This window comes from Cricetulus griseus, chromosome 4 (assembly GCF_003668045.3).
Source record: "Cricetulus griseus strain 17A/GY chromosome 4, alternate assembly CriGri-PICRH-1.0, whole genome shotgun sequence".
Classification (NCBI taxonomy): domain Eukaryota; kingdom Metazoa; phylum Chordata; class Mammalia; order Rodentia; family Cricetidae; genus Cricetulus; species Cricetulus griseus.
In genome coordinates this window covers 104,628,585-104,888,176 of record NC_048597.1, presented here as the reverse complement: position 1 = coordinate 104,888,176, position 259,592 = coordinate 104,628,585, and the positions used below count along the sequence as shown (strand labels likewise).

Here is a 259,592-nt window from a genome sequence, read left to right as displayed (position 1 = left end):
AGAGGCCGACAGGTCCAGGAAATATCTGTCCAGAGTCCACTGCATGCTTGCACCAGAGTCTGCTGGTGGAGGTGCCCACCCGATGTCCTTCCTCCCATCCGGCTTTGTTATCTGAGGCATGAAAGGGGCGTGGATGAGTCACAGACCTTAGCATACATCACCGCTTACTCCCCCTTTAAAACAGTACACCTGAGAGGCAGAGAGATGGGCATCGGGTGCTCAAGGAATAATTGAACCATGTAGCAAGTTAGAGGCCAACCTGGGCTGCATAGGACTGTTGTCAAGCAAACAAACCAAAATGAAGCCATTCAGGAGGCTGAAGGTGCATTCAGGAGGCTGCAGCAGGAGGGTTGTTGGAGCTTGTTGGAGCCCAACCTAAGGACCCTCTCTACAAAAAAAAAAAAAAAAAAAAAAAAAAAAAAAAAAAAAAAAAAAAAAAAAGCAACAAATAAAAAAAGCAATGGCAAAAGCTAGAGTCCCTGCAGGAGATGGAGTGGACAAGGAGGTGGGTGGAACCTGCCTGGAGCTCATACTTGCTGGCTCTTGTGTTCAAGCTCACTACCCTGTCACACTTTGATCTGAGCCTGGGGTATTTGGAATATCTGCCTGGCTGCTCCTGGTTCCCATATGTGGCCTGTGCCTTCTGTTCTCTGGAGTTCCCAGGAGTCTTTCTGGGATGTCATCGGCCACAGCTCATCCTTAACCACACAGGTAGCTTGTCCCTACTCTGAAGATACCCCCCCCCATAGTCATCCTGAGCCTACAGAACCCGCTTCTGCGCAATTCCAGAATCGGCCACTGGAGGTCGGGCTGCACACACAGGATGCTCAGTAAGGGACAGAGTCCTCCCACTCCTGGGATGTGGAAAATCCATCTATAACTGTCCACAGCTGGCTCGGGGATTGTGACCTTAAGGAATTGCACTTCATGTGTGTTCCAGAGCACCCCTCCCACACCAGGAATATTTCTTTAATAATCTTTGGAATTTGTAAGGGTCAGCTGGGCATTGTGGTGCACGCCTTTAATCCCAGCACTTGGGAGGCAGAGGCAGGCGGATCTCTCTGAGTTTGAGGCCAGCCTGGTCTCCAGAGTGAGTGTCAGGATAGGCTCCAAAGCTACACAGAGAAACCCTGTCTTGAAAAAACAACAACAAAAAAAAAATTGTAAGAGTCTTAACCCTAAGCTAAAACCCAGGGCTCATGATAGGGGTTTTGGTCATGGAAAACAGCCATCTGTGTTGCTAATCTCTGCTCTAGTCTCTGGGCTGCCTTGGAGCAATTCACTACATCTCTGAATTTGCCATTGCCCACTCATAGAGAGGAGTGACGATTGCTGCCATGCAACACTCTGGCAGCATCTGTAAAAACAGAACAGAAAAACGCATGGTGGTGCAGGCCTATGACCCCAGGACTCAGGAGGCTGAGGGGGGACAATCATAAATTTGAGGCCAACCTGGGCCACATAGCAAGAGCCTGTCTATAAGTAAATAGGAAGCAAATGGGTATATTAGCAGTCTCTCTGGAGATGGGACTACAGTGAAAATGCTTGGATGCTGAGATTCCAGAAAGCAACTATTAGGCGCCTTCTGTATGCAGAATGCTTTCAGCTCTGAGAAGGTGCTTAGATTCTCTCGTTCAGCAAATGTCTGGTTGGCCGCCATGTGCCCAGTGCTCACCTGTGCAGTGGAATCATAGTTTCCTAGAAGGAATATATGAGACAGAGAATTATAACTAAAGGGAATCCCTTGGGAGAGGGATTGGGCTCCATAGCTAAGGGCAGTTGTGCAAGAAAGGCTATGGGCACAGAAGTATAGGAATCAGGCACATGAAACATCTTGGAGCAACTGCAGTTACAGGGAATAACCACCAGGGGTCACTGTGGTTCTATTCATTGGAGTGCCTGGACCAGAGGTCTGCATCCTTAGTCACTCTGGGTTTCTGTGGCAGTTTTCAGGCAAAGCTGCATCCATTTCATGAGTCTCTGGACATATTTTTTTTTAAAGGCTGCACAAAGTATTCTATTAATTATGTTTATTTTAAAAGGCTATCCCCAGCTCCTACACAAAATGCTAGTTGATGTTGCCAAGTCATGGGTCTTGTGGACAATGCCTATGGAAATAGTGACAGTTCTTTTAGCCCAGGAAGCCAGGTACTGGGATGGGACATTTTTCTCATCTCCAAAGTAGACATGGAGCTCAGGCCACATAGCTGTCCTTGGAGTAAGTGGGAACTGTGAAACGGCAGATTTGCGGGGCTGGAGAAATAGCTCAGCAGTTAAGAGCACTTGCTGCTGTAGCAGAGAAACCAGGTTCAGTTCCTACCATCTACATCAGGTGGCTCGAAAACATCTAGAATTCCATATCCAGGGGGCTCTGATACCCTCTACCAGCCTCACATTGCACTCATCTGTGCACACAGTTACAAACAGAGACACATAAGCATACACATAATTTAAAACTTACTGGGGAGAGGCCAGGCGTTGGTGGCGCACGCCTTTAATCCCAGCACTTGGGAGGCAGAGGCAGGCGGATCTCTGTGAGTTGGAGGCCAGCCTGGTCTCCAGAGCGAGTGCCAGGATAGGCTCCAAAGCTACACAGAGAAACCCTGTCTCAAAAAACCAAAAAAAAAAAAAAAAAAAAAAAAAATTACTGGTGAGACCAAAGCTGGGCTGTTTCTATGTCCCTGGAATGCTGATGTTATTTGAGTACTTGTTGTCTACTACATAAATGTTCCACATTTACCACATGTGTTCAGTATTTTGTGTCAAGATTTGGGGAAGTGCTGGTGTTATCATTCCTCTCATTTTTTCCAGTGAGGAAACTGAGGCACAGAGAGACGAGGTCATAGTTCACCGTCACTGTCTCCTGGTTGGTAAAAGGGGAACAGATTTTCATCTCAGCAGCCTGGTCCAGCTCTTGAGTGCTCCCGGCTTGTTCCTTTATGTGCAGTACCCAGACATGCCCCCTGTGCTGCTGTGTGGTTCCCAGGACCCCAGAGAGAATTCCCACCCAGATCGGGAAGCATGACAGGTGCTGAGGCAGGAGACCCCAAGAAGCCTGGGGAGGGGCTGGAGAGATGATTCACATGTTAAGAGCACTGGAAGCTCTTCCAGAGGATCTGAGTTCAATTCCCAGCAACCACACGGTGGTTCACAACCATCTATGATGAAATCTGGTGCCCTCTTCTGGCCTGTAGGCAGAACACTGTATACATAATAAATAAATTAATTTTTTTAAAAAAAAGAAGAAGCCTGGGGAGGAAGAGAGATTAGAGGGTCGGGTGCCCAAATGCATCCCAGTTGTGTCCAGCACAGTGGTTCTCAGCCTTCCTAACATGCATGAGACCCTTTAATACAGTTCTTCATGTTGTGGTGTTGTGGTAGCCCCAAACCATAAAATTATTTTTATTGCTACTTCATAACTGTAATTTTTCTTTTTTGTTGTTGTTGTTGTTTCAAGACAGGGTTTCTCTGTGTAGTCCTGGCTGTCCTAGAACTCACTCTGTAGATCAGACAGGCCTCAAACTCAGAGATCCACCTGCCTCTGCCTCCCAATTGCTGGGATTAAAGGCATGAGCCATCACTGCTCTGCCATAACTGTATTTTTCTAACTGTTATGACTTGTAATGTAAATAATTTCAGAGATAGACATTTGCCAAAGGGGTTGTGACCCACGGGTTGAGAACTGCTGTTCTAGACGGAGTGCCGTTTACCAGGCCAGGCTGCTAGGTAAGAGCCCAGGCCTGTCTAGTCCAGGCTTGTTCCAGACAGGTGGCAAGTGGTGGGCAGGGCAGGAAGAGTCATATGTCTAAAAATAATGCCTGGCTCCCGGAGCCTGCCACAGGATGGAGCGAGACAGCAAGAGAGTGGGCAGGATTCCCTAGAATGTGGGGGGTTGTGTATATAACTTCAAGGGAGCTGTCCCACTTTGAAGTCTGGGGAGCTGGGCTAGAGGAGTGAGGTGCTGGGGGCAACAAATGGTACCATCCTGGAGTCAGGTTTGAGCCATTCCAGGCCATGTGCTTTGGGGGTCACAGCTTGCACAAAGAGGGTTAGAGGAGCATGTAGGAGGCAGGAAGGTCTCTGCAGTGTGGCCACTATGCCCATTTCTCTCATCTTCTTGTCACCTGCCTCGCTCACTTAGGATATGGGACTCCATACCCAAGCCACCCCTCCCCCACTTCACCCTACCCTTACCCCTCCCCTGCAACCTCATCTCCTCAGATGGATAGGCAAGGCCTAGTGTAGGGCAAGGACTTGTAAGCTGATAGACACAGCACAGTGGCCTCTCTGGTTTCCCTCTGTGTCTATGGCTACCATCTGCCCTCTGCTGGGCCACAGGAATGTCTTCTGTTTGAGGAGCCAGAGACCCAATGATGTCACACAGGCCTCTCTGACCCAGCTTTGTGCAACTCTTGGGTCTCTGGTCTTAGACTGTGGGCAGCAGCTGTTTGCGGGCAGGACATGGTTTCCCCATGACATCAGCTTTGGCAAGCAAGTAGGCAGGGGTGGGCGGCCAGCCCTGTGAATGGAGGCTGGATGGCATTGTGTCTCCCTGGGCCAGGCTCTGTGACCACGCCATGCCCACGTCCAGCTCACAGGAAAGCCACTTCCTGCCCCGCCCACTTCAGGGTCCAGATGAGGGTGGGCGAGAGGGACATTGCATGGACATTATGCCAAGGACAGTTGGAAATGGTTTTCAGCTGTGTCACAGAATGTGGCACAGACCCTGTGACCTGGGGCAGACCCAGGCACGCTGCCCTGTGATACTACATATCACCAGCAGATGCCGCTATTGGTCACACAGAAGGTTCCAGGCATCCTGTCTTGCCTAGTGGCAGAACTTGAATCTGGGACTGAAGTAGAAACTCTCCGGCCAAGGGTTTCCACACTGCAGGTGATTTGCAGCAGGCAGGTAGGAAAGACAGCCTGGCCCAGAAGCTGGGTAGACAGAGTAGCTGCATGGAGCATGGGGGGTTCTGGATAATGGTACCTCCTCTCCTACCAGGCTGTGGCACCTACTCTTCAGGGAGGCGAGTGAGTCTCTCTGAGTTCAGGCCTGGGCTACAATTCCTCACAGAATTAATTTCCTAGAAGAAAAAAAAAAATAAAGATCAATGCCTGTCCCTCGGTGCCAGACATTAAACTCCTTCTCGGGATTGGTGGTGGCGAGCTGTTGTGACAGGGGTGACAACGGAGACACCCAGGGGAGACTGGTGGAAGCTCAGTCGATGCCTCACTTCCTGACACCCATGTGGCTGAGCACACTGTCATTGAGTCAGGACATGCAGCCACCCGCCCCTGCAGCCATTCACACCCCCCCACACACACTTCATTTGCGAGCCCCTCAGTTCACAGCACGGTGCCTGTGGCAGAGCAGAGCCCCAAATGAGCTATTTATGGGCCATCTTTCCACGTTGCTCGCATATTATAATTAAGAGATAATGTCAGTGGAATAGAACGTTGTCACCCAGTAACGGCCTCCTGCCGCCTCGGAAATGTCACGGCAAAGTCACAGATATATCAAGCATAAAACTGACGTTTGTTTTCAGAGCAGGATCACTGATCCTGGGACGGTGATACAGCTGCAGCTTCATTTCTGTCTCAGAAGTGATGGATGCCGATGATGGCTGGGTCTGAAGGAGGAGGGGTCTTGTCTGTGGTGGGACCAGCTGGGCCTGTGCTTCACATGGCAAGTAGAGGATATGGCTGCCCTCTGCATCCCGCTCTCAGCTATAGCCATGAAGGTGGCCTGGGTGCCCTGGCTCTCGATGGGGCCGTGTGTTTTCTGCAGCCCAAGAGGCTGCCAGATGGTAGGGTCCCCCTTCCTGTCACCGTGTTGTCTCTGGGGAACTGAGCGGCTGCTGGTAGCTTGTCCTTGGACAACATCAGTCTCCAAGTCACTGCTCTGAGCCACACGGCCTTGGAAGGACAGTGGTGACTTTGTGACTGGGGTGTCTACACTGTGGAGTAGCTAAGGGTCTGCAGGATTCCAGAGTGGTGTCCTGGTGAGATCACTTATCTGGCTGACGTTGTATCACCCAGCGACATTGTCAGGTGCACATCTGCTCACGCTCCGTACACTCCACTGACATAGCCTGGTCCCAACACATCTTGTCCCCAGCCCTGAACATCAGCCTTAGCTCAGTCCCCATACCCCCTGCCAGCCCTGCCAGTCAGGCCTTTAACCCATCTCGTTATCTTGGGACACCATTTCTCCACACCCCACTCCTGATGGCCTCCCCACTTCTACTGTGACCACTCATCCTGAGCATCCATGCTGAGTGTCTCCTATAGACTCCAGCTCGGGCTCTCCTACTCCCAAGCTTCCATCTTAAGCACTTGCCATACCCCCCCTCCCCACCGAAACACACAATTTTTTTTTACACTGCTGGGATGGAACCTGGGGCCTCATGAATGTTACGCAATCACTGACAATGAGCCACAGCCTGGCTGGCAGACCTCCTCCAGAACACTGATCGGCAAACGGTCACCTCAAATCCCAGTGACGGAGACATTTAGCTCCTGCCTTTGCAGGCCAGTGAGGGAGGCTGGTCCTGTCCCAGGTGAGCTTACTCACACATCCTCAGGGTGGTCTGTGGCAGATTGCATCTTATTAAGGGGGTTGAGCGTTTGCGTGCGCTCCATGGTCATAAGCCTTAAACACACATGGCTTCCGGCAGTGGGTCTGCCCCAAAATGTGAGGACATTCTCCCCCACAAGAGCTCTGGCTGCGCTGTCCATCGGGGAACAGATGGACAGTCATCCGCCCTAGAGATAGAGGACCAGAGCAGGCATAAATTGTGACCATTAAGAGGTTTCTGCCACTGAGTCTCCCATCTGGTACTTGCCAAGCAGCTGGCTTGTCCTGGGCCGTGCCGTGGGTGCTGGGGCAGCAGCGGACAGAGCAGCCATGTTCCCACTAGGTCACATTTGAGTGAGGAGTATGCCTCATGTCTTGCTGTGCAGCATGTACATAACCAGGGGCTACATGCTTGCCCCGTGCAGGCATTGACTGAATTAGCATGAGGGTAGTCACAGAGGTGTGAAGAAGAAGAGGAGCTCCCATCTGCCCGTGGTCCCTTAAGAGCCCATGCCGAGTCATTCAGACCTCACCTTGATCACACCTTGACAAGCGTGGTCAGGCACACCTGTAGCCAGCCCTTAGGAGGCATGGTTACGGTGTCTCCCTACAGAGGTGTCTTGCTGTGGACCCAACTCTTCATTCACAAAATGGTGAGGTTCCTACCTCTCATGTTAGGGGAACAGTCTGCTCACAGAAGCAATGAGTGCTATGTTTGTCTAGTCCTTAAGAGACTTTGTATAGTCTCCACCTATGTCACAGTGTGCAACATAACACACCTTGACCCCATGCATAGAACCTTTCAGGGTGAGAAGCAGGTGACACGGAATGATCACTGAAGCCCAGCCCTGGGCAGAGGGGGCTATGATGATGAAGGATGGTTGTAGGGGCCACTGAGTGTGGGGATCTTTTGTTATGCAGCACCTTGAGTCTGGAACTAACTGAGACAACCTGTGATTGGTAAATGTTATCAATAGCCCCATTTTACATTGAAGAAAACTATGGCCCAAATTCATGAGAAATGTGACCAAATACCAACATAGCACCCAGCCGTATTGACTGGGCTTTGGTGCAAAGAGATCACATGCCTACCCCATGGCTGTACACAGAATGGCGCCACCCCACACCCATACACTGAGAGTGGCAGAGAAAGGCTTTTCTGAACAAGACTGTTCAGTCATGTTTTAGGGGTATGGTCTGCATACAAAAGCAAAGCTGTGTTTATGTGACCAGCCTGTAAGAGAACATATATAGTTTCTATTGGAGTCACAGTGTGCAGCATGCACGCCGTGGCCCCAGCACGGATCTGAGGGATGAGAAGCCGGTAGAGAGGGAGGTAGATGTCAGCTGTAGCAGACCTCAGCCGAGGCACACACCACAGAAGCTCTGTAATCCTCTGCAAAGTCCCCCTGGCCACGCAGCTCCTGGCCTCCCACGTTCTACGCAGCTTGGAGAAGAAGATCATATGTGATTTATTTCTGGCGCCAGCGCCGTGAGGTACTCTGCTGGAACAATGAGTTACGAGGCCATTTATCTTGGTGGCAGCTTCTGATAAAACGGGCAGTCTGGACAGACGGGGCCGTTAATGCACGCGGCAGCTGAGCTGATCATTTAGAGAGCTGGAAACCTTGAAACTGACTTTGATTGAAGGGGCCAGAGCTCGAGGGCCTGGGCTGAGGTGAGACCCCACCTCTGGGGAGAGTGTGGGGTGGCATCTCGTGGCTTTAGCTGTCCCCAAAGACATTCTGGGTATGACTTTATACAATCTAGGTAACCAGTTCCCAGCCTTGTTTCCTATCTTTCCAGAGGGATGTGTATTAGTCAATACCGGTGGGGGGCAGCAGTGGTAAAAAAGAGTCCCACAGTCTTCATGACTAAAAGCTAGCAAGGTCACTGTTCACTTGAGTTATACACATGCTGTGATCAGCTGGGGTTGACTTGTACCATGTCCCTCTCTCTTCAACCCAGACTGAAGGACATTCCTATATGGGCTGCTGGCTGAGCCTAGACAGGGGCTGTGCCTTTTGCAGCTCACTCTCATACTGTGTGTGTGTGTGTGTGTGTGTGTGTGTGTATGTGTGTGTGTGTGTGTATGCTTGTGTATACATGTGTGTGTGAATGTCTATGCATGTGTGTGCATGTGTATGTATGTATGTATATGAGTAGGGGTATATGTATATGTGTATGTGTGTATGTGTTTTCACCTGTGTGTGTTTGCATGTGTAAATGTGTGTGTGTACATGTATGTGAGTGTGTGTGTATGTGTGTGTGTAGACCATAAAACAATATTGTCTTCCTTAGTTTTGAGGCAGGGTCTCTCATGAGCCTGGAGCTTGCTGATTCAGCTAGACTGGCAGTCAACAAGCTCCAAGGACCCACCTCTCTCTGCCCCCAGCACTGCTGCTACAGGTACACACTTGGCTCTTTACATGGGTGCTGGGGATCTGAACCTAGGTCCTCAAGGTTGCATGCCTGCACTTCTTTACTGACAGAAAGGTCTCCCAGCCCTCTACACATTTTTGCTGAGCACCTACTGTGTGTTCAGTAGTTCAACACGAGTCTGATGTGACAAACGGTGGCATTGTTCTTTATTTGTGTGTGTGTGTGTGTGTGTGTGTGTGTGTGTGTGTGTGTGTGGGGACTAGGCAAGCACTCTGCCACGTCCCCAGCCTGGTTCTCGGATCTTTGTGGGGTTCCCCTCCCCTGACTCATACTCATAGGTCTATGCTGGTCAGTCACATGCCGTGCCTGACTTCTGCTTGTGTGGGTGTGGGAAGTCCTACCAGGTGGCTATCAAACCAACAGTGACTCAGACAGAATGCAGACTTGCCAGGCTACTCCCAGGGCTAATCTCCTCCTCTGGCCTTTGCCACATCCCTCTATCTGTTGGGAACCTCAGGCTTGCTCCTCACAGGAGCCAAGCCACACATGGAGAACCTAGATCCTGATACTTCTTGCCCAAAGGTATCCCCAGCATTCTCCACAGTGCCTGGCACACGGCAAGTGCTCAACACTTGTGTGTTGTGACTGTAAAATGACTCACCCAGCTCCACGTGCCCTGGAGACCTTTAGCAGTATGATGCTGGGCCAGACCGGACTCCTACTAAAGTGCTCTTTGGCTGCCTGCCTGGCTCCATGCTAGACCTTTCCCACTGAAAACTACTCCTGAGGAAGATACATGCTGAGGGTCCTCTACCCACACTGTAATTCCCTCTCCTCTACTCAGAAATGGCACTCAACCCATGTCTTGAGTTTTGTTTTTGCCCGACCGAGATTTGAAGCTTCTAAAATCCTTATATCTGCATCGTGTGTATCTGTCAGCTGCAGGTTCAGCTGCTGTAACAAAGAATTTCTGCATGCTGGTTAAAGCAAACCAAAGTTTGTTTCCCTATGATATGGGATTCCCACTGGGCAGCTGCACCAGGGACAGTGGGAGATCTGCCCCACTGTTGTTTGGGGACCTGGGTCTCTCCATGTGGCTCTTGCATCATCTCTGGAATGAAGTCATTCCCCATAGAAGTGGTGCAGCCTGGGGTGGGGTGGGGGCCTGTTGTGGAGGAGGTTGCACACAGCAAGGGGTGGACATAGATCTGGCTGTGTCTGGGTGCCACCAGACTCCCCCCACACACACACATACCCCACCCCCCACCTGTCATGGCCAACAGAGCTGGGTTCCTAAGAAGCTAGAACCAATTCTGTGAAGTCCCAGACAAGGTGGCTGTTTGAAGTTTTGTGGGTCAGGAGGTGTCTGTTGTCTGTGCTGGGTTTTCTACTGTTTTGGGCTTTGGAACAGGCTCTGGATGTAGCCCAGGCTGGCCATGAACTCTCAATCCTCCTGACTCAGCACCTCACCAGGCTGTTTGTGTGTTTTGTTTTTATGATCCTTTGGTAAGGTAAGCAGTCTTAGTTTGCATTTTGTAGGCTCCTCATCTCCTCAACAGGCCTCAGGAAGATCTGGCTCTGACTGGGATGTCCAGCTTTGATGGTGGCTGTAAGATGGAGTCCAGTGTTGTTTGGCTCCCCATTTTACTCTTGTCTCTCTCTCTCTCTCTCTCTCTCTCTCTCTCTCTCTCTCTCTCTCTCTCTCCTCTCCTTCCCTCCTTCCCTCTCCCTTTCTTCCTTTCCTTCTTTCTCTCTCTCTTTCTTGTTTTGTTTTTGTTTTTGTGTTTGTTTTTCCGAGACAGAGTTTCTCTGGCTGTCCTAGAACTTGCTCTGTAGGCATCCGCCTGCCTCTGCCTCCTGAGTGCTGGGATTAAAAGCATGCACCACTACTGCCCAGCTTTTTTAATTATTAGTTTTTATTTGTATGGGTGTTTTGCCTGCATATCTGACACTATGTACATGCAATGCCCATGAAGGCCAGAGTGCTTGTCAGATCCCCTGGGAATAGAGTTACAGATGGTTGGTGAGCCACCAGTGTTGGGAACTGAACCTGGTCCTCTGCAAGCGCAGTCGGTGCTCTTAACTGCTGGGCTGTTCTTCCAACCTCCAAGGGCGGTCAAGCATGCTTGCACATGCATATGGGTGCAATACCTATAGTGGCCAAAAGAGGGCATTGGAGTCCCTTGAGTTGAGTTACGGGCAGTTTTAGCTGCTCATCATTGAGTGCTGGGAAACAAACTCAGGTCCTCTGCAAGATCAGTACCCATTCTTAACTGATGAGATTTATTGCTGTTTTGTTTTTGGCTTTCAAAACAGGGTCTGGCCATGTAGCTAAGAGTGGCCTCAAACTTGCAATCCCCCTACTTTGACTCCTGAATGCCAGAATAACAAAGGTGAAACACCTTACCTGGCTTGGAAGGACACTGGTAGACCTCAGAGCACTTCTGAAGTCCTCCTCAAAGTTGCTGTCAGAGGGGCTGGGGGAGTCATTGTTATTCCATTTCACTAAGGAGAAACTGAGGCACAAGAAATATTCAGGGAACAACATCGGCCACTAACCCTAAGGATGATGGCAGAGGCCCTCCATGTGGGGGTGGAGGTGACCCCACCCACAGGAGCTTGTGTTGGAGCCACTGGAGCTGGCCCAGCATGGGTTGAGCACCTGGCCCCTGGGGACAGCTCTGTGCCTCAGTTTCTCCTTCATGAGACCTAGGCTTTTGGTGACAATGAAGTAAGTTATGTATCTACCCATGATGTCCAAAGCACAGCATACACATTCAGTGTTTATTTTCAGAGTGACTATAGGACCGGCTTGCCATTTCTGCTCAGTCTCCCTCCATGCAGAGAACAGTGTTCCTGGTGGGAGGAACAGCATGAACAGAGGTGTGGTCATTTTGCACTGTACCTAGTGCATGAGGGCTGTGACAGGGTGCAATGCCATCTGGCCACTACAGATTGCTGCACCTTGGGGGTGCCCAGAGGACAAAGGAGGTGTGAAAACAGCAGGTGGCAAGTCTCTTTCAGGTGGCAGATACCTAGAGGCAGGGACCTGCTCCCTGTGTTTACCAGCCCTACAGAGTCCTTGTTGACTGAAGTGACAGTTATCACTGGCCATGGGGACTGTGTCAGGAGGGGTCTCCCCTCTGCCTGCTCCTCCTGTGAAGCCCTCCCCACAGCCTGCAGCTGTGGAAATTGCCGAATCTGTGTTTTCCTGAGCAGGACCCTGGTGACTTATTACAGACACAGACGAGCTGTTTCCTGCCCTGAGATGACTCAGATGGATTCACTGGGGGTGTGGGGGCTGCAGCTGCCATCCTGGATTAATCTGGAAATGCTGGCTCAGGATGTGGTGCTGGGCACTTTGTCAAGGTCATGATCTCTCCTCTGTCTCTGGATTTAGGCTAGTAGGCCTTGAGGGACCACTATCTGAAGAAGTCACACCCCCCAGAGGAGGCTGTGCTGGCCTTTTGGGGACTCTACAGAGGCTTTTCTGTCCCCGTTTCAGTAACAGCAGATAGAGAGGGTGGGCGGGGGTTTCTTCAGCTGTTCAATCAGTAAATTATTCAATCAACAAACGTTTGAACTGTTCCTAGTGCCTCACTAGGCACTTGTGGCACAATGTAAAATAAAGGCATTGTCTTCCGCTCAAAGAATTCCAGCCTCACCAGAGACCTGTTTGTGGCTAAACAGCAAAGCCCTCAAGCCCGTTTAGGCCAAAAGGGATTGAGTGATCATCTTGTAACTGAAAAATTAAGTCTGTACTTTCAGATACGGCTTGATCCAGGTACCCAAACATTTCTTAGGGGCTGGGGAGAGGGCCTGGTCAGTAAAGCTCTTTTTATGCAAACATACCACCTTGAGCCTACTGAACAACAAGCATGGCTGCACACGCCTGTAATCCCTGCACCAGTGAGAGACCCTGCCTCAAAAAGTTAGGGGAGACAGCATGTGGTGGTGCACATCTTTAATCCCAGCACTCGGGAGGCTGAGGCAAGAGAATCTCTGTGAGTTCGAGGCCAGTGTGGTCCACATTGCCAGTACCAGGCCAACATGTGCATGAAGGCATACACACATGTAAATCATTACACACACAGACACACAGACACACAGACACACAGACACACACAGACACACACACACACACACACACACACACACACACACACACACACACACACACTTTTCAAAGATTTGATTGCCCTGTATCTCAGGACTCCACCATTTGTTTTCCATTGCTGCAACATGCCCTGCAGCCCAGGGACCACAGCTGGTGACATCTTAAGTGGGGGAGGGGGTCCATATCAGATTCACCATCTCCACAGCTGTGAGCCTGCCAAAGTCAGACTTCCCTCAATGGCTGTGTCCTGTCCCTGGTGATTCTAGATGGAGTCAGTTTGGGCCATATGCCCAGATCTGAGATGATCACGTGACCACTAGTGCTGTGAATGGCCAGGTCTTTGAGTGGGTGGAGACCACCCACACACTGGAGCTGAAGGTCCCTGCAGATAGAGGAAACACTGGACTGTGCTTCAACGAAAGGCGAAAGGAGGCTGGGAGCCCACTCTCACCCCCTACCCTCACCCCCGTCCCCACCCCCAGTCCTTTCCTAGCTTCCTGGCTCTGAGCTGTGTGACCTTTGGTAGATGGACAACCTCTCTAGCCATCCTTTCCTCATCAGTAAAAACCTATCAGTAGTCCCAGCCGTGCCTCTTCTTCTTAGGCTGGGACCAGCCTGGAACACTGCTGGCTTTGAACTGGTCCTGTCTTGTTTCTGCTGCCCCAAGCCTTGGAGGCTGCCTGGGCTGGCAGAGTTTATTCAGAGGCTGGGCTTTATCTGGGTGTGAAATGGAATCTTTGCTGCTGACTCAGACTTCAAAGGATGGGGTGTGACCTTCTGCGTTGAGCTTCCCACAGTAGGAGAGCATTGATGCTGGGCCAAGGAGGCCGGCTTCTCCCTTCAGCTTGGCCTGGCAGAGGCCAGGCACCCTTCCTGCACCAGAGGCTTCTATCAGAGCCGTCTGTTGGGGGCGGGGCTGCTTTGCAATCACCCCTCAACCCACCCGTCCTCAGCACACCCTTCCATCTTCCCAGAAGCAGCCAGCAGATGGTGACATGCATTTAGCCCTCTTCTGTTTATAGAGGACAGAAGTATGTGTGGACAGAGGCAAGCAAGGGGGTGTCCACCATTGTGGGGACCGCCTTGTCCCCGAGCCCACCCAAGCCCCCAAGCGCCTGTGTACTCCCTTGCCCCCTTGAGCTCCTGCTGCCACCTGTACCTCTGAGTGATGGGATGATTGGATGTACCACCAACCAGTCTCACCCAGCTCCATCCTGAACTCCTGCACAGATTCCTGGGCAACCCTGGATGTCTGGTTGCTGGTGTCCCTTGTTGACTATCTTGGCTTCCAAGATGGCTGGAGGGGCATAAATGTGGTGTTACTGTGAGGAGCAGTATATAGACTTAGCTGGGCCCTGGGCAGAGCCTGCCTCCTTCTGCTCCCTTTGACTGGGAACTCAGCCCTCACACAGCGTCCCAGAATCCAAGATCCTGAGGCAGGAGGATTACCATGAATTCGGATCATCCTGGGTTCTAGAGGAAGATGCTGTTACCAAATGCTGCCTCCATTAAAATGACATCAAAGATCCTTTTGGTGTTGTGGATGGGAATACTGAATGAAAAGGATGTTTTGGATCTAGGTCCCAGGGAAGTGTTCATCTCTGCAGGATGTGGCAGTGTGTTAAGTTGCCACGTGTGTCTGTGTGTGTGTGTGTGTGTGTGTGTGTGTGTGTGTGTGTGTGTGTGTGTGTGTTTGTGTGTGCATACACAGGAGTATGGAGGCCAGAGGCTGGAATCAATGTTGCCCTCAGTCACTCGGCACCATTTATTTGTTTGTTGTCACTGGATTTTCTCTTGTCTTGCCAGGTCCTGCCATCCTTCAGCCCCAAATAAACATGCAGATGCTATATTAATTATTAAACTGTTGGCCAATGGCTACAGCTTTTTTTCTTTTAAAGATTTTATTTATTATGTGTATAGTCTATACAGTCTTCTGCCTGCATGCCAGCAGAGGGCACCAGATCTCATTCAAGGTGGTTGTGAGCCACCATGTGGTTGCCGGGAATTGAACTCAGGACCTCTGGAAGAACAGTCAGTGCTTTCCAGCCTGGCTACAGCTTTTTATTGGCTAGTTCTGTCTTAATTATTAAGTATTAACTTAAATACATAAATTAACTACTAATCTATGTATTTCTACAAGGCCTTATCTTACCAGATAATGCCTGGACCTGTTACTCCTGTGTGGTCTACATGGCTTCTCTCTGCTGTCCCTCTCTGCCTACCTTTCCCAGAATTCTCCTCGTCTCCTAGTCCCGCCTATCTTCCTGCCATAGGTAGCTTTCATACACAGACAATAAAATCTTAATATGAAAAAGCACTTGTGAATGTCTCAGGGACAGGTTTTTTTATGATTTATTTCTTTTTACTTTATGTGCATTGATGTTTTGCTTGCACGGATATCTGGGCAAGTATTTCAGATCCACTGGAACTGGAGTTATAGACAGTTGTGAGCTGCCATGTGGGTGCTGGGAATTGAACCTGAGTTCTCTTGACCAGCAGTGCTCTTAATCATTGAGCCATCTCTCCAGTCCTGGGGGACAGTTTTTAAATGGATCCAACTCAGATGGTAATCTATAGGATTGAATTGGGTTATGAAGAATTTAAAATCATTGCACCTGGTATATGTCTTTCCCTGTCTATCTTTGTGTGTGTGTGTGTGTGTGTGTGTGTGTGTGTGTGTGTGTGTGTGTGTGTGTTGAGTTTTTTGTTTGTTTGTTTGTTTGTTTTTCAAGACAGGTTTCTCTGTATTGCTTTGGAGGCTGTCTTGGCACTCACTCTGTAGACCAGGCTGGCCTCAAACTCACAGAGATCCACCTGCCTCTGCCTCTCGAGTACTGGGATTAAGGATTTGTACCACCACCACCCAGCCTTTCCCTGTTTCTTGCCGTGGCAGCTGGTGTGCTTTAATCCTGCCCACAGAGGTCTGTCCTATAACCGCTCTGCTCACAGCTCACAGGTAGACTCACCAGCTGGCCCTTCTCCATCACAACCTCTGTGTCCTCTCAGGGTTCTTTATGTACTGAGTCCGTCATCCAGAGTCCCCAACCACAGGAGGTTGTCTACAGCCAGGTCACCAACTCCTGGCTCTTTACCTGCCCATAGCTAATTGAGCATGTGACCTCCTGCTGGCTGCCTGAGGCCTGAAGGCCGCTGAAGGTCAGACCCAGTAGGAGGGACCTGCAGTGATTTTACTTAGAGAATGAGATCAATATGGCATGGACCAGTGGCTGTCAGGTAGCTTTCCAGATGCAGGTGCCACCAGATGGGAGAAGGAATCAAACTAGGATGCTGGTGACAGGGTCTGGGCTCCCTGGATTCTTGAATTTGTTTTAAAAAACTGTGGTTTGCCACAATAGAGACAACAGGAAATGGTCACTTGAGCTGCTTTTAAACAGCTAGTCCCATGACACTGAGTACTTTCCCAATGGTGCATCGCTGTCCCTGCAGGCTGCTTCCACAACTTTCATCTTCCCAGTTCAATGACATAAAACCTCAGGGTCCCTGGAAAAGGAAGTTAAGGAAAGGTAATGTAAGACGTCAGGAGCCCAGTGTAGATCAGAACCTGGAAGCTGGGGCTGGAGAGATGGTTCAGTAGTTAAGAGCACTGGTTGCTCTGCCAGGGGACCTGGGGTCAGTTCCCAGTACTCACCTGATGATTCATAACCACCTTTAACTCCAGTTCTAGGAGATCTGATACCCTCTTCTGGCCACCTAAGGCACTGCACACATGCAATGCACATACATACACTGCAGGCAAACACTCAAATACATACAATAAAATCAAAAATCTTAAGAGAAGCTAGAAGTCACAGGTAGGCAGCTCCTGGAGGGTTGCTAAAGGAGCTAGGCTGGCAGTACAGGAGGTATGGGCATCCCTGAACCACAAGAGAAGTTCCAGAAACCCAGGGGAGTCCCAGAGCCTCTCTTCTATCCTCTACTGGGGTTCCCAAGGCCGAGAGGGAGCCAGAAGTCAAGAATAACAGCTAAACCGGGTGGTGGTGGCGCACGCCTTTAATCCCAGCATTTGGAGGCAGAGGCGGGCGGATCTCTGTGAGTTCGAGGCCAGCCTGGTCTCCAGAGCGAGTGCCAGGATAGGTTCCAAAGCTACACAGAGAAACCCTGTCTCAAAAAACCAAAAAAAAAAAAAAAAAAAAAAGAATAACAGCTATAGCCAAGGGCTTCAGGCTTGGGGACTGGGGATAGGTGGTGAAGGAGTTGGATGGCAGGGGCTGCAGCCCAAATACATTTTTGGGGGGTTTCTTTTTTTCCCGACATCAGCCCTGGTTTTCATGGGGGCAGGGTGAATCTGGTCCCCTTCCCAGCTTGAAGGCACTGACCCCAACTCTAGGGCCATTTTCCAAGGTCCAAAAACAGGCAGCTCTCTGTTCTCCCTTGGTCCAGCCTGGTTTAAGGTGTCTGATCAGGACTGATTGGGCCTTTGCAGAGGGACTGGCATTCTCAGGGATTTCTTTCTTTCTTTCTTTCTTTCTTTCTTTCTTTCTTTTTTTTTTTTTTAAGTTCAGCAGAACGCTGAGCAAGCAGCAGATGGGGAACAGCAAGCTGTCTTCTGTCTCTGGACTGCGTCAGCGTTATGTCTATACTGAGCCAGGCAGTGAGCCTGTTCAGGGAGGGACCTTTCTAAGGACTGATCCTGCTGCACTGCCATGAACCGCCAGGCGTTATGAGTCAAACAAGTATTTTGACTTCAACTTGAACCAGATTCCTGTCTATAAAATGGGGCAGTAGCTGGACAGTGGTGGCGCACAGCTTTAATCCCAATACTCAGGAGGCAGAGGCAGGCAGATCTCTGTGGGTTCGAGGCCAACCTGGAGTTGCAGGACAGGCTCCAAAGCTGCACAGAGAAGCCATGTCTTGAAAAACCAAACAAAATTAAAGAGGGGGGCATTGTGGTTCTTGTTCTTTGGGGTTCTTCTAGGTCAGGTGAAACCCTATGTACATGGACTCAGTGGGTGCAAGGGCCACTTAGGGATGCAGGGATGGAATTACTAGACTTAGCTGAGGTCTCCATGACACTAAGCCAGGACAGTTCCTGGGCCACCGAATCTGGGACTCTCTTGTGGGACAGTGCCGTGGCCCAAATCCCAGGACATCCAAATATGGCTGTTTGGAGATAGATCTGTTTTGGTTTGGTTCTGCCCCCAACAGACTCATGGGTTTGAACTCTTGCCCCCACCCCAGTTGGAGGTGCTATTGTGAGAGGCTGTGGCACCTTGGGAACCCATGGCCTAGCTGGCAGAAGTGGCTCTCAGTGGATGGGCCTTGGTTGCCTTCCCTCCCGGTTCTGGCCAGAACTGTCTGTGTCCTGATCCACCAAGATGTGAGAAGCCATATAGACTCCTGTCACCACAGGCAAAGCCTGTGACCTTGGCAGTTCCCCTCAGTGGTGGGTCATGGACCAAAAAGCTTCCCCTCCCACAGTGCACCCAGCTGTAGCCTACGCAGCATATATGTTCACACGGATCTCTCAGACAGGAGAGTGTGTGTTTTGCTTCCATAACAAACGACCCCCCCCAATCCCAGTTTACCAGATACAGACCAGGATGTATCTACTGGCCAGTGGGCCAAACAAAAAGCTGGGCTCTTGATGGACACAGAGCAGTGACTGTTGCAGTGACATGATGGGGCTGGGAAGATGGCTCAGTGGGCAACACATAATTGTGAGGATGGGGCTTCAGATCCCTAGCACCCAGGTAAAAGCCTGCCATGTGTGCTGACTGCGCGCTGTAATCCCAGCACACTGAGGCAGAGCCCGAGGATGTCCCAGAGCAAGCAACTTGTTAGACTGGCTCAAATCGGTGAGCTCTGGGTTCAAGTTAGATACACTGTATTTCAGTACACACAGTAAGGAGAAACCGAGGAAGACACCAGTGTCAGCCTCTGGCTATCGCGTGCTTACACTCATGCACAGCCCACACTCAAGGGACACTGGCTCCTCTCTCTCTCTCTCTCTCATCTTGCTACATAGTATAGTTCAGGTGAGCCTCAAACCTACAACCTTCCTGTCTTAGCCTACCAAATGCTAGGACTATAGTCATGAACCGCCACACCCAGTTTAACCCTATTTTTAAAATGGCACACCACCTCTGTTAATGATTCTCTACTCAGAGATGGCTGGCATCAGCACCGATACTAACTGCTACTTTCACCTGCAGTGATGGAAAAGGCCCAGAAAGGTCACTTACATTGCTCAAGGACACACAGCAATGATATCTCCCTATGCCCTCAAGAAAATCTTTACTTGCTGAGTGTGGTGGTGCATGCCTGTAAATCCAGGATTTGGGAAGTAGGGGCAGGTGGATCTCTGTGAGTTTGAGGCCAGCCTGGTGTGTATAGCAAGTTCTAGGTCAGCTAGGGCTATATAGTGAGCTCTGTCTCCAAACAAAACAGCCTTCATCTTTCCTTTTACTCTAGATATTCTGGGACACACACACACAGAGACATGCACGCACGTGCACACATGCATGCATAATGCACCACCCTGCTTGCACACAGGACGGTAATTTGGGGCAGGATGGGGCTGGGGGCCCTCCTTATTCCCTCTAAGGGACTGAGATCACTGTGGCTTCCTGTCCCGCGCGTGATTCATGGCTTGTCTAAGGTGCCCGCCTCAGTGTGAGCTCATCCCAATCCTGTCTATTGTCTGAGCCGCTGCTCCAGGAGACACATCCGAGGCTGGGGATCACAGCGACTGATTTATGACGCCAGCCTCCCCACAGCATGAGGCAGAGGCAGTTAGAGGTTCACTGAGCTCCGAGAAAGATCTGGTTGGCTTGCTTAATCCCCAGAGGAGACGGAGCCTGCGGCGAGCTGAGATGAGCAGAGGTTCTGAATTCTCCAGGCAGACAGCACATCCTGTTTCCTGCAGAGGCGTCCCAGGAGGGAACTGAACGCTGCGGGGTGGCAGATGGCTCATGGCATCTTGAACTTGCCACTGTTGGAGATTGGCCTCGGGCCCACTTCTTGCAGCTCCCATCTCTCTGCCAAGCTGAACCATCTGGCCGTGCTGGACTAAGGACTGAGGGTCACCCCTGGCTGCTTCTTTCCCAGCCTGTTCTCTAACCGATTCATTAGCCAAGACCGAAATTCCTCATTCCAGATCCCAGCCACCTTTGTTGCTTGGACCCACGCAACAATCCAGTTCTCTGGGCTCCCAGAGGCCACACCTCCTGTTAAATCTCTTAAGGCCTATAGCACGATAATTCTCTACTCTAAAACCTCTGTGTCTCCCACATTCCTCAGAGCAAAGACCCTGGGTGTCCTCACCTCACACCAGTGACTGCCTCCCCTCACACAGGTGACCCCCTGCCCTCACACAAGTGACCCCCGCCCCTCACACCGGTGGCCCCTTCCCCTCACACAGGTGATCCCCTCCCCCATACAGGGTCACCCCTCCTTTGCTGTTCCCCCTGCCTCCTCATCTCTCCGGGGAGGGACAGCCCTGTCGCTGGGCCTCTTCCTTGGCTGCTCCACATCCTGAGCTGCTCCTGGCTGGAGCTCACCCCTTTGGAGTACAGGAGAGTTCAGCTCTCCTTGCTTGGGCCTTCCTGCTGCTTGCTTAAAAGCCTCTGGGTGACCCTCTGTGCCCTGCCCCAATTCTCATTTTTCCACTCTTGCTTAAGACTGCGGCCTGTCACCAGAACAGGACCAGCACACAGTGGGTCTCTCTGACTGTCAAGCGAATTTGTACATTTGTGCCCACACTTTTCCAGGCACTGTGTGTGTGTGTGTTTGTGTGTATGTGACACAGGTCCATCAGAGAGCAGACTCAAGGTCCACACAGTTCAGCACTGGGCTCAGAATTCAGCCAGCCCCCAATGTGGCCTCCTAGGATCCTGGAAGAGGAGCAGGGATGCAGTGTGCTTTCCAACTGGCTCAAAATCCACTTCACATCCGGGTCGGGTGCTGTGTGATGCTGGGTCAGCTTTACAATTTCTCTGAGCCCAGGACTGTCATGGATGGATGGTCATGAGGCCACCCATTTCCTGTCCTGGGAGGAAGAGGAGACTCAACTGGCCTCCATTCCTCACTTGGCTGGGGAAACACAGGCATGTGATTGTGCCTTCTGGCTCACTTGACAAGTAGAAGGGTGTCATATTCTGTGCATACAGAGTCACCATCTTCTCTGATTTGGAGAGAGCAGGGGCTATAAGGTCTAGTCACTATCACAAGCCCTTTCATCCCAAGGCTGAGGTGCCTCTGTGCCCAAGCCTAGTCCCCTGGCCTTCCTGCTTCCCAGCCATCTTCCTCTGTGAGCAAGCCCTTGGCCACAGAGCCTTTGCACCTGCTGCCTCATAGTCTTCTTCCTTTCCCAGAGCTACCACACACACAGCCTTCCACCCCGCCCCACATCCTGGGCCCTTCGGGAGCCTCCCTTTCCCCGGCTTGGCTTACTCCTCTGCTGTGGGTCCCCATGCTCTGAAAAAGAAAATCTATTTAAGACATGAAGAGAGACGGGAGTTGTGCCACATGCTCTGACATGGAGACTCAGCTAAGAAGCAGCCAGCCCCCAGATGGCAAGAGGCCCCGTGGGAGGCAGCTGCAGCTGTCACATGCACAGATGGGAGGCGGGACACTGGGTGCCAGGGCTGAGGGAGGGGCGGAGCTCAGGGGGAGCAGAGCTGCTGTTGAGGGAGATGAAAAACCTTCTGGAAGGGGGTGGCAGGGATGATTTCACAGAACAATGGCTGCTCCATAAACATCACACACAAGCTTGAATACACGTGAATACACAGATACATATACCCACAGATAACACACACACGTACAAAACATACATATGCAACACGCATGCATACATGCACATGTAACGCACAAACATACATATATAATACACACATGTATATGCTCCAGCCAGCCTGGCTTCTGATAGGCAAAACCCTAGTGCCAGGCATGCTCTAGTGCAGGAGAGGACTGGCCTGAGGCTTCCTTTTCCCCAGCAAGCCTGTCCTGGGAAAGCCCCTCTCTCTGCCCTGCCTCTGGAGCTGGGGGTCTACCTGAGGCTGTGACTTGTTTTCTGGTGCTAAGGATGAAAACCACAACCTTGTGCTAAGCAGGGGTCTTTCCAGTGAGTTATGAACCACTCTTTTTTGTTTGTTTGTTTGTTTTTTTCGAGGCAGATTTCTCTAAAGGTTTGGAGACTGTCCTGGGACTCTCTTTGAAGACCAGGCTGACCTAGAACTCAAAGAGATCCACCTGCCTCTGCCTCCCCAGTGCTGGGATTAAAGGCGTGTGCCACCAACGTCCGGCTCACTCTTTTGTTTTTTTTTGTTTTTTTAAACATTTTTACTTTATGTGTATGGGTGTTTTCCCTGAATGTATGTGTGCCATGTGTGTGCACATGGCCCCTTGGAACTACAGTTACAGGTGGTGTGAGCTACCACGTGGATGCTGGGACTCAAACCGCTGTCTCTAGAAGAGCAGGCAGTGCTCTTAACTGCTAAGCCATCTCTCCAGGTCTGCCCCCCTCAGCTGTGATTTTTAAAGCATGCAGCAGGGAAGTCCTGTTGAGGTGGAATCTGGGAGTTTGTTTTTCGTTTATTTGTTTGTTTGTTTGGTTTGGGTTTTTGAGACAGGGTTTCTCTGTGTGGCTTTGGAGCCTGTCGTGGCACTCACTCTGGAGACCAGGCTGGCCTTGAACTCACAGAGATCCTCCTGCCTCTGCCTCCCATGTGCTGGGATTAAAGGCGTGCATCACCACTGGCGGCTTTTTTTGTTTTTTATTTGGGAAGTTTTTAAAAAAGATTTATTTATTTATTATGTATACAGTGTTCTGCCTGCACACAAGAAGAGGGCCCCAGATCTCATTACAGACGGTTGTGAGCCACCATGTGGTTGCTGGGAATTGAACTCAGGACCTCTGGAAGACTAGCCAGTGCTCTTAACCTCTGAGTCATCTCTCCAGCCCTAATTGGGAAGTTTTGAGGGCTGCTAATATCTCATGGTGAAGCTGAAAACATGATGGGGTGTTTAGGAGCATTTACAGCTCTTACAGAGGACCTGAGTTCAGTTCCCAGCAACCATATTGGACTCTGGCTACAGGGGATCTCCTTCATTTGAGCTCCATGGGCTTCTCTCTCTGTCTCTCTTTCTCTCTCTCTCTCTTTCTCTCTCTCTCTCTTTCTCTCTCTCTCTCTGTTCCTTAAATGTTTTGAGACAGATTCCTTGAATTTTTTTTAAAGATTTATTTATTTTGTTTTGCCTGCATGTATCCTTGCAGGCCAGAAGAGAGCACCAGATCTCATTACAGATGGTTGTGTGGTTGCTGAGAACAGAACTCAGGGCCTCTGGAAGAACATGCAACACTCTTAACCCCTGAACCATCTCTCCAGCCCCTTGAATTTTTAATTTAAAAAACTTTATGCTCCAGAGACTTCACCAGACCCATTATGCTGGGTGAGGATGGCAGTGGGGGTGGACCCATGGAACACAGGCCTCCCTTACCTCCCTGTGTCTCCTCTGCACTGGCTCAAAGACCATGGTGGCTCATTGTGGCCTGACTCTTGTTGATCCAGCCTGGCATAGTGTGGCTCACCATGTCCTGGCTCTGGACCACCAGAGGATGCTTCAGCTGCTAGGAGAAGATCCGGTCTGGGAGCAAATGGCAGGACAGTCAGGCCCAGCACATTCCTGCCCTGTAGCCCCATTCACCCCTTTAACACTGTGCATCACCTATCCCTGAGGGACTCTGACCTGAGAAGCTGCCTGCCAGCCACTTGGCCAGAAGCCCACACCTGGGAGCTGTCAGGCTGTGGGGGGAGCACCAGGAAGAAGATGCTGTGGAAGCCAAGGGGCCTGGTTGGTGGCAGCAGTCAGAGGCATCAGAAGCAGTGGCCCTAGATTCCATGCAACACCAGGACACCGGACACAGACAGGCCTGGTGGGCTCAGTGTGGCTCAGTTCCAGATCCTTGTGTAGCCTTTGCCACTATCTCGTATAAATGCTCTAAAATACATTCCACCCTTGGGAAGCCCCAGACAGCCCTGCACAGCCTCCACCCCAGCAGCCCCTTCCCCTCCCCTGCAGCCAGTCTCCATATCTCCTTTGCCATCCAGCAGGAGGCAGGGCACACCCAAGAGAGAGAGAGTATGGCCACTCACTTTTCCACAGGGAACTTCCTGCCGTGTTTATTCCTGTATCGTTCCCTTCCCTCTCCATCTCAACTGCACCCCTGCAATCCTTGGCTTTCTAACAGGGGTGCCTTCCCCCGACCTCCGACTCAGAGAGGGAAGCAGCTAGACTGAGATCACACAGCAAGGGGAGGTGACACATGAGTCCTTGAGGGGCAGGCCATAGGACTCTGGCTGATGAGGGGGTAGGATGGGTAGGATTGGTCAGGTGAGGCTAGTGGTCAGGCAGAGGTCTCAAGGTCTGTGGCAGGATCCACTGAGGTTCCTTCCAGTGTCCCTCAGCACAGGGTACCCTGGGGGGTGTCTGTGTTGCACACTGCATAAAAACAGCCTTTAATGAGGAAACCAGAGGAGACCCCACTCCCTTGCTTGCCCACTCACTCTGAAAGAAGAATAGATTTGGGTGGGAGCAGGTCAGCATGCGGACTGCCCCCCACTCAGGAAGCAGATGTCACAGTGAGACACCGAGTGCCTGGTGGGCTGCAGGCATCAGGATGGGAACAGCAGCTGTTCCAGGCACTGTGGAGGAGAAGGGATGCTCACACAGTTTACCTGACCCAGCATGCCCCTGTGTCTCTAGACATAGGCCACATAGGCCCTGCTCCTGTCGGAGCTGTCAGATCCAGCTCAAGACTCAGAGTCTCTTGACCTATGTTGAAGACAATCCCTCCACCCCTTTCCTCTTCCATCCCTGTCTCTCCACCCACCTGCTCTGATCCGAGCATCGGAGCTCAAGGACCAGCCAAGGGAAGCTGGCTGTTGGGTACCACTTGACCTGAGGTCAGTCAGTGATGAAAGCTGAGCTACAATGGGAGAGGAGCAGCTGCTGTTTGTTGCCTGTAGTGGAAAGAGATCCACTTGCCACTCGTAGAAGCCCAGTGAGCAGGAGCAGAAATCAAATAGCTTTCTTTTTATGTATATAGGTATCCTGTCTGCATGTATGTATGTGCACCATGTATGTCCCTGGTGCCCAAGGAGGCCAAAAGAGGGCATTGAATTCCTTGGGACTGGAGTCACAGTGTGAGCCACCACGTGGGTGCTGGGAGTCAAATACCCAGGTCCTCTGGAAGAGCAACCATCTCTCCAGCTCCTAGCTCTTACTTGGAATTCAGCCCAGCCCAGCTGCTCCAGTGGTCAGCCATGTTGCTGAGACTGCAAGGTCTCTGTCTCTCTTGCTACCACCCCTTGCTCTCTTCCCTCATACTGTGTCTGTTTGGCTTCAGGTACTTCTTGAGTCATGCTATTTAGCCAGCGTCTGCCTGTTTTCAACCTTATGTTACTCTGGCATCATCTGGGCTGTTGTGTGGTCTTTTTTTAGAAAAATATTTTATTTATTTCTGTAATTTGTATTTATCAGTGCTCTGACTTCATGCATGCCTACATGCCAGAAGAGGGTATCAGATTTCATTACAGATGGTTGTAAGCCACCATGTGGTTGCTGGGAAATGAACTCAGGACCTCTGGATGAGCAGCCAGTGCTCTTAACCTCTGAGCCATCTCTCCAGCCCATGTGTGGTCTTAACAACTCCAAGTAAGCCAATCATTACAATGTGTACACACTAAGCTAGTAATAGCATGCGTATGCTGGCTTCTTTTTCATGATATGGAGATTATGGAATATACAATACGAAAGTGGCCACATCCATTCCTCATTCTCCCCCAGTAGGAAGACCCTGCTTAGAAGCCAGCTCTACACACAAGGAAAAAATAGAACAGGACACATTAAAAAAAGGCAGTTCTCATGGACTGTGAATACCTGGACCCAGTGATACCTGAAGCTAGCCATTCCTTGCTGTGTTCCAATACTAAGAAAGTAAGCTTTTGGCTGGGGATAGAGCTGGGAACCCATGATCCAGGGAGTCTCCCCTGGCTCTGCCAACCCCTCCAATTGTGAAGGCCCAGCCTGGGACCTCAGAATAAACTATTCTCTGTAGACATGGAACCCTGGCTCACTGTCATCCTCACTGGTCCCCACCTGCATGCCGGCTGTGCGATTGGTTGCTAAGTTATGATGTATAGTTAACAATGGCTCAGAATCAAATTAATTCAGATCAGTTAATAAACTCCAACCTCTATCTTCCTCTTGGGTGGCTGAATCTGTGCGTGTTGCTTTAAATTGCTGCCGTTGTGGTCCTTTAACACTGATGAAATTATGAAAAGGTTACTAGTGAAATTACCCAGATTTGATTAGGTTTGAATGTATTAATAAGCTCTTTCCCACTGTCTCTGGAGATAGTGGGGCAGAGGAGCCTGTAGGTTTTGAGTGTTGGGAGCATAAGGGACCACCCAGAGCCCAGGTTCACCCTGTCACTCCAGATAAGCCCCCTTTGAGGGTGAGGTTGTTGGGGTTTTTTTTGTTGTTTTTTTTTAAAGATTTTATCTATTATGTATACAGTCTTCTGCCTGCTTGCCAGCATAGGGCACCAGATTTCATTCAAGGTGGTTGTGAGCCACCATGTGGTTAGTGGGAATTGAACTCAGGACCTCTGGAAGAACAGTTAGTGCTCTTAACCATTGAGCCATCTCTCCAGCCCGAGGGTGAGGTTTATATCAATTGAGTGCTGACTGTATGCATGGCCCTGGTTGTGAAAGTTCTTATTGAGTCTACAGGACCAGGCTGGGACTGGGGGTTATAGGGTGAAGTCACATCCTGGTTCAGCTCCAGGTAGCCCTTGGATGTCCCAGTAAGCCCAGCCTTGTCAGAAGAAGGGGCTCCTATGCAAATTAGCTTGATCTTTGATAGTGAATTGGGTGGTCCCAGTGAGAAACTGCCCTGTCTCCAAGCCACAAACGGCCAGGCAGAAGACAGAGACCCAATCAAAGCCCACCCTGGGGCCAGCCAAGGGACACTGGTAGCTGAGGGGGCTCTCCTCCCTCCTCTCCAATCCTGTGGTTGGAGTGCCATCACTCTGGAACGTGTGGCCATGCCCTGGCATTCCTCAGCAACCGAGGGATCCCCAGGGGCCTCTGCCTGTTTTTCAGAGGCCAGCACTGAACTAGGCCGAGAAATGAGCCCTAGGATGAGTGGTATAGATGGTTACCCATCATGGCCAGTCAGAGTATAGTGTGGGGGCTCTAGTGTCCCCAAGAAGGACTCCTGGGTTCTGGCATTTGTGACCACCCAAAGAATGTCAAACAAGTAAAGCCGGATAGGGAGTATCTTTGCCTCATGTGACCCCATGCAGATCTGCTGGGGTCAGCAGAGTCCAGCTTCTTATTGTCTTGCTTGGAAGGCATACCAGTCCCCATAAGAAACGGCTCTATTAGGACCTACCACACATGGCCATTTGCAAGGGTGACCTCCTTCCTCAAACCCTGCTTCCCCCACCCCAACCTTGACTGAGAAGCCAGGGAAACCAGAAATAAGCCTGTGTTGTTCACTACCCATGGTAATGCCACACCTGTGAAGTTGAGGCCAGAGGACTCAACACCAGCTTGAGGAAGTAGCTCAGCTCGTAGAGGTCTCACCTTAACAGGCCTGAGTTCAGCCCCCAGAACCCATGTAAGAAAAGGGCCAGCAAGTGCACACCTGGAATCCCAGTGCCTGGATGAAGAGACAGGAGGGGCTCCATGCTCAGCCAGCCCAACCTAAAATGCCAGAGACCCAGGCCAGTACTGCCTCAAAAGGGAGCGTGGAGTGGGCTGTGGTGGCACACACCTTTAATCCCAGTATTCGGGAGGCAGCGGTGGGCAGATCTCTGTGATTTTGAGGCCAGTCTGGTCTACAGAGGGAGTTCCAGGACAGCCAGAGCTACACAGAGAAACCCTGTCTCAAAAAATAAAACAAAACAAAACAAAAATGTGGGGTGTGTGTGTGAAGAGCTCACACATTATCCCAGTATTCAGGAAGCAGAGGCAGGCAGATCTGCATGTGTTCAAGACAGGCCTGGTCTACATAGAAAGTTCCAGCACGACTAGGACTGTGTTTTAAAAAAAAGAGGCGGGCAGAAGGGGGGGGTCACTGAAACGGCTTAATTGGTAATGGCACTTGCTAAGCAAACCCAGTGACCTGAGTTCAATCCCTGGAGTCCACAGAAAGGTAGAGAAAACCAACTCCACAAACTTGTGTTCTGAACTCCACACACACAGTTCATGGCAGGAAACAAAGGGAGAAAGCCACTTTTTCTATCTGCGACTATCTCAAAAATCAAAAACAAAAACAAAAAATCCCAAAGAAAGAAAGAAAGACAGAAAGGAAGGAAGGAAGGAAGAAAGAAAAGGCTGAGGGGGATGGAGGAGACAAATGGATCCTAGCCAGGCAAGTTTTATGGGGGATGTTTGGAGGATAAGATGAGAGAAGGCTGAGGTGATAGGGACATAGGATGTCCAAGTTTGCCAGGTGTTCATCACTTGTCCCCACCCAGCCCATTTTGTGTCCTGTGGTCCATACTTGGTCCACAGCACTGGCCATGTCATCCAGACAGCCTCGTCCCTAGTGGGCATCAGCCCCTGGAGCCCAGTCCCTGTATTTGCTCACAGGCTGCTCCAGCAATTGCTTGCTTTTATTAATCTTGTCCAAAGCAATAATTCAAGAAAGCTATTTAAATCTGGCCAGGAAGGAGGGTGTTTATCCCACCTGTGCCACATGGTCTTTCTCCTTTTCATTATCAGTCACTGAGCCAGGAAAGAGGCGACTCCTGGTAGTGAGGACTGTGCTGGCTTCAAACCTGCCAGTCAGTAACCTGTGTGAAAACAGAGGCTTGTGCCTTGTGGGGCAGCAAGGGCAGGTGCAGGCATGGCAGCTCATGAGAGAGGCCCACTAGGTCTCATCCCAGCCAGATCACCTCCTCCATTTCCCAGACTTAGCTTAGTTTAGGAACATGGATCTGTAACAGCGGGGATTTCCCACTGTTTCACTCACATTTAAACTCTTTATAAATACAATTTCATTTTATGTGTACAAGTGTTTGCCCTGTGTGTATGTAGTATGTATGTGTACCACATGCCAGCTTGATTCCTGCAGAGGCCAAAAAAGGTATCAGATTCCCTGAAACTGGAGTTATAGATAGTTATGAGCTGTCAAGTGAGTGCTGGGAATTGAACCCAGGTTCTCTGTAAGAGAAGTCAGTGCTCTTAACAGCTGCTGTCTCTCCAGCCCCCTTAGCTGAAGTTCAACAAAAGCTGAGGTTGTAGCTTGTGAGTGACAAGTGAGATCTGTTGGGGGGCAGCAAGCAGGCTTGGGGCTGTGACAGGGTCTACATGTCACCAGCACATCTGGCTGTGACAGGGTCTACATGTCACTCATGTCACCAGCATGCCTGTGCCTGTAATGGGGTCTGCAATGTTACCAGCACACCTGGCCTGTAATAGGATCTGCCTGTCACCAGCACACCTGGTCTATGACAGGGTCTACATGTCACCAGCATGCTAGTGCTTGCTTCAGACAGTACTTACAGGGTCCAGGAGAACATGGCATCCCCAGAACCATTGATGGAATGACCTAGCTGTAGGTTAGCCAGCCTGATACTTCTGGTACAGTGTCACATTGCTGTCTGTGGGGGAAGTTATAAGCCTTCCTCTCCGAAGTCACCTGTCACCCCTTTTCCACTCTGCACAATCTGGGAGACCCCTGTGAGCTACACCGCAGGTGTGGATCCCCTAGTGCCCTGCTGGTGACTATAGATGGGACTGAGAAAGACACTATTTATCCCTGGGTCCTCTGGGTCTGCTGGCCTGCAAGGTCATTGTGACAAAGACTATAGTCCTTGATCTGGCTTCTCAACTACAGTCCCCAACCTCCAGGCTGGCTTGGAACCTGGGATCCTCCTGCTTCCTGAACAGCTAGATAGACAGACCTCTTTCACCTCCCAGCAGTTCCCTACAGTGGATGAGGCCATGCTAAATAGTGGCTAGGTAAGGTGGCACACACCTTTAATTCCAGCACTTGGAAGGCAGAGATGGGCAGATTTCTGTGAGTTTGAGGCCAGCCTGGTATACAGAGTGAGTTCCAGGACAGCCAGGGCTACACAGAGAAATCCTGTCTTGAAAAACAAACAAATTGCTGAGTGAGCAGTTTCCTCATCATCTCTGGGGATCCCCTGTGAGCTGCTAGGGCCTCTCATCCTGTTAAGGCCACTTCCTGTCCCCTGCTTATCTCTACTTTGGAGTAGCTGCAGGCCAGCAGGAGCAGCCGCCTCAGTATCAACTAGCCAGAGACTATCAGGGTCCAGCTGGCCTGGGAGGTGCTGGCCTGTGGTGGCAAAATTCCTTCTCTGAAGAGATGTACCTGTCTCGAAGGCTCTAATGACAAAGCCACCGCAGCGATCCTTGGGAACCAAATGAGTTTATTGGGCTTCCCTACAAAGCATGGGTAAGGGGTGACTGACAGGAGTGTGGGGGACCCTAAAGCAGCTGCATTGTAAAGTCCACCCCCAGCATGAACAATGGCTTCTCCATAGCTGCATGGTGCCTCCATGGTCAGCCTTCCTTCCCAAGCCTGTATGGAGACCACAAGGCAATCTGGGTGGAATCACATGCAGAATAGCAGAGGGAGTCTCAGGGCAAGGTCCACTCATCCTCCTTGCCTTATCCTTCTAGAAAAGATGTCAACAGCCCACAAGCCAGATGGTAATGGACTCTCACAGCAGGCATAGCTGATCTCATGAAAATGGTGGCAGTGTTGCTTTGATGAGAGCTACTCAATGCTGAGGCAGGAGGATCTCAATGTCAAGGTCTGCAAGAGCTACAGAATAAATAGGTTCAAGACCAGCTTGGGCAATGTAGTAAGAAATGTATCAAAATAAAAAGAAGGGCTGCAGAGATGGCTCAGCAGTTACAAGCACTGTGTGCCCTTCCAGAGGACCTGGATTCTATTTCCAGCATTCACATGGCAGCTCACAACTGTCTGTAACTCCAGTTCCAGGGGATCTGACACCCTCTTCTGACTCCTGTGGGCAATACACATAAGTGATATAGAGACATACATGTATCATACACATAAAATATTAAATTTTTAAAAAGGAGGGCTGGCAATGCAGCTCATTTAGTAGGCACTTGTCTAGGATGTGGGAGGACTTGGGTTCTGTCCCTAGTACCATGTGTGTGCATAGTGGGAAGAGCAGTAGGATCTGACACAGCTACCCAGGGACCTTGGACTTGCTCAGTTATAGGAACCACCAGCCCAAATGGGAATTCCTGGGACCTGGAGGGATGACTCAGCACTTAGGAGCACTGGCTGCTCTTGTAGAGGACCTGGGTTCAGTTCCTAGCATCCACATGGCAGTGAACTGCTGTCTATGACTCCAGCTCCAGGGGGATCTGTCTTCCTCTTCTGGCCTCTGAGAACACTGCACTCACAGATGCACATAAACTCAGGCAGAGGCACACACATACACAAAAAAGCAAATTTTAAGTTAGAATTCCTGTGAACGAGAGTGTCGGTGTGCCTGGTCTACAGTGATCCCACCACACACACACACACACCCTCCCCCTAGTCCTAAGCCCCTATTTCTGTTCAACACCACACAGTTCCCTGTTTCAACTCCTTGTCCAGCCTCTGCAAGTGGGGGCTGCCCTGTGGCACTGCTCCAGCCAGGAATATAAAGAGGATGTCCCTGGGTGGAGCTTTGAAGGGGGATGGGAGAGTTAGCACAGATCTCTTGTCCTTTGCTTGGTCTGCTCCTCCTGCCTGGGATATAGATGCAATGCTGGAGTTAGAGATGCTGCCAGCTTGTAACAATAGGGAGTTATGAAAATGAAAAGGGGTAAGGCCAGAGGCTGGGGCTGAGAGCCTACATTTTCAACCTGGGAACAGGAGACCTGATAAACCCTGGGTCAGCTGCCTCTGCTCTCAACTGTGAGTGACCTCTTAAGAGGCCCTGTATAGGACTGCCACCAAGTTCCTTCCTCATTTTCTTTTTTTTTTTTTCTCTAAGATTTTATTTATTTAGCTGGGCGCGCCTTTAATCCCAGCACTCGGGAGGCAGAGGCAGGCATATCTCTGTGAGTTCGAGACCAGCCTGGTCTACAAGAGCTAGTTCCAGGACAGCCTCCAAAGCCACAGGGAAATCCTGTCTCGAAAAACCAAAAAAAAAAAAAAAAATTATTTATTATATATACAGTTATCTGCATGCATGCTTGCACACCAGAAGAGGGCACCAGATGTCATTACAGATGGTTCTGAGTCACCATGTGGTTGCTGGGAATTGAACTCAGGACCTCTTGAAGAACAGTCAGTGCTCTTAACCTCTGAGCCATCTCTCCAGCCCCCCTTCCTAAATTTCAGACTCAGAAAATAGAAGGCATTGGTCACTGTTGGCAGCTGCTGGGGAAGGGGACTTTTGTCTCTTCTGTCCCATACTTCGTGCCTGTGGGGAGCTCCATTCCTGAGTGGAGATAAGATTTGCCAGTAATAGGCCATTATTGAGTCACAAGGTTGAGAGGAGCCCGGTCTCTGCTTGGGGATGTGACCGTCTTGGACTAGAGGCTGATTCACCTGTGTGCTGTTGTGTATCTCCTGAAAGAAGCCAAGGCCCAGATGGGCTTGGTGTCGCACATCTTTAATGCTTCCACTTGGGAAGCAGAGGCAGGTGGATATCTATGAGTTTGAGGCCAGCTTGCTATGTAGAGAGACCCTGTCTCAAACCAAAAAAAAAAAAAGGAAAAAGAAAAGACCCTCCCCACTGAGTAAGTTTCAATCCCCTTGTTATCTATGTCATTGCTGTGGAACTGTGGGCTTCCTGGCTTCAAATCTCAGATTGGATGTTTCCCAACTGTGTGTGCTGGCTAGTTTTATATCAGCTTGATACAAGCTAGGGAGATTTGGGAAGAGAAAATCTTGAGTGAGAAAATGTCCCCACTAGACTGGCCTGTGGGCAATCCTCTGGTACATTTCTGTCTCTGTCTCTGTCTCTCTCTGTTCCCCCCACCCCCTGCTCTCCAAGGTTTCTCTGTGTAACAGCCCTGGCTGTCCAGGAACTCACTCTGTAGACCAGACTGGCCTCGAACTCACAGAGATCGCCCCCCTGCCTCTGCCTCTGCCTCTGCCTCCTGAGTGCTGGGATGAAAGATGTGTGCCACCACTGCCTAACTATGGTGCCTTTTCTTAATTAGTAATTGATGTGAATAGGCCCAGCCCACTGTGGTGCTTCCCCTGGGCAGGTAGTTCAGGAATACAGAAGGAGACAAACTGAGCAAGTCAGGGCACAGAGAGCCAGTAAGCAGCATCCCTCTGAGGCTTCTGCATCCCCTCTGCTTCCAGATTCCTGCCCTCAGTAATCGAGTGTGACTTGAGTGAGGCATTTAGACACTTCGACACTTCGAGACCTTGGAGAAGTTACTGACTCAGTCTGCTGCCTGCAGCAATCCAATCAGCACCCTCCCCCTTACTGGGTTGACAAATGTGGAACCACACAGACACAGCATGAGGCCAACCACCAGCTGGACCTCGGTAAGCCACAGCTCAAGCCTCCATCCAGTCACCTCTGCTGAAAACTGACCACAGTCACATTGCCCTGGCTTTGATGGACTCTGGAGGTACCTCAGGTCCCCAGGGGGTGGCTCAACCCTCTGCTGTGGCTTTTGTGCCTCCTGGAGCAGGACCCAGGTGGGATGGCCATCCTGAGGCTCCTGTCAGAGGGGAACTCCACCCACAACTGGTGGCTCTGCTCAGCAGTGCAGGAAGCTGTGTGTCCCTTTAAGGGGGCAGAGGCTGCTCTGCTGATGGGAACATTCAGAGCAAGGTCCCTGTTCTTACAAGAGTCACTTGGGAAACACACAGCTCGGTTCATGTTGACTTTGTGACAGCCGGACCCCTTGGTGCCCAGCCAAGCCAACCTCCACTGATGAGGAGCAAGGCTATGGCCCCTGATTCACCCAGGTCAGGCCCTGGGTGAATCTGGCTGTGGACTTGCAGGCAGACTGTGGGCTGCTCTGTGAATTTCCATCCAGTGGCTCAAGGAGGAGCCACAGGGCTATGAAGGCCACATGTTCAGAGCCCTTGTGTATGAATCAGACCAGACATTCCATGTCACTCGTAGGGGACCTTTGGAGCTGGAATGTTCTGGACTCTAGGACTGGGGCACTATGGACTCTTTCTTTATCACACAGTGTAGGATTTATTCCTGGGTCGTGGGTGTCAGAGCACTGGAGCCCTTGATGCTCCAAACCAGATGTGACCAGCTTTCCCAGATGTGCTCACAGACACACAGACACACAAAGGAACTTTCCCCAGAGAATTTAAGATGATTAGGAATGGGCTGCCCTGAGTCGATGGATGCTTGGGACTCCGACTGGAACAAAAAGTGAAGACTATTCAAAGAACGAAGTGGTCATGTCTGCCTGGTTCAAAGAATGACACAAAAGAAAACTGGGCCGAGGAACAATATACAGAAAGAGAAAAACAAAACATAAACAAAACAGACCCAGGAATGGTGACTCATGCTTTAATCTCAGGAGAAACAGGTGGATCTCTATGAGTTAGGGGCCAGTCTGGTCTACATATCCAGTTCCAGGCTAACCAGGGCTACAAAGGGAGACCCTATCTCAAAAACAACTGAGACAGAAATTTCCGAAATTTCCCCCACCTATGCCTGTGGCATAGAGATGGTTGGCTGTGACCCTGTCCCACTGTTAGCTAGCTCTGTTTGTCAGTCTGTGTAATGGGCACAGGTGTGTGTGTGAGGGGGGAGAGGGAGGGGGAGAAAGAGAGAGAGAGAGAGAGAGAGAGAGAGAGAGAGAGAGAGAGAGAGAGAGAGAGAGAGACTTGGAGGCATATAGACTGTCCCTAGGATTGGGTTTCTTAATGATTCCAGCCTTGTTGGCGGTGGCTGTCACTGCTGCAGCCAGAGGTGGGGACAGGACCTTTGAGATTTTCTGGGATTTTCCACGGCTGCTCATGTGGGTTTCGTGACACATTTTTAACAAGGAAGAAAAAGAAAATGAGCTCTGCTCTGTTTGCGCAGTTAACAGCGAGGAAGTTGGGAAGCCACAACCTGTGACTCCCTGGGGGCCCAGTGGAGACTAAGGTAAGTTCAGGTGGGCAGCCCAGTGCCGTGGTTGTCTGGTGAAGACCGAGCCTGTTAAGGGACACAGAGGGACAGGCAGAGAAGCCTGCCTCCCTTCCCAGCTCTGTGCTGCCTGGCCATTTTAGGGGCTTCTAGAGAAGCAGGCAAGGTATGAAGCCCCAGAGAATAGTTTCACCTGGAAAATTCCACAGCAGGGTAGATCTGGCCTCAGAGGCCTCTGGCCTTGCACTCAGATGTGTAGGAATGAGGAGGTTTATTGAGCATTTACTAGTCTCAGATCCCAAGCCTTGAGGGCAGGCAGTAGAGAAACAAGTTAGTTCAATGGTAATCCAGCCACTTGGGAGTTAGGTAACCACTGGCCCCATGTGCCTGGTGTCCCTATGAGAGGAGGAGACATGTGAAGAGAAGCAATTGAGGACGGAAGAGTGAACTGATGAAGATACCAGCCAAGGGCTGCCTGAGCAACCACTATGTCCTCTTGCCTCTTTTTGTTTGTTTGTTTGTTTTTCGAGACACATAAAAAGCCAGGCATGATGCATGTACCTGTGATCTTAACACTGGAAGGGAGAAAATGATCACTGAGGCTCCTGGCCAGCCTGACTAACCTAAATGGGAGAGCTCCAAGCCTAACATGCACAAGGTTAGAACCCCAGAATCCAGTAATGATATAATGATGAAAGAAATTTGAGGAAGTGGCTATCCTTCATTGGGCTATACTTTCTCCTGTTGCAATGAGTTAACCATATGAAAGACCCAGGTCCTAAATCCACTCACTGTTCAGCTAAACCCCTAGCTCCTCCCCTGTGGCTTTGGAGCATGTCCTGGAACTTGCTCTTTAGACCAGGCTGGCCTCAAACCTACCTCTGCCTTGTAAGTGCTGAGATTTAAAGGTGTGGGCCACCACCGCCCCTGTGTGCTTCTTATTGTAGGAATGAAAATTTTTTTTTTTATTAGACAGGGCCTCTCTGTGTAGCTCCGGAGTCTGTCCTGGAACTCACTTTGTAGAGCAGGCTGGCCTCAAACTCACCCACCTGCCTCTGCCTCCTGAGTGCTGGCACTAAAGGTATGTGCCACCACCGCTGGTTTAGGAATGAAGATGTTTGATGGGCTGGCAAGATGGCTCATCAGGTAAAAGTGCTTGCCGCCAAGACTGACAACCTGAGTTTGATTCCCAGGACCCACATAGTGAGAAGAAAACTGACATCTACAACTTGTATGCACATACACAACAAATACATTAAATTAAGTATTAAAAATAAAGTTGCTTGGGGGGCCGGAGAGATGGCTCAGAGGTGAAGAGCACTGGCTGTTCTTCCAGAGGTCCTGAGTTCAAGTTCCAGCAACCACATGGTAGCTCACAACCATCTACAATGAGATCTGATTCCTTCTTCTGGTGTGCAGGCAGAATACTGTCTACATAATAAATAAATCTTTAAAAAAAGAAATTCTCTAAATATTAAAAAAATAAAGTTGCTTGAATTGCTTTTTTTTTTTTTCTCACTTGCTAATACAATCTCCTCCTTGTGCCACAGGCCCCACGCTGAGCACCTCACACCCCAGCTGCTTCAGTAGCACAAGGACTGAGAGATCAGCTTCTTGCCCCGAGTCTCCAGAGACTCCGGTCGAAGCACCGACACTCCATGTGCAGAAACAAGGTCAAGTGCACCGGTTGGGCAGGTTGGCTGTGGACTTCAAAGCAGGTAAGCTTGGAAAGAGCCAGCATCTCTCTCCTGTCCCTCTGGTGCCTAGGTGTCACCTCCTTCCACACCTCCTTTCAGCCCTGCTGGGATTCCTTTGCTCTCACATCCAGTAAGCTAGCTGTGATGGGATGAACATGGTGGACTTCAAGCCTCAGGCAGAGGGAATTGCAGGGTGTGTGGCTCAGGTCAGCACCCACCAAATCATACTGAAGCTGTGGTTTTGCCTGCAGGGACCCCATCTCTCTGTTGCATTTCTTCTCTGTCTCTACCCTTGGGCATGTCCCCACTGTTTATATTAGGGCCTTCTTCTGTGGAGCCAGGCAATGGCCTGTGATACCCTGCAGACACCCTCACTTTCAGAAGGTTTGCACACATACACTAGTCAGCAGTTCTTGGGGGGTAGGAATTGATTTTCTCTCCCCTTTGGCTGGAGATCAAGAGCAGCTCTTCCAAGGCTCCAAGGCTGATGTCATTAGCCCACACGCTCAATGAAGATGCTGAATTAAAGGCCAGAAGGGTTGAGTAAGTTGCCTGGGGTCCCACAGCTCTGGGGGACAAGCCTTTTATCCCCCTCCCAATACAGGTCTCATAATGCTGGACAAGCTGTTTAGCTTCCTGGGCTTCAGTCTTTCCACCTCTGCCATGGTGTCTCTGGTTAGGCAAGGGGCCAGGGCCCTGAGCTGGTTTTTCACCCTGCTAGCTTGTGCTTGTCCAGGGATCCATGGAGACCCCCCAGATGACCTGGAACAGGGAATAGGGAGAGGCGTCTCCAGAGTCCTGGTCCTGCAGTCTCTAGAGAGGAAGGATGTGGCCCACGCACAGGGAGCGGGCCTAGCCCTGTCACCATGGCAGCGGTCTCCAGTGTGTGTGCCAGCTGCCCACGGAGCTACAGCTCCACCCGGTTCCCTGTGAGAACTGCCACGGTGGCTGGGCTTCATGCCCACGGCAGCCTCCTGCCTCACAGCTGGGAATGCTTGCTGGCCCCAGGCACACAGTGGGCTGTTAAAATCCAGGTGGCACCATGCCAAGGCATTCAGAGCTGCCCCATCAGGTTAGCACACAGGCTGGCCCTCTTTCCTGGGTCCTTTGTCCCTTCTGGGTGTGCACCTCAGTCAGCCATACCACCTTCTAGCTGGTGGCTTTGGGCATGGGACTTCATTTCTTGGAGAGTGTTTTAAATATGCACTATTTTTTAGGTGTATGGGTGTTTTATCTGCATGGTTGTATGTTTGTATGTATGTGTGTATGTATGTACGTATGTATGTTCCATATGCATGTTTTACTTGCATGTATGTATGTGTACCATGTGCATGCCTGGTTACAAAGAAGGCCCAAAGAGGGCATAGGATCCCCTGGAACTGGAATTAAAGACAATTGTGAGCCACAATGTGGGTTCTGGGAATTGAATTCCAGTCCCCTACACAGTTACCACCACCACTGACCCTTGCATCCAGGCTGTGCCACCATGCCTCAGACTTATGCCTCCCTGAGTCTCAACCTAATATCCTTTGCTCTGATGGTCCTGCCTCTAAGTCTTGGGGACTCATGGGAAGCAGGCACTCTGTGAACTACAAGGTACCTTCCTCACCTAGACCAGAGCACAGCCACTGAAAAAGACCCCAGAGAACGCTAAGATTTCTCTACTGCCTCTTTCTTCCTTACCCATCCCCCCACCCTTAGGAGTGGGGACTCTGGGCTCACTATCACAGCCATCTGAGCCGCAAGCACCCCTCCTCTGTGAAGTCAGAGCCTCCCCAGCACTTTCCCCCTCCAAAGTGCTTCCTTCCGTGCTAAATAATTAATTCTCGCCACGCTCTCAGGCGAGGGAATAAATAAATGTCATTTGTGTGGGGTGACTAAAAGAACAGGGAACTGAGGCTGACAGCTCCAGGCTCCAGCAGAGGGGTCAGGCAGGGACGCAGCCTCAGAGCTCACAGCTAAATAAGAGGACAGGGCCCCTGCCACCCCCTCCTCGCCCCCATCAGGTTATCAGGGACAGAGCCAGAGTGAGGCTAAGGGACCACACAGGGTTCCCTGGCCAGACACCAAGCCAAGTGGGGACAGATGGGTCTGGCTCTCATAGGAGAGCACCCACAGCTCTGTTCACAACCTGAACCACCTCCATGTGAGGCCCATTGTCACTGGGAGATGACTTGCTGCTCCTGGCCACCAGGCCCCTCTTCCTGGCTCCCACAGAAGCTGCCCAACGTTCATCCCTACCCAGCTCTTCTACCTCAGCCCATCTGGGGCCTGGGGTTGTCCTTTGCTCAAATGTTCTTCCTTACCAGCCAACTTCAGTGTGTCCTTCCTGGCTGCCACTCTGAGAGGACCATAAAGTGATATCTCCTGCACCTTCTACCCTTTTTATTTCAGATCACCTGTCTTGGATCACTCTCTGCTACAACCCTGACCTGGCATTAGGTCTCTGTGAAGGTCTCATCATGACCAGTTTTGTGTCTGGCATACAGGAGGGGCTTAGAACATGGTGGTTTTCCTTCTCTGTTCCCTCTCTAGCAGCCAGAAATGTACCTCGCATGTAGGAGATGGTCAGTCAACATCTACATGATGGATGTTGCCATCATCCTGGAGCTTGAAATACAGTGTCTAGCATACTTACTTGGAGTGTAGCTGGCTTCTCAGTTCCTAGAGCAGTGGCTGGCATACAGTTGGCACTCAATAAATACCAGTTGACTTTTCCTGCTGCACCCCTGACACTTAGTAGGCAGTGGCTGTTTACTGAGTGAATGGTTCAATGGATGGACAATCTGTTCCCCCAAGTCCAGAATGTTTCAGAATACAGGGGCTACAGTGAGGAGAAGGGGGCCTATCTAGACCCAGCCAAACTTGCCATGACTTGTTGTCCCTCTGTGAGGAGCAGCCCTCTCCTGTCAGGTCTAGTTTGCCTGCCATGCAACACCTGACTCCAGAATACACTCTGCAAGCTGGAGCAGCCTAGCTCTGTGGGGATGAAGAGTGGAGGTGAGGACAGAGGAGGAAGAGGAGGAGGAGGAGGAGGAGGAAGCAGAGTCTAGAAGGAGGACGGGGAGGGAAAGGAGGAGACCTGCAGATGCCTGGCCATCTGGCTACTCAGGAGTGGGCCACCAGCCATACTCACCAGTCCATACCATGCTGATGTCTTCAGCTCAGCTGGGCCAGGCAGGGACTCCAGGGTAAGGAGAGATCCCTTGAAACCTGTGGTTGCTGGCTCCTTATGTGGGGTCTGCAACTGGACCCATGCCTGGCAGGTTGGCAAGTATTAGCAATCAGGGTGTCTAGGGCACCAGTGCCATCCCAGGACTCATGGAGGTATGGCACACAGCTGGAGGGTGGACAGGGAGGACCCAAGGACATCTACATGTGTTTGCTGCACACAGACACATGGAGATGAGAGAGGGAGACTAGCCGGGTACAGAAGGGGACAGAATTGTCCAGATTCATGATGTTCAGTTGATGTAGTTTTCTGTTTATAACTGAGAACATGGATCATGAGAACACATGTGTGTCTGCATGTCTGAGCGTGTGCAAGGTGTCATAAGGATTTCACATGGACATCCAGGTCTCAGTGCATGGATATGGATTACAACCCTTTCACAGGGGTTGCCTAACACCATTGAAAAACACAGATACTTACATTACAATGGATAAGAGTAGCAAAGTTACAGTTATAAAGTGGCAACAAAAATAATTTTATGGTTATGGTCACCACAACATGAGGAACTCTATTAAAGGGTTGTAGTGTTAGGAGGTTTGAGAACCATTGCTTTGTAGGGAGAGAGAAGACAAGAATTTATAGATCTGAGCACCCCGGGGGTCAAGTGGACAATGTCAGATCTGTCTACATAGCTAGCAGGGGTGGGGTGGGGATTCGGGAATGGGGGGGTTTGTGTTAGTGTTAGAAGGCTGACTATGGTCACTGCTCGAGCTTAGAGTCCCCAGTGGTGTGTTTCATTACACCTTCAAAGGACCCTATCACTTCTCCCTCTTGGCATTCATACAACACCATCTCCTTGCTTGCTCCAAATAGCGGGCCAGCAGGGTTTAGGGGGCCCTAGCCTGAGTCACAGATGCTGGGTAAGACTGAGCCATGGCGGCTGCCCTCCGTCTCACACCAGTCTCCATGGATATGTCTGTGGGCCTCTCTGGGTGGCAGATTCTACTGCCAAGGTTTAATAGCCACATTATAAGTGACAAGTTCCCTCCTCCTGGGAGTGGGAGCTGAGATGGCCATGCCTTGAGGGAACAAGGAATGTGCAGTATGTGGGCCACACTGTCCCTGGGCATTGAAAGTCATGGAACATGGCAAGATGGAAGGTTAGCTGTGTGGCTGTCAGGCTGGGTGGTGTCAGGAGACTTGGTGAGCAAGGATTCTCCTTTCTTACCATGTCAGCAGCTGATCTGGGGGTCAGTCTTCCCCATCTTCACTCTTTTGCCACTGAGTATGAGCCTCCAGAGAGCTGGCAGTGGACACCAGCAGAAAGGGGCTAGCTGGTCCAACTGGCCTTAGCCAGACAGTTCTTGAGCAGGGACCATGATGCAGCGGCAGGCTCATGGTTGCTGGGGCTGAGGCCTCTCCGTCTACACTCCGTCTTGGTGGGGGTGGGTGGGTAGTGCTAGCTGCCAGAGAGAACCTCAGCTGGGTAGAGGCCACCATGTGTGGCTTGAACTTCAAAAGCCAATGTCCCAAGAGGTGGTGGAACAGTGTCACTCTCTGCAAGGCAGATATAGGAGTCCCAGGGCACCTCTCTTGATGTGGTTGGATCCTGGATCCAGCCAAGGACTGAATGTCTAGCACTTTATCCACACTCCCCCTCTAAGGTACAGAGGTACAGAAAATTAAAACAGTGACCCCGGGCTGGAGAGATGGCTCAGAGGTTAAGAGCACTGGCTGCTCTTCCAGAGGTCCTGAGTTCAATTCCCAGCAACCACATGGTGGCTCACAACCATCTGTTATGAGATCTGGTGCCCTCTTCTGGTGTGCAGATATACATGGAAGCAGAAGGTTGTATACAAAATAAACAAATAAAATCTTAAAAAAAAAATAAAACAGTGACTCAGGGTGGGCTGTCTTTGGGCTGTCAGCCACTACATGGCTGTATCACAGCATACCTGTGACTAGATATAGCGACTTCTCCCAGCAGCCCCTTGTTAAAATTTCAGTGGATGTCACTTTGTTCTAAATAACGTGATCTGGGGTTGGAGAGATGGCTCAGTTGTTAAGAGCACTGACTGCTATCCCAGAGGTCCCGAGTTCAATTCCCAGCAAACCACATGGTGGCTCATAGCCATCTATAATGAGATCTGATGCTCTCTTCTGTTGTGCAGGCAGACATGCAGACAGAGCACTCATGCAAATAAATAAATAAATAAATAAATAAATACATAAATACATAAATACATAAATACATAAATAAATAAATAACATGATCTGATACAGCATTCATGAAGTAGGTGGTTAAATTTTGTCTAGCACATATTAAAATAAATTCACAATTATTAAAAAATGTAAGTGCCTATCAAGACCAACTCCTGTCCTCTTATGCATGAGTAAGGTTCACTTTGGCCTCCATCTCAACCCTGTGGTGGTCAGCTTAGAAGGTCAGGGGTCGGGTTGTAGCTCAGGCTTGGCTATGGGCAGAGAGACCACGACTGCCTTCCTGTCCCTCCTTGGCTTCTGGAGCCCTCTCTTGCCTGGCCCGGTCCCAATCACTGGAGGAGACACTGGGCTCAATTCATCCTGTCTTCAAAGAACTTCTGTGTGGAGCAGGCTCCAGAACCCCAGCCAAGTCCTTGACAGGAACACACTGGGCCCTTGTGGAGGCCACTGCTGCTTGCTCAAAGGTGGCCAGCTGCCAGGGAAGAAGCCTCAGTCCCACTGTTTGTGGCATGGGGGCTGCTTCGCTCTTGGAAGCTGAGGCTACCTAGTGGGAGGAGGCCTCACATCAGGGCCCCAATGAGCCCAGAGGCTGCCAAGTTGCTGTCCATCACCACTGGTGTCAGCCTCTCAGAGACTATGCACAGTTGGTTTTCCTTTCTTCCTCTTGAGCCTTCTGCGGCTTCTTCTCAGCCAGTCTTTTGCTGTTGCCAGGCACCCAAAGACCAGTTGTAGGTTCTGGTGAGCCCCCACCCACGCCCAGGTCACTGTGCAAGACAGAAGGCTCTGTCAAATAATCCTGGTGCCCTTCTAAAAATAGGAAGTGTTAACCCAGCCACACACACACAGGCAGAATGCATCAAGAACATGAAGGTAGAAATCAGGGTGAGGTGTCTAAAAAGCCAAGGAATGCTAAAGATGGCCAGCGCTCTCCAAAGTCAGGGAGCCCACCCTGCTGACACCCCAACCGCAAATGCCTGGCTCCAGAGCTGTGAAAATAAATTCACCCAGTTTAATCTGCTGGTGGGGCTTGATGATGGCAACAAACACACCCAATTTTTAAGTCCTAGGGGCACTTATGGAAAAAGTCCCTTGATCTCTGTGGTCTCTTGTTTCCCAGAGTGCTTCACTTCAGCCAGGGGTGCTCGCTGGCTGCTAGTTGTACAAGGTTTGCCAATCAGTGGCTTCAACAAACAGACATCTCTTTTTTACCTCCAAGGAGAAACTCAGCTAAAACACATGGGCTCATATTAATAGGAATAGGAAAATCAGATGGCAAACTACAATGTCTGACTGTGGAAAGCGTGCTCAGCAAACTCCCTGAGCTTGATAAAGAAGATCCACAAAGATGTGCAAGCTGGTACCTCACTCACAGTGAGATGCTTGGTGGTTCCTCCTACCTAAAGATCATGAAGGAGACATGAAGGCCACTCCACCACTCTTTAAAGTCACCACAGAAGTCCTAGCTAATGCACTGTGACCAGTGAGTAGATGCATGAAAACTGACCAGAGCCACTTTAAAAAGGTTTATTTTGGCTCAGAGTTGAGGGTACAGTGCATCATGGAGGGACAGGGGACCAGATTGTCAGGGGCTGGACGCAGTGTGGCCCCAGTCAGGGACAGAGAGGTAGACAGTGGTGCTCAGTTTGCTCTCTCCTTTTAAGTCCATCAAGACCTCAGCCAAGTAATAGTACCACCCACATTTAGGGTGGGCCTTCCCTGCTTAGTTAATCTAACCTAAAAACTTCCTCACAGGCATGCTGGGAGGTGTATCTCCTAGGTGATTCCAGAGCCTGTGAATCATGGGAAGGAAGACATAAAACGGTCTTCACAGGGGCCAGGTTTGTTTGTATCCCAGAGACTCAAGGGCAAAAGCAAGCTGGAACCTCAAAAACAAATCCCTCTGGCGTGAATAGACAACTGAGCAGGGTTGCAAGATGCCAGGTAAGCACACAGCATCAGCTGTTCTCTGGTCCATCAGTAGGGCATGAGTCGCATCCAGCTCCAGGCCTGCTTGGTGGGAGGCTGAGGCAGGGGCATTGCATGCTTGTTACCTGTCTGGGCTACAGAGTGAGTTTGAGACCAGCCTGAGCAATTTAGTGAGACCCCATCTCAAATGGGACTGAAGATGTAAGTCAGTGGCACAGTGCTCTGGGTGACATCCTCAGAGCCATGAAAGAGATGGCAGAGGAAAAAACAGCTGTCACCATCTGGCAGAAGTTGGCAGCTGTTGGCATTATTTTAAAAGATTTATCCATGTATGTGTGTAAGAGACAGACAGACAGACAGACCATACACACACACACACACACACACACACAGAGAGAGAGAGAGAGAGAGAGAGAGAGAGAGAGAGAGAGAGAGAGATAGATTTTATGTGCATCACACATGTGTCTAGTACCCTCAGGAGCCAGAAGAGGGCATCAAATCCCCCAGAACTGGAATGCTAGGCAGTTAAGAGCCACCCGACATGAGTCCTGGGAACCAAACCGGAGTCTTCTATGAGAGTTGTAAGCACTCTTAACTGCTGATTCAACCCTGTATCCCCTGCTGCCATTATTTCAGTAGTTGGACTCTGTCAAAGCCTTAGTGGCTCTCTCTCTTTCTCTCTTAGGATTACAAGAGAGCTAGAAGATTCTGGGACACCCAAGATGAGGATGAGTAGATATGCTGGCCGTCACCATTGGCACTTTCTGAGCCTACTCGGAATCAGCCTGGCTGCTGGACACTTCAATACCCTCAGCCAAGGCTAAATGGGGCCTGAGAGGATAGAAGATTCAGGCTTGCATGCAGACCTCTCAGGGTCCCCAGGAGAGCTAAGTCCCAGCTGCCAGCCATAATAATGTCCTAGATAACACATTTTTTCCCTGTGATGCTGATGAACCTAGAACCACAACCATGCTAACCAGACACACCCAGCCCCTCCCTAGGGGATTCTAGGCAGGGGTCCTACCACTGAGTCATGCTTATAGCCCTCTTTTTACTTAAAAAAAAACTTTTATTTTTAATTACATGTATGTGTGTATTGGGGGGGGGGGTTTGTGCACATGTGAGGATAGATGCTTGCAGAGGCCAGAGAGGGTGTTAGATTTCCCCGAGGCTGTAGTAATGGGTACTGGGGATGAAGCTTGGGTCCTGTGCAAGAGCAATAAGTATCCTTAACCACTGAGCCATCTGTCCTGCCAGCACACACTTCTACTTTTTGAGGATGGTTACTAAGTAGCTTGGGCTACACCTCATCCTGCCCTGAGTCTTCACTGTTCCTTCCCTATTCTGTCTTCTAAGGCCAACCACTGTCTGCTCACTTGTGTGAGCTCCCCAGGGATCTACCAGGTTCCTGGCACTTGCATCTACCTGTCCCCTGTCAGGAAAGTAGAAGCAAAGGCATATGGCCCTTGGCTGGTATCACATGGGTCTGTTTCTTGTAATCTGCCAGAGCAGGAGGTAAGGAGTAGGGGATGGGAGGGCCAGGGAACCGGTCTCAACATGCTCTTACCCAGCTAACTCTCATTTCCTGTGGTTCTGCCTCAGGGCCTTTGCATGGGCTGTTCTTATTGTTAGAATTTTCTCTACACAGCCCTGACCCAGTTGCCATTGGCCAAGCTTAGCTCCTTCTGGATGTTGAGTCTTTGGAGTGTCCCCTGATGCCTGTGTCTCCGCTAGTGTCTCCTCTGGGCTCACGTGGGGCCAGACTCTGTCTCCATCACAGCCCAGGCACTAGGCTTGCAAGATACCCAGCCCTTTGCAGCACCCCTGGCTATGAGCCCCACCCATGAGCAGAGAGATCACTTTAGCCTCTGCTGCAACCAGCTCCTATCACATCACCCATGCTGGGTAAATAGTATTGAATGAGAAAATGAGTGCAGTCCAGCTCCAAGCAGGCAAGGGAGGGACAGTGGCTGTAGAACATCGGGCATCCACAGGACCGTTTGTGGGGGAGAGGTACAGCATGGATGCACGATGGTCCAGTGTCCACACTAGGAAGGTCTCCTCCAAGGCAGGCGCCAGAGAGGTCACACCCCTCAGAGCTGGTGATGTGGGCCTGGACTCCAGGCAGGAGATAGTTGCGGATGTCCTGGGTGCCATCTGAGATGACTGGGTACAACAGTGAGGCATTGTGGGTAATCCCTGTAGGCTGAGGTATGCCTTTGGAGGGTGCTGATTTGTGGGTGGGTTTGGAGCTGTGGGTGTGGGTGACACAACAGAGTACAAAATTAAGGGAAGGAGCGCTAAGAATGGGGGTGATGGAGTTAGAGGAACCCAGAGACCATGGGGGTGGGGGCAGAGCCCTGGCAGGCCATTTGACATTGAAGAAACAAGCTTGAAATGGGGCTCTGGCCCTGGCTCATCCTGACTTCATCTGGCTTCCCAGAATGCCCTGGGCCTCCTGCAAGAGCTGTCGGTAGCCATCACTTATGTGGCCAGGGGGACACCCCTATCCCCACAAGACCTCAAGGATTGTGAGCCTGCTGGCAACTGGCACATAGAAGGTGACCTTTTGCAGGCTTGGTGGGAATACAAGAAGGTGTGGCTGGCAGTGTAGACATCTAAGTTCCCTGGCCATTCATGGGCCACACCACACAGGTAGCCCCTTGGCCAGGTAGGTGTCCATCACATTCTATACAACTTGTGGGTTCTGTAGTCCATAGAGCTTTGTTCCATTTTGTCACTGGCTGCATGTCCCTGGGGCAAGCGCTTGCTCACTCTGTGGTTCTGTTTTTCCTGGTCTACGAAGTGGGGTCTGTGACAGTCCTTTGCTCTGAGGCTTGTGTGAAAGTTCCCTATGAGGTTTTCTGAGCCCTAAGAACCTGGCCTCCTCCAGTCGACAAGCTCACTATAGTCCATTCTGGGCCCAGTGTTGAAATGACACATGGTGATCAGTGTCCTAGGCCCAGATGACTCTCGGCTCAGGGCCTGAAACCTCACCTCTCACACTTGCCCTGCTTGGTGGCAGCATGCTAGGTTTTCAGCTGGCTGGGAGCCAGTGCATTTCCAGCTGAGTGGACCTAACTAATGTCTGCGTCCTGCCATCAGGATGGAAACTGGCGCTCCCCCGGCAGGCACCCAAGAGGCCCAGGAGACTCCTCTCTGGAGGGGGGACCAGCTGACTCTAAAGGCACAGGCAGGTCACCTCCCTGTGGGCACAGAGGACACATCCCTGTGTCTTGTCACAGTGCAAGGGGGCTCATTAATTACAGGGCCATTAAGAACTCGTCTCCTTGTAGACTCAGCTGCAGCTGTCTGAGGCCCACCAGCAGGGGTGGGGAAAACCTGTGTCCTTGTCGTTAGGCACTGCAGTCAGCTACCAGATTAGGGAGACTTTTAATTTTATCATGGCCATCCATCCGTGCTCCCTTCTAAATCATGTTAATGGAGGATTAAAAATATGTAAGCTTAAATTAGTAGGCATTTTTCTCACCTTCATAGATATCTTAAATCAATAGACTGACTTAATTGCAGCTGGAGTGCAGCACGAGTGGGGGGGGGTAGGATGAGGCTTCCTACCAGACACTGGCTCTTCCCTTGTGGTCCAGGTCTGGCCTGGTGCAACCGGTATGTCTCCATAGCAACAGCCATCACTGACACATTCTGTGTCCCGAACAATTCTGGGTACTTGGTGTCATTTAATTGGCTCCATTTCTATGATGTAGTTGTGAGACCCACTTTATAAATGGTTCTGGGAGCTCAGGGGAGGTGGCAGGAGGGCCCGAGTTTGATCCTCCAGACCCTATAAAAAGCTAGAGAGGTGTAGATGAGTGTGCTTATAATCCAGCACCGGGGAGGCAGAGATGGGTGGATCACTGGGGCTCAGTGACCAGCTAGTCTACCCTAGTTGGGGAGCCTCAGCCTCCTAGTGAGAGACCCTATCTCAAAAACCAAGGTGCAAGCCAGGCAGTGGTGTCCTACGCCTTTTATCCTAGCACTTGGGAGTCAGAGGCAGGCAGAGCTCTGTGAACTCAAGGCCAGCCTGATCTATAGACTGAGTTCCAGGACAGTCAGGGCTGTTACACAGAGAAACCCTGTCTCGAAAAACCAAAACAAAACCACAGTGCAAGGGCAGTGAGTGGTGACTAGAGATGGCTCAGTAGTTAATAGTGCTGACGTCTCTTCCATGGGATCAGGGTTCAATTCCCAGCACCCACATGGCAGTTCACAACCATCTGTAACTACAGTTCCAGGGGACCTGGTGTCCTCTTCTGGCCTCTGTAGGAACTGCATTCATGTGGTGTGCATGCACAAAACACATAATTTTTAACATGTGCATTCATGTGGTGCACATATGTACAAGCAAAACACCCATATACATAAAATAAACATTAAAATGATTTTTAAGCTGTTCCTACCTCAGGGCCTTTGCTCTTGATGTATGAGAACCCTTGCCTTCTATGCTCTTCAATTTATCCTCTCTCTCTCTCTCTCTCTCTCTCTCTCTCTCTCTCTCTCTCTTTCTCTCTCCCACCCCCCACCCCATGGTTCCACTATATAGTCCAGGCTGGCCTGGAATTCACTACACATAAACCAGGCTGGCCTCAAACACAGCGAGCTCTATCTGCCTCCGGGGTGCAGGGGTGAAAGGTGTGTGCCAGCTCATTGTCCTGGCTCATTGCTGTCATTTCTGAAGTACTTATGAATCTCCCAAACCTAAAACTAAAACCCAAGGTCAGGGGCTTGATGGGGCTTGCCTTTGATGTCCCCAGCAGGTGCAGGACACTCTCTCTGTTGAACATCTGTGCTTGGACTTTGTGATCTCAAGGTGGCCACACCCTCTCAGAGGCCACTGCCTTTTCATCATCTATATCTGGGATCTTCCTGAATGATTAGCAGGCTTAGGGTCTGTGCAGGGACAGTCCTCAGATTGCCTCAAAATCCTACTTCAAAGAGGTGGCCCTCGACTTCTACCCTACTCCATTTGGGAAAAGTTCTATTTCTGGCCTCTCAGCAGAAGCTGCAATCCCAGAGGGCTCCATGGAAGAGAAGCCATGATCCTCCCGGTTTCATCTCTTTGAGGCTCCAGGTTGATGCCTTTATTCCCAAACTCCACTGAGATCCCCAGCCTCGCTTCTCCAAGCCGAAGCTGTTGTCTCCAAGCCCATGGTCCTTGCCCAGCTTGGACTGAGCAATCTCTTCAAGAATGCCCACAGTCAAGGTCAGGGCCCCTAGCCTGGGGAATTAAGAGTCTGGGCCAAGCCATCTGCCTGAAAACAATTAGCAATAACTGAGCCAGCTCATTGGACTCAGGTCACAGGGGGATGGAGCTGTGGGGGTGAGAAATCCCAGAAGGCTCCCAGCTGAATAAGCTTTCCTGTGTGTGGGCCAAGAAAAACCTGCCGAGTGGGAGCAGGATCCCAGCGCAGGAGGAAGCTTGCACCAGGTTCCACCAGGCAAGCCTGGCAAAGGGGGCGGGGTAGGGAGAGGCGACGCTCTCTGACGCAGGAAGGCGGGCGAGCCTCACAAAGCGGCCTCAGCTGCTGAAGCGTGGGACCATCTGGTGAGGGCTGGCGGCGGAGCAGCCTGTTTGCACAGTGTTGGGCTTCCTTTCTACAAACACGCCACACACTGTGAGGGGGTGGCTGGTGGCCACCTGGGTGAGGGGAGTGGGTGAGCGAGGGCCCTTCCCAAGCCAAAGAGGAAAGAGGTCCCCTGGGTGGGGACCCGTTTAAACAAACATCTCCCCCTTCCAGGCTTTGCTGTGAGCCTGATGCTGCCATCCCCGCAGAGTCCTCTATGCCCTAAAAGGGAACAGTAGTTTTCTGGCCAACCTTGACTATTTATCCACATAAGGTTCAGCTCCCTGACGTTTTAATTTGTGTTAATTGAATAAGTTTCATGTATTATTATTATTATTTAATGAAAGTTTTTACAGCAAGAGCTGTGTACCTGATGTCTTTTGGAAAAAGAAAGATCCAGAAGGTCAGGGCAGCAGCTCAGCAGGTCAGGGCCAAGGTCAGCTGGAGCTGGGCAGAAGCGGCTGCAGAGCAGCCATCTGATAGCTCTGCCAGTTTTCTGCTCATTTAGTCAGTGGTTCAACACCCTAGAGAGAGAGCACCCACCATCCTGCTGACTCCAGTCAGCCTGAGGCATTCTAGGGTCACAGGACTCCTGATGCAAAATTGGGACAATCCCAGGCAGGCGTGAATAGAGCTGTCCACTAAGCTGACCCTGTAGCCACCGTATTTGAGACAGGAGAGGGAGAAAAGGATTCACACTAGGCTCCCAGGCTCCCATCAGTGGTGCCGGACAGGTGGGAACAGGAATGGCTGAAGCAAGCTTCATGGTGAGGAACTGTTAAAGAGACAACTTCACCCGCAGAGGGGGAGGCAGCACAGGCCAAGGCCAGGGTAGGACCAGGAAGAAGGGACATACCACATACCCTGTGCAGACAGAGCTGACAGAGTGACCCCGTGGCCCAGGATAGTGGTTGCTTCTAATAGTTTTCAGATACCAATTGAGTGAAATCTCAGGCAGAGACCCTCTGCTGACATCAGAAAGCCACAGTAGGTGCTATTTCCTGTCTGGATCTCCCTGAATGCTAGTTTTCATTGTGGCTCTCTGACAGGGAGGTGGAGTGGGATCCACTACTTCCCAGCTGTGGGCCCTCGGGCTAGATACCTGCCCTCTCAGAACCTCTTTGCCTGCCTGCATTCCAGCTTCAATGTATAACACTTGTGTGAGATGTAGCTGAAGAGGCCAAAGGAAAGAGAATGACCTGGGCCACAAAATTATCTAGAAAATTCTCCTGGTGCTGAGCAAGGGAAGCTGGGAGCAGTGGGGACTGTTGGCATGCTGACACTGACTCGTTTGGAACCTTGAAATGGGCTTTCTAAATAGTGAGCCCCTGATGAGAAAAACAAAGAGGATTATGTAGAAATGCAAACTGTTAGTGTGTGTGTGTGTGAGAGAGAGAGAGAGAGAGAGAGAGAGAGAGAGAGAGAGAGAGAGAGAAAGAGAGAGAGAGAGAGAGAGAGAGAGAATACTGGCATACACATAATAAGATGTACATGTTGGGCATCAGAGAACTTGTAAGAAAATTCTTTCCTGCCGGGAGGTAGTGGCACACACCTTTAATCCCAGCACTCAGGAGACAGAGGCAGGTGGATATCTGGATTCGAGGCCAGCCTGGTCTACAAGAGCTAGTTCCAGGACAGCCTCCAAAGCCACAGAGAAACCCTGTCTCGAAAAACCAAACCAAACCAAACCAAACAAAACAAAACAAAAAAATCTTTCCTTCCGGGCTGGAGAGATGGCTCAGATGTTAAGGGCAATGAATGCTCTTCCAGAGGTCCTGAGTTCAATTCCCAGCAACCACATGGTGGCTCACAACCATCTGTTATGAGATCTGGTGTCCTCTTCTGGTGTGCAGATATACATGGAAGCAGAATGTTGTATACGTAATAAATAAAATCTTTTTTTTTTTAAAAATCTTTCCTTCCACTGTGGGTTCTGGGGTCAAACTCAGGTTATAGCTACTTTTTTTTAAAAGTTTTTTATTGCATGTGTTTGTCTGCAGGTATCGCTGTGCACTGTGTACATGCAGTGCTGGTGGAGGCCAGAAGAGGGCGTCAGACCCCTGGAACTGGAGTTGCAGGTGATTGTGAATCATGGGAAACTATTTTGAAGTTTCTAAGCGTATGGTAGCAGTCATCAGTTATCCCATCATGTGGGAGACTAAAACAGGAGGATGTTAAGTTCAAGGCCATCCTGACCTACATAGCAAAACCCTGTCTCAAAACAGGTCCATGAGCAGAACTAAGTTCTGGTCTGATCTGCCACCTCCACAAGAGCTAGGCAGAGTGGTTACCCCACCACACCCATATCTGTTAGCCCTGGGGCAGGGATCCAAGCTGTCTGATATCTGTGCTACTCCCTCATAACTCAGACATTGGCCACATGCACTGCTGGGCCAGGGCCTGAGCCCCTGGGCTCGGTTTCCTCATCAGTAAGATAAAGGCCCTCTAGAGCCTGTGTCACAGTTCCCAAGGCCACACTTGGTGTCAGTGGCTAAAAGAACACCCGACACTTTCCCAGAACAAACAGCTTTAGGCACTCTGCCCAGTGGAACCATGGTCATTGATTTGTTCTCCCGAAAGCCTGGGTGACCATAAGTACAGTGACCTGCCAGCCGGCAACACTCAACTGATATCTGGTGTCTGGGACTTTTCTTGGGGATCAGTCACAGCGGCACAAGGTGTCCATATGGCTGGACTCAGTCACTGAGTTCCTCTTGGTGTCCAGCCGCTGCTTTAGATGCTTTAGAGGTCAAACCCATACAAGTGTGGCCAGGGGCCCAGGCAAACAGAAGCAGGTCTTCACTGTGACCCATAGTGTCAGTGCCAACTCTGGCAGGACCACATCTCCAGCATAAAAGGACACTAAAAAGGAGGAGAATTCTAACAGCTAGGACGTCATCACCCAGAGCTGGCCAGGCGCCATCCTTCCTTTAGCCTATGTGGAATGTGGCATTCCAGACCCCCACAGTGAGCCCTTAGCACACAGGCTGGAGGGTCACTTCCATGATTGTCTCCAGAATTCCCTAGTGCTGAGTTCCATGGTTACAGCATCACCGTGTGTTTCCCTGTGGGACTGTTAGAAACTTGAGGACCAGGACTGTGCCTGCCTGGTTTCTATGTGCTCTTGGAGGACCAGAGGGGACATGACAACATTTAGCATGACACAGGATCCTGTAATGAATTATGTGATGGCTTCCAGGACCTGGGGACAAGTTGGTGTGAGATTTTTCCATTTGCTCTCAAAGCCTAATTAGGTAGGGAGCAGTAATGTTTGTCGAGTGAATAATTGATCATAAATCCTTTCTTGACAGCATGTAGTTCCTGACTAGAAGGAGGAACTAAAAATAGTGGTTATGAAGGCCTGCTCAGCATCTCCATCAGCCAGCACTGGGCCAAGTGAGTGAGCCTCCTTAGACCTCAGGGCCATCCTTGTCTGGGCTAGTGGCCTCTGATGGGAACAGTTCATAAGAGGTTGAGTGAGGGACAAGAGGCCTTGGTGAGAGGGCTGAGTGATAATGGCAAGCATCCGGATGGTTGTCACCAGGGGTGGTCCATGGTGACTCGTGCCTGTAATCCCAGCACTGGAGAAATTAGAGGTTCAGTGTCATCTTCGGCTACATGGTGAGTTCAAGACCAGCCTGGGCTAGATCACCCACCTTAAAAATAATAAGCTAGGTAGTGGTGGTGTATTTCTTTAATCCTAACACTCAGGAGGCAGAAATAGATGGATCTCCGAGTTTGAGGCCAGCCTGGTCTACAGAGCAAGTTCCAGGACAGCCAGGGCTACACAGAGAAACCTTGTCTCAAATAATCAAAGTAAAGAAATTAATAACAGTAACAACAACAACAAAGGTCTGGGAAGGGATGAGATGATATCGCACCTGCTGTGGGGAAGGAGTGGGGTGGGGGTAGGGCTGGCTCTGGAATATGAAATCTCCAGGAGCCTCTAGAGGAAACCAGCTCTGTCTATACCTTGAATTGGCCCCCACAAAACCTCCAAGAGGCCTCAGACCTCTAAGGCTGCAAAATAACTGTCCTGAGCCCTAGAGCTGGGTTAGCCACTTCTGAAGCTTCCAGAATTGAATGTGGCAGGTGAGAGCAAGGCCACCCATAGCAGCCACAAGCTGCCACAGAGGACAGAGCCTCCAACTTCAGCCAGAGATGAGGATGCTAGCCTGTCCTGTACTGACAGTTCACTCTACCAGGGTGGGGCCTCAGATACATCCCTGTGGCTGACTCAGAGGATACACAGCAGGCACGAGGCAGAATGAGCCTCAGCTCTATGTAGAGGATGCCAGGCTGAATCTGGACCCTGACTCTGGCTGCCCTCTGGTTTCTGGGTGTTTTCCCAAAGAAGCCTCACCTATCTTGCTCTTTAGTGCTGGTGTGAATTCAAGGCTGTAGAACAGGATAGGAAGATGACACTGGCCCACCCTCGGTGGGCTGTGAGGAGCTGGGCCTCCCCTAGCCAGCCAGGTCTGTTTTTGTCTCCCTGGGACAGGAAGGTGTCAAGATGAGCCTGCAGGTGGGCTCTGCCTACTGGGCCTCCTGTAGCCACAGAGGCTTCCTCACAGGTGAATGAACAAGTACATTCCCTAGGCTCTGTGCTTTAGAGGCAGGTTCCTCGGGGTTGAAGGAGAAGGGGAAGGAATGGTCTCAAGACAGAGCCACACAGGACTACACACCCTGTCAGCGTATACCAGGAGGTGTCCTTCCACCATTGGAGGCCACGTCAGTCATTGGGCTCCACCCTCAGCTCATCTCAACCTTCCCCACAAGCTACTCTAGCCTAGAGCATGCTAGTTCCGTGATGGAAAATGCTGTTCCTTGCTTTCCTGACTGTCATGTATCTGTTATAATAAAGACTCATTCACTAGGTAAAATTTCCTCAGATCTAGAGTATATGGTCTCCTGGGATCAGGGCGTGGACACAATGGAATTCCTTTCTTCTTTGTCTGTCTTTCTTTCTTTCATTCATTCTTTCTTTCTTTCTTTCTTTCTTTCTTTTCTTCCTTCCTTCCCCCCTCCCTTCATTTCTTTTTCTTCTTTTGGTTTTTGTTTGTTTTTGAGACAGGGTTTCTCTGTGTAGCCCTAGAACTGTCCTAGAACTCCCTCTGTAGACCAGGCTGGACTCCAACTCAGAGATCTGCCTGCTTCTGCCTCGATAGTGCTGGGATTAAAGGAATTCTGATGAGGACCTCTTCCTGACTTGGGGATGGCTCCCCCTCCATCTATGCTTCCTGGAGAGTGAGGAGGCTCTGGTCTCTTTCTCTTCCTGTGGTGGGGAAACAATGGTCCCTTTACATGACCTGATCACTTGCACAGCCCATCTAGACTTAGCTGCCTCCCAGTGTCTCACACCAGCTTTTTTGCTTTGCCTTGGAACTTTTGACAGGGCAGGTGACTTCAGGACACACCCTATCAGCCAGCTATACACTTCCATAGCCTAGAAGCAGGCTTCAGACTTAGGTTCAAATCTCAGCTTGGCCATGTGCACCAGGTAACAGATACACCAGTCCTTGCTTGTGGACGGCACCGTCTTGGATGGGTCTTCCAGCCCCATGGAGCTTTCATGGACCCCCTGATCGCATCTCACTAGGAACACTAAGCAGAAACCTCCAGCTAAGGTGCCTCCAGGCACAAACTGATACAGATTCACTTCTGCAGAAGGAACTTGAGGCCAGCAAGCACCCATATGAGGCTGTGCCCTGTTTTGTGGGCCTGGAGCATGGTTACACATGGGTTACAGCCCACCAAGATCCTACCACTCCCAGAAACTCTTGGAGGTCTGCACACAGTCTCCAGGTGCCTGTGAGTGTAGCCACCCCTCCTTTCCCTCTATCTTGTTACCCTGAGCCTGAGCCTATTGATCCTTGGCACCCATCTCCCCAAAGGACTGCCAATCAGTGGGCCACCCTCTTAACCAGAGGTGACCACAAGCCAGCCACTCTGTCCTATGCCAGACTTTGAATATTGAAGGGAATGAAGAAATGGATAAGAGATACTCTGCAGCCAGGCGTTGGTGGCACACACCTTAATCCCAGCACTCGGGAGGCAGAGGCAGGCGGATCTCTGTGAGTTTGAGAACAGCCTGGTCTACAAGAGCTAGTTTCAGTACAGTCTCCAAAGCCACTGAGAAACCCTGTCTCGAAAAACCAAGAGAGAGAGAGAGAGAGAGAGAGAGAGAGAGAGAGAGAGAGAGAGAGAAAGAGAGAGAGAGAGATATGCTCTGCAGGGTTTGGTACCCGTGTGTGCCCTCCACTCCCTTCCCAACCCCAATCCTGCTTTCATGTTTTTAAATTCTTGTTTTTATGACATTACTGGCTTATTGTGTATGCGCATATATGCACATAGAGGTCAAAGGGCAACTTGAGGGGATCGGCCTCTCCTGCCATGCAGGTCCCAGGACTCAAGTTCAGGTTGTCAGGTTTGGTGGCAGGCATTCTCCCTACCCTGGCTGAGCCATCCCACCCCCAATCCCCAGTTTGCAATTTGACCCTGGTTTCTTTAGCTCTCAGCTACCCACCTCTGATTGGCATGCATGGTTTCTGATGGGTTTTGCTTTTTAATCCCACAAGTTAATTTGTGCCGGCCATACAGTTGGCGCTCACTATACATGTTGATGAGCAACAGATGAGAGGCACCAAGGGGAGGCATCAGGTGCCAGGACAGGTCAGTCATGTGGGGTTAGTTTTCCCAGGAGCATATTTCCAGAGTTCTGCAAGGCAGAACTGAAAACTTCAGCAGCCTCTGGAGCATCTGGCAGCCTTGGTGATGGGATGCCTTCCTCACATCCAGCCACTGGGCACTGGCTGCAGAGAAACACTCTTTTCCTTTTTTAGTTTTTGCTGGTGCTGCCACTGCATTTAATTGTATAGACATCTATGGGACAGTGGCCCTTCCTGAAGGACAGGCCTGTAGGCTGCAAGTCGGGGACTTGCTTTTCATCCTTTCATACTGGGCCCCAGTTTTCATACATAAAGTAAAGACTATACACAGGCCTAGGTGTGTCCCCAGGCTCTGGGGAGTGCAGAGTATAGGTGTGTATACAGACTCAGGTGCATATACGGGTCTGGTCTGTGTGCACAGGTCTGTGTATGTTTATAGGTCTTAGTGTGTGCATGGGTCTGGGTGTGTGCACAGGTCTGTGTATGTTTATAGGTCTTAGTGTGTGCATGGGTCTGGGTGTGTGCACAGGTCTGTGCATGTTTGTAGGTCTTAGTGTGTGCATGGTTCTGGATGTGTGCTTGGGACAGTGTTTGCACAGGTCTGGGAATATGGACAGGTCTCTGTATGTGTGTAGGTTGGAGTGTGCACAGGTCTCTATGTGTGCATGGATCTGGAGGGTGTGTGCACAGGTCTGGAGTGTTTTTGCACAAGTCTATGAGTATACATGAATCAGTGTGTGTGTACAGGTCTTTGTGTGTTCACAGGTTGGTGTGTGTACAGGTCTGGAGTGTGTGCCTAGGTCTGGGGCTATACACAGGTCTAGGTATGTGCACAGGTCTGGAATGTGTACACAGGTTTGGAGTGTATATATAGGTCTGAAAGATATGCACAGGTCTGGAGTGTGTGCACAGGTCTGGGTATGTGTACAGGTCTGGAATATGTATATAGGTATATATCTATCTGGAACATATGCAGAGGTCTGGAGTATGTGAGCAGGTCTTGAGTGTGTGCGTGCACTGGTCTATGAGTATACACAAGTTGTTAGGTCTCTGTGTGTGCACAGGTTGGTTTGTGCACAGGTGTGGAGTTTGTGCATCCTCTGGTCACATTGGTGTGACCCCTGGACATCCCCTCCCATCATTTCTCTGCTGAGATACAGACCAACCTCTGTTCCCTAAGAACTCTCAGGTATGATGAACAATGACCAGCTCCTGCCTTCCTCCCCAAGAGGCGATTTCTTGATGACCTCTCAACCCTGCTGGCAGGAATGTGGGGCCTGTCAAATAGGGGACCTTTGTGGGCATGGATGGGCCTGTGCTGGAGAGGAGGGGGAGGGTGGGCAGGTACATACAGGAAAGGTGCCCCGCCTGTCCTGTCCACACACCAGCAGGCCCAGGGAGAAGGAATCCATTCGTTCATTCATACCCAAGTTGGCTGGGCAATCACTTGTGCAAAGCAACTACAAGACACAGACTTTGGAAGAGCTCTGGGAGTCAGGGGTCTCATGTGAAGTCACCATCCTGAAGACACATAGCAGGCAGAAGGCCTAGCACCTGGCTGGCCAAGGCTGGCTTGGGTTTCCTGGGGTGAGGGTGGGGGTGCTCAGTGGGAGATGGATGCTACCTGCTAAGCCCATGGCTATGCAGGGACTCTGTGGTACCACAGCCACTTCCTGGTGAGCAACAAGCCATGGGCAGGCAAAGGGGTGGAGCTGCGGGTGGGCACCCATCTCCTTAGCTGCCTGCTCATCTCATCTCACTTGTTCCAGTTCCATCAAGTAAGTCATTATAATTTTATGCTTTTTAGATGAATATTTTTACACAAGGGTGCAGTAATTATCTTGGCTGGGTGTTTAGTGATTCTGGGCTCCATTGAAAGAAAGTTTCCCCATAAATCAATATCTCCCTCCCTCCCCCACCCCCCTCTGGTGCCTAAGCAGGTACTCTGTCACTGAGCCCCCACCCCACCCCTCTCTATCCCTTTCCTGTAAGACAACCTCACTCAGTTTCTCAGCTTGGCTTTGAACTCACTCTGTATAGCCTGAGGGGCCTTGAACTTTTGATCCTCCTGCCTCAGTCACCAGGTATCTGGGATCCCTGTGGCCCTTTGGGAAGGCAAGGTCTACAGTCTACAGACCTTCTTCCTAAAACCTCATCAGCAGCCCCACGGCCCCCAGACAGACTGAGCTTCCCAAGTCTAATCCTGTCCACAGTGGAGTCTCTCTGCCTTTCAGGCTTCCCAGTGCCCCCTCACCCCACCTCCGGGGTGACTGCTCCAAGGCTGATGACCTGAGTGGATGGAAGGGACTGGCTGGTGACTTCCAGGGCATGGATAGAAGGTCCTGCCAGCCCAGCTTGAGTACAGGACTACAGCTTGAAAAGAGGACATTTTACATACAACCAAACCTGCAGCCAGGAGAGCCAGGGTTTCTGGTCTCATAGGATAGGGGTTGGGTAGGGTGCTAGAGGATAACTAGCTCTTCCAGGATTAGGGTGGGAGCTGTCCAATATGCCACAGTCACCACTGCTGCTTGTCATCTGACCTCAGAACAGCTAGGATTGGTATTTAGGTTGTTGTTGTTGTTGGTGGTGGTGGTGGTGGTGGTGGTGGTGGTGTTTGTGTGTGTGTGTGTGTGTGCATGCATTTGCAAACGCACACACGCACCCTCATGCATGCGGTATCAGGGCACACATGTGGAGGTCAAAGGACAACTTGTAGAAGTCTGTTCTCTCATTTCACTATGTGGGTCCCAGGGATCGCTCAGGTCCTCAGTCTTAACAGCAATCACCTTTAGCCACTGAGCCATCTTGCCAGTCCCAGGTGCTCATGGTTCAGAAACTAATATCACAATACTCTCTGGCCCATGGGGCAGGTGAGGGGCAGGCAGCACCAGGTGGAGAGACTCTATTCCTCATGGTCATTGAGGCTTCAGGCTGCTGCTGCTCTCTGACCTTGCCATGCCTCAGGGTCTTGCTGCAGCTGGTAGAAGGAGAAAGGAAGATTGTGGAGGGCTAGGCCCACGATCTGGCTTTTAAAATGGAGTAACCCTCTGGTTGCCGGTCCATCCTGCCTCCCTGAGGAACAGGTGTCTCAGGCTGTAGATTGGCAGTGGCTGGGGTTAAAGGGCTTTGGTAAGAAGTAATGCCTGTCAATACAGTATGGCTGAAATGTGATAGAACATACTCTAACTCCAAGTGCTCACACTTTGATATACACGCTGGAAAAGGGCTCTGACTATATCCACACAGATGTCCACAGCAGCATCACAACAGAAAACTATACACAGCCAAAGGTCCATCAAGCTGATGACCAAAAATATACTGCTGGTTGCCAGGTGGTGGTGGTGCACACCTTAATCCCAGCACTTGGAAGGGAGATGCAAGCGGATCTCTGCAAGTTTGAGACCAGCCTGGTTTACAAGAACTAGTTTCAGGACAGGCTCCAAATCTACACAGGGAAACCCTGTCTCCAAAACACACACACACACACACACACACACACACACACACACACACACACACACACACACACTGCTGTGTAGGGAGAAATTCTGATTAGAGGTACAGCTGACCACGCCCCCTTGAGCCTGGTCAGAATTATGTAACAAGGGTTTAAGCAGGAGGGAGGTGCACATGCGGCTCTCTTTCGCCTGGCTGGGCTGACTGGGAAGCATCTTCTAGGTCCGTCCTGCTCAGGTGCAAACCTGGTCACTGGCTCCCTTGCGTGAGTACTTTTCCCCAATAAACTACCGTTTATCAACCTATCTCTGTAATCATCAATACTGCTGGGTAACCACACCATGGAATACTACTCATCCATGAAAAAGAATGAAAGAGTATATCCACAAAAAAGAATACTATTTATCCAGGAAAAAGAATGAAGAATGAAATCTATAAAACATTATGTTGCTTTTGTTTGGTTTGCTTTTTGAGACAGAGTTTCTCTGTGTAGTCCTGGCTGTCCTGGAACTCATTTTGTAGACTAGGCTGTCCTTTAACTCAGAGATCTGTCTGCCTCTGCCTCCTAAGTGCTGGGGTTAAAGGAATGCACCACCACCGCTCAGCTAAATTGCTGAATGTGGTCATGTACACCTGTGATCTCCATGCTCAGGAGGCTGAAGCAGGAGGATTGCAAGTTTGAGGTCAGCCTGGATAACATAGTGAGCCCCTGTCACAAAACACCAAAAACAGGGAGTTAGCAAGATGGCTTAGCTGTTAAAAGCACTTGTTGCTCTTGCAAAGGATCCAGATTTCATTCCCAGCACCAACATGGTGATTCACTATTGTAACTCCACTTCCCGGGGGACCTGGTGCCCTCTTCTGGCCTTCATGGGCATTGCATGCGTATGGTACACATACACATACACACAGGCAAAACACTCGTATACATAAAGTAAAAGCAAATCTTAAAAAAAAACTCAGAATAAATTATTATTATTATTATTATTATTATTTGTTTTTCAAGAAAGGGTTTCTCTGTGGCTTTGGAGGCTGTCCTGGAACTAGCTCTTGTAGACCAGGCTGGTCTCAAACTCACAGAGGTCCGCCTTCCTCTGCCTCCTGAGTGCTGGGATTAAAGGTGTGTGCCACCACTGCCTGGCTCAGAATAAATTATTATGTTAAATCAGGGACTAGTCAATCTTCTGGTGAACCCAGATAGGCTGCTGTGAGCTTTGAGGGTCTGCACTATCTTAGCTGTTCTTCTCGCTGTGTCAAGGAATCTAGCATGGCTAAGAGCAGCCCCAAAGGAGACTGTAGGCATCAAAGCACCATGTCACTTCAATGAGACCAGGAATGTGAGCCACCCTCAAGGAGGAAGGTCAAAGTTAAAAGGAAGATGACACATTTCCAGTAAGACTACGGTGTCAGCTCCAGGAAGTGCCATCTGCTAGGAGCCAAGGTACCCTGTACCCTCTTCCCCTAGAGCTTGAGGCTCAGGGCCAGCATGTGGCTCATTGTAGCCTCCCAAGTGTTGCCCTTCATGGTTCAGCAAAATGCCACTTCCTTTGGGAGTCACAACCTACCTACCACCTCCAGCCTTGCAGAACTGACTGACCAGTGCTCTAGCCTACCATCCAGGATGCCTGGAGCTTGATGGTCAGCCAGCCTCACTGTACCTATGAGCTCTAGGCCAATGGAGGACCCTGTCTCAAAAAAAAATTAATGTGGATATCTCCTGCTGAACAATTCTCAAGGCTGATCCCTGACTCCCTGTGTGTGTTCACAAACATGCATTTGAACCACATACATAAATTCACACAAATACATTCAAGTAAAAAAAAAAATAGGTGGTGTCCAGTGTCCAGCAATGGAGGAATGCCAGAATATTACTCAGCTAGGAAAAAGGATAGCCTGCCAATGTGAGGCACAACCTGGGTAAGCCTCAAAGACCTGTGCAGTGTGACAGTCCACCACAGGAGGCCAAGTGCTCAGAACTGGCACATCCACAAAGACACCAGAGGCTGGGGAGCTGGCGACAGGATGGCCTGAGAGACATGTCATTTCACTGTGGGGAGAATGTTCTAGCGATTTGGGGAAATCTAAGAACTCTGAGTCACTCACTGAAGAAGGTGAGAAGCTAGGGACAGCGGCATTCGCCTCCTTCAATCCCAGGACTTGGATGCAGGAAGATCAGGAGTTCAAGGTCATCCTTGGCTAAAAAATGAGTTCAAGGCTAGCCTGGGCTATGTGAGACCCCGCCTCAATAGCAACAGCCAAATAGAAGAGTGACAGTACAAAGGAGGCCGTTGACACTTAGAGGCCACCATGACCTGCCTGGAAGAATTCAGAGATGTGAGTTCAGTGGCTCCTACCCCCAGGTCCTGAGTGGCCTCTGGGCCTCTCTTGTCCCCTCATTGATGCCAGACTCACTTCAGAGGGGCTGGAGGAAGTTGGGCACCTGTGGGCCCTGGTGTCCCCTCCCCACTAACTCCCCTTATGCTGCTGGAAGAACAGAGCAGTCAGTTCTTGGGAAGGCCATCAAAGGCCCCTTTCCTGCAGCTGTCCCCAAGCAGACTGAAGCCGAGACACCACGTTCCTGCTGAAGCCCGTGGGTGTCTCCTGACTCCCCCTTTTGTGCTCAGACACTTCTCTGGTGACGTCCCTGTTGCCATGGCGAGAGGTGCCCTATTCTATCAGAGTGACAATCACCACCTCACTGGGACTGGAGCCAGCTCAGCCCAAGGGCAGATTAATCCTGCCATCACAGTCTGATGCTGAGCCTCAGGGGACACAGCTGCCAGCCACCACACTGCTCCTGGGCAGGGGCAGAGCAGAGTGGGGGCATATGGGGTCTCCTCTAGAGCCATCCCTGGGTGTTCTGGGTTGGGGGAGGCCAAGCTGGTATGGGTCCCTCCTCCTAGGTGCTCTGTGTATGATCTACCTAACCTTGAGCCTTGGATACGTTATTTTGAAAATGTACTTCTAAAACCTGCCTCGCAGCTCTGTGTCAGGGGTCATGTATTCACTCGACCAACATTTGCTGAGCTCCCGTCAAATGCCAAGGTGAGAGTCAGTTCCAGAGGCAAGCTCCTTGTTCCAGAGATCAAAGGAAGGGACAGGGGGAACTTTGTTGTGGAGCCAGGAAATCCTGGTGCCGGTGAGGATGATGGACAGCCTCAGGTGTGCTGGGGAAGATTCTGTAGAGATAACCGGAGGAGCCCTGAGGACAAGCCAGCCAGCAGAGAAGCAGGTGTGTGCAAAGGCCCTGGAACAGGACTTGCTCAGTGTGTTCAAGGAGTAGGAAGGTAGATGCACATGACTGACTGTGTGAGTCCAGGAGGTCAGTGACCCCTCTGGGTCTTAGAAGAGCAAAGGGAAGACATGGAAAGTATTCTGGAAGCTCAGCCTTGCTTTTGCCCCTGGTGTGGGCTCGGGTTTCATTGGATTAACCCTGATCTGACCTCTGATAGTCAGCTACAAGAACAAAGCGACAGAGAGTACTGCACCCTTTCCCGAGGCTTCCTCCCATAGAACTTTTCAGAAACAAACAAACAAACAAAAAAGACAACCAAGACAACTATTGCTTCCCTGGGGTACAGAAAAGCTTTTGGCCTTGAGTGTCTGGCTAGGGGGACTAAGTAAATACCACCTGTGTCCTGGGGCAGGTTTCTGACAATACCATGCTTCCATTCTGCAGTCAAACGGGATCTGTATAATGGATCTATGTTGTGAGATTGTGGGGCTCATAGGAGACAGTTTGCACAAATACTTGGCTCTGTGCATAGTCACACTAGCTGTCCCAATGTGACCTGAATGTCTGAAGAATGTGAAGATGGGAGCTGGCCAAGTGACCAGCTGGAAACCCAAGAGTCTGGCAAGGTGCTGATGGGGACACATCTGGGGCTCAGTCACCAAACATGTGCTCAGGCCCCACAGTAGCACCTTCTAGGAGGAAGCGAGGTCCCTAAACCAGGCCACACACCTTGTACCCTATCACCTGCCAGACCTCAACCTGGTCCAAGAAAGCTGGTGGCCAGTGTCCCATGTGAAGGGCTTGAGGCCAGCCAGATACCGAGTGGCTATCTAGGTGAAGAGTTCCGGCTGGTGGCAAAAGTGATGCAGAAGCCCTGGGGTGAAGCCAAGAGAGAGCGAGCAGGAAGGAGATGACATTCAGTGGGCAGAGACACTCTGGGGGTCCCAGCGGGTCTTATCTTCAGGGCTCAGTCAGGTTCAACAGTCTTCAGTCACATGCACAGAAGACATGGAGGTGGCACCCCTGGCAGGCAGCATAGCCGCCTGCCCCTGCCCTACCCCTGCAGGGGTGAGTCTCCCTGTTCTCTAGCTCAGGTGGCCTTTCTTGATACTTTGAAGTAGCAACATGTGGAGTGACTGGCCCAAATTGTTCCCCAGCTGCTTGTGGGCACCCATGGAGGCCAAAAGAGGGCACCAGGTCCCCTGGAACAGTTGTGATCAGTCTGTCATGGGTGCTGGGAATTGAACTCAGGGAGCCACAAGCTCCCTTAATTGCTGAGCCCTCTCTCCAGTCCCACCCCACTCCTGATTTGCTTTTATTTTGATTTTTGTGACAGGATCTCATTGTGTAGCCCAGGCTAACATTGAATTCACTATATAATGTGTAGTATAAACTGGTCTTTAACTTTCAGCAATCCCCCTGCCTCAGCTTCCAAATGCTAGGTTGGCTGGTGTGAGCCTCCATGGCTAGATCCCCAGAAGTTTACCAATGCTTCCTCAGACCTGTCCCCAAGCCTCTTCTCTGGTTCTTTCACAGCACTCATTTCTGGCCCAAAGGTTTTTATTTTCATATGATGACCTGAGAGACAGGACTCACTCCGTGGTGTCAGAGCAGTGGCCCCTCTGCTGGACAGCCACTGGATACAACTTCTCCAGGGGTTAGAGCTAGGGGGCAGGCTGCAGTCACAGCGTTGGGGCTTTGTGTGGAGGCCTATCCCTGGGTTCCCTGACACCACTAGGAACCCCATGCGTGTACCTGGAACACAGCCTCACTTGGTCCTGCACAGTGTGCAGGGCCCAGTAGGACCTGGCAAATGGATTATGTCAAAAAAGCCAATCAAACCAGACATGGCAGCACACACCTGTAATCCCAGCACTTGGGAGGCAGAGGCAGACGGATCCCATGAGTTCAAGGCCAGCCTGGTCTATAGAGCGAGTGCCAGGACAGGCTCCAAAGCTACAGAGAGAAACCCTGCCTTGAAAAATAAAAAAAAAGAGAGAAAGAAAGAAAGAAAGAAAGAAAGAAAGAAAGAAAGAAAGAAGAAAAGAAAAGAAGCACAGATTGTAATGAAATGGACCGGCTATAACAACTTCCTGTGACAGATTTTCACGGGCATAGCTTGTGGAGGAGAGGCAGGAGGGTGACCATCTCACAGGGTTAGGCTTCCCCTTGGGGTGACAAAACAAAAACATTCAGGAAGGATGTGGTGATAGTTGAGAGTGTGCTATTTGTCCCTTGTCCCGTGTGCACTGTGTAAGTGTGTGTGTGTGTGTGTGGTGTGTGTATGGTGTGTGTGTGTGTGTGTGTGTGTGTGTGTGGTGTGTGTGCACTCTGTATGTGTGGTATGTGTGTGTGTGTGTGTGTGTGTGTGTGTGTGGTGTGTGTGTGCACTGTGTGTGTGTGTGTGCACTCTGTGTGTGTGTGTGTGTGTGTGTGTGTGGTTTTTGTTTTGTTTTTTGCTGTTTTTAAGACAGTGTTTCTCTGTGCAGCCTTGGCTGTCCTGGAGCTCGCTCTGTAGACCAGGGTGGCCTCGAACTCACAGAGATCCACCTGCCTCTGCCTCCCGAGTGCTGGGATTAAAGGCGTGTGTGCCACCACCTCCCCAGTGTGGCTTTAATCTCAGCACTCTTGTTACACAGGGAAACCCTGTCTCAAAAAACATTGTGTGTGTGTGTGGGCGTGGTTGTGTGTGCTAGGTATGTGTCTAGTGCTTAGAGAAGCTGGAACTGGAGTTCTAGATGATTGTGAGGCACCATGTGGGTGCTGGGAATTGAACCTTTGTCCTCTGCAAGAGTAACCGCTACACTCTTAACCGCTGAGCCATCTCCCCAGCCCTGACGATTTTCTGCTTCTTCTATCTGCTGCTCTGTATTTGTTCTTTACTATGTTTGCTATGTCCTTGGTAGATTCACTCAGCCTTGTAAGTAGCACAGCTCTTGTATCCTTCTAGAACCGTGAAGAATGCCAGTGTGCACATGTATCCTGTGATATGCCCAGTATGTCCCTGTAAAGGCGGGCCAACCTGTGTCTGCCACTGGGGACAGAAACCAGGGCTAGGGAGTCAGGAAGGGAGGGCCTTGGATCTGTGGGGTGTGTTATCTCATCCACATGTTGCCTTATGGAAGCAAACAGCTCCCAGGTGGATTGAAAAAGAATAAGAGAGACCAAGAGCACTGGGAGCTGGCAGGCACTCCTGCGTGGGGAGTACGGAGGCTGTGTGTTCAGATGTTGGGAGGAGTGCCAGGCTCAGCCTTTGTACTGAGGACAAATGTCCTTTCTGTCCCAGGAGAGGGTCTGTTTTGAAGGACAATTGACCCCAATAGCAGTCTGGGAAGCTTTATAGAACCCAGTGGTGCCTGAAGTGGGTCAGGACCCAATTTTATTTTTTATTTATTTTCTTTTACGTGTGTGTCTCACCTGTATGCATATGTGTGCACCACATGTGGGCCTGATGCCCTCAGAATTCAGGAGAGGACGTTTGATTTTCCAGAACTGGAGTGACGGGTGGTTGTGAGCCACCATGTGGGTGCCAGGAACCAAGTCCAGACCCTTGGTAAGAGCAACCGATGCTCTTAACCACAAAGCCTTCTCACCAGCCCTTTCAAAAACAATTTTTTTTTTTTTTGAGGTAAGATCTCAGGTAACTCAGGCTGGCCTCCATCTCAATAGATAGGCAAGGATGGCCTTGAGCTGCAAACCCTCCTGCCTCTCTCTCATAAGTGTTTAGATTACAGGTAAGCGGCACCATGCCAAGTTTAATGCTGGGGACAGAACTCAATGCTTTGTACATGGCAGGCAAGCCATCATTGGCCACATTCCTAGTTCCCTCTATTTACAAAAGAAAAAATAGTGTGAATTCTGGAAGCACAGGGCGGGGTGGGCTAGTGGGGCAAGAGCAGGGTATGGCCAGATGGCTCAGGACTCTTTAAAAGAAAGTCAGATTGTCACGAGATCTACAGACCGGCCTTCTGAAGATCCTGTCAATTTCCTGTCTTCCTGAGAGTCCACCCTGGTGGCCCAGATGGCTGCTGAGGACCCAGGCAGAGCCTCTGAACTGCTTGCTCTTCATTGTCCTTGCTATAGGAGCTGTCACCTAGCCCTGCACCCACCCTGTCTGGTCAAGTCATTCCCAGGAACAAGTTTTTAGGTAATTTCCATTTGTAAAGACACTCAGACTTATCTAAATAACCTGTATTAGTCAACAGACTTTTGGCCAGGGGAAGAAACCCCCTTCCAATAACCTTCATCAAGTTACAGTTTCAGGAACAACTGAATCAGGGTGCCTGCACACTCTTCCTGCGGTGGGGGTGGAGGGACAATAACAACTGTGGCTGATGTTGGATTTCCTCAGGGGAAAGAGAGATGGAGCTACTGTCCCTGTGACAGCCCGAGCTGGAAGGGAGCTCCTCTGAGTTGGTGGCTCAGGTATCCAGGCCCTGATTGGCACCCCCTCTGAACCAGAGTTGGGCTACTTCTCCACAGAGAGCACATTAGAGGTTGTGAAGATATGAGTTGTCTTGGGGACTTTGAGATGCTCTTTATTAGGCAGGAAGAGGTGGTCCCGGCCAGGGCAAGCCATGGCTCTAATCAACTTATGATTAATTTTTCAAATGTCTTAGGAGAGAGGGCGGGGTCTGACGGGTCCTAGAGTTAACCAGAATGCTCTGTAGTTATCTCTCTGTACTGCATCCCACCACTGATACTAAAGGGCCACCCAAGTAAACCTCATGAGGCCCATATGTCCTGAGACTCTGGTATTGGTGGAGGGAGGAAGAGCTGGGGTTCAGAGTAGCAGCTGTGCTAGGTGGGAAGATGACAACGGGAGGGGGTGTGGAACGGGGATGGTGGATGAGTTGAGAGCGATGGTTTCTGGGAGTTCACTATGTGGCTGCAGCTCCTGATAGAAGCTTCTCTGGCCTTTAGACTCCATGGGACTATGGTTTACAGCCTCCTGCTTGAGGCACGAGTAGGCATTTAGATCTGGAACTCTGGAATGGCCAATGCCAGGTGTAACTACCTTTGACATGATTGTAAGGAATTAAAAGATAGATTTGGAATGGCTGGGTGAAAGTGCTGGGATCAATTATTGATGCCTGTGCTGGGAGTTGAAGACCTGGTAAGCATACATGTATTTGCTGAGATGTCTCCTGGTCCTATCAAAGAGATCACCCAGTGACAAGGACACGGTTTTCTGTCAGGTGCTAAATGAAACCCTTTTGAATGGTACTCAAAGGCAACATCTGTCCCAGCTTCTACATCAGCACATGAGCATCATCTGTGCTCAGTTCTCCGAGCACCAGCCCCCACCTCAGGTGTGGTGATTATGGCAGTTGTTGACTTCAGCTTCCCTGGTGCCTCAAGCACCTCCATGCACCTCTCTCTCACACACTGGCTCCCAGGCAGCCTGTGTTTCTCTTCAAGCTGCTACACTTTTGACATCTTTCTGTGGGTGTCCAGCATGCATTCAGAAAAGTTCACAGGCCTCCCTAAAGAAAATGTTGAGTGTGTGTGTGTATGTATGTGTCTGTGTGGCTTTTGCCACTGTGCACGTGTGGAGGTCAGAGGACAAGCTTCTGGTGTTCTCTTTCCACTGTGTGGGTTCTAGGGATCAAACTCAGGTGTCAGGCTTGCTTAGCAGCAAGCACCTTTATCTACTAAGCCATCTTGCCCACCCCCAATTCTTTTGTTGTTGTTCTGTTTTGTTGAGATGGAATCAAGGCCAGCAAGGGCTGGCCTTGAACTCACTATGCAGCCCAAGCTGGTGTTGAACTTGCAATCCTTCTATCTCAGTACTGAGGATACAGGTGTGTGCCACTACTCCTGGCTAGGAATATTCATAAAACAACCATATGAGTGGGGCTAATCCTACTTCAGCAAGTATTTCGAGCCCCTGCCTTTACCCCAGAATCCTCCTAATCACTGCTCCCTAAATGCCCCTTGTTGCTCATTTCCCACTGGGGTCGGTTGTACCTGAATTGGTACTCTAAGTCAACAAAAACCTAGTGAGCTGCATGTCTCTGTGTCAGGTCTCAGTCCTATCACCATGGCTTGTTCTACACTAGGCTTCTCTGTTCCTGGGTCCAGGTGGACAGGCATCTTAGGAATATCTCCACGTGGATAACCCTTCCACAGACACCTTGTCTGCCTGCTTGTCTAAACACAGGGACATGTTTCTCAAGGGATTCTCCCAGGATGGAGGTTATTCTCCCAGGATGGGTGGGTCACAGGGTAGGCGTGAGGTCACATAGAATGGATGGAATTTTCTGATGCGGCCAAAAGACCTTATACTGTTATATGAATAACCCTGTGTATGTATGTGTGCATGCACATGTGTGTATGGTGTGTGTGTGCTCTAAAAGGAGAACTGACTGTAGGGCCTGCTGAGATGGAAACCTCAGACTTCCTGCTGCACACAGGAGGGGGAGACAGGCAGTTACACTCAAGTCCATTGGTGTCTACCAAGCTCTCTGTTCTGCCTCAGGACCTTTGCACTTCCCCTTGCCCTTGCCTGAAATGTCTTTCTGTGAATATCCCCATGGCTGCTTCTTTCTTTATAGAGGGCTATGTGTCCTTGCCATCTCCCCAAAAGGCTTCTCTGATATTCTCACTTCCCCTTTATTCTTTGCTGTGTAGGTGTTAGTACGCACATGTGTGAGTGTTAGAATGTACACATGTGTTAGTATATACACACACGTGTCAGTATGAACACATGTGTGCAGGCCTGAAGACAACCTCAGGCATCATTCATGTGCCTTGAACTTATTGTTGAGACGGGACCTCTCGATGGCTTGGAACTTGCCAAAGTAACTTGGCGGGGGGTGGGGGGTGGGGGGGGTGTCAGTGAGCTTGAGGGATCTGCTTGTCTCTCTGCCTCTCTAGCTTTTTAGGATTTTTAAAAATGTGTATTGATGTTTTGCCAACATTTATGTCTGTGTGAGGTGTCAGATCCCCTGGAACTGGAGTTACAGACATATGTGAATTGCCATGTGGGTGCTGGGAATTGAACTCAGATCCTCAGGAAGAACAGCCAGTGCTCTTAACCACTGAGCCATCTCTCCAGCCACCACATACAGCTGTCTTTTGTTTTGTTTTGTTTTGCATTAGATCTGGGAATCCAACTTAGGTCCCTGTGTTCATTACACAGCAAGGACTGAACACACAGCACCATCTCCTACAACTGCTGTTACACAATACTTTCTTTGTGTAGTGCCCCTCACTAGGACATAGGTCCCCTAAGAGCAAGGAGTAACTGCTCTCAGCAGAGCCCCAAGTCTGTTCAGTGTCAGCTCTGTCCTTCACACCATGGTTTCTGAGCCTCAGTTTCTCCCTTTGCCTCTAGTGTGCTCCATAATCCCCATGAAGTGCTGTGGATGAAGGTCAGACAGTACTAACTGGAGCTGAGCCTAATGCATCAGTCAGCTAGGAAGTTACTGCTATGTAACAAGCAGCCCCAGCATCTCCAAGCTTAATTGGATAGGTGCTTATTGCAACCTGTCGAGGAAGCCACGGGGTTAAGTAGTGTGGTTATCACAGTCACAGAAGATCCTTACAGAGTTCTCCAGGCTGTGATCCAGGTGTCTCTTGCCTCTCTGGCTTTGCCCATCATGGCTTGGAACAGGTAGTGGATATATGCCTTGTATAGGGTTGAACAGGCCCAGCAGGAGGGAGGAAAACCCCCCAACCCCCACCCCACCCCCTGCCTGTCAGCCCACCTCCTATAGGGACACCTAGCTATGAGGATCTGGGAAGTGCAGCCTGGCCCCATCCATAGAGTATGAGGACAGGATTTGGCTCCTTATACAATGTATCCTCAGGAAGTCCTAGACCACTCAAAGTGAACCTTGCTCAAGCCTCAGGAAAGGCTTGAGGTGAAGGTAAAAAGCCTGAATGTGTCCTGCCTGGGTATGACCTGCCCTGGCCTATTTGGCCTGTGCTGCAGGCAGTGAGTAGGGAGGGCTGTAGCATCCTGCTGCAGGTTCCCGGTGTGGGGTCTGTAGATGCATTGTCAGAGCCCCCTCGTCTCAGGCCAGGCTGTGGGGGACCAAGATGGGTAGGGGAGGAGAGGAGTGTCTGTCTCCCCACTGTAGTTGCCTGGTCCACTCCAGACCTGCATGAGCCGTGGGGGAGGGGCAGGTCATTCTTACCACCGGGTAAGCTGAGGCTCAGAGTTGTAGCTGGTCTGAGGCTACAGAGCTGGGATGCTCAGCAGGAAAGGATTGGCACTTTGTCCTGTGATCTCCTCCTGTGCCTGCCTCAGTTTACCTTGAAGTCCCAGGATAGTCTGGCTGGGCTGTAGCTTGGTGGTGGGTGGAGTTGGGGGGTCTCTCAAACTTGAGGTCAAGGATCTTGCTGGATCATGGCCATCTTGTTAGATGTAATGAGTGGCAAGAGGCCCTGGCTCTACATTTTGGGGACATCTCTGAGACCTATACGTGTGTTCCCAGAATGTGACCTTCGCATTGACAGACACAAAATCTGTAAGGCCTTTTGTGAGCCAGTCCAGATGTCATGCCATATCTGCCAATTTCTGCTGGCTGCACAGATCAGCCCTGTTCTGTGTGGCAGGGTGGACCCCAGGTTTTAGACACTCAGGCTAAGCAGCTGGGATGATGAATTTGAGTAGCTCCCTCAAGGCTCCAACCCCAGCAGGTGGTGCTGTTGAGAGGCGATAGAAGCCAGAGGGCAGAGGGTGGGGTGTCTGTCCCTGGAGGAATTGTGTCACTGGGGGGTCCCATGCTTCATCTCCTCTGTTGCTTCCTGTCCACCATGATGAAAGTAGCCTTCTCCACATGTCCCTGTCACTATGACCTCTGCCCAAGTGACCCTGGATTGACTGCCCTGAAACCCTGAGCTGAGCCCAAAGAGCAAATCCTTCAAGATGTTCCTCCCAAGAAATCTGACTCAGAAGTTAACACTGTTTTTGTTTTGTTTTGTTTTTCCAAGACAGGGTCTCTCTGTGTAGCCTTAGCTGTCTTGGAACTCACTCCATAGCCCAGACTAGCCTTGAACTCAGAGATAAGCCTGCCTCTGTCTCCCAAGTGCTGGGATTCAAGGTTTGCACCTCTGCCAGCACCAGCACCTGACTGAAGCTTACTTACATTTACATTCCTTACACCCCTGCAGTCACTCAGTAAACCATTATATCAGCATTAACTCTTTGCTAAGTGCTCTTCTGGGTCCTGCAGACAGAGCAGTGGACAAGATGGGCCAGGCCCACGTTCCCACAAACTTTACACACATATCAGAAGGGACAGATCATCGACAAAATACATAACCTAGAGAGAGGCCCTATCAGGAAGTGGGATGGTGTCAAGACCTTTGGCCAAACGTTATTCCGGGTGACTCTGGAGGCACAAACTCTTGAGTGAGTGCATAGAATGAGTCAGGCAAGTTGTGACCCCCAGTGTGGGTGGGGCTTTCCCAGACAGCAACAGTTTGAGAAGAGTGAGCTGAGGATCCTGGGAGTGAGAGAAAGTTCTTTGTCTGACTGCCTGAGAGCCAGGACAGCAGGTGTCCCCGTGGGTCTGAGCTGAAAGATCAGCTTCTCTTTGGCCTCCAGGCTTTGGATGGGAGTCCATGGCAGCTGGCCTAGGTCTTAGGTCCAGACTCAGCGGGAACCACAGCTCAGCTTCCTGGGCTTCCAGCTGGCAAACTGCTGACCCTGGTTTTGTGGCCTTGATGACTGTGAGCCAGGTCCTAAGACTCTACCCATCGATTGCCTATCTGCCTATCTGTTGATCTATATATCTACTGCCATTTATGTATAATCTATCTTCTATCAATCTTTCTATCTACCTTGTATTATCTATCTTTCTTCCTATCAGTTATCTACCTTCCTTTCTTTCTTCCTTTTTACCTGTCTTCTATTATCTATCTATCCATCTTTCTATTTCCCTGTCATCTTTCTTTTCTTTCCTTTGTCTTCTATTATCTATCATCTATTTATCACCTACCATTTGTCTCTATTTCTCTATCTTTCTATTATCTATCCATCTATTTGTCATGTATCTATCCGTCTTCTATTTCCTGTGTCTATGTATCTATCTTCCAATCTATCAACTATCTGTCTTCTCTAGTCATATCACATGCCCTCTTGGTTCTGTGACTTTGGAGATCCCTGACTATATAAGGGTGACAAGTCATAACAAACATGAAACAGGGGAGTCCCAGGGGCTGGGGAAAGGGCAACTTTCTTTAATCACACTCAGGAAGTGAAGAACAATGACCTGGATTATCTGGGGTAACCTTGAGTGCCTGGCATGTTCCTTATAGGTCCTGAGGCCCAGGTGGTTGTGCTGGAAGGGGTGATGTGGGGGGTAATTGTGGAAACTGGGTTGCCTCCATGCCTAGCTCTTTTCTATCCTGGTTGTTTTCATGGCTTGCTTGTCCTGACACAACCTGGGCTATGCTGGCTGGCCCTGGAATGGCAGGTGCCATGACAAGAGGGCCCCAAACCATCTTATTGCTGACTGATGCCAGTCTGTGTGGACACATCCCGGGGGTTGCTGTGGTTTGCACTAGTGTGCCACTTTCTTAAGGAAATTGGAGCCTTGTCCCCTGGACCTCGTGCAATGATTCCTATGGCTCTGGAATCCTATGCAGCTGTGTGCTGGTGGTGATGGTTTGTGGTGGTTTGGTTGAGAATGGCTCCATAGGCTTGTATGTTTGAAGGTTTGGTCCCCAGTTAGTGGAACTGTTTAGGAAGGATTAAGAGGTGTAGCTTTGTTAGAGGAGGTGTGTCAACTGGAGGTGGCGCTGATGTTTCTAAAGCTCCATTTCCAGGTAGCTCCTCCCTCTGCTCATGGTTGTGTCTTAGCATATGAACCCTCAGCTACTGCTCCAGCACCATGTCTGCCTGCCTGCTGCCATGCTCCCCACTGTGATGGTCATGGATTCACCCTCTGAAACTGTAAGCAAGGCCTGAATAAACCCTGTCTTCTGTAAGTTGCCTTGGTCATGGTGTCTGATCTCAGCAATAGAAAAGTAATCAAGACAACTGCTTCTCATGACACTGTGGTCCAGATGTGCATCTCTGAGCTTCACTTTCCATGTCTGTATGGTGATGACAGCAATCATTCCATCTTTAGGTTCCCAGCAGGCTCAGCAACATAGTTTATCATTTAATTCCCACAGTAAACTGTGAGACTTGGAAACCAAAGATCAGAGGGGTTGAGTGACTTGCCAGAAGTTGCACAGTTAGCAGTCTAGTTGTAGATATATGTGCCCAAGTACCACATCACACAGCTCTCTAGACCAATAACCTCTGTAAGGTGCCTAGCTAGAAAGCTTTGGGTGTGGCTCCTGTTCTTCCTGGTTTAGAAGAGAGTGTTAGGCAGAATCTACAGCCAAGCATGCCTAGTCCTCTGTCACCACCATCCAGAAGGCTGCCATATCCATCTTCAACATCAACTCCTTAGCCAGACACCTCTAGATCACTCTGCTCTTTGAACCATCGAGATCCCTGGGAAGTTGCCTCCCAGGCAGCCACTGGTGCTGCTTTCACCCATGTTCCATCTTGGTGCTTGCTTCCTGACACCATCCATGCTCTATGCAGTAAAGGCATCTCCAAAGATGCTAAGTGGCCTCCGGGCCCCAGGAGTCTATAGCCCTAAAGAGGCATGAAGCTACCCTCTCAGTAAGGCTAGTACCTACCCACCAGCCCAGGGCCAGGACCTGTCTCCAGAGGATGTCCACACGATGTAAGACACCACTGCCTCCCTGTGTTAGGATGGGTGGCTGGAAGACAGCTTCTCTCAGAAACCTCAAGCTGAGGAGCCTGCAGAACAGATCCAGTGGCTTCAAAGGGCCAGGTGACAGCCAGATGGGGATGATAGATGGGGCATGCTGGCCATTCTGCTATTCCCTCCCAGGTTTGCCAGAGGGCTGGTTCCCTGTGCTGGAGTCAGGCCAGCTTCATCTCTATTAGCAGAATGGCATGATGAAGTCTCAGCTGGGGGTAAAACCCAGATGTGTCCCCTTGGAATCTGAGTCCTATCCATCTTAGATGGCTTCTTGTGATGTAACCCCTTTCTGGGTTGGGGGTGGTGTGGGGTTTGTGACCTTCCCTTAGCCTAGTGAGCTTTTAGGTCCTTGAGATATCTGGAAGGCCCTGCTGAGCCACAGGACAGCCTTGAAGCTTCCAGCTCCTTTTTTGTTTTTTTGTTTTTTGTTTTTGTTTTTTGAGACAGGGTTTCTCTGTATAGCCCTGGCTGTCCTGGAACTCACTTTGTAGACCAGGCTGTCCTCAAACTCAAAGATCTGCCTGCATCTGCCTCCTGAGTACCACTACCCAGTGCCTCCAGACTCTTTAAGAGACCTGATCCAAGGGTGGTCAGCACAGACTAGAGGGAACACCCATGGGCATGTCCTGCCTAGCCTCTGGATTCTGATTCAGTCCTTTAGTTTTTTGAGACAAGGTTTCTCTGTGTAGCTTTGAAACCTGTCCTGGAATTTGTTCTATAGACCAGGCTGGTCTTGAACTCAGAGATCAGCCTGCCTCTGGCTCCCGAGTGTGCCACCACCACCTGCTCTGATTCAGTCTTGACCTGGGCTCTTCTGTAGGTGTCTAACTCTGAGCTGCTTTGGGCCCCAAGGCAATGTAACCAGCCAGGCCCTTTAGAGGTTTGGGGTGGGGGAGGGGACTTTCCATCAACTGTGAAGCTGCCTTTCCAGACCCAGTGGGGAGGCCAGGCCACCCAGGGACTCATTCCCCACATTCTCCAGGAAGCTGAGAAGCTGGGAATGTGGTACAAAGATGCTAGGGGAGCCTGCCTCTCACAGCAGTTCCAGACCCAAGGAAACTCACACACAGTATGCTTAAAAACAGATGTCTGTGCTGGGAGAAAAATAGGAATTTTCATGACCCATCGTCATTGTCAAAGATTCCACATGGGATTTAGTGGAAGCTAGACTCTCCCTCCCTCCAGTCCTGTTCCCAGCCCCGCCTTCTCTGTTCTTACCGCCCCCCCCATCCCTATTGCTCTCCAGGCCCCTCACATGTCCCTGAGACCCAAGACAGCAGAGCTGCATCCCTGGGGTCCTTGCAGACGCCCTGTCCTGACACCAGTTTCTCCCTTGACCTTTCTGATTGCAACCCAGACCTCACAGCTTCTCCACCTGCTCTTCTCCCACAGCCTCTCTGTTGTTCCTGGTCTACCCCAGGGCCTTTGCACTGGTAGCCCTCACAACCTGTTCTTTTGGCTGTCCGGGCTGTTCCAGGGCTGGCCTCCCACCCCTCAGCACACTGCTCTGCCTTCTTGATTCCCTTTTACTCCTTTTGTCTCAGAGCACATGCCACCTAGCCTGGCTTCTAGTATACTCACTTATATTTAAATATGCCACACGGGGCAGGGGATGTAGTTCTGTGGACGGCTGTTTACCTACTGTGTACAAAGTCTTGGGTTCAAAAGAAAACCAAAAAGTACCTGCCTGTCCTCCCAGCAAGGTCACACTGCATAGTAGGTACCTGGGGTTAGAGACCATCCTTCCAGAAGTCCCTGTGTAAACAGGTGCATACAGTAGATTCCATTATCCATCCCTGATTTTGCATGCTGTGTATGGGGCTTTTGCATGAGACCTCAGGGCATGTGGCTGGGCTGCTGCTGTCCCAGAAGCCAGCAGCTGAGGCATCCTCTGGGTGCCTGGCCACTGACAGCCAGGGCCATGGCACTGTGGTCCTCACAGTTGCCTGCTCAGCTCCTTCTGAAATGCTGGCAGTGCCACAAATAAAGTCCAGACAGACGAGGAAGCGAGTGACATTGCAGTTTCTTGTGGTGAAGTAAGTGTGTGTGTGTGTGTGTGTGTGTGTGTGTGGAGGGGGGAGGCTGGGGACTCCAAACCACATCCTCAGAGATGCTCTCGAAGGGCTGTGAGGACAGAAGGAATGATCACCCTGTGGCTTCAGCATCCCACTGTAGGCTTGTTCTCAACTGCTGTAGTCACAGGACCCTGGTACACAGCAAGTGCCTACTCTGTAGTAGGAAATGATAGAAGTTAGGGCTTCACCTCCTCATGCTGATGCCTATGCTCTGGGGGTGGTGGTGGGGTGGGGTGGGGCGGGGTGGTGGGGGCTGGGCAAGTATAGCAGTCACTTTCTCCCAAGTCGTTTAGCATTTGGTTTGCTTAACATGCGATGTGAAGGAGCATGTGCTCAGGCTTGGGGACACATATAGGGTATGCAGCAGGCTTCTGGATTGTCCTCTAGACTGGGGTTGGCTGATCCTATCAGGCCTGAGGACTTTTAGCTTGCTAGCAAGGTTGGAGTTTTCTGAAGACACAGTTCTGTGTGAGTGTGAGACCTGGCCCCAGGCCTTTTGGCATCTTTCATTGTAGACAGCATACCACAGACCCTTTGCATATGCTGTGATGTCCAGCTCTGGTCCTTGGGGTGGCAGGCCAGAGCTCTTGTGTCTCAGGTGAGCTCTGAGCCCGTCATGCTGGCTTTTCCAGATTAGCCCAGGGGAACCAGAGGTCTTATCTGACAGCTTGTCTGCCGAGAACTGTTAACTTGAGTAGATTACTGGAGGAATAGGCAATTGTCTGAGGACAACCCCCTCCAGGGGTTGAAATGATGGACAGTTGGGAGTGATCATGAAATATGCCAGAGAGACAAGTTCTAAAAAAAAAAAAAATCAAGTGTTTTTTGTTTGTTGGTTTGTTTCCTGAGACAGGGTTTCTCTGTGTAGCTCTGGCTGTCTTTGAATACACTCTATAGATCTGACTGGCCTTGAACTCACAGAGATCTGCCTGCTCCTGCCTCCCAAGTCTCAGGTTTTTATCATCTGGATCCCCAGGGTACTTGCATACTAGCCCCCTCTTGCTTTCAAATCCACTCATTTCTTTATTCAGGGATTTGTTCCTTCCCTGAACTTTCCTTTTTGGGTCAGGGCTTCTCTGTGTGTCCCAGACTAGCCTTGAATTCTCTCCCCAGCCTCAGCCTCCAGAGTGGTGGGGTGACAGGCCTGCACCATCAAGCAGGGCTCTCAGCCTATCTTTGTCTGGTACATGCATGCCCTGAATGCAGCAGAGAGCTAAACAGATGCGGTCTGGGCTCTCACTGACAATATCTAAGTGACAAACAAACGCCCACAGGAACTTCAGGTGAAGAATGAAGGAAATGAACAGGTGTTGAACTGGAAAACAGTTTGGGGCTGGCTTTTAGACAGGTCAGTGAAGGGCTTTTGGAGATGACATCAGAGGGTGGGGCTGAAAATGGTTGGCTTTTGCTACTCAAGGTCACACAAGTGCAAGTGACCTTGAGTAATTTGTCAAGTCCTTAGTGAGAAACAATAGGATGATTAGAAGGCAGAAATGGATTTTTTTGTTTAGAATTATTTTTGCTATTATGTTGTTGGGTATTGAAAGTAGGACCTGACACATGCTGAGCAAGCACTCTACCAACCACTGAGCTACCTCCCCTCTTCTTCTAAGACAGTTTCTCAAATTGACCTTGAATCTACTCTGTAGCCCATCTAAGCTGCCTGCCTACCTGTGATCCTCCTGTGTCTCCCAAGTATCTTGGGTGACTGGTGTGTATCGCCAGGCCAGGCTCTCACTTGGACTCATTTTACTTTTTTTTTTTTTTTTTTAAGACAGGTTTTCTCTGTGTAGCCCTGACTGTTCTGGAACTCACTCTGTAGATCAGGCTGGGCTCAAACTCACAGAGACCTGCCTCTGCCTCCAGAGTGAGAGGTGGGATCAAAGGTGTGCACCACCACTGCCCAGCCCTCATTTATTTTACTTTCTAAAAAAATTCTTTATTTATTTTACCTGCATATATGTTTGTGTATCATGAGCATGCCTGGTTCTTGCAGAGGCCAAAGAGTTTGCTGGACCCCCTGGAACTGAGCTACCATGTGGGTGATGAGAATTGAACCAGGGTCCTCTGGGAAGAGCATCCATTGCCCTTTACCACTAAGCCATCTCTCCAGCCCCTACTTTGTAATGTATTTTTGAGACAGGGTCTCATGGATTCAAGTCTCCAAGCTGGGCTTGAATCTTGATATTTGGACAAGGATGACCTTGAACTCCTGATCCTCTTGCCTCCACTTCCTGAGTGTGTACCATAATGCTTGGTTTGTGTGGGGCTTCTCCTGAAACCCAGGCTTGCATCGGGTTAGGCAAGTGCTCTAACCACTGAACCACAGCTGCAGCCCCTTCCTCTGGTGTTTATGGGGGCATTATTAGTAGATTGGATACGCTGCAGAATATCCTTGAACCACTTCTGGAATTCAGGCTCTTCAGTAGTTGCTTGAAGCTAGCTGCCTTCCTATCTGCTGTCCTTTAGATCCCCAAGGCTGTTCTTCCTCCTACCCCCAAGAGCCCAGTAGCTAACAGTGTGCGGGTGCGGTGTTATGAGAGAAGTAGCTGTTGGGGTGCCAGTGTGCAGGGATAGGGTGGGCCCAGCTCAGCTGAGGCTTCTTGCTGCCAGCATGTCTCTCTAGAACCCAAGTGGGAATGCCCATTAGGAATTTGTGGTTGGGGGATTTGGGCAGGGAAGATTCATTTCTCAGGCCTCAGCCTACTACTAGGTCACAGGGAATTAACATTCGACTCAGCCAGGGCTTTGTGGAAAGTGAGTTTCTGTCCTTCCCTGTGGCTCAGGAGGACAGGGCTCCATAGTTTATAGCAGGACACTGTGGAAAGAAGCCATTGGTTCTGTTGAGGTCAGTGCCCTCCTCTGGCCTCAGCGGCTTTGCCTTACAGAGAATTATGGTGTGAAGCTGCCCCAGGGCTCCTGGCAGGGAACCCTGGTCTTTGCTTGATCCTCTCCCTGACCCCCACTCCAGTGCCTGAGATTGGCAAAAGCAGGGGGGAATCGGAAGACACCCCAACTCTTCCTCCCTAAAAGAAAAATCTGAGCGGATGCAAATGAGGGGGTGTCCCTAGATGACTCCAGGTGACCAGTAGGAAAGCTGGAGAGAGGGCTAGCCTTGTCTCTTCCCTCTCCAGACAGGTCCAGCCGGCCTTCTCCAGGTCTGGTTTTGGGCTTTTTCACTGTCAGCTGGGCAGGCACAGAGTGGGTGAAACAAGATGGGTGTGTGCCCCTGACCTATGACTCCTGTTCCAAAGGGCACCCGCCCACTGGTACACTTCCTTTTTTTCCACTCTTAGACTCGGTTCCCCCTCCACCATCTGCCTCAACCCCCAGCCCCTATTCAAAGCTCAGGGGTGGAGAGGGAAGCCGCTGCATGGGTGCAGGAACCCCAGCACCCCTGAGGAAGAGGTCCCTGCCCTGGCAACCGCACTCCAGCCGCAGCCATTCCCCTGCTCCCTAGAGGCTTTCTTGTTGGCAGAACCGAATCTGCTGAGACTTCACTCCAAAAAAGGAAAGTTAAATTGAAAAAAAAAATTCAAACTCTCCAACGCGTCTAGGGAAAGCAGAAGAGGGAGGAGGCGGCTGCAGGCCTGGGCTCCCTTGCCTGGCTGCTGTTAAGATCTAAGGCTGAGAGGGCCCACTGTGGGGTGTGTCAGTGAGCCCCTGCAGCTAGAGGGTAAGCTCCCACTGGGGCTGAGTGGTCCTGGTTGTGTGTCTAAGGGTGGACCACTGGCTCAGAGCGCAGCCTACGCAAGCGTCCTGGAAAATTCGTTATGGGTGTTGACTCTAGGACGTTATGGAGCCCCGGTCACAGAGCACCGCACCCAGACCCGTGTGCTGTGAACTTGCGTGTGCCTCTCCAGGATCTCAAATACGAGTCACTGAACCTGTTCGCCACTGGCTGTGGTCCGCGGAGCGTTCCCCAAGGGCTGATCTCCCTGGCGAGGCCCAGCTAGTCGTTGAACATCTGCATGCATCTCTGAGGGCTCCGTGGGTGGCCCTCCCCGGGGCGTCATCTCCGCATCCCCTGGACACTCCTGAGTTATAATTTAATAGCTGAAACGCGATTCCCGTGAAGTCTCTGGGGTTCGCGGAGCAGGAGGGGGCGGGGAGCGCTTGCTCCGCCTTCCTCCGGCCAGAAACGCTGCCTGCCCGCCGTGCGTGCACGGCGGCGGGGTGCGCAGGCCTGGAAGGCGTGCACGCGGGCCCTTTAAGGCGGCTGGGGCGGGCCTCCACGAGTCCCCGCCCTTCGCCCCGCCTCCTCGCCGCCAGGAGCGGAGCCGCGGGGCAGCGCAGGCCGGGCCGCATCCCCGTCCCGCGCCAGCCGCCCGCGCCCGCCATGCGCGCCCCGCAGCGGCTCGCGCGCCCAGGCCCCGCGTCGTAGCGCGGCGGGCGGAGACCGCAGGCTCCCAGCCCGGGCCCGCCGCGTCCTCGAGCCCGATCGGCGCCGCCGCCCGGCGCCAGCGCCCGGTGCCGCTGCCGGCGAGGTGAGTCGGGCCGAGTGCGCGGAGGGCGGCGGAGCGGGTGGCTTCCGGGCCGGGGCGGCGCACGCGGCGGAGTTGGCGCCCTCGAGGGGACAGGCGGCGCGGCGGGGCGCGCGCGGGGGCGCGGGAACTTCGGGAACTCCCGGGACCTTGCAGGGCGGTGCAGGCCGCGACCCGGGCACCCGAGACCCTGCGGGATGGAGCAGGCCGGGACTCGGGGACCCTGCCGAGTGGAGCAGGCCGAGAACCGGGGACCCTGCGGGATGGAACAGGCCAAGAACCGGGGACCCTCCAGGCGGTACAGACCGGGACCCGGGTACCTCCGGGGTGGCGCAGCCTGAGGACTGGGGAACCCTGCAGGGAGGTGCAGGCCGGGACCCTGGACCCTCCGGGATGAAGCAGGCCGGGACCCCGGGACTCTTCTGGGGTGGTACAAGCCAGGACCTGGGGATCTTCTGAGATGGCACAGGCTAAGACCCGGAGAGCCTGCAGGGAGGTGCAGGCCAGGACCTGGGGACCTTTCCGAGTGATTCAGGTCAGGACCCGGAGCCTCTGCGGGCGATTTAGGCTAGGACCCGGTATCCTCCGGTATGTCGAAGGCCAGGCCCCAGGGACCCTGCAGGGTGGCACAGCCTGAGGACTGACGACTGATGGACCCTTTGGTATGGAGCAGGCCAGGACCCGTGGACCCTCTGTTGTGGCGCAGCCTGAGGACCCGGATTCTCAAGGGTGGGTGTAGCTACCCGAAGACTTGGGGCTACTCCCGGGCAGCATGCCCCGGGGACTCTGGGGCGATGCAGGCCAGGATCTGGGACCCTCGGGAATGGCGCATCCTGGGCAGCCGAGGATCTTGTGGGCGGCCGCGCCCCCCCTCCGGTGACGCGGCGCCTCCTCCTGTTCCCTCCCCTTGGCGGTGCGGATACTTCGGATGCCACTAGTTTGGGAAGTTGCAGATCTGAGCCTAGCGGGGCAGCCCGGAGCCCCAGCGCCCCCGGACGCGCGTGGGAAGCGGCTTCCCCTCCCGACCTTGCGGGAGGAGAGCGGGGCGGGCGTCCAGACGGGCGGTCCCCGGGGCTCCGGGAGCTGGGGGCGCCAAGCAGCGGCGTCTGCATAATCTTTACATTGTAGCTTTATTCGCGCAGCCAGGTCCACCCGCCGGCGTGCGCGCGCCCTCCCCGAGAGTCTGGTGCAGGCAGCGGGGGCGGATCCGTTCGGTCTCAGCCTCCTCCCTTCCTCCCCTTCTCCCCCCCTGTTGGTGAGAACTGGTTTTATTACGATTACGATTTTTTTTTTCCCTCTTTGCAGATTTGGTGGAGGGATGTGTGAGGGGGGAGGTAGGAGTGGGAGGCGGAGGATCCCTGGGGGCTCTGTGGGCAGTGTTAGGGTGGCCTTGACTTTGCCCTTTTGAATCAGCTCTGGGCCCTGCGGCTGCTTTGATGAAAGGGGCTCTGAGGCCAGGCGCGTGTGTGGGGTGGCATCTCAGGCCGCTGCTGGGGACTTCGTGGGTGGCCCCCCCTTTTTTTCAATTGTTGAGGAGGGCAGAATAGTCAGGCAGAGGCGAGCCTGAGGTGGCCTGAAGCCTTAGCGTTCTTGCTGATTCTGTAGTTCAGTCCCTGGGTTCGAATCTTGGTGTGCCTGTTATGGGGGCAGATGGACTTCACCTGTTTGTGCATTCTGCTTTCTCATCTGCAGAGTGAGGGTAAAACAGTTCCCAGGTCTGGGGTGCTTCCGTGACTCCAGTCTGTGTAGAGAGATGATCCTTGGATAGGTTACTATGACTACTGTATTTCCGGATTCTCATCCTTACTTTGTAGTCGGATTGGTGAAACCCATGAGGAGTGTCTGCCCTACCTTTGGGAGCTGGGGGCTCTGAATGAGGAGGCCCCCTGATGGAGAAGGGCCAGGCCTCAGCTCATTGAACACAGGCAAACACGGAGTTGGCAGCTAGCTGAGCTGCAGAGCAGTGGAGCGGGTAGTGAGGGCATTTTGGGTACTGCCTAGCTTCCCTGCATTCCTGCCATGTCCCTGCTTGGAAATTGACCACTGTTGCCTTGGGGTGCCAGGGGAGCCTTCGGTGGTTCAGGTCCAGACTTGGGGGTGGCAGTGAGTGTCCAGACCTGGCCTCTTCCCACGGAGCTATTTACGCTTGCCCAGGAATCAATACTATTGATAAACCCATGTCCGTGGTAATGTGGCTGTCAGGCCCTGGTGAGGGATGGAGACCCTGCCTGGGGCTGTGCCCCTCCCCCACTTAGTGAGGGCTCATGGCTTAATCCCTTCTTTTCTCACAATGAATACTCCTGCCTCCTCCCAAAGGTTTCCTAGCTCTGCAAACAGGAACTGAGCTGCAAGACTACTGGATCTGGGATTGTCCTGGGCCAGCAGGTGCCTGCCATTCCACATCTCCTCCTCCACAGGGACCCTGGAGTCCTGGCTGGAAATGGACTGGTTGTTTCTACCGGGGTCCCAGCCGAAGCTGCTGGTGGGGATCCTGGTGCTAACCTCCCTCGGAGCCAGGGTGGCTCCTTCTCATCACCCAGTTTGATCAGCTGGTTCATCCCATGTGCTATCCCCAGGGGCTGGAGCTGGATTTCTTTTTTCTTCCTCCCCTGTATGTGATTTTCCCTGCTGTGTTTCCTCTCCAATACCATATAGCGGCCTCCCCAGGTGATACCTTGGAGACAGTTCCCTTCAAGGGTGTCAGCTTGCTTAAGGTGCCCAGAGGATATGTGTGTGTGTGTGTGTGTGTGTGTGTGTGTGTGTCTGTGTCTGTGTCTGTGTGTCTGTGTGTCTGTGTGTGTATGTCTGTGAGATGAGGCAGCTGTCTGGGGAGGGCAGGACTACACAAAGCTAGGCAGTGTGGAGGGTAGTTCAGAAAACCCACCTCCCTGGAGAGGAAAAGAAGCTTGGGAAGGAAGGATCAGGTGAGCCTCCCAGGAGGAGGCTGAGCGGAAATCCACTTTACGGTGTACCAGGTGAATTTTGTTCTCTGACCTGGCAGATCTGCACTGCAGTAGCAAAATGCTGACATCCAGCAAGCACTTACTGTGTGTGCCATCATCCAGCAAGCGCTTACTGTGTGCATGCCAGCATCAGAAAGCACTCAACTGTGCGTGCCAGCATTTAGAAAGTGTCTTTGTGTGTGCACTAGGTATGAATTTTCTGGAACATTCTGAGGTGGGCTATGGGGGTGTGAGTGTCCTATTTTATAGATGGTGTCACAGATGCCCAGAGAGGTTTGGTGACTGGCCTTGGAAGCTGGGGCTAACACCTGAGTTTTTCATGGGTCACGCAGCATACAGCCTTGGCCTTGCCCAGCTGCAGGGAGGATGGGAGCAGGAACCGACCTTTCTCATAAAGAGGCACCTGCTGATCTTTTGCAGGGCTGTGGGAGGAGGGGAGCCTGGAGACTGGGAACTCATTCTCCCAGGGTTTGGAGGGGGCGGTGCCAGCGGCAGGCTGGCATTTCTTTGAAGTCTCATTTTATCTCAAACATTCATGCAAATTTTTGGCATCTGCCTTGGCGACAGTGCTGTGTTTATTTTGAAATGAAAACAGGGGTTTGAATTATTTAGCATGGTGTCTAACAGGGCAGAAAACTGCAAGCGAGGAGCCCTGTAGCCTGGGGTGCTCAGCTCGGTGTCTCCCCAGGGAATCTGGTTGGGGACATCCCTGTGCTTGTAGAGGTCCTGCTCTGCTCATGAGTGCCACAGATCAGAGGGTGCAGTTGGTCCAAGGTCATAGGGGGACTGTGTGCCGGTGGTGGTGAGTGAAGTCACCTCTACCCCTATGGCAGAGCACAGTGGAGGCACTCCATACTGTCCTGACCTTGGGCCCCTGGCTGGTCATGACCTTCTGGTGCATCGATGGCCTGGAGAATCATGGAAGCATGGCAGGGCACAGGCCACCTGATTCACTTTGACTAAGCCAGTGGTTGGTTTAGGATTATAAAACTCAAAAATAATCTTTTCTGGCTCACCAGTGGTGTGCCCAGGCTGGTGCCTATAGGACTTGTAGGTCTCATCTGTCAAGTTGGAACCCTGCCCTTCACCAGCAGGAACTAGTGGGGATTGCAGAGGCTGAGGTTTGGTGCTGTCATTGGTAGCACCCATTACCTAACCTTAGTTTGTTCATCTGTAAGATGGGGCTACCACTATCTCTGCTACTGCTGCCACCATTGCCACTTGGGTGCTTAACATTGGGAGGGTCACACAAGTCCACACGTGGCTTCCGAGGTGCTGTCATTGGATGTAGCTTCCCCATGGGAGAGCAAAGACTTAATTTGTCATGGAGACCCATGTCCTTTTTACTTGCTGTTTGGTTGGAAAGGATGCATTTCACCACCTCCTTTTTTTCCTTGCAAATATTTACTTACTTATTTTTTGTAGTACTGGGGTTGAACCCATGGCCTTCTTTGTGCTAGGCAAGTCTGGAATCCTCCCTTCCTGAAGGGCTGCTGGGTAGGTTCCTCCTGTGTCTGTCTGTTTGGCCTAGTGTCTTCCCCTGACCCCAGGAGACTCAGGGCTCCTCCCCTCTCCCTGGTTGGTGACTCTTGGCTCAGCTCTTGGCTTCTCTCTGCTCTGGGAGCTGAGGTTTCCCCTCCTACCTGTAATCAACCAGCATGGGGATCAATAACAGCTTGGAGGATGGGAGAGGGCTGTGGAGATGAAGGTGGAAATGGTGCATTCTGGTATTTATGGGAGTTTCCCTTCCCTGTGTCACCCTGACCATTGGGTTACCTTAGGAGTGTTTTGGAAAGACCATTCTATGACTTCCTGTGTGTTGCTCTGTTCACAATGCTCCCATTGTGCCCAGAGCACCCAGCTACTGAGCAGGTGGCTTTATTTAATTTTACTTCACTTAAATAGCTTTGGTGGCTGTCTGGTTGTGCACAGTGGCCACTGGGGTGGAGCTAGGTGTAGGAGCAAGGTTGGCACCAAGTATCTCATTCCCTAACCCCTGTTAACAGACTTTCTGTGCTTCACGCTGTCCTGGAGGTCTGCCTGTCCTGTGCATGGCTTGATGTTCCTCTGGTTCTCAGCCTTTTGCCCTGTGGCCTTGGTACCCTAGTCATGGCCTCCTTTTCCCACCAGTCTCTGGTGCTGGAAAGTTAGTAGTGGTGGGAATGTCCTAGATCAGTGGTTCTCAGCCTTCCTAATGCTGTGACCCCTTAATACAGTTGTGGTGACCCCCAACCATAAAATTATTTTTGTTGCTACTTCATAGCTGTAATTTTGCTACTGTTATGAATTGTAATGTAAAGATCTGTATTTTCGGGTGTTCTTCAACCCCTGTTAAAGGGTCATGTGACCTTTCCACCGGTTGAGAACCACTGTTTTACAGTGTCTTTAGTTTATAGTCCTCCAGGATTGAACCCAGGTCAGGTCCTTGTGCGTTTTAGGTAAGTTTTCTATCAACTATGCCATATCCTATTTCTCATATCACCTTTTTATTTATGAAACAGGCTCTCATAAAGTTGCCCAGGCTGGTCTTGAACTTGGAGTCCTCCTGTCTTGGCCTCCAGAGTAGCTGAGAGGACAGACTCTACTGAACTTAATCATTAATGATAAGAAAAGCAAGCAGTCCATGGGACAGGGAGCCCAGGACTGTGGGAAGTGTGGCTGGAGAGCCCAGGTGGTGGTGGCTGCACAGCTTCTGACCACTCTGTGAGTTAGGCAGCTTTGTCAAGCCAAGGTCCCAAAACCCTCCTGCTTCCTTTTTCCAGGCTCAGCAGGCAGCTGGAGTGAACCATGCATAGGTGGCTCTGCCTTTATGCACTGGGTGGCACATGGTGACACAGTGGTCGCTGACCTAGCTGGGACCCTGGTGTGCTTGTATTCCTCTGGTCTTCTGGGGAGGACCTGCCTCCTGTAAGTGAAACTTATTTTCTTTGCTATGAAATAATGTGCCATGGACTCTTTTGTTTCTTCTTTCCCTTCAGTTTTTTTTTTGGGGGGGCGTGGTGGGGGGTAGGGGCAGGGTCTGTCTTAGTTGGTGTTCTGTTGCCGTGAAGTGATGCCATGACCAAGGCAGCTCTCATGAAAGAAAGCGGTTAGGGGGCTTGCTTACAGTTTCCAAAGTATAGTTCATAATCATCCGTGGTGGGAAGCAGGCAGGAATGGGACTGGAGCAGTGGATGAGAGCTTTACATTGGGATCCTCAGGCAGCAGTCGGGGAGGGGGAGGGAGAAGGGGAGGGGAGGGTGGGGGGGGAGGAGGGGGAGGGAGGGTGGGCGGGGAGGGAGAGGGGGGGGAGGGGTGAGGAGGGGGATGGGAAAGGAGAGAGGAGGGGATGGTGGGGGAGGGGTGGGATGGGAAAGGGGAGGGGAGGGGGAGGGGAGAGGGGAGCTGGGAGATACACACACCGGAGAGAGAGACAGACAGGGCCTGGTGTGGGCTTTTGGAATTTCAAAGCTGACTCTCAGTGACACATTTTCTGCAACAAGGTCACATCTCCTAATCCTTCAACACAGTCATATTAACTGGAGATCAAGCATTCACACCTATGAGCCTATGGGTGCCATTATCATTCATATCGCCGCAGTATCTCACACAGTCTGTGGCCCAGACTGGCTTGGAACTCTTGGCAATCCTCCTGTCTCAGCCTTATGAGTGCCAGAACAACAGGCATGTGTCACCACAGCTGGCTGCCACATGCCACACGTTTGCACATAGCTTTTGCTCACTTAGTTTGGTGACTGATGTTACCTTTTGAATATTTGTCAAGAAAAAGGTACACAGCTACAAGAAGTAACGCCTTCTAAACTGCAGAAGGCTCTGGGCTTCATCCAAAGCCCTTTTCATATAGGAGCCACTGGGACCTATAGAAAGAATGAGGGCAGTGGGGACTGAGGGGGTGGGGGTAGGGGATTTTGGGGGTGTGGCTGCTTCCCATTCCTGAGGCAGTCACACTGGGTTGTGCAGGCAGGCCAAGCATGAGCTACTTTCCTGTGTATCCCTGGCATCACATCATATATGTGATCCTATTGCATACTGATTGTCATGTCCTAGTTCATACTGGTCTATGTTCTAGAATACTTAGTACTAAGTCTGGAATACTTAGTACAAGGGTACCACTCTACTGCTTGGTGCTCTGGGTGCCTGGACTGGTGTGATGGCTGCACACCCCTCCCTCCCCCTCAAGACAGCTCTGGCTGTCCTGGAACTCACTATGTGTAGACCATGCTGACCTTGAACTCAGAGGTCTGCCTGCCTCTGCCTCCCGAGCTTTGGGAGTAAAGGCACACACCACTATGCCTGGCTTGTATTGACTCTCTGTCTGTCTGTCTGTCTCTTTTTCTTTCTTTATTATGATTCTATGAAATGCAGCTTTTGGGGTCCATAAATATTTATTGGATTCTAGCTCTGAAAATCTGGTCTGCACAGCTGGAACAGAGCATTGTTGGGGAGTTCTTAAGACAATGCTTTCATGCTCTTTCCCCTTTTTGTAGCTTAATCAGATTTTTGCAGTTGAGGACTGGGACCCGGACAGGGCTGCTGGAGGCCATGTGGAGTATTCCCAAGGCTCCTGCTGGGGCCTGGCCCAGTCATGCTTGGGCCGGTGGGTGTACCTGACTGTTGTATTCAGTGTTAGAATGAGGAGGTTTCTGGCTTTGTGCACGATTCATTTGTTTCCTAAGTCCCGACTGAAATACTTAAATCCTTGCGTAGAATGCTGAACAGTTTCTGTGTGACTTGATGGTGTTTTCAGAAGGCTTACCAGTTTTTAACCTGCCCTGTTTCCTCTTGGCTTTGGTGGCTTGGGAGCCCACAGGCAGCTCTGCAAGCCCGCAAAGCATAGGTCTGTGTTTGGGTTTTTCATCCATATCACTCTGGGGCCAGATTCCTTTGTCTTGGCTTCTAGCATTGATTTTTATCTTATCGTGGGGATTCCTAAGAATTGCCTCAGTGCTGAGGTCCAGGAAGAAGGTGCTATGTGGGGTATCTTTACAAAAACATGCCCCCTGAGTGTGGTGGGGGTGAGGGTGCTTTTCCCACCATTGTTCCCTGGGGGGAATTGAGGCTGACTGGGGCGTGGCTTAGCAAGTTAAACTCTGAGCCCTCTGTCTACCTTGGGGAATCACAGAGTGACTTTAGTGGCTCCTGGAGCCTGAGGAAGAATGTGCCCTGGGGTGGGATGTCACCCGTTGGTGCCCAGGGACCCTGGGGTACTGCCTCAGATGCTTTCGGATGCTTGTTTCCTCTTATTCACCTATGCAGTACAGGATTGGGAAGGGAGATGGTTGAGAGCCCCAGGGAGCTGGAGCTGGAATTAGGGCTGGGCCTGGTGTGGAGCTGTCTGTGAAGGGGAATGCAGCATCCAGATGCTCTGGGTCTTTCCTGGTTTGGGTGGGTTCCAGGGTTAATCTTTCTTGGGAAGGTAGCCGTGGGGTCAGTCTCTACTGGCCTGAGTGGCCTCCAGGGTTAATTGTTCCTTGGCAGGTGGCCCCTGGGGTTAGTCTCTGGTGTGCAGGTGGCCTCAGGGTCAGCCTGTGTCTTCCCCATCCCCCACACCTCAGGCTAGTTGTCCTAGGGCTGGTGGCTGGGCTCCCTCTGCTCTGTCTTTGGTTATACTTGGTTTTCTGTGACTTGTTTGTGCTTTGGACCCTTGAGTCTGGACAGGTTGGTGTGGAGGTGCAGGCTTAGAACAGAATGGGGACCTTGCAGAGTGTGAAGGGGCGTAAGGAGCCAGGGAGCTCTCATCCCACAGACCTGACCCAGCTGCTCTAGCTCATGAGCCAGGGGCAGTGGAATACTCCCCTTGCTGTCTTCAGCAGGGTCTCAGTGAAAGGTTCAGGCATTATGCTGGCCTGCCCCTGTTACCTGGTGAAACAGGCAGTACCCTGGTCAGCCCAAGGTTCCATGGGAACTAAGTCTGCACACAGGTGCAGAGGACCCCTTTAAAAGATAAGTCCCTGCCCATTTACGCTCTCTGTTTCTCTGTCTCTCTGTTTCTCTGTCCCGCTGTCTGTGCTCTGTTCCCCTCTCTCTGTTTCCCCGCTCTGTCTCTCTATGGCGACCGGCCATGGCGGTCAGCCATTTACCTCTGTTCCTCTTCTTAGTCTCCCCATTCTGCCGGGCCTTATAATAAACTTATAGTCTTATCACTCAGCCTCCCTGGATCTGAGTTGACTAAGATTAAGAGGGAGCCAGGGACCCCCTTACTTTAGTCTGGGCTTCTGCTCTTAGTGTGGGACCTTCCCCAAGGCTCCTTCTCAACCCTGAAGCCTGCTATCACCTGTTAGGCCAGAGCCTTTCTTGAGGCAAGTGGAGGGATATGAGGTGACCCCACAGGTGCCCTCTACCTCCTGAATGTCTGTCCCATTTATTGCCATAGAGGCCTCGTCTCATGCTTCCTGCCCTTGTGGGGAGATCCTGCCTTCCAGTGCTGGAGGGTGGGGGTAGGGCTGGAGTTTTGGTCTGTGTGTGGAGGTTCTTTATTGGGGTCTTTAAGTCCTAAGTCTCAGGCCAGGCCTACAGATGTCTTAGGTCTGTCTGTCTTCATGCTAGCCTACTGAGTCACTCTGGGACAATCCCCTGGTATCTCCATGCTTGACACTGGACAACAGCTCATTGGGCTAATGAGGCCATCCTGCTGTGGGAGAGTTAAGTTGGCCATGAAGTTGGATGGGTGTTATTCTAGGAGACCCTCAGGTCCTAGGGGTTTGCCCTAGGCCAGGAGAGCTGCACTGTAAACACAGTGGCTCCTGAGTGGTCCCTACTGAAACTTGGGGGTGCCGAGGCTATGGCCTCAATCTGCCTGGCTTACCTTTGCTGGCTTCCTGTCCCCACCTGTTTTCTATTCATGGACCAGGCTCTGGCCTGGGGTGACCGGTGTCTCTCTCCTACTCAAGTTCTCCTTTGGAGGAAAAAGCCTAGGATGTGACCTTCAGTGGCAAGAGTCACTGTGGACATCAGTATTTAGGGTGAAGTCACACTGCAGTGGGGTGTCCTCTGAATGCAACAGGGTGTCCTCATCAGAGGGGCTGACATGAAGACATGTGGACAGAAGATGGGACACAGGCAGAGGCAGGACTGCTGAAGACTGCAAGCTACTGGGAACATAGGAGGTTAAAGATGAGTTTTCATGGGATTCCCAGAAGGCCCAGCCCTTTTCCCGACAGAGAATTGTAAGTACCTGGGGGCTGTTCTTCTCCATAGTCACTCTGGGAAGTAGATTGCTTCTCAGCAGTCTGCCCAGCCATCTGCACCATAAGGTGCCTTTACAACCCCAGTCAAGCTGGGTGTGGTGGTACATGCTGGAAATCTGCACTGGAAAGCTGAGGCAGAAGGATGACAAATTCAAGGCCAGTCTGAGCTGCATGGTGACAAAAACCAACATGGCTGGTGAGGTGGCTCCGAAGGCAGAGGTGCTTGCCTTAACAAGCCTGGTGACCTGAGTTTGGTCCCTGGAACCCATGCAAATGTGGAAGAAGAGAACTGACTTATTAGCTTATTAGGCTTCTACATGCATGCTGTGTGTGGCCCATGTCCCCCATACAAGAGCACACACAAAAAGATAGAACAGTAACTCAGGCTGGGGAGGTGGCTTTGTTAGTACGGTGCTTGCTCTGTAAACAAGGCTCAGCCCCCAGACCCTGTGTGAAGTTGGCACAGACATGGCAGCCTCTAATCATGTGTTTCTCAGATTGTGGGTCGCAGCCCCATTGAGGGAGGAGTATTGCACCATCCTTTCACAGGGATTGCATATCTGATATCCTGCATACATTATGATTCATAACAGTAGCAAAATTACAGTTGTCAACTGTTGGGGATGTCTTTCTGTATATATATGTTTTTTTTTTTTTTTTTATTGGTTGATGAATAAAACACTGATTGGCCAGACAGGAAGTATAGGCGGGACTACTAGAGGAGGGAGAGAGAGGGTCAGAGAGAGACACCATGTAGAGACTAGGAGGATAGGATGTGCCAGGTGTTCTCCGGTAAGATAAGGCCATGAAGAAGTATATAGATTTGTTAGGCGGTGATGGCACACACCTTTAATCCCAGCACTTGGGAGGCAGAGGCAGGCAGATCTCTGTGAGTTCGAGACCAGCCTGGACTACAAGAGCTAGTTCCAGGACAGCCTCCAAAGCCACAGAGAAACCTGGCCTCAAAACAAAACAAAACAAACCCAACAACAACAAAGAAAGATTTATAGAAATGGGTTAATAATTAAGACAGAGCTAGCCAATAAGAAGCCCTAGCCATCGGCCAACAGTTTTATAATTAATATCTGTCTCTGTGTGCTTATTTGGGGCAAGGTTGCTGTGGGACCTGGTGGGCAAAAAAACACCAGCAACAATGAACTAGCAATGAAAATCATTTTATGGTTGGGGGTCCCCACCACCATACATTAAGGTTGAAGAACTGTATTAAAGGGTCTCAGCATTAGGAAGGTTGATAACCGCTACTGTAATCCCGGTGCTTGGGAGGTGGAGACAGGATCCCTGGGATTTGCTAGCTAGCCAACTTGGTGTAATTGGAAAACCCTGTGCCACAGTGTGAGACCCTGTCTCAGAAAACAAGGTAGATAGGATCTGAGCACTGGTACTTGAGGTGTCCTCTGACTTCCCCAAGCAAGTGTACACACCCACCCACATGTAAACAAAACCATGTCAGATTGACCCAGCTGGCTCAGTAGCAGAGCTAGACTTCACAATGGCTGGTAAGGCCTGCACAGCTGCTCACCGCCTCTGCCCCTTGCTCCCTCTGTGCTTGCCACATTGGCCTCAGCTGTTTCTCCTAATGTATGCCTCCACCCCAGGGCCTTTGCACGTTCTCTGCCTGAGGTGTTCCCCCTGAGGTGCTCCCCTCTGGATTATCATCAGCTTTGCTCCTGCATTGTCTGTCCTGAGGGCTCTTTCCTGATTTGTCAGCACATTACACCCTTGCCTGGCTGAGCCCCCCTGCTTTAGTTCTTTCTGCTGTCCTCTAATGCATGTCTTTGGCTGTCTCTTGCTGCTGTCTGTCATCCCAGTTACAAACCAAGTTCTAGAATGGTGAGACTACATGGTGGGTGCAGGACACCTCCCCCAGGACTGCCAGGGGTCTGAGGCTCCTGTCTGTCCTCATGTCTGATGCCTTTGTCTGGATTTCAGTGCTGGGGTCCTGCACACGCTTTCTCCAAGACTGTGACTACTATAGGTGAGTGTGGAGCAGGCCTAGGTGCTGACGGGCCTCAGTATCTGAATCTGTAAAATGGGTGACTGCCTTTTGGGGGGGGGTTCAAGAGAGTTTCTCTGTAGCCTCGGCTGTCCTAGAACTCTGTAGACCTGACTGGCCTCGAACTTAGAGACCCACCTGTCTCTGCCTCCCAAGTGCTGGGATTACAGGGGTGCGCCCCCACCACCTGGTGGCTGACTGCCTTTAACAGCATGGCATGTGTGTAGGTGGAATTTGTCCTTGGCCTGCGCCTGCCTGGCTCTTGGGTACAGGTGTGCATACTGGTGTGACATCTGTGGGTATTGTATGCTAGAGGCCTCACTTTGCTCTCGTGTCAGAGCTGGTTGGGAATATCAGAACCCTACAGTGCCTGTCCTGGACTGGCTCTTGTAAGCCTCAGGCACTAGGGTGCCCAGTTCCTCATTTTTCAGATAGGGAAACTGTGGTACCCAGTAGTATTATCATTGTGCCCCTTCCTAGGTGGCAGGTGGCCTGGGCAGGACCTAGTCTTGTCCTTGGAGTCCTTCCCTCTGACTGGCTAGGAACAGTCCCTGGCCTCATGTACCTCTGGTCTGCAGTTTTTTCTCTCAGGGTCACCCTCCAAGTCTCCAGGGCTTTGGCTGGCTCTGCAGTGTGGGAGGCTGACCCTTTTCTCTTGGCTTCTCCTTGTCAGTTATAAATAGCAGCCATAGAACTGACAGGAAGCTTCAGTCCCCCAGTGTGTCCCCCACTCTGTCCCTTGGCACCTGGGTTTTTTGTTCCTGTCCTTGTCACAGCTCTATGGGAACACCAAGGCAGGGACCGCACTGCAGGTGTGCTGTGTGACCTTCAGGTTTATGCTGCCTTCTCTGTGCTTTGATTCCCTTGGCTGGGCATCTGTACCCCTGGGTGCTGGAAAGAGTGCTCCTGGGTGTTTGGGAGACATTGAGATGTGTATGGCCAGGAGAGAGGAGCTGGCATGGGTGGGGACATTGTTGATCTGGGGAAGGGGAAGCTGACAAGGCGCTGTGGGAGGGGCCTTGGCACCAGAGGCCATCTTCTTTGCTGTGTTGCATCTACTACTTGCATACCCTCTCTGACCCATGGACAGTGCTTCCCTGGTTTTCTGGCCAGAAAGTGACAGAAAGGGCTTTGAAGCAAGAGACTGTTTCATGGGGTCCTGAGTCAGCCTTCAGTGTTCATTCTGTGCCTGTCACAGGCCAGCGCTGTCCTTTGTCCCTTCAGTACTGCCATAGGGGACCTGGTTCCCTCGTGGTCCAAGGGCCAGGATTGTCTGAACATCTTTGGGTGGCCGTGAGACCCCACGTTGGCTAAAAGCCTCTCCAGTCCTCATCCCTGCCAGCCACTTGGCCTTCTGGAAGCCTGTGCCCTGCCCCCATCACCTGGCCTGGTGATGCCTGGAGGGCTCGGTTGGTGCCAGTATTGTTCTTGTGGCTTCAGCTGTGCAGAGGGGTGGGGAGGACACAATTTCCTGTGCCCTGGTGGGTCTCAATGACTGATCAAAAAACAAAACCCAAACCTCCAAAACAGTTACTCAGGAACACTGGCTGATAGTTATTTCTTGTCAGCTTAGAGTGAGGTCTCCAGTGATGGGCTCTTCCTGAGTCACATTTTCATAAAAGGCTAGATTGTGTTCCTGGGGATGGATCTACGTCAGACTGGTGGCAGATCTGGGCATGCCCACTGTGCCCCGTGGGAATGGACAGAGAGGCTGAGTTACTTGGATCCCCAAATCAGATGAAGAGTTCAGGGTTCGTGGGGATGCGGCCTTGGGTGTTCTCTTGAGGCTCTGAGGTGCTTATTTTGGAGCCTCTTTAGCAGAGTAAGTCCCCAAATGATGCGGAGGGTTGGACGCTGTGTTTTGATGAATGGCAAAGGAAAGTGGAGGCTGCAGGTGAGACCTGGGTTTGAGTCAGCTAGAGCCGGGGGTGGGTGGGGTGATCTTGCTGATGTGTGCACCAGGGTCTTCATGACAAAGGGGGGCTGAAGAAGGTGGGGAGCAATGCTGTGTCCCTGGCTATGGGTGGTCCAGTCCCACCCACACAGTGTCTTACCCTTGCTCTGATGTTGTGGTTCCCACTCCCAGAGTGGAAATGGATTTATCTGTCCCTGGTCACATCACTTGTTATAACCAAAGAGGAAGCTCACTCTGAGCCAGTGCTTGCTTAGGGCTGGGGATGATGGCTGTCCCTGACCCAGGACATTGGTGGTCATTATGTCCTGGGATCTGGGGAGCAGGATGAGGAGCAACAGGAGAGAACTACATCTTGCAAGGGAGGCAGTGGGGTGGTCTGTGGTCCCATGTTCTCTTCTCTCTTTGTATTTTATTCCCTCAAAGCAAGTGTGTACCCAGCCCCAATGAATGGCCAGGGAACAGTATGTCTTTAGCTTATTTCATGACAGACTACAGTTGGTTCTCCAGGATGTGCTCCCCCAGCCATGGCCTTGTCTCCAAGGGGCAGGTGCCCTGGGTTCTCTGCTTCAGGCAGTGCCCAGAGGCCAATTCCCCAGCTGCAGAGAAAGGCGGAAATTGCCCGGCTCCTGTCCCAAGGCCTCTGGGCCCGTCGCCAGAAACTGGAGCAGCAATTAAATGAAATGAGATCCTTCGATGCAAGTGTCCCCCCCACCCCCAGGCAAGCTCTGGAGGCTTGGCTAACTGGGGGTGCCCTCGTGGGGCTGGGTGCAGAGGCTGCAGGGCAGAAGTGGGTTGTGTCTACCAGCTAGGAGGCAAAAAGAAAGAGCTGCGCTGGTTAAATAAAGATTGCAGGACACTCACTGTCTGCCGCCAGGCTCCCTCACAGGAGACCCGCTGAAAGCTGCCTGAGTTGGTTGTCGGCTTTTCCCACCCACATCTTTCTGCTTCTTCAGGCTGGTGTATTTCCCTGCTGGCCTGGGCTCCATTGTGTCCTCCTGGCAGAGTTCTTGGGTCTCGTCATTCTGCATGAGGCATGCTGTAGCCTGCTGTCACAGCGAGCCATGTGGCCCTGCCAGTGTGTAGGTCAGCAGTGGGTGAATAGTGGCAGCTTTATGTAGCACCCCACCTAGGGTTTCCCATGCTCAGGAAGATTGGCCTTAGACTCCAAGGGCACTATGGGCATCTCAGCATCTCCTCTTACCAGCATTCACATAGCCTCAGCATGGTTAAATCATGCTGCCTCAGTTTCCCTGTATGTAAAACTGGGATGAGACAGCACTACCCTTCTTTTCTTGGCTTGTTTGTTGAACTAGAAGGACTTTAGAATCAAGCCACTGGCTGTAGTAATTGTCCTGGGGACATCATTAGACCTGTGTCAAGACCTGTGTCTTGTGGGTTGATGTCATCTTCTGAGTAGTGCTTGTCATGGAGGGTATGCCTCGTGATTGGTGGATCATGGTGGGAAGAGGCCGCTGAACCCTCCTGCATACATCCACTGGGGAACAAAGGGAAATAGGTGTGGCACCTTCCCTGAAGGTGCCTGCCACTGTGCCGAGGAGGCCACTCTGCCAAGGCACGCCTTTGCCAGGCAGGACTTGAGCCTTGGCAGCCATGTTTTCCTGTAAGTGGGGAAGTTAGAGAGCCTGAGCGTAGCTCAGCCTCTATAGGGAACTCCTGGTGTGTGGGAGAAGGGGGATCTCTGTCTCACCTCCTTCTCCCTAGTGTTTTCAGACAGTGTCTCATGTAGCCAAGGTTAGCTCAGGCTAGCCTCTGCTCACATTCCTAGGGTGGGCATTGCAGGTCTATCATATGTAGTATTTTGTTCTGCTCATTAGTGCTCCCCTTTGGGACAGCCCGAAATGCCTACAGAGTTTGCCCAGTGTCCTTGGGGCACGCTCCTCCCACGGCTCTTTGTGTCTTCTAAGGCAGAGAAGCTGCTCCCTGCTGAGTGTGCTGGTGCCCAGGTCTGTTTGTAGGTTCTGACTCCAAAATGCTTTCACTGCAGATGCCCTGCTCCTGCTCCTGCTCCTTTGTTTTGGCATTTCAGTGTGGGGGGCATGGGTTATTCTGAGAGGGGCAGATGGTCCAATGAGGAGCAGTCAGCCTGCCGCCCCCCCCCCCCCCCCCCAGTATCTAGAGAAGGGCTCTGCTGCTTAGGATTCCATGAGTGGCCTTGCCCAGGATATGGAGCCCATGGTGTGTGGCCTCTCTAACTTCAGACATCAGTAGCCCTTCTCCGCAGGCCCTGGGAGCTGCTCAGCACAGATCCCTACGGGCATTAAGTGGGTTCACTTGATTGTGAATGTAAAATGGAGCAGACAGCTTATCTCCTTTGAGATAAAAGCTGGGTAGGCCATGAGCCACCTGGCCTGTGGAGGAAGCATAGGCTTTTATCCTCCACCCTCTGCTTGCCCTGCTAGGGGCCTGGAGCTTCCCTGTTGGTATTCCTTTCCAGCATCTGGGACTTGCCACTATGACCAAGATTGTGGGGGCAGGCAGCCTTGAGGCCTGTGCCTAGCTGAGGAAGCCCATGTTGTATCTATTTACATATTCAGTTCCATGTGCCCATGTGTTTGAAGAAAATCCTGAGGCCCAGAGAGATTTGTGGAATTGCCCAGTGTGTCCAGCAGCCTTTGACAGAGCCGATTGTGGAAGCTTCTGGACACAGGGAAGGGAAGCATTGTGCTTCAGTCCTAAAGAGCCTGTGCCTTCTGTGCCTGCTAGGCAGGATAGCTTTAATGGCCAGATTATTCAAAGCTTGTGTGGGGAGGGGACTTGGGTGGTGTGGGACTTCCATGGGCAAAGCCACCAGCATCCCTAGCAGTTTCTAAAATGTCTAGGGTGGGGGCATCGACATGGAGACCACCGTTCATGGCTCTCGGGTGACAGGAATGGTGGCCACCACTGTAGGTTGAGCACGTGTAGATGGAGGTTCTTTTTTCATTTCAGTCACTGCCAAGGCCAGGCCCTAAACTGGAGTCCAGCCCTGGGACCTTGGTTTGCAACAGTCCTACCTGAGAGATAGTGAGGGACTCCATGCTGCCTCATTGGTGGCTTCCCCATCTCTTGCCAGACTTTCTCACCTGTGGGTCTTCCTTCCCACAAGCTGTTCCACCTACCCTGAAGCCTTTCTCTAGAGATAGGCATGGTGTCTACTTTGTGCCCGTCAGGTCTCAGCTCATGGCATTTTCAGAAGGCCCCAAGTAGTCCTGGGGGATGGGGAGTTAGAACAGGGTGGGGCCAGTGACTCCCACAGACCCGTCCACCCCGTTGGCTGGCTCCTTCCGCTGACAAGATTCCACACCATTATAGGCATTAGGCTTGGCTTATAATTTTTTTGTTTTTCAAGACAGGGTTTCTCTGTAGCTTGGGAGGCTATTCTGGAACTCTCTGTAGATCAGGCTGGTCTTGAACTCACAGAGATCCGCCTGCCTCTGCCTCCCAAGTACTGGGATTAAAGGCGTGCGCCACCAACTCCTGACAGACTTGGTTTAGAATTTTCAAATTAGTTCTTAGGAAAAGATATATTTGTCCAGCTTACAATTCTCTTACGTTTCTGTGTGCATAGAATTTTTATTTTATTTATTTAAAAACTTCTTATTCATTTTACATACCAACCACAGTTCCTCCCCCGCATCTTCCCACAACCCTGTATATGAATTTTAAGTACACTTTGTTGCACTGTTTATGTGTGGAGTATGCACGTGTGTGTGTGTGTGTGTGTGTGTGTGTGTGTGTGTGTGTGTGTGTAGGTCAGAGGACAACTTCAGCGTCATTGCTCAGGTTCCTTTTGCATTCTGTTTAAACCGTGTATCTCTGGGACCTGGAATGTACCAGGTAGGCCAGGCTGACCGGCCAGGGAATCCCAGGTTCACTTGTTTCAGCCCCCCACATTGTCATCCCTGGGGCTACAAGTACAACACCTGGTTGGAGATCCAAAATCAGGTCCCCACACTTGGGAAGTCAACACTTTACCCACTGAGTCATCTCCCCTGCCCTGCCATTACTTAAAGTGTATTTCTTTTTCTCATTTAAAAATTAATTATGTGGCTGGAAAGATAGATGGAAAGCAGTTGAGCGTTGGCTGCACTTCACTTCCGCAGGAATCAGGTTTGGGTCCGAGCACCCACATGGCAGCTTACAGCGATCTGTAACTCCAGTTCCAGGGAGTTACACCCTCTTCTGACCTCCATGGGCACTGCATGCATGTGGTACATATACATACTTGTAGGCACTCATGCACATGAAATAAATACAAGTAAACCTTTAAAAACAAAACGATGACCTGTCCACACAGTTGAATATTTCTCCACTACAAACTGGAATGAAGCATGATGTCCCGGGAACAAGGCATGGAATGACACGGAAAAGAAGGAGTATGTGAAAGCTCCAGGGGTGTGAGCCCTTGAATCATCCAGAAAGGACAAATCTAGGGAGAATGGGGGAGCAGTGGGGAGGGTCACTTTCAGAGTGGCAGACTGTTCTGGAACTAGGTAATGGTTGTCCAGCATTGGGTATATCAAACATTGTTTTATTCACTTGGTAATGATTCTGTTACATAAATTTTATCTGAATAAATACATGTGAAAACTAATGAAGATTTATTTATTTATTTTTAGTTTTAATTTGGCATTATTACGGGGGCTGGAGAGATGGCTCCATGGTTCAGAGCACTTGTTCTTGCAGAGGACTCAGGTTCGATTCCCAGCACTCACATAGTGGCTTACAACCACTTTAAACTCCAGTTAAAGAGGATCCAACACTGTATGACCTCCACAGATATTAGCACTACATTTATTTATCTATTGTGTGTTTGTGTATTGGTGATGGCAAACACACACAGACAGACCTGCCATGGCACATGTGTGGAGGTCAGAGGAAACTTCTAAAGCCATGTGGGTCCCAGGGTTGAACTCTAATTGTCAGTTTTGGTGGCAAGTGTCTTTACTGCCAAGCTTTCTCCCTGACCCTAATATTTCTTTATTAAGCAGCCTTAGTTTTTCTTTGTCAATCTCCTTGGCTCAGCACTTTGCAGGCTCCCACAAGCGACACTCCTAAGATGAGAGACGGAATGTTGAGCCAGCCAGAAAGTGGTAGTGGAAGAATTTGAATTTGGAACTCGCCCTATGCTAAGATTAGGGGTTGTGCTCCAGGGCATCGATGCTGGTTAGGGACGGGCTGTTGGATGTCCCTGAGTGCTGCCCTGAGTGATGGCAGACTCACTTGCTTGTGTATGTCTGTGATCTGGAGTCCCTGGGACTTGGTCACAGCATACACAGCCTTGTCACCCCAGTGGGGCTGGAAGAGTCATGGGCTCATGTCCCAAAACAGAAACATCTAGCTAGAACAGGCTGTCAGTCAGTACTGCTCACCCCTGGAGTATAGTGCTGGGTCCTCTCTTCCCCTTTTCCCATGTGCCCTTGGCTTCTAAGCACATGCTAAGCTTGGCTCAACAGGTCTTTAGGAATAGTGTCTGAAGATACCCTCCACCCTACCTCCTTGAGCCTCAGTTCCTCCAGTTATATGATGGGCCCAAGAGGGAGGTCGGGACCCACATCTCAGAGTGCAAAGCTGCAAAACTGGTGTGAGGAGGGTGAAGGGGTGATGAGGTGTCACTCCATTTTGCAGGCTGGACACATTGACGTGACTCAGGGTACGTAGCTCAGCCCAGGCTGGCAGCAAGCACAGGGCAGAGTGTGGTGTGGCTAGGCAGAGGGCTGACCTCACTGTTTGCCTCAGTGCAGTGTTCAGGGAGATGGAGGGACTTCCCTCTTGGATCTTCACTGGGCACCGTGGGTGAGGTGGGCAAACATGGCAGGCAGTGTCAGCTCATGCAGGGGACTGTGTGTGAGGAGCAAGGGTCTGCCTCTCCCCGGTGACACCTTCAGTGCCAGCTGCCCTTTTCCATCCTGGGTTGCAGGACTCTTGACTGTCCCCTGAGCTCTGAGTGACAGATCTCTTTAATCCGCCTCTTGACCCAGGCAATTAATTGCATTCTGGCGATCGATCATGGCCCTGATGTCACGTTAGTCCCTGGCCCAGCACGTGTAGCCTCTAGTGGCCTAGCCCTGCTCCTGGGTTGAAACTGAGACCCTCTGCAGCATGCCTGTTTTCCCCAGTCTCTGGGTTGAGCCTCCTAGAGCAAGCTTGGTGGGGATTGGTGGGGATTTACCAGCCCAGCCCTAGGCCGAACCTGGTAACTCCGTAGGAGGCCTGTGAGGCAGCCCTGCTATGCCCTTTCTGCAGATGGGCCCCAAGGGCAGCACCCCCATGCCTGCCTTCCCCTGATCTTTGCCCTACTTGTTCCCCAGGTCAGGGATACATGGAGACAGCTGGGGAGGTGAAGTCCCCTCTGTGGGGCCTTGACCCGCCCCACCCTTCTTGCCTTTCCCCACCCCCATCTGGAAAGCAGGGAGGTGAGCTGGGGGATATAGTTGCTTAGTGATGGGGTGCTTGCCTGACATGCATGAGGGCCTGGGCTCCACTCCTAGTTGCTCAAAAACCAAAATTAATAATAAAATAAGAGTGGGACTTGTTGGGAGTGAAGCTTTGCAAGGGCCCAGGGCCCATGTGGGTGACTGCTGATGGACAGGTGGATAGCAGATGGCGTCTCGGGTTGCCTGGGCCTCTGTGGGCTCCCGGCTGGGTTTGTCCTGGCCTGGCCTATGCTTGGCTGTGAGCCAGACTGCCTCTGACCACAGAGAGGCCCCTTCCATGGGAAAGCGGTCGATGCGGCTTCTTCCCGGCCTCCGCCTCTAATTGCTCCCTCTGGTTCTGCCTTTTGTAGATCCCCCACCCCCAATGAGATGCTAGATGGCTGCTTTGAGAAGCCCATACCTGGGCCATGGGTGTAGGTGGAGGGCTGGTAACTTGGGTAGAGGGCCAGACCCCAAATCCTGAGGATCGAGGAATCTCCCCCCCCCCCACTCTCCCTGACTCTGTGGTCCTGGGGATGGAGGTTTTCTCTATTCATGAGATGGGGTCAAGATAGTTGGCACACCCTTCACAGGGTTGGTATGAAACCCACACGGTGGCTGTGGTTATGGTTCCTGTGGCTCGAGTTCCCCCTTGTCATTAATTATACCCAAACTGAAGAGTCCTGATGTCTTGGGAACCCAGGCAGATGCACCTGGAGGCCATGGGTTCTTGTGACAGTGGGGACTGCTTTTCATTTCTCTCCTGACCTTGTGATCTCCTTCGGTGCAGCATGTGCCCCCTCACTCTGTCACCCAGGCCCCATCATGTGGCGCCCCCCCCATCCCATACCTCCCCCATGCTGCTGATCCTCTTGGCCTTGGTTTTACAGCCCCTGCCCTGCTCGTGGGAGGGCTACAGGGGTGAGGCTGCTGCCATCCACCTCCTGCCGTGGCCGTGGCAGCCAAGCTGCTGGAGCTGAGACCTTGGTGGCCTCTCTGTGATTGCTTCTCTGCAGCTTCAAGGAGAGCCGCCGAGGGCGGGCGTCTCAGCTGTCACTTGAGAAGGAAAATAAAATATCCCTGTGGCTTCTAAATGGAAGGGTGGTGGAGCGGGCTCCTTTGCTTGGCTGTCTCAGCTGCTGGCTCCCACAGTGACACAGGCCCTTTGGGGACAGGGTAGGCTTCCTGTTTACCTGGTGTGGAAAGATGTACCCATCTGGGCTATCGTGGGAGAGTGGGGGATCCCCGAGGTCCCACAGAGCCTTGGGGCTCTGGCTACCCCAGCTTTGGGTAGCTGGGCTGTGTTGTTTCAAGTCCTCAAACTGCATTTTATAGGATTGGCACAGAGGTGGGGTGGGGTGGGCTGGGGTGTGTGCATTACATGCATGTTGAGGGTTGGGCCAGATCTGTGTCTAAGGGACATTGCTTCTCTTGGTGTTCCTGCAACTGGGCCTCTTGGCTATAGAGCTTGGGGTGGGGGTGGGGTGGTCACCTAGAGGAAGATGGGCTTCTGGTGAGAGATGTCTCTTCTCCAGGCACCTGCTGGGGGACTGAATGGAAGGAGGCTGAGGGTCCTGAGTGGGAACTGGGTGTTGAGTGCCTTGCTCCATGCACCAGAGCAGCGCTGGTCTGGTTGGAGTGTGGACTGGTGCAGGGCAAGGTCTGGGCCTTGCTTACGATTGGACTTCAGGGTCCCTGCCCATCCACACTTGTCCTCTTGCCTGGGGCCTGAGGTCATCTGTTCTATGGAGGGGGTATCACTGTTGGCCAGAAAGCCCCTGGGAGGTAATGGGGATTTGTGCCAAGTGCCTCCTGGGATCATTCCCAGTGGACAGTTTCTGTCATCTATCCAGGGACACAGGAACTGGGTGGCATAGGCCTGGCATGGCTGGAGCCTGGAGGAGCAGAGCTGGGCCTTGCTCCTGGGTCCCTGCAGCAGCACTTAGATCTAGACTGTAGAGCTCTTCTCAGGGAGGGAGTTAGATAGTGTCTGGGGAGCGGCACTGCTTCAAGTTCAGAGTCTGCCCTGGGTGTACAGGCTGGCCCTGTCACCCCGTATCTGTAACCCCTGAAGGTTAGAGCAGGTCAGTGCCCCTTGTCCCTTCTTGCAGCCTTGTCTTTCTCAGGCTCCAAGAAGTTCCTGACCCTGGCTTTGCCCTGTCTCCTCCACAGCCACCAAGCTGGTCCTTGACCTTGAGTGCCTCTGCGGCTTCACTTCTGCACCCCCTTCCCCAATCCATTGCAGGTTCATTGAGTGTCCCTGGAGCTGCCTTTCCTGGTGTCCCTGTGGAGTGTGAGGGTGTGGGCAGGTCTGTTCTGTCTGTCCTCTTTCTTGTTTATGGTCACATTTCTACCTGGCTTGGAGTAGAGGGCTCAGCTTCCTATCCTCTCTTGTGGCTTTGTTTCTGAGCTGGACAGGGGACAGTCAGAGGAGGAATTGGTGCCTGTCCTGTTCCTAGGAAGGCAGGGATGGGGTGTGGGCCAGAGTTGGCTATGTAGCTAATGGGCTTTGCTTTGAGACCAGCTCTGCCTGGGGCCTGGGAGAGAGGTGCCTTGGAAAGTTGCCCCTCCCCCAGTTGCCTTGCTGGGAACTGACTTCTAAGCCTCAGGGGGCAGGAGGAGCCCTTGGAACTTCCTCCAGCTGCTGGAGTCAGGAAGGAGGGGCACCCCACACTCAAGTGTGTGCTAAGGAAGGGTTGTTGGGGGGGGCACCTGGTGGGAAGTACTGGGTGAGAGGACTGATCGGTGTGCAGTTATGGATGTGAAAAGACAGCTTGCCAAGTGTGCACAGGGAGAGGTGTGTGCATGTGTGCCTTGTGCTCGTGAGCAGAGTGCTTGGCAAGAGGGGCAGGAGTGGCCAACTGTGGGTGTGGCATTACAGACAGTGGAGGGGATGAGTGAGAGAGAGATGAGTGAGGGAGAGTGCTAGAGACTGGCTGAGTGTGCTGGTGAGCAGCCGGAAACCCAGGGTGTGTTCCCTGCTTCCCTGCCACAGGACAGTGCTCCCTGTGACCTGAGGTGAGGCTACCTGCTAGGAGTATTGCACATGTTTTCTTTCTTTCTTTTTTTTAAATATTTATTTATTTATTATGTATACAGTGTTCTGTCTGCAAGTATGCCTGCCGGACAGAAGAGGGCATCGGATCTTTTTTCTTTTAAAGATTTTATTTATTTATTATGTATACAACATTCTGCTTCCATGTATATCTGCACACCAGAAGAGGGCACCAGATCTCATAATGGATGGTTGTGAGCCACCACGTGGTTGCTGGGAATTGAACTCAGGACCTCTGGAAGAGTAGTCAGTGCTCTTAACCTCTGAGCCATCTCTCCAGCCCTGTTTGTTTGTTTTCTAGACAGAGATTCTCTGTATAGCCCTGGCTGTCCTGGAACTCTGGAGACCAGCCTGGCCTCGAACTCAGAGATTGGCCTGCCTCTGCTTCCCGAGCGCTAGGATTAAAGCTGTGCGCCACCATTGCCTGGCAATGTGCCTGTTATTGTTTGATTTCTGTTGCTGTGATAAATAAAGCATGCTCATCAAAGACAACTTGGAGAAGAAAAGGATTATTTCTACATAAAATTTCCAGGTCACAGTCCTGTCATTGAGGGAAGTCAGAGCAGGAATGTAGGCAGGAACTGCAGTAAAACCCATGAGAAATGCTGCTTACTGTTTCACTTTGGCTCATGCTCAGCTAGCTTTCTTACACTGTCCAGGCTCAGCTGCCTAGGGATGGTGCCACCCACAGTGTGCTGGGCCCACCGATATCAATCATTAGTCAGGGAAGTCTCACAGACATGGCCATAGGCCCATCTGCTAGAAGCAATTCTTCATTTGAGGTTCCTTCGTGTAGGTGACTCTAGGTTGTATCAGGTTAACAATAAAAAGTAGGATAAAGCCTGTGTCTGGGCTGCACACACCCATCCTGGTGCCCCAGAAGCCCTGGGCCCAGGCTCTGATATAGCTGGGGGAATGAGCTCTGGGCTCTAGGCTCCGGGCTCCAGCCTGAGAAGCTGGAACTTGGTCACTGTCAGAAGTAAATGAGGGGCTGGTGATATCGGGCTATCTTTTTGTCCCCGCCCTGAGCTGTCCATAGGCCGTTCTGCATCCTACCGCAGGTGGAGCTGCTCTGGTCCTTTGTCTGCCTTCTGGAGTCCATATGGAATGGCCTCCTTCTGTCCATACTGCCCTCCCCGATCACTCACCCAGTTGTCTGTTGTGTGGCACTCCCTGGCTTACCACCTCACCTCCTGTGTTCCCAGTGCCTCCACTCTGTTCTCCAAAGCAGCAATGGGACCTTGTTCCTCCTCAGTCAAGACCTGGCTGAACCTTGCCTGCTGTTGGGCAGCCATGCCTGCCCTGTCCAGTGCCTTGCATGGAACCCTAGCTCTTGCTTTGTCTCCAAGTGTGGCAGTCACCTCTCTCAGCAGTTCTGCTGGGCTCCCCAAATGGGGAATACCTCCCCTGGAGTGCTGTTCTTCACAACTGGCCTGCACTGATCTTGTACTCACCAAACACTCCAGGCACTGTATTGAAGGGGCCACAGGCAGCAAGGACCTGGAGGGGCCACAGGCCCCATTTCCCAGCTGACCTCCCAGGGTAGGGGCCAGCCTTCCTACTGCTAGGAAGGGAAGGTGCCAGCCTTCAAGACCTGGCGTTGTCCAGGCCATTACAGACAGGCTGCAGGTGGCTGGCTGCTGAAGCTTCCGGGAGCCATGCCCGTCCTCCCCGTTCCAGCTTCCCACAGGGCCTGTCTCTGGAGTTGCTGCAGATGGCAGGACCCGGTGCCAAGCCCCGGGGCATCACAGCAAACAAAGGCTTAAAGAGGACACAGGGCAGAGAAAGAAGCGACTGGATGGTCCCCCATGAGTCGCCTGCAGCTGCCCCTTCAAGCCTGGAGTTTAAGGGGCCTGCCAGGGCAGGCAGTGTGGGAGTGCAGGCCCTGGAGCTGGGCCGCCAGCCGCCTGAGTCCTGGCACTGCCAGCCAGCAGTCACAGGAGCACGCAGTGTGCACATCCTGACTCCTTGTGTACTCACTTCCAGCATGCCTGTGAGGTTGATGTTTCTACTACTGTTAGCATTGCAGAGATGCACATGATGGCCCAGAGATGGAAGCGCCTGGCTCCCAGGTTGCACAGCTGGGAAGCTGGGGCGCTTGCTTCAGAGCCTAAGTGTGCTGCACGTCCCCCTTCTTTATTGGCCTCTTATCTTTGACTGGGCACAGGGATTCCCAAACTCCACTTGAGGCTGAGATGTTGGTGCGTTGGGAGGGGTCTTGGAGGTGATGTTGGGGGCCAGCTTGTTTCTGAGGGAGGACTGAGGTCAGGATGCCAGATATGCCTAGGGTCCCAGCTGTCACTGGCGTTGGACTATGTGGCACACTACCCACTGCACTTTGATCCTGCTCATCCTTTTGCCACACAGTAAAGAATTCATGAGTGTTGGTGGCGCACGCCTTTAATCCCAGCAGTCGGGAGGCAGAGGCAGGCAGATCTCTGTGAGTTCGAGGCCAGCCTGGTCTCCAGAGCAAGTTCCAGGACAGCCACCAAAGCCACAGAGAAACCCTGTCTTGAATCCCCCCCCCCAAAAAAAAATCATGAATGTTGACTGGCTGTTCATGGTTGTAACTTAACTGTAGTGTTTCAGGACGCTGAGGCAGGAGGATCTTGAGCTTTAGGCTAGTCTGTGTTACATAGTGTCTGTTTCGAAAATAAAGAGCACAAGCCTGTGGGTACAGGTCCAAGTTTGATTATACAGGTGTCTTCTATTGTTGCCTACAGGTTGGCCCAGCTTCTGTGGGGATCTTTTTTCTTCTTCTTCTTCTTCTTCTTCTTCTTCTTCTTCTTCTTCTTCTTCTTCTTCTTCTTCTTCTTCTTCCCTCCTCCTCCTCTCCTCCTCCTCCCTCCTCCTCCTCCTCCTCCTCCTCCTCCTCCGGTATCGTACAGGAAATGCCTGATTGGCTGTGTACAGATTCTACATGTTGGCGTTCTCAACGCCTGTAAGTTCCAGCTGCTTCCCATTTTGGTTAAAGACTTGATGTTGTCTCTAATTTCAGCCATCCTGGCAGGCAATCCTGGTGACTCCAGACTTAATCTGCATGCTGAGAGTATTGCCCTATGCCATCGTCCCTTTTGGGCATTTTAGATCCAGGTTCTCTGCTGCCTCTGTCTTTATATGTTGACTTGGTTAAGGATTTTTATTTGTTTTGACCTGGTGGCACTGGGGTTTGAACCCCACAGCCACCCCCTCCCCACAGCCCTCTTTTTACATTTTATTTTAGACAGGATCTCACTAAGTTGCTCAGATAACCCTGAACTGATTCTGTAGCTCACGGGCCTTGAACTCATGACCTTCCTGCCTCAGTGTCCTGTGTATCTGGGGTGACATTCCTGTGTTACCAGGTATAGCTCGGTTAGGTTTGTGAGGGTAGATAGTAGGTAGGCACCTGCCTGTCTTGGGATCCTGGGGAAGTTGCTAGGGCAGGGTTATGGCCATGATGGTCTTGCAAGATGGCCCCTGTCAGGGTGTGAGCTTCTTGGAACCAAACGGTTGTGGTTGTAAGCTCAGTTCTGTCCCCTCATAAAGCAGGGGTCCTGGGAGTGAGGTTTGGGTTGTCTGAACCTTAGTCTTTTTCTCTGTTGTGTGTGTTACGGTGCCTCCCTCAAAGGGCCACTGTGGGGAGTCCCTGTCCATGGGAAGCTGTGATGTTTAGTAACAAGACCCCTGTTTTCTCCCACAGCTCTCCTGAGTCTTTGAGGACGCAGCCTCCTGGTGGAAGTTTCTGGTAGGTTTATCTTTTTGTTTTCACTTGCTGCCTAGGGTGTGTGGGGGCACATACTACTTAGTGTTTCTGGTGGAAGCTGGTCTGGAGTGTTGCGGAGCCAGAGCCTGTCTAGCACATGGGAGAGGCACGAATGGTTCTTGGGTTGATATCTGGGTTGTCCAGGCAGGGCAGGAAGCAGCTGGGACTGTGAACCCCCTACCCTTTCCATTGGCCCCTATTGGGAGAGTTTGTTCTTTATCCATTGATTGATTATTTTGCTATTTCTTTTCTTCTATGGAACTGGGGATGGAACCCAGGCCTCACCCATGCTAGGCAAGAGCCTAGCTAACCCATGCTAACCATAGAGCCATGCCCACAGCTCTCTTCTCACGTTTTATTTTGAGACGGGGTTTCACTAAGTTGCCCTAGTTCGCCTTGAACTCACTTCACAGCCCAGGCAGGCTTTGAGCTTGAGATCCCCCTGCCTCTGAGATGACAGGCCTGTTTTCTTGAACTGTTACTTCTTCATGAAGCACGTACTGTATGTAGGTTGTGAAGTGGTTGATGGAGATAGCTGACAAGCTGGACGGGGGTCCTGTCCTCAGCGCATGGCAAGCCTGATGTGAGGTGCCGTTGGGTGAAGAGTTAGCTCAGACAAGAAGAGTGCGTGTGTGGGAGGAGGTACAGTTTCATATTGAGTCTCAAGACTCTAGCATTTGAGGCTGGAGAGATGGCTCAGTGGTTGAGAGAGCTAGATGTTCTTCCAGAGGATCTGGCCAAGTTTGTATCCCAGACCCCTGTGGTAGCGTACACCATCTCTAACTCCAGTTCCAGGGCATCTGACTCCCTCTTCTGGCCTCCACACACACCAGTCACACATGCGGTGCACAGACATACTTGCAGGCAAACACCCATATGTGTAAAATAAAGAAGATGGTGCTTGATTGAGGCCTGAGAAGGGGGGAAGGAAGTGTCTGGAGAAGGGCGTCTAGGCAGATGTTTCATACGACCTGGTACAGTCTGTGTGGGGCTGCCTGGTTGGCAGGTCTGCCTCACTTGTGGAGTGTCTGGCTGGGATGCCTCTCATTGTCTTGAGACTTTGAAGCACCCCAGTAGTCAGGGGGGGGGGGAAGGGAGCACACCCCCTCCCCCGTGGTTCTCTTCCTTCAGGCTGGCGTTGAATTTGCTATGCACCCTTGAACTTCTGATTCTTGATTCCACTGCCTATGCACTGCAGTTAGATGTGTGTGCCACCACACCTGGTTTGTGTGGTCCCAAGGTTCAAACACTGCATGGCAGGCAAAGCACTCTGCCAACTGAGCCCCTTCTGCAGCCAGAGGCTGTGGTTTCATCTGAGGCAGAAAGGGGTGGGCATACGTCTGTGGGGGTGGGGCTGTCCATCAGGTCTTTGAGAGTGGAAGGAGCATCCTGGTTGCTCCACACTCCCCCCCTCCCTGCTCTCCATCCATCCGCATCTCGCCTAATGGGGAGCCACCTCAGCCTGACTTATCTGCCTGTCATGCCAGTGGCCCACCCGAGGACGATAAAAGGGCTTTTTGTCTGCAAGCACTTAGCTTCCTCCACTGGGGCGATCCATCATGCTTGTGGGAGGAGGGAAGCAGACGGAGGGGAGGGCGGGGAGCCAGGGACCCAGGCGACTCCTCCATCAAGACAAGGCTGTCTGGGAGCTGCAGGAACAGGCTAGGAATGTCCTGAGCCTCATCCCCAGGGGGCCATGAGGCCTTTTGGAGTCCCCTGTGCCTTGGGGTGATGTGGTGAGGGAGGGGACAGGAGTCTGGATGATAAACTGGCCACTTGCACACACTCTCAGGTTCCTGCTGAATACTTGGTGGGGTGACCTTATTTAATTCTCAGAGCACTTGGTAAGTGCCATGTCACTGTCCCCACCTCACAGTAAGGCTGGGAGGTGAAGTCCTGACACTGGCTCTACATTGCTGAGGACCTTGGGGGGGGGTGTCTGTGGTGGCCCGGCCCTGTTCTGACCTGCAGTGGGAAGTGGGGGCGCTAGGGTTTTCTAGAACAAGCCACCAGAATTATAGGTTCCAGTAGGAGACGGAGTTTACCTGAGCCTCAGCTGAGAGGTATACTGGGGTAGCTGGTATTGGGAAGGTTTCGAGGGGCTAGGACACTCAGGAGTACAGTTAAGGCAGGCAGACAAATACCCAGGACTGAGTGGATAGATTTTGGGGGTGCAGTCAGTGGGCTCACACTCTGGGTTGTGTACCCGATCTAGACAGTGGGGCTGGTTGTGGCTATTATGGGCCAAGGAGCACAGGACTCCCCCTCCCTTCCCTAGGGGTCAGTACCCTCCATCTCTGGCTCCTTCCCAGCTCAGGGTACTGAACCCTAGCCAGGCTCCTGCCTTTCTTCCCTGCCCTCCCCTTTTTTCCCCCTTCCCCCAGGGCCACCCTCAAATGACAGCAATTAATGGTGCCTGTGATGGTGGAGTCTGACAGCTGAGCCGCCTGCCTGCAGCTGCCCTGCTAATCGGGCCCGGGGGACCCCCCCTCCTGCTTGTTCTATGCATGCCCTCCCCTTTGCTCACTGGGTGGAAGGGGCCAGTCCCATAGGCCTGTGGTAGGCCTATGGGAGGCAGCAGGATTGCCCCAACCCTGCAGCATCTCCCTCTGTGTGCCCTATCTGTGGCTGTCCTTCTCTGTCATCAGGGAGTCTCTTGCCTGACTGACCTTGCTGTGCTCTAGTCAGTGACTGTGGCAGTGGGCACCCCAGCTCTCCTCACATGTCCTATTCCAGCACTGATGCTGGCCTGAAGTGATCCTAGGGTGACGGGGGAGCCTTTCTCACAGGCCTCTATGCTTCCTGTCTCATGAGAGGAGAGGGTTCCCATGGAACCAGACCCTTGTCCTGCCCTGCACAGCCACCATCAGTCAGATCCCTAGCCTGATCCTGGGGGATTTGGAGGCTGTTGCCGAGCCAAGCCCTGACTGTTGCCTTTGCCAGGGTTAAAAGAATTCCAGCATGCCCTGCCCACACTGGGTTTTGCCTTGCCATCATTTTGCAGCAGCAATGATAAGGCCCCTGCTGTATACCAGGGCCTGAAGCCAGTGTTTTCACCTTGCTTCATTTTAGGGCTTAAAAACAATTTTGATTGTGTGTGTGTGTGTGTGTGTGTGTGTGTGTCTGTCTGTCTGTCTGTCTGTCTGTCTGTCTGTCTGTCTGTCTACATGCATGCACATTGTCTTTCAAGAGAAGGTTGGAGGACATTTTGTGAGAGTCAGTTCTTTCTTCCCATCATGTGGGTCCCAGGATCAAGCTTAGGTTGCGGGCTTGGTGGCAAGTTCCCTTCCTCTCGGAGCCATTCTGTTAGCTCCATTTTCTGGTTTTTTTTGTTTTTTGTTTTTTGTTTGTTTGTTTTTTTTTTTTTTTTTTTAAACCTTGTTTTTGTAGATGGAGAAACTTAGGGGCAGAAACCAAGTGATTTGATAGGAAATCACTTAGCAAGAGAGGCACAAACGTGACTATTCCTATTCAGTGATTTCTTTTGTGTGAGAACAACCCTAACTCTGACAAGGAAGCAAGGAATGGCCCCTGGGCCCTGGGCCAGCATCACCGATTGTAAAGTGAACCTCTGCAGGTGTCACTGGCTTGCTGGAGGTGTGGCCATCTTAAGGGACACAAGGTTTTTGCCGTCATTGTCACGTGCAGGCATGTTTGTGTGTGTTCACGCACGTGTGTGCAAATATGCATGTTTGCACAGAGTGTGCACACTGTTGTGCCTAGCTTTTTTTTTCCCACATGGCGGTTTTGAGTTCTCTGTTTTTCATGCCCCTGGCTCATCTTTTCATCTTGCCAAGGATGGTTCTATTGTGTGATGTTCTGCAGCGTGCCCATCGGGTCTTCCCTAGCAGTGGCTCTGAGGAAGCTCCCTGGACCATTCTTGCTTGAGTCTCTGGGAACGTTTCTGTTTCTCCTGGACACACTTCTGGGAGTGGTTGCTAGGTGCGTGGTAAGTGTGGAGAAGCTGTTGGCTGAAGCGCTGTCTCACTTTGCATTCCCACCGCAGCAGGGTGTGGGGATTGCAGTTGCCCTGCTTCCTCGCCCGCACTTGATATTGTCGGTCTGCTCCATTGGCTGCCGGAGTGAGTTCTGTCGCATTTTCCATTACATGTCAACATTGGCTGTGTTTTGATTCTGTGTCTGGCCACCTGGTGGATGGTAGAAAGCTTGGATGGGTGAGACAATCACACACCTGCCAGTACTGGCTCTGTCTTTTCTTTGTAGTCCCAGGAGATTACTTATTTTTTCTTGTCTTACTGTGTGGGCCAGGACCGCAGTTGGGTAGAGGCGGGTTACCAAGCAGTAGATGATCTGAACATTCCCAGTTAGAAAAGGAGGAAACTGAGGCACATGTGTTTCTCCACAGGAGGGCAATTGGCACTCAGGACTGCAGCTTGCGCACTTTCTCCTGTGTCAGGAAGTTGCAGCCCCACAGTTACATGGATGCATTTGCTAGTCTAGAGGGTCGTGCCAAGAACTGATGGCCAGGCGGGGCCAGAACTCAGCCTTCGGTCCAGGGTTTCCTGTGCTCCAGAGCCAAGGGTGTGGAGGAGAGCCCGGGCCTCCGGGTTAAGCCCTGTCCTTTGGCACCCTGTACTGTGAAGTGAATGTCAGGCTGTGGTCTGCCAAGGGTCTGCTCTAATCTAGCCTGCCGTCTTAAGCAAAATCACACACACGATTCTGGGGAGCTGTTGTGGGCGAGTCAGGGGCCTTACGCTCAGAAGCCCAGGAATAGGGATGGTGGTAGGGGAGGGGATCCTGTTCTTTGCAACCCCCCTTCCTTGCCCGAGGGGGTGTCAGCTAAGACGACTTTTAGGGGAAGAAGGCCCGTAAATCAAATAAGCAATCCCGTAAATAAATAAGTAATGAAGTTAGTGGGGTGCCTAATTACATCAGTCGTAATTACGGATGGATGCCTGCCCGATAATTGTACTTGTTTTTAATCTTCGGCTCCGACATGTGTCTCCTCCATCTAACAGTGGTCGTTGGCCCCAGCTGGCCGCAAATCAGAGGTGCTGTTTTGGGGCCTTTGCGGGCCGGGTGGGTGGGTGGGGCTCCCACAGGGTTGTGTGCCAGGTCAGCCTTGCCTTTATCCCCGCAGTAGGGTTTGTAAGCTGACTCCAGCTCTGAAGTTGCTGTGAGCGGTGACAATGACAGGGATGATAATAGCAGCAGGGTTTATAATAGCACCCACAGTGCACTTGATGATAGTTTATTTAACCCAAACCCTCTTGAGTACTATCATCATCCCCTCTTTATGCATGAGGAGACCCAAGCACAGAGAGGTTTAATATCTCACCTGAAGTCACACAGCTCTCAGACCTGGGTCCTTCCTGTCTTGGCCTCCAGGTTGTTGTGTGTGGGGCATCTTGGGTACTTCCCCTGCTCTAGGCGCTGTGTTGAGCAGGAGTGGGAGCAATCTTGTCATCCTGCACGATGGCCTTGAATCTACAGTGAAGTTATTCTGAGCTGTAGATGATCTTACATCGCACTAAGGACAAAGCCTAGCCCTGTGCCTCTTCCCTCTGATAGTCATCATTGGGCCCATTCCACAAAGATGGAGTCTGGGGGAGGAAGGCCAGTCCAGGCTCCTACAGCTGGTAGGCGGTAGGGCTAGGGCTCTAGGATTCCATCACCGTCAACTCCCTACAGTAGGAGCAGAGCTGGTGGGGGTGGGTATGGGGTGGTGGCGGGGTTTAGGGTAGCACAGAGGCCACTCACCCTGTAGGTTTGAGCTGCCTTCCGCATGTGGAGCTGAAATCTGATTTCATCACTTGGTTTTCCCTGACTTTAGGAACTCATTTGCATTTGAGCATGTGGAATGTTGTAGGATTGGAGCATTAGATGAGTAGGCACTGTAGCAGATTCCCATGTAAGTGCCATTGATGCTGATGAGGGCCAGAAGGTGAGGTTCTTCCCTGTGAAGAGAGGCCTGAACCCAGTGGTTAGGAGCATTAGTTAGGGATTCTGAGGTCAGGTGCAGGTGCAGGTGCACTGAGATTGCGATGGACCCCAGAGGGAACTAACTGATGGGCGCTCAGAGTAGAAAGCCTGGAAGAGGACTTGTTCAGGCACAGCTGGATCCAGGAGTACAGACACTGCCTTGGGGGAGCTGCCACTGTCCCAGCCCTGTTTACTTCTGTGGTGCTTGTTCCTGTCACTAGCTGGCTCCTGACACCCCAGGGGAAGGAGAGGCACCCAGAACCTGTGAGGCTGCCCCTCTTTTGCCTGTTTTCTTCCTTCCCAGTGAGTTCTTTAACACCTTTCTTCCCCTGCAGGGAGAGGTGACTAACGGGTGGTGGTGGTGGTGGTGGTATGATTAGGGGTGTCCCAGACTCAGGAAGGGAAGGAAGGGAGTGAGCCCAGACGGGGGTTGGGGCTGAGCACCGTGTCAGACATTTTGAGCAAAGAAAGCTAGACAGTGGAGTTGAGAAGGTCAGAGCCATCCTGTTGGAATAACTAGATGTCACTTTTTTAAAAATGGTCTGTGACTCCTATCTTAGAGTATACCCTCCCCTTCCCTCCCCCCAAAAATCTGGATAAATGTCTCATGGAATATTCCAGAAAGTTCCAAGTCTGGGGAAGTCATATCTGACACTTCTGCAGATGCTGTTTTGAGAGAGCCAGGGGTCAGGGCTGTGACACTTCTTCCCGGAAAGGTCCTTCAGGTGCAGCGGGGCCTGGAAAGTACCAAGTAACTAGACTTGATGTTTTGTTCCAGGGGCAGGTCCTTCTTTTGTCCACTGCCTTAGTCTCTCCATCTGTGACATGGGGATAGCTGTGCCTTTAGGGATATCCTGAGGTATCATGAAGTTTGTATAGACTGCTATCCGGTGCCTTGCCTGGTCAAGTCCTTGTGGGAGTTTTGGGTGCCTCATGTTTCTGTCATGTCTGCCCGAGTGTGGTGTAGGTTCTCAGAGTCTCGGGCAGTGGCTACTGTCTTCCATAGCTCTGGCTGCTGCTGCTGCTGCTGCTGCTGGGGGAGACCTAGGTGGCTTGTAGTTCTGTTGGAGGGGATGGTCCCTTTGGGCATAGTGTACCACAGCATTGGTCCTGCTGTGCTATGGTCAGTGGGCCAACGGTTACTCTAGTTCAGTGTGAGAAGTCTCCTGTGCCTGGAGCAGGGGACAGGGACAAGGGTGTTTTAGGGCAGTGCTGGTTGCCTCATGCCTCTCTGAAAGGGCTTTGGGTTCCATGGGCTATGTCTCACCGGATCTGGCAGGCACTGACCACTAATGTGGTCCTTTGGCTTATATTTGGCTCTGTGGTAGCTCTCCTGATGGCTCCCTTGCACCCAGTGCTGGAGTGGGGGTGGGGTAGGGAGAGACGGCCATAGCATGGGCCACTGAAAGCCTGGATTGTGGTGTTCAGTTGAGTCATGAGATGTGATGTTTGGCTAGAGGGCCCTGGATCTGGATGGAGATGGACAGGGACCCAGTAGCAAATGCCCTGAGACTACAAGGAGATTCTGTGGGCTGGAGGCATTAGGTGGCTTATGCTGCCACAGCTGAGGGACACAGGACACCAGGAGCTGAGGGGAACGAGGGCCCTACACACCTTGGCTTTGAACTTCTGGCCTTTGGAATGAGGGAAGCAGACTGCTCCTTTAGTTCCCATCCCAGACCTCCCCCAAGTAGCTGGTCAGCTGTCACTGCAGCTCTGTAGGCCAGAGAGTACATATGGGTTTTATGTTTGATGATTGCTGCCATATCCACAGTGTTCCTTGATACAGTAGGGGCCCAATAACAAGTTTCTGGAATATCCAACAGCTCCACACCTGAGGCCAAGGAGTCTCTTCAGAGTGGGGGACACCTTGCAGAGTGTAGACCTCTGTCTTGCTTTGGCGTGTGGTACTTCACACCATCTCTTACTTGGTTTTCATTCAGGTAGATTCATGAGATGAACCTTGGTTGCTGTTTTAAGACCAGGTTTTACTGTGTGTCTGAAACTGGCCTGGAACTTACTCTGTAGTTCAGATGGCTTGAACTCAAAGCAGTCTTCTTGCCTCAGCTTCCCCAGGGCTGAGTTTGTGCTTGCCAACATATCTGGTGAGATTAATCTTTAATCTTTTTTCTTCTTTGAGATACACTTTGATTCTGATATCCCAGGCTGCTGTTAAACTCAATTCACGGTATTCCAGGCTGCCCTCAAGGTTGTGGAATCCTCCTGCCTCAGCCTCCTCTAACTAGGATTACAGCATGTACCACTATACCTAGTGAGATGAACCTTTGGTGTTTTTTATTTTTTGGTTTTTCAAGACAGGTTTTCTCTGTATTGTTTTGGAGGTTGTCCTGGAACTCACAGAGATCCGCCTGCCTCTGCCTCCCGAGTGCTGGGATTAAAGGTATGAGTCACCAATGCCTGGCACCTTTGGGTTTTTTGTTGTTGTTTTTGTTTGTTTGTTTTTTCCTTTTTTGAGACAGAGTTTCTCTGTGTTGCCCTGGAACTCATCTGGTAGACCAGGCTAGCCTCCACCTCAGAGATCTGCCTGCCTCTGCTTACCGACAGCTGGGTTTAAAGGCGTGCGCCACTGCTGCCTGGCTTGAGATGAATCATTTTCAGTGGGTGATCTGTGTGTCACTTCTAAGGACCCAGAATTGTGCCGTGGCCACCTCTGTCTAGTTAAAAAACCGTTCTGTGACCCTAGAGTGAGAGAGCGAGCCTGTGCCCTTTAGGGTGCCGTTGCCTTCAGTCCCAGGCTATGTGGCTAGTCTGTCCCTGGATAGACTCTCAGATGGGATCTTGTGGGTTGTTTCCTGGCTTTGGGACACTCTTTGAGGTCCTGCATGCTACAGTGTCAGGTCTTCATTCCTTTCCACTATGTGGTTATATTCCATTGTGTGGTGATGTAGCCATAGGACATCTTTGCGGGTGGGGAAACCGAGGCTAGCACAGCCACTGTGAGAAGGTGGCAACAGCAGTTTCTAGCTTTCTCCTGCTCATCGCCCCTGCCTGGCCAGCAGGCAGCTTGCTTGGGGGAGTAAGCTGGATGTTGAGCTGGCCGTGGTGACCTGAGGTTCCAGATCTCCCCACTGTTGCTCTTGGCTGGCTCTATCACAAACCACAGGCAATTGCCCTGTGGGGCAATGGAGCACTCATGTCCAGTCTCCTCTTTGGTTCTTGTTGACTCCAATCGACCACCTTCACCAGCTTTTCTTGCATGTGGAGCTGCACTGAGCAGCCAGGTTGCTGGGAATGGCATGTTGTAGATGTTGGCTGGTTGTGCTACTGGCCCAGGATGATGATGCCTTTGCCTAGGAGACTGCACGCTGCTTCACTGTGACCCTGAGCTTGGTTTTGGCAATTAATGCTGTCTGGAAGGCTCTGCATGTAGTTGTTTCTGGTTTTTGATGATTTGTTGTCATTAAGTCACTTAACAAACACAGAGCTGCCTGATATCTTACAAGAAGACGGAGCAGTGGGCATGACCAAAGCAGGGACATGGCCAGACTATGAGCCTGCCCTCATTGTGATCCAAAGTGTACTTGTGGGCTTCAGGGCAGCCTTTGTGGAAGGCAGGGTTTTCCTGCAGCCTGTACTAGAGTAGACGCAAGACAGAAAATGAGGGGAACCCGTGGCCCAGCTGCTTGCCTACACAGCTTGCTGGTGGCATTTAGATGGCATGGCTGTGGCCTGGTTCAGTCTTCTGGTGTAACAGTGAGAGCCAAGGTCAGGAAGGCAGTGGCTTGATTCCAAGCTGAAAAGATGGCCTCTAGTTGTCCCATTGTTTAAGTTTCCCCTACCTGTAAAAGATGGCTGGAAGGTGGGGAGGGTGTTTACAGAAGCCTCTGTCCTCCTTGGGACTGATATCACAGGCTGGCAGGAGGGATGGCAGGAAGGATATTTTGGCCTGCAAGGGCCTAGATGTCTCCTTGCTGGTCTCCCTGTGACTGTGGGTCTCTTCATAACCTCAGTAGTCACAGGTTTTTGCTCTATGTTAATCTGCTTTAGTCCTGATGCTGACTGGAGGCTTCTTGCTGACTGTGGCACTGTTTGTACTCTCCAAGACTCTGGTTCAAGTCCTGGGGTAGTCTCTTTCTGGGATTGCTTTCTTTGGGCTGAATAGCTTCCTCCTGGGCTCACAGTGTGCCCACTTTCTATCATGCTGTGGGGATGGCTGTGTCCCAGGCTCCCTACTTAGTGAGGTTGTGGTTAGCTGCTAGACACAGCATTGCCTGTTATCTTGAGTGGCTCCCGAGATGGGTGCTGGCGGGAGTGTGACTGCAAGTGAAACACACCTGCTGGAGGCCTTGCCCCCTCCCCCCTCTTCCTCCCTGACCTCATCTTTTCGTCTTTCAGACCTTTCTTGTTCCCATTCTGGCTCCTGTCTGTATGGCCTGGGCGCCCTACATGGTGCCTTTGGGGCACACATTGTTGGTCTGACTCCTGGGTGCTGGGATCAGGGAAGGGAAGTAGAAGCCATGAGATGCTGAGGCTTTCCCTAACAATCAATGGTTCTTAACCACCCCGATCTTGGCCCCTGGGGTTGTCAAACGGCCCTTTCACAGGGGTCACCTTAGACCACTGGAGAGCACAGATATTTACATTAAGATTCATAATAGTAGCAAAGTTACAGTTATGAAGTAGCAATGAAAATAATTTTATGGTTGGGGGTCACCACAACATGAGGAACTGTATTAAAGGTCTAGACTTTAGGAAGGCTTAAGACCACAGCTGCAGAGCCAGCCTGCCTGAGAAGATGCACAACCCACACCCAGAGGAGGTCGGGCTTGAGGTGAGTCACCCAGCAAGTCACGGCCAGTGCTGACGCCTGCCTGAGCATCCGGCCATCTCCTTTGGCCTCTGTGTGCATTTGGCTCTTTCTGGGCCTGTCACCAAGATGACCTGGGCCCTGAGCCCCAGGCCCTGTTTCCTTTAGTTGAGATTGGAAGGACGGGGAGCGTTTTCCTCTGGCCATCTGGCCCTGCAGGACTGGAGGATGTCAGGGCTGGCTGGGAGGAAATGGTTAAAGGAGGGGACGTGGCTGGCGCTGGTCCCCCTGCCAGCAGCAAGGAGGGAGAGGGCTTCTCGAAAGCTATAAAAAGGCCTCGCAGTGTTGAGCCCCAATGGCTGGAAACCTGCCAGGGTTACCATGGCGATGAGGAATTAGTCCCGACTGCCAAGGCTGCTAGCAGCTCGCTACTTTTGGCTCTGGAACAAGAGTGGACTTATGTAATTCCGTGTTTATAGGCCTGGGTGGCGGACGCAGAGCTGGGCCTGCGTCTCGGTGGCGGCCCACAGTGGGTCACACCACTCCACAGGGTGTCCCTGACATGCCTCCAGTGCCCTGATTTTGGTTGGGGGGCATTAGGACAGAAGCTTAGGGGCCTGGCAGGCTGCTGGTCCCTATTGGGGCCTCCCCAGCTGGAGTGGGAGTCCAAGTCTCGCGGGAAGGGGTGCGGCCACTGTGTGTGGCCGCCCCTTGCCCGCTTGGTCTGGAGGGAGGATGGCCCTGTTGCTGGCCAAGAGCTGGCCCCTAGACGCCTGTGGGCCAGGCCTCGGGTACAGGACATGCTGACCTGGGCTGGCACGCTGCCGGTCGTCCCTTGCTGCATGGGAGAGTTCCTGCAAGTTGTGTGGAGACCACTTAGGCTGTTGCTGGCCATGCACTGGTAAGAGAAGTTGTCTGCCTTGGGGGGAGGGGGGGCGGGGTGCGCTCTCATACCCAGACTTGGGGATGGTACCACAGACCAGATGGCTGTGATTTGCTGTATGTGGTTAAGGGGTACTGCCTTGGGACCACTGGAGTTGCCTGCAAGGTGCCTTAGCTCTGCTTGGGATATGGTGACCCTGTTCCTATAGGCTCCTGTTAGCCAGCTGGGTGCATGGGAAGGCCCCTGGCAGTGTAGATATGTGTCTCAGGGCCCTGTACATGGGACAGTAGGTTATCTTATTGGGAAAAGTTGTGGGATGTCCGATAGAGGCACTGGGTACTGGCTGGTGGCCCTGGGAGGGGATGTGTGGTATAGGCACTGTGCTCCCTTTTGGAGCCTGCCTTGAGCACGCCCACCCAGTGTTCAGTGGGATAGTTGGACAGTTTGGTTGGGATGTGGGACAGGGACAGGGACGCTTTTCGTGACTGTGGACTGCATGGGACCAGGGCCTGGGGACCTGGGGGCCTGAGCTAGGAGGAGCCAGGTGCAGGCAGCATGGGCCCAGCCTGCCTCCCCACTGAAGTGGAGCTTGGCTCAACGCCCTGTCTGGTTTGAAATGAGGGCCACCGGCCCAGGCTTGCCCAGGGCCTTGGCAGCAAGAGAGGGGTAAACATTGGAAAGTTGGAAAGGCTTCCTGAGCTCATAGCAGCCTGTGGCAGCAAGTTCAGGGCGGGGGAAGGACTTCTCCAGGCCTGGCACTAGGGTTGGGGGGCAGCTTCTGGTGACCCCCAAGCTCAGGCTGGTGTGGGAGCTTCAGAAGGCATGGCTCATTTGCCTCAAACTCTGGTTATCATTCAATCCCTTTTCCTATTGTGTGGCCTTCAGTGTGCCATCTTACTGTTTCCCTGAGTGCAGAATGAAGTGATGGGGTCTTGTGGGTGTTGTGTAATGGGAGGAAGAATAGTACCTTTAGGGTAGGCTCTTGGGAGGACCCTAGTTAGATTACCCTGACAAGCTACTTCCTGTCTGGAGTCTTAGTTTTCCCATCTGGCAAGTGGGCCCTTCTCAAGTCACATGGCTTAAAGGACCCGAGGAATGGATCTTTGGTTTAGGCTGGATTTGCAGTCGTTGCTAAGACTTGTGGTTGGTGGTAAGGATGATGATGACAGCAATGGCCTCACCTGGACCAAGGGTGGTGTGTGCTATCTTGAAGTAGCAGTATTAAGTAACAGGATCAGACTGAGGTTCAAGATATAGCCTGAGCCTTGGAGTACCTGTGGCCTTGGTCGAGCCCTGGAACTCCCCAGCCTTCAGGTGTGCCTTGTGGGAGCAATGGGAGCCCCACTTGGGGCAGTAGTACTGGGTAGAGTCAAGGGGAAGACCCTTACGTGTTCTCCCCATGCTCCCCTTGCTCTGTAGAGACTTGGACCTTGGGATGGGGCTGAGCTCCCCTGCAAGTCCATTTATCCTATTTCCCCTTGAACTTGGGTCCTTGACACTGCCCAGTGTGGCCTGGGGGTTGGGTCAGGGTGGGAGGATCAGTGTTCCTGCTGATGGTGGCAATGGTTCTGTGTTTGTAAATGACACCGGATGCTGCCGATGCTGGCTCAGGGACTCCCTTGTCTGGCCAGCAGCAGTCAGCTGGGAGTTCCTCTCTTGTCTAGGCTACCATGCCAGCTGCCCACTGCCATTTGTCCTGGGCCTCCCCCGGTCCTCAGGAAGGGCCTTATTACACTGTGTCTGCTTGGAGGGTGCTAGCTGAGTGGAGGCCACCTCTGTTCTGCTCTGTGGGGAGTAGTAATGATGTCCTTGCTCCTGAAAAGCCTGCATGGTTGGTTATGGGATGGAGGGGCTGTGTCAGCTGGTGGCCACTGAGCCTGCAATGTAAGAAGAGTACACATACATCCACATACACACTCAAATTTGTTCATGCTTATATGCATACATCCTCATGTTCACAGCAAGTATTTGAAGGTGTGACTGGACTGGTTGGCTCAGTGTCCTTTTCCCTGGTTCTGACCTTGATAAATTGAACTCTGGTGATTCAAGCACATGCCATTGGGCATCTCTGGGAAGGGCACATGAGATCATGGCTTGCAGTGATTTCTCTAAGGGCAGCTTTCAAGTCTCCATTTACCCTGAAATAACTGTGAAGGAAGGACCATGGCTCCCAGGACCAGGCTGTGGTGCGTTTCTGCCCTGGTCTGCTTTGTAGGCTGGGTGATTTGATTCAAACCTCAGAGCTCTGATTTTCTTATCTGAAGGATGGGATGAGAGGTCAGCATTTTGACAGGCTTATGTGACCATTAGGCCATAGTCACCTGAACTGAGTGCTTGTCAGAAAGATTTTATTAAACCGGGTGGTGGCGGTGGCGGTGGCGGTGCACACCTTTAATCCCAGCACTCGGAAGATAGTGGAGGCCGATCTCTGTGAGTTCCGAGGCCAGCCTGGTCTACAGAGCAAGCTCCAGGACAGCCAGGCTTACATAGAGAAACCCTGTCTCCCGAAAAACAACAACAAAAAAGTTTTTATTGCATCATTTTTGGATGCGTTGGCTCTCTACTTCCACAGTATCCGTCCTGGGGATGGAACTCGGGCGCGGATAGGTTTGGCTGCATATACCCCTACCTGCTCAGCCATCTTGCTGGCTGTAAGACTGTGTCATCAGATAGCGTGGAGGGCTACTATGGTCCACTTGTTCATCAGTGTGATGGCCTTGCTCCAAGGTTAGCACGATCATGTGGTTCGCCTTCCATCATCATTGCTGTGATTTTTGTGGTTTGTCTGTTCTGTAGTGATGTGATCATTCTTGTTCTCTGTAGTTGGCCTGATCACCATGGTTTGTTTGTTCTGCCATTGGCGTAATCTATATGGTTCGTCTGCTTTATTGTTGGTATGATCACTATGATTTGCCTGCTCTGTTGCTGTGGTCTGTGTTTTGCCTGTTCTGTCATTGGTGTGGTCTCCATAGTTCATCTGCTCTATTGCTGGCGTGGTCTTTGTGGTTTACCTACTTTGTCACTGGCATGGTCTCTGTGGTCCTCCTGTTCTGTCCTTGCCATGGTCTCCATGACTTGCCAGGTCTGTTGTTGGCTTGGTCTCCATGGTTCTCATCTGTCAATGGCATGGTCTCTATGGTTCTCCTGCTCTGTTATTGGCATGGTCTCTGAGGTTTGCCTGCTCTGTCATTGACATAGTCTCTGTGATTCTTCTGCTCTGTCATTGGCATGGTCTCCATGGCTTGCCAGCTCTGTTGTTGGCGTGGTCTCCATGGTTCTCCTGCTCTGTCATTGTCGTGGTCTCCATGGTTCTGCTCTGTTGTTGGTATGGTCTCTGTGGTTTGCCTTCTCTATCGTTAGTGTGGTCTCTGTGGTTCTCCTTTTTTGTTGTTAATGTGGTCTCCGTGGTTCTCCTGTTCTGCTGTCGACGTGGTCTCAGTGGTTCTCCTGCTCTGCTGTTGGCATGGTTATCTGTGGTTCTCCTGCTTTGTTGGCACAGTCTTTATGGTATATCCACTCTGTTGTTAGCATGGTCTCCATGGTTTGTCTTCTCTGTTTGCATGGTTAACCTTAGATATGAACTAAGGAACTTTGGTTCTAGGAAGAAATGCCTTCTGGGCCTGAGCTGTAGATGGAGCTGTTGTCCCGCCTGTTCCTAGTACTGCGCCCGTTTAGTAACAAATAAACACACAGAGATAAACTGTTTGGCTGATGGCTCAGTCTTCTTATTGGCTTGCTCTCTCTTGATTATTAACCCATTTCTATTAATCTTAAGTGTTTCCACATGGTCTTGGCTTATTGGAGAATGCCTATCTTCCCAGTAACTACATGGCGCCTGCCTGGCAACTCATTGCTCTCTTCTTGCCAGCATTCTCCTAATCCCTGCCTATACTTCCTCCCTGGCTACTGACCAATCAGCATTTTATTAAATCAGTAAGAGAAACATATATTCACAGCATATGGAAGAATATTCCCCCATCATTGAGCAGAACCTCACATGGCTACCCCCTAAAGTGGGCATACTGTTGAGCTTAATCCCGCCATACCCTGATGGTTCTTAGGTAGGGTTTCTAGTGCAGTAATAAATCACCATGACCAAACACAACTTGGGGAGGAAAGTGTTATTTGGCTCACATATCCCCAAGTCATAATCCACCAAGGGAGGTTGAGGGAGGAACCTGGAGCAGGAACTGAAGCAGAGGTTGTGAAGGAACACTGTTTACAGGCTTGCTCTAGGTGGCTCACTCAGTCTGCTTTCATATACAACTCAGGACAACCAGCCCAGGGTTGGCAGTACCCATAGTGGACTGAGCCCTCCTACATCAATCATTGATTAAGAAGACACCCCATAGACTTGTCTACAGGCCAGTTTGATGGGGACATTCTCTCAGTTGAGGCTCCCTCTGCCCAGGTGACCCTAGCTTGAGTTAAGTTAACAGAACGTACCTGAGAATTGCATAGGTTCCTCATCACCCTGAAGGGTTGGCCTGAGGATCCGTGGCTAATCTCTGGGGGAGTTTCTACCATTGTCCACATTACTTCTATAAATGTGGCCAAATGCCCAGTGAGAAGTGGGCCAGGGAAGGGAGGATTTGTCTCAGCTCACAGTTTAATGGGTACAGCCAGCCCATCACGGTGGGGAAGCTGACCTCATCAGCAGTCAGAAAGCAGAGAGCAGACAGGGCCCACCCCCAGTGACCCACATCCCCAGCCAGGTTCCATGTCCTAAAAGTGCCAGTGCCTGGGAACCAAATGTTCAGACCCAGGGGACCCTTCACCCTCAAACCCTGGCAGCCATCCTGTGGGGCGTTACAGGCTTGTTTCTGGGGTTTAGGGTCCTCTTTCCTTGGGCAGAGGCGAGAGGCAGGGAGGGGAGGGAGATCACTCTTCCTGATCCTGTGGACTGTCTTTGCTTGGAGACCCCAGCCATGGTCCCTTGTGAGGACCCTTAAACTTGTGGCACCTGCCTCTCCTGAGATGCCCTGCCCTGCCTGCCTCCAGTGACCCCTTCAGAGGCTGTGCTGTCTCTGTGCCTTCTGCACATGACTGATCCTGTGCATTTGTCTCCAGCTGGGACTTCATGGCATCCATTCTGTCTGACTCCTTGAGGCCCTCTGAGCTCTTACCTGTTGGCTGGGGCTTCTGAGCTGTGGCTCCCTCTTCTCAGTCTACCACCAAGGCACTACCTGGTGGGGGTCAGGTCAGGTGCTGTCCTGGGAAGGGCTGGTCTGTTCCAGCTGCAGACTTACTTGGAGGAGGGGTGCAGGGACCTGCCATGGGTGGCTTCTGTTGCAAGGAAGGACACTGGTCCTTCCCATGACCTCATCACCTTCCAAAGTCTCCACTCTCCTGGTGCCATCCATTGCTTGGCTTCTAGATGCCAGTGTAGGGAGCTCGGTGGGAGGGGTGGTCACAGATGTTCAGGCTGGGCCCTGGCAATTCCCTCAGCTGTGCCTGCAGTACCCGCAGATAGCCTTTTGGGAATTACCTGATTTGACATCCAGGGGAGTACTCTGGGCCTGTCCTTAGACTGAGGGGGTTAGCTTGGTGTGGTTTGTGTGTGTGTGTGTGTGTGTGTGTGTGTGTGTGTGTGTGTTGTATTTATTGTATTGTATATGTGTATGTATGTATGTATATATGTATTGTGTGGTGTATGTTTCTGTGTGTGGCATATATGTAGGTGCATGTATGTGCGTATGTGTGTGTGTGGTATGAACTTGGGTATGTATGTGTAGTGTGTGTGTGTGGTATGAACTTGGGTATGTATGTGTAGTGTGTGTGTGTGGTATGAACTTGGGTATGTATGTGTAGTGTGTGTGTGTGTAGGTGATGTATATGTATGTATGTATTATGTATGTGTGTAGGTTTCTTGTCTAGAGACAGGGTCCTCCATCCTGAGACTTAGTGGCTGGGCCTGATGGCCCCGTGACACTCTGGAAAGGTGAAACATACTCTGTGTTTGCTGGATGCCTACTTCTGGAGAGAAGTCATGGAGGTGTGGGGATGGGATCAAGGAAAGTAGGGCTCTGTGCTTGAGGTATGGGTGTGGGGTGCTGACAGCCAGCTTTGCCTTGGAGGGGGTGGAGATGTGAGCATTTGCACACCTCGGTTGAGCCCAGAATCACCGTATCGTTTAAGGCTCAGGGAGGGTAAGTAACTCCCCCAAAGACACACAGCTGGCACACAGCATGAAGGGATGAATGGTATTTGTGTGTCTGTCTGCCTTCAGGGTAATACTTAGTGCTTAGAGGATTATCCTGTTTCCTCCCCAGAAGGCCTTGTTCTTATCCTTGGCTCAGGGTTGGCCCTGAGCAGTTCTGTGAGGCCCACTTCCCAGGCTGAGCTCTCTCCTTGGCACAGACACTGCCCAGGCTACCCGCCCTGTTCTGGAAGAGTGGGGGTGGGTTCTGCTGCCACTCTGAGCCAGGCATGCAGAAGATCCGCCCCCTGCCTCCAGTTGTGTTTGACAATGCGCCCTTTGTCCCCTGGTCCAGTTTCTTTCCAGCTCCCAGCACAGTTCCTCCACCTGTGATGTCATGGCAGGCCTTTTCAGCCAGGTCTGAGGCAAATGGGCAGTGTGGGGGCTGGCAGGAACTACTGACATGTGGGTTACATGACTGGGCTACCCTGAACCTTTCACAGTTTCAAGGTCAGGGTTAATGTCCTCTGTGTGTGTGTGTGTGTGTGTGTGTGTGTGTGTGTGTGTGTGTCTGTCTGTCTGTCTGTCTGTCTGTCTGTCTGTCTGTCTTTGTATATAGGTTCCAGCCCTGTCCTCAGCTTTGAGTTTTCCTCCCCTCTCCCCAAGCCACCTCCAGCCTCTTGGCCTGTGAGTGGATGAGTCATTGAGCGGGCCTCTACCAAGAGCTTTGGGCGTGGGACTCTGGCTTCCTGCCAGCTAGAGGGGCCACTGGGCCATGACCATGTCCCTAGGTGTCTCTGCATGTGCCTTCCTGCTCTGGCCTCCCTAGCTGCATGGGGATTCATCAGGGCCTAGCTTTGGGCTTGAGGGAGCTGGCTTAGGAGAGAGCCTCAGAAGAGATTGGTGTAACACAGCAGAGCGAACGGGACCCCAAGGGTCTGGTCTGCTCAAGCCTGGACACCCCAGATCCTATGACAACGTTTAGAAAATAGTCACCTTTGCAGGGTCACTCCAGATAGGACCACTCTGGGTGTCCTGGGTGGCCCCATCCCTGAGCAGCATCATCATAAGAAGGGGAGAGTCTCAGGAAGGAGGCAGGGTGGAGCAACATGGCCACTGTGGTAAGGACAGCTGGACCACCTGTTGGTAGAGGAGGCTTCCAACCTGCCCTGGAACCCTGGGAACAGCCGATCAGGCCTCCATAGCTGTGGCAGAATCCATTTCTGTGTTTTGAAGGATATACTTTGTGGATTTTTGTGGGTTTTGTTGTTGTTTTTATTTTTCTTTGAGACATGGTCTCCATGGTTCTGCTCTGTTGTTGGCATGGTCTCTGTGGTTTGCCTTCTCTGTCGTTAGCGTGGTCTAACTTGCTCTATTGACTAGGCTGGCCTGGAAGTCACAGAGATCTGTATGCTTTTGCTTCCCAAGAGCTGGGATTAAAGGCATCCCCTACCACACCTGGCTCTTTTACAGCATTTTAGGAAAAACTTGGCCTGGAACTCTATTTCTGGAGTAGGTTTACCTGAGCCACCTGCCTGCTGTGTGACTTTGGGTGCGTCACTCACCTCTTTGTACATCTCTTATCTGCACAATGTTGTCAGAGTGGGAGCTCTGGTTAGGACACCAGCAGAGCTTGATGAGAGTTAGATGTAGGGTTGGCCACAGAGATGACAGGAGCTAGTCACATTGGTCTGTCACCATGGCGACCACTTAGGCCCTGGGATGGAAGCAGTATTGCCCTGTGGAAAGAGTCTCTTCTTCCACAGTGTGACATGGAGCTGTCCCAGGAACACAGATGGAGAACAGAAGCAGAGGCCTGGGGAAGAAGATACCTCCAGACTGGTCTTGAACTCAGAGATCCACCTGCCTGTGCCTCCTAGTGCTGTGATTAAAGGTGTGTGCTACCATGCCCACTGATCCCTTTTTATATTCTAGGAAACTGAGCTCCCAGCAAGGTAGAGGAGGGGTTTGGTGGGGGCAGGTGTATGGCCCACTCTTCAGGGTCCTTCTGGCCTGGCTGGCCTGCTTATTGGCTCTGGGCTCCTCAGCCATGGTCAGGCATAACTTCACAGCGAGGCCACCATGTTCTTGCAGAACCCTCACAGAGGCTTCAGTTACTGCCAGGCAGTGGAGTATATCTGCTGCCAAGGACTGACCCAGATCCTCAAGAAGTGTGAGGAGCAGGCACTGTCTACAGGGCCCGTGCCCCTGTTAGAGCCACCAATAGCAAGGAGAGGAGTCGTGCACGCCTGCTTTGGCTCCAGGAGGAGAGGCTGGCTGGGTTCCTGCCCCAGACGCTTGTTCATTTGACCACTTCCTCCTTGCTCCATTCCATATGGAGGAGGGACCTGGAGGCTGGCGATCTGAGCCTTCGAAGCTTAGCAGTTGGTTTCTGGGTATCTCTCATGGAGTCTGCCCATGGCAATGGCTGAACTCTCCTCTTCTTCCTGTGTTTAGTAAAGAAGTTTCAAGTAACTAAATAGAACTTCAGGCACAGTTGAATCCAGGTGCTTGGTGTTCATTCTTTGGAACTGTGCACTCATCAGCCGTGTGCAGTAGAGCTTGCTGCCCCTGACATGCCTGCAGAGTCATCGCACGGGCCCAATGATGTGACACTTACCTGTGATCCCAGCGTTTGGGAGGCTGGGGGCAGGAGGATCAGAAGTTCAAGGTCGTCTTCAGCTACATAGTGAGTTCGAGGTCTGCTTCTTGGGCTGGGGCTAACTCTAGGGTACTGTGGGGAAGCTGCCAGGGGTGTAGAAAGAGCCAGTGTAGACCCCTAACCAGCCTGATGTGGAACAGCTTGTGTGATGGTTCGCTGGGTGAGTTGGCCAGCTACTTATCAGGTAGATCATCAGTAGGTAGGGATCCCGGCCTAGCACGAGCATTCTGCCTGTTACAGGAGTTGTTCTTGTGCGGGGCGCTGTCAGAAGTTTGCAGAACTGGCTGTCTGAAGGCACAGGCAGGTCTGGCCTGGGTCTCTGGGCCCCCTTTGTGTCTGGGCAGAAAGGCTGGGTTACTGGTTATTCAGAGACCATGCTGGCAGATGTCCCCAAGTTGAACTAGCTTTCTGGCTTTGCCTGGAATATTTGGACTAATGTGCCCTCCTAGCCACTTTCCTGAGTTTCATCCCAGCCCCTGGGTCTATGTTGTCCATAATCTCTGGGGCTCCTCATTTGTCTTCTGTTTAGACCCTCTTCCCAGAATCTTTTGTGAGCTGGTCCTGTCTACTCTGGCATCCCCAGTGGGCTTAGGACCTGTAACTGCTTTTGGGAACTATGGTTATCTGTGTACTGCCTATGGCTCCTGGCCGAAGGGCCTCCAGACCCTTGATGGTTGCCTGACCATAGATCTGTAGATCAGCACTGAGTTTCTGGGGCCACCACTGGTGACTGTGTGTATGTGCTCCAGCTGTGCTGATCCCCTTGGCTAGTTGTTCAGGTGGCCACAGGTCTCTCTCCTGGCTGGCTGGCTGGCAGGGAAGATTGGCTAGGTAGTGCTGTGGTAAGCCCCTGGCTGGCTGGGGCAGGGAACTACACTGCAGGGGTCCCACCACTGGGCAGCTAGTCGCTAGCTGTTTTTGGCTGCAGAAACATTGGTTGTCATCCAATATGTCTGTCTGCTATTCCCTTCGGGCTGTCAATGATCTCCTGAGTTCTCCAGAAGCATCCTGAGGAGAAGAGAAGGACAGACAGGGTATACAGTGGCTATTTAGCTGTGGCTGGGGGGCCAGATGTATGGGTAGGTGGACAGGTGGCCACGTGGGGCTCTGGCCTTGTCTGGGTTGCAGGGTCGCATGGCTTACATTAAAACCAGAGGTTGTGAAAGGCTCCTCCCAACCTACGGCCTTCTGATGTATGTCCCTTAGACATGGCAAGCTGAACTGATGGGCAAATGGTGACACACTGCTGGATAGGCCCAGCCAGCCTCAGGTTTTGTGGGATAGGGTGGGTTGGAGAGGGGACTTTGTGTTCATTGTGCTGGGCGTGGGCTCTCTGGGACATCAGGGGGCCTCCTGGAGGAGGCATGAATGTGTGTGCGTGTACGCATGTCTGCCCGCATTGTGGTAATTACCTCAGTGTTTTAAATTGCATGGTTGGGAAGTGTTGAGTGCTTCTTAGTTTGTGCAGCTGATTTCCTGAGCCATATCCCCCTGCTCCTCGCTTCCCCATTCTAGCTGACACTATTTGTCTCTGGCCATCCGATTCTGTGTCCCCTTGAGTCCCTTGTGTAGAAGGGAGATGAAGGACCCAGGCCTGGCTGCTCAGCCTGTAGGGACCTGGGTCTTAGGCTGCATCCCTGCTGAGAGATGGGCCTATGTCCCTAGTGGTTTTGTCTGGTGACCTGCTTCCTTGCCAGTCTCTGTGCCAGGACCTAGAATAAGCAGTGTTTCAGAATCACTCAGTGTCACTACCGAACCCTTACTCCACCCCCACTGCATCTATACCCTAGCCCATTGTCTGATTCTTCTTCTCTCTGGGCAGAGTGGCCATGGAGATGGCCAGATAGAGGAGGGGCTTGATGGAAACCGGAGGCTACCCAGGGTGGCTGGGGAACCTGGTGTGGGGACCTGAGGAGTCCATGTCCAAGGATCACCAGCTATGGTTTAGCCGCCCTCTCCTATGTTTAAAATTAAATAGTGGGCTGGGGAGGTACTTCAGTCAGTGAAGTGCTTGCCACATGAGTTCCATCTCTAAGACCCACGGTAAAAAGCCAGACATGACAGCATGTTCTTGTAATCCCAGCGCTGGGGAGATAGAGATAGGCTGATGAGCCTAGCCTCCTCAGGGAGCTTCAGGTTCAGGGAGGAGATCCTGTCTCCAAACACAAGGTAGTTGGCTCCTGAGGGGTGACGTCCAAACTTGACCCCTGGTCTCTGTGGACATACACATACGCACACGCATGCACGAACTCGTACAGTAATAAAATTAAGGGCAAGGAAAGCTGTAAGAAGGAAGTGGCGCTGTCTGCCTTGGCAGGAACTGCTGGCTGGCCACAGCCCTGGGAACACCCATGTGGCTAAGCTGGGACTAGAACCTGTGGCCCACGCTTAGCCAGATTTCTTCAGGGGCCAAGGCCTGGGGGTGTTGTGCGATCCTGGGCAGAGGAGAGCCTCTTTCTGTGCCTTGATTTCCCCATCTTTTGAATGGTTCGGGTGTGCTCGGTGACAGGCTCACAACCTTCAACCACATTCACATGCATCAACAGGGCCGGTGATGGGGACTCACTGTGGCAGTGCAGGAAGTGGGGTCCTGGGAGGGCCACATGGAAGCTGGAGGATTTGGAGGCTTCCCCCGGGACAGTGCCTTTCTAGGGCTGTACCTCTTCATAGACAGTTTACCCAGCTGAAGCACAAAGAGGTCTATACCCAGCCTAAGGTTGCACAGCGGTATAATGGGTAGAGTTGGTCTCTGGCCTTGTTTCAGCCCTTTGGGACAGTAGTTTATGTGGTTCTGCTGAAAGGGGAACTCTTTTTTTGGTTTTTCGAGACAGGGTTTCTCTGTATAGCTTTGGAGCCTATCCTGGCACTCGCTCTGGAGACCAGGCTGGCCTCGAACTCACAGAGATCCGCCTGCTTCTGCCTCTGCCTCTGCCTCTGCCTCTGCCTCCTGAGTGCTGGGATTAAAGGCATGCACCACCAACGCCCGGCCTGAAAGGGGAGCTCTTGTTGGCATCATTTCTCCTTAGTGACCAAGAGATTGCTCTTGTTGGCCTTCAGTCTCCATTGCTTGATCCCAGCTGCGGCTGGGGTTGGGGAGGAAGAGTTCTGCGTGGTGGGGAGATGATGTGGGGCACAGGGCCGGAGCCTTTCAAGTTGCACCCAATGCCTAGTTTTAGTCAGGGGACTCAGAAAACCCCCTAGAAGGCATCACTGGAAGTTAAGCTCCTCATGTGGTGAGATGGTGTGCCTGGTGGTCTGTGGCTCCCACAGAAACACCGGAGCATGGAGGCAGATCTGTCAGGTAGAGTGGGTGGCCATTGTGGTTCCTGTCCACAAGGCTCTTGGTGTCTGTGGAAACTGGGCTATATATACTGTGTCCTGTTGGGGTCTCTCATCAAGGGAACATGGCAGCCTGGGTTCTGAAGGCTGCATAGAGACACTGGTTATGATAGATGTGAGCTCTGGCCTCTGACTGCCCCACACATTCTAATTTTGGGGGTGCCCTGCCATCTCCTGTCCTTCTGCTGTAAGTTTGGTGTCACTGGGTGCTGACTGTTACCAGGAAGCTGCAGGAAGAACCTGTCTAATATCACATAGCGTGTGCCATGGCTGTCACCCCAACCTCTCTCTGCTGTCTAGCTGTCCATTATTCTATCTGCCGTGTCTGAGCCAGGCCACTGACTGGCTGTGTCCCCAAGTGCCATATACCTGTCTGCTGTTTCTGAAGGAGGTTGCTTCCATGGGGTGGGGACACAGGTGGGCCTTAATATCACTGGGGCTGGCCTGCCTGTGCTGGGCATAGTCCTTGGCTGAGCACCGGTTATGCCAAGCAGACGGCCCTCTGAGGAGAAAGAAGTGTGCAAGAGATTTGGGCATACATGTCACTTAAGGTCAGTGATGCACAGGATGGCTTTGGAGGATGTCCCTGCCGGAGGCTGTGACTGTAGTGGCACACATTGCTGGATTCAGCCAGTCCCTGCCCTTGTAGTGTGACATTGTTTGTTCCACAGAAGCTGCTCTGTTTAGAGTGCCTTCCTTGAGAGCTTGCTGCCTTCCAGGCTCCTCCCTTGGCTCTGCCTAGACAGATTCTTCCTGGCAGACTGTGCAGCCAGGACCCTGCTGTCCCCAGGCTGCAGCCACTCCACCGTGAGGTGTGTGAAGATGTCCCTCCCCTGTCGCAAGCTTGAAAGGCTTCTGTCTGCCTCCTACCTGATGCTGTGCCATCTGCTCACTTCCCTTCCCAGTTGCTGTCGCCCCATCCCACAGTCTGTCTCTAGCTTGGACGTTTATAGTGGCTCGTCAGCTGTGCCACCCATGGCAAAACACTCTGATGCTGTACTGTTCCTTAGCCAGTGTTGGGGGCTCCCCATTGCTCCTGGAACAGAATCTATTCAAATCTACCATGGTCTGTGGTACCTTGAGTGACCTCCCTTCCCCCCATCTGACTCAGTTCTCAGACATACAACATCTTAGTCTTACCTCTGGGCTCCCGTGGTGATGCTCTCCGCCTGGACACCCTCTGCTTCCTTCTTCTCAGGACCTGGGTACCCATCCTTTTCCTTTCTGACCCATGCTGTGCCCCTTGTGGACATTTGTGTGACTGAGTCTTAAGTGTCTGGCTCCTTTTACTCAGTGTGGCATCCTGGGGTCATCTAGTGTGGTCTGTGACCCAGTGTTTTTTTTTTTTTTTGGCTAAGTAGCACTTGCATCGAATGGGTAGGCCATGCTGATGAGTGTTTCTACATTGTGATTGTTTGGAATGGGGCCATTCTGAACACGTTTGTGTCTGCCTGACTCTTGGTCAATTCTTTGGTGCCTAGGAGTGGAGTTGCAGATCCTCAGTAATTGTGTATTGCAGGTTTTGAGGACCTGACAAATTGTTTTCCTAATTTGTGTTTGTTTTCCAAGTGGGCTACAAACGAGGCTGAGAGTCAAAGAGGTGAAGTGTGCGTCAGATAAACTCACGGGGTGGGATCGCTAGAGTCTCTGGCTTTGGGGGACACTGGGGATGGGTTGGTGGGTGACTTTGGATGATGCAGTTCCTGTGTTCCTGGTGGATGCCCTGTGAATCTTGGGGCAGAAGCCAGTCAAGCCAGGCTGAGGAGTGAGGTTTTTCCAGAGGTGGCCTAGAGAGGCATCCTGTCTGCCTGCAGAGCCTGTGGGCTCCATGCCTGCATTCCCACAGGCTAAGAGAATAGACATTGTTGGTCATTTCCACTTCCCAGCCTTCCTGCGTACCCCCAAACAAAATGGCGGTTTTGAGGCCATCCATGGAGTGCATGGCATTGGACCATGTGACAGGATGGTCAGCCTTAGGGTGGGGTTGCACTGGTGGTGCTGCCAGCTCTGAAACCAGGCAAGAAGTGGGGCGTAGACTTTTTTTTACCCCTGGCCCTCCCAAGGCAGCATCTTGCCTCAGGCACAGGACAGTTGTCATGTGGGCCTCCTGCTCTTCTGTTCCTAAGTGCTGTTCCTATGTGCTGTGTCTCATTTTGGTGGTAGGTGGTCTGTGTGAGCCAGAAATCTTTTTTAAAAAATTTTATTTTATGTGCATTGTTGTTTTGCCTGCATGTCTGTGTGTGAGGGTGTCAGATCTCCTGGAACTGGGGTTACAGGCAGTTGTGAGTTGCTATGTGGGTGCTGGGGAATTGAACCCAGTCCTCTGGAAGAGAACAGTCCATGCTTTTAACCAATGAGCTATCTCTCCAGCCCGTGAGCCAGAATTCTTGATAGCAACTAACAGAAAGTCAGCCAGGGCCCTCAGAATAAAGCCACACCTGCTCAGGGATGGCTCTTCATTGGGCCCTCAGGTTGCGTTACCTGCTCATCCCTCAGCCGGTCACTGCCCCGGAGTCAGGGTTGGAATGTGAAGTTCACACTGGTAGGTTGGGTAGGGAGTGGTACATAGTCAGGATTTCCAGATTTTGGTGGGGAGGGGTTTGCTCATGGCTTCTTGGATCTGCAATCTTCACCTTCCCTGCTTCGTTTCTCTATGAGGGCATTCACTGGCTAATGTAGGCCATCTGCTGCTTGGAGGGCAGTTACAAGTTAGCCCAAGGGGAAGGGTCAGGATGAAATTACAGGGAGCTGGGGGCCTGGCCAGTCTCTTTATCTTTGACCTCTTGGGATACAGCCCCAGCCTTAGCTCTGGATTGTAGTGTGAAAAGGAAGAGAGTTTTACATGAGGGACTGGTAGGGAAAGGGAAGTGGGACCATAGGGGTGAGTCTCAATCTTCCCACTGGCCTCGTTGGCTCCTGCAGCCTCTAGGTTCCCATCCTTGAGACCACAGGGCTGTTCTCAGAGCATTTTCTATAGTAGCCGTGGAGTCCTGCCTGGAAGGTGGCATTTATGCATCCTGGATCTGTTTGGCGCCCTTCTGTCCAGCATGCCTGTATCTGTTCCTAGATGTCCCTGGTGTGACACTCAGCATCCAGCCCCCTGACTCCTAGTGGCACCGGGTCAACCAAATGTATTTCTTGTCCACATTGCCTGGCAATTTCTGGATGAAGACAACAGAGCAGCCTTGCCCTGCCTGGGTCACCCTGTGACCCATAGTGGGTCATTAGTGTGTACTGCTTTGCTAGCACATAATCCAGGGACAGGCCCGGCAGCTTTGAGCTGGAGTTGCCAGGGGCTTTTGGAGAACTTTGCTCTGGAGACCTGGAAAGTCCCTGCTGTGGAGTGAGCTGGCTGGCTGAGATGGGTGTGGGAGCCATCGGATGGCTGTTGGTATGGTGTTCATGTTGAGGCTCCCAAGTTTGCTGGTTGAGGCTCTGGCTAGGGGACGGATATAGCTTGTGGAAGGTAGACAAGGTGTTGTGGCTTTGGACTGTCTTTGGATGGAGGCTCAGGCAGGAGGAAGAACTGGGCCTCTCTGGCTATGGACCAGTTGCCCCAGGCTCAACTTGTTTTCTTTCTCTTTTCTCCACAGGCACCTGTGACAAGGTCGCCTGCCATCAGATGACCGAGACCAGCCCTTAGTCCTAGCTTCGGTCAGGAGTGTATTGTGCTTCAAAGCCTACCCGGACCCTACCACCATGTCAGGATCGACACAGCCTGTGGCACAGACGTGGCGGGCTGCAGAGCCCCGCTACCCGCCCCATGGCATCTCCTACCCGGTGCAGATAGCCCGGCCCCACACGGTAAGGGGCATGTCTGCCCAGTACCACCTCTGCTGCTCTCATGCATCTTCTGAAACCAGGCTACTATGGCCCATGTTGCTTTGGTTGCAGTGGGGACACTGGTGGCAGCTAGGTGTGGTGATGAAGGCCTGTAATCTCAGCATTGTGGAAGTGGAGGCAGGACAGTTGTGATTTTGAGACCAGCTTGGGTTACATAGCAAGTCCTTATTTCAGTGTGGGAGAGTAGAGTCTGGGGCTAGGCTGAGTGGATGCTCTGTCTGAATCTGATCAACAGTGGACTTGGTGTGCATAGTGGACACCCCCTTCCCAGCCAGACTCATTTCTGCTCTTTTTGTCGAGGTAGACTGAGGTCGCACCCCCGGCTTCTTCCTAACCGTCAAGGTCTTGGTGCCTACTTGACTGTAAGACTGAGACCCAGTGTCTGCCTTTGGCCTCTGTGTGCATTTGGCTCTTTCTGGGCCTGTCACCTTGAGTGTATATGTGTGTCTAGGCTCATGTCTGTCTCTCCTGGATGGTGTGGTCCATTTCTGTAACAGGGCTATATTTGTATGGAGACGTCTCTACTTGTGCGTCAAGTGTGCTTACCCATGAGCCTCAGGGCCTGGCCTCAAGGTCCAATGCACAGTGGCTCCCCAAGAACTAAGGGCCGAGGTGTAGAGCCAGCTGTGGTGAAGGGTGCTCTCTCAGAGTGGGAGGGCCTTGGGTGAAGCAGCCATGGCAGTGTTGGTCCTACACACCCTGGTCCTCGCCTTTACACCTTCACTTAGCGACCATCCATTGTTGAAGGTATTGGGTCACAGCCATCACCAGCAGCAAGGACATCAGCTCTCCAGGCCTTCGGGGAACTCAGACTTGGCATTTAATGTTGGCGTCTCTCAGTTCTGTCACCTGTAAAGTAGGGTTGACGAGAGCACCCACGAGAATGCCTATACATGCCCCCATGTGGCTGTGTGCTGCCACCATAACTCGATACTGGTAAAGCCATTTCCTGGAGAGGTCCTGCCTGGGGCTTTCCCTGCCCTCCAGGCTGGTGCCCTTCCTCTTTGTCCGTTTATATCGCTCATCTCCTTTCTCTGTGCCTGCCCAGCCTCAGGGAGCCTTCTAGCTGCTTCAGCCCCTTCCCTCTCACCTGCTTCCTGCTCTTTGCCCCATTTGTGTCCTCCCCCCATCATTTAGGGTCACTGGCTGACCCGAGGCACCTCCTGCTCTCCTGCTGGGCCATTGGTGACGCAGGATGTTGCCAGACAGGACCTAGTGGTTACTAACCCCATGGGGCGAGTGTGGCCTGATGGGATAGCTACAGGTTGGAACATGTCTGTCCCCTGGTGAGGCCCACGTGCTCCTTTTCCAGGGAACATACTTGCTCTTTGGCCTCTAGCCCTTGCCAGGCCATCAGCAGCCCTCTGCTGATTCCTGGGGACCATGGAGGGTCTCTCTCGTGGTGAGTGTCCAGGCCTCATCACTTTTCTGTACTGGCTTGGTGAAGGCTGGGGTCTGTGATCTGGAGCCGCTTGTCTCTCTTGCAGCCTTTCCTATGACCCTGTCCCCCAGCCCCCTCCCCTCTCCTGGGCTCCTCCAATAGCTCTGGTCTTCCTGCAGCCCTTTCTCTCAGCTCCCCCATCCTCGTTTCCCCAGCCTTCCCCAAAGCCCCTCCTCAAGTCAGCCCCCCTTTTGCCCCACCCCACCCCTGCCCACTCCTCCCCATCCCTGTGGCCCAAAGGTGGGTAGAGCATAGCCATGAGAAACTGCTGTGCTTAATACTTCTGTCTTGGGAACAAGAGAGGCAGAGGCATAGCAAGGCCGATGTGCTACAGGAGAACACAACATCCTGGGGAGCTGTGTGTCAACCCTGGTGCAATGACCAGCTTGGTCTGTGGTGTCCTGGGCCTGGGGAATGTGATGTATGGGTCTGGGCTACTGCACATGCTCTAGTAGGCCTCTCTTCCTGGAGGCTCTGTCTTCTTACTTCAGCCAAATGAGGTACTTCATAAAATGTTGGGGTTCCACTGGGGTGACATTATACTTGGACCACTAGCTGGTCTCCATGTGATATGATAATAGGAGCCCAGACAGTAGACACCCCTTGCCTCCAGCATCAGACAGTTAGTGCCCTCATGTCATCCAGGGGTAACATGCTTCCTATAAGCCTCAGGCTTTGTTGTCCAGATCCTCTGGTGTATCGTCATGTTTGGTCCCCGTATCCCCAATAGGCTTCTGCAGTGGGGTGCAAGAGCCATGTATCTACAGGTCAGTGCCTGGCAAGGTGTGTGCCAGGGACGCCTGATGAAGTTGGCCATCCCCAGCCTTGGCATTGGGCCTAGCTAGCTGACTCTGCTATGGGATGGACCCGCAGGCTGTTGTCCAGTTGGTCACAAACTCTGGTATGCCACATAGGGCATAGTGGGACTGGATGCTGGCTTGGGCTAATGTCTTGGGTATGTGGAGACACTGAGGGGGCCCTGTACCGCCTACATATGTCACAGCTCTGCCTTAGGGTCCTCATCTGGCTATCCAGTCATTCATTAACTTACTCACTCATTCATTTGTTCGACAAATGCTGATTAGGTTTGCCACCTGCCAACTTTGAAGCCCTGGGGACAGATCTGTGAAGGTGAAGAAGCCCTCTTACCCTGGGAAGCTGATATTCTCTTGGGGAATAGTGCGTAAAGATGAATTAAAGGGGGCCTATATTTAAGTGGGGAGCAAGATATTGACAGTGGAGTTGGAATCAGAGAGGAGGGACAGGCCAAGTCCTTCCTGGATAAGCAATGTACCAGGTTGAGTGAAAGCCCTGAGGTGACATTCTGTTGGAGTGACCTGTGAATCCGGGCTTCACAGGAGTGGACTGAACTCTGTCTCCATCTGATCTTGTATGATTCTCTACTGGATTTGTTCTGGAGTACAGTGTGCTTGTTGGGGCTCTCCACTTGTTCTGTTTCCTGTGGAAATATACAGGGGCTAGGGTGCGCCTTCTCTCCTGAGTCAGGCCTGCTGCAGTCTTCTGTGGGGTAGATTGGGAGCCTGCCACCTGTGGCTGTTCCATTTCCCTGTAAGTGCCAGCCAAGACTGCAGAACCCCTGCTGTCATCATGTGATCTGGAGGAGCTGCTCTTGCTCTCTGGGCCCATCATTCTCTCAGACCACCCATGATGTCCCCCTGACTGCATTGGGGGTCACATTAGTCAGCTGGTGCAGCTGGCTTGGCTGTGGTGACTTGAGTCTTTCCTTCAGAGTCCTCTCTGTGGTGCTTTCCCCTTGAAGTCCTCCTTGTAGGGTCATCCTGGTATCCGTGTCCTTCCTGTGGGTTCCACCCTGCAGGGTTCTCCTTCAGGATTTTGCAAGATCCCCCAGATCCTTCCCTAGAAGTCTGGTCTCAGGTTTCCCAGTTGTTCATTCTCCAGGGACAGGGTCCCAGCTGCTTCCTCAGGGCACCTGACTGGTGCCATTGACTGTGCAGTAAGAACTGCTTTAAGACCAGAGCTAAGGATTGGAGAGACACCTCAGCAGTTAAGAGCCAGTGCTGCTCTTCCAGACCATCTGAGCTTGGCTTCAAGCACCTGCATCCAGCAGTTCACAACTGCTTCTAACTCCAGCCCCAGGGAATTGGGTGTTCTCTCTGGCTTGTGTGGGCACTGCACGCAAGTGCATATACACATAGACAGACATACACACAGACACATAATTAAAGATAACATCTGAAGCAAACAAAATAAAAAGGACCAAAAAGGCTGGGGGTGGTAGCACACACCTTTAATCCCAGCATCTAGGAGGCAGAGGCAGGTGAGTTATAGGCCAGCCTGATCTAAAAAAAAAAAGTTCCAGGATAGCTAGGACTATACAGAAATCTTGTCTTAGAGAAAGAGAAAGAGGGAGGGAAGGAGGGAGAGAGAAAATATGTTTAAAAAAAAAAACAAACTAAGTTATCTATAGTCCATGCTATCTATAGCTATAACCTAGTCAGACATCACTAATCAATTGTCATGCTGCCGTGTAACCAAGCAAGTGTCTAGGCAGACAGAAATAGTTGACTGCCTGGTACAAGGTGTTTTGTTTTTCCAATTAGAGTTTATGTGCAGACTTGCTCTCTTTACCCTCCCTCTTCTCTCATTTTCCCATAATGATAAGGTCGGTGATCTTGGCTCTTGTGAAAGATGTAGGAAGGATTATTTAGGGACTGTGGGATCCAGGTTAAGAACAGGATGCTAGTGAGCAGTGAGGGAGCCTGGTACTGAGTTGAGACTTAAAGGATGGGGCAATTCCTCAACTGGGTTGACTCTCCAGCACTCTTGCTGCAAGGGTAAGCTGAGGTGGAGGCCTTCTCCATGGACCATGACGACCCAAGTGTGGACAGACCAGTGAAATGATAGCATTGTTCAAAGAGGGAGGGTCCAGCTTGCCTCTCCCTCCCTACACTGTGTATGCCAACTGTTCTTCCCCGTGGTAGGCGGGGCTCTCTTGGCTGAGACCTGGGTTTATAGAACCATCATTTTAGCCCCATCTGCACTGGCTATCCCTCCTTCCCTTGCGGTGCCTGAGCCTGGCTCTCACAGGGATACTTGTCCACAAAAATACCTGGGTCTCCACCGAAGGCTGATCTGTTTCTGCTCCTAGGGATACTTGATGCTAGTCCCTTGCTAGGGCAGTTCCCAGTCCTCTGTCCGTAGGCAAGGTCTGGGATAAGTGACCCATTCTCTGTGTGGTGTTGGGGCTATATATCCTTTTGTACGCAATAATTACTCTTATTGGTTGATAATAAAGTGGATTTGGCCTATAGTAAGGCAGAATAGGGCTAGGTTGGAAAGCCAAACTGAAAATACAGAGAGGAAGAGGGGTAGAATCAGAGAGAGAGGTGCAAGCAGCCACCAGGGAGGCAAGATGCTAGAGGAGAGGTAAAGCCACCAGCCATGTGGCAAAATATAGATTGATAGAAATGGGTTAATTTAAGTTGTAAGAGCTAGTGAATAATAAGCCTAAGCTATAGGTCGAGCATTTTATAATTAGTATAAGTTTCTGCTTGTTTATTTGGGACCAGGCAGTCAGGACAAAAGAAAAGCCCCGCTTCCATTTACAGTGTGGTCCTTTCTCTAAACCAGCAACTGGATGATGTGTGGACAGTAGTAAATGTGGGATTTGTAAGCTGACTGTCCAGCCCGTGGCCTTGGAGGGGCTGTGCTTGAGTGCACTAGCTGGAGAGTAGGGCAATACAAGAGTGCTGTAGGTCCCAGTAAAGCCTTGTGGGGAGGTGTAGAATCCAGCATTTTGTGGTTTATGACCCTCCTCTACATTAAGGGCTCAGAGCATGGTGGCAGCATCCCTGTGGCAGTGGTGGCTTGAAGATGTGAGCCTCTTGACGCAGGGTGGCAAGGAAGCTGCTATTGGTCCTGCACTTTGTTCACCACCTTTTCTTCCACAGGATGTGGGGCTGCTAGAGTACCAGCACCACCCTCGTGACTACGCCTCACACCTGTCACCCAGTTCCATCATCCAGCCACAGAGGAGGCGGCCCTCACTGCTGTCTGAGTTCCAGCCTGGGAGTGAAAGGTGAGGAGAAACTGTGACTCCTTGTCTAGGCTGTGGTGTCTCTCGGGCAGAAAAGGAGACGCTGTGGGGGTCCAGACTTCAGCCCTTCCTAGTGCCATGTGCTCCTAGTGGCATCCTAGGGCCGTAACAGGGCTGTGGTCTCCCAGGAGCAAGGGCTGTGGACTTGTAGCAGCAGTAGGAGGCAGCTATGATCACCCACCCAGGGTTGAGGAGGGTGGTTAATAGACAGAAAGCTCACAGCTCTCTAATTGCTGGTTTAAAAGCAGGAGAGCTGTGATCAGCTAATGATGTCTGCTCAGGGAGGGTGAGAAGGAATAGTGTTGGGTGTGCTGTTCTTTGCATGATCTCCATAGCACTTCTCAGATCTGTGCCTTAGAGTTCCCAGGGGTTTGTTAAAATGTAGAATGTTGGTCAGTAACAATGGAGGTGGGTCTTAGTTTTGCATTCCTGGTCAGCTCAGGAGGGTATGTGGAGTCTTCAGGCTGCAATGAGTTATTGAGGCTGGACAGTCACCACAAGACCTCATGAATCAGAATCATGTCTCCTCCTGCCAGGGAAGACAGAGTACCCTAACAAAGCTCATCATGAGAACCTGGCTAGGTGGACACCTGTAGTCTTGGTCCCGAGCCTCTGTCTCCTGGGTGATGTGCATCCCTGGCCTCCCACAGGTCTCAGGAGCTCCACCTGCGCCCCGAGTCTCGCACCTTCCTGCCTGAACTGGGCAAGCCTGACATAGAATTCACAGAGAGCAAGCGCCCGCGCCTGGAGCTACTACCTGATACTCTGCTGCGCCCGTCACCCCTGCTGGCCACTGGGCAGCCCAGTGGGACTGAAGACCTTACCAAGGTACACACCAGCCAGATTGGTGGGCTCTTCTGCCACTGCTGCTGTGGACAGGAGAGGGGCTTCGGGTGGAGGCAGGGAAAGGCTGGGTCAAAGGAGTGAGGACAGTTCTGGCATGGGGGTGACTGAGCACTGGGGCTGCAGTCAGGCAGTGATGGGAAGAATCGGGCAAGGTATCTTTAGCTTGCAGGAATGTGTGCAGACATGTGGCAGGACCCCATGTATAGCTGTTAGCACTGCCTGAAATGACTGGGGAATGGGAGTGAAAGCCAGGAACTGATTGGCATGACATCGGCCCCCATGTCCCTCATAGGTACATCCTCTTTGCTCCATTGTGGCTGGGCTGCATGGGAATAGCTTGTGTGGGACAGTGGCTTGGGACTCCTCAGGCTTCATGCAGCAGCCAGGACAGCCCAGACTGCCCCATGTATGAATGTTGGGGAAGAGGGGACTAGTGTCCCTTATAATGAGACAGGATGGATGGGATGGTGCCTGGCATGTCAGGGCTTTGTGCAGACTGTTAGACAGTCCTGCTGCTGCCCAGGTCTAACTGACTCCTTGGGTACCAGGTGGGCTGGGCAGGTCTACTTCTGCAGCTATGTGTGCCTGAGGAACCCTAGAGCACAGTCAGGTGGGCCCTGTCTCCATAGAAGCGCTCTGGACTGTTAGGAGGCAGCGGTTACCCTTGTCTCAGCTCTGTCCTACACGGTCACCCACCCTGGTGTGTGAGGGATGGAGTTTGGTGTTGTCCAGCATTGTCTGCCATTGTCAGTGTTAGGCCAGCACTCTACCAGCCAAGCTGTGTCTTTGACCCTATTCACTTTTTTTGGTTTATTTTTTTGTTGTCCTAAGTAGGGTCTTCCTAAATTGATCAGGCTGGTCTAGAACTTACTCTGTAGCTCAGGCAGGACTTAAAATCACAACCTTGCCCAAGCCTTGCATGCAGCTCCATGTAGCTCTGATGACAGGCCTATAACTGGGTCAGGCTTGATCTATGCCTTCTGTTTTCTCGCCACCACTCTGGTGTGGTGCTGTCCCAGGCTAGGGCCTCTCTGAGCCCTGCTTGCTCCTTGTCAGTCAGATGCTGTAGTAGGCCAACCCTAAGTGACCCAAACCCAGCTGGATAGAGGGTTCAGCTCTGAGCCTTGCACACAAACCTTAAGGCTGGACCAGGTGACAGGACTAAACTCCAGCCTCTATAGGAGACTTAAGATATTGGCATGAGTTCTGGCATGTTCTAGCTACAGAAGTCCGACCCATTCCCAGCCTGTCTGCTCGGTTGCTGTGACCCTGTCTGGTGACCTAAGGCAGGTGCCAGGATGTCAGGGGATATAGATGGGATTTGCTTCCCCGACATTGAGGTAGTCCTCTTTCCCAGCCCCAAACTATCCCTGGGAAATAGAGGTCAGTTACAGATTGACAGACTGACACTTGCCTACCTCAGGCAGCTCTCTCTGCTGCTCTAGGACCCCCTCCCCCTTCTTTCTCTTCTAGCCACTGAGCCTGTTGGCCAGCACCCATTTCCTGCCATGTGGATGCCAGGTCTAGCCACTGTCTAGCTTGTGTTGGCCTCAGTTGCCCTGGGACACCATCACTCACCTTAACTGTGGCAGTGGCCTCTCTCACCTCTCCCTACTGCCTGCTTCTGTCCCCCTCCACCACTGGGTCATGTGAGGACGGACAAGGCCCTGTCTGGGTCTCCAAACGCCTTTCTCAGGCAGGAAAGTCTAGTTCTTTTTCAAGTGGCCATCAGGTCTGGTGTGGCCAAGCCCTGAGGTCATTTCTCTATACCAGTGCCCTACACATCTTTGTGGTTTCTTAAACCTGGCTTGGCCCCGCCTCTAGGCCCTGACACTGGCTGTTGTGTGCCTGGTTCCCCTGTGTTTCCCTCAGGCTTGCTGGACTGATGGCAGTGGGTACCCAAGGCTGTCTGGGAGCCCCTGATGGGATGTTGTGAAGCCTTGGCATGGCACTCTGCTGACCATACTGGGTTTGGACTTGGGACAGGTGTGGCCACTGGACTGTCCTCCAGCCCTGCACTGTGGGAGATGGGTGACCTCGCTCCAACTGCTATCCTGCATCTCTTCTTGCCCAAATATTATTCCTTCCATCCACACCATCCCTTTTGCCCTGTGCTCACCTCCTCTCCCTCCTTCCCCCTTCTACCACCCCTCTGTTGGTTTTTCTTCCAGCTCCAGTTGCCTGTGTCCTTTTGTCTCTAAACCCTTACCTGCCCATTCCAGACACCGTCCAGCCTCCCTGCTCTGTTGGTATATACCTCCCCACAGGTCCCCCATCCATCCATCCGTCCATCCGTCCATCCATCCATCTGTCCATCTGTCTATCCATCCACTTGTGCAGTCTATTTTTTCTTGCTTCCTTTCCTCTCCCTCCAGAGGTTCTGGGTCCTGTGACTGGTGCCACCAGGATAGACATTTCCTGTACTTATAAGTGTCCAGTCTATGTGCCTGCTATGCCTCCAGTGGCCAAGAGGACTGTCTTCAGTGCTGACGGGAAGCTAGGAGGGATATCCTGATTGGGGGCAGCAGCTAGGGACTAGCTGGGTGTGTGGCAGCTAGGGACTAGGCTTGAGGGGGAAGTGGCCACTCAGGACAGTGGGGTGGGGTCTTCCTGCCTTGTACCCAAGCAGATGAATCAAGCAGCCCCAGGCTAGGGGTGGTCAGCAAGGAAGAGGTATGCCCAGGAAGGCTAAGGGGACAACAGGCTAACACTGAGTGTACATCTTCAGACCCTGTCATATGCAAAGAAAGCCCTATGGGGCCAACATAGGAGATCCCTGCTTGAAGCTCCTGGAGGCTCTTCTTCCCATCCTAGGACCCCTGTTAGCCCTGAGCCTGCCCTTGAGGGGCTGTGCATGGCCTCTTAGTGGTGGGTCTCCACAGCTGGGTAGCAGGTGGGTGTCTCCATGTTAATATGATCCTCTGCTATCACCAGCTGCTTGCCAGAGTGTCCCAGTCCTAGCCTTGGGCTCTTCTGAGTGTCTTGTCCTCACAGTCATCTAGTGCAACCACTTGTGGCTCAAATGTTCCTGTCACCCTGTCTTAGGGTGACTATTGCTGTGATGAAACACCATGACCAAAGCACCTTGGGAGAAAAGGGTTAATTTAGCTTACACTTCCACATCACTGTTTATTATCAAAGGAGGTTAGCACAGGAACAAACAGGGCAGGAACCTGGAGGCAGAGGTCATGGAAGGGTGCTGAGGTCATGGAAGGGTGCTGTTTACTGGCTTGCTCCTTATGGCTTGCTCAGCCTGCTTTCTTATGGAACCCAGGACCACCAGCCCAGGGATGGCCCCACCCACAATGGGCTGAGCCCTCTCCCAACAGTCACTAATTAAGAAAATGCCCCACAGATTTGCATCCAGCCAGATCTTACAGAGGCATTTCTTCAGTCAAGAGTCCTTCCTCAGATGACTATAACTTGCATCAAGTTGACATAAAACTAGCCAGCACATACCCCCTTTAGAAAGTTCTCTGCTTCACCTCTCTGACTCTCATTCTGTCTCTTTGCTTGATGGTGTGTCTCTGTCTCTCTCTGTCCCACCATCTGTCCCTCTCTCCCCCTGCCTGGGCCCCGGCTGGGCTGGAGCCAAGCTCCAGAGGGACTGGGTGGGTGTGGATGGAATGTACACGGCTCTTCAGAGCAAATGTGGTTTGTGAGGACTCCAGCTGGAGGCAGGAGCAGGGATTTGGGGGGAGTTCGTTTGGCAGTAGTGCCCTCCTGCTCAGGCTTCCCAGTGCTTGGGAGTTCATTGAGCTTTGTTTTAGGGGACTTGAGATGTCACTGCAGAACCTTCTCTGAAAAATCTTTGGGTGGTTGGGGCCTGGGACACCAGCTTAAATGCAAACCCTGAACCCTGGCATCTGTAATGAAGTCCAGGCTTGGTAGCTTCAGGCTGAGCTCTGCCCAGGTGGCTGACGTCAGCGTGGCCCATCCCGCTTCTTAGAGTGCGTAAAAGATAGAATGCGGAACTCTGGATACCCTCACCCCGTACCCCACACAGGTCTGAGAACAGCAGAAAGCAAGTCCTCCCTCCCTGCTCTCCAGTTGCAGCTTCTTCTGTTGATCCCGCACTCTGGCCTGGAACCTGCTGCTTAGCTGGCTTGGCTGGCCACAGACCTTAGCCTGAGGCCTTTTGTGACAGGTCTTTGTCAGAAACTGAAAATTTCTTATTGCTGTCTTGAAGCTTTCTGTCTAGGCATGGGGCAAGGAAGACTGACTGACTCAGCGGAGGCTGTCTGGCTGTCTGGGGAGAGTCTGTTTGACTGACTGGTGGACTGGGGAGGGGCTGGTTGGTGGACTGGGGGAAGATTGACTGACAGGGGAGATTATGACTGACAAGGAAGGAGACTCTGGGGAGAGAACTAAATTGCCACCTGGTTTCTTGTTGAACTCAGGGCTTGTCTGTCCTTGGGCTTGGGACCCACGGGAGGGTGAGCAAGCAGTCACCTGACACATAGGCTAGCCTGCCAGGTGCCCTCATTCTGGGCATTGACTTGCTCCCACCATTGGCTTGCTGTTTGTGAAGGAACCAGTAGGACAGTCAAGAGTCAGGGTGTTGCCCCCCTTCCTCTCACCATTCCCCCCAAAAAGAGTCCCTACATCTGTGAAGGAGTCATTCGCATGGCTTCCCCCAGCCCTGTAGACTGTCTTGGTGGGTGGATTCTCCCCTGCTGGATGTTTCTGTGATTGTGTTTCACAGTCCATGGCCTTTGTTCTTGTGGCCTATTATGTGGGAGTGTTTGGATCAGCAACGGGGACCTGCTGTGTGTTTGTGCACTGTGGGGGGTGTGGGTTGGGTTATTTCATGCCTGCTTCCAAGGATGAGCCACCATGAAAGACAGCCTGATCCAGCTGGTTCAGGAAGTGGGGCTCAGCCTTGGGGTGTGGCTGGGGTTGCCAGCTGTGTCTTCTAAACTGTGCTGCCTCAGACTCAGAAGGACAGAACCTTCTATAGACGGATGGCTTTGGAGACCATCCTGGGCTGCAAAGAGTTTGGCCCATGGTTTCAAGTTGGCCCCTATTCTCTTTCTGTTTCCCTCCCTTCTGCTTGTGGGGAACAGAGCAGAGGGGATAATATGACCACTGGGCTCAGGGGAATCATACTCACCACCACCTTCTGTTTCCAGATGCATATTGAGACAGTACCCTGGAGGATTCTGTGGGGAGGAGAGCCTTAAGTCCTCAGTCCCCAGTGTGCCATGTCCCTCTGTCCTCATATGTTAGATGGCCGAATGAGACCAGGGGCAAAGTGCTGGGCTGGGAGTGAACTGATGGGGACAGGGACCCCTAAAGAGGAGGACAAAAAGAAGTTGTAGGCTCTTCTAGTTACAAGAGGAGTGGGGGTGGGGGTAGGTGGGGCACCTGGTTGCCCAGGCTGCAGTTGTTCCCAGGAATAAAGTGTCCTGTGTCCATAGAATACAGCTGCTTGGGGGTGGGGAATAGCCGCTGACTTTGCCTGGCCATGCCTGCCAGCAGCTGCTGCCTTGGCCCAGAGGGAAGCAGGGTGGGGCTGGCCTTGCTGGGAGCCAGGGTAGGGACAGACTTTTCTAGACTCTGGGTTGTGCATTTTGAATGTACCAGGCTTACAACTCACTGTAGAGGTGAAATTACTCCTGCCTCTTTCCTTCTGCATTGTACAGATAGGGACACTGAGGCAGGCAGCACCCGTGTACTATCTGAGGTCACAGAGCTGAGTCCTACTGAGAGGGCCTGGGATTGGAGCCTGGCACTGTATAGATGAGAATTAGGCTGTTTTTCTAACCTCCTTGTTCCTAGAGCATCCCAGTGCAACCTGGGTGGTCTCTGACTCTAGCTAGAGAACAGAGGAAACCATGGAGGAGCCAGGTTCAGGGCCATGAGTGAGATACCACATTCAGCCTCAGGGAGGAGAAGCCCTTAGCAGCCCCCATGAAAGATTCCCATACATGAATAAGAGCCAGATGTGGTGGAACGGGACCATCATCCCTGTATTCGGGAGGCTGAGACATGAGGATCTCAAATTCAGGGACATCCTGGGCAACAGGGAGAGAAGGCCCAGCAGCCAGGAGCACTTGTAGAAGACCCAGGTCTGGTTCCCAGTATCCACATGGCTCACAACTGTCTGTAACCCCAGTTCCAGGGGTTCTGACCCCCTCCTTTGAAGGGACTGGGTGTGCACGTGGTGCATGTACATACATGTAGACAAAATACTCATAAAATAAATTTTTATAAGATTGAAAGTAAAAAATGACTTAGGTGATAGGTCTGTGGTAGAGCGCTTGCTTAGCATACGTAAGGTCCCGGGTTCCAACCCTAGCACTGCATAGAGAAAAGAAGTGAGTCCCGGTGACTCTGCTGGCTCCTATGTGTTATGACAGGTATGTTTTCTGAATAGCTGACTGCGCCAGTTTAGGGTCTGTAGACTGTTTGCATAGACTGTCATGTACCTGTGGAGGGCATATGGGACTGGTCTGGAGGGGTCACTGTTGGCCTTATTTCTGTTCTGGAGGCATAGGAAAGAGATAACCAGGAGGAAGCAATAGGGACTGTCATTGCTCAGGTGGCATCACAGCCTCCTGGAATTTGCCTTTAGAGACCACAGCCATGGGAAAGGTGGCCTGGCCCAGGCAGGCTCTATCTACATGCCCAGTTGTGACTGTTTGGGATAGGAAGCTGGTGTGCTGCAGCCTGAAGTCACAGCGGGAAAAGAGGTGCCAGGGTCACTTGGGTGAGCACATTCTGCTCCTGTCCACCTACAGGACCGTAGCCTGTCGGGCAAGCTGGAGCCTGTGTCACCTCCCAGTCCCCCGCACGCCGACCCTGAGCTGGATCTGGCACCTTCTCGGCTGTCCAAGGAGGAGCTGATCCAGAACATGGACCGCGTGGACCGTGAGATCACCATGGTGGAGCAGCAGATCTCCAAGCTGAAGAAGAAACAGGTGAGTAATGAGGATAGGAGGGGCACTCCAGTGAAGGCAGGTGCTGGTCCCCACATCCCCAGATGCCCAGAGTCATGTGATTTCCTGTTTTTCTGGGAATGTGTCTTGACTTGGGAAGCCTCTAGACTGGGCATGTCAATGGTTGTGTGAGAGGCCTTTCGTCAGATTCTCCACTTTCTTGAAAAGCTATCGGGACTCTGGGGGTGGAGACACACCTGAATTCCAGCAGAGAGTCCAGATCCTTCAGGGACCAAAGCTTCCTGGAAGAGGCACCTTGAGCTGCCCAGGGCGGATAAGGGGCCTTTGGCTGTTCCTTGCATGAGATGAATGGGATCTGGGAGCAGGGCAATGAGGTCTTCTAAGATGGTGGCCCAGAATCCCAGAGAGAGGCGGGGCCCTGGTGCAGTTAGGTCAGCCATGCCAGGCTGATGGAGAACTTGCATCTTCAGTCCTCCAGGTCTGGCTTGCAGGTGGCTAGAGCCACCACTAGAGACTGATGAGTGTCTAGAGCTGTTGCTGTTACTAGTTTTGTCCCTTCTCCTCCTCCTCCTCCTCCTCCTCCTCCTCCTCCTCCTCCTCCTCCTCCTCTTCCTTCCTCCTCCTCTTCTTTTTCTGAGACAGGGTTTCTCTGTGGCTTTGGAGCCTATCCTGGAACTAGCTCTTGTAGACCAGGCTGGTCTCGAACTCACATAGATCCACCTGCCTCTGCCTCCCCAGTGCTGGGATTAAAGGCGTGAGCCACCACCACCCGGCGGCCTCCTCCTCCTCCTTCTCCCTCCTCCTCCTCTCTCCCTAAATTGCTTTTTGAATGGCATTTTATAAAAGAATGTTTTTTTTAAATACTCATTTGTGTGTGTGTTGCTTGTATATATTGTATATACTTTTTGTACTTATCGTATATAGTTTTTCTTGTGTTAGTTATAACCTTTTTGTATTAGACAAAAAAGGGGAATTGTGGTGATATATTATTTATGATTTATTAAAGCTTGCCTGAGGATTCAGAAAGCAAAGCCAGCCTCAAGTGATAGAGGTCAGGCAATGGTGACACATACCTTTAATCTTAGCATCCATACTAACTAGCCAGGCAGTAGTGACACACCTTTAATACCAGGACTCAGGAGACCGGCGGATGGATCACATACTTAAGAATACTAGAGGAAAAATTGTGGTAGTCACTGTTCTCTTTCCATCTTGTGCTTTGCCCCCCCCCCATTTATTTATTTGTTTGTTTGTTTGTTGGTTGGTTGGTTGGTTGGTTGGTTGGTTTTTTGAGACAGGGTTTCTCTGTGGCTTTGGAGACTGTCCTGGAACTAGCTGTTGTAGACCAGGCTGGCCTCGAACTCACAGAGACATGTGATTTCTGTCTTGCTTCTGTCTCTTGAGTGCTGGGATGAAAGGAACATGCCCCCATGCCTGCATCCTAACCCCAGATATATTTTGAGAAGTATATATTTTGATCTAGCTTGTATGTACAGGTGCCTATACCCTGGAGTTGGAGTTGGGTGCTGAGAACTGAACTCAGGTTGTTTGCAAGAGTGGTACATACTCTTAACCAGTAACCTGTCTCACCACCCCACCCCCCAAACTAAAGTTCCCAAGCATAAATGAATCATTTTAAAATTTACAGTTCACTGGCAATGGACCATGTTGTGTAGCCCTCACTTCCATTGTTCTGAAAGACCCAGGGCCATTTAGCCCTGGTTGGGCCACTTCCCAACCCAGAGCCACCCTTGTACATCTGTCTGTTGAGCTACTGGACACGTCGCATACACCGCCTCACATATATTTGCCTTTTGTGTCTCTGGCTCTTGCCCTCAGCATAAGGATTTTAAGAACATAGATGAACCTCACTCCTCTTCAAGGAAAAGTACTATTTTTTCATGTGGCTGTATTGTGCTTTGTCGTATGTGTTTTGAATAACTGTTTCTGGTTCTCCCGGGTATAGATTTGCTGGGTCCTGTGATGGTGACTCTGTGTGTCAGTGAGGTATACTGTGGTCATTTCCACAGTGTGTCAATGAGGTACACTGTTCCACAGTGGCTGCACCATGTGCAGCCCAGCAAGTTCTCCTGAGGGCTGCAGTCTTTTCCGTTTGCACCCAACGAGTTTCCAGATTGCAGTGGTGCAGGGCTCATCTCTGTGTAGCACATGGTTGAGAGTTGTGTGAGGCCTTATAGCCACGCCCACACCAGGACTTGTACAAGGTCTTTTTGGATGTTCCAAACACTTTTATAGGGTATGCAGTGTCACTGCTTGGCCACAGTACAAAAGACACCGAGGGTCAGAGAGGTGCGGTGACTGGAGCCCTGAGTGTTGGAACTGAGGTCTGATGTCAGTCTGGAGAGGTGTGCTGTCTTAGTCAGGGCTCTATCCAAGTCAGTGTTTTGTTCTGGTGTCTGGGGAGGGTCTTTACACTTTGTACTTGTTACATTTCCTGACTTCATTATTTGGCTTGAATGTGAGAGCTGCCACCAGGGGTCACTGCAGGACAAAGGCAGCTTGACTCATCTGGCTTCAGTGCTGACTGTTCTGCCTCATCTTCTCCCCGTTTGGGGCCATGAAGCTCTGCCCCCACGTGACTGAACATGCCAGCTCTCTATGTGCATAGCAGGCAGAGTGGAGCATGCTCTGATGCACTCATGACGCCCTCTGTAGGTTATCACATCTGGCTTTAGCCTCTGATGTAGCCTGAGGATCCATGTCTTGAATGAACTCTCTGATCTTGGCTTCTATCTTTGGGGTAAAGTGGACAGCAGCAGCAGCAGCAGCAGCAGCAGCCGCAAGGGATGCCAGGTACGAGGGAATGAAGGAGAGGTCCAGTGTGAAGACACAGGCATGTGTTGGTGATGATGATGGCGATGGTTGGGGTGGTAATAAGCGTGATGGTGATGATAATGGAAATGGCAGTGATGGTGGCAGTGGTGACAGTGGTGATGATGGGGGTGAGGGTGGTGCTGAAGACGGTGGTAGTAATGACGTTGATAGTGACAGTGGCAGGTATGTTGATATCGGTGGTCATAGTGGTGGCAATGATGATGGTGCTGATGACAGTGATGAAGGAGATAGTGATAACGATGGGGGGAGGTGATGTTGACGGCCATGGTGGCGGTGGTGATGATGTGAACGGTGGTGACGATTGTGGGGATGGTGGTTATAATAGGTGATAGCGATGATGGGGATGGTGATGATGGTTGTAGTTGTGGCACTGGTGGTGATGATCTAATGATGTCGGTGTGGCCGTGATGGTGATGGTGATGGTGTGATGGAGAGCTGTCTGGTGAGTCTTCCTCTCTACCTCCCCCAGCATTCTCCACATATCTCCTGGTTTAGCCTTCTGTAGATTAGTAACTCTTCATTCCTGAGAGAGGAATACGAGGTTCAGAGACATTGTGTAGCTTCCCCAAGGCTGCATGGTTGTAAGAGTCAGGAGTGCTGTTCCAGGCTGAGGGCTTTACTCTCTGCTTGCGGCATGTCCTGGAGCCCTGGAGTTCGCAGTGGTGGTGGGTAAGAATGGCTGGCCCCTTGCAAACCCAGCACAGTGCTATACCTACATGACCTCATTAGTCCCCATTGCAGCCCAGATGGGAATCAAGACCTAGCAAGGAAGAGTGCCCCCCCCCCAATCTCTGGGCAGGATTTGAACCCAGAAAGCCTGGTCCAGGCTGGATGCATAACCACCAGGGAGCCTGGCCAAGGAGGGCACAGAGTTTCTGGGTGACTCACAGGAAATGGCGATCAGCCTGACTTCCTGTGTGTGGCTGTGGGCAAGGGGGGAACAGCGCCTCAGCTTCCGGCCTGTACTGCTCACACTGTCCCCTTCCCTGCAGCAACAGTTGGAGGAGGAGGCCGCCAAGCCGCCCGAGCCCGAGAAGCCAGTGTCGCCACCACCCATAGAATCAAAGCACCGCAGCCTGGTCCAGATCATCTATGACGAGAACCGGGTATGCCCTGCAGGAGCAAGCGGGTGGTGTGGAAGGGTGGCCCATGGGGCGCTGTATGACATAGGGATCAGGCTGGAGGAGAGAGATGTGCTGTCACCTCCCACACGCATAGCAGACCCAGCGACACACTTGGTGATACCAGTATTTTTATACTGCCAGTTAGCTGCCGGGGTGGTCCTAGAAGGTGCACATGGTAGACATTTCCATCATAACCCATGGAGGAAACTGAGACCCAGAGAGAGGGAGTGACTTGTTCAGAGCCACACAGCTGGGATGTGGTAGAAGTGAGATTTGAACCAGGCTCATGAGCTTTGGGGCTTGATTCTCAGCCTGGGCCTCTGCTGCCACAGTCCCCTTGGCTCAGGCTTGTAAGCTGCTGCCTCCTGGTGAGTAGGAGGGATGCTTCTGTCTCTACCCCTGTGGGATCCTCTGATTGGCTGATTCCCTGGCAAGCTTTGGACTACCTTCAGCTTTCTGTACCTGGGTAAGAAACTGAAGGCCAGAGAAACCTGAGAGGGCCAAGGCTTATGCCTCAGGGTCTGTAGGAAGTAGGTCCATGTTTTTTATTGCTCAGGAAGACACTCAGAGAGGCTCAGAGAGGGCAAGGGACCTGCCTGAGGTTGCACAGCAGGTTAGGTTTGGGGCTGCGACACAGACCTAAGATTGAATTGGCTCCAGGAGCCTGTGAAGGAGGTAATCAGAGAAGTGGCTTTCTCAAGTCGCAATGGACACATGTTTCTGAGGCCACCTTCCTGCTCCTCTTTGCTCAGCTCTCCTGCTTCATATAGGGTCCCTCTGCACTTTCCCTCTAACCCTGAATACCTCCCTGATTCTGCCTTTGTGCTAGCTGAGGGCTGCATTACAGCCAGGCACAGTAGGGGTTGGCAGGAGGGATAACAACTGTGACATACCCTTGTTGTCCCTCAGCCTGGGGTGGGCCTGGAGCTGGCCTTACCTCCCCAGCTTCCCTTGAAGAATGGTAGGGCCTGATGTCTCCCTGGAATCAGTAGGGTTAAATTTTAGCCCCCCTCCTTTCTGTTCCCCAAAGAGGCAGGACAAGGGCCTGTCTCTATTGCTCCTGTCCAGGTGGCCGGGATGCCCATGGCCTTGTACATTTTGATACACCTGTCCTCAAGGCCAGCTTGTGGTTTTCCCACCTCCCTGGGACTCTGTGGATGGCACAGATGTCTGTGCAGCAGCCAGAGGAAGGGTATGTCACAGTTGGGGAGGGAAGGGATCTAAGGTGGGTAGGGGGACAGGTACTGGATGGGCATGACCGTACCTTTGCTCTTCCTGGCACACTCTGCTTATTGTACCTGTTCACCTGTGTATATGTGACAATTGGAGGGTCTGGGGTGGGCCCGTGGGGTCACTATGCATTTACGTGGCATACACTTGTGTCTGCTTGGCATATGTATGGCTATGTGTGCACAGCCTGGGCTCATATGGACACATATGTGCACTCTGTGTGTGTTGATCTAGATGCTGGGGCTTACCTGTGACATCAAGGTGTTGTGCAGTATGTAGTGGTGGCTAAGGACATGCTGGCTCCACCTCGCCCCAGGGTCTCTGCCTGTGTGGCTCTGGATCCTGAAAAATGCCAGGGAACTCCAGACTTCTTGTTTGTTCTCTGGGCACCCTACCTGGTGGCCTTAAGCAGTGGTGTCCCCCTGGCTCTGGTTACCCTGTCTACAGGGTTAGACATTCAGGTAGATGCCTATGTGCTTAAAGTCAGAGCTGAGGCTTCAGGGGCTGATCTGGTGTGCTTTCCTTGATTGGGGTGTGTCCCTATGACTTCCAACCACCTGGCCAGCAGGCACCTACAACCCAAAGCTGGTGTTCTAGACCTCTAAGTTGCTCTGCTCACCCTTGTGAGAGAGCTGGCCTTGTGGGCGAGCTGGCCTTGTCTCCACATAAGGATGACAGATAATAGTGTCTAGGAACCTGGTGTATGCCAGGGCTAGTGTTGGTGTGGTGTCCAAGTGCCTGTTGTATGCCAGTATGGTGGGGTGGCTAGGGAGCCTGGCTAGGACGTGACCTGGGAGGACAGGACTGTAGATCCACTAAGAGCCCTGTGGTCCTGTCCTGGAGCAGGTGTGAGGGGCTCAGTTAAGCCTAGATGATGAGGCTGCTCCCTTGTCCTCTGTGACCTGATCAGGGAGGTGAGCATGGCAGGGCAGCTGCCTCCCTGGAGCCCCCACCCCATGGCTGTCTCTATCCAGTGTGCAGGCAGCATAAGGTCAGGTGACAGTCATCTCAGGGATTTGGGGACGGATGCTGAGACCTCTCTGGGTGGCGGAGCATGGCAGGTGGCTAGGACAGCATGGCAAGTAGGAAAGATGTGCAAGAGCCTGAAGTGGCTGGATCTGGGGTTTCTGGGATCAGCAGGGTTGTAGGAGGGCGGGGCCCCCAGCCAGCTTCAGCTCCCAGGGTGGCAGAAGATGGTAAGGAGGGAGTTTGTGGGAGTTGGGGTGGGGAGTGTGTGAGAGGATGTAGGCCTGAGGCAGTCATTGCCTCTGTGTTCCCAGCCACCCTTCCTGGGGTGTTCCCTGTCCCTGAGGAGGGACAGCAAACGTCACTCAGCCACTTGCAGCAAGCACACCCTCGTACAAGCTGTGAGTCCAGCCGCCTTAGTGGGTATGGTTTACAGGGCACAGGGTCCTAGAGCCTCCAGATCCAAGATCCTTCTCCAGCTGTTCCTGGGGGCTCCTTTGTGTTTGGTAGCACCCCTTTTACCTAAACACAAAGTTCATGCTTTGCCACAGAGCTTTGTGACACACACTAAGATACCACAGCTGAACCAATGTTAATCAAGGCTGTTAGTCTCAGGGTCCCAGCTCAGCACAAAGGATCCAAGAGTGGGGTGCTTGCTGTTTCTGATGGGCTGGGCCCTTGCTCTAGGATGAGGTCATTCTAGTTGCCAGCTTAAGCCCACCCACACCCCGCAGCCCCTACTGGATGTGGGTGGATTGTCTACTCTCAGCTGGCTCTGCAGGAGTACAGCTCTCGGGTAATGATGGTGACTTCTGTGGCAACTTGAATTTTCCTTAGCACCTGCTTGGTCACTCTGCTTCCTGGCACCATGGGTTCAGGCTTCTCTAGCTACTTCTGTATCCCCCCATTCCAGCCTCCATGCCTCCTTCACTCCCTGCTTCCTGTGAGTCGGTCCTGGTGGTCCCAGTCTGGGCAGATAGCCAGGCGGAGACACAATGTTGTCTTCATGTGTTGGCCTCTGAGGACGAGATCCAGCCTGTTGAGGGGTGCCCCCACCGCCATGGGGCCCTCTGTAGCACGCTTCTATTTTCCTAATGAGTCTTGGTTTGTGAAGGGAGGGGACAGAGGCCAGAAATAGTCACTCTATTATGAGACTGGATCCTAGACAGCTCTGGTATCCCCTTCCACTGCACTGGTTGAGGTCAGCAGACATCTGAGACATCCAAGCCTGGCAGAAGGTAGCGAATGAGGCTGTAGCCTGGTTAGCCATGGTCAGACCCCTAGCTAGGGCCAACATGGGATTCCTGCAGGGTTGACCTGAGTCCTCCATGCAGACTGGGTTTTATCCTCATTCTGGAGGCACTGGTGCTAGTCTGTTCCGAGCCCTGTTTTAATTCCACTCTTCTCTTTGCCCTGCAGAAGAAAGCAGAAGCTGCCCATCGGATCCTGGAAGGTCTGGGGCCCCAAGTGGAGCTGGTGAGCCAGGCTTGGCTGGGCAGGGTGGGAGGAATGGGGTTGGGTAGCAGGTGTTGGGTGGAGGAGGTGGGGGAAGTCATATACTGCCCAGCACTGTCCCCAGGGGGAGGCAGGAAGTAACACCTCCTGATAAGGATGCTGACAGATAACTCTGAGTGGCTGGGCAGGGAGCCTGTCCCTGCCTCTGAAGCCGGCCTATGACCACTCTAGCTCTGTATGAACATCCACCCCTCAGTTGACTGATCTGGAGTCCCTTCTCTGAGCTTGATGGCTGTGTCACCCTCTGTAGGATCGTTGACTTCTCAGTGCTTCTGCCTGGGACAGTGCCTGCCTGTGGTGGGAAGGGTGGCCATGACTGCAGTGATTATTATCATCGTCCTGCTGGTCTCAACTGTGTCACAGCAGGGTGGAAGCAGCCCCAGCCTCAGTGGAACTGCTGGAGTGGGTGGTGCACTAGAGCCAGTTCCCTACTGCCCAAACATGCCCCCTATGGGTGCAGCATTGGATCACATAGACTGCAGGCTGGTGTTGCTGGCCTGTTGGTGCACAGGGTGAATGTGGGTCTGGGGTGTGTGCAAGTACTCTTTGGGTATATGTGAGTCCTGGACACTGTATGCTTGCTGACGGCTGTCGGGAGGGGATCTCCTGGCTTGGTCCATGGTGCACCCTAATACAGTCTGTTCCCAAAGAATCTGTTCCCAAAGCTCCTGTCCTGCCTGTGGTCGTCTCTATGACCCCTTCCTGCACCTGGAACCTGGCCAGAGCTGCTGAGCCACCATGGGGTCTCTCACTTCCTTCATATTCTAGTCACCGAACTGTACCACCCGCTGTATAGTTCAGCCTTTCAGATGCCTGTGATACCATGGTCCAAAGGAGCTCTGTGTCATTGCTCTTGGTTCTTCTGGACATTTCCTCTGAATGGAGCCATGCAGCCCATGGCCTTTTGTTCTTGCAATCTCTTTCTGCCTCACCCTGCCCCCAGCCTCGGGTGCCTCATGTTCCCTGCACTGTTGACATTATTGGTGCTTCATCCCTTTTCAGGGCTGTGTCATATTCCATTGTTTCTGGACTGGATTTTATCTTTCCATTCTCAGGTGATGGCATTGGGTGGCCTTTTGTTTTTGTCTACTGGGAATAAAGCTACACCACAAGAATAGGAGCAAAGCAGCATTTGTCTCTCTTGAGCCTATGTCTAGGAGTAGAATAGCTGGCACCTGTGTTGTTTTATTACCCTACAGAATTTCCTGGCTGGTGTCTAAGGTGGCTGCTCCATTCTGTATTCATTCCCACTTGTGAGTGTGTCTCACCTCTGTTTCCCCTTTTTGCCATTCTGTCCAGACTCAAGCCTCTCTTTCCTCTTTATTTCTAGATAGATTTTGGGGGCCAGGTGTGTGTGCATGTAGCCTGAGGACACCATCCAGGCAGGGAGACCCGTGACCTCTTTGCTCTTGGGGAGAAAGTAATGTTTTTACTTGAGATGCTTACACAGATGGTTCCTAGAGGTTTTGCTATCTGGACTGAAGAGGCGATCAATGGCCTATGAGGGGGACAGTGTGGGGACATCTGCTGATGGGCACTTGCTGTGATAGGTCTCTGGGTATTGCCACCATCCTCATTTTCTGGAAGAGACTCAGGAATGGTGGTGCTTTGCCCAGCATCACAGAGGGAGAGGAAGGAGTGTGGCCAATCTTCACAAGGCTGCCATGTGTGTGCAGGGCTAACGTTGTATGCACCTGGATGCTGGTGACTTGGGCTTTGGTGACTGGACTGCCATGAATTCTGGTGCTGTGATAAAACACTTGGACCAAAATCAGCTTAGGGAAGGAAGGGGTTTGTTTCCGCTTATATGTCAGAGTCTATCATTGAACGAAGTCAGGGCAGGGACTCAGGTAGGAACTTGAAGCAGAAACCATGGAGGAACATTCTTTTTGGTTTTTCACAAGTTCATGCTTAGCTGTCTTCCTTATATAACCTGGAACCACTTGGCTAGGGAATGATGCTTCCCACAGTGGGTTTGGCCCTTCTGCATCAATTAACAGTCCCCCACCAACATGCCCATAGGCTACTTTGATGATCTAGGCCTATGGGTCTCAATCCAGGCTTTCTTCTCAGATGACCCTTGGTGGTGTTAGGTTCACAATTAAACTTAACCAGGACAAGTGCATCCAGGAACCTTGGCACAGCAATGACAAAGTAGTGATCATCATCTTGCTCTGTGTGCCCCAGAGGGAGAAAGAGGGGAGGTGGAGGGCTTCAGGGAGTCTTCCTTGAGAGCCAGGGTATAGTTTGGATATCTGCAAAGGTATTGTGTATATGACTCCCATGGCCCAGTGTTTCCCAAGAGGGCCCTGTGCTTGGCAGGGACCAGGCTGACCAGGTGAGAGGTGGTGGTGGGATGCTGGGGCCTCTCCTTTGCACAGCTCTGAATCACTTGCTTCCTTCCTGCTCTGAGGCATTAGTCTGAGAGCTCAGTGTCCCTGTGGCCTGGGCTGTCGCTCCATCTCTTACAAGCTTGGTCACCCCAAAGCTGGCTTGCAGCCAGAGTGAAGGGCACCCACGCCCACAGCTGCCCAGGGCTCCAGTGTACAGCTGTAACCATTTGTCTTTAATGGGGAGGGCAGTCATGCAGAGTGCAAGCTACCTAGTGTCCTTGTCCCTCCCCAGGTCCAGTCCTCTGCCCCTGTGAAGATGGCTTCAGGACCCAGGCTTCCCTCCAAGGTGTTCACTGGGGCAGCAGAGCCTCTTAGTGCCTAGGGCCACAGCTTTGTCCTCACTCCCCAGAAAACAGGTTGGGGTCTGTCCCCTGCTGCCCTCTTGGGTGTGGGTGTTCCCTTTGTCCTCCCATGCTGGGAACATGTTTTGCTCACTGCCCTGTTCTGGGGTCAGTGATCATGGCCTCCACCCCTTCCTGCCCCAGTAGGGCTGTTCGCCATCTTTACAACCAAACAATGGCAAACCTGTCGGTACATCTGGAATGTTCTGGGCTGTTCGCACATCCGTTAAGGTGGGTCCTCTCTCTGCACCCATTTTCTAGATGAGGAAATTCAGGCTTGTCTGTCCCTGGAGCCTGAGCCCTTAAGCCATACCCAGTCACATTGGCATTTTTTTCTATTGGCATCCGGGGAACACAAAGGATCAAGTGCTGCAGCCCTGAGTGCCAGGAGAGAGCATCTTCATAGGGCCCCTGACTCCTGAGACATGGCCTTACTGCCTTCTTCATTCAGCAGTATCGGACTCCTCATCTCCACTAGGCAGTTCTGCAGTGAGTCTGACTGCTGGTCCTCTTGTATCTATTCTTCCCCTCCTAGGCAAGGGGTGCTTCCCCATTTCAGGCTGTGCATCCATAGGAGGTGCTGGCCCACGGTCTCTTGACACCAGGAGAGCAGTTGAGCATCACTGTCTGATCCCCTGGTGAGTTGCCATGGGGTGCGAGAATTGGTGTCTATGATGCCAGCCTGGCTGCAGGTGACCTGCCTTGTCTCTGAGTCGTTAGGGTTTGTTAGGGACAGGAGGCTGGTGTGGTTCCTACACTGGTCCAATGCTGTGTCTGCCACCTGTGGAAGTTCTTCCACAGAGCCTCATGTGCCTCTACCCTGCCCAAGGGCCCAGGACTTCACCAGGTTCTTGCAGGTGTGGGTCATTTTACGGAACAGGCACAGGAGGCAGGGACAGGATGCAACCAGGGGAATGGGGTGGAGTTCAGGTTGTGGGCATGTTTTGCTACCAGCCTCAAGCTTCCCATCTGAGCAGTGGGTTGTGATTGCAATGTGAGCAACCACTCTGTAGCAAAACAGCAGGCTCAGTAGCTAGACACCTGCGGCCTTGTGTCTCTACAGTCTAGATGTCAGCGGAGACCTCTGGGAGGTAGTGGGTGGGTCCTTGTTCTATCTTCGGCCTCTCCATGTCCCTCCAGCAGGCTGTGTAAGGTCTATACCTTGGACGGAGGAAGCCATTGCATGGAGGACACAGACATTGGTGCAGCTTCTGACCCATGCTGGGTCCCATGACCGCCCGCTGCTCTTGCTGTGCTCTGAAGCTCTGTTCTCCCGTGTAGGTGACCCTGCCTTGTGGGTCCCTGCTGAGGTAGCCTATAGTGTCTTCAGTCCTTGGCCCACCCTTGTTCCTTGCAAGGCAGACATTTCTCCGATTTTTATCTGCTGCCACTGTGGATAATATGTGCACACTCGGGTACATGACCCAGGGTTCATGGGCATCTGACATCTCAGGCCAGCTTCTTCTGTCCACAGCAGAGACCTTGGTGGCCCGCTGCAGGCCAGTGGGGAGAGAAGTCACTTCTTGGCAGTTGTGGCTGAGCTCTGCAGAGGCTGTGTATTTGTCTGTGCCTGCCACCTGCTGTCCACAGCTTCCTACTCTTGGTTTGTTTTGGTCTTTGTGGTCCAGGGAAAAGGCCTTGTTAGCACTAGGGCTATGGGTTTCCATGGTGATCTAGATGCCAAGCCAACCCTAAGCATCTTTGAGATAAACTGCTTTGCCTAGGATGGGGGCTTGGCCTGGTCCCCACAACTGAGCACCATAGCAGTTTCAGTCTTTTCCTGGCCAGGTCCTCCGTTTCCCCGTGTCCTTGATGATTCAGCCAGTGGACAGTGAATGGTGCAAGTGCTGCAGGCTCTGGGGCTGGGGGTGCATAGTCTGGGTTCTGGCTGGTGACACTAGCCCCATGCCACCCCGTCACGCACCCACCCCATCCGTCTCTGACATATTTTTTCTTCTCCTGCAGCCTCTGTACAACCAGCCATCCGACACACGCCAGTACCATGAAAACATCAAAATGTGAGTCACTGCTCCGGTGGACCAGCCCAGTCCTAGGGATCGGGAGACCAGGAGGCAGTCTGGGTGGAAGTCCCCAGCTGAGCCAGGGCTCAGAGCAGACCTGAGGCGGAGGGAGTGGCAGGTTGGGAACAGTGACTGGAGGCAGGAGGCCATGGTGTCAGGAGACAGGCTGGGCAGAGGGAGTGTTAGCTGTGGATTGCTGTGGAGCACACTCCGTGTCCAAAGCGGCTGTAAGCACTATTCGAGAGGCTTCATGAGCCATGTCTCCGGGATGGGCCTTTCCTCAGATGGAGGGAGGGAGGAGATAATGTCTCTTAGGTACCATACAGTGGGGTGCAGCAGGGGTGCCAGGCTGTGCTGGGGTCTGATGGCTGGTGTCCTTATGCTGGGGGAAGTGGAACTGCTGGAAGGTGGCCTGCTTCCTGCGATGCTTTAATAGGAGTAGCTCCCATCAACAGGCTATGGATAATTCTCATTATCTAGAACCCGAAATGTGGAAGGGCCTGTAGCACATGGTGGTGTATTAGGTGTGGGGAAGGCTGGAGGGGAAGGTGTTAGGGATGGTTGGAAGAGTCAAGTTTGCCACTGTGGACATGCACAGATATTGGCTGGTGGGCTCAGTAGGTGGCGGTACAGTGCTCTGGTCAGTGTCCTGGAAGCTAGTGTCCGTCCCTCTTGGTTCTCAAGTATCACTGATGCTGGGCTCTAGGAGGCCCCTGTGTGGCTTCTGTGATCACACCCCTGCCACCCTCTTGTGTCTCCTCGAGTATCTTTCCTTGCTTACTGACACTGTGGGCCCTGAACTGGCATTGCAGTTTTTGGTCCAGCTGCTGCCATGCTGCCTTTGTTGACTGTGGTCCCTTCATTGCCCAGGCCCCAGAGTTCTTCTGCTTCTCCTCTCCTGGGGCCTGCCCAGCTGGCTGCTATCGGTGGTGACAGGCCATTGTAGGGACTTATCACAGTTGCTTTGGGGTCTACTGGGGCATGTGTCACCAATCCTGGCTACATTTATTTATTTATTCACTCACTCATTGGTCCTTTCATTTACTTATTAACTCATTTATTCATTAATCTGCTGGTATCACCTATCCTCACCCCCTGGAGTCTGAACAATCTGGGCCTATTCTCTGCTCACCTGAGGCTTGCCCGGCCCTAGCCTTCATGCTCTGACACTTCTGGGGTAGGTTTCTTATATGTGTTGGGACAATATGAGCTCTTGTGAGTAGCCCTGGCTAGCCTGGAATCTCCCGAGTTCTGGGATTCCAGGATGTGCTGGCATATGGATCTGACAGTCTTTTAACAAGCCAGTGATTTTTTGTATAACTTTTAGTGCTTAAAGTAAGTGATGTTCATAGGGAGAGTCATGGGGTATTCCAGGTTATGGAAACAGCCATGGATCCAAGCTGTAGAGGTGTGTGTCCTGGGCAGTGAAGGTGACATTGGCCATAGTGAAGCTGACTCTGCTTACCAGGATAGAAATGGAATGGAATTTTTTTGATACCCTATGGCTCTCTTTATTAGACACTGGATCTGTCTGGGCATGGTGGCATAGGCCTGTGGGCCCAGTGCTCTGAAGGCTGAGGTAGGAGGGTGGTGAGTGAAAGGTAGCCAGGGCTACAAAGAAAGACCCCGGTGGCTTAAACAAACAAATGAATATGTAAAGGCCCAAAGGAGAAGGGAGGTGCTTGAGTGTACACTAGTTGGTACGATCACCCAGCCACACAATTCTAGCTACTAAGTCACAAACGTAGCTCTGAGGGAATGAGCTTTTCTAAGTAAAGTCAGTTTTCTGTTCAGCGAGTTCATATGTGAGTGCATTATGAGCTGCCTTATGCCCAGAGCACCAGGGCTTGTTATAGGCACCATTAGCATCATAGCCAGTGTTGCCCATTTCAGGGTTGTACTGTTAAATCCACGTAGTCTTTCACTGTGAAGAAGTCCTGAGAAGCATAAATGGAGTCATAGGAGAGAGGGGGAAAGGGACTCTGGCCAGAGACCTGGGGCAGGATGTGCTGGCTGAAGACTGAGCAGCTGCTGGGCCGTGTGGAACATCCCAGGCAGATGGGACCAGTAGTGCAAAGGTCCTGGGGCTATGCTGAGCTGGTCGAGATTGCAGCCTGCTGCAGCCACAGGCAGGATCTGTCAGGCCCAGGAGGGTGCTTCTTGTCCTTCCTGCTTGGTCACCATCTGCATAGATGTGGCCTTTACTGTGGGACGTGCTGTCCTGGGAGTTTATCTTCAGGTTCACTCTATTGGCTACTGGGAGAAAGGGCCTGGGACACTGTGGGAAAGCCCTGAGGAGCTATGGGTAGTGAGGTGTGGAGGTTTAGGGCATGGGGTCCCCGGTTCCCAGCCCAGGGTTGGGCAATATGTGATAATACAAAGCCACTTCTAGAAAGGTAAAATAGTGTTATCTCTCACTGGGGACCAAGAGACTTCAGCTGGGGCCATTGGTTCCTTTGATTCATACCTGCTACCCAGGTATGGCCTACGGTTGAGTCTGAGGGACAGTGAAGCCTGGGGCTGGGACACAGAGGTCCTGGCATCTGTTTTGCTTTTGTTGTTGTTTTGGGGTTTGTTGTGGTTTTTTTGTTTTGTTTTGTTTTTGAGACAGAGTTTCTCTGTGTATCCCTAGTTGTCCTGGGAGTCACTCTGTAGACGAGGCTGTCCTTGAACTCAGAGATCCTCCTTACTCTGCCTCTGGAGTGCGGGGACTATAGGTACGCATCACTACTGCCCAGCTTTTGGATAGAGTGTGCAGGATACCCTTTAAAGTCTGAACGGCTTTTACTTGGTCGCTCAGCATGGGTCTAACAGTGCAACATCACTCAGGGATTCTCCGTTTCTTCCTGGTCAAGGATTCCTCTTGTCTTTTCCCTGCCCCTTCCTTGTCTGGATATTTCTCATGCATGGGGGTGGGCTGTCCCAGTCCCAGCTGGGCACAGTGGGCAGGGTGGGGTACAGTCCACGCTCAGAAGGTGTAGGTGGTTTCCTCTGGACTGAGACTATTCCCAGAGGAGCGCTGGGTACGTGCCCCATGACACAGTGAAGGTCAGGCCCTGGAAGCTACTTGGAAGGCAGTAGCCGTGTGACCCAGGTGAAGTGTCAGAAGCTCCCAGGCCTAAGGGGATAAGGCCCTTCTTGAGGCCTGGGGGCCTTTGGGGCTACTGCCTAATTGGGTGAGAAAGAGTCAGAATGCTTAGCTAGGGGTGGGGGTGGGGGTCACTAGGGGAAATGAGCAACCCTGAAGGAGGAGCCAGGACCTTTGGTGTCATATGGCTACGGAGACTCAGTTCTGATAAAGTAGACTGAGTGGTGTCAGCTTGGGGGTGTGCCTGTGATCCCAGCACTCAGGAGGCTGAGACTGTAAGGGTGAGGTTGAGGCTAGCCTGGGCTGCCTAGCAAGAGTCGGACAAACAAACAAACAAACAAGCAAACCCCGCATAAAAGAGTGTTGTCAGAGCTGCTGGTGGAGGTGGTGAGTGCCTCGTCACTAGGAGGTAGGCAACCCCAGAGTGTCATAGATTGGTGTCTTTGGTTTGGCATGTGACGGGCTAGGAGACTGGGCCGTCCCTTGCTACTTGGAAAGCCAAGGTCTGCCTTGTGAATGCTGCAGAGCAGGGCCTCTGTCTCACCATCTATAAGGTGGGACTAGCCCTGAGGCCACTGAGTGCCCACTGAGTTAACACCCCCACTCACATTGACAGCTGTACCCAGCGTGTGGGAGGGGTGTTGGGGGTTTTGTTGCTCTGAGTCCCTGACCATCGAGACAGTTATTCCTCATGCATCCCATCCTCATTCACAAACATGTCTCTGTATATCTGGTCCTTGCCAGTCACTGCCTGTCCCTGGGAGACAGCTGTGAATGGGTCCCCACTTGAAATGGGGAGATGGGCAAGTTCAGTACTCATGTGGAGTGTGACAGCTGTGACAAGGACAGTGAGATTGATCCAGGGGTTGGTAGGGAGTTCCCGCCACCCAGGGAGCAGAGCCATCACTGCTCCTTGGCTGTCTGCTATAATTGCTGAGGTGGGAAGTCTCCCTTCCCTGGGGACCTGGCCCCTGTCATTTTAATTTCTCTGCCTGCATGCCTGGCTATGACTTTCAAGTTAATTTCATGCTTGGCTTCCTTGTGTGGGTGATTTCAGACCTATGGAGGTCACTTCTGCACTGCTCGCCTCTGCTGCCTTGCCTTGGAAAGTGTCAGTAGCCACCAAGCTAATGCCAGGGAACCTGCCACCTGGACTGGGAGTCTGGCCTTAGGGGCTTGGACCTCTTAAATTGCCAACCAAGGGAAGGCAGCCCCCAGGACATGCTGGAGGAGGGAAGTGCAGGAGGCCACCAGACACTGAAGAACCATAAGGAGTGGCCAATGGCTGGATGGCAGACAAGTCTCAGAGCACAAGATGGGGCTGGGCAGCCACCACCCATCCTGGGTTAGCAGCCCGGTGTTCCAAAGTTTGTGTACCTATTCAGTCTCTGCCAGCAGGCAGCCTTGGTCCTCAGGTGTGTCAGGCCTCGGAGGCTCCTCTCTCCCACATATCCTAGGCCTGCCGTCTCATTTGTGGGATGAGCAGGAAGCCTTGATCAGGACCCTGGTGCCTGGGAATATGTCTCTGTTCTTGCTCTGGAGATTCAGAGGTGCCAAAAACTTTCTCCAGGCTCACACAGTCAAACCCTTGAGAGATTCAATCCATAAGTCCCTAGCCTTACATTTTTTGCCCACCAGTAGACTAGGCTGGTCTCCTTTGCCACAGTAGGCGTGGGCTTTCTAACACCCTGCCCCCGGCTTGACCAGGTATGTGTGGGGCTCCATCCCCTGGCACAGATGGGGTCAGACTCTCCCTGAACCTCATCTCGTCCTGCCAAGCCCTGGAGCCCAGCTCCCCTCAACTCCCTTTGCTAAAATTCATGTCCGTGGCTAGTAGGGTAACTGGTTCCATGGAGTGTTTGCAGACATCCTCCCCTTGTCTCCACCCAAGTTTCTGGTTTTGTACATCAGATTGGATTGGTGGTAGCTTCCCTCCCCCTACCTCTTGCCCCCCCCCCCCAATCTCAGACTTTCTATACAGTGGAGAATAATTGAAGGTTTGATTCTTCTGCCTCCACCTCCCAAATGCTGAGATGACAGGTGTGGACCACCATTTTCATGTGGTGCTGGGGCTGTGCTTGCTAGGCTAGCATTCTACCCACCAAGCCACATCTGGGGTCACAGGCATGGGACTGCTAGGCTCTTACTCCAAGGCACTCCCAGCAGTGGAAGCTCTTGGTGGAGTGGGGGTGTGCTGGCAATGCGGGCAAGTTGGGGAACCCTCACCAAAAAGTGAGGTAGCTGTGAGCCCAGGTTAGAGAGGGCAAGTTCAGGGGTATGACAGTCCCCAAGGCCTGTCTGTGTCTCTCAAGGGACCCATAGGTTGTAGCACCTAGCCCTGCGTAGTACGGCTGTGGGGAGTTGGGGGGTACTGAGGCCTCTGTTGCTCAGTGGAGTGGATGGAGTCCTGTATCTCATTGCTGCCAGGCCTTGCCTTAGAATGTCTGTTCCTTCTTTGCAGTCTGAACTCTCCTGCCTGCCTGTGTCTTTTTTTTTTTACCCTCTCCCTCCATTTTCCAAATCTTTGTCCATTCTGAGGTAAACCTCTGCTCTCTTCCTCTCTTTTCCTTCTCCTAGCTTTTCCCCATCCCTCTCCCTTGTCTCCGCCCTTCTTTTTCTCTCCTCCTCTCAGAATTCCTGCCACTTTCTCAGTAGTACTCACAGAGCCTTGTGGGGCCTGTGTGGTCAAGCTGCTTGCTCTGTGCTGAGTGGAGCCTGGCTGTCTATCCTGAGCTTGGGACCCCTCGATGCCTTTAGCTGCTCATAGGCCAGGGATCCGAGGCGGTGAACTTTGTTGGTTGGTACCCACGGCTGTGACTCAGCCGGATGAGGATGGTGCAGGTTGGCAAGTGTCCAGGCTGAAGGGGTTGGGGGGCGGGTACTGGGAGCTCTGTGGGGCAAGCTGGACTCTGGGGAAAGTAGGGGGAGTGGGCTCCCATCTGACTGAAGACTGCCACGTCTGACTCCTGTCTGTGCTCCCCAGAAACCAGGCGATGCGAAAGAAGCTGATCCTGTATTTCAAGCGGAGGAACCACGCGCGCAAGCAGTGGGTAAGTTCTGTCCTGTCTCCTCCATGCCATATGAAAGCAGTGTGTGAGTCCCATACTGTCCCCTCCATACCTCATACAAGCAAGTGGGTGAGCCCCTTCCTGTCCTGTCTCCTCCATGCCATATGAAAGCAGTGTGTGAGTCCTGTTCTGTCCCCTCTACACCATGGGCGGGCAGTGTGTGAGCAAACCCTGCTTCCATTCTGTCCTCCAAGCCCCCACCCCATCCCTTCCCTTCTCTTCCATTGGTGCTGGGCTTGAGGCCCTGTGCTCCCATGGCCAACAGAGAGTCAGGGCCTCCTTCAGGCCATGCTAGCCAGACCCCCAAGGTCCCTGTTGGCTCTGCAGCTGTTAGGATGGACGTCTGGGTCATGAAAGAATGCTGTAGACGAGCCATAGGGGCAGCAGCTGCTGTGGTGATTGGGGCTTAGGGTGGGGCTCCTAACCCCCTTTCCCAGTCCCTGGGATAGGGGAGCCAAGAAGGGAGCCTTGCATTCACTCTAAAATGCCCGTCATGAGTTTTTGTGCCCAGAGAGGTTTTAGGGAGAAATGAGGGTGGGAGGGCCTTGAGAAATGAGCCTCCCCTTTCCCAGCCAGGTCCAGGCTGTGGAAGAAGCAGATGTGGGAAAGCAGCAAGGCCCCTGGTCTGTGGTGGTGGGCAGTGGTCCTGCTTCCTAAGCAGGCTAGTGGTGTGAGGGACTTGGAACAGCTAGGTACACTTTGACCCACAGGGGACCAGGGCTAAGGGATAGAGCCCAGGTCCTTGTTGTCACCTCAACTGCCAGGGTGGGAACAATACCCTACCATCACCCCTGCTTGCACAGTGCCAGAACTGTGTAACTAAGAAGTTTGTGGGGCTGACATCAGTAGTGGTTCTATCAGGCCCTTCCTTCATTGCGTCAGCTGCCTGTGTCACCATGTCCACACAGTGTCTGCTCCGTGGTCCTGAGTCTAGGGAACATTGCCCTTCCTGGGCTCTGGTTAGGCTCAAATCCATACCAGCTCCGAACCAGCATTAGGCTTTGGCTGATGTCATTTGTTTCTCTCAAGTCCAGGGCTGCTGGGAGACAGTGGGGGCAGCAAGACCGGTGAGCCGAGAACTGAATGCAGGCAGGGTGGAGGCTGGCCTCACAGGCTGTGCTCTTCTGCACCCAATCCTTACCGGGCCATGTCAGATGGGCCACAGAGTGGTGCCGGCCTCCTTTCTTGGTCAGGCTGGCCTGGTACTGCTGGTACTGGTATGGCAGGGCTATTGGTGGTGCCTAGAGCCTGTGGGTATGTAGTAAACAGACAGTGGCAGCTGAAGTGCTACCTACTTGAAGTGGGTGATGATGCTTAAATCCCAATTGTGGGTGAAGAAATGGCGGTCAGTCACCACTTAGGAGCCTTCAACTGTAGTTACCAAGTGCCTACTGTGTGTGGCTCCGAGTTGCGTGGACATGGGCTTTGGGGACTGAGTTTTTTTTGTTTTTTTTTTTTTTTCCGAGACAGGGTTTCTCTGTGGCTTTGGAGGCTGTCCTGGAACTAGCTCTTGTAGACCAGGCTGGTCTCAAACTCACAGAGATCCGCCTACTTCAGCCGCCTGAGTGCTGGGATTAAAGGCGTGCGCCACCACTGCCCGGCTGGGGACTGTGTTTTATGCACAGCTTTGCACCCCAGCAGTTTTCCCCTCAGCAGTTTGTATAAGTCCCATGAGATGGGTTTGTCTTCCCAGCCCCCTATTTCAGGCAGGGGGACTGAGAGAATTTAGGTCACTTGCCTTATGTCACACAGCTGAGAATTAGTAAGGTCTGGATTGGCACCTGGCTGCCTGGTTCCTGAGTCTGTGTTCAGACCCACCTGGGTAGGCAGCTCTTGCCCTGAATTCTGGAGCAGAAAATGAGGTTTCAGATAAGCTCAGGAGGGGAAGAAGTCCTGGGCAGCAGAGGAGTGGCCATGTTGAGATACAAGGAGAAAGAAAGGGCAACCTATTCGTGTGCAGATCTTTGCTGAGCCAGGGTATAGCAGGTGCAAAGGACCCTGGGGCAGGAACCAGCCCAAGGCATTCTGTAGAGGACTGTTAAGGTTCATCCCCAGCACAGGGGCACCATGTGCATTCATGGTAAACGTGCTGTTAAAACAGAACATACGCACTGTCAGGCTTTTCAGTCATAGAGAAAGATGATAATGATGAGAGCTTCCACACCCTAAGACCAGGCTGGTCAGCTCTGGGATCACCATGTGCAGACCACAGGCCCTTGCTGCTGTTGGGTGAGGAGAAGACAGAGGTGGAGGTCTGCTCAACCCCCTACAATCCTGCCACTCATCCTACATGCCACCCACTGCCTGCCCTGAGCTTCCAGCCTTGGCCCTATCTGATGTCCCATGTCAGAGGTCCCTGCAACTCCTGGAAAGAGCCAGTGAAGTGGAGGAGAATTTGGGGTGGGCTTGGGGTTATAAAGAAACTCTCCAGGACTCTGTGGCTGTGGAGGGGAAGCCTCCAAGCCAGGGGCTCTGCAACCCAGCTGGCCCACCTTAGGGAAGGAAGGCCTCCATGCTGCAGCATGAGAAAGAGACAAGAAGTTTTCTCATTTTCCAGCAAGGCTAGGAGAAGCTGGGCCGTGGGCCTCCCTACAAAGCTCTGCTACCCACCTTGTCATGAGTAAACCCCAGGGCTAGGGCTGGTCCCTGGGAGTTCTTGTTGCTACACAGAGAGGAGCCTGCCTCATTGCTTCCTGCAGGGCCAACTGTGCTGGAAATGTTAGCCATGTTCCCACCCAGCAGAGGCTGAGAGACAGAGGTCTGGGCCCTCTTCTCCTGGCCAAGCCCTGCTCCCTGTGAGCAGTGTCCTGCTGTCCCTGGACAGTGGCAGTCAATGGATCCTGGCCCCGCTGGACTGAGTGCACACACTATACAGTAGATACAGACACAGACTATAGCAGGCCACATTGTGGTTAGACCTGGAGAGGGACTGTCCTGTGTCGGACAGATCCTCTTCCTCCTGAGGAGCTGCTTGGGGCTTTGTGCTGTTGCCTGGGGCTGTGGCACATGTGAGGTATTCTTGAGGTCTTGGGGCCTAGTTGTTTGTCTGCAAGGTATGAGACAGCCCTGGCCCTCTGCTGGCAACTGACTGATGTCAGCTCTGGTGTCCTCTGCTGTCTCTATCCTCTGGTCTCAGGAGTGTTCTCTCTTCTTCCCCTTGGGCCTCTGGGTGAGAGCCAAGAGGCCTGGGCTGGACTGGTGGCATCCACCCCTCTCTCCTCAGCAGGGGTCCCACACCCCAGACTATTATTCACCTCTTGTTGAGCCATAGGCACATGGTCAGAGGTTAAGCACACTTTGGCAGTATTGGGGCTTAAGAATATATCCCGGTATTGCATGACCATGTCTCCTGTGCTCCTGTGATATACAGAGGGCTTTGCTCTGGCTGGCTGGGAGATGTGTAGCAGGCAGCTTGGTGGTTTGATAGGGAGGGGGAACTTCCTCATTCTGCAGAGGAGGGCAGAACCTTCTTTCCAATGTCTGCTAGGGCTTGGGCTCTTAGGTTTGGGGAGTGTGGCCATGCCAAAGACCAGGGGTGAGGAACTACCTAGAAAGCGGATGCTTCCTGGGGACACCTTTCCTGGGCCATAAAGAGCTCTATAGAGCCATGCCACCCAGGACAACTTCCTGCAGTGGTGGGACCTGGCTTGATCTGCTGTGCAGTGTCCATGATAGCAGTGTGAGCAGAGGGTATGAACCCAGCCTCAGGAACCCAACCCTCCTGGTCCAGGGCTGTTTCTCATTTGGTTGTGTGACTGAGGGAATAATGTGGTGGGGCTGGTGGCTTCCAAGTCTGATGAGGCCCCTGCAGAGGAGACCTGGCTCTGGAGAAGGAGTGGCCATGGGGCATTGGTGGGACACCCATGGCTTCCCAGCAGCCAAGAGCTCTGACTGTGACAAAGTGAGTCTGTACATCTGTCTGTTCCGTGTCTGTCCATGTGAATATGGTGGGCAGTCTCTGGCCCTCACCAGCGTGCTGGCCTCTGGCATGCCCCCTCAGGAACAGCGCTTCTGCCAGCGCTATGACCAGCTCATGGAAGCATGGGAGAAGAAGGTAGAGCGCATTGAGAACAATCCTCGGAGGAGGGCCAAGGAGAGCAAGGTGCGCGAGTACTACGAGAAGCAGTTCCCGGAGATCCGCAAGCAGCGGGAGCTGCAGGAGCGCATGCAGAAGTAAGGGCTCCACAGAGATTGTGTGTTGTGCAGGGGTGAGGGTGCGCAGGGGTGATGGTGAAGAGATGAGCCCATGTTAGAACACATGCAGAGATGAGTGCATGCAGAAGTAAGGGCTCCACAGAGGATGGGGAATGCAGGGGTGAGGAGGTGCAGGGGTGAGGGTGAAGAGATGAGCCCATGTTAGAACACATGCAGGGGCGAGTGCATGCAGAAGTAACAGCTCCACAGAGATGGTGTGTGCAGGGGTGAGGGTGAAGAGATGAACCCATTTAGAATGCATGTAGGTGTGAGTGAATGCAGAAGTTAGGGCACAGAAGTGAGCTCATGTAAAAGAATACACGCAGGGGCAAGTGCTGTGCTGGTCCATGTGGGCCCCTGGTGGCCTGTGTCACACAGAGTGGCGTCACTGGGCTTCATACTTATAGCTAGGGATCCTTAGCATCTGCTGAGCCCCTACACTCATGAATGTCTCCCTACTGTCCTTGCTTCTTCTGTGCCCCCCAAGCTGCTGAGTGAGACTCAGGAGGGGGTGGGGGTGGGCTTCTCCCAGCTCCTATGTGGGTGCCTGTCCCCATTGTGGCCACAAGGGCAGAAACCTCGCCAGGCTAAGTAGGTGTGGCCACCTGCATTCTCAGGCTCATCAAGCTTGTCTCACAGACCCACAGCAACATGAGTTTGATGAGCTTACCTCAGGCTGGAGGCAACACTGGGCTCCTGGTGGGTCTCTGTCCCTTGTCAGAGTGGATAGTGGGAGATGGACTGCTACCCCATAGCTTCAGGGGTTGGCATTCCTGAGGAGCTCCCCAGCCTTCCTGGTCTCCAAGCCTATGATCAGATGTGAGGGTAGGTGGCCTAGCCCTGACCTCCCTGTCCCCATTCATCCATGCCACCCTCTAGAATGTCCTGCCCCATGGACCCTGCCTAGACTCTTAGTAGGATGATTGATCCTGTGTCCATCTGGTCTCCAGCAGGGTGGGCCAGCGAGGCAGTGGGCTCTCCATGTCGGCTGCCCGCAGTGAACACGAGGTTTCCGAGATCATTGATGGCTTATCTGAACAGGAGGTAAGTCCACTATGATGCCATCAGCCACCCATTGCTTCTGCATTGTCCGACTTTGTGTCCCTTACACGTGTTCTGTGCCACAGCAGGCAGGTGCTGGCAGGTAAGGAAGCCAAAGCTTTCGATCCAGAGGCTGGTGGTGGACATGTGTCAGAACCAGTGTGGGGCCATGCCTGTCCCCCAAAGTAGAGATGCCAGCCTGGCAGAATAGAGCTAAGGAAGTTCACTGACTTGCAGCCTCTGGTGCCCATAAGGGGCATTAGGAATCTGGGTTGGGGCATGAGGATAGATACCCCTCACTCTTCTCCCATTGCCATATTTCATGCTCTCTGCTGGCTGACCTTGCAGAACTGTCAGGTGAGGCCATCAGTGGGATCAGGTTGGGCCAGCTGAGGACTGTCCTGTAGGAGCCTGCCTTCCAGCCTGTTGTCCCTTTGGTCCAACCTGGGGCACAGTGCCAGTATTGGTGACCCCACCTATAGTCACCACCCCAGCCAGAGAAGGCCATGAAGCAGAGAAGATGCTCATCTCTAGTGGGGGGCCTTCTGGTGTGTGGGCCAGGTGTCCATTATGACATTTGTCCTCATGGCCAGCACCACAGTGGATCCAGAATGCCATGTGCCCCAGGATCCTTGCTTCATTCCCAGTGGCTCTGCTTGCAGGTAGAGGTGGCCAGAGTACCCCACCCCTTTGGGTTCCTTGAGGTTGTTTACATGGAAACTAAGATGGGGTGCTGGACAGAGAAGCCAGTGACACCTTTGGGGTTGTGGAGTGACCATTAGAGTTGTTTTCTGAGCTGAGTCCCAGTCCATCCAAAGGTAAGCATGCACCCAGTATGGCTGCCTAAGTTGTCTCCTTGTTCTTGATGACAGCCCCAAGCACTTATCAGCCTAACCAGTTTGGGGCCTGCACCCCATCTCAATATAACATCCCCAGTTGCCTTGAAGTGATGTCCTTTTGCCATAGTTCTGCTGGAAAACCTCCCCTCCTCTTGTGGACAGAAGGTGGAACTTGAAAAGCCACGAGCTGCAGCCGTGGGGCCGTCTTTGCTGGCGAACATGTGGCTGGGTTCAATACCTGTCCCACCGATGTGGCAGCTTCTCCAGCATCTCTAGGATGCAGACGTGGCTTTCATTTCCTGTGGAAGCAGGAAGAAGGTGGCTTTGTCCACCCACACATTGGACCCTTCCCTGGGTCCTAGCCACGTAAGAACGCTTCTGCTTCCACCCCTTGGGGGAGCCATTAGTAGAACAAGGCTGGAGGCAGTCTGGGTCAGAATCAGAAAATGCTGGTCAGGAGACACTCAGTCAGCGGCATTATGCTAACATGGACGTGCGAGGCAGCCACAAAAGGACAGGGCAGGCCTCATCCCCAGGGGATGATGGAAAGTCCTGGTTGTGAGGGCTAGGTAGGAAGGTGACTAGGTTCCCTGCATGCCCTGTGCTATGCCCTGGATTCCTGGCTCTGACCCAGACATGTGACATCCCGTGAGTGTATGGAGCCGGGGTGGGCCATGCCCTGTCCCTGCTCTCACAGTGTTTTATTATACTGCCTTTGTGGCTGTGAGATTCATGGCCTGTCCTGCTGCAGATGAGGCCTCATGCTCTGTACTGAATTGACAGCTCTGCCTTCCTGCTGTCCCACGCCTCTGAATCCTCAGCAGCAACAGCCACTCCTGGGCTTTTAACTCATCATTTCACACACCCCACACCAAGAATGTCTGAGGGCCAGGACATCGCCTCTCACCTGCTAGACCCTGCACTTGCCCTCTGACCCCACCCTCTGCTGTGTTGCAGAACCTGGAGAAGCAGATGCGTCAGCTGGCTGTGATCCCGCCCATGTTATATGATGCGGACCAGCAGAGGATCAAGTTCATCAACATGAACGGGCTCATGGACGACCCCATGAAGGTGTACAAGGACCGCCAAGTTACCAACATGTGGAGTGAGCAGGAAAGGGACACCTTCCGTGAGAAGTGAGTGTCCTCCACAGCTGCCTGGGATCCTCGCATGTGTCTTCTCTATTCTCATACCCTAGTCACAGGGACAGTCTGTCCAGAACTCTCCCTGCTCCAGTGGTACACTGGGGTCCTTGGCCTCTGTCTCAGCATCCATCTCCATGGGAATCTGTCTCTGTCTCCTCTTAGGTAATGGATTTGTACCTTATTGTTCCCCACAGTGTTGAGCCAGGCAGTTTCCCCCACATAGGGTTGGGGAGGTGACACCTAAGAGGGACCACAGAGCTGCATGTGGGGGAGGCAGGGCACGGCTGTCCAGCTGGGATGGAGAGGCCGTGTGGGGAATCCAGGGCAGGAACAGCCCATGGTAGGAGGTGAAGCCCAGCTGGGTGTGGTGCCACACCTTTAATCCCAGCACTCGGGATGCAGAGGCAGGTGAACTTCTGAGTTCGAGGCCAGCCTGGTCTACTGTTTCAAAAAACCAAAACAAAACTCCAGGAAGCGCGTGTATGTCTAAGTATGTGGAAAATCTCTGTTGCCTGGTTTTTTGTGTTTGTTTTGTTTTTTTGGTGATAGTTGTGGTAGTTGCTTTGTTTTAAGAGTCTTTTAGCCCAGGCTGGTCTCGACCCTCCTGCCTCAGCCTCCTGAATCACAGGCATGAGCCACTATGGCCTGTCTTTAAGTCAGGGCAGCCTGACTTAAAGGGCTTTGAACTCTGGAACTCTGGAACGTCTTGCCTCAGCCCCTAGTACAGGTGACTTCCTTTTGGAACCTTATTGACCTGGGATAAGTTGAACCATAGATGTAGAACTCCATGTAAACTTCCTTGGCAGCGGCATGAAGTGCCCAGTGCCAGGCTGAACCCAGGATCTCATGAACCTCTGAGGACAGGCAACCTCTGAGCCACATGATTTAATTTTTTTCTTTTATACTTTTGAGATAAAGTCTCACCTAATTGTCCTGTTTGGTTTTGAACTCACTGTAGTCCAGTCTGGCTGACCACCTGACTCAGCCTCTTGAGTTTCTAGGTTACAAGTTGTATCATCAAGCCTGGTTCTACCTGTCTCCAGTGAACTGGTGATGGGGCGAGGGACAAATGCCCTGAAGTGTCTCAGTTTTGATTCCTGGTTTCCTGGGGCCCATTACTGCCTGGGGAAACCCTGTAGAAGGGATAGGGGCAGAGCAAGAGTAGGTGCCCCAGGCTTGCCTGCCACCTGGGTGGGCGGGGCCCTGGCAGGGTAGCCCGCCATCCTGCCGCCCTGCTACCATGGCTTCCTTGGGAAGAGCTAAGAGGCCCTTCCGGATTCCCCAGTGTCTGGCGGGGGGAGCAGGAGGGGCCTTTGGCCTGCTGCCCAGCCACCTGGAGTCCAGGCGGGGCAGCCCAACACAGGCTAGGCTCTGGTGGGAACAGCCCAGTACTGCTGGCAGCCATTTCTGCCCTGGAGATACCTGGGTGGTGGCAAGTTGTTAGAGACAAGGGGACAGGCCCAATGACGCCACTCAGTACCCCTGGGGTGTGAGCAGGCCTTGACCCTATCCCCACCCCCCAAGGCTGCCTGGCTGCCTGGCCCTGACATTTCAGCTGGCCGGCTTTCCCAGTAATGCTCAGCCTTCGCAGGAAGCTGGTGGCTTGGCGCCAGTTCCCGCCACCCCCTGCGGCTCCAGCCACTTTTGGCTTTTCCTGGGCATCCAAGGCTCTGCTCCAGTACTAGGAAGGCCTTATCGCCTGGCTGGCCTGGCCTCATCCAGGCAGGCTTGGCATAGGTTGGTCTAGGCTGGGCCAGACCAGGCCCAGCTTCTCAGACCCAGCTGGAGAAAGACACAAAAGCAGATCTGGGTAGGGGGGGGACCCCACTGGCAAGCTGAATGCCGTGTCCTCATTTTTCCTGGAAGCCTGCGGCAAGACAAACAAATGTATTTTCAAAGGCATTACAGCCAGTGAGTCACTCAGAGGAACGCCCTGGACCCTGGTCCCTGCCCCGCAGCCCTTCCCACGCCCTGAAGATCTACTAGTGGGGCGGCGCCCGCCAAGCCAGGCTGGGGTGGCAGGCGTCTGGGCACTCTCGGCTTTGGTTGTCTTGTGGGGCCTCCCTCAACTTCGGTCTGGCCTCAACGCCTGTCTTTCTCCTCCTCCAGGTTCATGCAGCACCCCAAGAACTTTGGCCTGATCGCCTCATTCCTGGAGAGAAAGGTGAGTGTCCATTCCTGGCTGGCAGTACTAGGCACTAGACTGGCTTGCCATGCATTCCCCAGGGCTGGTATCTGTGCTGGGTGGAGTACATGCCCCTCCTCTGTCTCCCTGGCCAGCTCCATCTTTTTCTTGCCTCCGCCTCCTTCCTCGGGGGAAAAACCATGCAGGCCCCACCCGGGATGGGGAGGAGCCTCAGGCTTCAATCCTAGGCGGCCTAGGAAAGCTGTGGGGACTGGCATCACATAGCTGTTTGCCCAGCACACTGGGGTGGGCGCCAGTTCTGAGAGTTTTGCCATGTTCCATCTGAGGCTTTGTGGCCAGGTATGGCCTGCATCCAGGACTGTGTGTGGAATGGCCTCCTGAGTCCAGGCCATAGGTATTGTGGGCTTCCTGACACTTCGGATACTACTTCCGGTGTGTGGCTAAAATGTCTCATTCTGAATAAACCTTCATGCAGAATTGATGTTTGAATCCCTTGTGTCCCCTAAAACTGAGCCTGGCACTCTGTTCTAGCTCTGCCTCCTGTTGGCAAGGAGTTACATTGTCACCAGAGGGCAATTATCTGGCCTTTGGTCACACACTAGGCTGGCGGACAGCACGTGAGCACGTGGCAGTTCTGGCTATGTGCTACAGCTGCTTCTGTGGGCCTGGCACTCCAGACTACCGTGGCCCACCCTTGAGGGCTGCAGTTTGTGTTTAGTCCTTCACCAGTGGGAGGTAGGACACAGGATTCATTCCTTAAATCTGTTGTGGGGGCTGATATTTTCTGGGACCCTTTGGGATCCAGGACCTGAAGAACCAGTGTTGGCAACCAGCCCTATAAATATCCTACCTGACTGGTGATATGTCCTTCTGGGTGTAGGCGGCTCAATAGTCCTAGATTAAGGTTAGGGCTCCACAGAGACAGGGTGCCTCAGAAATTAGAGGTTGAGTAAGGCTGCGGGGGAGGGTAGAGAATGGGAATCTGAGGGGGAGAGGCACTCTGAGGGCCTAGATGAGGCTGGGTTAGGACACGAGTTGCCTGCTAAAGGCCAGTAAGGCCAGGCAGTGTGACAGCAAATTAGGTTGACATCTAGGTTGGACTTGTCATCTTACTACTCACTGCCAGGCCAATAGGGAGGTTAGCACCTGCCTGGGCTGGCAAGCACACGGTTTCTCTGGTGGGTCGTGGGTATGGGCTAGGGTTGGCTTGGGGAACCCTGGGGGCACAGTGGTGTCTGGAGTCTGTCCCACCCCACAGTCCTCATGGTCTCTCTGGCTTGGCACTAGGTCAAATGACAGGAATGGACATCTCAGGCACATGCATCCATTGACACTTCTTGTCCCAGATACTTCAGTTCTGGGAGAGATTGTTCAGGTGTCAGGGAGGGAGCACAGAACCTTGTGTGGCATAGGCTGGGTTTATGGAGCTCTATGTACCTGAGGCCTGTTGTGATGTCATCACTTCAACCTACAGTTGAAGGACAGGACCTATGTGGATAGCCTGTGACTCTCTATTGTCACTCCATGCCAGGCTTTGTCCTGTGTCTTTCTCATTCAAAATAACACACTTGATTAGCATGATCATATAAGCTGGTTGAGATTGGCCAGGGTCACCCAGTTTGTCATCAGAGGAACTAGTATTTGAATTCACGCCTCTGGCTCCTACTCTGAATTTTCCATGCAACACTCCTCAGCATCTTCTCTCTGTCCCACAGACAGTGGCTGAGTGTGTCCTGTATTACTATCTGACCAAGAAGAATGAAAACTACAAGAGTTTGGTGAGGCGGAGCTACCGGCGCCGAGGAAAGGGTCAGGTAAGAGATGGTGTGGGTTGCGTGGCATTGGGGCCCAGGCCCTTGCATTCAAGAGTCACTTGCTGGGTGGTCATGAATCCCTCATGATTGGCACTATACACCATTAGGGGTCCCTGTATGGCATCTGACTTGAAGAGGACTTTTGGCAGTGCAGCCACTTCTGTCTTAGCGGGGGCATCCCTGGTTCATAGTCCTTGTGGTTAAAAGGCCACATTCAGGGTCAGAGAGATGGCTCAGCAGTTAAGAGCATGGCACAGCTGGGTACGGTGATACATGCCTGTAATCCTAGCACTTGGGAGGCAGAGGCAGGTGGATCTCTGTGAGTTTGAGGCCAGCCTAGTCTACAGAGTTCTAGGACAGTAAGGACTACACAGAGAAACTTAGTCTGAAAAATAAACAAGAAAAAAAGGCGGCAGGGGTAGGGGCCGAGGGCAGCACTGGCTGCTCTTACAGAGGACCCAAGGGTGATTTTTCAGTACCCACATGGTGGCTCACAACCATCTGTAACTCTAGTCCCTGGTGTCCTCTTCTGGTCTCCATGGGTATCAGGCACATACATGTGTAGAGATATACATGCAGAAAAAAACACCCACACAAAGTCAAGGCTGCCCAGGACCATGGGGTAAATCACAAAACTTTCTGAACTCTGCTTCTTCACTAATGGATATTTGAGAGGAGACATAGTCAGTGGTCACCATGCAGTTTTCATGCCTTGATATCTAGAGTGCCAGCAGCTGGCAGCTTTTCATTCTGCTCTCCGTCTCTATAAATAAAGCTTTATTGGCTCACAGCCATTACTGCACAGCCTGCAACCTACAGTGTCACTGTCCACCTTTAGGAAAAGTTGCCTGATCTCTAGAAGACGTTAAGTAAATACAGGCAATGCATAGGACCCTGCTACACAATGGCCAGGGATTCTGGGAGTGTGGTGTTTGGGAGTTAGAGTGAGGCTGTGTGCTGGCCACCTTCCTCTCCCAGATGGGCAAAGGTCAGGCCCCTGGTATATTGGGATGGACCATCAAGAGCAGGGACTGCTGTCCCACAAAACAGGTGCCTCCCAGTTAACTTAAGCAGAGTGCAGACCCGGAGGCCAGTCTGCTGAGACAAGTGAAACACCCCAGTAAGAATGCCAGCAAGCTGATAAAGTGTCTGCTATGTAATTGTAAGAACCCAGGTTCATTCCCTAGAGCTCAGACCAAAGGCTGGGTATGGTAGCACATACTTGTAATTCCAGTGGAAGAGAGGTGGAGACAGGAGGATCTCCGTGACTTGCTGGCCAGCCAGCCTACCTGATCAACAAGCTATAGGTCCTAGAGAGAGACTCAGTCTCAAAATATGAGGTGGACGACTCTTGAGGAACAAGACCTGAGATTGACATCTGTCCTGCATAGGCGTGTGCACACAGACACAAACACACTGGTGTGTGCATGCTCAGTGAAACACCCAGGGCTGAGTCTCTGTCCATTCCAAACTTCAAGGATGGCTGGCTGGACTTGGTCTGTGGCTGTGGTTTTCCAGCTCATTTTATGTGCCCACAGTGAGCTGGCCTTCTCATGCTTCTGACAGATGTGTGATCCCACAGCTCTGTGGCACAGAGCAGTGGATAGACTAGAGGTTTTGCTGGGGCATTCAGGAATTTTTCTAGGCTGATAGACCAAAGGTCAGTTAGATACCAAGCAGAAAGCATGGTGAGGTTGGGAGGCATTAGGTCTAAGGAGACATGGGGCCCTGTTTAAATCTCCGTTCCCAGCCCTATAGAAAATAGAATAGATGCTACTGCCTGCTATGGTGGTAGTGCTCCTGGTGATGATGATGGCAGCAGTGGTAACAATGATGCTGCTGATGGAGATGATGGTTTTGATGATAATGCTGGTGGTCATGATCTTTGGTGATGGTGGTCATGGTGGTGATGTGATGTTGGTGGTGGCAGTGATAGTGATTGTCTTAGTTACCCTTCTGTTTCTGTGATAAAATACCATTGCCAAGGCACCTTACAGAAGAACAAGTTTACTCCGGTTTACCCTTCTAGAGGGATAGGAGTCCATCATGGCAGAGGCATGGCGGCAAATGGAAGATGTGATGACAAGAGCAGGAAGCTAAGGGCTTACATCTTGAGCCACAAGCTCCCAGCAGAGAACAAACTGGGGATAGCAGGTAGCTTTTAAGCTTCAAAGCTTGCCCCTGGTGACACACTTCCTCTAATAAGGCCACACTGCCTAAGCCTCCCTAAACATTGCTACCAACTTGGGACCCAAGTGTTCAAATGCTTGAGGGTATGGGGACCATTTCATTTAAGTCACCACAGTGTGATGCTGATGGTGATGATGGTGGTGAGAGCCTTAGTGGCCATAATAACAGTGGTTCAGCAGTTCAAGAAGTCTTTGGTGACTCCCTTTCTACTTAGAGAGCTGGGAGTGTAGATAATGGGGTATCCACAGGGGACAGACCAGGGGACAGACTCACTCCTTTGGCTGTGGGAACTGAGGGAAGATTGTTGTCCTGCTACAATGATCAGCGGTGTGGTCAGCCACACCGCTGCTGTGACACCATAGAGAAGTTGCATTTCCTAAGCTGGCTGCCTCCTTGCCTAGCCCACACACGTGTCCTGTATCCACCCTCCCTCCCCCAGCCCCATACTGTTTCCATATCTGCCTTGGTGGGATTGAACTGAGAGGAACAGAGGCAGAGAAGTGACCATGGGGACATCTGGGCATTTAGCACCAAGCCCTTCTGAACACATTGGGATAGATGTCTGTGGAGATGTGGTTTACCCCCTTCTCTGGTGGTCAGAATGTCCGGTCCAAGCTCTATAGTTCTTCAGAACCTGCTGCTAGTGACTCCGAGAATCTCAGCCCTGGGGACTAGCCCTCAAGCAGAGAGCAAAGAGGTGGGAGGAGGGTAAGGTGAGCCTCAGGCATCCTTAGGGTCCTTTCTTTAGTGTCCCTACATAGGCTGAGATGGCTAAGGACAGGGTAGCAAGTGCTTCCCTGCAGGGCTGTCTGGCCAGGTCTCTTGGAGGTGTCTACTATGTTAGTGTCTTCCAACTGCCCCGAGGTATCCATGCTGGCCTGGACCTCTGTAACCCATCCTTCCCTGTCTGTCCCTCACCTGCCCTGTGTTAGTGCTTGTTCAGTGGACACACTTAAAAAACACAGAGGTTATCAAGTCCTCATGGAAGTTATTGGGTATCAGTGGTGGCCACCAGTGGCCTGTCAGCTCTCAGCCCACCCAGCCAATGGTTGCCTATATTCTGGGTCAAGAAAGAGGGAGCTCGGGAGCTGGAGAGATGGATCAGAGGTTAAGAGTACCGGCTGCTCTTCCAGAGGTCCTGCGTTCAAAACCCAGCAACCATATGGTGGCTTACAACCATCTGTAATGAGATCTGGTGCCCTCTTCTGGTGTGCAGACATACATGGAAGCAGAATGTTGTATACATAATAAATAAATAAAATCTTTTTTAAAAAAAGAGGGAGCTTTTCCTTGACCTCAGCCACCCATGGGTGAGGAGCGTAGCTGGCCGTTTGGAATGGCAGACTCACCTTGTTGCTTAACTAACAGGGTGGCTCCCATTCTAGAAGCTACTCTGGCCTCTATCTAGGGTTCAGGCTCAGGCATAGACTCTGGAGACAGTGACCTCCTCCCCCGTTCTTGGGAGCACGGTCAGGACCATCCTCTGGCACTTCCCCCCAAGCTGTCCCATTGGTTGGACAACAGTCTGATGGCCACTCCTAGTCCCTAGTCCAGGTCTGCCCTGAGGAGACTCACAGGCTGTGGTGTCACAACACTTTGATCTCTACATCCTAAACCCAGAGCCCACAGATGCCCAGCCATGACCAGAAGACAGATGCTATGACCTTCCTGTGGTGGTGAGGGACCTATGACTGAGCAGGCGTGTCCCTAAGACCAGGTCTCCTGGAGCATTTTCCTGCAGAGACAGGTCATGAGACAGGAAAAGTCTGTCCTGGACTCCTGGCCTCTAGGCCAGCCTCTCTTGGCTGAGGGGGACATTGGTGGTGAAGGCTTTGTCCTCACTGATGTCAGCCCTCACTTCCTGGCCCACGGCGTTCTGTCAGCTGCCCCTCTGACCCTCTATCATATCTGACCCTCTTCCGAGCTTGGCCACACATGCTGGCCACTCTCTCTGCTGCTGTGCATGGCTTCTGCTCTGGGCTCTCATCCTTTTTCTCTCTGTCACCTGTCTGGCTGCCTTCCTGTCTGTCCTTGTCTCTGTGACCCTGTGTCACCTCCTCTTTGTTCCCATCTCACCTCGTCATCCACCTTTCCTCTCTCACCCTCATGCTTTTTTTCTGGTTGCTTGCCAAGGGGCAGATGACCTTGTTCCCAAGCTGGGTCCAGGTTGCCTGCCCAGGAGCAGTATGACTAGCAGGCTGTTCCAGGGCAGCTCCAGACAGGCCAGGGCAGTATATGGTTGGCTGTCTTTCCTTGAGGACCAGCTAGCTACCCCTTGTCTGTGAGGTCACCAGAGGCTGATGGATAGGCCCTGTGTGTCAGACCAAGCCACAGAGCCCTGACTAGGCCATTTGGTTGTTGGTCACCAGTGAGGGAATGTGCTTATGTCTCAGACCTTAGTAAGAAACCTCTAGCCTAGGGCTCGTAGATCCTTGGAGCCAGGCTGTGGCAGGCCGGGTAGCTGCTTTATTGATATGTTCAGGGCAAGGCAGACCCATGCCAATTCGGGCTCAGCTGAGCAGACGCCCCTGGTTTCCTGCCCAGCTCCATGCTGAGTAGGGAATCTGCTCAGGATTGGCATTTAGGAAGCCCAGGAGGCTGGAGAGGCTGAACTCTGTGGGTAGAGCAAGATGGGTCACTTCTATGGGAAATGAGGAAGGTTCAAGATGGTTGCCTGGGCCAGGACGCACACACAGCACGCATTGGAGGTGGGGAGTGTCAGTGTTGCTTGGACACGATCCATCACTCTAGGACAGACATCACCCTGGTGCTCCCAAGAGCTAGTTACTGCTTTCCAGATCAGTAGCAGCGGGAGTTGCCCATCAGGGAAGGCCCTGCTGCCCATGTCTGGGTCTGTTTTGATGACTTCACTGTGAGCAAGACACATGCGGTCTCTGGACAGCCACTTTGAGGTGATGTGGAGGACTGCTGAGGTCCTCCGGGGGCTACATGGACAAGAACAGCTTTCAGGGATCTGACCCCAAGGGCTTCTCTAGAAGGTACATGAGGGCCAGACTTGAGCAGTAAGAAGGAACTGGCCAGGCAAAGGCACACTGGGTGTAAACACCTCAGCCAGGGACTCCTAGTGGCCTCTTCTGAAGGCAAGAAGGGAGTGGTAATGTGTCTGTCTGTCTATCTGTAAGCAGATTGGCAAGTGTCCCCTCTATCATACTTTTCTATTTCCTTGAGACACAGTCTCCCACTAAGCCTGGAATGGGGCTGGCGGTCAGCATACCCAGTGATTTTGTGTCGTTGCCCCCTGTCCCCTGTCCCCAGCACTGGGGTTACAGGTGCACACAGCTATGTGCAGCTTTTGATGTTGGTGCTGGGATATGAACTCAGGTCCTTATGCTTACACAGAGAGTGTCTTTCTTTGCCCACCATCTTAGTTAGGGTTTCTGGTGCTGTGCTAAACACCATTACCAAAAGCAACCTGGAAGAAACAGGTTTATTTTAGCTTACAGTTCCAAGCACAGTCCATTTCTAAGGGAAGTCAGGGAACTCAAGATAGGTACCTGGAGGCAGGACCCGAAGCAGAGGCCATTTTTGCTTACTGTTTTGCTCCCTGGCTTGCTCAGCCTGCTTTTTTTCATAGCACCTAGGACCACCAGCCCAGATGTGGAACTGTCCACAGGCCATTCTGATTTTCTCCATAGCGATTCCCTCTTCCTAAATGACTCAAGCTTGTGTCAAGTTGACATTAAACTAGCCAGCAACCCTACCATGACTCACCCCCCAGCCCCCAGTTCATTTAAAATGGGGTTTTGAGGCTGGGGGGTATAGCACAAGGGTAAAGCACTAACCTGAGCCAAAGCTCAGGGTTCCATCCCAAGTTCTGTGGAACTCCTCCCCACACCCCCAAAAAACCAAGATTGGGCCACCACAAATGATGAATGGATTCCCGGGCACGTGTCCCATGGTGCTCTGTGGAAGTATCTTCACAGCAGACAGCTCAGGAAAGTGTGAACAGCTAGTGCTGGGAACCTCTGAGGTGTATATGAAGTGCCACTTGCCACTATGTAAATTCTTACTCCTGTCAGGCCTGAGTCGGGCCTCAGAGGGCTGCTGGAGCATACACCACATCCTGCCTCACTGTTCAAGCAGCGGGAATGACCTCACAGTCCTAGGCCAGCTAGATCACAGTGGCCACACAGCTGCACCTTGGAGGCATCTCATGATGTAGCCCCTCGTGTCTGTTTAAAAGCTGAGCTCTGGCCTGTTGTGGCAGTGCACACTTTTAGTCCCAGCACCTGTGAGGGAGAGGCAGATGGATCTCTTTGAGTTCGAGGCCAGTCTGGTCTACGAAGCAGGTTTCAGGCTAACCAGGGCTACATAGTGAGACCCTGCCTCAAAACAAAACAGTAGAATCCCTCTGGTCTCAAACCAACCATAAGGCATGTGTTTCTGTAATGACAAGGTGGCATGCATCATGGTTGGCCCTCACTATTCCACAAACTCAGATAGCTTCAGCATACCTTTGCTAAGGCTGAGCCTGCACCCTTGCTGTGTTTCCCTGGGAGGGAGGGAGGGAGTACTCAGATCAGGCATGAGGGGGGCTACCCCCAGCTGCTGTGTACTTCCTCTGCTCTCACCCCATTTCCTTCCACCCATCCAACCTCTCAGGTTCCTTTCCCTGCGCAGGAAGCCCTTGGAACTAACTCACATGCTGGGGCATTTGGTTTGTTGGTTCTTAGTAGTACACTGTTGAATGAATGAATGAATGAATGAATGTTAGTATAGCTGTGAACTGACAAGTTCTCCTATGTTTACTTTTGGTGCTGAGACGGAACCCAGCAGCTCCCAAATGCCTTCCCGTGGTCCCACAGACCTCTGAAGATCCATTGCAAGGCTGGGTCCAAGCCTGCTTCCTCATGCAGGAGGGTCTTGGGGATGTATGCCAGGCAGAGCTGTGTTTGTGCCCCCATGAAAATCTTCCCTTTGATCTCCCTCAGAACTCTTCAGTCCTGGCCTTGTCACTTCAGAGCATGCTCTATAGGGTTGGGCTCCACACTTTGGAGGCCTTGGTGACCCGTTTGTAGACAGGACTTTGTTTGAGATAGATAGTGTGTGCTGCCGGTCCACTAACCCGGAGTCCCCAAGGCTGTGGTGGAGTTCTCATTTAGCTATAGAATTTGCTAGGAAATGCTGTGTGACCTTGGATGGGTTGCTTTATCTCTTTGTGTGTCTTGTTCTTATTCTCAGAACAATTGTAATATCAGGGCTGTTAGGAAGAGCAAGCTCAAAGGGTATGAGAGGACACAGTCTCATCCTAGGCATGCTGTCAGCTGGCTTCTGTTCTTACAGCTGTCATGAACAGAAACCTTCAGGGGCTCCAGTGGGGGGCTGGAGCCAAGCCTAGGACCCAGACCTCACTGCCCTACAGCATTTATAGACATACACTATATGTCCATAGTGCTGTGATCTGAGGGTGGGGGCATACATGGTTACCCTGACCATAACTGATAAATTGTTGCTTGCTACTGCAAGCTTAGGAGTCATGAAGGATGGTGGCATTCTAAGCCTGCTTCTCCTGGATCTGATCTCCAAGCTGGGGTTGAAGTCTGGGCAGCCCTTCTGCCATGCAATATAAACACCCTGAAGTTTTTCCTTACTGATCTGAGGACCCCAGCAGTAGACTTGCAAGGGGCTTGGTGGACATAGGGAGCCTCAGAGTTAGCCTAGAGTCAGCTTGCAGCCAAACTCGCCCCCCATCACTTGCTTTTGTAAATAAAGCTTTATTGGCATATGGCAATTCCTATTTCTTCACACAATGGCAGAGCCAAGCTACGTGGGTGCCTTGGAGCTAGGGGTTGTCCAGCCTGATGTCCTTTAAACCCACCATTAGAGAAGAATTTGCCAGTTAGACTAAAGTCCCAGTCTGTAACGGGGATGCACTGGAGCCGCCTGGGAATTTATTTTGCTTTTGTTTGGATGGCTCTCACTATGTAGCCCTGGCTGCCCTGTTTAATATGCTGCAATCCTCCTGCCTCTCCCTCCCAGGTGTTGGGGTTATAGGTATGCACCACTACTTCTAAGTTGGGACATTTCAAATATTGATGCTGCCTCTAGCCAGGGATCATGGTGATCTTGGTGAGGTTAGGGTCCAGCAGCTTTTGGCATCAGGAACCATAGCTCACAGCTGCCCATGTGGGTACTGCAAGCCTGAGATCCCTAAGTACAGGTGGCCAGCACTACCAGCCAGCCTCTCGGGCTCTGTGATTTGCTAACCTCAAGGAGCTGGTCATAGGGGCCCAGCATCCGCTTCAAGTCTCCCAGGAGCCAGTAGGGACTACTAAGCACATGGTTTCATTCAGGCCAAGGCACTGTTATGCAGAAAAGTAAATCTCTGACCAGGGCAGTCTGCCCTCTCCTGTCACCCACATCCACAGGGGCTTAGCCTAGGCTGCAGGGACCCCCCACCTGAGCCTCTGAAGACATTGAGCTACAGCCCCTCCATGTGGGTATGGGAGATGCAGCTGAGTGGCTTGGGTACCATGCCTCTGCATGAGACAGCTCAGGCCAGATGTGCTAATGCCTGTGAAGTGCAGGCTAGGCAGCAGGGATTCATCCTGAACTGTCTTTCATCTCTTTGTGTTCTCCTCCCCCCCCCCCCCCCCCCCCGTTTCCATGGCTCACCTTGAGCACATGGAAAGGGGGCACTGTTGAACTGACAGAAAACCCGTTCAGTGCCAGCTTCAGGGGACTCTGTCTGCCAGAATGAGGTTTCTCCCCTGGGCTGTATGAAGGGTTAGGATCTGAAAGTAGGGCCCAGACTGGCTGACAGACATCTGGTGCCCAGCTGAGGAGCCAGCAGTCATGCATGGCTGCTTCTGGACAGAATGGCTGCCCTGGCCCCTCTTCTTCAGGAACTTGGAGTTCTTGGTAGTAGGGAGGGTGATTCTGATGATCCCGAATAGACAGCGTAGCCTCAAGAGCCCATGGTGACTGAACAAGTCAGGCGCTTGTTTTATGCACCAGTGTGCCACGATGTCCCTGTCTGTACCCTGTGTAGTCTAGTCCTGTAAAAGACAAGGCCCTAGGTGTACCACTATGTTTTCCTGCCAAGAAGGAACAATGGGGGCAGCTTTCCCTTCCTCTCCCTCTACACCTTGTGTTGGGGTGCCTGTCTGCACCTCACCTACTGTCCCCCTGCCACCCCTCCCCAAGGCCTTTCTGCAGGTGTCACTCCACTGGACTCAGTGGAGAAGGCAGGAATCGAACCCCTGTATCAAGGCATGGTGCTTTTCACACTTCACTCTGACTCCTGCCTCTCACCTGGCTGGCTTCTCAGTTGCCCTGGCCTTTGCGTTCACCGTCCCTCCCTTCCCCAGCTTCACCTGTCTCCCGTTTTCCCTCCTGCCTCTGCTCCCTGGGCTGTAGCAGCAGCAGCAACAGCAGCAGCAGCAGCAGCAGCAACAGCAGCAGCAGATGGCACGGAGCAGCCAGGAGGAGAAGGAGGAGAAGGAGAAGGAGAAGGAGGCCGACAAGGAGGAGGAGAAGCAGGACGTGGATAACGAGAAAGAGGAGCTCAGCAAGTAAGGCCCTGCAACTGCACAGCTCACACCTGGGCCCTGGGGAGTGGAGCCTGGCGCCAGTTTGGAGCCCCTGTCAGTTCTCCCAGGCCTTTCCTCCCGGAAGCCTTAGCCCCTGCTCTACACCCCTCCCTCGCCCTCCCGGCAGCTCCCCAGAGACCTAGGAGACTGATTGCTCATTTGAGCCCTGCTCCTGGACTCATAAATCCAGACAGCCACTTTGGCACTCAGCCTTGCCTCTCCCCCAAGGCCCCTACGGTCCAAGAGGGAGAGTGGGCTGAAGAGCCTCTGGAGGACAACATGGATGCAAGCATCTGGCGGCCCCCACCATCATAGTCAGCCCCATCGGCACCTGATAACCCCAAGCTAGTTGGGGAAGGTGGAGGGGCTGCAGGTGCCTGTGATGGGCTTGTGCATATCAGCCCCCCACCCCCCACCCCCCGTGTCTCTGCGGCTCCAGCCAGCATCTTTCAGGAAGATGAATGGGCAACAGAGGCTATAAATTTGCCCCAGTTGCTTCTGAGAAGCCGGGTTCCCAGGTCATGTGCTGCCACCCCCTACCTACACATACAGCTGGGCTGGGCTGCTATTCCCCAGGCATGTGTCCTGGGTACCCTGACAGATTGCTCTGTGGAGGCCCAGAATTAAGTCCTCTGTGGCTTAGTAAAAGGGGGCATGGAGAGTCCCAAAGACCCCCTAGCAGTGAGCACCACTTGAGTCCCTGCTGACATGTGGAGTCAAATGACCTGGAGGGGCTCCCACTGCTCTGCTGATACTAAGGTAATGCTGCAGAGGGTTGCCTGCCCACAGTGCCCTCTTTTGGCCTGCGCCATCTCTTCCTTTCTTTAGTTCTGATGGAGAGACCCAAAGGTCGGGGGTTTCTAGTCCTGGCTAAGCCTTCCTGGTCTCCTTTCCATGCTTGCAGGGAGAAAACAGATGACACTTCTGGGGAGGACAATGATGAGAAAGAGACTGTGACCTCTAAAGGCCGAAAAACTGCCAACAGCCAAGGCCGCCGCAAAGGCCGCATCACCCGCTCCATGGCCAACGAAGCCAACCATGAAGAGGCTGCCACCCCGCAGCAGAATTCAGAGCTAGGTGAGCAGGGGCTGGGGACTGGGAGGGGTTGGGACACGGGGAGATTGGCTCCTACTAGTAGTCCTTGAAGTTGGAATGAACCCCCTATAGCTGAGGACCTGGATCACTGTGGTTGGAGTTCAGGTCCAAGTGTTTGGCTGCTGAGCTCACTGTGACCTGGGGCATTCTCTCTCTGCCTCAGCATCTGCACATGCACAGAGAGAAACTACAGCCAAAAAGAATGTAAGATTCCAGTAGCCTAGAACCTGGACACAGGCAAAGCTTAGGACCCGGAAGAGGCTGGAACATTCACCCCTCCCCCACTCAGGCCAGGTTTGTTGTGTTAAATCAGATTAAGCCTTGTGGCCATTTCCTTGGGTGATGAGCTGGGTGAGTTTACCTGCTAGGAGGACAGTTTCCCAGTGGTACCTGTACCTTTATGGGTCTTGGTTTCCCTCGTCTCTGTCCTGGAGGGGCTTTATCCTGCCTGTGCTTGACAAAAAGGCTGAGCTGTAGTTCCAGAGACAGCCACCAGGGGCAGCAGTACGTACTCATCCTCTGCTGCAGGACATCTTGGCTGCCTGGGTCTTTTCTCAGATGAAGTGTTGGGAGACCTATTTTATTTCTCAGAGACCCCACTAGGGCCTCACTCCACAGACCAAGACAGGCGGTTTGGGCCTTTATTTTACATATTATATGGGCTTCCGGGGTTGTGTTCCTTACCTCAAGTCACTGATATAATTTGGGTTCTAACTCAGCCCCACTGGCTTGGTGGAAGTTTTCCAGAGGCACGCTTCCTGTAGGAGAGTCTTGTAAGCTCTGGCCTATGCTAGGATGATGCTGAGGGGTGAAAAACACACCCTGGGCATCTCTGGCTGCTCCAGAATCTTCTACCCTTGTTCTGTGAAGCTTCCCTTGGGGGTGTCCTTGGAAGGACAGGGTGGCCTGTGAGGCCCAGGAGTAGCCAGGAATAGAGAGATTGTCATTCCATTCCCTTCCTGCCTTGAGCTATTTGTTGACTCTGTCCGTTGGTTTGTATAGAGCACACTGTGCCTGGCACAGTTACCAGCAGTCCCCTGTCAGTGGGGGCTCATGGCTGGGCTTGAGGCAGGCCACCTGGGGAGCAGTTTGGAGAGCAGTGTGTAGTCCAAACAAAGCCACCTCTGCCCAACCTGAGCCTGGCTGTGTCTCTTCGGAGGGGCCTCACTGTCCTTGGACAAGTTGGGAAGACTGTAACAGTCAACAGCACAACTGGAGTCCCCAGTCATGGTGATGTCGCTATGGGACTTGGACAGATGCAGAGGAGCCATTTTTATGGTCATGGTTGGAGTATGGCTGTGGGCTTCTAGATACTAGGATTTAGAGGGTTGCAGCTCAGGAGGCGTGAAATGGTGTGCTGTGCACAGTGGGGCCTCGTCTACCTGCGGTCCCTGTCCATCATCCTTCTTTTACCCTTGTGACCATGTCCCTAGGTAGGCTACCCCCTTTCTAGCAGAGTGCATGTAGAGGCAGAAGCTGTGGTCCAGTGCCTAGTCACTTCGGTTTCCTTGTCTGGGAATGGGGATCTCGGATCACCCCTGCACATGTGCATAGCACCTGGCCCCCAGCATGAGCATCAGTCACTGTGGTAAGCAGTAGCTGGAATTAGGCCTCTGTTGGCTCAGAGCCAGCTGCAGGGGACGCACTCTGTGGGACTCCCACTGATGGCCTTGTCTCCCTTTCAGCTTCCATGGAGATGAACGAGAGTTCTCGCTGGACTGAGGAAGAGATGGAGACAGCAAAGAAAGGTAAGGTGCCATGATGGTGTGCATTGTACCTGAGTTTGTCCCAGGCACTGGAGCGTCTGTCTTGCAAGGCTGCTGAAGCATCTGGCTTGCAGCAGGGGCTCTTCAGAGCCCCAGTTGGACCTGCCAGAAAATGGGTCTGCTCTGTGAGTGGAACCTGCGGGCTGAGTATGTGAGTGGCCAACAAAACAGGGGGACCTGAGGACAGTGGACAGGTGCCTGGTGGAGTCACAGTTCACTGGCCGTCAGTGGCACTGTAGGGCTTCCTGTCATCACAGGAGTATGCGTGTGGCTCTTATACAGGGTCCCAAGAGTCCCCGTGCTGGGTGCAAGTTTGGACCCTGCAAACATTTGGAATTTGTCCCCGAGTTTTCTTGTTGTGTTCCACAGTGTGTGGGGCTGCAGCCCTGGGGACAGTCGTGGGAGTTGTCTATCAAACTCAGGGGGTCACCAGCTATTGGTGTTGAGCTGCTGGTGACCTTGTGACATGACAGACTGGGCTAGGCCATCATACTATCCAAGACTGACACCTCACAGTCACCCTGCTGGCTAAACAGGACCTCTATCCCTTGACAATAGAACCTGACCTTTGAGAGGGTGCCCCTGGTAACACTGCCCTGATAACATCATAACCTCCCTGAAACCACATTCAGCATGACTGAAGCCTTCCCTTTCCAGCTTGGTGACCTATCTCTGAGCCTCTTTTTACCTGTTCCTAAGATAAGGAGTGCCATCCAGGATGGCTGTAAGGAGTGAAAGCCAAGCATTAAGGGGCTCAAGATGGATGGCTTTTACTGCCAGTCCCAGAGCTAGCAGCTGTCCCCTTACACACACACACACACACACACACACACACACACACACACACACACACACACACCCCCCCCCCCCCCCCAGACACAGAACCACCTGATCACTTGATGGTGGCACTGCAGTTGTCTCCTGCCTTTGTTGATGGCCTTCTTTTACCCTGATCCTTGTCCGAGAAGTAGCTTCTGCCCTCTCTTGTCCTTGCCTGCTCTCATGGATGAGGCTAAAGGTCTCCCATAGATCCAGAGGTGAAATACTGAGGATCAGGAGCCAGCCCAGGCTGCTTGTCCCTCGTCCTTCACGCCCTGCCCCTGCCCCCTGGCTGTGGCTGCTGTCTTCAGTCTGCGGTGTGAGTGGTGGGAACCAGTGGCTTTTATTAGGAGCTCCAACATAGCCACTACCTGGTCCTCATGGGGTTTGCTGAGGGTCTAATGGGCCCAGCAGGAGTGTTCCACACCATCTGAAAGCAGTCACCAACTTGGAGTAAGTGTCTTTCCAGGCCTGTACCCTCCCTCACCTGAGGTGGGCCTGGTCTGCAGGCAGGATGATTGCTCATGAAGGACAGTGGGGGAATCTGTTTGCAGGGCTCTGTGACACTTTCTCTAGCTGGCTGGGTGTGGTGTGCAGTCACCCCAGAGAGACTATGTTGCTAGGTCTTTGTTTTGGTTTTTGTGTGTATGTGTCTGCGTTGTGGTTTGTGGTATGAATTCTAAAGACTCTTTATGTAATGGTCTGATTCCCTTGGTTTAATCTCTGCAAAGTATATGTCACAGACTTGACCACTGAGAAGTATCCTATTAACCTGGGCATGGTGGCACATGCCTGTCATCCCAGCACTTGGGAGGCAGAGGCAGGAGGATCATGAGTTCAATGTCACCCTCAGTTATGTAGCAAGTAGGCAGCCAGCATGGGCTGCATGAGACCCCATCTCAAACAAACAACAAAACAAAACACACCTACATATACTCACAATGGTATGCTTCAACTTCCCACACCCTCAATAGAAATCCCGTACCCATTATCGGTCCCTCCTGCCCATCAGTCTGAGGGTGAGGCAACACTAATGGACTTCCGGTCTGTGGCTGGAAGTCATTTCGCCCTGACACTTACAGGAATGATTCCTGCCGCTGTAGTCCTTATGCCTGGCTGCACTCACTTAGCGCTGTTTTCAGGGTTCTTCATGAAACTGTGAAGGCTGCAGAGCTACACGAACCACATGGAGTATGACACCTCCCACCCACACACACACACACACACACACACACACACACACACACACACACACACACACACACACACACACACTTTGCCGATGGGCTCAGCTGGTGACAGTGGTGGGTTGTCCCTGCCTTGGGCTTTGCACGCTGCTGTGGATGTCATGTGACTGCTGTGCTTTTATCCACATGTGGGTCTCAGCATACTGACTGTGCAATTGCTCAGGGGAAGCTTTTGCAGCACCTCAAGTATTCTCATGTTGTCACCAGCCTCGTAGCTGTTGCCTGACACCAGGAGGCTGCTCTCTCTCCCTTTTGGAAGGGCAGATCAGGAGGTGGGAGGAGAGTGGGATGACTCACCAGCTGGGATGGAGTGCCCAGATGCCACTGTCTCAAGGTTAGGGCCTGCAGGGAGGGCCGAGAGCTCGTCACCAGTGATCCTGGGGCCCATGTGCACCGGCCTTGCTCAGTGACATTTGAAATAGCGCCGTGAGCGCCGGAGCGGGCTGCTGCTGTGAATTACAGCAATCTGGACAATTATGCCTACTCGCAGTGGCTGCTGATGGCTGTTCCGGAGGCGGGGGCGGGGAGGCAGGTGCGCGCAGCCCGTGGTAGCTCCTTTTCCACTGCCTGTGGGGGTGAGAGGCTAAGAATGTTCCAGAGCACCCTGCTGAGACCGTGCTGACAACTCAGAGAGGAAAATGACCCCAGCCAAGCTGTGTCTCAGGCAGATGGTACTCACCCATCCTTGCCCCAGTAGGAGCCTACAGTGAAACAGGCCCTCAGGGAACCCAGGCAGGTAAGCCACCAGGTGTCCCCAGAGCCACTGGAGCATCCTTCCGTAGTCCAGCTGTGAGGACAGCTGCGGAAGAGCCCAGCCGAGAGAAACCTAGTTGGACTTCCTGTCTGTATGATCTCAGACCGCTCACTTTCTTCATCTCTATCTAGTCACAGTCTTACTTCAACACAATAGGAAATGTTTCCCTTGCTCAGGGGGCTAGAGTTGTAAAGTTGAAGTGGGGGCAGGGCCATGTTCCTCCAGGGAAGGTTCTGCACCCACTTCAGGTGGTGGCCACATAAGGATGGCCTCCATCCTCTCATAACCTCGATGCCCCGCCCCCTATGTATCCGGATTTCCTTTTCCCCCTCCCTTTTCCTTTTTTTTTTTTTAAAGACAGGATCTCTTTGTAGCCTATGTAGGCCTTGAACTCACAGAGGTCACCACCTCTGCCTCCTGAGTACTACCACTAAAGTGCATCACACATCTAGATACAGACTTCCTTCTTGTCAGCCTACCCCATCAGAATGGCCATCCTGCCCCTCTGTTCACTATGTCCCCTCCTCAGGCCATTTTCCCTGTGATAAGGGCGCCAAACTTGTGTTGGGGATATTGTCCAGCCCAGCCACATTCATGTGACTTTATTGATCAATAAATAGTCAATAGTTGACCTTAAGGTCCTGATGCCCTAGGCATATTGGCCCCTTTCCTTCCCCTCACCTCTGTAGCTCCTTGTTCTGGCGGCCTCCACATGTCAGCTTCAGTTTTATCTGCTCTTTATCTAAAAAGAAGCAGGCACGTCTGCCTTCTGGGTTTGTCATCAAGGTGGAAGGAGCCAGATGTGTGCAGCCCTTGGTGTACAGTGGGCACTCAGGGCAGACTCCAGGTCACACAAGCCGATGGGAGTCCCAACTCTGTCTCCTATGGAATCTGGCCTCAGTGGGTACCTGTAGCATGGGGCTGATCTCACCTGTGTCCTGGGGGTGCAATGTAGGGGCATGGCCTGCCAAGCAGTTGTTCAGCCACAGGTGGAGGGCAAGCTTATTATGGAGGAAGACATTTCCTCTCCATCATGCTCTGAGGCAGCTGCTCTTAGGGAAAGAGGCCCAGAGATGTTGAGTGTACGTCCCAAGATCACGCAGTCAAGAAGTGGAGGAGCTGGGATGGGAACCCAGGCTCTCTGGTTGCAGAGCAGGACTGAGTGGTAAGTGGATTAAATGGGTTGGTCCCCAGGGCTACTGTTTTTCCAAGTAATGAAGGAAGGAAGGGCAACCAGTGGAGCAGATAGCCCTGTGTCAGGGACAATGCACTCAAGCGAGACATATTAGAAACCCAGACAATGAGGACGTGATAGGCAGGAGTGGAGAGCCACAGTGGCTTTGGTGACAGTGGTGGAGTTTGGGAGTTTGCCTATCATTCAGAAAGGATGGATGGAACTGGAATCTGGCAACCAGATGACCCAGGGTCTCTGTGTGGTGTATGTTTGCTGAGGGAGCAGTGCTGCCCTCCTGAGTTCATACTAGGTGGGGCCTGACCTGAGCAGGAAGCTGCCTCCTAAAGAATTGGGTATACTCAGGGACCTGGCCCTCTACCTGCTTTAGGAGAAGGGCTACACTGGGAGGGAGGGACCTGCAGGGCTGGGCCAGTGGCCTCAAGTTCCCCAAGGAAACATTAGTCTGGCCTGGAGTTCTGACCTTGGGCAGAGCCAGTGGTTTGAGGGTAATGGGTGCCCCCCTACTCTACTTAGACCAGGGACACCCCATGCTATTTCCGGGCCAGGCAATGGAGGCGAGTGTCCCATGTGAGCCTGCCTGCCAGTGGATGTGGTCTGGTCTCATCTTTTCATGGTTGAGAACCTAGACCCGGTGGGGAGGTGTTCAGCCACTGTTCTGTAAGAGTTCATGCTGTCCCTATTGCCAGGCCAGGCTGACCTTTCCAAGAATACACTGTGTGTCTCCTAGCGGGCCCTATGCACAGCAGTGAGGTAGTCTGGCCAAGTGGGTAGTGGACCCATCCATTGGCTGGTGCACTGAGTTCAGAGGCCATGAGTGCAGGGCTAGGCTCCGCCCAAGTGGGCAGATGATGAAGGGATGGAGATACCCATAGGCAGGATGGAGATGGCCCTGGAAGACATGTCTGGAGAGTCTTGTCCTTGTTTGTTTTGCTATGATTCCCCCAGGAGAAAGCAGGGCTCCTGTACAGACTCAGGTATGGCCACACATGGGGCTGGCTCTGGACTCCCACCCCTCCCTCATCATTGTCCTAAAGGAGATGTTCCTCAGTCTGGGTCAGCACCCGAAGACTGCTTGCTGGGAAGGGACTGGCCGTGAATGACCCTGGTGACCCCGTGATCCCATGCAGCCCTGTTTCTGCTCTGCCCATGAGAAAGTGGTATGGTTGAGGAGTATGCCTCCCTGTGAGACATCTTTCCCCAGGTATGCAGCCAGCCAAGGCACTGGGGAGAGGGCGTTCTGGCCCTGCAGACCAGGGCATCTAAGGCTCTGCAGATGGCCTTGTTTGGTGCCTTTTTGGCGATCTCACATGAGTCTGACATGGTGTGGAGTACCTCCGCTGTACTGGTAATTGGCAAGTAGAAGTGCTAAGGTCTAAAGTGTGAGGTGGGTCTGGAGGATGAGAAGGTGGCCAGGGCAGGTTCAAGGATGCGGTCATCCCAGATACCCCCACGGGGCTTGCTATGCCCCACCAGGCACACTCTAGGTCTCTGGGCAGCTGGTACCTAGTGACCACACATCATCCCTTGAGTCCCTTGCAGGCTCAACATTTCTTAAGGAAGGAGGATGTGGCTGAAAGACCCAGGGAGGGATGGGAATCTCACTTCTTGCTCTGCGAAAGTTTTGTTTTGCAAGTCAGTTGAAGAAAGAGGCTGTGAGGGTGGAGGTTGGGGTGTCTCCTGAAGCTTCTTCGTGGAAGGAGCTGGGAAAGCCAGTCCTCCTCTGTGATGTCTCAGGTCAGAGTGCTAGAATGTTCCCAAGACACAAATGGAAGGAGAGGCACTGCAAGAGGCTCATACAGTCACACAGTCTGGGGCACAGACCCCTCTGGAGGGCATTGGGATTGAAACTGTCACTGCCCCTGAGCCACTGGAGCATTTCATGGGCTCCAGGTAGCACACAAGAAAGGGTCCCCTTGGCCACCATTTCCTCCTCTCCTCTGTGGCTCTTGGGCTCTGCCAACTTTGGGATCTGACTCAGGCCCCCTGCCTCACTTCCTGTCTTGGTCAATTTCACTTCCTAAGTAGCTGCCTCTAACTCCTTCCTTAGAAATTAGAAGTGTGTGTGTGTGTGGGGGGGGACCTGAGACCTGAGACCACAGGGCAGCCTGGAGTAGCACGTGGGGCCAGTGTTCCCAATGTTGGGGATGCTTCAGCCAATTCAGGAATCCCTAGGACTGAGTTCACAGCCCCTCTTCAGGATTGACACTCATGGGGACCTTAATGGATCCCAGCCTCAGGCACTGTCTAGAGCTTCGTTCTTAAGTGCCTCTTGCAGCACAAGCACCCATAGGTGGATGGGCAGCATTCTTGGATGGGTGCAACAAAGGAACTGGTTTAAATACTCCAAGAGCCAGAGGCAGGGCCTAAATGCTTTTTGGACATCCACAAGTGTCCTGGAGACATCTCAGGGTTGGGAGCAGTAGAGCTGTCTATTTTCTAGGTCTCCTCAGCCTTGAGAGCCTTTGTGGGTTACCTTCCAGGAAAACACTGATATTTCCACAGGGGATGTGCTCACACAGACCCTCTTTGGAGTTCCTCTGTGGAGCACAATGGAATTCCATGGGAAAGACCTGGGTTCTCAGCAGTGTGGGGATCTCTTAGCCAACTGGCCTGGGAAATGTCTGAGCACATAGGGCCAGGGATACAGGAAAGCTCCAAGCTGTCTGTCCCTGTCCTCTGAGGCTTCTAAAGCAGGATGGAAGGGCAAGGGCTAGAAGGAAGAGTCGGTTGTGGAAGTCAGCCTGACCGGATGTTGCTGTAGAAGGCAGCTCCGTTGTCTTGGCCTCCAGGGAGCTATTGGGACCTTGCAGCAGGTGCTCTCAGAGAGAGGATGCAGTAGGCAGCCAGGGTTTCCAGACCCTAGGCCAGACCTCGGGGAGCCCCAGGTCCTTCCCTCACCCCATATGGTTGGTAGTATCAGAGTACTTCCAAGTAGATCCCAAGTTCCCCAACCCCCATCCCCATAGAAAGCTAGCCAGCCCTGACCACCCACAGCCCTCTGGGAGGCTTTGGGGGCCTGTGAGGAAGGAGGGGTGCGACCGCAGGTGGAACCGGCTGGCTGGCGGGGAGGGCTGGCTGGCGGGCGGGCGGAAGAGGCTGCTTGCTCCCTGCCTGCCGGGGGTGGGAGCTCTGTTTTTCTGGATCCCTCAGTCTGTTCTTACCGCTGCTGACGCTGCCACGGATGGGGAGAGAGGGAGGGAGCCTGTGCCAGTTGGCCCGCCCAGCCGAACCTGGGCCTGTGCCCGGCCCCCGCCCGCCCCCGCCTGCTGCGTCTGGAGGTCACATTCAGTCCTGACGCGGCTCGCTGGGTCAGGCAGCAAGAAGAGCTGAGCGGAGGGAGCCCTGGGTTCCACAGCAAGGCCGCTTAGGGACACTGCTGCCCGGTACTGTCCTGCCCAGGGCTTTGGATTTCATGTGGCGTGGTGGGTCTGGGGGCTCCCTGCCAGCACCCTCCCCAAGTGTCCTCCCTGAGAACACTGGTGCCTGGAAGAACTGCGGACGCCGCGTGCACACTGGTGACGCCTGGCACAGAGAAACCCAGCACAGAACTGACAACTTCCCGCTGTCGTTGCCCTCGTCCCCCTCCCAAGCGGGAAGGGCACCACTCTACTCCCTGAGGCAGCTGGTGGCAGCGGCTGGAGGAGTCCTGGCCCCTGTGGGGCGGTGAGCAGCTCCCACCCCCAGTGCCTGCTCTCACCCTCTCTGCTTCTGAGGATGAGCTAGAGCCAGGGGATACCAGCAAGAAGCCCTAAGGAGCCTTGTGGCCACAGCCTCCTAATCACCGCTCCGCTCCCTGGAGCATCCTTCCAGCCGGATGTTTCCGGAAAACTTGGCCGAAGGGGAGACGCAGATGAGAGGATGTGAGTGGCCCCCCGGCTGGAGATCGGGCTGGAGGGTGGGGTTGGCTGGTGACAGCGACTTTAGATGGGGCTATAGGAAAGTGTAGTGGGGAGACTTGCAATTTTGGACCCGTGGCTGCAGCCTCCCTTTCCCTGGTGCCCCTTCTTGCCTTTCTAGGTGCAGCCAGGATCTCCTAGAAGGAGGCTGCCTGCATCTGGGCACCAGGCTTAGTCGGGCCATTCTCAGAGGGGCTTCCCCCCCCCCCTGTAGCCAGAGCAGCTGGGCTGTCTCCACATCATAGGATGTGAAGTGCCCCTGTGCACAGCGCCCCATTGTGAGGAAGCTTGCGTCTTCCTGGGGCTGTGTGGCACACTCTGGGAAAGGGCTCCCCAAGAGCTCAGCCCAGTGCTCCTTGGTGACCACACGTGTTCAGGAACAGCTGAGTGTCATCCCCCACCCTGCCAGCTCCTTGCTTCTATAAGCTGAGTTAGTTAAGGGACCCAGCTGCCTGACTCCTTGTTGACTTAACTGAATTTGGAAATGTCTGCTGCTCCCCAGGGTCGGGCCACCCCCAGCTCATCAGTCACCCCACCCCCAACAGTTCCAAATGGAGACCTGCCCTGGGGTTCTGGGCCTGCGATCCCTCGGCAGCCTGACGTGTTTGCTGGGCCCTCTTGGCCCGCGCTTGGGAAATATAAATAAACGCAGCCACAGCCGCCAGGTTCTGGAAGTGGCAGCTGCTGCTGGCGAGGGTGGAGGGAAAGGTCAGGGCCTGAGCTACACTTGATCCCAAGCCCTGGCCCTCCCTGCCCCCTGTTCTTGAGGATCCCTGAGAAGCAGCTATGGAGCCACATGGCTCTTGTGGTCACTGCAGGCCAGCAGGTGGCCTGACTGTCCAGTGCTTCTTCTATACCATGGGCCCCTGAAGCTGCTATAGTGGGAAGCTGTGGCTTCAGACCCTCTTCTGAGCTGGGTGAGGTGGGTGGGAAACTCACAGTCCCTGTCTTGACTGGGGTGGGGGCGGGGCAAGACAGACTCCATTCAATGCTATGCAGAACTAGGGGGCCACTTGCTGGTGTGATTGGGGGTTTTGCTATTTCCTTTGTTTGTAGTAAGCCACCAACTGGAGTTTGAATTTGGGGGTGGGTGGGAACAATAGTCCCCACCCCCACCCTCAGCAATAGCAATTACAGTGTTGGGCTTTGACTTGACTTGTGTAGAGGAAAGTGACTCGAAACTCAGTGATGGGAAATCGTCTCAGCATCATTACAAAGTGGTGTTGAGGCTCGAGTTGGCTTTGGCACAGTCGTTCAGCCTCTTAACCTCCATCCCCAGGGGCAGGTTCTGTCACTGCCATGGGAAAGTGGCCAGCTTTGCCTTCAGGGAAGCTGAGGCCCACTGAAGGTTGGTGAGGTGTGGTGAAGTGTGAACAGAGGGTCCATAGCCTTCTAGCCTAGGGTCTGTGGCCTCAGACCTGAACAGTGTATGCCACTCCATATGGAGCTCAGAATTTGTAGACAATGAGGTCTGTGGCCTTGGTGGGCTTGGAGGGCCTGCAAATCTGGAGTTTCTTCCACCATGTGGTCTCATGCTGTGACTTGGGAAATATCCATCCTTGGCTGCTGAACCCAGCCAGACCAGGTGGGCCCTGAGTCTGGTGTGGCCCTTTAGGTATGAGGGCCCAAGCTCACTCTGCTCCCTTCTTCAGCTTGGCTCTGCTCCAACCTCTGCTCTTCCACTGCTTTTTTTCCCCTTCACCTACGGTGAGACCGGAAAACAGACTGCTCTCCTGAGGCCTCGCTGCAGCTGTGCAGTGTCAGGGCTGGGTCACCACAGCTCCCGCCCAACTGGGGAGGGAAAGATGGGGGGGGGCAGAGTTCCGTGTTCTGATCCCTAGAATCTTAAACAAGGCCTCACTTGGGGCCATGTCTGTCACCATCATTTCTGTCACCTGGTCCCTGTCTATGTCCCTCGGTCTTGGACTGGTATGAGCCCTTACCTGCCCTCTACCCACAGGCCTCCTGGAACATGGGAGGAATTGGTCAGCCATTGCCCGCATGGTGGGCTCCAAGACCGTGTCCCAGTGTAAGAACTTCTACTTCAACTACAAGAAGAGACAGAACCTGGATGAGATCCTTCAGCAGCACAAGCTAAAGATGGTGAGTATGGGCCAGAACTCATGAGCTGGGACCCTGGGGACTGCGGACAGCCAGGCCTCCTTTGTGTGGCCCCTGGCTGCCTGGCGCCCGCCCGCCCGCCTGCACAAGGAGTTTCGGGTGGCCTGGGCCCTGACTCAGCCAGGAATCTGCCACCACCCTCAGCACCCTGGATTGGAGACCCAGAGGCAAAAGAGCCCTGAGCGAGCAGCTTGGCTTCTGCTTGGCTACCCCTTTGGGCATTAGGGCTATAGTGAAACAGACTGTAGGTCTCAAGAGTCAGAGGCCAAAGAAGGACTTGGGGGCCAGACACATTCCACACTGAAAACTGCAAGGTGTCTCCATGTAGGATCTCATTTGCAGCCATGGCCAGGAGGGCCTTGGAGAGCCAGGCATCCCACTGCCTTCTTCCCGCCATCCCTCTATCCTCTCTTTGTGGACACACTTGATCATCATCATTTTAGGGCTGGAAAAACTGAGGCCAGGTAAGGTTCCTTAGCCATCTAAGTAGAAGCGTGCATAGCTGAGTAACTCTACCTACCACCCCTGCCTTCCACCTTGCGTTATGGTCAAAGGCTTGGGAGGGGCCTTTCCCCACCCTTCGCTGGGTTTCTGTGTATTGCTCTTCCTTGCATTGTACCAAGGCCCAGAGCAGGTCACACAGCAGTGCATAGCATGGCATGCACAGCACAGTCGGGCAGGCCAGGCAGCATCATTCCACCAGACCTCTTCTCCGGCCCCATGCAGAGTCCAGGGGCGGCCTCCTCAGCCCACTGCAGCTGCAGCTGTCACCCTCATGGCCCAGCCATTGCTTCCAGTTCAGATTTCTCCATGTATATGACTGCCCAACTCTTCATGTTGCCAGGGGACTTCTCTCTCTACTTTCAAGGACCCCCAATGGGACAATGGACCTGAGTACCCAGTGGGTTAAAGAGAGGGGCTAAGTCTGGATGAGCTTGTGACCTGAGCAATAGTTTCCCCCTGTTGAGCTGTTTCTTCATCTGGAAGGTGAGGGACAGCAGGTGGTCCTGTGAGTCGGAAATAGGAGCCTGTGGAGGGGAAGCACCCCATGGGCCTTCCTACCTGCTTGCTGTTTGTTTTATCCGCTCCCTTAAGTTGTGACTTAAGTCACAACCCACTTACCAACCCTGTCCTCTGGGTGTGTAAGGCCCTTGTAATCTCCATGCAGCAGTTACCACCAAGGCCTGTGTGCTGATAGACATGGCCCAAAAGACATGTGCGTGTGAATCTGGGCTCTGTCACTTGTAGGCTGTGTGGCTTTGGGCAAGTGTCTTGTCCTCTCTGTGCCTCAGTTTCTCTCTGACTGTGAAGTGGGAAAGATAACAACTGGGGGAGGATGTCTTCCTCACAGCTGCCAGTGCGGTGCTTAGAAGGGGTCATGAGGCACTGCTGGCAGAAGGCTCAGGGTACAGGTGTCTTAGTGTGCTGTGTCTGTCTCAGAGAGATAGACAAATGCATGCATGCGTTGAGTCACTCACTCCAAAGTAGTGGCTCTGGGCCGGTGGGTTTGTACCCTGGCCCTGCTGTGCTGAGCCTGGTACTCAGGGCACATAGCCAGGCCTCCATGCCTCAGTTTCCATCTGTGTGATAAAACAGGGATGGAGGTACCACCTAATTCAGGAGAGTGTGATTTGAGCCCACACCTTCCCCTGTGGAAATTCAGCATTTGGCCCAGGTCACTGAGTGAGACAGTCAGTGTCTAATGGGCAGAGGCGTGGCTGGAGTTTGTGGAGGAGCTGGCCTCTTCCGTGGTGGGGTGTGGGAATCATGTCCAGCTGCTGAGCTGAGAAAATGACTCTGGTCTGAGCATGGCAGATCAGGTCCTTGTCCCTGGCTTTGTCATTCAGGTAGCTGCCCTGGTGGCAGCCTGTAGAGGGGGCTGTCATTCCCCCTAGCTGACCTTAAGAGCAGGTTGGTCTGAGGATTGCAATAAGGAGTGATAAGCAAAGGCAGATACTTCAGAAGTACAGGGCAAGTACCCCATTGTGGGAGTATATGAGCTGGCCTTTGTGGAAGCCCCTGAACTGGGGCTGTCTGCTTCCTACCTCCTGAACATCAGGCTGCCCCCAGAAAGAGGGTGAATCAAGTTGGGCATGGGGTGGCACCTATAATCCCAGCATTCAGGAGGCTTGATACAGGAGGATCGGGAGTTCAGGGCCAGCCTGGGCTACAGGATGTGTCTCAAAAACAAAATCCCAAGAACAAGAGGTCACTTCTGCCTGAGTCCTGAGTGGCTAAGGCTGTTGACTCTTGGCCCAGCCCCACCTGAATGCAGGAAGGCATGTTACCCTAGGCCACCAAGGGAGGAGGGGGCGGGAGGTCAGTGGGTGTCCCCTCCTGCTCACCCCAGGCCTGGCCTGCACATGGCTGCTGGAGACTCATCAGGAAACGGGAGCTCGGGTGGAGCTCTGTGTCGCAGGTTATGTAACATTTGGCAGCCTTGTCCTCTCTAAGGTCTCCCTCCCCCTCCATGTGGCCGAAGGCTGCCCTTCTGTCTGTGTCCTGGCCCTCAGGGCTCGGCCTCCAGGTTGCTCAGTGTGTCATCTGGGCCTCGGCCCTGGCCTTGCTTCCTTCATCTGTCTTCTCTCTGTGGCTGCTGGGAGATGCTCCAGGCTGGGGTGTACTTGAACTCTAGCAGGCAGTCCTCTTTGATGCTGAGCTTTGCCTCTCTGAGTTGGTATAGTTGTTTCTGAGGCTCATTTGTGTAATGACATGGTTCCGGAGCGCCTGGCTCTACTCCAGGTGTGGGAGGGAAGCAGGCAGAGGTCCCGGTTGACGAGGAGTAAGTCTGGTCAAGAACTTCCAGCATGTGGCCTAAAGGTGCCGAGGCAGGGATATAGAGAGAGTGAGGGTTGGAGGGCATTGGTTAATTCCCCCAGGAAAATCACAGAGGGCCTCTGGGGAGATGACGTTGGAGCAGAGTTGAGGAAGTGAGTGTTCGTGATCTGGGGGAAGGGTGTTAAGGCAGAGAACAGCCTGTGCAGAGTCCCTGGGGCTGGCGAGGGGGTTGGAGAGGCAGACTTAGATCATGCAGAGTGGCAGGACTAGAGATGGAGGGCTGGGAGTCCAGGTGTTAGGGAATGCCTGGAGTGTTGGAAGCAGGGGTGACATACGCGGATTGGCAGGGTAACTGCGCATTCACAGGACCTGATGCCTTACAGAGTCCTGGTCCGCAATAGTTGCTTAGTAAATGCCAGATGTAATTTGTGTTCCTGTCTCCAAAATATTGCTCTCACAGGCCTACAAGCCCTTTGGTGCTGAGGCTATAGCTGGGTTTCCCATAGGCTCTAGAAACACAGGGTATGCTGTATCGCCCACCCATGGCTCTGCCAGGCGAATGGGCTCCTGTTTCCTGTGAGTATCCCTGCAACCTGCTGCCTAGTTCCTGTTGCTAAAGATAGACAGCGGAAGGGGATCCCCAGCCACATGCCACAACATCCTCGCACCCACAGACTGGAGCCTGAGCCTCTTGGGAGGTGCCAAGACCAGGCCCTGCGTGGGTGTGGGTGGCAGGGCAAATGTCCCATGAGGTCTGTGTATAGTCAGGACAAGCCTGTGGCCTAGTGTTGGTGATAGAGATGGTGACGAACAGACAGGCACGTATTTCCCCTTTTGTTCTCATGTCCCAGGGTTCTAGTCTCTGGGACTGGGACAGCACATCTGTACCTCCAGGCCTGGTGTGCTCCACAAGGCCTTTTCTAGGGCCTGTGTGGCAGTGGAGACAGCAGGCCATCTCCCCAGAGCATGGCCATGCTATATTTCCAGGACAGTGTCACCAACCAGATGCAGCAGAGCCATCGTCTCTCACATCTACTTACTGACCTTGTCCTTTTTTTGGCCTGTGGTCCCCTCTTGTGTCTTCATTCTCCTCCCAGAGATCCTCAGCTGTATTCTGTCTCCACCCACCACACTGCTCTTCCCACCTAGCCTGTGCTCAGTGGCTGAACCTACAGAGACCCCACCTGGACTCCCAAGTGTCACCTTCCTATAGAAACCTGATCACCCACCCAGCTGACGTGGCCCCATACTCTCTCCATCCCTGTTTGGTCCCCCTGTGGTCCCTGGTCAATCCCCTGAGTCTTTTAGAATGTGTGTTGGCTTTGAGGGCAGTGGTCCTGTTGTATTTGCTGAGTCTGTATTCACAGTTTCTGCACCACTACGGCCTTCCTATGCTGGCCTGGCCTGGCCTGTCCCAGTGTCCCACTGGGACACATGGCACTGTGAAACCTCCATGGTAAAAATAGCTCTGGCCCATGTGGCCACTGGGATGGGCCCAGTGGGAAGGTTGCCTATATAGCCATGTAGCCAGGTTCACTGCCCTTGTAGCTGTGGCTGTGCTTCAGGCATGGGGCGTCTCCAGCCTTGACCACTACTGTCCTTCCCAGGAGAAGGAGAGGAATGCTCGGAGGAAAAAGAAGAAGACCCCAGCTGCGGCAAGTGAAGAGACAGCCTTCCCACCTGCCGCTGAAGATGAGGAGATGGAAGCATCTGGTGCAAGCGCCAATGAGGAAGAGCTGGCCGAGGAGGTGGAAGGTGAAGTCACTGTCCTCAGCAGGGAGGGGAGTGAACACACATGCACGCCCTGTTTTGTGTCTCTATCTTCCTAGGTGTTCCCTGATTCTCTGGGCCAGGCCTAGGGGATAACCACAGAGGAGCCCCGACTAGGCTGTGGTTGGGTGAGAGGCTTCTGGCTCTCTCCTCCCCAAGGTTCACATGCTTTCACTGTAGGGCCTAGAGTGGCCCCAGGAGGCCAGGCCACAAATCCTCTGAGCATCCAGGCTGGGCCCTAGGCTGTTGGTGGCAAAGACCTGACCCTTTTGTTGAATGCCTTCCCAGCCATCCCCATGAGCAAAGCGGGCATAACATGGAGGGGAAATTGTAGAGCCAGAGCTGCCTGCAAGAGTGGGGAGTGACTGTGAGCCCCAGATACTGGTAGTGGGGTGTTCACAACCTGTTTAGGAGCAGGGTAGGGGCAGGGCCAGGCTGTGTGAGGCCTCTCTCACCACCTAGGGATTCCTGGGACAGCAATATGGAAGGTTCCAGCTAGCCTCTCATACCTAAGAGCACTGGGCCTATCTTCACTATGGGGAAACTGAGTCCTAGGGAAACAGTCCCCTGGGGACCATGACGTGACTTAGGCCCATTTGTCTAGCAAGCATTTGTGTGAGCCCTGCCCTTGCAGGCCAGGGACCAATTAACTTAGGACTTCCTTGTGTGGTAACGGTCATGGCAGCCCTGTAGCCTCATCTCCGTCATCATAGCCTGAGGAGGCAGTGACACCACGTTCACAGAGACTTGGGTGTGGAGAAGTCACTCCAGGTCTCTTAAGACCTGGTTTGGCAGCTTGGTCACAGCCCTGTACTCTGGCCTCCAGGGGTAGGGGCCTGTGATCTTCCTGTCACTTGGTGTGTGGGTCGGTAAAATGCCTACTATGTATCAGACTGTGTGAACATGCCTGTTGAACACCCTGGGCTCCTGGTGGGTTGTGTCTGGCCCAGTGCAGACCTGAGCCTCTAGTTATCCCTTCCCAGCCCAAGCTGAGAACTTAGGGTGGGGACCAGCCACAGTTGTCACAGTCCCTGCATGTCTCTGAGGGTTGCTGGTGTGGACATACCTGACAGTGAGTAGTAGGTACCAGCAGCCAAGAGGGGGGCTTGTCTGCTTGTCCACAAGACTTTAGTGGCTTCAGCCTCCCATATCCTGTTGTGGAGGGAGCCCAGAGATCAAACCACTCTGTGGCCCAGGCAGCTTGATTAACTCTCTGTGTCTGTTTCCTCACCCTGATCTTGAGGTCTCTGAGGGTCACGTGCCCTATGTGCCCATGGCCAGCTCCCTGCTGGTGCTACTGATACTGTTTCTCGGGGAAGTGTCCTGCTCTGGGCTCCAAGGGAGCTGACAAGCAGAGGAGGCTGGGGACTGACTGACAAGGCTTGATGGCCACTAAAACCTCCACTAGTTTATGTCCCTGGCACTTGGCCAGGGCTCTGTTGATGCTGGACATACCTTGCCTGTGTGGCTGCTGCAGGTCACCATCGCTATGGGTGACCAGGACCTCCCTTGGGAGCTGAGCAAGGAGGTTCTGTGGAAGCTGCTGCGCCATGAGTCCCCATCCTCTGCCAGCCACACCCCTTCCTTTTCCACAGGATCATTGCCACCTCGATTCTAATTCTTCTCTAACTTCTTCCAGCCTTACAGGCCTCAGGAAATGAGGTTCCCAGAGTGGGGGAGTGCAGTGGCCCAGGTAAGAATGTGGCTGTGGCTGAGCTGCCAAGGTCATACGTCTCTCTCCCCATGTCTCGCCCTGTGCTGCTTCCCCCTCTGTGCGTTCTTCTGTATGCAGTGTCTGTTCCCCCTGCTCTTGTCCTCATTTACCTTTTCCCTCTTGGGTTTGCTCCAGGACTTTTTCCCTGTTCCTGTCCCCAGCCTTGTTTCCAGGTGTCTGTCTTGCAGAAAATGGAGGGACATAAGACCCAGTTTGGCCTGTAGCTGGGTCTCTGGTGCTTCAGTGCTCTCGGTTGAGACAGTCAGTGAGAGACCCTGCCTCAAAAAGTTAGGGGGAGACAGCACGTGGTGATGCACATCTTTAATCCCAGTACTTGGGAGGCTGAGGCAAAAGAATCTCTGTGAGTTCGAGGCCAGTGTGGTCCACATTGCCAGTACCAGGCCAGCACATGCATGAAGGCATACAGACATGTAAATCATTACACACACACACACACAGCCTTTAACCTATGTGAGAAACGTCCCTTCAGGGTTGCTCCTATGCAGTGGTCTTCATTGTGCTGTGTTGTCAGCCATTTGTAATGCACTCATGGTCCCCTAGCCTATACAGTTGCTCTCCAGCCTCCATGGCAGTTTGGTTTCTCACAGGAGTACCAAAAGTTGTGCACAGGGCCGATTGGAATTCAGATCATATCTACAGACCCAGATGAAGGCCTGTCTTGAGGCTGTCCTTGGACTGGCCCTATAGGGGCACTGGCTACCTGGAGAGCCTAGGGGTTGGAGTTGGCCAGTCTGTGAATAGTAGGATGGAGAAGCTGAAGTTGCAAGTTGGTCAAGCAAGGACTGCAGCAGCCCGGGGAGGGTCTGTAGGGGCTTGTGAGGGACAGGGTTCATCTAGATGTATAGGAGCCTGGGGGCTGTTCTGATATTCTTTGGGAGTGCTGTCACCTCCCACATAGCAGCAGCTCATCCCCCTCTTTGCTTTTGCCTTGCATATAGCTGCTGTCAACAACAGCTCTGATACTGAGAGTGTCCCATCCCCGCGCACAGAGGCCACCAAGGACACTGGACAAAATGGGCCTAAGCCCACCAGCACTGAGACATTGCCTTCTGCCACCCAGCCACCCATCCCTCCACCAGAAGAACCTGCAACAGTCCCCGCTGAGCCCTGTCCGGCCCCTGACACCAGTGGCCCATCATCCCCTGTAGCTCCCCCGTCACCTGCTACACCCCCGGCTGCTGTTTCCAAGGATGACCAAGAAGACCAGGTGGCTGCAGTTCCTCAGACAGAAGATGCCAAGGAGCAAAAACCTGAGTCCGAGGAGCTGATGATCGATGTGGGAAAGACAGAGGAGCCTGAGGCCCCTGAGGAGCCGCCCGAGAGTGTGAAGAATGATAACAAGGAAGAGGCTGAGGAGGAGCCTGAAGACAAGGCCAAGGGCACAGAGGCCATCGAGGCTGTGTCTGAGGCACCACTCAAGGTGGAAGAGTCTGGGAGCAAGGCTGCTGCCACCAAGAGTTCTACTAGCTCAGGTGCCCCCCAGGACAGTGACTCCAGTGCCACCTGCAGTGCCGACGAGGTGGATGAGCCCGAAGGAGGTGACAAGGGCAGGTGAGAGCCCCTGGGCAGCCCTTGCTGTGAGATTTGGTTCTTGTGTATTCTGCAAACACAGGGAGTACCCTCCATCTGCCAAGACAACACAGGTGGCCCTGCCTGCCTTGAAGTCTGTGGCTGGTTTGTAATGGCCAACATGAGACTAAGACCAGAAATTAGGGGTGTCTTAGTCAATGTTCTATTGCTGTGATGAGATAGCATGACTAAGGCTTTTGTTGTTTGTTTTTTCTTTTTTTTTTGAGACAGGATTTCTCTGTATAGCTTTGGAGGCTATCCTGAAACTCACTCTGTAGACCAGGCTGGCCTTGAATTCACAGAGATACATCTGCCTCTGCCTCCTGAGTGCTGGGTCTAAAGGTATGTGCCACCACCACCTGGTCAGCAGTTCTTATAAAAGAAAACATTTAACTGGGGGTTTGCTTACAGTTTCAGGGATTTAGTTCATACCAGCATGGTAGGGAGCATAGCAGCAAGCGAACATGGCAGGCATGATGCTGGAGAAGTAATTGAGACCTATATCCTCATCCACAGGCAGAAAGAGGGAGAGACAGACAGACAGACAGACTGAGCCTGAGTCTGAGCCTGAGCCTGGCTAGAGCTTTTGAATCCTCAAAGCCCACCCTCAGTGACATACTTCCTCCAACAAGGCCACACCTTCTAATCCTTTCAAATGGTGTCACTCCATGGAGACTAAGCATTCACATATGGGCCTATGGGAGCTGTTCTTATTCAAGCCACCACCAGGGGTTCGCCCTAGAAGGGGACAGTGGAAGGAGCTGAGATTTGGAAGGGAGGCAGCCATAGAAGCCTCCAGGGAGAGAATGTGCTAGCATGTATGGTGGTGTCCTCCAGGTGTGAACCAGACCTGGTGGCTTGAAGAAACAGCAATGGAGGCGGAAGGTCCAAATCCAGGTGTCATGGAGTCAAGCCCATACTACAACTTGAAAAGCACCCATCTAGCATCTTTGACTGCTGATGGTTGCCTGTAGTCCCTGGCTGGTAGACACAGCACCCTTATCCCATCCGCCTCTCTGTTCAAATTCCTACTTCCTGAAGGATGCCAGTGTCCCTGTGATGACATCAGCCTAGCTTCCCGACAAGGTCTCATGCGCCAGGGCCCTAGGGTTAGGTCTGGGACACAGGGAGGGCCCAGTTCTTTCCTTCTGTGGTGAGAACAGTCAGTGCAAAAGCCCTGGGTAGGAGCCAGCCAGGTGCACACAGGACCAGTCCTTGGGCCAGGCTGCAGCGAAGATGCCAGCTGTAGGGGCACTGATTGAGATGATCTTATCCAGGGCCCAAACCCTGGAAGCCCCTGGCCATGCAGTCACCCCAGCTTCATCTCGGAAGTGATAGCAGGTCTGTGGGGAGCATTCTGATTGGCACCCTCCCTGCCCTGGGGCATCATGTATTAGATGGGACCATCTGGGTACTCAAGGACAGGCCTGGAAACCTTTCCTGATCATATCTGGGTGGCTCCACCCACCTCTGGGCAGCTGCAGGAGATGTTTTGTGATGAGGCAGTGTGCTCTGTTTATTTTGACTGCAAACAGCAAAGTCTGTTTTCTCTCCCCTCAAGTCTCTGAAAAATTCCAGCAGACCAAGGGAGGCGACCATGACCTTCAGACCGGCCCACACAAGGCCCTTCCTGCTTCCCCTGGCTCCCCTTCCCCCTCGGGACTGGTAGATCTGAAACGGATGGTTTGTGGACCGCCTGTGTTCACTGTGGACTCCACTGCTAGGGCCCACATGGAGCAAATGGGCAACAGATGGCCCTGGATAAGAGAAGCTGGCCAGCAGGTTCTGAGGGCCCTGGTGTCCTGGCAGGCACAGCAGGGGACATAGGACCCATGGCAGCTTCAGTACCACCAGGATCTCTACTGAGATGAGTGTACCTCAAAGCCACAGGTGGTACTCCTACAGAGTCTGGATGGTAGGCTCATAGGCAGCAGAGCTGGGCATGAGAGCATCACCCTGAATGCTAGCTTTTCAGACTTTTCTAGGCTCTTGTCAGGGTGTTGCCCCCTCAGTTCCAGACCCCTCTCTTGTAGCACCAGCCAGTAGTGCCTTTCCCTCTTTCCCTGGTGCTTGGTGCCTTTCCTGCTTGCTGTCTAGGTCCTGGACTGGGACTCAGGACACCTGGCCGGTCAGGCCCTGTGGGACCAATAGTCCCCTGCCCTGTGTTCTCAGTGAGTGGCTCCATCAAGCCCAACTCAGGCCGCTGTGGGAGAGCTCTGTTGCTCACTGCTGCTCTGCCCAGGGCAGCTTGCCCTGGAGTTTGCTAGGAGGCTTGGGTTGCAGCCCCCCTCATCTTCAGAGGAGGGGCCTGGTGCTTTCCATCAGGGTTAGATCTTAGAAAGCTCCCTCCTCCCCTTACCCCCAAGCTCACTTTCCCCACCTGCAATGGGTACAGACATCCATATAGTTGCTTTGTTGTCATTACCATGACCAGGGAGCCAGGCCCATAGGGTTTGATGCAGCATATACTGGGCAGGCCCGTAGAGAGACTAGACACAGGACTAGCCAGGCTCTAATTCCCCTGATGGTGATGAGGAGAGAAAGATGTGTTATAGCTTTTGAGACATGTAGATGGCATGTGTGACTTGAAGGAGCAATGCTTGTGGACAGTCATTACTCTTAGTGTGAAGTGTGCAGAGGAAGCCATCAGAGCACATTCTGAGCTGCTGTTCCGTGGTTTTCACAGAGACTAAAGCAGGGAGTGTAGGGACCAATGGTTTTGTTTTTGGTTTTTTGGCTTTTGATTTTTGTTTTGTTTTGTTTTGTTTTGAGGGGGGTTATGTTATTGTTTTGTCCTGGGGCCAAAGATTGTCAAAGTGCCTCTTTTTTTGTGAGATTTATTATTTTCAATTATGTGCCTATGTATAGTATATGCATGCACACGAGTGCTGGTTCCTAAGGAGACCAGATGCCATCCAATCCCCTGGAGAAGAAGTTACAAGCAATTACTTCAGTCCTTTGCAAGAACAGTGTACCACTGAGTCATCTCTCCTCCCCATTTATTTGTGTGTGTTTGTAACCTGCCTGAGTGTACAACATTTGTGCAGGGACCACAGAGGCAGGGGAAGGAGGCCAGAAGAGGGCATGGGGTCTTCTGGTGCTGAATTGAGGCTGTTGTGAGCTACCTGCAGCTCTGGGATACCATTCTAGCTTTATGCCTGCCTGGAGATGATGGGGAAACTAAGGCACGTGGTCCCTGTAGAGAAGGCCTTAGCTCCCAGGTGTGTGCCATTATGTATTAGAATCGCAATTTGGGTCTCTGCCAAAATGTACATACACAAAAGTTCAGGTCTCAACTGGCGCTGAAGCTCGCTCCTGTTTTCCACTTGCACACAGATTAGAGGGAACACGGCGCTCCCTGGCTTATACTGTTCACGGGAAACAGGGCTGCTGTTACAGTGGTCCCTCCATCATAGCCAACCTTCTTCTTGGTAGCTCCAGAGAGCTGTAAATCAACAGAACATACCACTTAGAAGCACAGAGTTTCATGATGTTTCTCACAGTGTCACTGCCGACCAGGCCATCACCCCAGAGTAACCCCCCACGCACATCCTTTCCAGCTGTGGTGTTCACTGATGCTCTAGTCCAGCGTCCTCTGAAGGGAACAGGGCATGTGGCCACTGTCTGGCCTCTTTTCTGTTGGGGCATGAGGGTCAGGGCTCCATGATATAGATGATGGCACATCTTAACCTGTGTGTTCCTTCAGCGTCAGTCTGTGGGCATCTGTGTGGCTTAAGCATTTAGTCAGGAGCTACACGAATGGGTTGCTCTGGGGTGTACATCTTCATTCTTCTCGAGTATGATTTAGCTTAATGTGGGGTTAGTGGGAGTAGCCTTGTTGTTTTTGTTTTCGATGTTTTGTAAATGGGTCACACTCTGTAGTCCAACTTGGCCTTGAACTTATAGAATCTTCCTGCCCAGACTCCCCAGCGCTGGGATGACAGGTATCTTGCCACCACACCCAGCCTGGGCGTGACCTTTAGAGGAGTTGTCCATTCATCTTCCTAAGTCTGTGTAATATTTTATTTCAGTTTAAGTTTACCAAAGCTGGACATTAAAATGGCTAGGGGCAACTGGGCAGTGGTGGCACACACCTTTAATACCAGCACACAGGTGGCAGATAGGCAGATCTCTGTGAGTTTGAGGCCAGCCTGGGTCTACAAAGAAATTCCAGGACAGCCAGGGCTGTTAACAGAAAGAAACCCTGTCTTGAAACACAAAGGAAAAAAAAAAAGAAAGAAAAAATGACTAGGGGCAAGTGAATGACGGGATATCCGGGATATGCCGGTAAAGCCCAAGGTGGAGCATGTGGCCAGATGGAACAGGGACTAAGTGAAGTCTTGTGAGGACAACAACAAAGGAGTCCCTGACATGGGTATGGACAGGTGGGACAGGAGGGATAAGAGGACTCAGGGTGACCTGTTCTTCCTGTCCCCCCTGTTTGCCTCAGGCAGCTTCAGCAGGCGTCATCCTGTCTGCTCTCCCCGCTTGGCTGAGCGAGTGGCAGATGCGGGCAGTAGGCTGCTACCCGCAGGGCCTGTCGCATGCATAGTCCTGTCACAGCAGAGTCTGTGCCCCTCCATCTGCGAAGGAGGCCTGTGCTCTTCTGCTCTGCCCCCTGTGGCTCTAACCATGTCCCGGCTGTCAGTAGTTCTCACCCTGAAGGCCAGGGTTCCGGCTCACATGTCTTCATGTGCCTGAGTCAGGATGGCCACAGTACCCAGGAACACACAGGCCCCCCTGCTTCCAAGGACCCACCCCAGATTTGTCCTCTATCCAGATTCTGGGGCTGTAGCCCATAGCTCAACCACCATCATTGAGGTGAATGAATCTTGCCTACCCCTCAGAACAGAACTGAGCCCAGAGCCGTACTTGGGCCCAGCAGACACAGGCATCCTCACTTTAGTGGCGTCCTCAGCCCTGTCCCAGCGGCCCAGCCTGTTCTGGGTTTGGGACGAGCATAATCTCCATGGGATCTCTCAGTGTCCCCTCCACCCTGATCCGGTTGAGTCTGTGGCCTTCTGGCCACTCCCTGAGGGGCCTCGTGGCTTAAGCGCCCGCCCGGTTAAAGCTTTTCAGCTGTCTCTGCCCTGAGGCCATGTTGGAGAGGTGGCGTGTGGGGGCCAGAGGAGTTCTGCTACCCAGCAGTGTGTATTGGCTGGGGCACCTGGACCTCTGCTAAGGGCCTCCCTGGCGGGCCCCACCTTCCAGGACTTGAAGGAGAAGCCATGGAGGCAGGACAGCCCCCTTTCCCAGGAAGGCCCTCCAAGAGCCTGTGGCTGATGCTCCAGCCTGACCTGACAATTGTCCCTCCCCAGGCTGCTGTCACCAAGGCCCAGCCTCCTCGCCCCAGCCAGCGATCCCCGGGCCAGTACCTCGCCCCAGAAGCCGCTGGACCTGAAGCAGCTGAAGCAACGAGCAGCCGCCATCCCCCCAATTGTGAGTGAACCCTGCATCTAGGCAGTCCACCTTGACCTTGGCTTCCTGTGTGCTCAGCAGTACGGGTGGGAGCTCTTCCCAGGCCAGTGGCTCCCGGAGATGGAGATGTGTACGCAGGAATGGTGATAGGGTAGGAAGGCTGGATAGGGTAGGGAGGCCGGGAAGGCTGATCCGGGGGTTCCCCCACCTCCCAGACCAAGCAGCTGTGGCCAGCAAGCCCCCAGGCCCCAGCGATACCTCGGCCAGCTAATGTCCAAGCCCTGTCAGGTCTGTCTTTGGGGTCTTTAGGAACTCGCCATTTTCCAAAGACACCTGGCTGTCTGGAGTCTCTTTGGCCATTTCCCTTTTGAGAGTTAGGATTGGCTTTTCTGTTGAATTCAGCAGTTCATGGATATCCAAGCTGGCCTTTCTTGTCAGGCTTGGGTGTTGAACTTGTGTGCCTGGCCTCACTGCTAGCTCCCCAAAGCCCACATGGCCACTTCTTACTTCTTCCGATTTCCAGTGATGTGGGGTGTGTCAGGTAGAGTGGGCAGTAGTGGGTCCCAGTACTCATTTGGCTCTGGGCAGCTGAAACAGGCCTTTCTTTGGTGGTGGTGACCCATATGTTTGATGTTAAAACTCTCTGCCTCCACTTGGGGACTTTGAAGATGTGGCTGCCTCTGTGTACTTGGCTTTCGTGCCGGCTATACACGGCCACTCCCCAACCTATCAACCTCTGACATGGGGCTAGGATGTTCATGCCCGCCCCATACCCCCCAGCAGGTCACCAAGGTCCATGAACCCCCCCGGGAGGACACAGTGCCCCCAAAGCCAGCTCCCCCTGTGCCTCCACCCACGCAGCACCTACAGCCAGAGGGTGACGTGTCTCAGCAATCAGGAGGAAGTCCACGTGGCAAGAACCGGAGCCCGGTACCTCCTGCCGAGAAAGAGGGTGAGTGTTGAACAGAGAGGTGCGGAGAGAATGAGGGATAACCCTCTCCTATTGAGCTCCAGTGCTGGCCAGGCTGGGGAGGTACATGGTTAAGGTAGCAGATCACAGGGCTTAGCCACAAGCTCCAGAAGGTGCTTGGGCTGGGGGCTCTTGAGAAACCAGAGGTAATCCTGTGCTGGTGACTTGGTGTGTATGTGTGTACACATGCACGCATGCGTGCACATATGTACATGCAAACGTATCTGTAGCCAGCTTCTCCTTTGGTGTGAATCAGTTTGCATGTGACCTTTGGGCTCCCTAAGGGAACCATGCAGATCTCTGCTAAAACAAGAGCTGGGCTGACCTGAGCTGGACTGGCTAGGCTCTCCCTGGCTTGCCCGCTGTCCACATCCCTTCATCTTCAGCACACCGTATAGAGCTTTCCGTGCAAGTAGTGGGCGGCATCTGCCAGGGCTCCGTGGTACTTGGACGTTTGTCCTGCTGTATGTACACTGGGATTGTCAGAGGGAGGTAAAGTTGCTGCCTGAGCTGGCATGAGAAACAAATGGGGCAGGGCGGGTGCGGGGTGGCCTGTGAACTGTGTGTCTAGCGAGGATCTGGCAGAGTGAGGTGGGGGTGGGAGATGATGGGAAAAGGCCCTTCAGGTCCTAAGAATTGCTTGAGGAGGTTGTGGCTGGCAGAAGAGAGGCAAACGGGGACTAGATTGCATAGCTGCTGCTACAGTGGAGAACAGCTTTGAGTGACCAGTGTGCTGGGCCAGGGGAACGCCATCTGATGGGGGGGGGGGGGGATCAGTGTCTGATTCTTGTTGAGAAGGGACAGAAGGGAGTAGGGCAGGGGTGGGAGGCGGGTTGAGACGCTCCTCCCAACAGCTCTAGGGCAACCTGGACTTGACAGGTGGCCTTGGAAGTGGGAGGAAGGGGAGGCTTGAGTTTGTTCCTGAGGCCAAGCCAGAGGGACATAGTGATGACCCCTGGGGTAAGAGGGCAGGGTGTCTTGTTGGAGCTGGGGCTGGAGCTTACGACAGTGAGGGGTGGGTTTTAAGAGGCCAGGGGTGGTGTAGAACACAATGCATTATGAGAAGCCAGCCAGACTCAAGATGGGGTGGCAGTGGGGGAGGGGAGAGGCACTGGTCTAGCTCAGGCCAGGCAGCTGTGGCAGAACAGGACTGAAGCCATCCAGGACCAGCCAGGTCCTGTTGAGTTGGGGCCCCAGGCCGCAGGCCCTGGGAAAAGAGCCAGCAGCCCATGGTCCCTGAGGCTGGTGCTGGGCCCAGCTATGGGGCCAGGGCTGCATTTTTGTTTCCTAGACTCCTCCCTGGGGAACATTGCACCTGGTGGCAGGCTCCATCTCTCACATGGTCTGGCCACCGCTCTGCTCCCCAGGGGACACATGAACCCAACATGCAGGAAGCCAGATTTCTCTGTCCTGGCTCCAGCAGGGAGTCTCCAGGCCAGGAAGGTCCCTCGGGATCCCTGGGCCCAGCTGGAGGAACAGGTTGTCCATCCTGGCTCTGAGCCACCTGCCTGCATCGGCTGGGTCTGACCCTATTTCCTTCCAGCCTGAGTCTTCCCCTCTCTGTCCCTCAGCTCTCCAGAGCCAAGCTGGATGGGGCAGCCAAGGTGCACAGGGAGCCAGGGCACCAGGTGTTTGAACTTCCTGGTTCAGAGCAAGCCCTGTAGGTAGAGAATGTGAACCCCATGTCAGTTCCTTCTGTGAGCCATCGCCTCCCCAGGGCATGAGTTCAGAGGGAGTACGGCCCTCCCTGAGGGAGAGATGTGCACTGTAGCACTTGGGACTCTACTTCTGCCTCAACTTGTCTTCACTATAACCTAAGATTATGTGGAGGTAGCGCAGGAGATGAGTCTGTCTGTCAGTTCCTGTTCTGAGGCTGGGGACAGTGGCCTTCATAATTTCTGGGTGATTTGTGATCCCCAGAATGTATCCAGCCAGAGCTTGCAGCTTAGAACGGATTGCAGCTAATGTGAGAGCTTGTGGAGCCTCACTGAGTGCTGGCCCGAGAGTCACAGAGTGCGTGGGCCATGTGGCATAGTTATAAGCACAGGCCATGGGCTGCCACCAGCCGCCTGCATGCCTAGCTCTCCCCTGCACTCAGTAGCTGAGGTCTCAATCAGGAAGGAACAAACTGGCTGTGACATCTGGGAGAGTGCTACTTTTCCTGCTGTTTGTAGCCATGTGAGTTCCAATCCAGACATGTCCACATTTGGCAAGTGACTGAGAGACCTCATCAAACGGGTCTGGTCACTGTCCTCTGTCTGTACCCATGCAGGCGCGTCAAGCAAGGCCTGGCTGGGGCCCAGCACAGTGACTAGCATATAGTAGATGGCTGGGACTGCCTCTGCTTATCTGGAGTGGCTGCTGTAGCCATGTCCTTGCCGTAACATGCAGTCCTTGATCAGCAAGCCTGAACCACTACTCTTGGTCTTATGCACCCAGCTGGTGGCATTTGCAGGCAGCTATGAAGCAAAGGTTAGCCCTCTGACACATACCCTCTGTTGTGCCTCCTCAGCTCTGCTGCAGCTAGTAACTCCGTGGATAGAGATGGCTACAGTGCAGTGGGTGCCACTCCTGCCTGAGGGTCTGACAAGCCCTCTTTCCTGGCACAGATGGATGCCTTTGGACTGTTGATCCCAGAGCCCCATTCTTGTGCCTAGGGGTTCCCTGTGGCCCATGCTGTGAGCCAGTCCCCTACCAAGCAAGTGCCATGGGGACATGCATGGCATCACACCTGCGCTGCCATGTCCCCAGGCCCCTCTTGTCAGAGTCCTGTCACAGCTGGCCAGTGGGGCTACAGGGTACAGGATGGCAGAGCACTCCCTGACTGCCCACCTCCTTCTTCTCTCAGCAGAGAAATCCTCATTCTTTCCGGCCTTCCCTACTGAAGGCCCGAAGCTACCTACTGAACCCCCACGCTGGACATCGGGCCTGCCCTTCCCCATCCCTCCGAGGGAAGTGATTAAGACTTCCCCACACGCCCCAGACCCCTCTGCCTTCTCCTACACACCACCTGGTGAGTAGGCATGCTGCTAATTAGGTCTCTGCAGTCCATGGCAACCAGCTCTTTGCACTGGCACAGGGCTGCATAGTGAAGGGTCCTGGTCAGATGAGACCAGGCTGAAGGTTTGGTCTGCTCAGCACCAGGAAGCTGGGGACCTTCTGAGACTTGGGAAAGCTACCATACTACCTGCGGTGGCCATAGGGAGCCATGAGAGGTGCTTGAGCTGGCAATGGGAGGCTAGCATGGAAGATATTTTCTGCCAGTACTAAGCCAGAGAATGGGTGGTGGGGGTGGGGGTGGGGGGCAGCCTTGGTTGACATGCTGTGAGACTGGTTGGAGAGCCACCTAGGTTTTCTATTCTTGGTGGGCCTCACCACCATTAAAAGGAGCCCAGCCAGAGGCCAACAAAGATAGCATCAGCAGGAGCTAGCCCGGGTAGAGGTGACCCTGAAGGAAGGATGAGTGTACCAAAGGACATTGGGGGGCAGGGAAAAGCATGCCAGGAGGAAGGAACGGCATATGCAAAGGGCCAGAAAGAGTAGGGACTCTTGGCACCAAATCAAGTTGTCACAGCAGAAAATTACTATTCAGCCAGCCCAGAGATCCCCAGTCATGTGCCACTAAAATCCATGCCATAGGTGACTCTCCTGAGGGCTGTGGGAGCCATTGCAGGCTCATGGCATAGGGAGGGGATGGCCTGCTGACTTTGGAAAAGACCCTTTGATCCCTGTGTGGAGAGGAGAATCCTAGGAAAGGAGTGGAAATGGGGCACTGGCTTAGTGGCTTGATGTGGAATGGGAGATGATGGTGCAGGGACACTCCAGGACTTTGAGGTTCCAGTGGAAGGCTCAGGTCACTGAAGCAGAGACATGTAGAGGAGCCTCCAGTATATACTTAATGTTTCCTTGCAGGTCACCCACTGCCTCTGGGTCTCCACGATAGTGCCCGGCCTGTCCTACCACGTCCTCCCATCTCTAACCCCCCACCCCTCATCTCTTCTGCTAAGCATCCCGGCGTACTTGAGAGGCAGCTAGGTGCCATCTCCCAGGTGAGTGCCTCTTGGGCTGGGTCTTCCATCGTGAAGAGCTTTCAAGCCTTGGGATGTTTCCAGGGGTGGTGCTGGGTGGTGGCTGGTACCCTCACTCCTGCTGCTCGGGCCAGCCTGTGGGGCTGTCTGGATCAGAGGCTGTGCATTCCACTCTATGGCCTCAGGCAAGTGACTCAACTTCTCTGGGCCTCAGTTCATCCTCTGTTAAGTGGGAGGGTGGGGAGCTGTAGCTGCTGCAGGCTGTCGAGTATTACGTGGTAAGCCCTTAATCGCCTCTGCAGCCTGCCTGCCCTCACCACGTGCATGTGCAAGGCATTCATACTGTGTCCTTTACGTGAGCACTGGCCTTGGGTGGGTGTTGGCCTGTCCACAGTCCTGTCCCTGACCTGTATATCCTCAGGTCCTAGGCAGGACTCTCCCTGTGGCTGAGTCTGCCTGTGACCTATTTCTCTTGCCCTGGCAGGGAATGTCAGTACAGCTTCGAGTGCCCCACTCAGAGCATGCCAAGGCCCCCATGGGTCCTCTCTCTATGGGGCTGCCTCTTGCTGTGGACCCCAAGAAGCTAGGTGAGTGCCCATGACCCTTTGGTTCCAGTGCTGAGGGGTGGGCAGTCTTGGCCTGGGGAGCCCAGTGGAAGGGGCAGCCTGAGACCCCTGTGTATTGTCTCCCCCACCCCCAGCCCCATTCAGTGGAGTGAAGCAGGAGCAGTTGTCCCCACGGGGTCAGGCTGGGCCACCTGAGAGTCTGGGAGTACCCACTGCTCAGGAGACCTCTGTGCTGAGAGGTAAGGCCCGGCCAACCACTTTCTCCTAGAGAACCCCAAAAGACATCATGGCTGTCTCCTCACCCTTGAGACACCAAAAGGGATAATTGGGTGGCACACTTGGGGCCCTAAAAGTTGTGTCTTATTCCTTCCAGGGACGGCACTGGGCTCCACCACCAGTGGGAGCATCACCAAGGGCCTCCCGAGCACCCGAGCCGCAGATGGCCCCAGCTACCGCGGCTCTATCACCCACGTAAGTGCTGGGGGCAGGGTGGCTGGGATGGGATGAGCAGACCAGAGATGATGGTCTGAGTGGTCACCGTGCCGTGCGGGGTCAGGCCTAGGATGATAAACAGAGCAAGTGTCTCATGTCTTAAACAGTTAGATGTGGCAGAAACCAACCACAGATGGGGATAGCCAGGAGTCACAAATCATTGAAGTGCCTGGACTCAGAGAGTCACCAGGGCCAGGAAGAAGGAAGTGATATGTTAGCTAGCATGGCCAGAAGGAATAGACAGAGCAGGGTTTGCAGCTGGCTCCTGGCACATCACCCAGTGATGGGTGCTTGACTTAGTGCCACTGTGTGTGCTCAGACACACCCCCAGGAGGGCTGCCAGACACAGGGCTGCCCTCCACCGTGTCCTTTTGACTCACTACAGGGAACAAACTTTGATGCCCCAGGCTTCCCCTGGAGTCTGTTCGGAAATCGTGGGCTTTTTAAAGCAAAGAGCAAAAGCTGGGGGCAAAAAATCAGCCATATGCTCTGGCAGCAGTGGCCCTCCCTGACTCAGTTTCCCCTCTGACAGAAATATTATCACCAGGAGTTATTCTAAGGAGGTCATAGGACACAAGGTCAGCATGCAGAGCTTCAGGGGCCAGGTCTGAGGGATGCCGGTTCTTGAAGGCTGGGTGACCTTTTCCATTGGTTTAGGCTTAGTGGAGAGTGAGGTCACCACTCTTAAGGCCTGTCTGTTTGGGACAGTCAGTGACAGAGGTGTTGGTGAGACCTACATGGGAAGCAGGTGGAGACGACGTACCCCACTGTTGTCCAGCTACCCTGGATTCCAAGGCCATGCAGCCCATGCTCTGCTCAGCTGCCAGGATAGTACTCAGGTCTTGGAGCAGGCTGAGAGGGTCATGGTGGCTCCCCATGTTCTTTGGATTTTGTCCAAAGAACCATGGTCTGTATGGGTGTATAAAATAGTGTTCAGAAAAGTGAAATGGCCCAGCAGCTTGAGGTGACTGCCCTCTTTCATCCCCTGTGGTGTGGCGCCCTGGCTACACTAATAGCCCCACCCGTGTTCACAGAAGTCATCTAAGGTGGATGCTGCCCCACCAGACTGGATGCTGTCAGCTTGACACCTCCTGCTGGTGGGGATCTTATCCCTCCAAATCAATGTTTCTCTGTCGGTCATACTCATCCCTAGATGCCCTGGGATGGGGCATCAGGTGGCATCTAGGGATATCTTTGCTAATTATAGTGGACAGAGGATGGAGGAGTGTTGAGTCAATAGCAGCTGACAATTCCAGGCCAGGAAAAGTTTACTGAGTGATCATGATTGCTCCGTACCTCAGTTTTCCTGTCTGAAGTAGATAGAATAATAACATCCAGCCTGATGTGGTGGCTGAGACATGTAGTCCCAGCACTGGGAAGGCTGAGGCAGGAGGGTGGTGCATTCCAGACCTACAGAGTGAGAGACCTTGTCTCTCAAATAATATAATTCTATTCTTGATAGCATCTGTAGGAGGGTGCAAGTGAAAGGGGTGTTTACAGCAACGCTGGCACTAGGAAGCCAGGACGAGTGACACTAGCAACAGTGCTGAGTGAGGTTCTGTCTCTGTGTGTGTTCTGTGTGTGTGCTTTGTGGGATAGCAAGGAGTGTGTGGTGAGAGTCACCCCCAGATCTGGGTGCTTACTCCTCCACCTATATAGGGCACACCAGCTGACGTCCTTTACAAGGGTACCATCAGCAGGATTGTCGGTGAGGACAGCCCAAGTCGCCTTGACCGTGCACGAGAGGACACCCTGCCCAAGGGCCATGTCATTTATGAGGGCAAGAAGGGCCATGTCTTGTCCTATGAAGGTGAGTACAGGACTACAGACAACCATGAGGCACTGGCAGTTAGGTGGAGTGGCTTTGCCTGTACCCCTTTCTTTCAATTCCCAGGCTCTCTGTTGTCAAGACAGACGTAGCAAAGACACTGGGGGCAAGAACACACCAGACAGTAACTGTCTGCCAACTTAGGATACCCCTGCAAGGGGTGTGTTGGAAACCCCTTGTTGATTAAGAGTCATGAAGGCCGGATTGCAAGATGCATCCCCAGACATCCAGTTGTGGCATGTCCACACTTGGCTGAGACGGGGAGGTCCTCTGGCAGGGCGGAAGGTAGGCAGGTGCCTTTGGAGTTGGCATTGTGCTCCTTTAGGTAGCCTTGGCAGGTTGAGGGCTGCAATTCTGCCCGCCTTCCATATGAAGAGGTACATATACTCAAGGTCCTTCCTTGAGGGCCCTGTCCTAACCCTGGAGGGACAAGGCAGCCTAGTTATGGAGAAGGCTGTGGGACTTACAGAGGTGTCTTTAAAGACAGGTAGAACTGAAATGATGACCAGGAAGCAGTCGGGGAGTGACTCCCTGTCCTACAGGCATACAACCCAGCAGAGGTCTGGGCTGGCCTTGATGACTACCCCCAACTAAGGCTGGGAAAGCTGAGTGCCATGACAGGGAAAATTTGTGGTAGCCAGTGCAGTTCGAGAGTTGAGGGACCCATAACCCAATAGCCAGGTACCTGTCCCCAGCACTGCCAGCTGCAGGCATGGGGTCTGCCAGCTTCTCTATTCCTTCAGCCCCACAGACCCCCTCGTTCTGGAGGTACAAGTGGCCCTGTGTGGCTGTGGCACCTGCCAATGGAGCCCAGTCTTGGGAAAGGGCTGCAGCTGCCTCTGGTGCCAGCTGCATGTCCCACTGACAGCTCCCAGTGATGGTAGAGCTGGCTGGCACAGGTCTTAGCAGAACCCTGAGTCACAGCTTGGGAGCCTCCACAGCCTCAGATTGTGACCTTCCAGCTTGTCTATGGAGATTTGGATGCCCTCTGGGTCCTTTCTGGGTCCAATAGGTCTGAAGTGTTCAGACCATTACTCACTGTCTGCCCCAGCCCCAGCCACCAGCTCTGTCATTGTAATCTCCCATGTCTCAGAATGTCCAAGTTACTGGGGAAGGCAAAGCCACTCACTGCCAGTCATGCTAAGGCACATGTGTAAAAATGGCTTCACAGGGTCCTTGGGCCAGGTGCACACATCTGTGCATATGCAGATCTATAGAAGCTTATGAGGGGCTTCCCTGTGTACACAAATGTGTGTTGATGTGTCTTTGTTAATGTGTGCATGTGGCCATGGGCACAGATGCCCACCCACCTACATAGCAGTGGGCAGCACCGCCTCTGCTCTTTCTGCCCAGAGCAATTCCCAATTGAGCTGGTTTTGAGGGTCCCACAGGCTCATCCAGCCTGCCTTCTAGCTCTGCCTGTTTGCAGGCCAAACCACATGTCTATGGTGCCAGCACCCTGCAGCCATTCCACATTGTATGTTCTTTCTGGCTCCCAGGTGGTATGTCCGTGTCACAGTGCTCCAAGGAGGATGGCAGGAGCAGCTCCGGCCCGCCCCACGAGACTGCTGCCCCTAAGCGCACCTATGACATGATGGAAGGCCGTGTGGGCAGGACCATCACCTCAGCCAGCATTGAGGGTAAGTGTCTTGCTATAGTGGCTCACCAGGGTCAGGTGCTGTCCTAGGAGGTGACCTCTTGACATCCCTGGAGAGAGCCAGTTAGTGGTTGGCCCAATGTTAACAGCGAAACTGAGGCTCAACTTAGAGCACCTAGGGAAAGAGGTGCTTACCTGCTGGGTCCTATGTCATGATGGAGACTACCATTGGTGGACTCCAGGCCTTCCAGATACCATACAGTGACACCATCCCTGTCTTCCCCAGGACTCATGGGCCGTGCCATCCCCGAGCAGCACAGCCCCCACCTCAAGGAGCAACATCACATCCGAGGCTCCATCACACAAGGTACACCCCACCAACCCCGCCCCTTGATGCCATTCTGTCCTCAGGCTCAATACAGGCCAGGGATTTGGAAACAGGGGCCAGCCCCTCCCACCCGTGTGCTTTTTAGGTGGAGTGACTACTCTCACTTCACACCTGGAGGAGCCTCAGATAATTGAATGGCCCTTTTACTCGTGTCTTTGTGATGAGCGTCACAATGTGGTTTCAGTTAGTGTCCTCACTTCCTATGAAGAAACAGGCTCAGAGAAGTCAGTTTGCATACCCAAGGTCACATAGGAAAAGGTGGATTTGAACTCAGGCAGTCTAGATCCAGGCATCACTGCTGGGAGCCCCCAGGCTGAGCCAGGCAAGGCCGTGGAGAGTCAATGCTGTTTACCTGACAGGAATCCCGAGGTCATATGTGGAGGCCCAGGAGGACTACTTACGTCGGGAGGCCAAGCTCTTGAAACGAGAGGGCACACCACCGCCCCCACCACCACCTCGGGACCTGACTGAGACCTACAAGACCCGGCCCTTGGACCCTCTTGGTCCCCTGAAGTTGAAGCCAGCTCACGAGGGTGTGGTAGCGACTGTGAAGGAGGCGGGTCGCTCTATCCATGAGATTCCTCGAGAGGAGCTGCGCCGCACACCTGAGCTACCCCTGGCCCCACGGCCTCTCAAGGAGGGTTCCATCACCCAGGTATTAGGAGCACGTAGGAGGGGCTGGGACTTGGCCAAGCCTAAGGGGGTTCTCATACTGACCCCATTGCTTTGGTGCATAAATTGAGGCCCAGAGAGGTTACCAACTTGCTGTGGGTCACTGATGGCATTTGTGAAACCCAAGTCTCGCATCCCTATTTCTGTCACTTTGCCGCTGTCAACATCTCCACCTGCACATATGCATCAAGAGGCTCCATGGGGGACCTGGTTCTACCCCATGGTCATGGCTTGATGGGGAAGGAAAAGACAAAGCAGCTGAACAAAGGCATCTAGGGAGGGACTGCTATCTGATGCCAGGGACACCCAGCGATTGACCAGAAAGGGAATTCTTTTGAACATTAAGGTGCCACCCTATCTTAGGACAGTAACCAAAATATTGGACCCTCCTGAATCTCAGCACTTGGGAGACTGAGTGAGGAGGATAGTAAGTTCAAGGCTAGCCCCCGAAAGCAATACTCTGACTTAATTCCCTTCCCCAAAGTTTTAAAGTTTAATAGTAACAAAAACACTTGAGTAGAAACTGAGACCTGGGGCCTAAGTGTGCCCAGTGTCCCATCCTGGCAAAGACCATGGGATCCTCTCCATGATGTCCAGTGCACAGTTCCCTTCTCCATGGTGCCATCTGAGACCTGATGGTGAATGTAATGACAGCTCTGGACCTAGAGCCACAGCCTGGGGTCACGGGTGTATCTGACTGGGGAATTCTATAGTGTTGCTGGGTAGTCAGGGTCTACTGGGTGAGGAAGGTTGCGTCTACCTGCAGTTGGCCTCACTCTGGCGCCCCTGGATCAGCGGGTGTCTCTGGGGCTGTAGCCAGGCCTAAGTAGGCAGAGCAGCCAGGCTCCTGGACATCATGGATCTCTGTCCATCAGCCCAAGGGGTTTGAGATGCTCCATGTTGAGCAGCAGTACAGGAAGGGTGGCAGCTGGACAGCCAAGTGCAAACCCACACCTTCTTCCTAGGGCACACCACTCAAGTATGACTCCGGGGCGCCCACCACTGGCACCAAGAAACACGATGTACGCTCCATCATCGGCAGCCCTGGCCGGCCCTTCCCTGCCCTGCACCCGCTGGACATGATGGCTGACGCCCGGGCACTGGAGCGTGCCTGCTATGAAGAGAGTCTCAAGAGCCGGTCAGGGGCCACCAGTGGTGCGGGAGGCTCCATCACACGTGGAGCCCCAGTTGTCGTGCCTGAGTTGGGCAAGCCACGGCAAAGCCCACTGACCTATGAAGATCATGGGGCCCCCTTCACCAGCCACTTACCACGTGGCTCACCTGTAACTACGAGGGAGCCCACCCCACGCCTTCAGGAAGGTGAGTGAGTGAGGCTCCCATAGTTTGCCTGTTGTGGGAAGGGGACAGCTCACTTTCCACAGGATACCCTGGCCGTTGCCTCATGTCACAGCCAATCCATCTGCTGCCCTGCTTCCACATTGCATTCAGAGCCTTCCTTGTTCCCTCTCACTAAGTTTTTTAAATAATTTAAATCAAGGCTGAGGAGAAAGCTCAGTGTCTAAAGTACTTGCCGCACAAGCATGGGGACAAACCCCTAGAAGCCTCATAAAGCAAGGCATACTCACACACATCTGTAATCCTCATGCTTCCCAGTGAGATGGAAGGCCAAGACAGGAGGGGCTCCTGAAGGCCACAGCCTTTATCTCAGACATGGCGGAAGGTGAAGACCAACATTTGAAATTGTCTTCTGCCCCCCCCCACACACACACAATTATACAATGGTAATAGTTTAAATGAAACATTCTCACTCTCTAGAGTACATCCTTCCAGTAGTGTTGCCGTGGACTAGAGCACCCACAAATGGGGTTCCCTCCACCACTCTACTTCTGATTCTTTCAGTCCAGCCCTCTCCTTGGCTTCCTCTGCCATTCTCAGCTCCTTTGCACGTGCTGGCCTTCTACCCAGAAGGCTTCACATTCAGTTCTGTTTCTAGCCATCCCCTGGGTACCCTGCATCACCCTCTTCAGATGTCAGGACTTGGGGAGGCTATGTTTACTTCCAGACACATACTGTGGCATTGAGAGATTATATTCAAACATCTCCCTCTCTCTCAAGCCTATGTGTGCTCCCTCCCTTGTCATCCATCTCCTACCTGTGACAGTGGCTCCTTGGGGTCCAGGGATCTTGTTTGCTTTGTTCTTGGGGTGATCCCTCTTCTCATCATGGGAACTGCCAGCCTATGATTAATTCAGGTTGATGGAATGAATGAATGAATGAATGAATGAACGAACGAACGAACGAATGAATATTGATCAGGGAGTAAATTAATGTTGTCATAAGGAGCAGAGAGGCCAGAGACTCTGGGCTTTCTGACAATGTAGCCCAGAGGCTCTGCTCTGAGGCTGAGGCCTATGACCTGTCTCCATAGGCGGCCTTCTATCCAGCAAGGCATCCCAGGACAGGAAGCTGACGTCGACACCCCGGGAGATCGCCAAGTCCCCACACAGCACTGTGCCCGAGCACCACCCCCACCCCATCTCTCCCTATGAACACTTACTCCGGGGTGTAAGTGGTGTGGACTTGTACCGGGGCCACATCCCACTGGCCTTTGACCCAACCTCCATACCCCGAGGGCTCCCTCTGGAAGCAGGTGGGTACCCTGAACCTACAGATCTGAGAATCGATGATTCCTTGGGTGGAATGTTGGGTTTGGAGAGTGGGGGATAGCCCTAGTACTGAGATCAGCAGCAGGCTCTAGGGAATGGGCTGGGTCTTAGGGATCTTTTGCTACAGAACTCGCCTGTGCCTTGCAAGTGCATCAAATGAGGGCTCCAGTGTGTGCCATCATGTGGAGCCTTTTTGAAGGCACCTTTGTTAGTGCGTCAGGACCTGTACTTTTGATGCATTATATCAGGGACTGCTTCCTGAAGCCCTGACAGCAGACATCCCACATGGTCAGGGAGCCAGCCTTAAGATCTGTGTGTGCAGTGGGTATACAAGGAGAGGAAGCTGGTAGTGCACAAGTGGGGAGCACGAAGACAAGCCGTGGGCCACCTGACCCTCCCTCCCTCCCTCCCTGGCAGCCTACTACCTGCCCCGGCACCTGGCCCCCAGCCCCACCTACCCACACCTGTACCCGCCTTACCTCATCCGCGGCTACCCTGACACCGCGGCCCTGGAGAACCGCCAGACCATCATCAATGACTACATCACCTCGCAGCAAATGCACCACAACGCTGCCTCTGCCATGGCCCAGCGTGCTGATATGCTGAGGGGTCTGTCACCACGAGAGTCCTCGCTGGCCCTCAATTATGCCGCTGGCCCACGAGGTAAGTTGCCCAGGACTGTGCCCATCAGCAGAGCCTCGTCCTGTGCCTTCCTGTGCTGTGGTGTGCAAAAGACACTAGTGTCCATATATGTCCTGCACTATACAAAGTGGGCAGCATGGGCCATGTGGATGCCACTGAGTGCACCCGGTTGGCTGAGTGGACTAGGCGGTGCATGCTGGCTCCTTGGGGAAGCCAACATGTCTTACATCAGTTCACATCTAGCAACTGTGTGAGTAGCAGGAACTGTGTGTGTGTTATCATGCACAGTGGGCCTTTACATGTTGTTCTGAGCCCTTGCTACAAGGCATCTTTCAGCATCCAAGAGATTAGCACACAGGCTGGGCTTGTGGTATTGCACCCCTTTAAGAACTTGGGAGGTAGAAGTGGGAGGATCAAGGCCAGCCTCAGCTATATAGAGTTTGAGGCTAGCCTAGGCTACATGAGACAATCTCAATACAAATAACAAAGAAGAAAGAGAAATCAAAGTGTGAGGCTGTTGGGAGCACTGACTCCTGAAGCCTTGGAACAGTCTGAGTCCCTTTGCAGTGGTTGTTCCGAGATGACCTAGTGGCTCCTAAAGCCACTCTGGGGCTTCTGAGGGTGAGGGCTGTAGGAAAAGGCTGTCTCTAAGGGGGAGGCATTACTTTGGCTCAAGAAGTGTTGGTTGAGAGACACTACATGTCAGGGGCCCGGGGCCAGGCTTGGCACCCAGGAGGGGCACTGCCAGGTACAAGGTCTCTGGCTTACCCTCAGGTACCTACAGCTGACCACCCCCTCCCACAGGCATTATCGACCTGTCCCAAGTGCCACACCTACCTGTGCTGGTGCCACCAACGCCAGGCACCCCCGCCACCGCCATCGACCGCCTTGCCTACCTCCCCACGGCGCCCCCACCCTTCAGCAGCCGCCACAGCAGCTCACCGCTGTCCCCAGGTGCGCCTGCCAAGTGGGTGGGTGGGTATGTGCCTCGCTCCTTATGCTCTGCAGGTGAATTCTGCCCCCTTGGGCTCTAGCTCAGACTCTGACCTTGGGTTTCCAGGAGGCCCCACTCACTTGGCTAAACCAACTGCCACGTCCTCATCGGAGCGGGAGCGGGAACGGGAACGGGAGCGGGAGCGGGAGCGAGAACGCGACAAGTCCATCCTCACATCCACCACGACAGTGGAGCATGCACCCATCTGGAGACCCGGTAGGGCACCCCAGACCCCGCCCCACCCCCAGGTCCTCATGGGCCACCTGGGCCTGCCCCCTGACTCGGCGGCCTGTCACCAGGTACGGAGCAGAGCAGCGGGGCTGGGGGCAGCAGCCGCCCCGCCTCCCACACCCACCAGCACTCGCCCATCTCCCCCCGGACCCAGGACGCCTTGCAGCAGAGGCCCAGTGTGCTGCACAACACGAGCATGAAGGGCGTGGTCACCTCCGTGGAACCCGGCACGCCCACGGTCCTGAGGTGGGCCAGGTTGGCACCGGGGGGAAACAAGCCTGGGGGGAGGGTACATGGATGGACGTGCTGAGTGGGAGGGGATTGTGTGGATGGGCAGACGGGTAGAGAATTGAACAGACAGCAGGATTGGTAGGTGGGTGGATGAATGTATTGGTGAGAATGTTAGGAGAGAGTGGGTAGATAGGTGGCGTTTAGGCAGCTGGAGGATGGCTCAGAGAAGGGTATGCAGTGGGTAGACGAGACGCACAGGTAGCTGGGCAGATGGTAGTGAGTGGCTAGAGAATGCTTTGAATAGACAGGTTTATGGGTGGACCTCGAGCAAGAGTGACAGCCGAGTGGGTGGGGTGGAGATAGATGGATGGACTGATGAATGCGTGTATGAGTGGATGGATGGCAAGTTGATGGATAGGCAAATGGGTGGATGATGGACATGTGGGAAGGCAGGCAGATGGCTGGGTCAGGTGGATGGCTGAGTGGGTCGGAGGGAAGGCAGATGAATGTGTGGGTAGATGGATGGATAAATGCATAGATGGACGAATTGGTGGATGGATGGACAGGGAGGCAGGCACATGGATGAATGAGTAGAGTGGATGGGTGGGTGGATGATGGGTAATAGACGGATGGATGATTTGAAATATATAAAGGTAGATGGGGATGGATGGATGGACAGGCGGATGGACTGACAGATGGTAGATGGTGGGGTGGGTACATGAGTCACCTCCGTGGAACCCGGCACGCCCACGGTCCTGAGGTGGGCCAGGTTACATACTAGTGGTAACTAGTATGTAAGGCCCAGGAGTACCAATTTGAAAAAACAGAACAGGGAGCTTAATGGATGGCTGCAGGGCTAGTGCTGCCCACAGTTGCATCAGAGTTGGTGCCAGGCTGTGGGCTTCTGCCTGAAGTCAGTCCCATGCTTCCTGACTCGCATGCTTTTTGCTGCTGAGAGGCTCAGCGTTGGTGCCAGTTCTAGGTGTGCCTCTATTGGCTCTGCTTGGGCTTCCTGCCCTCTACTCACCTCAGTTACATCTGGCCCTGTGGCAGTGGCTGCCCTCAGGAGAGAATAGTCTGTCTTTTCCTGTATGGGTTGTTGTCTTCTCAGAAGCTCTGGCACACTTTGCTTAATTGGTGCTGTATTCTCGGGGTCAGGATGGTGCTTGGCGCCTGGTAGGGACTCAGTGAAAAGCTTTGGGCATGAGAGACTGAATGGGACCAGCCTAGGTCAGTCAAGAGAGCAGGCTTATTCTGGGAGTCTCAGGGAGTGCGAGCATCTAGTCATAGGCAGGGACTCCAGGGAGGTGAGGTAGTCATTTACTAGTAGCACTGTCTGAACCTTTCTCTTCCCTTCCAGGTCCACCTCCACCTCTTCGCCTGTCCGCCCAGCTGCCACATTCCCACCTGCCACCCACTGCCCACTTGGTGGCACCCTTGAAGGGGTCTACCCTACCCTCATGGAGCCCGTCCTGTTACCCAAGGAAACCTCTCGGGTTACCCGACCTGAGCGGCCCCGAGTGGACACTGGCCATGCCTTCCTCGCCAAGCCCCCAACCCGGGAACCTGCCTCCTCACCCAGCAAGAGCTCTGAGCCCCGATCCCTAGCACCCCCCAGCTCCAGCCACACAGCCATCGCCCGCACCCCAGCAAAGAGCCTTGCACCCCACCATGCCAGTCCGGACCCGCCGGCGCCTGCCTCGGCCTCAGATCTGCACCGAGAAAAGACTCAAAGTAAACCCTTTTCCATCCAGGAATTGGAACTCCGTTCTCTGGGTAAGACCACCCTGACAGCGGCCACGTTCATAGACGCAATAATCACGCGTCAAATTGCTCACGAAAGGGGGCCGCGAGAAGGAGGTTCGCTGGCCAACGACTCCCCTGGCGACGGTAAGACATCCGGCCCGCCACCTGCCCACCCCATCTGTGGCCTAAAGATATTTTCAGATCTTTGCTTTTAATTTTTCCCCATTTTTGGTTGGTTTTGGTATTTTGTTTTGAGCTCATCCTCGTCAATTCGCACACTGTGGTGACTCCAGCCCACATGGGCGCCTCATCGTTTGCACACCCTTTCATCATGATTTTTTTTTGTTTTTTGTTTTTTCTTTTTGGATTTTTTCGCCTTTTTTCCTTTAATGAATGGATCTGTGGTTTGGACTCCAACTGCGCCTCCCATCTTCTGCCACCGCCTGCACCTTCGTATAGGGGAGTGGGGATGTGGGGGCCACCAGCTGACTGTGCAGCCACTCTGTGGAAGAAGTCAAGGCAGGGAGTGAGGTGGAAGAGAAGAGAGAGAAGGCTATCCGGGAAGGCTGGGTGTCCACCTCTCCTTCCCAAGCCGGCATACAGCCCAAAGAGAATGAAACTTCTCTGTGATGGGTCAGGGACAGTGGGGCTGGGCCAAGGCAGGGGACCCCGCGTTGCTCAGTCAGAGCCCTCGCCCACACCACCCAACACCTGCTCATATGCACTCTCCCTCCCATTTCTCCATCACTACCAGTCTTTTTCCCTCATCCTAGCTCCCACTGCCCAAGCCAGACTCCCACAGTCCTTTGGGTATGTCTGTATCCTAGCATACAGCCTGACCTCCCATTACTCACCATTCCTTCTCACTGGCTACCCCTAGGCTGAAATCTTTTCCTTCCATCTTGAGGCCCAGCCAGTGTGGAGAAATGGCTGGGAGGCAGCGAGCACCTCAGCCCAAGCCCACACCGCATTCTGAATCCAGCCCACTTGTTACAGGTTACCACAGTGGAGCTGGCTACAGCCCTGATGGGGTGGAACCCATCAGCCCCGTGAGCTCACCCAGCCTGACCCATGACAAGGGGCTCTCCAAACCGTTGGAAGAGCTAGAGAAGAGCCACTTGGAAGGGGAGCTGCGACACAAGCAGCCAGGTGACACCCAGGGAGAGTAGCAGGTGGGGAAACTGAGGCACAGCTCCCACTGTACCCAGCCCCTGACAGCTCTGTTGTGTCCTCAGGCCCCATGAAGCTCAGTGGGGAGGCCGCCCACCTCCCACATCTGCGGCCATTGCCTGAGAGCCAACCCTCAACTAGCCCACTCCTCCAGACAGCCCCAGGCATCAAAGGTCACCAGAGGGTGGTTACCCTGGCTCAGCACATCAGTGTAAGTACCCTTCTCTAGCCCTTGCTACTAGGAGAGCAAGTGGATATGGGAGTGACATCGTAGAGTCAGACAGGAGTTAACATACAGTGGCCCACCATACCCAGTCCTTTGGGGCCATCACCATAAGGTCCACATGGGGATGCTTACCCAGGAGACCAAGAGCTAGGTCAGGGTTCTTCTGCCCTACCCTACTCAGAAGGTTTGGAAGGTTCTGGCAGGATAGCCCCTGAATTGTCCCCTCTCCACAGGAGGTCATCACACAGGACTATACACGCCACCACCCGCAGCAGCTCAGCGGCCCCCTTCCCGCCCCTCTCTACTCTTTCCCTGGAGCCAGCTGCCCTGTCCTGGATCTCCGCCGCCCACCTACCGACCTCTACCTCCCACCCCCTGACCACAGCACCCCAGCCCGGGGATCCCCGCACAGCGAAGGGGGCAAGAGGTGAGGATGTAATCACATCACCAACAGATGCTGGCAGGGGGACAGTGGGGTGGGGGTGACCTCATCAGGGTGTTGTGTTGACCGGAAACTGATGCTAGGGCACGTTAAAGCTCACTAAGGTCCCAGAACTAGCACAAAGTAGGGTGTCAACTGAGTACCCTATATACACCAACTTAGCCAGGGTCAGAGGCACCACTCCGGTTTAGCACATGGGGAAACAGAGGCATAGAGGAGTAAGTTACCACCCCATACCGTGAACACAAATTCTTACCTTGGCTGGGTTCACAACATGGGTCAAAACACCCTAGGCAGCCTGGCTTGGTGGCATACACTTCTAAGCAAGCATAGGTGAGGGGGCTCTGGGGAAGCTGAGGCAAGAGGATTGTGAATTTCACGCCAGCCTGGACTGCATAGTGAGGCTGCCCCGACTCAAAAATAAACAAAAGCTCATGAGTGTTAGATTATTTCAGAAGAACTCCAACCGTGGCCCAATCTCAACAGCCCTCAGGTGCCGCTGCCTGGCCATTCACAGGGAATCATGCAGGGCTGTGCCATCTAGAGAGCCTGGTGTGGGCAGTGGGCTATCCCCTTTGTGAGGAAGAACTCTACCCTCAGCTGAGATGCTGTCTCCATTAGGTCCCCAGAACCCAGCAAGACATCAGTCCTGGGCAGCAGCGAGGATGGCATTGAACCTGTGTCCCCACCGGAGGGCATGACTGAGCCAGGACACCCTCGGAGCGCTGCATACCCACTGCTGTATCGCGACGGGGAACAAGGGGAGCCCAGGTACCCATGGCATGAACCCTGCTCAGAGGTGACAGTGGCAGTTCAGCCATTTCCAGCTCATTAGGGTATAAACTTTCATGGGGCTTCAGTGGCAGCACCCTGTCCCATTTGGGATCTCAGCCTGATCCATGTCCTGTTTTGTCACTTGCTGGGGATTTAAGAATAAGCTGGAGCAAACAGGATGGGGGTAGATGTGGACACAGCAGAACAGGCCTCCAGCCTCAAGGAGTGTGTGTTCTTGGGGCTTCTTGTTTTAAATCTAGCTATTGGAGGCTGGTCATACTAGGGCAACTCATAGTACCCCTGGGAGGCCCACAAGCTACCCCAGGCCAAAGCTAAGTACGGTCCCCAGCAAGCCTGGGATGGGAAACAGTTGGTTTTGAACCCTTCACTGTGACCCAAATGGTGAGCTCCTACCCAGCCTGCTGACCCTGCATGTCTCATACTCCCTGTAGAATGGGCTCCAAGTCTCCAGGCAACACCAGCCAGCCGCCAGCCTTCTTCAGTAAGCTGACTGAGAGCAACTCTGCCATGGTGAAGTCTAAGAAACAGGAGATCAACAAGAAACTCAACACCCACAACCGGAACGAGCCAGAATACAGTAAGAGGAAGCCAGGGCTGGGGCTGGCATCAGGAGAGAGCTAATACTTTAAACCCCACCCCGGAGGAGCCTGACATTCTGCCAGTGGTTACTAACTGGCTCAGCATGTAGTGCTACAATAATACCCTGCACACCGTAGGCGCTCAGTAAAACCTGTACAAACAGCTGGTGCCAGGGAACACAGCACATTACTCCAGGGTCATGTCACAGACATGGTGCCTTTCACCATGACCGATATGGGAGGACAAGGACCCTTGTCCGTAGCTAAGGGTCACATGGACCAGATGCTTAGGAGAATACACTGGAAAGTGACAATTGAGGGCTTTGCACTGTCCTCTTCCACCAGTAGTTCCCTCCCAGGTGACTTGGACAGATGGGCAAGGCTGTTCCCTTCTGGAGCAGGTAGCACAGGCATAGGCTGGTGACCAACTACCAGAGTAAGCCTAGAGGATCAGGTCCCTAGTTGTGCCCAGACATTCAACTCAGACTGTACAGGGGACAGATAACAGTGCAGATCTCCTAGGACTGTGAGCTTAGGCCTTACCTACCTTGTCACCCTGCTCTAGATATTGGCCAGCCTGGGACGGAGATCTTCAACATGCCTGCCATCACTGGACCAGGTAACCCTCCTGCGTGTCTGCATAGCACGTTTCTCTTCCCCAACCGCCGACTTGAGGACAAGAAATCTTAGCCAGTTCAAGTTTGGCCCCTCCTCCCAGCCTCAGTAGACCTAGAGTGACACAGCAGGGCAGCCATCCTCCACTACCTAGAGTCCTCCCCACCTGAGGAATTTCTGAGGTTTGAAATCAGGTTCCCTTGAGTGGATGTCAGGTACATGTCACTGGGGACTGTCACCAGGTGTGAGGCAGGTGGATTGGGCTTAGGGTGCACACAGGCTTCTCTCATACTAAAGTCTCTATCTGGGGATTCCATCAGGGAGCTTCAGCCTTTTTCTAAATCAAATGAGGATATAAAACAGGGAGATGGGTGTCAAACTCACATGCTGTTTGTGGCAGAAATTGTAGGCTTTCTATATGGTGCTTGGGACTTGGAGTGTCTTGGGGAGGAGTGCCAGGGTCCCCATGGCTATAATTATATTGCCCCTGTGGGGGAGGGAGGAACAGGGTGGGACCAAATGAGCTCAGTGATAACTGAACTGAGAATGAGGTATAGGGATGTCTGTGGGGACATGCACTCCATGCCAGAGGAACAGGGGAGGGTTGCTGAGTGTGTGGAGCCTTGGGCCCTGCAAATAAGGTGGCCAGATGCACCCTTGAGGACATTTCCAGGGGGCCACAGGAACTTCAAGGGGTGTGGGGGCTCTGGTGGGGAATGTCACAAGCCCAGAAACATACCAGGGACTTTGCTGAGCCTCAGGTAGAAGGAAACTTTGATCAAGACAGTAATGTGGTTGGAAATGAATGTTTGTAGAATGTTCTAAATCTTGATATAGGTGCTAGACACCCAGGTGTGTGTATATATAGAAATTCATGGGGCAGGGTAGTACAGTGATCTGTGCTAACCCTAACTTAGTTGTCTCGTGTACACACACACACACACACACACACACACACACACACACACACACACACACACACACCTGTACCTACTCATGAATTTCCCTTAAATGTTAGTTCTTAAAGATATGTTTCCAGGTCTGGCCTGTGACACTACTACCCTGCCAGAGATAAATGGAGAAAGTCATGCCTGTGCCAGTGCCATCGATCCATGAGCTCAACACCCTGGGGATAAGGCCCAGGCGTGATGCCCCTGATGCCCTATCAGGAGGCTCCCCTCTCTCCTCCTCCACCTTCTTCTGGATGTGGAGGAGTGGGTGGGGTTGGTGTGTTGGAAGTTCAGCTTTTTCTTGTGGCTTTGGCTTAGCCCTGAGGGAAGCTTCCTGCATGCTGTGAGAGGCCCTGGCTTCCAGCTTACCTGAAGCCCAAAAGAAGGAAAGAAATAAGCCTGGGCTACGAACAATCACCCCCAGAATGGGGTTGTAAAACTGACTGTCCCTCCATACTCAGGAGCTTGGCTAGTTTACAAACCAGGGACTTTGCCAGCATGTTGGGCCATGTGGTTTCACAAGGCTTAGGCAGTCTGGAGGTTCACAGGGTACCACGGAGTAGCCTGTGGCATAGGCTGGGAATCCTGCAGATGAGGTTTTGTTGTTGTTTGTGTTTTTGTTAGTGGTAATTTGGAGTTTGTTTGTGGGGTGAGATTGGTTTGAACTGGTTTAGTGGTTGGTGGTTGTTCTGTTGTTCTCTTTGTCGGGATTTGGTACTTGGAGAGAGAAGTACTTGGGAGAGAAGCCAGACCTTATTCTCACCAAGCAAGTGTCCTGCCCCTGAGCGACAACCCAGCCCTCTTGCTCCTTTTCACTTTGAGTTAAGGCCTCTCTACATTGTGTGAGCTAGCATTGAGTGGATTGAGCTCACACTGTAGATTAGGCTAGCTTTTCCTCCTAAGTGGCTGGGGTTCCAGACCTGCTAATCAGGCTCAGGCCCTCAAGAGATTCTGGAAGCAACCTGAGACAACTAGAAAAGAAGTCTGCCCAGCCTGGCATTTACAAAAAGTCCTAGAGCCCAGTTCATGGGGGTGAGGGGACCAAATAGAGAGAGTTTGCAGAGGCTCAGTGGAGAAGACAAGAATCTCTTGAGGCCAGTTTGTTGACTTGACCACTCTGTCCTTGTCATGGGGCCGGGCCAGCCAGGGCTAAGTGGCCCTACACCTGTCTAGCGCTGCCCTGTCCTCGCACGCACATAACTGCATGGCTGTGACCCCCCCACCCCCACCCCTCATGCCCAGCTCTGTACCTTTCTCCTCTGGCTCCTATGGGGAGAGATGGGGCAGGGGAGGCAAGCCCAGCTTGGGGGAATCAGACAAACTGAAGTGGCCCCTAACCCCTTAAGGAAAAGGGGACACTAGGGGGTTCTTGGTCACCTTCCCTCCCCACACCCCTTCCTAGAATCCACCCACCAGAAGACCATAGCTGGATTTCTATACCACTACCACCACCCCACCCCACCCCTGTCCCCATCCCCAGCACCTAGCTCTGGCTTGATTCAATAGCATAGACAGCCTTCTCTTATGCCACCCACTTGTAGTCAGAATTAGACAAACAGCCTCATCTGCGATTGGGGTACAGAGAGGACTTCTGATTTCCTGAGGACAGATAGGAATGAGCCGGGAACCCTCTAGCTACCCCATACCCCCTCCCTGGAACAGCCATGAGCTACAGGGATGGTGAGGAACCCACATCAGCACCCTGCAGAGAGGTGGGCAGATGGGAGGACAATGCTCTGCAGATGTGTGCTCACTGTGTCTCTCTCTCTCCTCCCTCTTTCTCTCTTGCGACCCTCTGGCTCCCCGGCCCCGGTCCCCGTGTGTCCGTCTGTCTGTCTGTCTCTCTCCCAGGCCTTATGACCTGTAGAAGCCAGGCGGTGCAAGAACACGCCAGCACCAACATGGGGCTAGAGGCCATTATTAGAAAGGCACTCATGGGTAAATATGATCAGTGGGAAGAGCCCCCGCCGCTCGGCGCCAATGCTTTTAACCCTCTGAATGCCAGTGCCAGTCTGCCTGCTGCCGCTATGCCCATAACCACTGCTGACGGACGGAGTGACCACGCACTCACCTCGCCAGGTCTGCAGGCCTGCCCCCGCCCGCCCGGCTGTGTCCCTCCCCGCCCTGGTGTTGTTAACCCTCTCACCTCCCCCCTTGAGCTTGGGAGCCTGTGACCTTTTTTTTTTTGTGCGTGTTTGACATCTAGTTTGCTAATCTGAAGCTGGTCTGACACCCCAAGTTGTGGAGGGCGTCCTCTTGCCCCCACCACCGCTGCTGCTCACATTGCTACCCACGTCCCGCCCCGCCCCCCTGCTGTGTGGACAGGGATAGCAGTGGCCGGGCCCACCATGTGTGGCCAGGGCTGCTGGGAGGAGTCTAGTGTGCCCATGACCCCTCAAGGGTCAGGCAGCACATGGTCAGTTCCCACTTTGCCAATGCCTGTAGCATTTGCCATTCCCAAGCAGGGGCACAATCAGAGAGGTGCTCCACTGTCCCCTTCTAGGGTCAGGCCAGTCCTGGGTTGTGGACCTCTAAGTAGATAGAGGCCCTCGGGTCTAGCACAGTCCAGGGCCAGCTTGGGCATTGTTATTCTGCCAAGATCTGATGCTTCTCACTGAGGGGTCCAGTCCTGGTGGGGGCACCAGAAGGATAGTCATCAACCTCCCTCATAGAAATGTTCCTTTATTCTCCATGCCAGGGGCTGGCCATCTGGTGGATTTGTAGTCTCAGAGTTACTCACACTAGTTTCTGTCTTGGAGCCCTAGGCGGCAGGTGGTTCCCCAAGGCAAAAGGCACGCCACCCCCCACCCCCCACCTCCCCGCCCCTCCTCAGTGCTGGTGTGGGTGTCTTGAGGTCAACACCATCTAACTCAGCCCCTCTTGCTCTGTCCTCTACAGGTAGTGGTGGGAAAGCCAAGGTTTCTGGCAGACCCAGTAGCCGAAAAGCCAAGTCCCCAGCCCCAGGCCTGGGGTCAGGAGATCGGCCACCTTCAGTCTCCTCGGTACACTCAGAAGGGGACTGCAATCGCCGGACACCACTCACCAACCGCGTGTGGGAGGACCGACCCTCATCTGCAGGTGGGTGTTGGCCATGGTAGAGGTGGCCCCAGCGACCCAGGCGAGGGGATGTGGTCCCTGGTCCCCACCTACCAAGGAAGGGTAAAGGAAGCAACAGTTCAGAGGGTCCTGGGCAGCTGGCCAAAGTGGCCAGTCGTACAAGGGAGCCTGGCATCCTTTTATGCCTGTCAAGCACTGCAGGGTTTGATGGGAAAGCAGGAAGGCAGAGGAAGAAATGGAAAGGTTACTACAGTCTAAGCAAAAGGTGGCAGGGCTGTGCAGCAAAGAAGCAAAGGAGAGAGCCAGTCTTGAGAACCCTGCAGAGATAGGAAGTTGGATGGTGCTGCCCCAGGAGGTCCAGGCTCTGGCTTCTAGCGTGGTAGGCAGGGTCCTAGGGTGCTTACACTGCTTCTAGCGCTCTTCCATCTTCCCACAGGGTCCACACCGTTCCCCTACAACCCTTTGATTATGCGGCTACAGGCAGGTGTCATGGCCTCCCCACCCCCACCTGGCCTCGCTGCAGGCAGTGGGTCCCTGGCCGGTCCCCACCACGCCTGGGATGAAGAGCCCAAGCCACTGCTGTGTTCACAGTATGAGACACTCTCAGACAGCGAGTGACTCCAAATTGGAGGGGAGCGGTGCCAGGTTCCTGCACGAGGCAGAAGCAGCCCAGCATGGAGCAGGCAGCTGCTGACTCTCCCCACTGAGGAAGGAGCCCCTGAGTCTGCCTGCGCGTCCAACCGTCCGTCCACCCATCTGTCCATCCAGAGCTGGCATCCTGCCTGTCTAAAGCCTTAACTAAGACTCCCGCCCTGGGCTGGCCCTGCGCAGTGACCTTACTCAGGGGATGTTTACCTGGTGCTCGAGAGGGGAGTGGACAGGAGGGGAGGACAGCGGGCCCGGAGGGGATACAACGATCATGTGTCAGTTGCACATGTGCATCTGGGGCAGCGGGGACCCAACGCAGGATGACCAGGCACCTCCATGCCACCGCCTCGCCCCTTAACGCATTTGGAACCAAAGTCTACGCTGAGCTTGTGGCCCTGCCCCTTCCTCTGCCCCAGCCTGCTCGCACTCTGGACAGACGTTCCCAGCTTATCCTGCCCCAATGCTGTCATCGCAGTCCCCAAAGGCCACCCAGCCCACAAGACTGGGAGCCCATCAAACCAGGTGGGTGCACAAGGGTCCAGGATGGCCTGGGGCACGAATGTTTGTCGGAACTGGACCGTCCCTGGCCGTCGCTGTGGCGATGGGAGGGAAGGCAGGTATAAATGGTGTTGGCTTACAGGGTATATTTTTGATACCTTCAATGAGTTAATTCAGACGTTTCACACAAGGAAGGACTCCCCCGTGTTACTGCTGCTGTGCTTTGGTCTCTGCTTATGCTCCAGAGGCGTGTGCCGGCCAAGGCGGTGACCCCACCATACGCAGGACTGGGGGGCAGGGGCGCCGGCACACAGCCCTGCACCCTCCTCCCTTCCTTGGGCAGAATGGACTTGATGCATATTCTGTGGCCGCCATCTGTGCACGGTGGCATTCTGTCATTTACACATGTTGTTCCAATTAAAAAAGCAAATTATACTCATGTGACAAAGCCTCCACTCTGCTTCTCACTGGGCAGCAGGCAGCCAGGGCCGAAGGACCATAGCAGGAAGCCCCAGCAGTCGAAGGAATGGTCCCTCAGGTTCCCACCCAGCAGTGGACATTGACCCCAAGTAGAGTCACACCAGAATGCATCCAGTGTTTACGGCTATGGGGAAGCCACCAGGTACTTGTATCATAGAGATGCTGTTCACACCTATGGGGAGCCCATTGGGTATTTACACCCATGGTCATTTTACAAGGGTAGTCACACCTGTGGAGAAGCTGCTGGGTATTCACACCATGCTGACTGTGTTGGGCATTTGTGCCTGGAGTCAGGGCCTGGAGTGCTCACAACTATGGTGAAGATCCGGGGTGTTTGTGCCACATGGGGGGGAGGGGGCGCGTTTCATAGTTGAGCCTGTGATGAGGTGGTGAGGTATTCATACCTGTGATGAGTGTCAGACATTCACACCTGTAATAGGGAACATAGCACGCATGCTTGTGATGAAGGTGGCAGGTATTCTCACTCATAGTGACAGTGTGCATCATTTACATGGTGAAGATTTACTGTCTTGTAGTAGGCATTGGGGTCCTTGCCTGTGGTGAGTCCTCTAGTATTCTTGCTTGTGAGTATACGTGTCCAGCAGTTACACCTGCAGGGAGGGTGTGTGTCAGTCACATCTGCAATAAGAGTGTCCTGGGTGACTCTTGTTTCTTGCTATCAACTATTTTACTTTTCATTGTATCAGTAGTGAGTATTCTTTGGTTTGACCAAAATGATTAAACTGACTGCTTTGGGTTTGCTCCAAAAAACTCGAAAGAGACCAGGCGGTGGTGGAGGGCTGGGCCGTGGTGGTGCACACCTTTAATTCCAGCCCTTGGGAGACAGGGGCAGGTGGATCTATATGATTTTGAGCCTGATTTACAAAGCGAGTTCCAGGACAGGCTCCAAAGGTATATAAGGAAACCCTATCTCAAAAAGACCTTTTAAAAAAAACCTCAAAAGAGCCACACTGCCACCTTTGTGCCTGTTTTAGTCAGGGGTCCTCTAGGACAGTGGTTCTCAACCCTTCCTAAATGCTATGACTCTCATGTTGTGGTGACCCCCAGCCATAAAATTATTTTTGTTGCTGTTCTTTGCTACTTTTATGAATTGTAATGCAAATATCTGACATGCACAGGTTGAAAACCACTGTGTGTGTGTGTGTGTGTGTGTGTGTGTGTGTGTGTGTGTGTGTGTCTCAGAAGTTAAGAATAAGCATTTTTTAAAAACTTTTGTTTTATTATTATTTATGTGCATTGATATTTGATCTGTATATGTGCCACATACATGCCTGGTACCTGCAAAGATCAGACTGGAGTTAAACAGACAGTTGTGAGCCACCAGTGTGGGTCCTCGGAACTGAACCCCAGGTCCTCTGGAAGAGCAGTCAGTGCTCTTAACCTCTGAACCATCTCTCCAGCCCCTTAAGTTAGCTTGAAAATAGCAACAACAGCCAAACTCAGCCACGATGTTGAAAACTAAGTAGCTTAGTTTTCTATCCTTGAGCCTGAATGTCTCAACATTTGGAATTGTCCCAGAACAGTGTGCCTCTCACTTGGGGGGGGGGGCTGGCAGCCCTTAGTCACTGAGTCCACAAGGCATAGTGCCTCTGTGGGGTCCCAGTCTGGCATCTGGGAGCCCAGAAGTTTTCTGGAGTGCTGCTGGTCCCTATTGCATGAGGAAAGCTTAGAAACCCTAGTTCTCTGGTCAACCAGGGAGTTAGCAGGACAAAGCCACTCTGAGCAAAGCAACTCAGGGAGCAAAGGGCAAGATGATCCTCCTGACAACGGTGCTGCTCACCGTCTGGGTGGGCTTTCCCACATTGAAGCCATCAGGACGGTTCTTCTAGTGAGGCTCTCTACTCACCCAGTTTGTGACAAGGTGACATTAAAACCAACCACGACTGTTCCCTCCCACAGCAGAGCCTACTGTCCCCCAACCTGTCCTGCAGCACCTGTCTCCAGAGCTGGTTTGAGGGTTGGTCTGCAAGGGCATCAGAGAGACATCCTTTGGTCACCTGGGTGCTAGAGGTACGGGGGACTTCCTGAGTACAGGGACAGGATGTTAGGCCTCTGGTGTGCACTGCCTAATTAATTCAAGGGAGGAGACCTTTGCTTTCAGCTTCCCAACACTGACTTAGCTGAACTCACTTGGCATACCCATGCAGGTGGCAGGTTTGGGTGCCTTGAAATTCCCTCTCATGCCACAACCCCGGGGTGGTGCTGGCTGGAGTACTCTCACCAGAGACCACTCACTCAAAGTGAATTTACACATCTCCCGGCAGAGCCATGAGCTCAGCCCTGCCATGTACCACACACTCATGCCAAGGTGTCAGCCTGGCACTGATCCTCAGCTCCGAACCTGGGCAGCCAAGGATGCTGTGACAGATGATCCCAAGTCTCCAGAAGGAACCCACCTTGGCTCTGCTGGCAGGTGAGTGGTTCTGCCTAAAGGAAAGCGATTCCATAGCAGGGAGAAGCCTGGGGATCCAAACCAGCCATCCCTGCCACACCTGCCCTTTGCAGGGATCTGGCTAGGAAGGCTCAAGTGATTGGAAAGGGTCATAGGAGGTAGGTTTTGCTCACCATCTCCTCAGTAGACCCCAGGCACATAGTGCCACTGGAATGTCTGTGCTGGAGTGGGGAGAGGCATTTGCATCCTCCAGGGGCTTCAAGGTGCCCCAGGTTCATCCTGTGAACTCCAGGCAAAAACCTGGGAGCCTCCATGCAGGTCTGTACCATGCTAGTCTGAGCACAGGGGCCTGGGCAGGACTCAGCCTGTGCCCAGACTGCAATGCCAAAGCCAACGGCCAGGTGGCACTATGTGGCCTCACCCTGGACATAGTCAGCTCCACCTGGACAGACAGGTAGTTTTGCCACACCAGCTCCAAGTATGGTGTCCCTTGGCTGCCACCAGACTAGAGCTGGTCTGAGCCCAACCCCATCTCTGCCTCTCAGACATGAAGCCATGTCTCCCCCTTGTCTATTTTTGAGGCCCAGACAATGACAGGCACAGAGGCAGAGCTTGTGGCTTCTGTGTACCCTCTGAGTGTCTCTTTGGCTCTGATCTGTGAGCATGTCCTCACTCCATCTTTAAAATGGAGGCGCATGTGACTTCTCATCCTTGTCTCCCAGGAAGATATTTTAAGACACTGTGAAGTCCAGTTGGGATACACCCCTCTCTAGGAACCCTCACGTTCTCTCTGGGCCTCTTAATATAAAGAGAGCTAGCTATTCCTGCATCAAGCCAGATATAATATGACCCCTTCCCCAAGGAGAGCTCTGCCCACTGGGCTTGACCCGGGAACCAGAGCAGTCAGGGGGACATCTTGGAAGTAACAGCCTTCAAGAGAGAGGCAAGGCTGTGGGGGACACAGCTCTTGTGAGAAGGTGAGGCCTAGCCAAAGACGCTTGGAAAACCAGGGTGGGGACCAGGAGTTTGTGGAAAAGGCCATGCATGACTGGTTTTCAAAATTGGTTAGAGTTTGCAACAGTGAGGAGGACGGTTTTGAGAAAGGACCAGACCAAGCTTGGGATGGAATGCTCTACAAGGTAGGTCAGCGAGACTGAAGAGCAAAGGTTGTAATGAAAGGCCCTTAAGCAGCCATTAGAGCTTGGGGGTGTCTCTCCACCACCCTGCCCGTCTGTAGAACAGGTGTGGTGACGGCAGTACTTCTCCGCTTAGCGGCAATGCTCTTTCTCGGCTGTGGACAAGATAAGGTAAGAGAAGAAAGCCATGCATGGCTTGTGTGGGAGGACACATGTCCCTCATCCTTGGCACCTGGTCCAGGGATCTGAGGCCATGCCAGATGGAGCTAGGATGGCCAATAAAGGAGCCACATTCAGGGAGCTGTGGGGACCCAGCTGTCACCTCCATCAGAACCTCTTGAGTCCCCAGCCCACACCCTTCCTGGACACTTTTTTTTTTTTCCTGCTCCTTGTGGGGGCACTGTGATAAGAGGGTAAATGAACAAAATGAGAAAAATGCTCCCAACAGATCCAGGCTCGGGATCAAGGTTCTCTACTCCTGCCCGGGGAGGAAGTGGGGTGTCCGAAGGTGGCCAGGGCACGAGTCTGGCTGGTGAGAATGGGATTTACCAAGGTCATTCTAGGCTTGGGTGCTACAGATTTCTCCTCTTTTTGCAGCAAAAAGAAGTTACCCACAAACTGGGTGTGATGTCCACACCTTTGACCCCAGCACTTGGGAGGCAGAGGTAGGCGGATCTCTGTGCACTCAAGGCCAGCCAGGGCTACATAGCGAAACCCTATCTAAAGTCACAAGCCACTAATGTGGAAAGCCAGTTGTGGCTTGTAACTGTAAATTTGTGGTAGGGCCCTGGCCTAGCACACATGAGGGAGGCTCTTGAAGCCAGAGGCTGGCACACATGGAGACTCTATAGTTCTTCTCTGTCCCCCAGGAGCAGGGGAGCTGGTGTCCCTCAGAGTAATGTAGGTGAGAGGAAAAGTGAGCCTGGACACACCAGGTTCCCCTCTCCCACCCCAGGGGCACCTCAGAAACTGAAGGCATCCTGGCTGTGGGTATATGTTTTATTAAGATAATTCACCAATTTTTTTAAGATTGTTCAACCAGAAGGCACCTCTGATAAGCTATAGATAGATAGGAATCTATCAGTCATTTGGTTTCTATTTGCCCCACTAAAGGTGTCCCTTCCCTCCCCTGGTCCACCATGGGGGCAGCAGGTAGGTTTCCAGCTACTAGACACAAAACCAAAAGGACATCTCTACCTCTAAGTAGACTTGTGGATGAGTCATTTTAGCCTGGGCACCATGGAACACTGCCATGTTTTGGCAAGAGCCAAAACAATGGTTCTCCTTCACAACACCATAGATGGAAGGGTGAACCTAGGTGCTCATAAACTGCAGTGTCTGTGGGCTCCATCCTGGGTGAGAACAGGAGGCCAAGGGAAGCTGCCACAGTTTGTCTAGAGTCAGCCATGGGCAGGTGTTGGCCATGTCCCATCAATGCCTCTGAAGCCTCCCTGGGCACCTGCCATAAAAGTGTCTTGTGGGGACACTTGGGACTGCCTGGAGGGCTGGGCCCTACACAGCAGAGGATGTGTTCTGGGCAGCCTGAGGCCACAGACTTTGCTAGCTCAGCCCTCCCAACCTGGTGTTCTCAGGCTGGGATGAGCACTTTTGAATGCCTGATTTGGAAGCGGCCCTCTGCAAATGAGGTTGGGAGCCAGGCTATGCTTGGCCCTGCTCTTGAAGCCATACAGCCTGGTACCTATAAAAAGTAGTGAAAGATACATTTCTCAAATCTTCCAGGCTGGAGCTCAGGCACAGCCAGCCCAGCCTGTGGTGGAAACAGGCTTCCAGAAGCAGCCTCAGGCTCATTTGTTCAGGCCACAGGGCTCTGTGTCTCCTGGTGCCCAGGTCCCTGGCTGAGCCTCTTTCTGGGACCTCTCCCAGACTTGACTCCTCCTCTGCCACCAAGCCTGTGCTCCTCAGACTACATCAGGGCTGTGGGAACCAAACACGGGGTCTCCACACCGTTGCAGCTGCAGGCTGGAGGAGAACCAATGGCGTGGCTGGCCAAGGCTGCATTGCAGAGTGGTGCGGAAGGAGTTGCGGGCCAGCTTGGGGAAGATGATTGCGGTGCTCCCGAACCTCAGGGCACGTGGGCGAGGCTCCAGGGTCAGCTGGCTGCGGTAGCTGCGCCACGTACAGTTGGGTGCCGCCACTATGGTCTCACTGTAGGCTGTGACTGTGGGCACTGGAGCATAGAAGATCTTGTCTCGGAAGTACCTCTCTGAGGTGTAGGTGACCTCGGAGTTGCAGCTGGGGAGGACAGTTAAGTAACAAAGGGGGTGAGTTGCCTACTACCCTCAGTGGCTAGCCTTACACAGAACTCTGTCTTGACCGAAGAGTCAAAGTCCCAGCTGGGAGACTAAAGAGTGACAAGCAGCATGGACTACTGGATCCTAAATTGGGAGGGGGGTGACAAAAAAGGACACAATTGGGATGATGGATGCTGTTTAGGTGGTGGCTTTGTAGCACTGGACTGTCACCAGGGAGGAATATCTGTTGTTAGAGTATTCAGAGGCAGGGGCTAACTGGCAAAGGTCTCATGGGAGAACAGAGCAAGTACCTCCTATAGTCTCCCAACTTTGCCACATAAGAATGCCTATGAAAGTTGCCACAGCCCCTCCTGGTAGGTGACTCCCCCATTCAGAGGGACCAGTCAGTGACCTCAATGCCTCTTCCAGAGTTTCTGGTTTTGACACCAAAAAGCAGGGAGGAGGGTGTTCGCCAGAGAGTAAGAGTTGCTGAGCCCAAAGCTTGCTACTGTGTCCCTACAGCCAAGTAGGGCCCTGCCCATGACCAGGCAGACCCTGTCCCTCACAGATAGGACCCCTTCACACAGCTCGGCAGGATCCTCAGGGAAGTCCCACCCACCTTATTCTTTGTCTACTCACCGGATTTCGTGTGCAGGTTCTGGGTCCACCTTGATGCTCTCCCCAAAGAACACAGGCAGCAGACGGGGCCTCATCTCCAGGGCTGGGGGACTTTGGAAGAGGGAAGTGGCCTATGTGAAGAAATGGGAGGGGGCTCACAATTTGTACACTACCCCCAGTACTGACAACAGGGAAGTCAGATGACAGACATGCCCATATACCTGTGTGCATGACACCATGAGGGTGGGGCATGACTGTCTCACACACCAGCACCCAGGTAGGATAGTTCCTGGGTCAGGAAGCACCTGGCTCCCAGGGAACCCCAGGCAGCCTCAGGATTGAGTGACATCGGCACTGATCCCTGTCATAAAGCTCCCTGGTTAGGTGTTTATGGAAATAATACCAGAGAGGCTGTTTGCAGTTCCATGTTCCCCCAGGGTGCACAAGTTTGCTGAGTAGCTGCCATGCCCTGGGCACAGCACGAGGCTGTTCAGTTCAGAAAGGCAGATGTGTACTATTGGGTACAGAGCATTGCAGACCCTAATATACACCGAGTAAGCCTGCTACCACTGGACCATATTCCCAGCCCAATAGACCTGAATGAAAAAACAGTTCATGGGCTGGGGCGCTAGCTCAGGCGTTAGAGAGTGCTTACCTAGCATGCATGAGGACTTGTGTTCCATCTCTAGAACCGCATAAATGGATGCTTGCCTATAACCCCAGCCTTCAGAAGGCCGACCTTGGGTGCACAATTGGAGGCCACCCTGGGCTACAAGAGAGCCTAGAGACAGATGGCAAAAGAGGGAACCCAACACTGCTACCTGGGCTTTGGCTGACCTGCCGCAGCCCATTTCAGCCAGGTGACCCCCAGGACTCTGCCCAATTCAAATGGAGGAAGGCAGAGTGGTACAGTTCTCCAAAGGGCCCCACTAGAAGAAACAGTTTGGCTGCCCACAGGGAGTGTCCACTGGGGGCAGGGCAGCTAGGCATGTCATACCCAAGGATTCTACCAAGGATTCCAGGGCTAGACACCAAGAGAAGGGGGTGGCAGCCACTAGCCACCCCCCAGGAGAATATTTTTGCAGTCAAAACCCTGGCTAAGAGAATATCTCACTTTAAAGCCTGTGGACCCAGCTGACCTGCAGAACCCTCAGGAAAAGCCCAAATGTGTTGGGTGGAAGACAATGCTGCTCCCAGAAGATAGGATATAGCCCTGGGGTAACTGTGGGGGTGGGGCTCTAGCATCCTTGGGGCATGCAGGGTGAGCACAGAGCCCCAGGGTCTACATACACTATAATCTTCACAGTGTCTGCCTTACTGGGTGGCCCTCCTGAAGCACACAAAATCCCAAGAAGGTGACCAGCCATCAGAGTCCCTGTTCTTCAAAAGAGAGTCTCCAAGGCGTTGTAGGATTGCTCAGTAGTTAAGACACTGCTTTTGGAGAGGGACCAGATTCAGTTCCCAGCATCCTCATGGTGGCTTAACAAACAGCTAACTCAAGTTCCAGGGAACCAGTTTCCCATTCTGGTGTCTGGGCACCCGACATGTACATGGCACACATGAACTTGAGGCAAATGCTGATCTCCAGCTTCAGTGTGCATCGATGACCTGGATTGTACCAATTGCATATGGAATACACACTAGGGCTGAAGGATGACCAGTTCCTTGGGGTTTCAGTGTCCCCTTGCAGCTCTGGGACACTGGGATAGAGGGGAAGAAAAGGCTGAGGGCACACACTGCCTTCTACTGACTACAATAACCCCCACCAGCTGGCCCTGACTCCCAGCCTTACCCTTTCCTGAGTTCTGAGAGCCATGGGCAGGCCAGGACAGCTGGCTAACTACTGGTCACCTGGGCAGACAGGGACAGGGTAGGTACCAGGACTAAAGTTCTGAGAATAATGGGTCACTGACTGCCCTGCCCAGCCATGGTAAACATTGCTGGCTGGAGGTGTGGTGACATGGTACTTGGTGATAATGTACTGTGGCAGAGAGCACGGTACAATACAGAGACAGCCCCACCTGACGGTGGTCAGGCCCATATGAACAAGACATTGGGTACGGCCATGGGGCCAGAATAGTACCATAGCCCATGGAAATCACTAGACCAATAAGGGAGGGGAATGGCCCCACTGGCTGCTGCTGGAGGAAGCAAACAGCCAGAACCTCCATGAGTGTGCCTCCTCCCCCCCCCCCATGGAGACTTTGCAAGGGGTCAGTGGATTTCCACAAGATACCCTCGGCAGCTTCTGGTTTGCTTTGAATGAAGTCTCACTCTGTGGACCAGGCCTGGAGCTTCTAACAATCCTCCTGTCTCACCCTCTCAAGCTCTAATAGTCATTAGCTGCGTGTCAAATATGTTTGTGACCAGAAGCTCCTGTGCTTGGGTTGACTCTGACCTTGGCCCAGGAGGAAATGGAGCAAAGAGAGTGCCTAGCAGCCCAAGTCCCTGGCCTCCCTTCAGGAGGCTATTAATGGGGGTGGGGGTGTGGACTCAATCACTCTCTCCAGGATGCCACACTAGGCAGCTATGTAAGATCAATGCCAATGCCACCTGCTCAGGAGAAGTCCAAGAGACCCTCAAGGGCCTAATATAAGCTGCAGCGCAGCCTGATGATATACAACTAACAGCCGCAAGAGCAGTGCAATTAGGAGAGGGCCCCACTGCAAGCCGGAAAAACTGGTGATGCTGACTGTCCCCACACAGATAGTTGAGTCCCAAACCCCCTGTCAGTGGGACCTCCAACTGACATGGGGGTCTCTAGAGGTGTGAGGTTGCCCTAACTGGATGACTGGTGTGCTTAGAAATGAAGACACAAGAACAGTCAGATGAAGATGGATGCAGATACTGTACTGCATCTCAAGCTAGGGTTCCCACCAAAAGCCACACCTTGCTACAAGAAGCCACAGATTGTCACTGGACAGATGTGGGTTGTCTGTATATATGTTTCTCTTATTCGTTAGTGAATAAAACACTGTTTGGCCAATGAGGCAGGGTGATAGGCGATACTAGGAGACAAGGAAAATTCTGGGAGGTAGGCAAAGAGTGAACCACCAAAGGAGTTAGAGGTCCAGACCCTTCTCCGGTAAGAAGACCACATGAAATACTTAGATTAATAGAAATGGGTTAATAATTAAGACAGACCTAGCCAATAAGAAACCCTAGTCCCCGACCTACAGTTTCATAATTAATATAGCGTCTGTGTGTTTATCTGGGGCGAAACAGCTGTGGGAAACTCTGTAACATTGGACCAATGGATTACTACTGGAAGTCATGAATGGACTTTACCAGTCATAAAGAAAGCCCAACTTGGGCTGGAGATGGCTCAGTAGTTAAGAGCCACTGCCTGCTCTTCCAAAGGTCCTGAGTTCAATTCCCAGCAACCACATGGTGGCTCACAACCATCTAATGAGATCTGGTGCCCTCCTCTGGCCTGCAGGCAGAACACTGTACACATAATAAGTAAATAAATCTTTTAAAAAGGCCTTGATTCCCGTAGTGTAGTGTGGCCTCCGTAGTCTAAACTACCTGTTTGTGGTACATTAGTTGTAGCCATCATAACCAGTCCCATGTGTGGTGCTTTCCCCAGAAAATGGCTGATTGTGGGTTCCCTAGACACCTGTCAGGGTGTGGCCTGTATGCTCGTCACACCAAGGGTGTGGCTCTTCACAGCAGGTGCCCCAACCTTGGGGGCTGGGCTGTGGAGACGGGAAGGCAGTCCCCTGGAAGTGAAGCCGACTAGGCTGGAAGGAAGCCGGCAGATCTCCCTGCCTCCCCCACTTCCTCTGCAGGCTTCACCCACCCTGCGCGCTCCTGCCCTTCTACAAGACACCTCACCTAGGCCATGGGTCTGTTGAGCCCAGTCCTCTTTGCCTGCCAATTTATTGTGCATTCTATCCACTTGTTAACTTGTCCATCCACCTATCTACTTTCTCATTTTTCCTTCAGTCTGTCCATCTGTCCATTGTCCTTCCATCCTTCCTGACTCCAGGCACCAGCCACCTCATCTCTCATACAAGCCTTCATAGAAATGAAAATGCAGAGGCCCCAAAGTAGTGGCATCTATATCAAGCCCTTCCCACTCTCCTTGGACCAGAGCCCAGCTATGCACCCACCTGGGAGGAGGAAGCCAGCTCCTTTGGATGGTCCAGAGTGACATCAGAAGCACACTCCACCCTGCAATACTGACTCTTATGAATCAACCAGGAGAAACCAGGGAGTTGGAGTCTCCACAGCAGTGGCTCCCCACTCCACTTCTTGTCACCTGTCATTCAACACCCAGAGAGTCCCCCAGGTCAGATCCCAAAAGCCATCTGCAGCCCCCCCCCCGCCCCAGGGGCAATAAACCTGGGTGGGGTGCAGGCAGCAGTTGCCCAAACTGCTTGTAAGTGCTGGGAGCCTTCCTCAGCCAGCAGGACATGGCTCCCCGCCATACCTATCCCACACACAACAGCTGTGATGGAATTGGGGGGGGGGCACCTGATGTGTATCACCTGGTGTAGAAGTCCAGCTTGGAACCCAGAGTGGCAGACAGAGCTAGGGTCAGTCTGTTTTCATCTAGCCCTGCCTGGATGGCTGACCATTCTTGGGGTAAAGGTAGCAGCCAAATGGTCCCTGCTCCAGCCAATGCATCTTGCTCTCCTGGGGCCACATGGGAAGGCAGCACACAACCCCCAAACACACACAAAAGGTCACTTTGTACTCTTCATATGCACTTTTCAATTACATCCCTGATTGGGGTTTCTAATCTGGGGATCCTGGGAGCTCATGGTACTGTTTTTTATAAAATAAAAGACACAAGCCTATTTAAAAAACAAAAAACAAAGCATTAGCTTCCAGCCTCCTGACCTAGACCCTCCTCTTGTTCTCTGGTCTCTGCCACAGGACACTGGCACATGCCACCCTCTCAGACTGAGACACATTTCAGCCCTGTACAATAGTAATCCACTCCCTGGTTTGCTCTGGTTTTCTGAGGCCTGCCCTTCTGTCGTCGTCACTCCCCTACATGGCTGCCCATCGCTCCTGGCACTGTCACACATCAAAGGAAGTGAATGTAGCTCCCCACTAGAATGACAGTTCTGCACAATGACACTGATGCTGGAAGGAGCCAAGGGACATGTGACCACCTTCACATAGCTTCTTCCTTGCACAGGACCCCAAGATGTGAGATAGCCTTCTATCCCACGCAATAGATCAATCAATTGGCAATTGTCAGCCTGCCAACACCTGGGCCTAGGAGTTACCCAAGCAGGGGGACAGGGTGGCCATTAAACCACAGAGCACAGAAGGAATGGAATTTCAAGGAGGCGAGTAACCTGGTGGGTAGTAACTGGTAGATGGGTGGGGCCCCAGCTGGAGCCCCAAACCTGAGGCAAGGTTGCCATGGCTACTACTTCCTCTCTTTATTAAAAGCAGCACCTTGACCCCATAGCTATTCGACTTGTTTTTCAGTTTAAAAATTTTAAAGGTCGTTAATTTGCTACACTGTGAAAACCAGGGCAGGTTTAAAGGCACACTGGAACCAGGTTCCCAGGTTCTATTCTGGGCAGCTTTGGGCAACTCCCTAACCATTTCTGTGCCTCGACTTCCTCCAGGAAATGGAGGTCAGGGGCAAACAAGTACTCACTGGCAGAGAGAGAGCCATCCCTGGCATGAGGGAAATATCAGGTGTTCTTCATTACCTGGGCCCCAATGGCCCCAGGCTTCCCTGCCTATACAAAGTCACAGAACTGGGGAAGTATAGCTCTGTAGCTGGCACCTACTTAGCCAGGAATGGAAACAATAACCGCAGCATCAACCAGCCGGACATGCTGTTCTCATGGCACCTATGGCTGGCACAGTATGCATCCAGAACTCCCTGCAGACGCGGTCTCTAGGTCACAGAGAGTTGGAGCAAATCTTCCTGGTCCCTTCTTTCTGACCTCTCTCGGAATACACCCTGAGATTTCTTCCGGACCATGCAGCCCACACCAGGTGATCCACAGCTGCAGGAGTGCTGGCCTGTCTGTCCCCAAGTTTCCCTGAGAACAGCATTGCTCATTTGTCTTTACTCCTAAAGTCCTCGACCAGCCCCCCACCCTCCCCAAAGAGAGGTGCAAGTTCAATTCAAGACAGGCTTCCAACTTCCCTGAGTGCTCGAGTCTCTTGGGGAGATTTAAATAAAAGTTGAGATCCCTGAACTGTGTGTGCCCTGGACTATGTCAATGCCTGGAGGGGAAGCAGGCTGGACCTTGCTTAAAGAAGTTCAAATGCCTACTGCACTCTGCACACCTTGGCGGGAAAGGCCTTAACACATCCATGTGGAAGATATCAAGCCACAGACAGGGTCTGCCACAAGGTTCAAGTGTAACCTCTGCTGTGTTCAGCCGCCCTTTCTTCAAGTTTCTCCCTCTACCCCATCTCCAGAGCAATCCATGCAAAGCCGGTCCAGCAGCCCCTAGGTCCAGCTCCGCTCTGAGGGCAGTTCCGCTTCTACACCCACAAGACAAAGCCCGTGGAGGCTTTCAGGCCGAGCTGCGTTTTCAAAACTGTCTCCATTTAGCAGCCCCGGGATGGGTCCAGCCCCAGGATGGATCAACAGGACAGGAGACAGCAGCAGGGACGGAACCCACAGACAGATGGCCACAACAGGCCCCTTTGCAGATGGTGGACTTTGGGAACACCAGGACATTACGCTGTACTCTAGCCCACCAGCAACCCACCCTGAAACTCCCAGCCTACAGGTCCTGGTGAGTCTGGTGCAACTCCCTGTCTGCCTCAGGAGGGAGGAGACCATGCTGGCTTTTGCATGGGCCTCCCACTGCCGGGTCCCCGCGTCTTACCGCTGGTGCCTCATTGGGTCCTGGGGGCTCGGTGGTGGCTCGGGCATCTAGGGTGCCTGGCGACAGGGCGTAGAAGGGAGGGCTAGGACTGGGACTCGGGGGCAGTCCCGAGTCGGGACTGTCCAGCAAGCCGTCGCGGCTCTGCTCACGCGTGTCCCCCATGGCCTGCAGATGCAGGTGACCCACCATGACTGGCGGGCACGGGGCGCGGGCCCCAGCAGCTCGGGTCCCCGCCACCACTGGGCCGGAGGGGAGACGAGAAAGCTCTGGCCTGCGGCTCCAGCTGAGACCCACTCCCGATGCAAACGCCTCCAGCCGCCAGCTGAGCCGCCTTTCCCAGGCGCCGCCCCCTCCCCGCCCTCCTCCTCCTGCGCCTCTCGCTCCCGCCCTGACCACCCACCCGGCCAGGGCAGGGTGAGGACTGCAAGGTCTCCAGCCTGCAAAAGTCACCTCCACCCCACCCCGGAGGTGTTGAATGCTGACTTGAGTCCAGAGTCACCTCAAAAAGAACGCTGAGCCACCAGTGGTGCCATTGCTGGAGTCCCTCACCTGGACTGAATCTCCAAGAAAAGCACCTTCAGCAACCTGCGGGGAGTTGGGAGGGGGTACTTACAGTGGGGAACCGAATGATCAAAGGACCCAGGATCAATATCTGCCCCTGGGACCACCAGAGTGCTCACCTCCTTTAGCTTCTGTAAATTTGTCTGGGCAGCAATGCCCGCCTGCCCGGGGCCACCTGGCCCAGGTAACAAGGACACCTGGTGTGTAGATAGCACTCCCTTCATTCCAGTCGTTTCTCCCCACCAGTATGTTTAATTCTCCAACTCTGCCTGTGAATGCTTGCTTGCCTTTGATCTTCATTTTCTGGAAGAAAATGGAGACACAAAGATGGTTAGGAAGTTACCCAAGGGGTGGGGATGGGGGGAGCAGACTTCCAGAAGTCCCTAACACCTGCTGTTGTTGGGTTTCTCTAAAACCTGGTTCTCAGCCGTCCTAATGCTTCGACCCTTCATTACAGTTCCTTGTGTTGTGGTGACCTCCAACCATAAAATTACTTTCATTGCTACTCCATAACTGTAATTTTGTTACTGTTATAAATTGTAATATAAATATCTGTGTTTTCTGATGGTCTTAGGTGACCCCTGTGAAAGGGTCCTTTGATCCCCCCAGAGGGTGGTGACCCCAAGGTTGAGGACCACTGCTCTAAAAGGTCTCATTCAGGGACAGGGCTCTGCCTACCTTGTCCCACTTTATCTCCCATGGGAGCTGAACACACAGTTCCCATTCTGCCTGCTTTTCTGACAGGGACCAGAGGGCATCCCACCACTGCCTGCCTCCAGCCTTACATCTGGACACAGGATCCCAGATACCTACAGATTACTTGGCAGGATGGCATACAGCGTAGGGGACAAGTGACCTCTGCTAATCCATCTACCCCACATCTGCTGGACAGAGGGAGAGACCCCAGCTTCATAGTGGCCCCTGGAGGTTCGTCCTCCTTGTAGGTGGGCCAAGTTCTCTGGCTGGCAGGTGTGCCTAGACCTGGACTCAGGTGCAGCTGGCTGGCCTGTCCTTAGAACTACTCAGTAGGTGGGGGAGAGATAATACACCAGGTGATACAGGCTGGGGCTGAACAAAGGTACCACCAGGCAGTTGTGCCAGTCAATCAGGGAGGGCTTCCCAGAGGAGGTAACACTTGACCAGACATCCAGATAGAGGGAATAGCAGGATGTACAGGGAACAGCAGGACGCAAAGGCCCTATGGCAGAGAGAGCAAGGTGCCACCAGGGGCTATCACAGTGGAGTGGCAGGCTGAACCCTGTTATTAGAAAAGCATACAGCCTGTACATATGTCATCTAGGAATGAACTTGGGGCTTTGGCTGCCTGAATGAAACCCACAAGAAATTTCACCCAGGGGTCCCTTGACCAGAAATGGGTCTGTGTCACGGAGTTTCACAGGATGTAGGTGGGAGGCCTCTCAGGAATGTGAAATACAATATGTCCTTCCCCAGCGCTGGGTGCTGGTGCCCACTGGATATCACTGACACTCTAGAAAATGTTCTACCCTCTTAAACTTTCAATAGCCCCCAAAGAACCTTCAGGAAGCCACTGAAGGTAAGCTGAGGACAAGTTAAGGACCAGTGTATCAGGCTGTCTTTTGGGCCACCAGCCAGCTCCCAAATCATGACATGGAGACTTATTAGTTACAAATGCTCAGCCTAGCTCTTATAATGTAACCTGTTTCTCTTCATCTATGTTTTGCCCCAAGGTTTGTTTTTTGTTTAGGTTTTTTGTTTGTTTGTATGTTTGTTTTACTTTTCTTTCATTCTGTATGTCCTTTCACTGCTTCCTCCGTGTCTGGCTGGCTGGTGGCTGAACAGCCCCAGGAGTCTCTCTTCCTTCTCCCTCATTCTTTCCTCCTATTTATTCTCTCTTCCTGCCAGACCCACCTATCCTTCTACTGCCTAACTATTGGATGTTCAGCTTTTTATTAGACCAATCAGGTACCTTAGGCAGGCAAGGTGAAACAGCAACACATCTTTACATCATTAAACAAAGGTAACACAGCTTTGTCTAGTCAAAGTAATATTCCACAATAGACCAGGGCTTTAAAAGTGTAGGTGCCCTGGCTTTGCTTAAAATTTGATATCGGGCTAGAGAAGTGGATGAGCACATAACACTTTTGCAAGAGGACCAGAGTTTAAATCCCACCACCCACCTGGGACTGTTCGAAACAGCTGTAACTTCATTCCAGATTAACTCCCTCTTCTGGCCTCCGTGGGTTCCTACACTCAATGTGCATAAGCCTACAGACAGACACACACAGACACAGACACAGACACACACACAATGAAAAAGAAAACCTTTTAATCTAAATTTTTTTTGATGGCCTGTGCCCTTTTTTAATTGTTCACATTTGTTTTGACAATAAGATTTGTTGTGATGTCTCTGATGCAGGCCTGGGCCCTTGCCTCTTGCAGTCCTGACCTTTGCCCCATTTACACTAAACAGAGACTCCTTCATAGTGGCTCTTTCAGGACAATGCTGGCCAACTTCTGGAAATTTCCCTACTCCAGCATATGGCTTCCTCTGGAAGGAACCAAACTGTTCCTGGTAACAGTGAAGACACATGGACACCAACTGGCAGGAAAACCCAGTCTCACTGCAAATGTCAAATGCCAAGCAAACGCCCACACAGGTGACTGTGGCCATGACTTCTGACCTATGGTGATCCACAGCCACAGGCCTGGGACTGCTGTCCACTGAAAGCCAGTACTGTCAGCGCTTGGCTCCTCCCGAGGTCACACAGCCTGGAGATGTCAGAGGCAAGAAAAGGGCAATGACTTCCATAGACTCTGTGAGTCTGGCTGGCTCAGCAGCAGCTGCCGAGGGACCTTAGGTAGGGGGCCTGGAAATGAAGTTTGTCACTATCTGAGCACTGCATCTCTCCAGTGCTACAGCAAGGGTTGAAGCAGGCCAGCACTGGTCCAGCATGGCACACTCAGCTCCAGACCTTAAGGTTCTGAAGCAGGAGCTGTGAGTAGTTCCAACATGGCCAATATTGAAGAGAGGAGTTTGGAGGCAAGAAAGTGACAGGGGACACAAATACATCATAGGAAGGGTAAGTGGGGTGCTCCTGACATGCACATGCCTCAGGCTGGGGGTAGGAGAGCCACCTAAGCCACACACACACCTCTAGGAGAGTGAAAGTATCCAGAGTTCTTCCTGGGTACTTTTCAGGGAGAACTCACCACTGCCAGCGGGAAAGGCCATTGGGTAGGGAATGAACACAAATGGCTTTTTCCTGGGGTACCACCAGCCACTTAGTCCAAGCCCTAATGAACTAACCTTTCCTAGAGCAGGGCTGGGCCCTCAAGGACTGCTCACAGGAACACGAACATCGACTGTACTGGAGGCTGGAACACTAGCCTGACACTCAAGATGGACATGTGTTTTCCCGTCATTAAAGTAGATGGAGTCACAGAGGCCCAGAGAGGTCACAGAGCTAAGAAGCCAGGTTGAAGGCTGTTCTGATGGATGTGGGGTGAGACTGTCACTGGGTCCCAGAGGGTTCATGAAACGCATAAGGCAGAAAGATGGCATCCTGTGGCCTTCAGCGAAAGCCCCAGACCTAACAGGCTTGAGGAGAGGGCCGCAGCAAGGATGCTAAGCTGCAGGGAGAACTAAGAGCAGTGACATACGAAAGTGTACAGGTCACCCTGTCCTAATGTGTGTCTCCAGAGAATAGGACTGGGCACCTCGCTCCCAGAGAGCATCCACACATCTCTGTCCTGTTTTGACTCCACATACAGGGAGAGTACACAAACACACACACACACACACACACACACACACACACACACACACACACTCATGTACACACCTCCCATGCACAGTCTCTGGGTGCTCTTTCACCCCTCCTCCTGCTTAACCTTTCCCAGTGACACCACATGGAGGAGGCCATGGAGGAACCTACTCACTGGCTGGGTTTCCTGGGCTTGCTTAGCCTGCTTTCTGATAGTACCCAGGACTACCTGCCTAGGGATGACACTGCCCACAATGGGTTGGGCCCTCCTATATCAATCACTAATCAAGAAAATGCCTCACAGTCTTGCCCATAGG

At 52.7% G+C, this 259,592-nt stretch overlaps 2 protein-coding genes across 24 annotated transcripts; one reads left to right on the top strand and one right to left on the bottom strand.

The window, feature by feature from the left end:
* The first annotated feature begins 81,236 nt into the window (after positions 1 to 81,236).
* On the top strand, positions 81,237 to 241,692 carry Ncor2 (nuclear receptor corepressor 2). 23 transcript variants are annotated; one of them, XM_027413884.2, is made up of 51 exons: positions 81,237 to 81,434; positions 87,157 to 87,301; positions 91,398 to 91,560; positions 108,664 to 108,708; positions 136,054 to 136,264; positions 141,677 to 141,804; positions 142,473 to 142,650; positions 149,412 to 149,591; positions 153,419 to 153,532; positions 157,166 to 157,222; positions 161,961 to 162,013; positions 168,088 to 168,154; positions 172,173 to 172,345; positions 173,320 to 173,410; positions 175,204 to 175,382; positions 177,501 to 177,555; positions 179,253 to 179,351; positions 188,922 to 189,076; positions 189,999 to 190,171; positions 191,875 to 191,937; positions 201,827 to 201,969; positions 206,373 to 206,520; positions 208,175 to 208,228; positions 209,209 to 209,821; positions 215,158 to 215,278; positions 216,038 to 216,209; positions 219,076 to 219,240; positions 220,140 to 220,276; positions 220,740 to 220,842; positions 220,956 to 221,060; positions 221,195 to 221,292; positions 222,973 to 223,123; positions 224,641 to 224,781; positions 225,025 to 225,105; positions 225,486 to 225,781; positions 226,764 to 227,118; positions 228,188 to 228,409; positions 228,843 to 229,088; positions 229,872 to 230,021; positions 230,128 to 230,277; positions 230,361 to 230,538; positions 231,884 to 232,299; positions 233,266 to 233,418; positions 233,505 to 233,650; positions 233,899 to 234,092; positions 234,729 to 234,878; positions 235,334 to 235,479; positions 236,046 to 236,099; positions 238,897 to 239,124; positions 239,944 to 240,123; positions 240,539 to 241,692. In XM_027413884.2, the coding sequence occupies exons 5-51, from the start codon at positions 136,160 to 136,162 to the stop codon at positions 240,718 to 240,720; spliced, it is 7,548 nt and encodes a 2,515-aa protein (XP_027269685.1). In that variant the 5' UTR covers positions 81,237 to 81,434; positions 87,157 to 87,301; positions 91,398 to 91,560; positions 108,664 to 108,708; positions 136,054 to 136,159; the 3' UTR covers positions 240,721 to 241,692. The 23 variants fall into 23 exon arrangements, with proteins under 23 accessions (XP_027269685.1, XP_035299230.1, XP_035299228.1 ...); XM_035443339.1 differs by having other exon boundaries at positions 230,361 to 230,547; XM_035443337.1 differs by having other exon boundaries at positions 173,317 to 173,410; positions 188,925 to 189,076; positions 230,361 to 230,547.
* A 5,425-nt stretch (positions 241,693 to 247,117) lies between these two features.
* Rflna (refilin A) lies at positions 247,118 to 255,187 on the bottom strand. Its single transcript, XM_027413889.2, has 3 exons — positions 254,969 to 255,187; positions 248,169 to 248,278; positions 247,118 to 247,530 (listed from the first exon to the last, which is right to left on the bottom strand). The coding sequence occupies exons 1-3, from the start codon at positions 255,155 to 255,157 to the stop codon at positions 247,197 to 247,199; spliced, it is 633 nt and encodes a 210-aa protein (XP_027269690.1). The 5' UTR covers positions 255,158 to 255,187; the 3' UTR covers positions 247,118 to 247,196.
* Positions 255,188 to 259,592: the final 4,405 nt, after the last annotated feature.

What these genes read in the sequence shown, in the direction of transcription:
- Rflna (XM_027413889.2), bottom strand. Translation starts at nt 255,157, where the DNA reads ATGGTGGGTCACCTGCATCTGCAGGCCATGGGGGACACGCGTGAGCAG. An exon ending in GACCCAATGAGGCACCAGCG is followed by an intron (nt 248,279 to 254,968) that starts GTAAGACGCGGG and finishes TTCTTCACATAG; the next exon opens with GCCACTTCCCTCTTCCAAAG. An exon ending in GAACCTGCACACGAAATCCG is followed by an intron (nt 247,531 to 248,168) that starts GTGAGTAGACAA and finishes TGTCCTCCCCAG; the next exon opens with CTGCAACTCCGAGGTCACCT.
- Ncor2 (XM_035443336.1), top strand. Translation starts at nt 136,160, where the DNA reads ATGTCAGGATCGACACAGCCTGTGGCACAGACGTGGCGGGCTGCAGAG. An exon ending in CAGCCGCCATCCCCCCAATT is followed by an intron (nt 215,279 to 216,037) that starts GTGAGTGAACCC and finishes CATACCCCCCAG; the next exon opens with CAGGTCACCAAGGTCCATGA. An exon ending in GCCTGCCATCACTGGACCAG is followed by an intron (nt 236,100 to 238,896) that starts GTAACCCTCCTG and finishes TCTCTCTCCCAG; the next exon opens with GCCTTATGACCTGTAGAAGC.